General features: G+C 47.0%; 3 protein-coding genes and 1 pseudogene across 3 annotated transcripts; 3 read left to right on the forward strand and 1 right to left on the reverse strand.

The window, feature by feature from the left end:
* The first annotated feature begins 7,029 nt into the window (after positions 1-7,029).
* Positions 7,030-36,167, forward strand: Mki67 (marker of proliferation Ki-67). The gene is made up of 14 exons (XM_059265067.1): positions 7,030-7,321; positions 9,535-9,613; positions 9,702-9,817; positions 12,039-12,105; positions 14,739-14,784; positions 15,211-16,224; positions 20,943-21,118; positions 21,942-22,203; positions 22,290-22,408; positions 22,507-22,678; positions 24,522-24,677; positions 25,492-33,473; positions 34,193-34,618; positions 35,872-36,167. Exons 1-14 carry the CDS (start codon positions 7,230-7,232, stop codon positions 35,935-35,937), a joined length of 10,773 nt encoding a protein of 3,590 aa, XP_059121050.1. The 5' UTR covers positions 7,030-7,229; the 3' UTR covers positions 35,938-36,167.
* A 2,859-nt stretch (positions 36,168-39,026) lies between these two features.
* Positions 39,027-188,148, reverse strand: Ptpre (protein tyrosine phosphatase receptor type E). The gene is made up of 21 exons (XM_059265074.1): positions 187,958-188,148; positions 122,882-122,904; positions 81,024-81,142; positions 73,693-73,786; positions 73,382-73,455; positions 71,342-71,478; positions 66,121-66,211; positions 61,727-61,803; positions 60,997-61,033; positions 59,754-59,851; positions 56,963-57,082; positions 55,354-55,517; positions 54,605-54,740; positions 53,774-53,923; positions 53,394-53,487; positions 51,918-51,994; positions 50,551-50,685; positions 46,320-46,445; positions 45,377-45,543; positions 43,703-43,838; positions 39,027-42,009 (listed from the first exon to the last, which is right to left on the reverse strand). Exons 3-21 carry the CDS (start codon positions 81,133-81,135, stop codon positions 41,935-41,937), a joined length of 2,100 nt encoding a protein of 699 aa, XP_059121057.1. The 5' UTR covers positions 81,136-81,142; positions 122,882-122,904; positions 187,958-188,148; the 3' UTR covers positions 39,027-41,934.
* A 10,443-nt stretch (positions 188,149-198,591) lies between these two features.
* Positions 198,592-213,000, forward strand: Clrn3 (clarin 3). The gene is made up of 3 exons (XM_059250497.1): positions 198,592-198,907; positions 208,127-208,306; positions 212,616-213,000. The coding sequence occupies exons 1-3, from the start codon at positions 198,679-198,681 to the stop codon at positions 212,885-212,887; spliced, it is 681 nt and encodes a 226-aa protein (XP_059106480.1). The 5' UTR covers positions 198,592-198,678; the 3' UTR covers positions 212,888-213,000.
* A 39,332-nt stretch (positions 213,001-252,332) lies between these two features.
* Positions 252,333-284,081, forward strand: LOC131905560 (small ribosomal subunit protein uS10-like; annotated as a pseudogene).
* The last annotated feature ends 4,277 nt before the right edge of the window (positions 284,082-288,358 follow it).

Genomic DNA, 288,358 nt, shown 5'->3' on the forward strand with positions numbered 1-288,358 from the left:
ATAAGACATTGGTTAGGATGATAATGAAAGATTTTTACCAATGTCGACAATAAACCTGGGATCCCACATCCTTTTTATGATGACAGAAAACCAGTCTGGATCATATCCAAAGTTGTTGTCAAAGTAAAAGAGACCATAATCTAGAAAAGTGTCTGAGCTATTTGTTAGAGTATTGATCACGACTGCTGAAGATCTGTTTTCAGGAACGCAAATATCCAAACTCACCCTCATGGAGCTTTCTCTTTATTTTGTCAGAATCTGATTCTTTAAAAAGTCTGATGTCTCCTTTCCAGAGGAGTGGCTGTGATGTACCTCCTTACACAGCCCTGTGGAGGGGCAGTGCATGGGCTGCTCCTTACACACCCCTGTGGAGGGGCAGTACATAGGCTGCTCCTTACACACCCCTGTGGAGGGGTAGTGCATGAGATGTCCTTACACACCCCTGTGGAGGGGTAGTGCATGTACTGCTCTCTACTAGTGACTTTCCTTGTTGTTGGAAACCAATACCAAAGAAGAAGCAGCTTAAGTGGGGCAGGGTTTCTTTTAGTCCACCACTTGGAATTTGTTTAAAGAGCTGGCAAGTTTCCAAACCGTACACCATCTTCCCGAGGCAGCCAACAAAGTGGCTTTCACTAATCTTCAGACTTACTGACTTGTAAATCTCTAGGAACTCTACAGAACAGAGATGTAGTTCTTAAACACATGGCAAAGAGATCACTAGGCAATAACACAAAATCCGAAAGATGAAACATTTAAACATGTAAGGGGAAGTTTTCAAACTTAATCTTAATTTGAACAATTCAAATCGAAATGACACTCCTTTTTGGCTAAACTAATTAGCAGGGAATTTTAAATGCTAATGAAGAAAAGATCGGGTATAAAGCAGATATTCTCAGGCATTGAACTTGGTGGACAGACTGTGACAGCCTCCTGGGAAGACATCAGTTTGGTGATTGAAGTACGTGTTTCTTGATGAAAGACGAGATTTTGGAAGCTCTAAGATCTGCATATCAAAATAAGGTTGTGTCTCAACATATTCGTCAAAGCACTTATTAGAATAATAAAATATTAGGAAAACCCCACCAGTATTCAAATAGGAGGAAACAGAATTATCATAACATTTACCTATAATAAGATGTTTATGATACTAGATGAAAAATAAACACTTTTATTTCTTTATATAGATTTGGTTTTATTTATTGCATATATGAAGAGTGTGTATGCATGTTTGCATGTATTGGGGTGTAGTGGATAGCTGCTCTGATTTATGACCTTGAAGTACTGCCCCTAGAGAGGCAGCAGGTAACTGTTACACCTGGCCTATGACCTTGAAGTACATGTCCCTGGAGTGTGGCCTCTTGGGACCCTTAAGACCTGGGATGCACATATGTGGCCCTCTCTTCACTCCCTCATGGTTTGGATGCAGAGATGGACCAGGAAGATCTTGGACCAGGAAGATCAGCGTGGACCATAGCTCAGTTTTTCAGGCTGTAGTGAGTTTTATCTTCTAATAAATTCCTTTGCTTGTTATACGGACTTCGTAGATTTCAAGCAATATTGGGGCACACTCATGCTCCATGTATATGCACATGGGTATGTAGGCCTGAAGATGACATTGAACCGTAACCCTAACCCAAACTCCCTTCTGGAGAGTTCTCTGATTGCTTGGTCCAGAGGTGGGCCATCAAGTGTGAGAGCTCAGCTGCTTTTCTCCCTAGGGAAGAAAGAGGAGCAGAGTGTGTCAGCTCTGAGCTGCAGAGAGCCTGGCACCTGTCAGCAGGAAGAAGGTAGGGGCTGAGCACTGGAAATGGACTGAGGGGACCAGATGACAAGGGAACAGGAAGCTCCAGGATCGTGTGTGTGTGTGTGTGTGTGTGTGTGTGTGTGTGTGTGTGTGTGTGTGTCTGGCCTTAAAGCCTGGCAGGACTCTGAGTCTGAGTCTTCTGATAGCAATCAGGAGCTCTGAAGGAAGGAGGTCTGGAGGGTAGAAGGTCAGGTGACCTGGCTCAGTCTTGGAGGAATCCAAGCTGAGCCGCAGAAGTCATTAGGGATTGCATCTTGTCCTCTTCAGTGCTGAGACGTGAATGGAGAAATGAATTTGAGAGAAGCAAGGGATGTGGTCCCATCTGTGCTTTGGGAAAGTTGCCCTAATTTCACACCCAGCCTCCGCTTCCCAAAAGCTACCTGCAAAGGGGCCAGGGTAGAGATGGAGGTATGGCATTAGTGAGAGGAACCCCGTAAACCTGGTAAAGACCTGTGGAGTACTGTGAAAAGGATGACTGGAGTCGAGGCTGGATCCCTGCTAGAGGGCCTGGATCCTGGAGCAGTAGGAGTTTGGGCCAGGAAGAAAGCAATGGGTCAGCCAGGGCGGGGGAGGGAGGGACACGATGACAGGGCACTGAAGCCAGTCAGCCTCTCTGAAGGCCCTGGGCTTGCTATAGATGGACCCCAGTCCTCCTGTGGCCCAGCAAGCTGATACCTCAACTTGCTCCCTCTGTCTTACTTTCACAGTAAAATCTTTGTCTCCGTTGGGAAGGGAAAGCTGAAGGAGGCCCAGTGACAGTGATGGGGAGATGGGGATGAGGTGGGGCTTCACATGGCCGCTTGATTGGTTCAGGTGTCAGTAGTGTTGAGAAGACAGCCCAGCACTACAGTCAGCAGCCCCAGTAGTTCTCTGTGCCCCCAGTACCCTCCTTCCTTGATTATGTTGTTGAAAAGCTAGAGCTGAAGATTAGGGAGAGCATATGCTTTAAAGTAAAGAATGAGGAAGAGAGAATGTGGTGTCTTTACAATGCTTAGGTATCTTTACAATGGCTTTTTATATGGTCCTGTGGTTGGAGGTTTGAATGATTGACATGCCTCTCCCACCCCATAGACTCATATTTGAATGCTCAGTCCCCAGTTGGTGGAACTGTTTGGGAAGGATTAGGAGGTATGGCCTTGTTGGAGGAGGTGTGTCACTGGGGGTGGGGGGGCTTTGAGGTTTAAATTGTCCACATCATCCTGAGATAGCTCTCTCTCTTTCTCTGCCTTGTACTTGTGGATCAGGTGCAAGCTCTCAGCTACTTCTTCAGGGTCATGCCTGTGTGTCTGCCTTCTACCATGCTTCCCACCATGGTAATCCTGGACTCTAATCCTCTGGAATGGTAAGCCCCAAGTTAAATGTTTGTTTTTGTTTTAATAAGTTGCCTTGATCATAGTGTTTTGTCATAACAATAGAAAAGTAACTAGGACACTGTGGCTTTTAAAGCTACTTCCCCAAGGCTATAATTTACATCAAAGCATAAAGCTTGAAATTTAAGTATGGTTTAAGAAGCAATTAAAAAATACATGATCTGAGAGTTGGAGAGATGGCACAATGGTTAAGAGGTCTCACTGATCTTTCAGAGAACCTGAGTTCAGGTCCCAGTAGCTACTGAAGGCTCATAACTGTCTGCAACTCTAGCTCCACATGATCCAATACTCTCTTCTGACCTCCACAGGCACCTGAACTTATATCCCCATGAGATGATCCAGCCTCACAGACTACTCTAGCCAGGACTTGAGACAAGCCCTGCACTTTCCCATTATGCAGAGGCTGGACAACGAATGATACAGCTACCTCTCCCAGGACTTGACAATTAACCCAAATTTTTCTTTTCAAGATCCCCTAAAGATGCCATCACCCCCCAAATGTCAGGAAGTAAATTTAAGAACATGATGCTCACATTTCCAAGAGGTGGGTGGGTTGTTTTTGGCCTTTCAATGGGTTATGGATATTTGTCATAATTTAGGGTGGTTGGTTACAAATTGTTATTGGTAATGGTCAGGAAAAAAGCTGAACAAAGGAGTTTAGATTCAGGGTTCTTGTTTTGAAAACAGAGTAAAAGGGAATAGAGAAATGATAGGATAAAGGGTAGATTATTGAATCTACTCTGAAAAGAAAAAGGAGGATATAGAAATAGGATAAAAAGGTAGATTATTGAATCTACTTTTAAAAAGCAGCTACTAGTTTTAAATATTTTACATTGATATGGATCTTTGTGTACTGATACAAATTTGAGATTATTTTTGTTAGAACATACTGTATATACATTTCTAATCTTGTTCAAGGTATTGTACCTATACATCTCATTTGACAATGTAATACAAATTTCTAGTACTTGAAAGTTATTATTACAAACTAATTAGGATATAAAGAAATGCAAGTTACTAGTTAGTCATTACAATCAAACTTGTAGTCATATTAGGTATGTTTTCAAGGTCAAACAGACATACTTTAGATAGACAGGTTGTCTTCAAACACATCAGAGATCTACAGAATAAGGCATTTAAGATGCTTAATAACATAAGTTCTTTTTTTTTTATGACAATGAGAGATGTCTGCTCCTGGCAACACCAATCTACTTCAGAGAAGATGATGGGCATCAAAGAAACTCCATATGAAGTTTACTTTCTTTGTGGCAAAAGTTACCCACAGGACAAGAAAGTGCCCTTGCCTCAACTGCTGACAGTATGCTGTCCAAAATGGACAATTAGAACACAAAATAAAGGACTGCCAAATTTTGCCAAAACAAGGTAGGTAGGACAGCTCTTCCAAAAATCCTGCTTCACAGATAAGTCTGTCAGATAGTCTAGGCCTATAGGCCAAAAGATGGATGACCCAACAATGCAAAGGAAACTTGGTGACTGTCCAGGTAGACAGCTGTCTCTGTCATTTCTCACATTTTTTTTGGAAGTTGCTTGCTTGCATTTCCTGCTTACTCAGGTAATTTCTTCTCGTCAGGTTATTTTCTTCTCGTCTCTGATGGAGTTGAAGACTAGATAGTTATAGTTATAGTTTTCCTTGTTACCAGACTTGGAAAAGAAACTAACTAAAGAGGTGTAAAGTATATAAAGTTGAGAGACATAGAAAGATAGTTTTCGGTTGGTAATATAAGTTAGGGCAGAAAGTAAATTAGGTACAACACTTTGGACTCATCAAAATAGGATAAATAATGGAGTATTTTCTCTGAATTTGTCAATTGTTAATGGACTAGACATTATTGATGTAATTATTGCCTATATATTGTATATAGTTATTGTACTTATTAGTTTTTTATATTAGTTATAACCTTTTTATATTTTAGACAAAAAGGGAAAAATATGGTGATATTTTGTGTATGCTCTAACAAATAAAGCTTGCCTGAATATTAAAGGGTAAAGCCAGCCACTAGTTAACCATAGGGGCCAGGCAGTGGTGGCACACTCCTTTTATCCCAGCACTTAGGATCTCATGCCTTTGCTCCCAGTACTTGGAAGGCACATGCCTTTAATCCCAGCACTAGGGAGAAGGAAACAGGAAGTAATGTGGCTGGGTGGAGAGAGGAATATAAGGCAAAAGGAAACAGGAGCTCAGCTCTTTCAGGCTGAGGAGTGTCGAGGTAAGAGGCAGTGGCTGTGGCTTGCTCTTTTGTCCATCTGATCTTTCAGCATTTACCTCTATATCTGACTCCAGGTTTTTATTATTAAAATCAATTAGAATTCGTGCTATATAGTCTCTTTCTCTCACTCACACACATACACATTCATACACATAATTCACAATAATGTAACAATTATATATATATGTATGCATGTATATGAGCTGGGATTTTTTATTTTGTTTTTTGTCTTAATGAATTGCCTTTGGTAAATGAAATTGTGAGATGCCACTAGTAGGTGCATTTCTTAGATTTGGGGATGAGAAAGTAATGCCTAAGAGCTTGGACCCTCACAGCCCTAATAAGGAAGGCTCAGCCACCCATTCTCAATAGGCTAATTAAAGAGGCAGGTAACAGTGAAGAGCAGAACAAGGAGATTTATTCAGTGCGGCTCCACTGTCAAAGAGGAACAAGAGGCCCAGTGATGCCCTAAATATATTATATAAATATAAACCTGACCAGAGGCTTAGGTTTAGAGGCCAAGAGGTATGCATAACTAATCAGTCTGGGTCAGAGAGGTCACTCACTGGTTCCCCACGGTGAACTTTGGTGGAATCATACTTCAGGCTTGTTCTTGGGACTTTATGAGAAGAGGGCAGACATTGTTTATATCTCCCCGGGTGTGGAATTTTCACAATAACAGAACACTGGTCCAGATCCAGAAACAGGAGGAGGGAACATGAAAACAGGGCACACCCAAGGCATGGTTATTCTACATTCACCTACTGGCACCTGGCGTCAGGAAACCCCAGGATCCCTATTTTAGGACTTACGGGTGTAGTCTTGCACAGGTTATTTTAATTGTCATGTTTTTTCCCTAACAGCAAAGCATGGCAAAGTTAACTGTGCTGCAGTAGTAACGCTAAGTAAATGATGGTTTCCTAAATACAGTGTCACCGCCTCAGCGTTCACTAAGCAGAAAGTGAGACTGTAAGATGAATGTAATCATCTCCCCCGTGTTTGAAGCAATAGAATGGTTGATGCTGATAAGGCAGGAGAAACAACCTCTGCTTATATTTGAGGTGATGCAGAAACTGCAGAGGAAGAGTTCTAATTTAAAAATGTAAAGCTCTTAGCTCTAAACAAGACACGGTGTTGCCCGTGTTTAATTTCTGGAGAGGGAGCCTATACACTATAAAAGTGGTTTTTTAAAGGTCTCCTTGCTTGTGTTCCCCGGCGCAGAAAAGCTGAGCCGCTCTGTCCCGCCCACCGGAGGCGGGTCCCCGCCCACCAGCCCCGCCCCGTCCGCCTTCCTGACCGCATCTAAGGCGGGACTCTGGCCTCACTGGCGAACCTCGCATCTTGGTTCCGCCTTCCTACCCGGCTCCGCCCCACCCGCCCTTCCGCCGCCTGGCCTCCACCTCCGGCTCCGCCCCCTCCTGTGTCACCCTTCCCATTGGTCTCTCGCTGCGCCGTGTGGTCCAATCGCAGCACTTAGCGCCAGAATTTGAACCGCCGTTTTCGTTTGAATCGGGCGGGCGCGGAGGGCAGGCTTGGCGCGGAACTGCCTTGGGAGGCACTCTGCGACGCGGGCGGCGGGCGGCGGGTGGCGGGCGGCGGGCGGCGGTCGTCTGGGACCTGGGCGGCGGGTGTGCGGGTCGGGGCGGAGCAAAGGACGCGGGTGGCCGTGGTCAGATCGCCGCGGCCGAGGAGCCGACGGCTCTGACGCGGGCTGGACCCGGTGAGCCGCGGCCAAGGCTGACCAGCGCTGACTGGCGAGGGGGCACGGCGAGCTTCACCGGGAGGCCACTCTGCCCTCGGCCGCAGTCACTGACGGCCGGGCGGACCATGGCGTCCTCGGCTCGTCTGGTCACCATCAAGCGGAGCGGCGACGACGGCGCGCACTTCCCGCTGAGCCTCAGCTCCTGCCTGTTCGGAAGGTGAGCGCGCGCGCGCGCGGAGGGACCGGGGTGACCCCGGGCCGTGGCCCTGCCGCCCTTTGCGCTTGGCGGGGCTGTCCCTGTAAGACGTTCGGAAGTCATGCTCCGGTGCTGGGAGCTTCCCAGATGGAACCGGGATTTTACACTTGGTAGGCGCCAAGCTGACTTCGGTGTCACGCCGCTCCTGCACTGTCGCTCTGAGGCAGCCGGCTGTGGCTCCAGATGTTCTGGAAACATGAAGATAGGAGAGCCCTGTCGGGGTGCCCTAGGAGAATTCCCCAGTTCTCTTCCTCCGTGGGTCGGATAATAACCCTCCTCCCAGAGGCCTTCTAGGCGGTAGCTTGGCGTTGCCGCTTTTGCCCAGTTAGACCCTTATGGCCCTTTCTGCCGATTTTAAAATGTTACCCGAGAAGGTGCTTTTAAAGAAAGCTCGTCTTTCCTAACACCGTGCAGATTGGTGACTGGTTTTTAGATTTTCTGTTTGTCTGTTTCCCAATAGACTAAGCTCGAAGGCAAGGGCTGCCTTGTTAATGATTACATCCCCCAGCGTCCCATATGGTGCCTGATGATACTTAAGATCTCAGTCAGTGTGTGACCTAGGGTGAGCGTCCAGCAGGAAGAGGGAGATGTGGATTTTGGGGTCAGTCGAGGATGGTAGTTCTCAGGGGGACATTTGGGAAAGTCTGGTGACATCATGTCACCCTGGGAGAGGTGTCTGTAGCAAGTATCACTGAGTGAGCAGAGAGACGTGGTGTGTTTGACAGTGAACAGGGCGTTGCAGAATTCTCTGGTCCAGAATGTCTGTGGCATTTAGGTTAAGAAGTATGGACGGTAGTGGTCTTTTCTGCCCAGTAAAACGGGGTTCTAAGATAGAGTCTCTATCTGGTGTGATACCCAAAGCCTACATTTTCTTGAGAGTAAGGATGCTGTCACTTTCCGTAGCTTTTTGTTGTTGTTGTTCAAAAGAAAAAATATTCTTGTCACAAATGTCATTCACTTCCATTATTCTGCAATATTAATTAAATATACTTTTTGCAAGTTTCAAAAAAGTTGAAAACAATTCGTGTTTGGTTGTGTGGTATTTTTAGGAAGTGATATGCTTAAACAGCTGAGCAGCAATTTTCAACCTGTGGGTTGCGACCCCCACCCAAAAGACATCAGAAAACACGGATATTTACATTACGATTCATACCAGTAGCAAAATTAGTTATGAAGTAGCAACGAAAATAGTTTTATGGTTGGGGGGGTCACCACAACATGAGGAACTGTATTAAAGTGTCACAAGATTAGGAAGGTTGAGAACCACTGCTATAGAGGTTCACAGGAAAACAGACAGTATGTATTTCAGGCCTTTAAAGTTCAGAATGGATGCTATCGGGGAAACTCCTAGTTTGTGGATGGGTTCGGAACTGTCCTTGCTGTGCTGTGCTACCACAATGCTTGCTTTCTAGAAAGACAGTTCTAAACTAGATACTGTTTTTCATTGCCTGGTGTAATGTGAGGATATTTGAATCTGTCAACATGCTGTGGTTTAGAAACAATAGTGAAAAACTCACATGGATACACTGTGTGCCACATATGCAAGGGACACATACAACTCTAATTGAATAGCTTCGTGGGTGTCGGTATAGACCTGTGTGTGAAGAAACTGAGGCACTGGTTACCTACAGCACATTTTATGCTAGTACCTTTCTGTGTCCTTAAATACTTACATTGTTGTAAACACATTAATTATAAAGTTCTCCTAAACTGGTAATAAAGTACTCCATTATTTGTGTTGTTTTGTTTTGTTTTTTTTTTTGTTTTTTGCTTTTGGTTGTTTGAGATAGGGTTCCTATGTGTAGCTCTGGCTGTCCTGGAACTAGCTCTGTAGACTAGGCTGGCCTTGAACTCACAGAGATCCTCCTGCTTCTGTCTCCCTAGTGCTTTAATCTCCCTAGAGATTAAAGGTGTGTGCCAACACTGTCTGTCTATAGTATAGCTATTTATATGAAAGGTAATTGATTATGTGTTCTAGTGCTTTTTAATATAATTATTCTGAAGTGCTAGAAGTTTTAATAATTTATGGCTTCTTAGGCAGTACTGTGTTATTGTGTCATTACACTTAGAGTCTAAGTGTATTACTCAAATTCTGTTTGTTTAAATTTGAGGTGTTTTTTTTTAAGTTGCACACCCCCATAAAAACCCTTACCATTTTTTTTATTATTATTAAGGAGTATTGAATGTGACATTCGTATCCAACTGCCTGTAGTGTCCAAAAAACATTGCAAAATTGAAGTCAATGGGCAAGAGGTAAGTGGGTTTTGGAAATCAACTTTTAAAGCTTTTGAATTTGATTTTAAGCAAATCCTTAGTATTTTCCTCTCCTCCCCACTCGCAGGCAATATTGTATAATTTCAGTTCCACGAATCCAGCGCAAGTGAATGGGGCTACTATAGATGAGCCTGTGCAGCTGAAACATGGAGATATAATAACAATCATTGACCGATCTTTTAGGTAGGCCAAGACTAATTCTAAATACTGTGCTCTCTTTAACCATGAACTAGTACCACCGTTCAACTGTGATCCTTTGGTGTTGATGGGTATTGGAAGGGGTGAGTGTGTGCCTCTGTGTGTGTGTGTGTGTGTGTGTGTGTGTGTGTGTGTGTGTGTGTACAGATGCTTGCACCTGTGCCTATGGAGAATAAAGAACAACCTCAGGTGTGGTCCTCAGGATATGGGTCACCCTTTTTTTTTTAACTGGCCTGTGATTCACCAAGTAGGCCAGACTGGCTAGACAGCCAAGTTCAAGGGCCCTCTTGTCTTTGCTTTCCCAGTGTTGATGGCACATCTTCAAATTCCCGGCTCTCCGGCCTTTACAGAACAGTTATGTTAAACTGAGGCAATTGGGCTAGGTCCTAACCCATGACTGGTGTCTTTATAATAAGAAAAGATTAGCACACAGAGATCCCAGGGGAGCAAGTGCACAGAGGGGAAGCACAGAGGTGAAGAGGCAGAAAGAGGGCTGCTGGTCAAGGAGGCCCAGAGGAAGCCATTCCTGCAGACACCTCGGACTTGGACATCCAGGCAGAACCGTGAGCAGCACATTTCTGTCACTTAAGGCACTCTATGTTGTAATTATGGCAATCCTAGCAGACTAATACACTACCACCAAGTCACAAGGGAAGTTTCTACAAGTTTCTTTTGTGCTGTCTTTAATCACTACTTCTTTCTCTTACTAAGCCACCATGGTGGCTGTAAGAGAGGAGTATCTTTGAGGTCTTGTTACCTGTTGGTGGGCCTCTGAACACTATAGTTAGCATAAAACTCTGTGTTTGTGCCTGACTGATGCTCTTGTGTGTGTGATTTATAGCATGTTGGGTGCCTTTGACTTATTTCTTCTCACAATATAGGTATTTCATTAACATTCACAATATACACAGTAATATGTAAGAGCATTCATAGTTTATTTGTTCTTGATGGGCATTTGAATGATTTCCACTTGAAATTTGTCAAGGCTTTCTTTGTGATCAAATGTCCCCCCATTTCCTGTATTTGAAAATGGTATTCTGCATCTACTGAATGCACCGGTCTAACTGTAGATTTGTTAAATTCTCTATTATTAGTAATCATTTTAATATTTCCCTGCTTAATAGTTTGAGATATATTAAAATCACCCACTGAGGACTTGTTTATTTTTCTTTAATTAATTTCTTTAACACTTTCTGTTTTATATTTTTTGATGTTACACCGGGCATATGGTTGTGGACTCCTCCTGGGCATAATTCTAAATTATACACAGAATTCTTCGTCATTTTAAATATCTCCTATTTTTAGTCATATCTTTTGCTTTAGTGATTCTTTGGGTGATAAATATAAATACACTCAATTCCTTTTGATTAGTGCTCACGTAGCACAACTTTTCTACCCCCTTAATTTCAACTCTTTGTAATTCTTATGGCTTTTGTTGTCTCTGGGAACCTGCTGTTGAATGACTTGTCTTTGAATAGACTATTTCCCCTTTTTTTTGGGGGGGCGGGGTTGAGACAGGGTTTCTCTGTGTAGCTTTGCACCTTTCCTGGAACTCGCTCTGTAGCCCAGGCTGACCTTGAAATCACAGAGATCTGCCTGCCTCTGCCTCCCCAAGTCCTGGGACCAAGGGCATGTGCCACCACTGCCTGGCTAAATAAACTATTTTCTTAGATCCAATATCTTAATGGATTTACCCTTAAGTACTTATAAAATATCCTTTGTCTCTATGAACAATTTGAAGGGACATTTTTATTGATTAGACTCTTTAAAAGAGGCTTGGTTCAACACTGTGATAGCTTGGAGGAAGGTTCCAGATGCTAGCTGTCTTAGATCTTACATAGACAGCATCTAAATTCAAATTAAGCTACTTCACTGAGGTACCAAAGTTTCATTATACACAGTAAAGGATTTCAGCTGTGAATTGATCACCAAGATCTGTCATGATCTGTCATGATTCTAGTGCCATCTTCCTAAGATGTGCCTTTCCTCCAGAGAGACTGAAAAACTAGGGATCATAATTCTAGAACGTAGCTTTGTAGTTAGATTTCCGTTTAAGTTTTTAGTATAAAAACTTTTTCCTAACTATACCAATTTCTTTGTGTAAGGTAGTATTATGAACAAAGCCTAAAGTTTGTTCCAGGGTTTTTATCTATAACCTATGAACCTAGAGGTTCAAATCCTACACCTGATTCTCTGTGTACTGTAGGTATGAAAATGGAAATCATGAGGATGGAAGCAGCTCAACGGGATTTTCAGGGAAATCACCTGGACAGGTGAGGGGAAATACTCGGGTTTGACTGCTTCTTTATCATGATGGGAACTCATTTATGTGTTATAACAAGTGATTTGTTACTTTTAAATTGGTGGCCAAGAATGGCTTTCTGATTATTGCAGAAATATATAAGTAACAAAATAAGGAAATAAGTTGACCATGAACATAGTAAAAATAACTAAAACCCTATTTCTTTTTGGTATTCAAAAACAGAGTGCTAACTTGGTCTTACACTCTACTAGACTGTATTGTGATCTTATAAGGTTAGAATAGTCTGAATACATAGAAATTGAATGAAAAAAGATATAAAAAAGGAAGACTATGACTGCTCCTAGGTATGGTGGAGGAGGAGGTTTATTGTAGATTTGAGAGGGTAGGCAGAGACAGAGACATCTGGGAGAGTCCAGAGTGAACATGGCCCAGAGCAGGGCCATATGAGGAGAAGTGGGGTCCTACCAAAGAGGGGTGGCTTGGGCCAAGAGACTGGCATAGCTAAAATGGTTGAGTTATATAAGGGCCAGAGGAACTTGAGGAGGGCATTCGAGCCCGTGAGCTAGAGAAGTTTAGGTTAGTGGATGAAGTATGCCAGACAAGAGGATCCTGTAACAGGTAGAGAGTAAGGAATGCTGGGAGAACCTGGTGGCCAGCATCCACTTTGATGGGCATCTCAGTTAGCCATTTGTCCCAGGTTTGAGACCTAACAGAAGTAAAAGGGACATCTCATGAGTCATTTTGTCTCCTACTCATTGTGGCTGTCCATCTCTGTGTCTAAAATAATTACATTGTGAAAACTAAGTGCTGAAGAAGCTTCCTAGTTTAGAAGAAAGTGAGTCTAGTGCTTGTCATGTGAAGGAATTCTGTCACTTGAGAATATCAGCAGGATAACTGCCATTGCTATCATTTACTAAAGCACAATTGTGGACACATGATTAGAGGCTTAGTGGGACTCAGTAACGTTAGGGTAAATCTTAAGAATCTGTCTCTCCTTTTAGAATGCTAGTCAAACTGCTACCATGAATTAGCTGCAGTTCCTTGGATTAGGAGCCTTAGAGTTTGCCTGCATTTAGCAACAGACACTTTTCCTTCAAGATCTCTGTCATGTTAAATACTGCTTCTTCCTTAGAAGAGCACAATACTCATCAACCCATGGTGGAAGCTATTTTTGAGGTATCCCACCATACACCAGCCACCTTTCAACTTGTTAATAAGTGTAAGAAAATAAAATTATTGGTAATTGTAGATCTATGGGATAGACAAGTGCCACTCAATGATTGATGAACTGTTTGTTTACTAGTCTGTTAAGTGTTAAAATTCAATACATATAATGTCATAGTAATATATTAGGAATTTCATGCCTGTTTAATATAAACATTAAAATTACAGGATTTGGAAGATAGCTCTGTGTAAAAGCTTTTTCTGAAAACATATATACCTGAGATTTGATAATCTAGAACCTTTGTAAAAAAAAAAAAAAATCTGGTTGTCTACCATGTACCTGTAATCCCCATCACTGAGAAAGCAGAGATAAGAGGATTCCTGATGTTGGGTGGCCAGCTAGTCTAGCTAAATTGTTGAGGTTCTAGGTTAAGTTTGTACCCTGTCCCAAGAAATAAGATAGCCGGGCGGTGGTGGCGCACGCCTTTAATCCCAGCACTCGGGAGGCAGAGGCAGGCGGATCTCTGTGAGTTCGAGGCCAGCCTGAACTACAGAGTGAGTTCCAGGAAAGGCGCAATGCTACACAGAGAAACCCTGTCTCGAAAAACAAAAACAGAAACAAAAACAAGAAATAAGATAGTGAGCAGCTGAGAAAAACACCCAATATCAACTCTGTTCATAGCATACACAAACATATATTCTTCACCTCCAAAACTATTCCATACTGCAGAATGTGTAGGGACTGTATTGGTTTAGAAAGAGGATTGGATTTGCTATTCAGGCTCTGAAATTGTAATACCCATGGATGTGCTGCTCTTCTGTGTGCCTTAACTTCCTGACTCTTGATACACAGCAGATACCTGCTAGGGATAAGAGCACAGATACCAGTGGAACTGCAATTTAGCACACCCTGAGTGCATTTCTGTGAAACTTATGGTATCTATAGTTTTATGCTTGTGGTGACTTAGCAGATGGGGGAACTTAATTTTAACTTTGTTTCTCCTTTCATGTGATGTTGTAAGACAAAGAAGTTCTAGAAAATGTACTGGGGGGCTGGTAGGGGAGAAGTGGCTTGCAGGTTAAGAGTTTTCTCTGCTCTTCCAGAGGACCCAAGTTCAGTGTCTGGCCTCCACATTGGGCAACTCATAACCACCTGTAACTCCAGCTATTATAGGGTCCAATATTCTGTTCTGGCCCCCACAGGTACCCACACAAATGTGCCTAGACATACACACATACACATAAATATAAAAATAAACCTTAAAAAACAGAAAAAAGCTCTTAAGTCAGCTAAGAAATGCTTAGGTCATGGCCACTAACTTTCAAGTCACTTGCATCTGTTTTTCAAGTCTCTAAATGTCATAAAGAAGAAGCATTTTGGCAAAGAATATAATTAATGAAAAGAATATTTTCATTATTTCACAATGACCACACTAAGAAAGGCACTTAAATTCCTCTTCTTATTTTTCCAATTTGTAGGAACCAGCACGGCGAGCTTCGAGAGCTAGCTTCTCTGTTGACCCTGGTTGGTATTGGTTGGGTTCTGTTCTGGGACTGTCAGCATAAGACTACTATGACAATGGCAAGGGTGGGATCATGGGTGCACAGGCATGAAATTCCTGGTCTCCCTAACTCTTAAAAGCCTGGTGCCATTTAACATGCCAAACTAGAGCAGAGAGCTGGGTAACTTCTTCCCTAGTGCTTCCTGTTTTAGTGTCCATTTAATCTTGAGTTGTCTGGTGGGATATGTTAACATCACTGGTTATTCAAAGCTAATGTATTTATCTGGATGGAAACAGCATTATAAGACAAGTGTAAGGAATTAAGTAATTTGTGGACTAAATGAAAAGCTAGGTTATAAGGCAATTTAAAATAAGGTACCGGATTCCAAAAATGTTAGTCACTGAGAAAATGTTGAACTTCTGTTTCTTATTTCATATGTATTGCCAAGATGGGAAAGGTCAAGATGCCAAAGCTTCGAAAACCACTGCTTCAAGAAGATCTTTGGTACATGCCAAGAGGCTCTCTGGAGACAGTTCAGTCTCAGATGGCTCAAAGGACAGTGTTACCCAAGATCCATCCAATACCTGTTCTTCAGGGCATGTAGAACAGCACAGTGGCAGAAGCATAGGAGAGCCCACATCAGGTGGTCTCTTTAAGAAGTCTGGGGCTACAGGGAGTAGTTACAGGGAACTGAAGTCTTCCCCTGCACAGAGCCTTAGCAACAGCAAGAAAAATGACTCTCCCTTTGAGAAACTTTATCAGTCGATGAAGGAAGAGTTGGATATAAAATCACAGAAACAGTCTCGTAGAAAGTCAGAACCACAACGTGAATGTGCTGCAGGCAAAGATACATGGGAAACAAAGCTATTGGTGTCATGCAAGTCAAGACCAAAATCCAGTGGAAGCACTCCTGGGACTGCAGCCTCTTCACCCAAAGGAGACAAGATCGGGGCTGAGACACAGAACAATGGTATGGGGCCTGTTGAGACTTCCGCAGAGGCTCTGAGCCCCAGCTTTCCTCTCTCTGAGACAGCTAAGATGAAGACCCCTGTGCGAAATTCACAGCTGCTTAAGAACGAAGACTTGCATATTACTGGCAGAAGAGAGTCTGTGAATCTGGGTGAAAGTGAAGGTGCCAAGGCAGGTCATAGGATAGTCACTCCTAGGAAGCTGGGAACTAGAAACCAAACTTCAGTGAAAGTTGAAGATGCTGCCAGCCCTGCTGATACACCAGAGAATCTCTCTTCCAAAAAGAGGAGGAGTATTCCTGCAAAGGTAGAAGTGCTGTCTGCAGAAACACAAAACCGGTTCTCTTCAACTCAGCACCTTGCTCCAAGTGAAAAGAGAACTCCGAAGGATTCCTTCAGCAAGCCTGAGAAATTGGCCACTGCAGCTGAGCAGATTTGCTCTGGGCTACCTGGTCTTAGTTCTGTTGATATCAGCAACTTTGGTGACTCCATTAGTAAGTCGTTTAACTGTAGATTTACTTTCCCTAATAGGTTAATATCTACCCTATGTATTATGAGCTAACAAGGTGTTCATTCAGTGTATGGGTACAGAAGACTTTGCCTTTTAAAGGAGTAATAACAAAGGAGGTGTAGCTAGTTTAGGAGGGAACCACATCACAGGACTGACTTCAGGAAAAAATGTGATTTTCTTTTACAATCATAATGGCTTTTCACTTACCACCTGGTTCTGAATACCAGTTGTATTTTGTGAGGTTGGTCCTTGGGAATAAACCATGGACAGTCCTTTGAGCATCACTGAACATAGTGATCCTTGGGTGTTCACACTGTTTTCTCAGTTTCTTATAAGCACTTTATTATAAACACTGGAATGGACTCAGGTTTCTACACCAGCAAAGTTCTATGTGTTTCCAAAGCATTAACGTTTTGTTTTTAAATTTTTATTACATTACTTATTTGTATATATGAGGGAAAGGGAGTGTTATTGGGTTTTTTTGGCTCTTTGGGGGGCCCACCACCCAGCTCCCAAATAAATCACACACAGAGGCTTATACTTAATTATGAATGCCTGACCTTAGCTTGACTTAGTTTCTAGCCAGCTTTCCTTATCTTAAATTATCCCGTCTACCTTTTGCCTGTTCTCTAACTTTGGTAAATCTCACTTTTACTCCCTGGCTTGTTGTGTAGCTGGGTGGCTGGCCCCTGGAGTCTTCTTCCTCTTCTGGCTCCTAGATCTTAGCTCTCTCCTCCCAGTTTTCTTCTTCTATATATACTCTCTGCCTGCCAGCCCCATCTATCCTTTCTCCAGCCTTGCTATTGGCCAGTTCTGTATTAAACCATCAGGTGGTTTACACAGGCACAGTAACACAGCTTCACAATGTAGCTGGAAGTTTTCCTGTGTCCTGCCCAGTCCTGCAGCCACTCAGACCCAAATAAACACACAGAGGCTTATATCAGTTATGAATCACATGGTTATGGCCTATGGTTCAATTTTCTTGCTAGCTAGCTCTTATAACTAAACTTAGCCCATTTCTACTAATCTATGTTACCACATGTTCCATGGCTTTACCTGTGTGCCATTATATGCTGCTTCCTGGAAGGCAGGCTGGCATCTCTTTGCCTCTCCTTTTTCTTCTATCCTGGATTTTCCTGCCTGGCTCCATCCTGCCCTGCCATAGGCCAATGCAGCTTTATTTATCAACCAATCAGAGCAACACATATTCACAGCATACAGAAAGACCATTCCACAGCACTTCCCCTTTTCTGTCTAAACAAAAAGGAAGGTTTTAACTTTAACCTAATAAAATTACATATAACAAAACAGTTATCAAGCAAGAATACAGTTACAATATCTAATCTATTAATATTTGGCAAATTCAAAGAAAATATTCTATTTATCCTATATTTGTGAGTCTAAGGTTTCATATCTAACTTATCTTTTATCATAACCAAGGAAAATTATAAGTATTTGGTCTTCAACTACATCAAAGATCCCAGAAGGATATAATATTGCCTAAGTAAACAGGAAGTGCATTGTAAGCAACTTCCAAAAATTCTGGAAATGACAGAGACAGCTGCCTGCCTGGACAGTCATTCAAAATTCCTTTGTAACATTGGGGGCATCCATCTTTAGCCAATAGACCTTGAGTTTTTTAGTTGCTTCTCCATGTGTCCTATAGAATATTTGACAGTCTCCTCTGTGAAGCAGGAACCTGAAGAACTATTTTGCCTTGCAAAGTTCACTGGTCACCTTCCTATGGGTCCTGCATGTCCATTTTATATAGTATATTATCAGCAGTCCAATCAAGAGCAGTTTCTTGCTCATATGGCTATTTTTGCAAAGAAGATAAACTCCATATAGAGTATCTTTCACGCCCATTTTTCTCTTTGAAGTATATCAGTGCTGCCAGGAGCAAACATGTCTCACCGTCGAGAAAGTCTTAAGTTTTAAGAACATTTTAAATGCCATATTCTCTAGGTCTTTGAAGTATTTGAATATTATATCTATGTATACCTAAAAAACTTAACTAACATGACTATAAGTTTGACTATCATAGAAAAATAATTATTAATTTGTATTTCTTAATTATCCATTACAATTTAAATGAGTTACATAAACATAATACCTTAAACGAGAGTAGAAGTATATATACAGTATAACAAAATTAACTTTAAATTTGTATTAATAAACTAAAATCCATAGCAATGTAAAACATTTTAAACAAGTTGTTGCTCTTTATCCTATCATATCTATATTCCCTTTTCTTTAGAAAGAGATTGCATTTACAAACAATATTTTGGGAATTTGGGCATAGCTTCTCATACTACTTCCTGCTGGTTGAGGGTGCTGGCAATCTTATGGGGATCCTGAGACAATTAAGAATTATGGTCAAGTCCTGACTGGAATAGTCTGTGAGGATGCATTGTCTGAGCCAGTTCCCTTGAAGCTGTTTTTGGATGTTGGATCATCTGGGCCATGGTGTCATTGGAGACCTTTCAGGGGGTTTTGGCTGACCAAAACATATTAGCCTGGAAGCAATCCACAGGTTCTCAGCTTCTGTGGAAACAAAAACAGAACCTTTTTTCCAAAGCAACATATCCTTAGACACAAATTTTGAAGTCAAGATACCTTTAAAATATATATATTGGCATAACTCAGCAGCCTATACAATCAAATGTCTTTCTGCAGTTAAAAATCCCAAAGACAACACAGTCCAGATTCTCTGTGTAATTGTCCATCTTTATGTGGCTTATTTTTATATTACTTTTACTGTCTCTGTAAAGAGTTTTTAAAACTGTTTCTTTATATAACTGCATATTCCTTTCTCTCTCTTTTCCAAGCCTACGTACATTTTTACACACATTGTAAACTGTTTAGAGGTTTATTCCATCTGAATGTGTCTTATTGTGAATCTATTGCTTTAAACTGCAGAGTGGTTAGGACATAAGCCGCAGCCTTGGCTGCTGACTCTGCCCCCTCAGCATCCCAGCATGGTGGTTGTAGGTTTACCGCCAGCCAGCTCTAGGAGCCATGTGCACAGCCAACTCTGGGAAGCAATGGGACTGTGCCTTCATCAAGGGGCATGTAGCCCAGAAACTTTTTTTTTTTAATGTACTAGCAAAAGCTAAATCCACCATACTGTGTGCTGTGCAGCTTGGAGACGCCACTGTGTACTGTGGTGGAAATCCTCCATGCTGCTTAGCTTATGGTGGTTGGTGGCCAGCTCCATCTCACAGGGAGCTATCTAAGACAAGTCTCTACACTGTTACTGGCATGAGACTGTGAGATTAGGAAACCTAGTGTGCCTCCATTTCTCTGCATTCAGAATCATTAAGCTTTCTTAGATCTATGTGGATCAATGCCCAGCAATGAGCGCCAAATGTAGCTGGAAGTATTCCTGTGTCCTACCCAGTCCTGTAGCCGCTCAGACTCAGATAAAAACACAGAGGCTTATACAATTACAAATCACATGGCCATGGCCTATGGCTCAGTTTTCTTGCTAGCTAGGTCTTGTAACTAAACTCAGCTCATTTCTATTAATCTATATGTCACCACATGTTCCATGGCTTTACCTGTGTGCCATTACATGCTGCACCCTAAATGGCGGGATGGTGTCTCTCTGCCTCTCTTTTCGCTTCTTCTTATCTCTCCTGGATTTTCCTACCTTGCTCCATCCTGCCCTGCCATAGGCCAATGCAGCTTTATTTATCAACCAGTCAGAGCAACACATATTCACAGCATACAGAAAGACATCCCACAACATTACAGAGTTAAACAAATGCAATATAAACAAAAGTAACACACCTTAAAATATTCTACTACAAGGGAGTATAAGCATGTGCCATGGTACTCATGCAGGAGTCTGAGGACAACTTGTAGGGGTCAGTTCTCCTTCCACCATGAGACGTATTGATCCCAGGGATCGACCCTAGGTCCTTAGGCTTATCAGCAAAGCACCCCTACCTGCTGAGCCATCACACCATCTACAGAAATCTTTCTCTTTATCTCTGTTGCAAACACGACCTGACAACCCAAGGCTGCATAGTATGTAGCCTTGTGGCATCTTTCTACACACCTGTTTCATGCTGGCTCATAGAAATGAAAGATTTCCAGACTCCCGTGCAACAACCTTTATACCAGGCAGAGTTTCTGCCCTTGGCCTTTGGTGTGACTGTTCCTTGGTGACACTTGTACCCACTAGCCAGTGTCCCATTGAGCTTCATAATGGAGTGTCTGTCCTGGACAAGGGCTTTATGTGGTTGTTCATGACGTTGTATAATGGGTTTGGGTTTCATGAACTGCCCATAAGCACTATCTAGAGATTTTTCCTGCTTATATAGTTTACTCATAAAGCTAGTCTCGGTCTGGCCCAAGTATATGTGTCTTACTAAGTTTCTTCAGGCCATTCATTGCTCAGGTTGTGACTCCTGATAGAACGTGGCACTTGCTGCAGATAACTTTCTGAAGCTATTTTACATACAATTTTCAGTTTTAAGGAGAACTCTAGTTCTTTCCAGTTGAAGTGCATTGCATCTGGTTTCTCCTGAGATCTTTTAGGAAGTCCTGAGGCTGCTCTGCCTTCACCAGTTTAGTGGATAAAGGTGCCATGTTTCAGTGCCTTGTCAATGCATTACTAATGCTAGTTTGAATTAAATTCCAAGTCCTGGCATGGTGTTTACATTCCTCTTTCCATGTTTGCATTCCTTACTTCAGACAAGGGTGAGGGAATGTCTGTGAAGAGAAGACGTGTATCGTTTGGTGGTCGTCTAAGACCTGAATTATTTGATGAGAACTTGCCTCCTAATACACCACTCAAAAGAGGAGAAACACCGACCAGGAGGAAGTCACTTGCCACTCACACTCCAGCTGTCCTGAAGAAAATCATCAAGGTAAGCTGGACAGTCAGAATTGTGTTTATACGTTGTGGCTCACAGATAGTCCATGTTCCACCCAAAACCCAGGCAGAGGTTGAATGACAATTGAGATCTTATTTTTCTACCACTTATCTCATGCCCAGAAACAACCATATGGGTTCTGGGGTGGTTCTAGGAGGTGAGGTGGTATGCTGGGCACTTTCCCTTTGAAGAAGACCCTGATACATCCACAGGGCCATATAACTTCCTGGGGCACACTGACACCATTTAAAAGACTGAAGACAGCAGCATATGTGATCACAAGGATTGTTTTGTTTTCTTCTGGAAGCATAAGGGCATTGAGGTTGTAGGAAGGAAATCTTTGGTAAAACATCTGTCTTCTGCACATTCAGCTCCTTAGACTTTTGACCCTCTGTCACTATTTTGTTGCTTTTCCTTGGTGTAGCTTCATAGCTCAATTTCCTAAAAAGGCTCTGGACAGCTTTATTCTGTTAGCACCAAAAGGACTGGTAGTCCTGTCTAACCCCTTCCTATCCCATCTCCCAGAAGTGAGCAGCCACCTCCATGCAGACCTCAGAGCTGATGTTGGCTGGGGTGAAATCAGAGTGCCTTGTTTCACTAAGCAATGTCCCCTTTTCTTTCCACAAGAAATTCCTCAGTTCAGACTCCACTGATGCATATGTCCCCTTCTGCTGAAATGAATGGGACAATTGACCCTTTCTTATTCTTGAAAGGCAGAATTTAAAAACTATATGGTTTATTGTAAAGGTTTTTAATAGACACTACAGAGATGTTACCTCCTTGGTCAGGTTTCTCATAAACAACTCTGCCTTATCAGGAACGGCCTCAGTCACCAGGTAAAGAAGAGTCTCCTGGAATATCTCCACCAAAGGCAAATGATCAAAGACGCAGATCAGGCAGGAGCTCGACCGCTTCCAGTGACAGCAAATCCTTACATCAGACAGACACTCCCAAGAAAGCAGTCAGGAAGAGTGGCAACCTGCCTGCCAAGAGAGCATCTATCAGCCGAAGTCAGCATGACATTTTACAGATGATTTGCTCCAAAAGAAGGAGTGGTGCTTCTGAAGCCAACCTGATTGGTTAGTGTTGTCCTGGGCAAAATATTTTAAGCTCAATTTTCTTATGCTGAGTTTTGAAAAGTTTCACCGTCTTTTCCTTTTGACAGTTGCAAAATCATGGGCAGATGTCGTAAAACTCGGCACAAAACAAACACAGACAAAAGTTGTAAAACATGTTCCTCAAAAGCAGACGAGCAAAAGACAAAGAAGACCCACTACTCCAAAGGTACAGCGCTCCAGCCATGCACTGCTTTTGTTCTCGATTGCCGCGAGCATATATTGTTCAAGCTGTGATATTTTGTCTGTCTTGGCTTTTGTCTACAGAAACCTACAAGCAACCTTCACAATCAATTTAGCACAGGCCATGCAAACTCTCCCTGTACCATTGTAATAGGGAGAGCTCAGATTGAAAAAGTAAGCATGCCTGCTCGGCCCTACAAAATGCTGAACAACTTGATGTTAAACCGAAAAATGGACTTCAATGAAGATCTGTCAGGTAAATGCAGCCTGAATGCCTGTAGTCACAACCTTCTTGGTCCTTCTGTTTGTGACTTTCTTGGTGTTTGTTACCTCCACCCTTACAACCACTTTAGAACCCCAGCTGGGAGCTCATTGGCAGTAAGTGTGACTACAGAATAAGCAATCGAGACAGCTTTCTTGCATCATAATATTCAAAGATGAAATTGGTTGAAAGTAGAGAACAGGTCTCTGACAATTTGGGGAATCTGTCCTACAGGAATCAGGGATAGAAATTTCAAGTGCGTACCCTCTGGTGAGCTGCGTGTGTACAGAAAATGGAAAGGTGCTTTGTGGTGTGAGAGCAAAGGGCTCTAGTACTAACTTTGGAGGAGTTACACTGATGGCTGATCCAGGGAATCAGCTGGTTTAAAGCAATATTAATGCTTCTTCAAGATTCACTTTCTTTCTAGAGAGTTTAACTGCTTGCTGAGAGGGAATCATATAAGAGAGTTCTTTTGAGCCATTGATAATTGAACGGTTTCCACTCTATTTTGAATATCAAAGTGTGGCTGGCTGCTTAGACTTACTCTCAAGAAAGCATATTTGTTTCATGTTCCTCAATATGTGATAGTTTCTAGTTGTATAGTTTGGAAGAGAATTAAGATTTGAACTGAGTAGGTAGAATCTTATTTTTATTTCTTACAGATTAGGAATAGAAAATGACGAAACTCCTCAGTGTATAATGTTTGTGAGTAGCCCCTCAAAGAACTGTATTTGGATCAATTCATTTATCTTTATAAAAATAAAAGACAAAAACAAAAAGTAGACAAGGGTATGTGTATGATTATAAATTATGAGTGTGTGGTGAATATATATATTATATTTCAAAAACTCAAAGATAAATAAGATTTTAAGTACACAGTGCCTGAGACAGTGGATTGTCATTAATGTTCCTTCCTTCTAGACCCATTCTTAGAGTCAGACAAATCTTATCCCTTGGTGTAGGCAGTCCCCACCCCCTTTTCTTTGTTTCTTGAGACAGAGTCTTAAGTATCCAGGCTGGCTTCAAACCTGCAGAGATCTGCCTGCTCCTACCTTCTTAGGGCTACCATGCCTGGCTTGCTAGCTTCCATTTTAAAACAGTAGAAAGTCAACCCTTTCACATATTTCAAGTAAAGCCCAGAAGGCTATGGAAGAAGGAGACTTGCTAAACAGACTAGTGTGGATGGGCACTTCAGAGGTTCTCAGACCCATTCTGTGGTGAGTGCCAGCTCAACTTCTTATTCTGTGGTGGCCTCAAGACAGGAGCATGGCACATGAGCTTTTCAGGAAGCTTAATCTTCCATATAGAGTTATGTCACTACTGCCTTTTGGTTTTAAAGTGAATGGGAATGGCACTTAGATTAAAGTGTATGTGCCTGCATGCGTGTTCTTGATAGCACTGAAAACTGTCAATATTCTAATGTATGGGCACACATTATTTGTACATAGGATTTAGATCCTGAGAAACCTAGGATTTCTTGAGCACAGAACAAGGCCCTTAGGTCGTTGATTCCCCCTGTTGGATATTCCCTGAGAAGAGGTACCTGTGCCCAGCTTTTGTCCCCCTGCCAGGACTTATTTTTGGGAACTAGTTTAGAAGACTACAGTGGTCAACTAAATCACTTGATTTCCTTTCCCATAGGAGAAAGTTAAAGAAGCTGGATATATTTTGTCTTCTCATCCCCCCCCCCGCCCCTTTTAAATGAGCATGTTAACAAAAATCACCATTTTAATGAGATGATGTGTACCTGGAATCTGAGAGCTGCTCTGTCATCTATCTTGTCCTGTGTGAGGAGCGGGATAATATAAACCATGTTTCCGATATTTCCCTTTATCAGGACTAACTGAAATGTTCAAGACTCCAGTGAAAGAGAAGCAGCAGCAGATGAATGACGTAGGCTCCATTCTTTCCAATTCAGAGAATTTACCTGAAAAACAGTTTCAAGTCACTAACTCAGGAGACAAACCTCTGCCTATCACCTCAGAGATTTTAGGTTGGTTTATTTGTCTGTTTCCACTGTTGTACTTTAGAATGGGAACTTGAAGATGGTTTTTTTTCTTTATGGGCAATACTGTATTCCTTCTCTATAATAGCTTTCCCTGGTGAAATGCCATTTTCACCTTCTCTGTTCTGTTTTCAAGCAGACTTTGTAGTTTTACTAACATTAGTCATTGACCTAGCAGGGAAGGAAGAATTATTGACTCAGTTAATAAGTTTAAATGATGTCTGTATGCTTTTAACTTCTTTGTTAAGAGGGTGGGAGCACAAACAGTACATTTGGCCTGTCACATATAAATTACACAAATTAAGAGTTATTGCAAGGACAGAGGTGCAACTCAATTGTGGAATGCCTGCCTGGCATGCAGGAAAATCTGGGTTCAGTCTCTAGTATTGCAAAAATTTGGTGTGGTGATACCTGTAATCCCAATACTTGGTAGGTGGAGGCAGGAGGATTAGAAGGTCATCACTGATTACATATAGAGTTCTAAACATACACAATAGAACCTGTTACTTCATTAGTGAATCAAGAGAATAAATGTGTCTGATGTTTCAGAAGAAAAATTGCTTGTCTTCAGGTCCATGTCACATGTCATGGCAGCCTTTAGAAGATGCTTCTTAAGGACACTTCACAATGGCCCTTCTCTATCGTCAAATAACATTATAGGACAGACTTGAGATCATCTAGTAGCTTGTTATATAAGAAACTATATTATTGGTTCTTATACACTTCCTAAAGATAAAATACTAAGTTGACCTTAGATGATGAAAATGATGTGTTTATTGTGTATATATTTTGTTTTCTATAGGAGAAAATGTGCTATCCAGTACTCGGAATGCAGCAAAGGCGCCATCTGATAAATATTCTGCAAGTCCTATCTTAAGACGGAGGAGCATCAAAAGTGAAAACACAGTGCAAACTCCTAAGAATGTCCCTAACATTATTCAACTTGAAAAGAAGACTTCAGGCTCTGTGACAGAGCCTCTGAAGACAGTATCCAGTGTGAGCAAGTTAAGAAGGTCTAGAGAGCTCAGACATACACTTGTAGAAAGTATACATGAAAACACAGAAGCAGACCTTGCCGAGGGCATCAAAGGCAGACACTTAAGGAAGACATCACTGCAAGGACAAGAAGTGGACCGACAGGTGCAGAACAGTGAAAACTCTTCACAAAGATTCAAGGAAAATGTTGAATTAAAAGAAGATCCAGAAAAAACATCAGCTATGAGATCAAGTGCCAGGGAGCAGAAGCCAACAAAAGACAAAATAGGAAGTCAGATGATCACCCAAACAGCAGCCTGTGCTGAGGAACTACTTAATCAAGAAAAAGGAACCACGGAAGAACCAGAGGAATCCATGCACATGCAAAACACACCAATATGTGATGATCAAAGAGCTAAAAAGCAGAAAGTGGAGCTAGTATGTGCAGCCAAAGTGAAGCGGTGGTCAAGGACTCCTGATAAAAAGACCCAACCTCTAGAAGGCCCAGCTAGTCTCAAGGAGCCCTTCGAAACACCAAACTGCAGAGACAAACCCATAGGTGATGATAAAACCAAAGTCCTTTGCAAATCCCCACAACCCACAACAGAGAAAACCAAAACAAGCACAAGAACACGGCCCAGCACATCTGGGAAGAAAGTAGACATGAAAGAAGAAGAACAGTCTTCACTAAAGACGTTTATACACATGTCAGGAGGAACCAGGCATACTTCCAAAGTTCCAGAACTTGAGCATGGGACCATCAAATCTTTAAAGGAACCTGAAAATCAAATGCTGCATGTAACTGTATCTAGTACCAAGAGGCCAGTAGGAAAAGCTAAGGAAAAGGCTCAGACCCTGGACGACCTGGCTGGTTTCCAGGAACTCTTTCTATCACCAGTCCCTGGTGACAAAATCACAAAAATGCCCAACAAATCTCCATTTCCAGAACTGGTCAGAAACCCAGCAAGCAAAAGGAGACTGTCCAAGACAGGTCTTGATAAGGTGGATGTGAGAGAAGAGCCTTCCACACTTGGGAAACGAACAAAGTCTCCAGGCAGAGCCACATGCACACCCACAGCACCAGTGCTGGAAGAGAGCGACACCACAGCCCTTATGGAAACTCCAAAGCAGAAACTGGATTTCACAGAGAATTCAGGGAGTAAGAGAAGGTCACGGACACCCAAGATCAGGGCTCAACCCCTTGAAGACCTGGATGGCTTCCAAGAACTCTTCCAAACTCCAGTTGGTGCCAGTGACCCAGTGACTGTTGGGGAAACTACAAAGGTATCTTTGGAATGTCCACGACGAGAACCAGTCAGAACCCCAGTAAGCACAAAGAGACTGTCCAAGGCAGGTCTTGATAAGGTGGGTGTGAGAGAAGAGCCTTCCACACTTGGGAAACGAACAAAGTCTCCAGGCAGAGCTACACGCACACCCACAGCACCAGTGCTGGAAGAGAGCGACACCACAGCCTTTATGGAAACTCCAAAGCAGAAACTGGATTTCACAGAGAATTCAACAGGACATAAGAGAAGGTCACAGACACCTAAAATCAGGGCTCAACCCCTAGAAGACCTAGATGGTTTCCAAGAACTCTTCCAAACTCCAGTTGGTGCCAGTGACCCAGTGACTGTTGGGGAAACTACAAAGGTGTCTTTGGAATGTCCACAACCAGAACCAGTCAGAACCCCAGCAAGCAAAAGGAGACTGTCCAAGACAGGTCTTGATAAGATGGGTGTGAGAGAAGAGCCTTCCACACTTGGGAAACGAACAAAGTCTCCAGGCAGAGCCACATGCACACCCACAGCACCAGTGCTGGAAGAGAGCGACACCACAGCCCTTATGGAAACTCCAAAGCAGAAACTGGATTTCACAGAGAATTCAGGGAGTAAGAGAAGGTCACGGACACCCAAGATCAGGGCTCAACCCCTTGAAGACCTGGATGGCTTCCAAGAACTCTTCCAAACTCCAGTTGGTGCCAGTGACCCAGTGACTGTTGGGGAAACTACAAAGGTATCTTTGGAATGTCCACGACGAGAACCAGTCAGAACCCCAGTAAGCACAAAGAGACTGTCCAAGGCAGGTCTTGATAAGGTGGGTGTGAGAGAAGAGCCTTCCACACTTGGGAAACGAACAAAGTCTCCAGGCAGAGCTACACGCACACCCACAGCACCAGTGCTGGAAGAGAGCGACACCACAGCCTTTATGGAAACTCCAAAGCAGAAACTGGATTTCACAGAGAATTCAACAGGACATAAGAGAAGGTCACAGACACCTAAAATCAGGGCTCAACCCCTAGAAGACCTAGATGGTTTCCAAGAACTCTTCCAAACTCCAGTTGGTGCCAGTGACCCAGTGACTGTTGGGGAAACTACAAAGGTGTCTTTGGAATGTCCACAACCAGAACCAGTCAGAACCCCAGCAAGCAAAAGGAGACTGTCCAAGACAGGTCTTGATAAGATGGGTGTGAGAGAAGAGCCTTCCACACTTGGGAAACGAACAAAGTCTCCAGGCAGAGCCACATGCACACCCACAGCACCAGTGCTGGAAGAGAGCGACACCACAGCCCTTATGGAAACTCCAAAGCAGAAACTGGATTTCACAGAGAATTCAGGGAGTAAGAGAAGGTCACGGACACCCAAGATCAGGGCTCAACCCCTTGAAGACCTGGATGGCTTCCAAGAACTCTTCCAAACTCCAGTTGGTGCCAGTGACCCAGTGACTGTTGGGGAAACTACAAAGGTGTCTTTGGAATCTCTACATTCAGAACTGGTCAGAACCCCAGCAAGCACAAAGAGACTGTCCAAGACAGGTCTCAGGAAAGTGGATGTGAGAGAAGAGCCTTCCACACTTGGGGAACGAATGAAGTCACCAGGCAGAGCCTCACGCACACCCACAGCACCAGTGCAGCAGGAAAAAGGGATAAAAGCAATGATGGAAAGTTCAAATCAGAAACTGGAGCCTGTAGGAAATTTAACTGGGCCTAAGAAACAGCTTAGAACACCTAAGGAAGAGGGCCAATCTCTAGAAGACCTAACTGATTGCCAGGAGCTCTTCCAAACACCAGACCATGGCAATGGCCCATTGGTTGTTGGGAAAACCAAAAAAATGTCCTTTAATTCTCCACAACCAGAACCTGTCATAACCCTCAAAAGCAAAAAGAGACAGTCCAGGGCAAGTATCGGTAAAATGGAAGTGAAAGAAGAACTTTCAGAGTCAGAGAAACACCCGCAAATAGAAAAAGCCATAGACACACTCCAGGTACCGAATGATAACACTGTCGTTAGAACATCGAAGCAATCTGCAAAGCGGAAACTGGATCCAGCAGCTAGTGTGCCTAGCAGCAAGAGGCTGCGACGTGCATCTAAGGATAAGACACCATGCCTGGAAGACCTCAGTGGCTTCCAACAGCTCTTCCAAACACCAGGCCATACTAAAGACTCACTCCCTGTTGGTGAAACCTTAAAAATGCCCTGCAAACCTCCTCATTCAGGACCAGTTCGAAGCCAAACTAGTAGGAAGAGTGTGGCCAAGATAAGTCTCAGGAAAATGGATATGACAGAACTTTCAGCACTCTGGAAGCAGTCGTCAGGCAGAACCCCCACAGCACCAGTGCAGCAGGATACTGGGATACAAGCAATTATGAAGAAGACTCCAAAGGATAGACTAGAGACTGCAGCAGATGTAACTGGGCTTACAGGACAGCAAAGAGCACCTAAGGAAAAAGCCCTACCCCTGGAAGACCTTAGTGGCTTCCAAGAACTCTTCCAAACACCAGGCCACAGCACTGATCCATTAATTGATAACAAAAGAACAAGTGTACCCTTGAAATCTCCACAACCAGGACTTATTAGAACCCCACAAACCTCAAGGAGACTAGCTAAGACAAGTCTTGGGAAAGTGGGTGTGAGAGAAGAGATCTCCTCACTGAATGTGCTGGGGCGAGCTACAGGGGAAATTGTACACGTACCCAGACTGCCAGAAGATGATGGCAGAGGGAACAAGGATCTGAAGGAATCCAGAACTCAGACACAGGGCCCATCCGTAAGTGTAACTGGCAGTAAAAAGCAGCGAGGGGCACATAAGGAAAGGTCTCAGTCCCCAGAAGACTTATCTGGTCTCCATGAGCTCTTCCAAACACCAGCTAGTCACAAAGACTCAATGACTGTTCGTGAAACTATAAAAATGTCTTTGGAGTCTTCAAAACCAGAACATATCAGAACCCCAGCAAGCAAAAGGAGACTGTCCAAGACAGGTCTTGATAAGGTGGATGTGAGAGAAGAGCCTTTAACGCTTGGGAAACGAGCAAAGTCTCCAGGCAGAGCCACACGCACACCCACAGCACCAGTGCTGGAAGAGAGCGACACCACAGCCCTTATGGACACTCCAAAGCAGAAACTGGATTTCACAGAGAATTCAACAGGACATAAGAGAAGGTCACAGACACCTAAAATCAGGGCTCAACCCCTCGAAGACCTTGATGGCTTCCAAGAACTCTTTCAAACTCCAGTTGGTGCCAGTGACCCAGTGACTGTTGGGGAAACTACAAAGGTGTCTTTGGAATGTCCACAACCAGAACCAGTCAGAACCCCAGCAAGCAAAAGGAGACTGTCCAAGACAGGTCTTGATAAGGTGGATGTGAGAGAAGAGCCTTCCACACTTGGGAAACGAACAAAGTCTCCAGGCAGAGCCACACGCACACCCACAGCACCAGTGCTGGAAGAGAGCGACACCACAGCCCTTATGGAAACTCCAAAGCAGAAACTGGATTTCACAGAGAATTCAGGGAGTAAGAGAAGGTCACGGACACCCAAGATCAGGGCTCAACCCCTAGAAGACCTAGATGGCTTCCAAGAACTCTTCCAAACTCCAGTTGGTGCCAGTGACCCAGTGACTGTTGGGGAAACTACAAAGGTATCTTTGGAATGTCCACGACGAGAACCAGTCAGAACCCCAGTAAGCACAAAGAGACTGTCCAAGGCAGGTCTTGATAAGGTGGGTGTGAGAGAAGAGCCTTCCACACTTGGGAAACGAACAAAGTCTCCAGGCAGAGCCACATGCACACCCACAGCACCAGTGCTGGAAGAGAGCGACACCACAGCCCTTATGGAAACTCCAAAGCAGAAACTGGATTTCACAGAGAATTCAGGGAGTAAGAGAAGGTCACGGACACCCAAGATCAGGGCTCAACCCCTTGAAGACCTGGATGGCTTCCAAGAACTCTTCCAAACTCCAGTTGGTGCCAGTGACCTAGTGACTGTTGGGGAAACTACAAAGGTATCTTTGGAATGTCCACGACGAGAACCAGTCAGAACCCCAGTAAGCACAAAGAGACTGTCCAAGGCAGGTCTTGATAAGGTGGGTGTGAGAGAAGAGCCTTCCACACTTGGGAAACGAACAAAGTCTCCAGGCAGAGCCACATGCACACCCACAGCACCAGTGCTGGAAGAGAGCGACACCACAGCCCTTATGGAAACTCCAAAGCAGAAACTGGATTTCACAGAGAATTCAGGGAGTAAGAGAAGGTCACGGACACCCAAGATCAGGGCTCAACCCCTAGAAGACCTAGATGGCTTCCAAGAACTCTTCCAAACTCCAGTTGGTGCCAGTGACCTAGTGACTGTTGGGGAAACTACAAAGGTATCTTTGGAATGTCCACAACGAGAACCAGTCAGAACCCCAGCAAGCACAAAGAGACTGTCCAAGACAGGTCTTGCTAAGGTGAATGTGAGAGAAAAGCTTTCTCCACTGAATAAGCCAAGACGTTCATCACAGAAAGTCATGCATGAACCCAGACTTTCAGAACATGATGGCAGAGGAACCATAGATTTGAAGGAATCTGTGACTCAGAAGTTGGACCCAACAGTAAGTGTAATTCGCACCAAGAGGCAGCGAGGGGCATGTAAGAAAAGGTCCCAATCCCCAGAAGACCTATTTGGTCTCCAGGAGCTCTTCCAAACATCAGGACACGATAAGGATTCAGTGGCAGGTGATAAGCTCACAAAAATGCCCCACAGGTCACCATCACCAGAGCCAGTAGACACTTCAGTAACCTCACAGAGACAGCCCAGAACTAGACTGATGAAAGCTCATGTGAAAAGTGAACAATCAGGAGACAGAATGCTTCCACAAATGTCAGAGGAAATCATGGACATATCTAGAGTAGCAGAAGGTGAAGATAAAGGCATTAGAACAAGGAAGCAATCTGTAAAACGGAAACTGGACACAGCAGTCAGTGTACCCAGCAGCAAGAGGCAACGAATTGCACAAGCAGAAAAGGCACAGGCCCTAGAGGATCTGCCTAGCTTCCAAGAGCTCTACCAGCCTCCAAGTTCAGCAGTGGACTTAGTGACTGTTGACAAAGCCACAAAGATGCCCAGCAAATCTCCAGAGCCCATGGACACAACTTCAAAGACACAGCCAGGAAGAAGACTCAGGAGAGTGGGTGTGACCAAAGAACCTGTAGCACAAAGAAAGTCTACAAGAGTGTTACGGGAAACTAGAAACACACACCAAGAGCCTGTGGGTGACAGAATAGGTGACAAAGAGTTTAAGGAATCTTCAGTGCAGAAACAAGACCCAGCTGGAAGCTTAACTGGCAAGAGAAGCCAACCAAGGACACGTAGGGAGAAGACCCAACCCTTAGAGGAGCTGCCCAGCATCCAAGAGGAAACAGCTACAAGAATGTCTTGTGAATCTCCACAACCAGAAGAAAAGGAAACCTCAGCAGCCTCAAAGAGGCAGCTCAGAATACGACTGTGCAAAGCAGGTGTGAAAGAAGAGCCCATAGCACAGAGAAAGCCACCAGGCCGGGAAACCAGGAGCACACTCAAAGAGCCCATGAGTGATAGTGGAAATGTTGAAGAGCTTAAGGAGTCTACAAAGCGGAAGACTGACCCAGCAGCAAGTGTGCCTGTCAGCAAGAGGCCACGGAGGGTACCCAGGGAAAAGGCACAACCCCTAGAACTGGCTGGTCCCAAAATACCAGTCCAAATCCCAGGTCCCACTGAGGAATCAGCAAGTGATAAAAGACTCCCACAGATGCCCTCTACTGCTCTACAACCAGAGCAAGTAGACAGCCTCCAGACCTCACCAAGACGTCCCAGGACAAGACACGGGAAAGTAGAGGTGGATGAAGAGCCTTCAGTAGTGAGGAAGACAGTGCCAACATCAAGGCAAACTACGCGATCCTGCAAGGTCCCTGAAATTGATGACAAAGACACCCAAGCTTCAAAGGAGCCTGTAAAGCAGAAATTAGAAACAGTTGCCAATGTAACTGGCAGCAGGAGGCAGCTAAGGGCACCTAAGGGCAGGGTCCAACCTCTTGAAGTCTTGGGTGACTCCAAAGAAATAACTCAAATATCAGAGCACACTGAGGAACTAAGACCTGACACCAGCAAGAGCACTCTACAGCAAATGCCAGACTCCATAAAACCTCTGAGAACATGCAGGAGAGTGCTAAGGGCCTCTAAAGAGGACACTGTGGAAACCATGAAAATGTCGGTGGATACCAGAGACCCTGAAGAATCACAAAGCAAAAGCAACATTCTCCTGTCCCCCAAGAGAAAGTCTGCAAGAGATGGAAGTGTTTCAAGAACCAGGGGGTTGCGCTCTGTGACTCTAAAGCAGGAAGCAACAGATGAGAAACCTGTACCTAAGACACAGAGGACTGTTCCCAGCAAGAGGCAAGTGTCACCTGAGCCCGTAAAGATGAAACACCTGAGAATCATGTCAAGCAAAATTGAACCAGTGGAAGAGGAGATTAGTAACATCATGAAAACAGAAGAAAAGGAAGCCCCTCCAGATCAGGTGATGGGGATGGACATGGTGGGTGCTTGTCAGAGAGGGTCAGGCCCATTTTGCTGCAGTTATTTGTGCATTACAAGGTTTACTCAAGATAAATATTCATTTCCTTATGGTTTCTGTTTGCTACCATTAATAGCTCTAGTCTGTAGTCCTTTATGGATTTGTATAAGGAATAGACTAACCCCTTAAAGTTTTCTTGTCTGGAAGAGAGCTAATGAAAAGTGGCTGTAGTAGTTCCCAGGGAGTGAATGAATTGCATTTATCTTTAGTTTGAAGAATTAATCAGAGAACAGATGGGTAGTGTAGTTTTGTGTATGTAACAGTATTCTAATAAGAACACAGGTGCTAAGGTTCATATATCCTTGAAAAGGAATGGAACAGGGAGGTCACTATGACACCCCTCAAAGATTGCAGGCCCTTGTTCTTTGGTGATCTTTAAAAGACCAGGGATTCATTTACTGCCTGTACAGTGGGCATTCTTCAGTAGTATAAACTGGAGTATTTGGATATGATTGACATCCTGAATTTATAACTTATCAGTGACGGTTGTTTTTCCATAGGAACAAAGTAGCCGAGGCATTGTCTTGACTATCTTAGATGACTCTTAGTAAATGAATCATTATAAAATTTGTGGTCCTTTTTTTTAAGTTTTACTTTTTTCTTTTTTTCCTAATGGATCTTGAGATTTAACTAATTTTGTGGTTATCTTCTCATTTCCTTAGAAAACGCCTCTGCCCTCCAGAAACCGAAAGAAAACCAATGGAAAACAGTCAAGACCTGAGGTTAGTGCATCTGCAGAGACGGTTGGGATCAAGAAAAATGAGAAGACCATGGAGACTTCCCAGGAGACAGAGCTGCAGAGCACAGATGATGGAGCCAAGAAGTCTACTGCTAGGGACAAAGTCAGTGGGAAAAGAACATGCTTGAGGTCTAGAGGTCAGAGGGAGCTTCCCCAGCCTCATGCAGCAGAGGAGAAACCAAGTGAGACAGAGGCAGAGATCTTGATAAAGACTCAGAAAAAGAAAGGAGTCTCTGGAGATTCAGATGTCAGATGTTTGAGATCCAGAAAAACTGGAGCCACTTCGGACACTGAACCTAAGCCAAGAGTAACTCGGGGCACTAAGAAAGATACAGAAGTTCCAAAGAAGGTGAGGCCTTTTGTTTTACACTCTTCAAAACCAGGGATGTTCTAATATTTATGCCCAGGTTGCAAAGGCAAATCAGAACTTTCTGATGCTTGTGATGCTGCATATCATGGTTATAGATGACATCTTCAGCCTCTCTAGGTCGGCCACACTTAACTAAACTAAAGATGGCCTGGACCTCAAAAGACTTCCTTTAAAATGAATGAATAGGGGCTGGTGAATTGGCTTAATAGTAAAGAGCACTAACTGCTCTTTCAGAGAGGAGCAAGCCTCTCACCTGATCTGTGTACCTTTCTATCATCATGTGTACAGTCGTCGTCGACCCATGTTAGCAGCTACCTGTTATTGTCCTCTAGAATTCAACAGCATTCACATACCAAGATCTTTCCATCCACACTAAGCCTCATACTTCTAGAGTTCCTGTTTTCTATCTCTCTTTTTCTTACTGTTCATGATCACCCAAAAAACTGCTTCTAAAGTATGCCCAGAATCACCCTTGACTTTTCCTAAGTTGCATTGGGTGAGCCTTGTGTTTATCAGTACCAGGACTTCTGGTCATTTGCTCTGAGAGGCCATTGTCATCTTCTGCTTTCTGTAGATTGGATCTCCATCTAGTAGATCTCCCCACTGCCTTAGAAGACTCACTATGCTCTTGCAGCCACATAGGAGAACTCAGGACACAGTGACTATCCTCTGTCTGTGGGAAGTTATCTTTAGGACATTTAAGTTTTCATCTAGGTCACCTTCAGATTCAGTTTTTCTGAATGATGCTTTCTAACTAGTGAACTGTGTAACGTATTAGAAACTTGTGAAAGAGCACAGAGTCTAAGTTTAAAAAGCTAAGTAAGAAAATGTTTAGGAGGAAACAACTTCAAGGTAAGCACTGTAAAACTGATTTCCAACTTTAAAGTTAATTTTTATTTATTTTTTAAAAACACTTGTAGTTTTTTGTTTTGTTTTTCTTAATGTGTGGTGAGTGTTTTGCCTGTATGTATGTGTACCATGTGTCTGCCTGCAGTGGTCAGTCAAAAGAGTGCATCTGATCCCCTGGATGGTTGCTGGGAATTGAACTCATATCTTCTGCAAGAGCAGAAAGTGCCTGTAGCCATTTAGCCATCTCTCCAGCCCCTCAAAGTTAATTTTTAGACTGGAAGACCTGAATGACACCTAGTAAGGACTGGGGTCTGTAGAGTTGAGCTGCTCACAAAAATTATGCCTTCACATTATTTAGGAGTTGTGTTTTTCTTCTCAAACAGGATGAAGACATTGTGTACACCAAGAAATTAAGGACAAGAAGTCACCAGAATAGTAAAAATATGTAGGGTAGACATTTAAGAAGGAAACGTAAATTTAGCTTAGTGATAATTTCCAGTGTGATTTTTTTATCTCCAGTGTAAAGGTAAACTGTAAATAATGCTGTCCATGTTTAAGGAAGGAAGCTTTGAGCTTTCGTGGTTATACTCTCTTCAAACTCCAATGGAGATCATGAGGGGGGTCACTAGCGATCTCAGAGCAATAACAATTTAAAAGTTTGGGGGTGGGCAGGCATAAGTGTAGCCCTCTGTCCTGTACAATAAAGTTCTGAAGTATACTGCCTCCTGTGGTCTCTCTGTGCTACTACTACAGCATCTTATCTTCTGCTTGTGTCCTTTGTAAATGGCAAAGGCAGAAGGGACAATCCTGTGTCCCTCCACTGACCTGATTCTCAGTAGACATTAGTTGTGTAGTTAGATCAGAGGAGCTTACACGGGATAACTGGATAACTGTATAACAGAGCATTTGGTTTGTAGACTGATCACTGGTCATTTGTACGAGTCGGCCTGATTCTTTGGGTCTTTGACCCTTAATAGAAACAGCTATGACAACATGGATGTCTGGTGAGCCCACCATCAGGGGCACAGGTTGTTCTGTTAGAGAGTTCTTGGTGCATGTGCTTTTCTTTTTTTTAAATTTTTTATTTATTTACTTTTATTTTCATTTGCATTGGTATTTTACCTGCATGTATGTCTGTGTGAGGGTGTCAGATCTTGGAGTTAGAGACAGTTGTTAGCTGTTGTATGGGTGCTGGGACTAGAACCTGAGTCCTCTGGAAGAACAGTCAGTGCTCTTAACTGCTGAGCCATCTCTCCAGCCTACTTGTGCTTTTCGTTAGGCATCTGTACTGAACAAGTTGGCTGCCTTGCCTATGGAACTGTTGCTGTTGGATAGTATGCCACTCTAGCTCCCACCCTAGCTTCTGTTTTTATCATGTGCTTTTTCTGACTTCTTGCCTGGCAGCGTGAGGCTTTCACCCACAGCCACTCTGGCATTTGGTATGAGATGAGTATCTTCTAAATCTCACTTTAATCCTACCTGCATGCATGCCTTTATGCCAGAAGAGGGCATCAGGTCCCACTATAGATGGTTGTGAGCCACAATGTGGTTGCTGGGAATTGAACTTAGCACCTCTGGAAGAGCAGCCAGTGGTCTTAACCACTGAGCCATCTCTCCAGCCCCAAGTCAAAATTTTTTAGGTAACAGGAACATTGACTATGACTTGTCCTGATGTGTAATTAGAAACGTTGTATGTATGTGGGAAATTTCAGTCAACTGCATGCTGGTTGAACAGAACATGGTGATGAATGAAAAACCTGCTCAGTTGTCAGAAATCCTGCCTGAGCTATGTCAGCACATTTTCTCATTGAGGTAACTGGTATTTCAAGAGCTTAAAAGGTTGTCCTTAGGGCTACAGGTGCTGGATTAGAGAAGCTCATTCGGGACTTGGGGAATGTCTTAGTAAAGCACCGGCTGTGCAGGCAAGAAGGCAAGAGCAGATTAGCAGCACCTACATAAGAGCTGGACATGGTGACATAGGTCAGTAGCCCCATCATCGGGATGTGGGGTCAGGTGAATCCCTGGGGCTTGCTAGCCAGCCATCCTAGCCCAAATGGAACACATCCTCCATTTACCTTGGTGGGAGCCTCTGAGAAATACCAGTTTTCATGGTTAATTGTGCAGTTGAAAACAAATATCCTCTCCTTCCCCAAGTGTTTAGCTACAGTCTCTAAGTCTCTAGTAATGTCAGTTTCCCAGTAGAAACCATGATGGGAGATTCCCAAAGGACACCGCTTTTTGGCCTTTTAGAGCCTGTGTGACTCTGTTTTGCTGTCATTTGCTCCTGCCCCAACCAAGTACTGTTTTTCCTGCCTGGAACTTGGCACACACCTTTACTTCATCAGTATTCCTTGGAATGCTGAGCTTAGCTCCAGAAAGATTTCCAGGCCTCTGCACTCCAGCCACTGTCCAAGGTTGGGGCAGGTCTCTGGTTGGCAGCAGAAGCCAGACACCTGGTGAGAATCAGCCTCCCAAATGCAATTTTCAGCCCCTTGACTAAAACCGATTTAGTTTAATAGTGTGTAATCCGGTTTGCCTGCTCATTGCAATGTGGCTTAGGGCAAGTCTTTCTCACTCTAACAGACAGTTTTCTGGACTATAGAATGATGTTCTCAGCGTTTCAGCTCAGGTCAGTCAGGAGGATTAACTGAATAGAATACTACTTGTAGCTCCTTTAGCTGTTGGCAAGCTCTTGGAGTCAAGCTAATTAGGATCATTTTCAGAGGACCTATATCTCCAAGCTGTGTCTTGGGGGTTTCCCCCTGGAGAAGGTAGGAAGGTTTGGAACACTGAAGTCTCAGCGCTAGGTTCCACACAATGTCCCAAACAGGGAAACTAGGCCAGGAATACTAGAAGATTCCACCTCAATGATTCTGATCTCTTAATCACAGCTAATTTCTCAGTCCCAGCCAGCCAGCATCAATTGTCCCAGTAAAGGTTTCATTTGGTGGTGCTAGACTGTTGTCAATCATAGCTTATTCTTCAGTCCCAGATGACCAGAACCCACATAATCTTAATTCAGAATATCCAAACAGCCCAGATAGTCTTTGCTTCCCTCTGAAACTTGGCAAGCCCGGCCTCCATTGTTCATACCTCTTAGCGTTATCATCCAAGTTCCCACAGAACAGCTCCCTAAGCTCTGAGCACTCAATGGTTTTTCCAGCCCCAATCCTCCCCTAATTAACATAGTTACATCTGTCACAGCCAAAGTATGTGTTCCAGGTACCAGTTGCTGTATTAGTTACTTTTCTGTTACTGTGCTAAAATACATGTACCTATGTACTCATGTACCTGCATACACACACACACACACACACACACACACACACACACACACACACACACATTTATTTAAAAATAAGACTAAATTGTCATTGTATGCTGAATGCATGTCTTTGGTGCTGGGGCTTCACACATGCTAAGTATGGACTTGACCATGGAGCTACACTCCCAGCCCTCAAGGCATGCCTTGTTTAAAAGGACTTGGACTTCAGGCAGGAGAACGAAGTTCAGAAATGTGAAGAAAGCAGCACAGCTGTAGCTTGGCGGTCAGAGGTTTATTCTTGCATCAGGATGTTCTCGATCTTGCAGTTCGCATGTCCCAAGAATTCAGTGACATTCACTGGCATTATAATCAGAGCAAGATCAAATGGTAAATGTAATCAAAGAAAATGTGAGAGAAATGGAACCATGACGCATACACACAAAGATTGCACATAAATTAAACATGGCTTGGTTACAAACGAAAATATATCAGTAAATACGCATGAAAAAAACCCAACAACATGGCCATGTCTCCAAATGCTGAAACACAGGTATCAGGCTCATTTTAAAAAGTTTAAAAACACATAAAAAATACCTTGGAAAACACAGGTGTGCATTCCTCATTCATCTAGCACATGGAGAGAGTAAAGCAAGTCACACAGTGACCAAGGAACGCACCTGATCAGAACACTCAGCTCTGATTGCTATTTGGCATTTGAACACAACTGCATGCAACAGAGAAATGAGAAGGTCATTGTCAGTGCCGGACTGTTCACTGGCGGATACTGGACCTTTGACTGAAGAAAGAAGGACATGCCAGGTACACAGAAAATGCTGAGACTTGACTTAGGATGCCCCTTGTATACCAAGGCTCTGTGTCTTAGGGAAGCTGAATTTGGCTGTGGCATTAGCCAAGAGACTGGAGGGATTGGCCCTTCCAAAGAAAGACAAGTGCTGCCCCAAATGTGCCCACAGGAGGGCAGCTTCTGTTTAGAAACAAGTGGAGCTCCTGCAGGGGAATCTTGGGCAGCCCCAAGGTGAGGAAAAACACACAAATAGAATATTTTTCTAGACATCCTGAAAAGGTGTACCCTAAAGGCATTTCTTGATACAAGAGATGCCTGGGATTCTGAGCAACTAAGTTGGAGTGCCAAGGAGCATGGCTGAACTTTGGTGTGGGGCCAGTATGAGGTCACCTTCATCCCGGTGGGCTTGGGGTGCAGAGTGGAAGCTTCCCTTTGTCCTGCTTCAGTCAAAGAAAGGTATTGGGCTTGAGGTTTAGCATGGAGACAAATGAAGCCACTGGCCAAGGAAAGCTCCTCGCTCTTGAGCGTCTTCTGCCTGTGCTCCACTCCTGCTTAGAGAAGGGGAGGTCCACTCAGCGCAGAGAGCCAGCCCTGGGTGCAGTCCGTGGTGAAGACAGAAGCCACTGTCGTCTTTCACCCTGCATGCTGGGCACCATCTTGTGCCTCTGGATGAAACTCAGGGCTGTAGGATGTGAGAGAAGCTTGGTGACTTGTTCACCTGTAGGAGGCAGTGACCGACCCTGGGGTTGTCCCCATACACACTATAAACAAACAAGGACACACAGTGCAATAGGCGGACATGATCAGTCCTCCATGGAGATGGCAAATAAGGCCTTTATATTTTCATATCCCTTTAAAAAATACCCAAACTGTATGTTCAAAGCCTTCAGTGAGCTAGACCAGATGTCTTTTTTTTTTTTTAACTTTGTGCTCATTTACTAGGTACCTAAATGCCATAGGAAGATTATATTGAAGTCAGTGTTTCTACATTCACCCTCTCCCCACGCCATCCTTCCCCTAACGTACTCCTCTCTGGCAGTGTGACAGTCACTGCCACCTGGGTTCAGAGGCTTCAGCAGCATTTCCACTCAAAGGTAAGTTAGACTTCAAATTAGGCTTTTTCTCACTCTCATTTTTTTTCTTTTAAATTAAACACCAAGTAGTGGGATGTTTAAAAAACTGTACAAATCTAGATTTTAAGATTTCTTTGCTTACAAACCATTTAACTTTTTACAAAGAAAATCTGATATACCAAAATGCCTGTCAGAAGGTTTACAGTGCAATAGCTTGTGGTCATCCTACTGTTTCTACGTGTGTGTGTGTGTGTGTGTGTGTGTGTGTGTGTGTGTGTGTGTGTGTCAGATGCTTCATTTCAATGAGGAAGGGAAGGAAGTAGTTTTGCATTGAGCCTGTAGACTCAATTAAGATCAGTACAGGCAGCTGGGCCAGTGGGAGGGCCATTGGATTGAGTTGGCTGGATTCTGAACCAGGCACACAGGCAGATGGACAATAAGTGGTTCCCCAGGAACAGCTCTGATGGCTAGTGGGGGATACTGGAGGCCTGTGAGAATAGATGACCTGGGACCAGCACCTCTTTTCATCAAGTTTACAGTGGCAGGGGCACGGCCTTTCACAAAACAAGGCCTTTAAAAATTCCCTGCAAAGTCACCATCTGCCCTTGTGGGTCTGAGACCTAGATTCAGGTTGCGAGATCTCTGATTTTTTTTTTTTTAACGTATTTTTTGAGACAGTCTTATTGTAGCCCACGCTGGACTGGACCTCAAGGCAGTCCTCATGCTTCAGCCCCTCAAGTGCTAGAAACACAGGTATGCACTGCCATGCCTGGCTCCTTCTCTGATCTTTCAAATGTAAAGATGAACTGCAGGGCTGAGACCCAGGACTTGACCAAAGCCCCTGTATATACTGTTTGCCGCACCCCGATGCCCTGGGTGGGCATGACAGCTGGTAGGAAGAGTAAATGTGTCCTGATTCTGAGTCCTCAACTGTTTTCTCCACGAGGGGCTTCATGGTTAGCATCTTTCACAGACACATTTGACATATTAAGAGCTACATTTACAGATGCATGACATGTGACATCACATGATGTGAATCTAACAGAATTAAGATACTGACTGATATTAGCAGAAGTATATATCTTCCCGGATAGTATTTGACCTTAACACATTATGCCAACTTTTAAAAAGGGCATTTAAGATTTAATAACCTTACAGCAGGTAGCCTTTAGAACATAACAAAATATATACAAAGGAATTAGGAAGGATATTAATGTCCACTAGGAAATAAATTAACATTATTATTTTTTTTTTACAAAATATACTGACCATTAAATTAAAAACTATTTTAAGGCAGGAATCTTCATTTGAAATTAGCATAATCAGAAAATATATCGATAAAGTCTTGTACCACTTTGTAGCAGAATTCATATTGCTCCTGCAAAGAGAACAAGAGTGTGTTAGTAAGCTGCTTCACACATGCTTGATACATTCAATCAGAAGATGTCAGTCAGTCTGTTGATGCACCGAAGTCTGTGGTTCCCTCCCACACATCAGCTTCTGTTATGTAATGTAGCAGCTTCTAGGCACAAGACATGTTCTAAACTAAGCTGTTTTTCTATGGGAAACATCAATTTTCAGTTTTATTCTAGTGTATTTTTAGAAAGGTCTTAGGCAAATGTCTCTACTTTTCATATTGACATTGGAAAATATTTTGTGTATATGTGTGCACATCTGTGTGTGTATTTGTGTGTGTGCAGGTACATGTTTTTGCCTGCACGCGGAGACCAGAGGTTAACCTCAGTGTCCTTCCTCAGGTGCTGTCCACCCGGGTTTTGAGACAGGGTCTCTCACTGGCCTAGAAGCTGCCAAGTAGGTTAGGCTGGCTGCCTGTGAGCCCCAGGGAGCCTTCCTCTGCTTCCTAGCTGTGGGATTACAAGCATATGCTATCATGCCCATCTTTTTTTTTTTTTTTTTTTTAATTTATTGTGGGTTCTGGGGAATGAAACTCAGGTCCTTTTGCTTTCAAGACAAGTGCTTTATCCTTTCCCCAAGGCCAGTAAACACGAGTGTGTGTGTGTGTGTGTGTGTGTGTTTTAGTGTATGTGTGCATATATGTGCGTGTGTGTGTGTGTGTGTGTGTGTGTGTGTGTGTGTTTGATACATGTTTGTTGTTTTGAGACAGAGTTTTATGTTGCTTGGCCTATCCTGAACTCACACTAGTCAAGGATGACCTTAAACTCTTGATCTTCCTGCCTCTACCTCCCAAGTGTTGAGAATATAAGTATATGCCACCACAGCTGGATGAAAACTATCTGTGAGGTGGGAAAAAAAAAAAAAAAAAACCACACCACAGTTTTAACATTGAAAAATCAAGTTCACAGTGCCTAACTTATAACTTAAGTAAATGAAAATCACATGGCTTTATATTAATATACATTTCATTAGAATTTGCAAGACTAAATGTTTGTGTGGGGCCTTTATATTATCACCGCCACAGCCCACCTATCTTTGTGCATGGGTCAGGGTGTCTGTCAAGAGTGGTCAGTGTGGGGAATGAGCAGGTGGGAGAGAAGTCCTAATTAGGAGACTCTGGGAAATGACAAAAGAGAACAGCCTTTAAACCTGCACTTGCTCCTTCAGCATGAAGCATTTCGGAATTCAGTGCAGACTCTGACCCTCTAACCAGGAAGTGTGCGTGGGGTAATGAAAGAGAATATGTAGAGCAATTGGATGCTAGGAGACCTTCCCCTCTGCCAGGCAAGACCCTCAGAGGGGCCTTGAGGTTGAGTGAGACCTTCCAAAGGCAAACAGACTAAATGCAACAGTGGAACACGGAAAATAACAAGCATCAGGGCTTTGAACTTCAGGGCTGCTTTTGAACTCTGTAACAGTGTTTTTAAATGGAAATAAATTTGCACATGAGCTCCTCCTCTTGAGTCTAAGACCCGGGGTGGGGAGTGGGGGTGGGGGGGAAGCTTTACTGTGAAAGGCTGCAGTTGGGTCAGGCACTCTGGGAAATGAGCCCTCCTCCTCCTCCCTTACAGTGGGCACTCCTTTAATGAAACCTACATCAAGCACATGAAACAATTCCCGACTCTTCTGGAACATCAGATCGTTCAGATTCTTACCAGGGTTTGCACCATGTGTGGTCTCTGAAGTCTTAAGCTCTTCACAGCTTGAAAGACATCTAGGAGTCCCTCGGCTTTCACTCGTTCCAAAATGTTGCTGAGTGCTATGAACGTGCCTGTCCGCCCTGCTCCCGCACTGTGGAGGGAACGTGCATAGTGAAGGCAAAGCAAGGAAGAGCACACATGGGGAAGAGACCTGGGCACTTACCACCCCACCCCACCCCCGCGTGCCAGGGCAGAACTGAAGTACCAGTCACTGAAAGGCACCCGCATCTGACTGCATCTTTGTGTTTGATGCTGTGTATGTTCATATGCATGTAAATGTGTGTGTGTGTGTGTGTGTGTGTGTGTGTGTGTGCACGCATGTAGAGGCCAGAGGTCTATGTTTGTTGTCTTACCCTATAGCTTTCCACCTTCTTTTTAGACGTGCTCTTTCACTGAACCTAAAGCTCACTGTCTTGGCTGGGCTGGCTGGTCACCAGGCCACCGGTTTGACTTGTGTCTGTGCCTCACCAGCACTGAAGGTCACAGGTGTGCACCACCTCAGAAGGCTTTTTATGTGAGTAAAGACTCATGTTCATACAACAGAACACTATATTGACTGAGCCGTCTCCCAAGCCCCTTGACTGCAGCTTAAAGGATCGCTTATATACGTAATACAGCAAGACTCAGCAAACGAAACTCTGCTTACGCTGCTTACTTCCCTAAGCATAGTAGTCAGACAGCACCTGACATGGATGGGGACCGCTTAGAGGCTTTTAAGTGGTGTTTACAAAAAGTATGGTCCCCTGGCTGTCAGCTCAGCATTGCCTGGGATGCATTAGAAATGCAAACTTTCTCTTTTAGTGACAAGGAGAAGAGTTCCTGGCAAGTGCCAAGGCCTGGATTCTGGAACATTGACACCTAAAGGTGACGTTTTAGGGATGGCATGGTAGGAAATTTTCTAGTAGGAATAGTGGGCTCTCCTAAAGATGGTGCTTGGCCTGATGAGCCAAGCCCTGCAGAAGAGGTCTAGGAGAGGCTAAAGAAGGCTCCAGGCCAGCCTTTTCTAGTGCCCCCTGGCGGGGCATGGCTGTCCTTGGACCTCTTGGAATCTCCACAAATGTGGGCCTACTCTGACGTTCAGGATCTACTGTTGTGGTCCCCACGGCTGCTACCTGCTGCCCCAGGCTTGCAGAATTTATCTCTAGCACTGCAGAGCAAAGAGACACTTATTTCTAGTTCATTCATTCTCAGGGAGCTCTGCATAGGCTCCTGGGACTGAAAACTGAACTGTGAGCACCACTTGCTGGCCAGGCATGGAGTACACTAGGTGGGTTATCCACACAGGGAGAGTATCCATCCCTCTCATTAAACAGAGGCTCCTTGGACACCAGGAATAGGGTAATGGGTGAAAATAAAGAGTGTCCTAAAGTATGAGTCAAATGTTCAGGAAATGAAACAACCACAGCTCCAGCAGCTAGTGAGAATCACCCCAAAATAAAAGCATCCTAAACTGCTGCTTGCCAGGGCTTTGCAAGTGTGCAAAGATCACTGCAGCAGGTAGCATTGTGAAACAATCCCCTGAGAGCAGCTATCCAGCTCCCCCTAGCTGCATAGTGGGTCTCTAGAAACACATGGGCCACTTTTGCGGTCCCGCCAGGACAGGGCACCCGTGGGGGAGGGGCAGCTCACCTGCAGTGCACCGTGATCGGGTGGTTGCCTGTCTGCTGCTGCTGCTTCTGCACGGCTGCGATGAGGTCGATCATGCCTTTGCCCTCAGCTGGGATCCCAACCTCAGGCCAGCCGTGGAAATGGAACTGTCTCACCATGCGGATCTGCTCTTCCTGGCGGGCCAGGGGCTACCGATGGGAGAGAAGTCTGTGGTAGCTGCCTCACATCCTGCCAGGGATCTACCTGCCTGCCCACGGGTCCTCCTGGGTCTCAAAGCCCCACCTAGGCAGTCCAGGGGCCTGGCTAGCAATGACTACGCTTCCTTCTAGACCCCACTAGGCTCTGCCCAGCCCTCTCAGGGGCCTTGTGCTTCACTCAAAGATAAGACTCACGTTTCTTGGGAAGTTAAGCTCTGAGTTCCCATCAAGGGCTGGGGGCAAGCCCAGCAGCTCAGGCCATTCACTGCTGGCCCGGAGGGAAGAAATATTTGCACAGGTATAGCTTTCCTGAACTGATTGTCTCAGTTCAGAATTGAATCCAGCTTGTGAACTCTTCTACCTCTCACTGAGCCAGACAGCCCAGACCGTGTGGTCAGGGTTCCTTGTCCAGTGTGGACAGGGACAGCGAGGGGTTCTGGAAGGGACCCAAGAGGCCTCTCTACCTTCCTTCAGGTCCATTGTTCCTCCATCCTCAGCTGAGGTCACTCTCCCCAGAAGCAAGGCCCAGTAAATTAACCTCTTTACTATCGGACTCATCCTCCAGCAGGAGGCAGGTGGCATAGAAGCCAGAATTTCATAGGATACCTGCCACCAGATGCTCCACTGGCCCCTCGTGGTTCCCTGGGACTTAGGAACAGGTGGATGGTGACAGGTGCAGGGCCCACCCTGATATAGTAGTGAGCACATACTGAGTGATGGTGCTTCCTGAGGTCCATCAGAATTTGGGGGAGCCACAGCAATAATACCTGTTTAAAGGTAACCAGGAAGTCTCGTATGCTGATGGCTTCAGACAGGGTGTCGCTCTTTATTTCTATAGTTATATCTCCATGAGTCACCGAGCCCTCTGTTGGCCAATACTGGTAGCATTTATCCTAGGGGGACAAAATACAATGTTTTGTTGTGGCCTTATGGTGCAGTACTGATGCTGGGCCATTTCACATGACCAGAACATCTTATGTGAACATGGATATGAATCCCATTAATGTCTGTTGACCTTGAACAGAGAACGGGTCTGGAAAGACACTGATATACAGAACTTTGATACATGGGAGAAAGGAAGATTTATTCAATGGGTGGAATGTTGTGGAGTATTTGTTTACACTGTGTGAAGATGTTTCACTGTGACTGGTTTAATAAAGAGCTGAATGGCCAATAGCTAGGCAGGAAAGAATGGGTGGGACTTCCGTGCAGAAATAGGAACTCAGGATAAATCTAGACATGTGAGAGACGCTAGCGAGACACTGAAGAAGTTGGACATACAGTACAGAGAAGAGGTATCTGAGCCACCTGACAGAATGTAAATTAATAGAAACAAGTTAATTGAAGTTAAAAGAGCTAGTTGGGGAAAGCCTAAAAACTAAGGCCAAGCTTTCATAATTAATAATAAGTCTCTGTGTCATTATTGGGAATCTGGCTGTCCCAAAGAAAGTCTGGCTACAGTGGAACTGGAAGATGAAATCCCAGACTCACTGTGCAGGGTTGACATGAACACCGGAGCTTCTCCTAGAATCAGGCCAGTAAACAAACAACATTAACCTATATTTCAACTTGACCTGGAATACTCTTTTACTTGGAAGAACACTTTTTGTGTCTCACTAAATAAGAAGGCATAAAAGACGAACCAACCCTGAGGCAAAAGACAGAAATATCAGCTTCCAATGAAGTTCACTTTGCTTTGTCAACAACCATCACTCAAGGAGTAAAGGGGAGGCTGCTGACTGCAGCAAGATGCTCACCTCATGACGCCAGCACAGAAGGAGCATCCGCCACATGTAAAGAACTCTTAAAGCAATAGGAAGGCAAACAGCCCGGTAGAAAAACAGGGACTTTGATAGTTAATCTTGACTGACACTTTGATGAGGTTTAGAATCACCTTGGAGACACACCTAGCCTCTTATGAGGGTGTTTCCAGAGAGATTCAACTGACAGAGGAAAACACACATTGACTGTAGGTGGTATCACCCCATGGGCTGGAGTCTGGAGTGAATGAACAGGAGGAAGTGAGTGGATCACATGTACCCATCTGTCTGCTTCCTGACTGCATCTGCAATGTGACCAGATGCCTTGTGCTCTGGCTGCCATGATGGATTTTCTTTCAATTCATGAGCCAAAATAAACCTATCTTTCCTTAAGCTTTTTTTTCTTTACAGGTCCTATATCACAGCAGTGAGAAAAATAACGAGAGGTAAAAAGCAAGGGATGCATTTTATACAAGAAAGAAGACATCCATAGATATGTAAGGTGATATTCCACCTTGTAGAAATGAGAGAAATGCCAATAAAAGCCATGAAAAGCTAAATTAACATTCACTTAGCAAGGACCAGAGTGCCTGAGAACTCCGGGCACTCTCAGAACACTAGCCATGCCAATGAATATGTCTCATTCATCACTGATAGTCACTTTGGACAGCAACCAGGAATTCTCACTCTTGAACAATCTGCAATCTGACATTTTGTCTACCTGGCACCTGCTAACCACTGGCAACAAGAAGCATGTCATCACTGCTCATCAAGCAACAGGATGGAACTGGGTCCACTGTCGAGGATGTAAGAAGGGCTGAATAAGTGGATGCAGGATGTATGTTTGTAGCAGAATACAAGGAAATAGTGGCTGAGTCCCAGTCACAGACATAAGCATAGGAGAACAGCAGAGTCACCACTCTATTTAGAAAAATCAAGTCTCAGGAGATTACACACAATGGAATTCTTTATATAAAGTTGCAGCACAAGCAGAATAAAGTAACTGTTTCTTTAGGCATGAATACATATGATTTAACCCCCCCCCCCGCCCCCGGGAGGGGAGTTGTTGCCTGTCCTTGAATTTCCCTTGTAGCAGAGGATAAGAGAAATTCTCTAAGCCTCCTCTGCCACTTCCCAGTTCTGGGATTACAGGTGTTACTACTTTATCCAGCTGATTCCATGCCCCCCTAACAAAACAAATGATATATCCACCAGGATAGCTTTAATCAGGAGGACAAAACACAAGTGTTGTCAGGAATGTGGACAAATAGAGCCCTTGAACATTGAGATTGGGATTGTAAACGGGGATGAGGTCAAAGGCTAAGAGCAGGTACTGGTTTTTTCAGAGGACCAGAAGGTTCTCAGTATCCCTATCAGGCAATGCACCATTGCCTATAACTCCAGCTCTAGGGGGTCTGACTCCCTCTTCTGGGTCTTCGTGTGTACCTGCACTCACATGCATGCCTCCCTGTCCCCAACCCCAGCACACAATTTTAAAAAAAAATCTTGAAAATCTTGAATGATCCAAGTTTATGATATGAAGTTATATTATAAGGAAGTGATTTCACTTGTAGGTATGTGGATGAGAAACACAAAAGTTATTCCTGCACAAAAACTTGAACACAAATGGCCACAGCATCAGTATCCCAACAGCCCCAAAGTGGAAACAGCACAGGTATCCATCAACGGGTGAACAGGGAAATGCAAGTTGCATCACCATACACAAGACGGAATATCATCAGTGAAGAAGTCTGCACTGAGTGCTCAGCCTTACGCGGGACATCTATATCAACTCTGCCCCAATCTTGGACTCATCGAGGCCCAGGGAAGGAACATCATGAAAGCTGGAGTAGAAAGAATTTAAGGGCCAGAAATGGGGAGGGTTGTGTGAAATTCCTTTCATGAACTCACTGCAGCTATAGTTCCTGGCTCAAGAACCACTCACGAGCAAGCTGTCAAAACCAGTCCACATTCCAATAGGCAGCATTAATTGGGACTTGGTGGGTTACAAGAAAAAGGAAAGGAGAGGAGAGGGGGACTTGCTGGGGGTACCTGAGGGAAGAGGGAAGGGAGCTTGGGGAGACATGATCGAGATACGTTGTTCATGTATGTTAAATAGTTAGAAAAGAATGAAGTCCAGATTTATGCTAGCAGTGGACGAGCTTTGATGCCATGATGGCAGATGAGGACTCACTCCTGAAACAGCCCCCTCTGTGTGACTGCATTTATAGTAGCGTTCAGAAAAGCAAATCAGTAGAGTCAGGAAGCTGGCCAGTGTTGTCTGGGGCTGGGGCAGGGAGCGATGAGGTGACTGTTAATGGAACAGTGTTGCTTTTTGAGATGGTAACTGTGATTCGGAGTTTGACAGAAGGTATGTTTGCCCAACTCTATGAACACATTAAACCCTAACAAGCTGTTTCCTTAAAAAGATGGATTTCTTTCTGAGTGAAAGCATAGCTCAGTAAAGTTTTTGTTTGTTTGTTTGTCTTTTAAATTTTTTAAAAAGATTTATTTATTTTATGTATATGGTACTCTATCTGGATATATACCGCATGCCAGAAGAGGGCATCAGATCCCATTATAGATGGCTGTGAGCCATCACGTGGTTGCTGGGAATTGAACTCTGGACCTCTGGAAGAACTGCCAATGCTCTTAACCAATGAGCCATCTCTCCAGCCCCAAGTTTGTTTTTTAAAGCAAAGAAATCAAAACATAGATTCAGGGTCATGGCCATGTCTTGGGATAACACTCAGAGAGGCACTCGGTGCTAGTAAAGCATATTTTTCTGGGTTCGTGACATTATCAGGCCACAGGTGGGTCTCTGGGAAAATGGAAATGCCAAAGTCATCTAACTTTATTAGGACAACAACCAGGGGCATAGATCAATGTCTGCCTTTATGTCTCGCAGACAGTAAGTAAATGCCTTTTGCATTCACAGGCTGTGACCTTGACATTTAAAAAAGTAGCGGCACATCAAGGCAAGTAAGTGTAAGGATATGGAAGGCCAAGGCTGTTTATGGCTAACCACCCTTCCACCCATCAAAAGCAAAGATGAAGTAAGATCTCAGTCATCCCAGCCTGCCTGCCTCCCTCCCTCCCTCCCTCCCTCCCTCCCTCCCTCCCTCCTCAGTCCTCCTGGCTTGATCTCACTTATGTGTTCACAGGCTCCACACTGCTGAGGCATCATATCATTAGCTACCTCCCTCACGTACATCCAGTGCACAGATGACCTGCTCACCTGCTCCCGCTCCTGCACCTCGGTCAGCATGACGATCGTGTGTGATTTCCACTCCCACACCATCCTCCAGAAGTCCTCAACTGTGTGAGCCAGAGGCCCCTGTGTGGCCATGAAGTAGTCCTTCTGCCTGTAGCCCTTGAGGGAAGCAGAGGTTAGGGGTGAGCTACCTGTCCCCAGAGCTACCACCTCCACAGACACACAGGAAAGCCCTAGGCTAATGTTAACAACTCCAACATTCCATAGCCTGAACAGAAGTCTTGCTGTCACAGACGCATGCCCCAGCCCACAGATACACCCATGAAGCAGGAACTGCCACTTTATCAGGGTGCTGAGGTTATCTCTAAGGGCTATCAGAGGCTCTAGGTTACCAGCATTCAGTGGCCTTGCTCTGAATGGGCTTTTGTGTGCCATAGCTAGATTCTCATCATGGTGGTCCAGAGGGCCTTGGTGTGGAGCTAGAGCAGGGGCTTCTAGTCTCAACACCTCCGTCTGTCCCCTCAACTGCAGCAGAAGAGCTAATAGGCTGTTGGCCATAAGGTTCTTTCTTGTCTTTCTTCCAACTCCACTGTGCATGGAGACCAGCCCCAGCTGTGTCCCTAGATAAATCATCACCCAGTCTATGTGGGTTCACAGACATCACTCAAGAGCCAGCACACGCTCTGCACATATCCATCTGTGGTGTCACACCTATGCAAATGTGGAGAAGCTATCCATCAAAGGTCACGTGGAAACAGCCAATTAGTCAGCAGTGAGACTAGGCCCCAATTCCAAAGCTCCGTCGTTGTGGGTATTCATCCCGCCAATAGCTTTGGAGTACCAAATCTTTTAAAGATTTATTGCTTTTTAATTTTATGTGCATGGGTGTTTGCCTACATGTAGGTATGTGTACCATGTACATGCCTGGTGCGTGTGGAGACCAAAAGAGAGCCTCAACTCTCTCGAAACTGGAGTTCAGTGGTTGTGAGCCACTGCGTGGGTACAGTAAACCAAACTCAGGCCCTCTGTAAGAGCAGCAGGTGTTCTGAGCAAATAAGGAATCTTTCCCTTATTTTGAAATTTTGAAGCAGGGTCTCATATCGTACAAGCTGGTCTCAAAATCCGTATGTAGCCGAGGTTAGCTTTGAGTTCCAGATATTCCTAGCTCTAATCCTCAAGTCTTGGGATTACAAGTGTGTACCACCACACTTGGCTCACGGTTTATTATTTTAAAAACAAGTAATTCTGCCAAGAAAATAGTGTGCCGATGCCTCTTACTGTGTGTAGAGCAAGGTTCACACTCAAGAGCACGTGTTCCTACAAGAGGGAGTCATACGTTGCAACACACACACACACACACACACACACACACACGGGGCTGTAATACATACATCAATGAAGGATGCGTTGATATAGTCTGTGTATTCTTGCCCTCTTTTCATGGAGAGGATTACCCGATTGAAGTCATCTGCAAAGTAAGATTCCCTTTGTTAGCGTAGATACCATCCTGCCTTATAGACTATGACGGTCAAGGTTAATAGTCAGCTTGGCAAGATCTAGGCTGGCGAGGAGATGGGCCTGGGGCCAACTGTGGGGGTTACCTTGGTTACATTAACTGATGTGAAGACCCATGTTAATTGTGGGCGGAGTCATTCTCTGGCCAGAGACTCCTAGACTGTGCCAGATGGAGGAAGTGGGATGAGCCGCAACATGTGCTCGTTGCTCTCAGCTTCCTGACTGCAGATGTTATGTGAGCAGCTGCTCCAAGTTCCCTCTGCCTTGACTTCCCCACCAGGATGGGCTATACCCTGGAACTGTGAGCCAGACTAAACTCTACTTTAGGTTGTTGTTGTCAGGGCATTCCCTCATAGCAACAGGAAAGGAAACTAAGGCACAGACCAAGACTATTAATAAAGCCAACTCTTAGGGATGTTTCCGTTATCAAATAGTGGTTCGGGGAAGCTCTGAAAGCAACCCAATTGTCATTTTCATTTTTCATGAATCAGTGAAATATATCCCCAAACAGGAGCATTAAAAATACTACACCTAGGAACAAAGGGAGGGTAACCAGATAGGAGCTGGGGCTGGCAGGGGACACACTGAGGCCACAAAGAAGCAAGAGATGGAGGCCAGGGGACAAGGGTGGATTGCCTCGTCTCTTGGAACTCTCTGCTTCTGGTGAAGAGGTGGCCATGATGAAAAGCCTGTTTACAGCCATTCAATGGTGGTGAGCCATTGCCCCATGGAGGGCACGAAGAAACATGGTGTGTGACGTGAACTGCCTTCTCTTCAAGCCAGTGCTTCCCACATGCTTCTCTAGTTGTGTTTGCCCACATTTCTCTTCGTTCCCCACCTCATGGGGGAGGAGTGGGAGAGATGTGAGTCCCTCCATGCCTACTGTGGGTCTTTGCCTCAGTCATCCCAACCCTCAATGGCAGGCCAGAGTTAACTCTACCCTAGGTCAGTGTTATGCAGTCCCCAAGGCAAGTTTTTTTTTTCCTTGAAGGACTTAGCTGAATTCATTTTTGGTCTGATTTAGTCCTTTGGCAAGTGCGTGTCCTTGGCCATGCTATTTACTCTCACCTGTGTAAGGGGGAGGTGTCTCCAAGTTCTAGAGAGCACTAGTGAGGCACCAGGTCATGTCTGAGGCAAGCTTCTTAGTGGACCCTCCCTATAAAGCTCAAGTGTCTTGCCTTTGAGCCACATTCTAGGCACCACCTGAGACCCTCACGGGTCTGTGGAGAGTTCCCAGAGTGCCCTGGGAGGATCATTTCTTCCTTGTGTTGGACACAGAAGCACTTGCTCCCTAGTATGATGTTCAAAGGTGGGTGGTTCAGGGCCTGAGGCCTACATGCCCACTGGCTTACATGGAATGATCTGGATGACACGGGCCTTCTTCATGTTGGCAGGCAGGTTGCCAGTCCTCATATTCTCCTTCATGATTCGCACGTTGGTCAGTTTCTGCAGCCAAGGAATGTAGTTAGAGCAAAGGATGACAGACCTGAGGCAGGGGACTTGCTCAGAAGGTTGTCTCCATCTCCAGAAGTAGACTTGGCATTGGGGGACTAAGGGATCCTACATATAGCTTGCCCTGTCATTCTTCCCCAGAAGCCCTCAGCCTGACACCCATCTCCTAACTCTCTGACCACAAGAGGCCATTTTCCCTGGCTCCTTAGCCACTGACCGCCTCAGGGCAAGGACTCACCCTGAACTCATCTAGGGTGTGGAAGACTCCCCGAGCACTCACCCTGAACTCTTCCTCCAGCCCGATCTTGTCAAAATGGGTGGCTGTGCTGTGTAGCGTCTGCAGGTGTCTCTCCAGGGAGGACACATCCAGCTCTGTGTCCCCATAGAGGTAGTACTCCAGTAAGGCTTGGTAGATGAACGTGTACTGTACCTGCAGGGAGACAGGGTGTGCTGCTCAAGTCTGCCCGGGGCCCAAAGAGTGCTCCCTTCTTCCGCTGGTAAGAGAACATTAAAGGGCAGGAGCCCATTAATGATCATGTACACTGGTCGTCCAGGGTAAAATAAGACAACAGTAATGGCCGCTCCCTCCCTGGGGGCCCCAGGGGCTATGCCACCGCCCCTGTGGCATGTGAACATACTAAGGATCAGAGTCACCAGTCTTTGAGACTCTGTGGGAGGTAATGACAGAGTGGGAGAGACATCAAGTCTGACACTGGGCATGCTCATAGCCTGTGGCTACCTGCCTGTCAAAACCAGGCCTATAAGCTGGGCCTGGGGGTGCAGGTTTAAAATCCCAGTTATTCAGGAAGTTGAGATCTGAAGATCACAAGCTCAAGGGCTGCCCAGGCTACAGAGCCAGGTCGAAGCCAGGCTGGGCATCTCAGTAAGATCAAGTCTCAGGGAGTAAAAAATGGCTGAGAATACAGCTCAGTGGTAGAAAGAATTCACATGACAGACTGGGGTGCAGTACCTGGTACTGTAAAAACAAAATCAAAACAATAACAAAAACACAGTAAAAAAAAATTCTTTTTTTAATGGGCCTTTGGAGTAGGGCAAAGGCACCTGAGTGCTCTATGATGCCTAGGCCAGAGCAGGAAGAGGTGCCACTCACATCCGTCTGGACCATCTGAGGGCGCTGATTGCGGATTCTAGACACAAACTCAAAGACATCCACCTTCTGTTCTGAGTGTATCATGTCCATCATGGCGTCGATCACAATGAAAGTGCCTGTCCGGCCCACGCCCGCGCTTCAGGGAGGAGAAAGATGCCACCTCATGAGTCACATTCCCCTGAAGTAAATAACAAGCCTGGGAAGATGCCTGAACCTGGGGACAAAGGACACAGCCTAGGGCAAAATTAAGTAAGGTACAGCTTGGGAGAATAAGGAGCAAATCTGTGCAAGGCCACCAGAGGGCACTGCAGCCCCAGTAATTTAGCTCAGGACCAGAGACACTGAAGCTCTGTGTGTGTGTGTGTGTGTGTGTGTGTGTGTGTGTGTGTGTGTGTGTGTGTATTGTTTATTACTCCTACCCCAAACACTGTCTTCTTGTTACCACTGTGGTTGTGACCTGGTATGGGAACCGAGTGATTCTTGGGGTATCAGGTAGTACAGAGGACAAGGCAGTGGACCTGCCCAGAGCTCCCATGCCGGCCACCAACCTGAGCCTGTCAGCTTTGAAGAGGTTTATATATTGGGGTTCTATTCAGACATCACTGGGGCAGGGCATGTGTTCCAGTGACCAAGTGGGGTAGCTGCTGGGAAACTTCATGTCCACCAGCCCTAGCTCTGCTCACCCAACACTGTCCCACTAGCCACCCCACTGTGACTGCCTGCAAATGTCCTGCCCCTCCCTGACATACCTGCAGTGAACCACAATGGGCCCAGCATGTGAGGGGTTGAGCGTCTTCACTTTCTTCAGGAACTTCAGCATTCCGATGGGGGTGAAGGGTACCCCAAAGTCAGGCCAGCTGGTGAAGTGTAGCTGGGAGACCAGGCGTGGGGCTTTGCAGCTGTCTGGGAGTTGCTGCAAGGGACAAGGAAGAAGTGAGAGGTGGCGCCCCCTGACCCCGACCACTCAGCCTCTCCTTCTGAAGGACCGCTGAGGCTCATGCCAGGTCAGTGTCCACAAACACAGAGAGCCCTGGAACACAGGGGCGCCGTACCAGCTGTGAGTATGCACAGCTCTTGGATGGCAAAGGATTGCCACAGCTGCTTATTCCCAGGCCAGAATCCCAGTAGGCCCGCATCCCAAAAGCTGGTCCTAATGTTCAGATATTCCAGCTCTGAGATAGGCCTCCCTGCTCTGTCTGGACAGTCCCACCTCACTCCTGGGGAGCTGAGTCATCACTAGCATGTTCTTTTTTTATTTTAATTTTTATTATTTTTTTAAATTAAATTTTTTTCTTATACACTAGCGTATTCTTTAAGTCTCATAGAGTCAGTGTGGGAAGAAAAGATGAAGGTCCAGACCCTCCCTCATAGATTCTCCAAGCCTTTGAAGCATGGTTCTCCTGACCCTGATGGCGGAAGAAGACAATACCAGTGTGTTTAGAACTCTGTGTGTGTGTGTTTGTGTGTGCTGTGCGCATGCACACTTGCATGCATGTGTACTCTGTGTATCTAGAAGAGGTCAGCAAGGGATAATAATTTTGGGATGGCTCACAGCATGCTAGGTACATACTCTACCACTGAGCCACACCTCTAGTATCCTTTCAAAACCTTCTGCAGTGGCTTGTAGAAACTTCTGTTCAGATTTTGCAACCTAATCACACCATTGCTCTACATTTGATTCCTGATGAAATGGCCTATCCCTGAAGTCTTCATCTCATCTGCTTTTGTTTACAAGCATTTTTTATTGCAGGCTGTCTTGAAACAAGCATGAAAAACACAGGGGAGATTCTGAACATAATTTTGACACCATTATAAAACACTCCTGTCACTGGACATGGTGGCTCACATCTTTAACCCCATCACTTGGGAGGCAAAGGCAGATGGATCTCTGTAAGTCTGAAGCCAGTGTGCTCTATATACAGAGTTCTAGGCTAGCCTGGACCATATAGTGAGACCCTGTCTCAAACAAATAAACAGACAGACAAACAATCTTGTCTCACAATGCTAGGGTGTAAAAGACCTCACTCATACTGGACCCTGGTAGAGCTTGGTGTACAGTGCCTGCTTAGTGCAGTGGGAAAGGCCTTCCACTGAATCCCCTACCTCTCCAGTTGGCTCACCCACCTCCTAGGGAGGCCTAGGACAGTTGCTGGGAGTCAAAGTGCCCAGCACTCTGCAGATCAGGTCCTTGATCACTCACTAACTCTGTCCCATTCTGTCCCACGCCCCAGCCCTGCAGCCACAGCCTCAGTGAGAGTTCCTGCCATGCTGGGGGCAGGACGAGGCGGGGCAGTTCTTCACACTGTAAAGCCCCCCAACCTAGCTCCCGAGAAGCCAACATGAGACATTCATGTGTACCGGATGGATGCAGAACTTGCGGATGGTGTAGTCCACCAGAACCACGCAATCCTCCACACACACCCGGATGTTCCCATAGGTCCAGCAGCCCTGGTCCGGCCAGTACTGGTAACACTTCTCCTGTGAGGAACAATGGAAGGAAAAGAATCAAGACACAGTCCAACACATAGCCTCCCACGATCTGCACACCATCAAGTGACCCAGGTCAGCAGTCAGCTCCCCAGGAGCTGGGAGGATTACCTGGCAAGGGCGTGTCTTTTATAAAGGAGGAAAGCAAGGCCTCACAGGTGACAAATGTGGCTGTGGTAGCCCAAGCAAAGTGTTTTGGGTTGGACAAGTAACATCTCATTTGCTAACTCCATTATCCCTCACACTTTGTTACTCCAGCCATGCCTGTCCATGCTAAACTTTCTCCCTTTAGAGCTAGGGAGCCTAACAACCCTCCAGCTGGAGTGAGCCCCATACTCCAGAATGCCCTCACTGGGCATTTCCCTGGGGCCCAGCACTCTATTTCTTTCTGGTCAAGCCACTCATGTTGGCCACCCTGCATGCCATTCATGAGGTCACACTAACATGGGAACCTGTGAGGTGCTCCTGACCACAGAGGCAGTTCTTTACATGAGACAAGCCCTAGAATCTCTCAGGCAGTAAGCTATGAGTTAGCACAGCATGTGGACCAATGGGGACCACAGCAGAGGGGAAAGAACTGCACAATCATCCTTGGAGAAATCTCTAAAATATAGCATGTCTTCAGGTACCTCACAGCTTGTCCTAGAAATGGCCAGTGAATGGCACAGCAAAGTAGGCTGTTCTCCAGGATCATCAGGCTCCTAAAGTAAAAGATGCCTGACACCATGGAGACCAGCATTCTTGTTAACACTATAAGACAAACATCACCCCATCTGTGTGTCCTGACCTAAGCTGGCCTATAGTCACAGGGCATTGAACGTGGCCTGTAGCGACACTTAAAGGTCTGGTCTGGGTGAGTCTTGGTCCCCCTGGGGTTCTCAAGCAATTCTTCCCAGAAAGGTTCCTGCAATGATAGGAACAGAGGTCTCAGGCCCCAGAGAACTCTTGGCTGCCCTACCCTCAGGCCTCCCTCAGGTCACAAGATGCCAGCTGGGTTTTGCAACGTACTGCCCAGGATGAGGACACTGTGGAGACCACAGTGAAAGCCACCAAGGAAAAGGAACTCTCTTGAGAAACGACTCCATCTGAGGTAGTGGAAAATGAGAGAACCAGCAGGCAGCCTGAGTCACAAGGCCAGAAAAACACAGCAGGAGGTTCTAGGGGAGATTGAGACAGATGACACCACCCAGGACGCAGGGGGACAGAGGTCCTCGGCCTCTGCTTAGGGCTACAATGGTGACCTTTTGGAGAAGCAGTCCTTGGAAGACCTGGTCTCTGTGGGCAGTGGGTCACAGAGATGCGAGGACTCCGATGAGGGTCAGTCTCCCTGTCTACAGGAGGGGGGTCCCTCCTCACAGGGCAGGAAATCTATGGTGAGAGCTCTGTTTCCCTCCTGTGGCTCTTTCCATTGGCAACAAAGGACAACAAGGGCAGGAGTCATGAAGTAAGTAAGAAGCAGCAATCCCCACTCTGTTCCCACTGTTTTCTCCCTGATGACGAGAAAACCAGAAATGGACACTGGATGTTTTTTCCCCCGTGCTGCTGGGCACGGAGCCCACCAGTCAGGTGCCCTGGGGACAGGAGCACTCTGTGCCTATTCTGTCTATCAGTTCAATCTTTGTCTCCTGTGCACTCCAAGACTGGGTGTTCTACCCAAACCCTGTAGGCCCTGCCCATGTCCTCATCACATGGGGTACCGTGAGGACCAGGCTAGTGCCACCCGTACAGAGAGCCTTGTGTGGCGGCCCAGCAGGCAGATGCCTTCTGCCAAGCTGGGCCTTCATGCTGGAACATGCTAGAAGCACAGTCTACTAGCTGGGTCTCCCCACCTGAGGAAGCACCCCTCAGGCTTCCAATTCCCCTTTCACTTGGAAAAAGAGTTCGGTGCCAACAACAGGTCTGTCAGGGCTTCAGATCTCCCGGGGCTCTGGTGCTCTCCCCTCCAGCCTGCATCTGAGCCAGTTTCTGGCACTGGGGATGGGGACTCAGGCTCAGCAGACGCTACCAGGGTCTGTTTGATAGGAGACAAGGCAACTGTACCTCCCGTTCCTAGCTGATGCTTTAAATTCAGGTGTACAGGCCGGGCGGTGGTGGCGCACGCCTTTAATCCCAGCACTCAGGAGGCAGAGCCAGGTGGATCTCTGTGAGTTCGAGGCCAGCCTGGACTAACAAGTGAGTTCCAGGAAAGGCGCAAAGCTACACAGAAAAACCCTGTCTCGAAAAACCAAAAAAATAAAAAATAAAAATAAATAAATAAATTCAGGTGTACAGGCACGCCTTCCATGTGCCTGTCATTGGCAACCATTTCTCTAGTCTAGGAAAGGCCTGGGCAATGGCGTTCATTGGCAGCCAGGTCCACCACATGCGAAACACACCAATACCTTTCACTCTAAAGTCTGTTCCTCTCCAGTGGGATTAGAGCTCTGGGTGCCCGAGACGATCTTCATACAAAGAAGGGAACTATGATTCCTTATGTTAGAGCAGGACAGTGAGGTATAGAAGTGTGGAGAACTGACTTCAAGATGGGGTGCTGGAAGGTCTGGGTGCTGTTTGCCCCCCACTAATAGAAGAGAGGTGTCCAGGCAGAAGAAGTGGTCAGGGCCTCCCTGGTGAGTGCCAGGCCACAAGGAAAGGCTACAGGGGTCAGAGCAGGGGAACTTACCTCCTTCCTCTCCTTCAGATTTGTCAGCATGACAATGGTGGCTGACTTCTGCTCCCAGACCATCCTCCAGAAGTCATTCACTGTCTCCTGTTTAGGGCCTGTGTGCAGAGGGGAGGCTCAGCGTGAAGGAGCCATCTAAGCTCACCCCATAAATTCAGTCTTGGAAGGCTCACACCTTCCCCAGACACAAGACAGGCCCTGCAACCTGGAAGCTTGCTGTGTAGCCAGACAGAATCTGGGTGGCTATGCTGACTCACAGGCAAAAAGAAAGGGGGGGGGGCACAGGAGGACATTTGAGGGCCATCTCTGCTTTGCTTGTCATAGTAGCTGGGAGCCACAACAGAGTCCCTCAGAGTCACAGGGCCCTTCAGATGAATTGGAATGCAAATATGTGTGAGTGAGTATGAGTGTGTGTGTGTGTGTGTGTGTGTGTGTGTGTGTGTGTGTGAAGGGGGGAAGGGAAGGAGAAGGAGAGAGAGAGAGAGATCAGGAAGAAGAAACTCCTCTGCCCTTTGTCCACTTCCTTTCTGAATTTGACACAGTGCTTACAGGTATAACAACTATTTGGCGATCCTCAGGCTAAGAGTTCTATGCTCAGGAGGAGGGGGCGGGGAGATAAAGAAATCCTTCCTCGGCAAGCCGGAGCTTACGACAGAAACGCAGACCTTTTTTACGTTTCCACCAACATTTGACAGATTTTTCTCTCATTAACAGAGGGCACGGTCCCCTGTGTGTAACGAGGGCTTCTATTTCTAGGGAATCTGGCTGTCGAGGAGGGGGAGGGGAGTCTAGTTTAGCTTCACTGACTCCTGGGGAGTTGCTGAACCTGGAAAGGCAGCCTCTGGCACACTAGAAGGTTCTCTAAGCACAAGGTGGGTCTAGGTCCAAGGGTAAGGTCATGATTTTGTGGCTGAGCCATGGTGGCCATGACCTTCATCTAAAAGCCCCTCCATCCCGTCCTCCCCGCAAAGTAGGAGCCTTTAAGAGCTCAGACAGCTGAAGGAAGTAAGTCAAAGTTACCTACTGAACGTGAGTCTCAGGGTGGTAGAAGGGCAACCAGAGGCCCCTTGTGTGTGCCATGAAGTCCCAGAGGGGTACACAGCATGGGTGTCAGACACGGCGACACAGTGGTGCACACACACGAAAAAACCCATATGAATCTCTGGTATTGTTGGCAGTTAGAGATTCGAATGACTTTCTAAAAATACGGCGCAGACATGAACTAACTCGAAAGCTTGCTTACCTTGAGCAGCTATGAATTTGTTCTTTTCTTTGTAACCCTAGAAAAATGAAGTCAGACCTGTAATTATCCAGGACAATCTTTGCCCAGGGGACCACTTTGTTCATAGAAGGGGAGGGAAGATTCACCCCAGAGAATGTAGAAAACAAGGAAGGGTAATATGAAAACCAAACCCACCAGCAACCTCAGAGATAACAGGTACTGTTTTCCTACAGCCTTCACTATTATTCTTTGTTGTTTTTTGTTTTGTTTTGTTTTGTTTTCCTACACACACCCAAACAGAAATACATATGTTTATATTTCTCACTGGGCTCATGTATTGTCTACAAATCCTTCTATTTCCTTGTATTGTAAGTAAGAAATTTAAAACCTTACATGATAATTTCAAAGAAACCTAAATTCATTCCATGGCCTATTGTGGTTTGTCTAGTCAGACGCATCTGGCTGGTTCTAGTTTGTCAATGCTATAAGGAACTGGACTGAACACCTCCAGTGTCCACTGTGGTCATTATCCCCCTGGATCTGTTATCTTTGTGACTTCTGGTGAAGAGGCAAGCTGAGAAAACATGATGGCCTCACACTCTAGTGTGACCAAACTGCCCGAAGGGTGGTGACCACACACATACTCAGGATCAGAGAGGAAGGCACCCACACATCACACTTCAGACCCCGTCCCTAAATACCCAGTATCGGCTTCATGTCAGGCCAAGGGGAAGGAAGGCAGTCAACTCACATCTATGTAGGAAGCGTTAATGTAGTCAGAGCAGGGGATTCCGTCCACTTGGCTCAAAATCACTCTGGAATGATCGTCTGGAAAAAGCAAACAACGCCACAGTGTTAGGACCAGGAGCTACAGGGGCCCAGGGTGTCTCATATCGAAGTCACTGGAAGGACATTACCAGGTCTCCTCTTGAGGTCAGGGCAGGGTACCCCTGCCTTGTTGAGCCCTGCATGGTCCACCTGTGCCTCAGCCAGGGGAGGGAGGAGGAGAGGTGGCCCCATGATCACACAGGCAGAACAGCAGGAGCAAAATGACCGTGTTCTTATCACAGGTCCAAACGTTAACCACTACAGTGCACACAGCAGGGCCTCAGAATGAAGAACTAGGTTTTTTCATTCAGGCTTTCCAGAGGACTTGGGGGTAAAGGGCTTGGGACTCTGAACTCCAATATCCATTCTTCACCATCTGCCCCAGGACTGGAGGGAAGCTGGGCTCGAACAGTTGGACCATTGACTGTGGAGAGTCAAGCTGGCTCAACAGGGTATTTTCCAAAGTGGGAGGGCAGCCAGAGATGTGTGTGTGTGTGTGTGTGTGTGTGTGTGTGTGTGTGTTTATGTATATTTGTGGTGCTGTGTGTTATGTGTTACACACACATGACATGTGTTGTATGGTATGAGGGTGATATTGTATGGTAGGGTGGGTATGTGTGTTGTGAGTTATATGTGCTGTGTGTGCTGTGTGCATTTTGTGGTATTGTGTGTTATATACATGTGGTATGTATGTATAATTCAGTGTGATAAGTATGTGTTGTGTGGTAGGGCATGCTGATTGTGAGTTTATTATGTGTGGTATATGGTACCATGTATATGTAGTGTATGTTGAGTGTATTGTCAGGTGTGTGGTATGATATGTTATAGTGGACTATTTGTGTGGTGTATGTGGTGTGGTATATATATGGTATATATATGTGTATATATATATATATATATATATATATATATATATATATATATATATATGGTGTGGTACATATATGGTGTTGCAGTGATGTATGTGCACACCAGGGAGCTGTGGCCCTGGTTCCTTCATAGCCCTTTCTTCCACAGAGACTCACTGTTTCAGCAGGTAGTGAAAAAGGTAGCTGAAGTGGGAAGGACTGTAATCCCAGCACTCAGGAGGCCGAGGCAGGAGGATTGAGAGTTCCAGGCTAGCTTGGGCTTTGGCTGTGGCCCACTTTACACGGAAGGCTGTTGGCTGGTCTGTGTGTGTTAACTCAGACTCCCTGATGGAGTTTCATTGCTGAGCTGCGTGTGTCCTACTCCAGGCGGAGGGTAGTGGCACAACTCTGGGGACAGTTACTAGCCCACACATGCTGGGCAGGATGACAAACCCCAAATCCACAGCCACAGGTCTAGACACTCTTGCTCAGGGGCTCAGCGCCTCGGGGTAGAAACAGCTGTGGCCCGGGTTATGTCATGCAGGCTGAAGCATGAGAATTTAGAATGACTTACACCGTGGAACAGTTACGGAAACACAGGACAAAAAATAACATCTGCAGACTTAGACTCTCACAGCTTCTAAGAGCTTCCTGCTTCTTAATCCTGAAAAGTCACATTTTGCTGTCAAAACATCACTTTCTAAAATTACCAGCAGTGGCATCCTTCCAGAAGAGGGCTATCAGGCTGCCGGCTACAGAGAGAGTCCCCGCAGGCATGAGTCTAGCCTCCGGACTCAGAGCACTTGACTCCGTCTTTGGGATTCTCAGGCCACGGCCAACATTGCACTTTAGCCCAGGGGCATCTTTGAACCTACTGCAAGTCTGCCCTGGCTTGGGGTAGGCTAAGAGAGGTAGGAGGCACCTGGAGCTGTGAGCATTGGGTCTCCCTATCCCACCTTACAAATCCTAACCTGACTCCATGAGATTCAGCCCACTGCTTGCCCCAGCACGACCAACAATTCCATATAGCCAGACATGTCTCTCCTTAACCAGGATGACGCTCTTGGTTCCTGGCAGGCATGATGTTTCCATGCCGTAGGAAACTCAAACCAACAAGGAACAGCTCACCAGTCCTGCGGAACATACCACATACCCACAGTCCTGGACAGCTGTCAACACCCCAAGTCAAGTGTTACTCCTGGATAGGACAGAGGTTGGCCCTCACCCTGGGGCAGGAGTGGGGGAATTTATGGGGAACATTGAGCCAGACTATTACAGTGTGGCCACGCTTTCACGTGGGGAGAGGGCAGGCTGATTTTCTTCTGTGACGCAACCCAGCCTTGTGCACAGCAGGAAGAGCTGGGGAAGGCACCCAGCATGTTCTGGGATGAGCCCTCTGTGAGCTGAGTGCCCTACCTGGGCCTGCTGCAGGAGCTTGACCATCCACTCCATTCCATTGAGCTCTCACCAGAAACTAGCACTCCTGTCTGTCAGCCAATCAGTCTGTCTGTCTGCCTCTCTCTCTTTTCTTTTCTCCCTGGTTCTCCCCCTGCATCCTTGTTTCTTCTCTCCTCTCTTTTTTTTTTTTTTCTTTTCTGAGACAGAGTCTCACTTTCCATGTAGCCCAGGCTGGCCTTGATATGGAGAGCTTCCTGCCTCAGCCTGGAGGCTGCTGGGACTACAGGTATGACCTGCCACCTCTGTCTCAGAAACATTCCTGGTTAAGATTGTGAGCGTTCACTTTAGGGGGCAGTAGGTTTAATGATTAAGAGAGAAAGCTAGGTAAGATGACCAGAACATCCTGGGCTCTAAGGTACATGGAGCTGTCCAATATATGATCCTAGACGAGAATTCTAGCACTTTCTGGAGGTAGCTCTTGCCCACTGTCTGTGCTCAAGGTTTGTAAATGATTTCTGTAAAGCCCACCATGATCCTAGGATCTAACTATACCTCATGTCCCAAACACACGAGGGCCAAACTGAGGCATAAATTAAACTCATCAAGAACGGTGAAGCATTAAACTAGAAGTCAAAACTGACCTTTGAATATCTCAAGTTTCAGTTGATGCAAACCACTCTGAAGAGCCCAGACGCCTGCTTGCTTTTGCCTTTTTCTCCTTTGATCTATGAGTCACAGCACAGGTTCCCCCTCTTCCACAACCCACCCAGCAGTAAAGCCACTGCGTCCAGAGTCTAAACTTGGGACTGAGCCACAGCATGGGTCCCCTCTTCCTTGGATTCTACAACCCACCCATCAGTAAAGCCACTGCGTCCAGAGTCTAAATCTAGGACTGAGCAACAGCATGGATGTCCCTCTTCCTTGGATTCCACAACCCACCCAGTAGTAAAGCCATTGCGTCCAGAGTCTAAACTTGGGACAAGCCACCCTCACAGCCTGGCTGTACAACCACCCCCTCCTCCCTTGACTCTGACAAACTAAAGCCCATTAGTTAATTACTCTAGGTTTAGTTGGATCTGAGGATCGTGGTGGGCTTTACAAAAATCACTAAAAGCCTTGTACATGGGCAGTGGGGAAGAGCTACCTCTAGAAAGTTCTAGAAATCTAGGTCTTATATTGGATAGGTTACAGCTCCATGTACACACAGCACACCCAAGCTGACTGTGGCCAGCTCCCTGACTCCACCAGGCACTCCTCAAGAGCAAGGGTCTCTGGCACCAGCCGCAGGCCTCTCTTCAGGATGTAAGTCTGAGTTTTGTGGAGCTGTTTGAGGCTGCTCTTCTGTGGGTGGGCCTGAAGCGAAAATCTGTGGTTGGGGGGGATGGGAAGGCTGCAGACTTGGCATCCTGGGCCAGCTTTTGAAAAGGTGGCTGAGAACACGCAGGGTTTGTCCTGGCAAGTGAGACAGGCACCTCAAGACTAGGCTCAGCCAGCTACAGCAGGTCACGAGAGGCCCAGCCCACAGCAGCCTGCACCCTAGCTTGACACTTCCTTGGCAACCACACTCCCTAGCTCATGGTTACTGTTTGCTGCTGAGGTTAGAATAAGATCTGTTAAGCCTTCTCTCAAGGGTGCCAAACCCATGTGGGCTTTTTATTCTATCATTTTGGCCTTTGGTTCTGGACCATAGAGCACACTGGGGATTTGTTCCTGGTAGTCTCAAAACACTGAATATGAAGGAAGGTACTGCTCAAGGCCACCAACAGGCCTAGACTGGTGTCCAGGAGTAGATCTGACAGGAGAGGCCTTGCCCCTTGGTGCCCAAGCCTGTAAGGAGCATTCCTGCCCAGCTTGCTTCCTGTATGCTTAGCAACCAGAGTGGTCAACAGCAACAAAGATGTCCACGCCCCATGTAGGGAGAAAAGGCCCTCAGACAGTGTGGCCCTGGATTCCCTGGGACGAGCACTGAGCACATGGTCACCGGCAGGCTGCAAAGCAGCGCCAAGTGTAACCTGCATGTCACAGATCACGCAAAAAAGAACAATAAACACCAACAATAAAGAAGTCTTACTGGGCAGAATGTTGGGATATCTGTTTTTTTCTCTGTTTTCTTCTTTATTTGCTAGATCGAAGGTTCCTTGTACGTGTCCAGACGGCAATGACTGGAAGAAATGGAGAACAGAGTGAACACTAATGAATCTAAACCCAGGTCCCCATTAGTTTCCCTACCAAGCCCAGGCATTAAAACTACCATCTGTCCATCATCCTTGTCTCTCCTCAGGCCCCACATTAGACACTGGGCAGACAATGAGTTATATCCTAAACTTTGTAAGGTCAAGAACTCACTCACACCACAATTCCATCATGCCCCAGTCCACACAGGTTTTAGCCCAGGAAGAGACTCCTTGGGTACAGGCAAACTGATCCCAAAGGAGTTCTGATGCAGGAGAAAGAGGGGCAAAGACTACCAAGAAGGTGCTGAGACCCTGGCCTGGGCTGTGGGAAAGAAGGAGCAGGATTCTGGAAAGTGACTGTAGCCACAGCCCTCGCCATACTTGGGACTCAGATGTCTCTGTGGATTGGGTCACGTCAGCAGGGGCAGGTCTAGAAGCTCCCTGGAAGTGCTGATTCTCCCAGCCTCCACCCCCAGTGTACAGAATCAGCAGGTAGGAGTTTGGGGCTCTTTGAGGCTCAAGATGCACCACCTTAATGACTGCTGTACCCCAGTTGAGGAGTGTCAGTGTGAAACGGAAGTTTCACTTTGCAAGCATGCTAACACTAAGAAGTGCCATCTCTGGGAGTTAAGTGGACACGTGGGTTTCTAGTTCCTTCTACCACCAAAGTCACCCTGCCTCTGATTTTTGGTTGCCTCCAGTTGTTCGCCTCTTGCTTGCTTCCGGGTTCCTCATCATACTCAGATGAGCTAGGGTAAAGAGCACTGTGTACTTCAAATCATGCCCTTCAACATTAAACCTGACTCCGGCTGGACCTCGGACCACTGGGCTCCAAGGAAGAAGCGTTACTACTTACTGAGTGTTTGTGATGGATCAGGCACAGAGAAAATGTGTGGCCCTTCTGCCTCCCCTCACAACTAGCCTATGATCCGATGACATGGAACCAGACCCAAGGAAGAGTGGTTGGACATATGCTCAGCATCATTTGGCTGAAGAAGTAGACCCTGGTAGTCAGCCCTGGAGGGACTCCCTTACTCAAGCATGGAGAAACATGTGAGCTTTACTGTTTTCTGTGTCCCACTCCAGGTCCCCGGGAGTTGGGGTCTGGCTTCATAGAGCAGCCTCAGATGATAGCTACGATGTCCTGGGATTGCTCTTATTTGGGTCAGGGCCCTAACCTCCCTCTAGCAGGCAGGAACTTCTTCAGTGGCCAACTCCGTTCTCCCCAAGGGCTTACATCAGGATGCTGTAGGACACCCCCTCTCCTCTGCTCTGGGGCCACCACACCTCATAGCCACAGGCAGAGGCTTTGCCTAGGCCAGTGTGGAGAGACCAGTCAGAGGTCATCCTAGCAATGCCAATGAGGAGTTCTCCACTTTGTCCCCAGCTCTGAACACTCACGTTCCTTGAGTTTTGATTCACTACCAGAGCTGACTTGACACTACCTCCTTGGCCCGCACTGGACACTGAATTTGTGATGACATCCTTAGGCCTTCTCAAAAGGTTTTAGCCCTGAACACAAAAACCAGTCACAGTGGCACACGAAACCGTGCATCTGGCAAACCCCACAGTCTGAGCAGATCCTAGGAGCTCAGTGACGACAATGCCAAGGGCGATTATTAATTGTAACAAATGGAGCACTTCCCTGCAGCGGGCCCATGGCAGAGGAACCCGCTCTATGGAGAGATGGAGTACACAGGAACTCTGCAGTGTGTATGTAATTTTTCTGTGTACTTGAAACTGCTCTAAAAATAAAGCCTACTAAAAACAACAGACTGGATTAAACCAAGGAAGACGAAGTAGCTGCAATGTAGTGGCCCAGGAAGCCTGAGCAGGAAGAGGAATCAGGCTCTGATCACCGCTAACATAGCTGTGTGGCCCTGAGAGGTGGGGCATAGAGATGAGGTGGTACACCCTGTCCCCCCAGGGTCCTGGAGAACAGGATGAGGGGAGGTGGGCAGAACTAGGCAAAGTTCTCTGTGTCCTCCAGATCCGAGCAAGCTGAGCAGCCCCTGCACAGACTGGGCCCAGTATGCTTTCCTGCTGTCAGGCTACCCAGGACCTTGGGGTTCTCAGTGTTTGGTAGTCCCAGGGAAGTAAGAGTGCCTGGAGATGGTTAGCCTGCCGTAACTCTGTGTGCATTCTGTAGGAGGTCTGGTTTGTTCCATCAACACCAGAGGACAGCTCTGGTTTGTGATTATGCTGGGACTTCTACATACAAGAAAAAAACAAAAACAAAAATAAAAAGCCCTCCCTTTGTATGTATTTCTGCCATGTTTGCCATAGCATAGGTCCCAGGCCTGTGGCTTGACACAGCTTGCTGGGACAAAGCTGGAGAAGGCTTCTCACTGCACAGGGGCCTCCTTTTCTACCAAATTCAGGAACTGGAAACAGGATAGAGATGTGCCCTCTCCAGGCAGAGCTAGCAGATAGCATCTCATCCGTGTGTTACCTGTTACTTCTCTCTTTATGTGTTATCCCAGTCCCACAGGGCAGGGAAAATTCTACTTCACAGATAAGGAAACTGAGGCAGAAGTGAAGAAAATAGGCCAAGTCTTCCAGGCCAGGATGAGTACTCAAGCCAGCTCCAGCCATTCATCCCACAGTGCTGACGATCCTGAGGTCAAACCCCTTCTTAGCCTCAAGTTCACAGTCACCTCAGAGTGAACGTGGGCTTGACAATACAGGAATGTCCAAACACATGTTGAGACTTACCCAGATTCCTCCCAGGACCTTTGGAAGGGGCCATCAGACCAGAGAAAGGGAGGAGTAGGAAAACAGAACTTAAATGTGTTCTCTGAGAACCAAATGTGTTCTCTGAGAACCGGAGTGGCTGATCTGGGCAGGAGAGAGATGCCGCTGGAGTGTGGCCTTGGACAGGGTCAGTTCCTCACTGGAGTGATGAGCCAGGCTGTGTACGCTCTACCCCACAACTGTATCTCTAGCTGCCCGTTGCCAGGCAGGGAGACTCTGCACAGCTGAGGGCTACAGAGAGGCAGGCTGGGAGCGACAGGTGAGGGAAGAACTTGTTTGGGGTACAATATTTACAAGTCTCCAGAAAAAGCCAAGAATCAGCAGAAGCAAGCCTCTGAGGCAACTTCTTTTCTATCACAGGCTTTCTTCTTACAATTTTGAGATTACACTTATGTGTTTGTGAGGGCATGCCTGCATGCACACACACACATGCCATGGCATGAATGTGAAGGTCAGAAGACACTTTTCACAGATCAGTTCTCTCCCTCCACCAGGTGGGTTTCAGGGGATTGAACTCAGGTTGTCAGGCTTGGTGGCGAATGCCTCTACCTGCTGAGACGTCTTACCAGCTCAGAAACATCTTTTCTAAACAGCTAATTTAATGCTCAAAATTCATAATGACGGAAACATCAAACTCTTAAATAATGGTAGGATCTGTAACTGTATGACACGACCCAGATCGGAGCCCCTGGCCACAGGGAAGCACACTGACATTGTTCTCTCTTGATTATGCTCAAACTGTTTCATTCACCATCACTTTCCTTGGTTTGATATTTTAAAAAAGCTGGGAAGCCACTGCATGTCTCGGCTACTGCGCTTTTTGTTCCCTCTTGAGTTCTGCCCCTGAGCCGAGTCCCTCCGCTGCCTCGTTATGCTCCTGGCCTCCTCTGAGACCCTCCACGAACAGTAGGGTTACTGGCACCCCACACGTGACTGCAGAAGTGGAAGAGGAAGTGGGACAAGCAGGGCGGGACAAGCTTCTACCAGCAGTGCAAGGGACAGCTATTTTGAAAATGGAGAATTAACTTCTGCTGCTAAGTTGTAAATTTTCAGAACAGGAGTGCTCGGTGCTCTCTCTCAGTATGACCTAATTAAAAAAAAAGAGGAAAGCCCGCTTGGCAGTGATAAAAAGGGAAGCAAGACAAGGGGCGGGTGTAATGTTGAAAAGTCAGTGAAGTGTGGTTAAACGCACCAGCGCCTTGCCCTGTCCTCACAGTCCACACACCTCTAGAAATAATCACACTGCGCTGTTTAAAAAGCTCTCCCTCTGGGCCTCACACTGGTGTTGTCAGAGGGTCTCCATTCCCAGGTACCGTTTGCTAGTGGTGGAAGGGACCTGGAGTAGAGCAACTGATGTGACAGAGACAGAGACGGGCCAAGGCAACCATCCATGGACACCCACTCTTGCTCAGGCCCAACGTTCAGCTCCCAGCCCCGCACACAGGGTGAAGATTTGAACCAAACACTTCAAAACACCAACCATACGAAACCCTGTATCTAAAACAATGCTTCATGCCTACCCATACGACAGACATTTAAAAGATCAACAACTTGGAGACTGGAAAGACAGCTGAGAGGTTAAGAGCACATTCTGCTCTTGTAGAGGACCTGGGTTCCATTCTCAGGGCTTCCTTGGTGGCTGATGACCACCGGTAACCCCACTTCTAGGGGATCCGATGGCCTTTTCTGGCACTGTATGTGTGTGGTGCACGTATGTATGTGAGGCACTCACACGTACACATAAATTAAATGTAAAAATAGGAAATGGACAACTCTAGGGGTGGGGTGACTAATCTGCCCTGTGTCTTAAGTTGAGAGTTCTGAGAATGGCTATGGGGACTGTCAGTAGGCCGGGACACGTCTCAGTGAGCCCCTTCTCCTCTGAGGTTGTGGGAGTGATTCATCACAAACAACAGAACTAGCATCCCCTGCAGACAGTCTCCGTCACTACTGAACGGTGCCATGACGATGGCTCACAGGGACAACTGCTGATCTGATTAGAAGCTGGACCTCCTGGGGACCATGACAAGATGCTTGGTGGGGAGGCTGTCTGCAAGCTTCCGTGTGGAACTGCCACCTGCACCAGGCAGCACATGGTAGAACGGTGTGTCTATCACAACTGGCGTTACACATGATGCCCAGGAACTGAGCTGGCAGCAACCCCCAGGAGCATCAGACTCAACCATCTCAACTTCACAAGGAGCAGTGAGCACTAGCGAAGGGCACGGCACTAGGGGCCCGGCTCTCCAGACCCCACTTCTGAGCAGCGTCACAATCGGCACAAGGTCCCTGAGTCCCCGGAACTGCTGGCTCTGACGGTCGGCCGTGCTGCTCCTCACGGTGCCTGAGACCCGGTGTACTCACATTGAACTCCTCACGGAAGCGCTTGCAGTCATCAGCTGATCTCACACGGATCTCCTCCTCCAGGTGCTCCACCGGGATGGGGAAGTACTTCTTGGGACCCGACGGGGACCTGCTCAGCAGCATCACTCGCTGCTGCTCTGTAGGGTCAGGAGACACAGAGAAGCCACTTAGTTCCATTGCCCACGGGTGACTCATTTCTTAGACGATCGGACAGCATTCCTGATGGATCTGTATAGTGGGAGGGGAGCAGTACTCTCAAATCGAGCACCCTGGGGCTAGCCCAGCCCTGAGCCACTGAATCAAACATCTGCTTCCCAACACACCCTATTTTCAGCAAGTGATGGCAGCATGCCTGTCCATCACAGACATTGCATTCGTGATCTTGCTCGCTAGCTCACCACCACTCACCCTTCCTTCTAGCCTCTGGTCCTACACAAGGGTCACTGCAGCTCCATGCTTCAAGGTCCAGGTTTGGGACCAGAGAAGGGGAATCACAGGGCTCTGGGTCTAAGCTCAGAACGGATGGGAATCTGCCAGGATCTCTGTCTTACAGCCTTCTCTTCTTGGCAACACACAGGTTGCCTGCTTCCTCAAACCCCATACCTTACAATGCAGAGAAACCAACTGCCTTTGAGGCAGGAGAGGAGGGCATTGCCAAGGAGAGGGTGGGCTGTGGGTTGAGGGGTTTGGACAAGTCACACACACACACACACACAAGCTCAGAATGAGGTGTAAGCAGTGTTAGGGATTGGCGTTTCTCTTCACAGGGAGGGAGCTGACATTGATAAAGTCAGTAGACTAAGCCAGCTGTCACCCTTGCAAAAGGCCCTGTCCCATTTGCAGAGTTCACTGAGTCTATGCCACGGACTTTGCTCCAAGGCAGCCTTTGGCTTCAGCCAGGTGGGCTGGTAGAAGAAGCCTGTGGGCGTCTGTGCCCTGCCAGCCACACCCCTCCCTCTGCACTGGCTTCTGGGTTGTGCAGGAAAGGGAGAAGAGCAGGATGGAGCATGGAGGTGCACTGGGCCATATGATGGTCTGCTCAGGAGTGCAGGTCCCCCAAGCCCTGTAATGCTACAGCTCAGTGGAGTCCTCTGTTGCTCACATTCCCCACCAGCTCTGGGGGTTGCTTTAGCCCCTTCACTACCTTGAGTGAGTTCTAAAGTTTCACTTGAGTTCTGATGACATGCATGTTACCTCCAGCCAGGCACAGCTCTGTAGGAAGTCAGGACAAAGCTGAAGCCACTGGTACAAACCAGGGTTTGGGGTGTTTAGTTGTCACACTGGGATTGTACCACAGATTTTGCATATGCTGGGTAAGTACTGTGCCACTGAGCTACAGCCCCAGATCCCTTGGTCGTTTGGAGCAAGATCTTGTTATGTAGCTCAGGCTGGCCTTGAACCTGTGATGCTTCTGCCTCAGCAGGTGCCTCCAAATGCTGAGATTTCAAGCCTGTGCCACCCCCACTCAGCTAGAACCTGTGTGTCTAAAACCTTCACTGTGTCTCCCATTGAAACACAGAAAGAAAAACAAGCTTTTGTAAGCAGCATTTACAAGTCAGGACACAGCTGGAATCTCAGTTAGGCATGTCCCCTAACTGATGCTCCTTCAAAAAAGAGTGAGCAGCTCCAGCAGAGCAGTGGCCCTGCCAGCTTGATCCTGAGGTAGTACAGCGTCAACTGAACACTTCTCTTCACAAGTGAGAGCCTTATCACAGGGTGATTTCAAAGGCCTCAATGGGAAACGTTAGACAGCAAAGCCCTGCTAAGCTGACAGGATATGAGTGGTCTCTTTAAAAAAAAAAAAAAAAAAAAAAGGCAACCAAAACCCACAAACTGAAATGTCTCAGACATCCGCTCTCCTTTGCAGGGAAAATGACCTCTGACACCAAGTTCCGAAATATAGAGAAATTCTAAGTTACTAGGAAGCGGTAGCACCAACCCAGGAGGAGCTGGAGAGAGAGGAAAGCTTACGGGACAGCCAGACAGGGCTGTGAACGCCCGTCCCTTTCAGTGTCAGTACTGAGACCCGGGGTACAATACCTTGCTCTTCTAGGATCCCGTTGGGCATCTTCTTGTCGTTGCTGCTGACCACGGCTTTCCTCTGCTTCCTGAACCTTAGAGGTATAAGATGTGTTAGGTCTCGGCACAGCAGGAACCCCCAAGCCCTGAGTGCGGTGATACCCACCAGGTAAGCCGGGAAAAACTCTTTCTGTTGCTCATGGCTGAGCCTTGTGCAGCTCAGGCCGGCCGGCTCGTGTCTGAGCTGTTTGGGCCCACACCCCCAGCCTCCAGCGCACTCATTTCCTCATAGGAGATGGTTAGGGCACGTCAGCGTCTGGGGACACTCCTACCTGAAGAAGTAGGCTGCGAGGAGGAGCAGGAGGAGGAGCAGAGGCAGCAACAGCCAGGTGAGCAGCGGCTGGGAGGTACCAGGGTCCGGAGGGCCTGTGGGTGGGTGGATGGTAGAAGACAGAGGGCCCCCATCAGGATCCTGGGCAGGGTGAGGAAGGATTCCCACAGCACATCACACGGTACAGTTTGCAAATGATCTCCCATCAGTTTTTGGGACAGAGGAGTGTGATGGTGTGACTCGTCCGAGGTCCCTGATAAAGGGTGAACTTCCTGTACCCCAATGCAAGCTGCTACTCAGCTATTTCTCTGAGCACCTCTGACCCAGCCCTTCTCCACAATGAGGAGGTAGAGGAAGGTGGATCCCCCTCAGGGAATAGCTGTTGTGTCCCAGCCCAGTTGGGGCAGGAACATCAAGTATAAAAAGGGACAGGCTGGCCCCAAGGTTGGGTACAGTTCTTGAGGAACAGATACACTGTGGGCTGGCTTTTCAGGGTTGTGAACTCCCTGTCACAATGAAAGGAGTACAGAGATCACTGGCCTGCAGGAAGCACCCTTGCTAGTCTATCCTGTGCACCTACCAGGTCCACCTTCCTCAGAGAGACATGTATCCCTGTCTTTGCCCCTTGGCTTTGGTCACCTTGTGATCATCAACGCACCCACCCTCTCAGCCTGTTAGGGTGCTCTCTTATCTCCACAAAGTTCCCACCCGAAGGACTCCATCAGAAGCCCGCTCCTCCAGTTAACCAGCTTGGCTCCTCTCTTGAACTGGTCCAGAGGGCTCTGTTCTGAAGTTGAGGATCACATGCCACCAGGACTAAGCATGTCCCCTATAGAAAGGCCCTGGAGGTCAATAGCTACATTTCCATCCTCTTGAGTTCCAGAAGCACCTAATATTGTTCCCAAGCTGAGTGTGTGTTGGGGGGTTCACGTCCTTTCTCCCATGGGACAGCCTAGTCTCTTGAAGCTCGGGGATCCAGGAAGGAGTTTGAAATCTGGTCATTGTCTCCCCACCCCTGTGCATGTAATCTAGAGGCTGTGACCTACAGCCTGCCACTGTGGCCCTGCCTGTCCCAGAGGAACAAAGCCAGGTTTGTATTAGGCTTAATGGCTAGGAATATTTGTCCCTCCCTCCAGTCCAAACCTGCCCATTGCCCAGCTGGGTCCCTTCAGGAACAGCCTGACCCACGGCTTTCTGTCTGTGACTCCAGAGAGTGCTATACCTGGGCTAGGGCCTGGAGCAAGTTCTAGCCTGGGCCTCCTGAGAGCTGCCTGGGACTGAGGGGCAGAGCTGAGCCAGTGACAGGGAGTCCCACTGCTCAGGATACCCTGGTTCAACTCCATCCATTTTGGGTCAAAGGCCATTAGAAAGCATGGGCTGCCTCCTTCTTTTCCAAGAATGCTCACTATCTTTTCTTGGTGTGTCACCATGGTGAAACTGCCCACTTCTGCATTGCCCAGAGGTCAGCCTCTGGCTCAGCCTCTGCTCTGCAGGAGCCGTTACAAAACTGGCTGGCCACGAGGTCCACTCTGTCACAGACAGAGTGGGCCTGTGGGCCCTGCCAATCCTCCCCCAGGCCTTGTCAAAGATTTGGGGGGCCAGCCTCCATGTCCATGTTCTTGGAGTACAGGCTGCAATAACAGACACGGGAATCCCACAAGGCATGGGCTGGATGACCCAAAGCATAGATAGGTTGTCACACCAGGCAGAACAGGTGACTCAAATTGGTTTCCGTGACTTCTAATGATGTTTGTCCAGGAAGGCAGGAGGTTGGGACCAGAAGTTCACAGACTTTCCAAGGGCAGCAGGAAGATTCAAAGCCAGGACAGCTGGTATGGAACACAGGGAAGCATGTGGGGCTTGTTCTGGCTACAGGGTGTCAAGAGTCCATGGGAAGATGAGTCCAGACTAATTCTTGCCTCAAATATTGCAAAGGAAGAAACCCATAATTCATGTAAAAAATTTTGAAGTTGTTGGTCAGTATGAAGTTGTTGGTTAGATTTCAATTTAACTTTGATAAACAACATGGGTGAGAAAATAAACCCTTGTACATTCTAGGGCAGTGTCCCCTCCGCTCCAGTGGTGTTCCATCCAGGGTGGCATGAGGTCCTCCCAGAGGATATCCCATAGTCACATTCTGCTTTCTGTTCACACTGACTCTGGGTCTCTCTAGATGGTTCAGCCTTTCCCCTAAAGTGCTGTCGGGTTTCCCAACAGCATGTGAGTGAGCACATGTGTGTTCACGTAGATTTTAGGCATGGGCACACCTGCAAGTGTGTATCATCTGGTCCTGACCCTGGAAAGACAATGGTTTGTGTGTAAGGTGGGGCCTGGAACTTTTCACTCTGGACACAGGTTCCCCCAGTGACTCATCTGCTGTTGAGAGGGACCCATGCAGAGGGGCATGGGCCAGCTGCGGGGAGCTCTTTCCAGACCCTGTGGAGTTCTGTACCAATCTGAAACAGATAGTACTCCTCCACTGAGGGGTATCCCACATCTTTAAAGGGTCCCCATGGGGAGGCAGAGTTGGAGTAAAGCAGGAAGAGGAGGGAAGGGAGGACATGGGCAGCCATGCCCTGGGAAGAGACAACACAGCCCCTGGAGGACTGGACTAGAGAACTTTCTTGGTTTGAATCCACAAAGCTTCATGGGCCGGAGGCCTGTGATAAGCATTCCAAGTAGCGTGGACAGAGTGAGCATGCCAACTGCTTTGTTTCCCTGACATGAAGTTCTGAATGCATCTTTCTCCCAAGAAGCTCCATTCATAAACATGCAGGTTTGGTAAATAAATAGACTCACTACTCCCTCCTGTCATCCAAGATCGCATGGATTGCAGGAAGTACTGTTATTTTATGAATTGTTCAGGAAGGAAAAAACCCAAACTACTGATTGTGCAGAATCACCCGCTTGATGACACATCCTAATACTAATGCTGTATGTATGAAGCGACCAGATGAAACATGCTCTGAACAGGTCCCCAGTTCACCTGTCTCATTGACCCTGGAGAGCTGCCACACTGGGCGGAGCCTCTTCATTCTGTGTCCTAGCTGCTTGCAGTCCTACGCTTTGGATGGGCCCAGATTGCATGGGGATTTGAGGCTATTCCCCATGTGCATGCATGTGTGCCTGTCTTTGTGTGTCTGTACCACATGTGTGCAAGTGCTTGTGTAGGCCAGAATAGGGTGTCTGATCTCTTGGAGCTGAAGTTTCAGTCAGTTGTAAAGGGCCATGTGGGTGCTGGGAACTGAACTTGGGTCCTCCGGAAGAGCAACAAGTGCTCTTAAACACGGAGCCCTCTCTCCGGCACCTACCTTGTACACTTTATCTCACCAGGGTTTCTGTATGGCATCTCCTAAAAGTGGACCTTGTGTCCACTACACACCTTATCAAACAACAATGGAAAATTTCAGATGGTCTCCCAAAGCATCTGACATCCATGCTCACCGGGGGTTGATGAGGGAGCCACTTTCTCCTGGACACTAATGATCCTTCCACTTCTAGTCAGGCAAAAACACAATAACATTTTAGCTCGATTTTCTCTAATTTCCAGAGAGTTTGGCTCCTTTGCATGATGATTAAAATGGAATTAATTAGATACTTTGATTTTTCCCTGGCCGTGTTTGACATCTAATATCTTCAGCTGTCAACGTGACACAGCCCAGAATCATCTGGAGGATTGCCTGATTCACACGGGCCCACAGTCATGTCAGTGGGGCATTTTATTGATTATCAGTTGACATAGGAGACCTCAGACCACTGTAGGTAGCACCATCCCTAAGTCGGGGGTCTTGAGCATGGGCCAGTGAGTGAGCCTGTAAGCAGCATTCCTTCTTGGTTTTTCTGCTTTAGTCCCTGTTTGAGCTCCTGCCTTGACTTCCCTTTATGATGGACCATGATCAGGATGTGCCTCCATGGGGTGCTTTTGGTCATGGTGTTTATCACAGCAGTAGCAAAGCAAACCAGAACACCATCTATTTTCCTACTGTGCTCTTTTACATGTTAATTTTTCAGGACTCTTCCTGTATGTATTATGGATGATAACATTTCCTTACAATTTTAACATATTTATAATGAATTCTTTGTCTAAGAAAATGCGTCATGATGAATATTGAATTCATTTTGGCCAGTGATGAAAAGAAGCCATTTCCTGTTGTTCTGACACATTTTGGCAACGTGCTAACCCTCAAGAGATACTTCGTACTTTTTCAGGGGCCAGATCTTTTAAAGAGCACTTGGGATATCCTCCCAAGTTTCAGGACAAAGGAGCTGTCGTGTAAGTTGAGGCCTACGTAGCTCCTGATAGTGGGACCACAGATGTTGTTAAGCGTGCCGAGGCCCGGAAGAGTCTTAACCAGAATTTGTTTCTGTTCTGGGTGCTGAGGTCATGTGACAGCCCTCGCTTCCTGAAAGTAACACTTCCTGCCCACGACAATGTTATGAACCAATAAATTTTGCTTTCAAACGAACCGGAAAGCCCTAGACGTGGACTGTGATGCCACCCTGAGGGAGAGTCAGGTATCACCTGTAGGGCTGTCATGGACTCTGACAATTCCTACCGCTACTGTGGGGAGATGCATGCTCTGTCCTCAGGGCTTCAAGATGTTCACAGGGACATGCTGACAATTTCCCAGGTGTCCCTCAATAGTCAGCTAATTAGTGCTGGTGAAGGAAGTTAGGGAAGTGGGTTGGAAGACGTCAGTGAATGTTTGTGAAGGTCACGGTCCTTGGGACAGGCCTGGGATGTCCTAGGCTGCAGGACACTGTTGAGGACCTGCCTGTGGAAAGTCACCTGTAGAGAGGCATGCACTGCCCTTTCTGGGTTGTTTTTTCTGTGGCTGAGAGTTTCCCCTGGGGTGTCAGGGCAAGGAGGAAGACAGTTTAGCCAGAGTGCTCTCAGTCAGGTGCTTGCCTCCACTGGACAGCGGCACTTTCCTCCCCCGAGGGCGGTCACTGTCTCCGGAGGATATTATCTAGGGTCAGGAAACCCTGTAAAGCCCTTGAGTGGGGTGAAAGCTGACCCACGGGGATGGCACCAACTTCCACTGACTTTTTCTAAAAAGCGTTTCTGTAAGGATATTGACAATCTGGGTCTTCCTTAAGCCTTGCAAGGACCAAGCACGATGCTGAATTTCATGTGTAAACTTGATCGGGGCCTGGTTGCCAAGACATTTAGAGACAACCGTCATAGGGGAGTTTTGGATGAGATTAACACTGGAATCCATAGACTGAGTAAAGCTGAAGGTCTGCCCCAGTGTGGATAGGCCTCACCCTACCAAGAATAGAGCAAGTATGTAGTGAGGGATGGGCATGAGGCAGGTGCAGAGACAGGGGCTAGCCTTTGCTACTGCAGGTTCATTTTGACTTTACCACCAAGGCACACTGCCAGGAATCCCTGTCAACTAACTCTTCATCCTGATCTCACCCATCTGCCCCGAGCCTAGCTCTCCCTGTGTGCAGCACAAGCCATTAAACACACACACACACACACACACACACACACACACACACACACACACACACTGAGGGAGTTGGGGATTGAAACAGCAGCTGAATCCAGAGCTCGCTCCCTGTTGACCACAGACAGCCAAAGCCGATGCCGGGGAGTGCTGCTGTGTTCTGAAGACTGTCCAGCTTGCTTGTCTCTGGAATACTCACTGCACTGCCAACCAAGAGCCGGGGCTGCCACTACCTGGACCTCATGAGTTGGGGCAGGGAGGCACAGAGGGGTTCAGAAAGTCCCTCCAGGTGGCTCAGCTCACAAGTAGCTGAGATGGAATGGAACCCAGGCAGTGAGAGCTAAGAAGACCCACTCTTGTTTTTTTCTCTCCCTTTCTTTATCCTCTTCCTCACTTTGGCTTTGCACAATATTTACTCATTTAATTGAGATGAATTTACATATTGGAAAACGCACCTGTTTTTAATGTATGGTGAATAAGCTCTGGCTGAGATAACACTTTTATTAGAGTATTTCTCTGTCTCCAGTAAGAACCCTCCTGTCCTCATCCTCGGTGCCGACGACTGTTCACTACTCTCCCTGCCCACGTTTTTCAGGTCCTGGATATTTCCTCTCAGTGGAGTCCTACCTTGGCCTACCTCATCTGGTCTTTGTGTCTACCTTGTGTCACTGGGAATGTCCCTGAGCTTTCTCCTTGATGTCACATGGACACCAGTGTGCTTTTTCTTCTTCTTTGTCCTTTAAACTACAAAGTGAGGGGCTAGACTCACAAAAACCCCCATCCCTGCCCTGGAGTGTATCTGTCCTAACTTTCTCATGGGGACAAGGCAGCCCTGTCCATTCCAACTCCATCTCCTGGAAGTCACAACACACCTACAAATGCTCCTCATGCACCTCTAAAAATAATGACTTTAAAAAAAAAAATAAGAGAAACCTCACCACATACCAATACTATACCATATTAGAACGGTAATTTCTTAGTCACCATTATTAGGCCTGTTGTGCGGTTATTTCCTCAAGGTTAAAACATATTCTCATGAGGGGGAGTCGGGAGCTCACAAAACGTTAAGAAAGCTGTAAGACCCATGAGGCCCTTTCCTGAGGTTTTACAAGCCATAGACAAATTGCCAGGGGTGCAGAGACTCTTCAGTGGCGCTGCCTACAAACTCCACAGGAAGCTGTAATGATGCAGCTTTTCGTGAGCTGTTACCCAGGCTGGAGTGGGTTTTCCAGTGAAGCAGCTGCCTCTGAGTCACACATGCTTCTGTACGGAACCCCAAGAAACTACCATGTCAGGGTAGACATGGGTGCAGTCATTTCTTGGGTCAGTGATGGGTGTCCTCTCTTGGGTAAATAGATGTTTGCTCATGTGTCTTCAGGAAAAGTTACACAATAAACCATCAACCCAATATTCACATTTGCCCAACCCACTGGTCAGTGTTTGGTAACAGTTGGTCCTAACAGGGCTCTACAGTTAGACTTTTCAGAATTTATTGTTAAACTAATTAAATGTGAGTGTCTATGTGTAGAGGTCAGAAGGCAACCTGCAGGAGTCAGTTTTCTCCCTTCCACTGTGTGGGTTCCAGGGATGGAACTCAGGGTGTCGGGCCTGACAGCAGGTGCTTTGCCCCTGGGTCATCTTGATGGCCCCTTTTGGATTTTCCCATTCTCTCGTTCTTCCACCAAGACTGAGAGCCCCCTCAGCAGGCGGGACAGCCTCCTTGAACACACTTAGATGGCTCTGGTCATAGGTACACACCCAGCTTCCTAGTTGGTAACACTGGAAGATTCACTGGACTCTCTTCCCCAGCAGTCCTGGGTACTTGGGCAGTGTGTGAGGCAGCTGGGGCAGCTGGGGTCAGGGTAGGGGTCCTTACCTGCGGTTGTGCTGGTCCAATTGCTCTCTGCTGGGGTGGTGTCGTTGCCTTTACCAGCTCTGGCGAGTGACAAGCTAAAACTTGCCAGTAGGAGTGGACAGAAGGGCTCCATGGCACACCTGCAAAGAGATAAGGACTTGAACAGAGTGTTTCTGGGTAACAGGCCCTGGACACAGCTGTCACTCAATAGGGAGGAAGAAGAAATGAGAGAGAAACTTATGCTAGGTTTCAAGGAAACCAAGAGCTCTGCCTGCTGACTTCACAGTCTCTTGTCTTCTCCACACTGTGGTGGTACAGTCACTGTCATCTGCAGGTTCAACCAGAGGATACATGGCTCACAACTCCCACATTGCTGAGAGTGAACCAGTGGAGGGGGACCAGACCCCAGTTCTGTCCATACTGCTAGCCAAGAGGCATCTTCATGAGTCACCTGGCACCCCAGATAGCACGTCCCCCAATACCGACTGCTCGCCCACTTCCTTTCCACAGCCATTCTCTGGCCAAGTTGTGTCCATGGTGGGTGTCCTATCTTGGGTAAATAGATGCCAGTGCCTTTCTGTGTGCTTCTTGGGCCCCTCACACTAGGCTGGCCAAATCCATTCCCTCCAGATGTGGCTCAGGAGATCCTGGCCAAGCAGCTTGAGGCCAGCCTCAGGGTCCTTCTCTACCCTCTTCCATCCAGTGGCTATGTGCTCTCCCAGCCCATTTCAACAGCCCCCTCCTGGCCTTGCCTCTGACTGTACTAACTTCCTACTCCACAGGGCCAGTTACAGCCTCAGGAAGGAGCTCAGTGTTTACCGGGTTGAATGGATGCAGGGGACAATCCAATTGGCAAGGGGTTCAACACAGAGAAATCTCTTTCATACTAGGACCACCCCACAGGCAGTGACCTCAGATTCACACTTGGCTCCCCATTTTTCCCAGGCACCTCCAACCATCATTAGAGGTGACATTGATGGTGCCTACCCTGGAGTGTAGAAAACCTTGCTTGAGGACTCCTGACCAATGGAGGCAGGCAATGGCACATGCCCAGTGCAGATACGTAGTCCTTGTCCATGGAATCTCATCCACAGCTAGCCCAGAGGCTCTGTCCAATCCTTGTAGAGAGAAATTTTGCTACTCAACGCCTCTGTGTGAGATGTGAAAGGACCAGACCTCAGAACTGATGTCAGTAGACACTTAGCCCTCAGGCTGTTCCATTGGGGGCACCAGTGTTTATAATCACTGAAGACATGGAAGGAGCATGGCAGCAACACCCGGTGCTTCTCAGTAGGCAGCACTGCCAAGATGAAACAAGCCCCGGTACTTTGTAAAAACCATCCCAGAACAGTAAGCCAGCAGCCACCACCACACGGGGCCTCTCCTCTTCCTGGTTCCCAAACGCACACGGCAGACTTATCAGGTGAGCCTCAGACACCAACAGCTTTGTGCTCGAGTGCACGCCTGCTCTGGGCTGCTGTTTGCGTGTGTGTCCTGTACACAGTAACCCCTCAAGGCTTGTGAACCAGTGGCTCCTGGATGGTGAGAGACTGGGCAAAGTTAGGCTGCAAGGTTATAAAGCCCACGTCGGAGGTCAGGACTGCTGGGGACACACACCCTCAACTGGGTCCGCGCTGCCCAGGCTCTCCTTTGACAGGCAGCAGCTCCACACACATTGCCACACACTGCCTTCTCTCTGTCCGATCTGTTACTGAACACTGCCATGGTGCTTTACATACGCTGGAGGAAACTGCAGAGTAATTGATTGGGAATTATTAATTGCCTTAATCCAACTCCAGAGACATAGAATTCCTGGGTGAAACATTGTGCTTCATCCCAAGCATTAATAACCTTCCTCATCAAGCACTCAATGGTCTAAGAGGAGGCTAGGGCAGCACCCTGGAGGAGGATGAAGCTCAATTCCTTTCCCCGATTATGGCAGTCTCCGAGTTCCCGGAGCTGAAATTCCTGATGGGACCAGTAGAGGGAGATAAACTGTGCAGACATCAAAACCTGTCCAGCCATCTGGTGTCTCTTTATTGTCCCACTTGTATTCTAAGGCGAGTGACAACCTGTCGGAGGATCCCTGGCCATCTACTCTCAAAAACTTGTGCAGGCTACTTAGTAAGCACAGACACGAATCTGTGCAGAGATAATGTGTGAAGGAGGAATTAAATCCATGCCGAACTCCAAGGATTTGTAGCTGACTAGTATTGCTGCGTGCCTGCCAAGTGCTAAGCACAGGAGGCACGGAGCTTGTGCAGTCTGCAGAGCTGGAATGAACAAAGCAGTCTATTCCCAGAAAAGCAGACTTTATTTTTACTCTACTCAAAATCCACCCATCTATCAATTGGATTATAAAGCCATCTTTCTTATTCCATTGAATTCTTTTCCAGTACTTCCCACGGCAGAGTTCGAGTAACCTGCGAGGATCTGGACAGGCGAAGCTGAGCCAAGTCCTGCCTATGACCAGGGAAGCCTCCGGAAGCTGGAAGGGGAGCGCAAGGGCAGCCCCAGCTGCCCCTTAGAAGCTGCAGAGGTGGGACCGTGCAACCAGGGTGTCAGTGGCAGTTCCCCAGAAATGAAGCACACAAGCAGAACCTTCAGCAAATGAGATGACACAGAGGCTTGGAGGAAGCTGTGCACGACCCACTGTTATGCAATCATTGTTTTAGCCCACAGGAGCTGCTTCCTAGGGAGAACTGAAGAGCAAGGGTGGGAAGTTTGGGGCTAAAGAATTGAGATGGCTGTGGAACAACGTGTTAGCCAGTGACTTGCACCCTCAGGCTCACTTTCTAGTAACAACCCACGTTACTAGAATCACAGGAGGGTCCAGTACTGGACACTGGAACTCTACACACCTGGAGAGTGATAGGTTTATAGACAACCAAGTGTGAAGACCACCATCTCCCTCTCATCTTCCTGGGGGTCCATCTCCACACCAAGGGAACATGAATGAAGGCATGGGAGGTGCCATGATATCTTTCTCAGAACCACTGTCCCATTCCCACTGTCCTTCACTTTGGCACACACACATTACCCAGAGGTCTTAGCTAGGCAGGACAGTGAAGGTTCTGGGGGAAGGCTAAATTTGATCTGTGAAAAATCCCCACAGCAGGAAGTCCTTAGCTTCAAATAGGAGGACTTCAAACACTTGAGTGACAATGGACAGGTGTTTCACTCTCATCTGTACAGATGATGTACACTCATGGGTGCCAGTCAGCTAAGGCTGGGCACCTTGCACCCGTGGGCTGCAGTTTGACCTAGGAAGCCCAGATCTGGGACGGAAGGCAGGAGCATTGTAAAATGATGGCTGGTGACATAAGCCACTCTTTTTGGAACACAGCAGAGTTGCCAGGCTTGGCTCTTTCTGCCTTTACCACACCTTATACAGACACCAAACCGAAGCGCTGAGGGCCTGGTTGTCTGTGTGTGTGATGCATGTGAGCATGGTGACTTGGGAAGCCATGTGAGGGTGTCAGATCCCCTGGAACTGGAGTTATGATCTCTTGTGATCCTTTTCCCTCAACTTCCTGTGAGTTTGGGGAACCAAAATTGGGTCCTCTGCAGAAGGAGTGTGTGCTTTTAACCATGGAGACATTTCTCCAGTCCCAAGTATCTGTTTCATATACCCGTCTTCCATAAAATCAGGACAAGGTGACTCTTTCAGCAAGATAATTGTTTTTTAATGATCCAGGAAAAGACAAAAATTCAAGTAAAGTAATACCTTTCAATGGCAAAAGAAACAAAACCCAAACCTTTCCTAACTTTTAGGTGTGAATATATTTACAGGGATGAAAGATTTAAACAATTATTTTTTTTAAAGCCATTCATTAAAATCTGCAGACACAGCATGTTTCAGGTGTGTCCACGTGACCCTGCCTCTTTGAAGATGGCTTTGCTTATTAAAACAGAAAAGATGTTCACAGGGAGTCCTCAGCTCAGTGGGTGAAGGGTGGAACTTAATTGCTTTTGAGCAAAGGTAATTGAATGTCTAAATGCAAACATGGAAACATCTTTAAAAAGAGGTTGCCAAAGGGGCCCTCAGGTAGAGAAAAAAAAAGCAAAAGCAAAAGCAGAAAAAAAATCAGGCAGGGAAGAGGGAAGAGGGAGAGAGTCTTGGTGGGTGGTGGTGGGTGTCTCCGCCACGGCTGTAGGTCACCTGGCAGATATCCTCCAGGGTTTGGGCAGGGAACTGGCTGTCTGAATAGGTAAGAGCTGACCTGCTGGAGGCAGGTATCATTCTGAGCTTGTAAAGATGCACAGCGTGTTGACAATCAGGTACTGATCACTAGGAAGGAGGGGAGAAGAGAGGTAAAAAAAATGGAGAGAGGGAGGGGAGGGGGCAAGTGAGGGAGAGATAGACAGATAGAGATAGAGAGAAGGAGGAGGACAGGGAAGGGGGGCAGAGATGGATGCAGATGAGTACCACCCGACTCAGCTTATTGGGAAGGACCTGTAAGCCCATGAGCCTGTCAGCAGGTCTGTTAAAGACCAATTTCAACTCCCTATGTGATGCATGCTAATTTGCATAATTCCAATTATTCCCTGGGCCCTCTTGAAGATGGGTAAGAAGTGAAGAGTCTCTTCTGTCAGAATTCAGTCTCTTTCATCAAGACAACAAGACCAGGTCTTGGAAACCACAGGATCCCACTCAGTAGCACATTTTCACAGACCGTAAAACCATGTTTGGATTCATTGAATCAGCCAGCAGCAAGTGTCTGGTCAAGTCCAGTTAGGCACTGGTTGAGAGAACAGGGAGCTAACAGCATTTTCTCCATGGGGCCAAACGGGGCACATGTAGCCAGACTCTCAGGGATACATTTTGGTTTTCCCCATAGGGAATCAAAACAAAAAATAAAACCAAACTCCCCATCCTGAGAAGACAGGAAGACCCTGAAAATCTACAAGTGGTGATTGCATGAGTGCATAAAACTCATGGGTGGGAGCCACACAGAACAGTGAATGAGGGGTCACACAAGACCAGTGAATGAGGGTCACAAAGAATTATAACGAATAGGGGCTGCATAGGACCAGTGACTGGAAGTCACAGTCAACCCCTCTTTCATGAAAAGTTACATGGAAACAGAGGCAGGTAATTTGTTGGAATAACTTTTTGGTCTTACTTAACCCAAATTTTCACTAGTGAGTGGATATTAGTGATAGGGGAATGTCTTTCTGTATGTTGCTCTGATTGGTTGATAAATAAAGCCATTTGGCCTATGGCAAGGCAGCTTAGAGGCAGGTGGGAAATTCAAAGAGAGAGACAGGAAGAAGGCCCAGAGAGACACCAGTGAACCGCCCAAGGAGCAACATGTAATGAATGGGACACAGGTAGCCACGTGTGGAACATGTAGAGATATACATAGATGAATGGGCTAATTTAAGATATAAAAACTAGCTAACAAAAAGCTTGAGCCATGGCCATGCAGTTAATAATTAATATAAGCCTCTGTGTGTTTACTTAGGGGATATGAGTAGGAGAGATTTGTCCTGACCACCAGTAGGCCGGGACACAGGAAATCTTCCAACTACATATTAGTGATTAAGTAAAAAAAAAAAAAAAAACCCTGAAGAAAATAAGTTGAATACCCACAGATTTAGAAATGAGTGATAAGTCACAGGGCTGGCAAGGACTCTGCCCTCAGCACCCTCTGTCTTTGTCCCTTTCTCCGTCAGAAAAGTCCATGGCTCTAAAGGAAGGCATTGTCAATTCCTATAAAGGAAATTTGGACTGTGATGTCCACCCACTGGGTAAGGAAGGCTGATTACTCTCTGTGCTAGCCAGCCCTTCATGACTGTGACAAAACGCCTGAGGAAACACTTAGGGAGAGCTGCACCCCAAACACCATCAGATTTTGAGCCCATCAGCGGATGAATCAGAGCTCTTATGACTCAATCACTGCCCGTAGCCTGTGGGCTAGACACTGACTTTCATGAGTGTTTAGGGAATGTTTCATGCCGTGACTATTTTCATGCTCACCACTACAGTGTCTTCACATTAATAAGCGTGTCCCGATGCTACTACTTGTGAAGTTACCACCACACGAGGCAAGGCTTTGCAGGGATGATGGTCTTGCTCCCATCCACTTCTGTTTCCCCAGCCCCTCGTTCACTCCACTATCCTGAACAGCTACCTCACTCTTAATCTGCTCCAGCATTTCACTTGCCTCCTGGGCCCCTTATCAGCCACCATGGATGCCCTGCTCTTCTCCATATCAACCCTCCACACTGTGCAGAACACCCTGACTAGATCATTGACGACAGCTGTCCATCTGTCTCCTGCTGCCTGGGCTCTCTCGTCAACTCTTCTCTGCACTTGAACGTGTACTTCTGTGAGACCACCTCATGGTCTTGGATTACCTACAGGGTGCCTGGAGGGGCAAGAAAGGCTCAGTCCCAGTATCTCCCAGTAAAGTTGTAGGAGTGTTTTCAGGAGATGACGAAGCAGGTATCTGGAGCTGGGGACCCAGTGTGTTCGGAGGGACAAGATGAATACGTGCTGGTTCTTCAGGGCCACTGGCCCTCACACTGCTGACAACTTCGTCTCTGAACCTGCATTATGTCAGAGCCCCAAGAACACTCAGTGGGCTTATGGGGTTCTACTTTCAGGGACAAGAAGCCAGGGGAGGCAGCTCCCTCATTTTCACTAAGCCTGCCAAGGCCAGTCCTGTTCCATTTCCCTTCTGGACACATCTTGCAGCCTGTTCACAAAGCACCCCTCATAGAGCAGCTGCCCCTGGGGAAGAGATAACTGTGCAATGTGGGCAGTGTTTTGGAGCCCTCCGGGGATAGGGACAGACACATTCAATGGCAGAGTCAGGGAAAGATCGCTTCCTCCCCTCATGACTTTTATTTGACTTTATCTGGGCTATAAATCAGCTGGTGATGCCCTTCGATCAAGACCCATAAATAAACCAACACTTCCATTACTGCTTCCAGGGGAGACTCGAAAGCATTTTGGTAGACTAATGTTCTCTGTGCTGAAATCAGCTTCTACAGTTTCAGGATAATTGCCTCAGCAAATGTGCCAATCACCTGGGCACCGGGCTCTACCAGTGCCCAGTCACTAAATGCGTGTGTGGAGGCCAGAAGAGGGTATCTGATACGCTGGAGCTGGAATTATAGGAGGCTGTGAGCCACCCAACAGGGGTGCTGGGGACCAAACGGAGTCCTCTGCAATCACAAGAGTAAGATCTCCTAACCACCGAGCATCTCTCCTGCCCCTTCCTTTCTTTCCCTTTTTCTTCCTTCATTCCTTTCTTCTCCCACCCCCACCCCCCCATCACCATGGGGCAGCGTTAGGCCTTCCTCCAGGACAGCAAGGGCCTCTAATTACAGCTATGATGGCATATCTCACCACTCCCTACCTCCTGCCCAGCTGTCTGTCAGACCCACTGTCCTGGGACATGGGAGTCAACAGAGGTCTCAGCCAACCCTCCTCAACTTCAGAAGAAGCAAGAACCATCTGCAGATCCACAGAATATGGGTCCTGGTTGTGTCAGTGAGATCTGTTTTAACTGGACCACAAAGACAGGAGATTTAAGAGGCAGACGGCACAGATCTGTAAGATGGCAGAGATGTGGCTTACAGCTAGAAGCTGCTGCACAGACACCATCCATCTACCTGCCTGCTGCAAGGCTCTGTGGGAAGAAAGTACACGAGTAACCCAGCACCACGAGGAAGCAGCATGGGGATTCCCTCCCAATTGAGCCCAAGCAGAAACAGGCTGGAGAATTTAGATCTGTGTCCGCACGTAGGACTCAATGGGCTAGCTTATGCCCCCCATGGCCACTGGAAGTAGAAAGTGCTAGAAAGCATATGAAGGGACTCTATTCCAGAGAAGAAATGAGCATTATCCCCCCTGTGACAGTGACATTAGCATCTCATCAAAGTTCCCAGGGAAACAGTGTCTCCTCTTGATGGGAGTTTGGATGATAAGAGACACATGCTTTTGTCAAAATCCATCACACCGTAGGCTTGAGGTCTGGGCATTTTTACCCTTACTGTGTAATTCTGCCTTTAAAAGGCAGATGCTTTCAGAACGTAGTGAAAAATTGGACATGTAGCTCAGTTGGTAGAATGCTGGCAGCATTCATGTGACCCTGGGTTTAATCTCCAGCATGAGACAAGATGGAGTGTGGCCACGTGGCACACCGTAACCAAGAACATCAGAAGTTGAAGGTCATCCTTGGCTACATAGCACATTCAGAGTTCCAAGCTAGTCTAAGTTATAGGAAACTCTGTCTCAAAAACAAAGAAACCAAAGTCGGTGTCCAGGTCCCTTCTAGTCAGCAGATTTGAACTTGTAGTTTCTGTAATATGATGCATTTTCGCTCACAGATTAGCATCCTGGGATCCTAGCTCCCAGCTAGGGAAACACAGCTCTCTGTGTATCTTGAGTGGGCAGAGGGGACAGGTAGAAAGGATGCTATCCTAATGCCACTGGTGTGAATGTATTACTGTGATGCTATCTTGCCTTGATGATGCGCTGCGCCAAACCTTTAGTGGGCTTGCCACATGTTTCCCATGCCTCCTTTCTTAAGAAAGGGTATAGTGTAGGAGTGATGCTCATCCAAGGAAACGTAAGGCAAATGTATGCCTGCAGATGCACTGACCACCAACTATATGCCACTCAGACTGGGGTCATCTCAGCAGCAGAAAAATGACCGGCTTTCTCCTTCCCAGCTGGTCCAGCATGAAATGGGGTGTGGGAGCAAGGGGAGACTGCAGCCCTCAATACCATCTGTAGTGTAGTATATATTCTATACCCTTTCCCAGGAGCACTCAGGTTGACTTGGAAAGAGGCTGCACAGGTGAGCTCCAGGACTTGGGCAGGTTCAGGCCTCACGACGTCTCAGGCACCAAAAAAGCTGTATGTGTTCAATGCTCACACGGCTGGGTGTGCCAGAGAGGATCTAAAATGCTTCTCTGAAGTTATAATGCAGGAAGAGAGGGCTTTTCTTAGTTGAGATTTGGGACCAGATTTTTCTCACCAAATAACCAGAGGAGCAGTTATAAATAATTCATGGACATTGTTTGGCTCAATTAACATTGCTCACGTGGCAGGGGCAGTTCTTTGAAGTCAGTTCTTTCTTGAGGGACATTGACACACCCCCGTTGGACCAGGCCACGCATCTGCCCTAATTAGATATTTACACAAGAGACTCGAGTGAGGAGGGTGGATTTATTTTTAATAAAAGAAGATTAAAACGTGTGTATCCACAGCAAATTAAGGAAGACCAAACTGAATTAAAATTCTCTCACGACTTGGCATGGTGAGTGTCTGAGAACGAGGTATCTCACTTGAAATTATGAAATAATGTTGCTTGGAGTCAGGAAATAAAAATCAGGCCTCCCCTCTCCCCAACTCCCTTTCCCAATGGCCTGTGGGAGTTCCAGCGAGGATGCCAGGGAACATCATGTACCCTTTGCCTTTGGAGAGCCGTTCCAAGCCCAGCCTGCATGCCCACCTGTGGAGCAGCAGCCATAGGCTGTAAGTAAAGAGGCAGATGGGGGTGTGACGGCAAGAAACAGGGTGAAGTTGGATCACTTTGGGACACACAGTGGTGCAGGCCACACCTGAACTCCTCAGAGAAGGCTAGGTCTCCAAGCTTTATGTGGATGGCACCCTTTTAAATATTCCAAATTAATGTAAAATCTTAAAAACTTAAGCAAGAACCTCTTATAGTGGCTCCACACATAGATGTTAGCATCAAATGCAGAAACACACTTGCCCACAGAAAGCTGGAACCTGTGTGTTTCCAATAGCTTTGGTCATAAAAACAAATGATTAGAGACAATGCATTTGGGTATCAGGAAGGAAGGGGTTAAGTCTACCAGGGTGGAGGGAAATCAAGTGTGTTGAAAAGAAAAACAAATGCAGTCACCTCCTCATGCTCAGGGGTTGAGATCAGAGAGAATCCTGGGAGGGGCCAGGGTGGGCAGTTCCCCTATCTGCCTTTGCAGCATCTTCCCTGGACCCCTGCCTCAGCAGCCTCCCTGCCTCGGCATCTCAGCAGCTCTCAGTCTGCACTTGGGACATTCTCTAGCAGGGACTTTTCTCTGCTCTACCGGGAAAATTCCTCCGGGTTCTTCACCTGTCTGGCCCACACCAGCCTGTGAGGGAACCAGTGCCCTCCCTTGCCACACTGCCTCCCACCCCTGTTTCTAGGACTGAAACATCGCCAGTTCACCACCTTCCTGCCTGGTGCACAATGCCTGGAGGAACCAAGTGCTCCCCACGGTCTTTTCTACTGCTGAGGTGAACACCACCCAGAAAGACCGCAATCTATTTGGTCCAAGACACATATCTAGAGAATGGAAGAATCAGGGCCACATTCTAGTCCAATTCAAGTCAGTTTGTGCTAGCTTCATTCATTCATGCATTGATGTATTCAGTCACTTACTCCATTCATTCATTCATTCATTCATTCATTCATTCATTCATTCATTCATTCATATGCAGTCATTCAACTATTGAATGGCATTGACTGTGTCCAAAGTTGAACAAAACAAAGCAAGCCCTCCCACCCCCCTAGAGCGAAATTCCTCAGATTGGAGAGTTCTAGAGTTTGGAACCCCCAGATGAAGCTGCCAGCAGATTCAGTGTCTAGAGAGGATCTACGTCCTGGTTCCCGACGGCTCTGCCCTCTAAGGCTGACTTCTCACAAGCTCCTTTCAGCCCCCGGCTCCTAGCGCTGCTCAAAGGTAGGACTCATGCATGGGCTGGGTGTGTAGCTCAATTAGTAGATCATTTGCCCAGACCGTGCAAGGCCCTAGCTTTAATCTCTACCACCATAAAAAAGCAAAACCAAAGAAACGCAAACCGATTCTCTCTCCACTTCTAGGTCATCACCACAGGTCCCCTAACGGAGATCCTCCCTGCTATTTGCACAAATTGAGTGCTGTAAGGCAGCTCTGTACTCCTTCTGGTCTCCGTGACTCAGGGCTGCAAGGGGGACGTCCTCTTGGCCTCCCTGGGCCCAGACAATGGGAAGGCTGCAGACTCAGAGCAAGAGAGAATGAGGGTGGGGATGGGGGGTGGGGATGGTGTGAGCGTGTTAGTTCCAGGGTTACATTTCACTTTATTGACGCTCTGTTGGCAAACTACAATCAGCACCATATAATTATAGAAAATTATAACAGCAGCACAGCAGCGAACCCAAAAGCTACCCTTTGGGAATATTAATAAGTAGAGACTCTCCTCTTTAATAGCAAATGCACACCAATTTCATAAAATGGCTTGCTCTCACACTGGGAGACATCACGGAGCTCATACATTTTTAAAGAAATGCTGGTTTTTAGTGCGACCAGCAGATAGTAATAGAGATTATTTTTTATTTGTCCAGATTTGTTTGTTCATTGGTTCAACAGGTGTTTCCCATATCATGGAAGGGGTTTGGTTTAACTGACAAGTCAAGACAAACATGCTTCCTTTAAGTGTTTCTACTCCACCCGGAGGGTTGGGGGGAGACACTCTCCCGTAGAATATTTCAATGGGTTCAAGATATTCCTGCCTCACCCCCACCCACCCACTTAAATAGACTAGGTGCTGGAGAAGCCAGGGTGACTAAGCTTGTATCCTCAACCTTGCGGCACTCCTAGAACATAAAGTGCTGCTCTTCCAAGGCTGGCATGTTGGAGGCATGCCTGCATGGCTCCTGAGCTGAGCCGAGGGTCAGATGGAACAGATGGCTGCCGGGGGAAAAAAGGCTTTCTAAGGCTTGGGGCACTCAGCAGTCCTGCCTCAGGGGACAGAATGATGTTCTGATTTTTTATTTGCTGCTAAGCGAGGGTGGACAGCGATACTGGAAACTATTACTATTCGGCACAAAGCGATGCTGGTCTGGATCTCACAAGCCAAGGGGAGGCAGAAGTTATGTTACTATCTAGGGAGGTGCTGAGCTCAGAGAGGTTTGATACGAGAACAGCCTTGAGCATTTTAGTGTCTTGAAATCAGTCTGGCAGTGCACTGAGGACAGGGAGATAGATAGATGGGTGAGGCACCTACCTGGGCTCAATATCGGTCACTCTGCAAGTTGCCTGTCTCTCAGAGACTCTATCTTCAATAATCTGAGGCTCTGGGATCAGAGACCCTGTGCCAACTTTAGGATGCGTCAGAGAATCCAGATGAGCCCTGTTCGTGATCTGCCCTGAGCTAGCCAAGTGCTAAGTATTGGAGAGGAAGCTGACACGGGTTCGAGAAGGGGTGTCTCGTGTGATTAAAGTATTAGTGGTTAACATTTTAGAGGCTCTGTTCAGCTTAGTACTTGATCTTGAAATAGACACCTGAAACTAGAGGCAGGATTCGGGAGCTGTTTCTGCACTTACACACTTTACTGGAGGTCAAATGCCAAAGATGGCCAGCAGATGGCGCCATGGGGAAGTCATAGAAATGAAATGTCTGCCCACACACCAGCCCCCCTGCCACTGGATCAGAGATCACAACCTTCCTAACTCCCTGTGTTCCCAAAGGTCAGCGTCTGACCAGCATCTCTGCAGATTCACTTTATAAATGTGGTTTCTGGTCCCATCACTACCCAGATAATGACCACAGCAATGCTGTGACAAACTTCTCAAATCCTCTCTCCATTCACACACTGTTGAAGCGATTAATTAGGAATTAGCCCTTTAGAGCACATCCGAATTCTGCCTAGCAGGCACCCTCACCCCCATCTCCTCACTTTCAATTCAATCCTATGATCCGTGGGTCCCTCATTCCTCCCTCAGTCAAGAAATTTAACACCCCAGTGAAAGCTCCTTGGCTGAAAGGAGCTAGGAGGAAATTACCCATCAAATAGCACAGGACATTGGCTTTCTTCCCACAGCATTGACTCTCCCATACATATTAAAATCAATTATTCTGGAGACTCTAACTCACAGTGCATACATATACATATCCGGGGGGCCCGAAAGATGAGGTGGCAATGTCTCTAGGGACACCTGCTTTCACTTGCCAGCTGCTTAATGGATCTTCTATTGGCTATTTAGCACACCAACAAGGACAGCCACTGGCAGAAAAACTGTCGGCCGCATGGCCTCTCCCCGGATGTGTGGATGGTGCCTATTCCTCACCAAGTGGGCAGCCTTGTTATTTCTCAGCCAAGGAAAAGGGTTAGTTCCCAGCCAAGCCTTCTCTGCAGAGCCAGGCATGTGGCAGGAGCCTGGTTTCCAAGTCCCCCGGCTCTTCCATTTTCCAAGTGCAAAAGCAGCTTGGGCAAATCATGCAAATTGGGGGTTCTGTCCAGGGGAACACTGAGGATATGAATGAGCAAGGCCAGCTGTGCGAAGCAAAGGACAGGGGCTGAAGGGGCTGGGAAAGTCAAGCCAGCCATGGTCACAGCCCACAGGGGGCCTCACATCTGGGGGATTGCTCAGAAGGGCTTGCAGAATGGGTGAAGGAGTGAACGAATAAATGAATGCCCCTCAGAGCTGTGGTGCGTTCTATAAACAGAGTGACCGTTTCTTGTTTGCCTTGGACTGTTGGTGTGTGGCTATGGCTGGCTAGGGCCCTACCCTGTCTCTTTCACTAAAGGTGTGAGGAGCCAATCACAGGTCCCCCCAACTATGTGCCACAGAAGATGGGTAAGCACCACACAGAAATGGGAGGGACATTCTGTTGTCTTTCTATGGTAACCACCCCCAAAGTAAATAACCCTCACTACTTCAACAATAATATTTAAAAGATTAAGAAATGGAGGAATCCCAAGTTTAAAGTGCAAAACTGTTGATATTTTTCCAGCATCTTTCTAACTAACCAGAGATGCTGGTTAGATGCCTGGATCTCAAAAAGTTAAGACGCCTGCTCCCATCCACAAGCTGAGTGGCCTTGGACCAGCTTTGCCTCTCTCTGGGTGCATAAAATGAGCAGAGCAGAAACTCTTATGTCTCCAGGGAAGTTGGAGAGGTGAGGAAAGCCCTTGGCACTGTCTGGCCCCTGGGGACCTTCTGCAACAATACAGAGTCCTGAGAGAGTGATCATGTGATGAAGACCAGCTATACAGAGCAGTAGCTACCCCCCAACATGTTCACTAACTCTCAGGAATAAACTAAGAGGCAGCCCCCTGCTGTTGATGATGGACCTTTCTGGGATGTAAACAAATTATTGGAATTCAGTTCAAAGGTGACCAAGGTGCAGGTAGCATAATCCATTTTACTTCTGTTTCTTTTTGTATGTGCTGGTGCTGGGCAGGGCAGCTGGGGAGGACCTACGCTTTTAGTTCCAAGGACACAAACTCCCGGAACACACATGACAAAGAGCCTCCTGGACAGCAGGAGAAGAGGCTCTTCCATCTGAGCACAGAGCTAGGACCCAGCAGGCGCTACACTGTAGCTGAACCTCTAACCCTTAGTTCCTAAGCAGTCCCAGTCCAGGAAGTCTGGCTCCTGTAAGACCTGCAGAGAACACCTAGTTTCCCACCCCGACAAGACTAGAATCTAGTCCTCTTGGCCTCCGCTACCACTCCGGAACACTACAAGGCTCCATGGTTCTTGTTTCACAGTGCACTACACACCAGAGAGGTCAGGCTACCAGCCCACGGATGCTCAGCTGGTAAAACGGCAATCCCGAGTTCCCGAGTTCAAACGCAGGCAATCTGCCAAGCACCCAGAATACAGATGCCCACATGTCCACAGTTGAAGTTCATTGGTCTTGGGCTTGCTTTTGTTCCTGAGCTTTGCAAGATTTCATCAGGATGAGTGTGAGGTACATCTAAACAAACAAACATCTCATTTCAGGACAAATGGGTACACATTTTGTAAATTCCAAAAAATTCACTGAAAAATATTTACTGATGCTCCCAATCCCCAAGGGGGGAAAAAAATCCTTTGCTTCTTTTGGCAGAAGCCAGTGTTAGCATTTTGTGGGTCTGGGACTCTAAACATCCGCATGTATGGCTCCATTTACCCTGGTCTACCTGGGAGAGGCCTCCACATCCTTAAAATTGGTATTTAATAAATATTTATCCAGGGAATGAATGAAACAGCCTTTACTGCCCCCCCACAAAGGGCCAAGTTGAGTTTTCTCCCCCCCCCACACCAATGTTTCTATAAACACAGAGCCCTATTGCCTCAACTATTTATCAACAGAGACTCAAGAATATTGTGTCCTTTAAGAGAGCACTCCTCGCTCTGTTAAAAGAGGAAGAGACCTCAGTGGGAGGAAATGTCACAACCCACTGGAGAAGAAGAGCAATAGGAGAAGCAGAACCAGGCTGTAGCGTTCTCCAAGTTTCCCCTACCGTGTTTAGCATGGTTCATGTCTAACCTCAGTAGACCCTGTGAGGGTAAGGAGGCTGGGCAGGAGCTGTCACTCAGGCCTCTATGAGCACAGCCTCTTTCCAAGGTCAGCCGTGCAGGGGAGAGGCCAGGAGGAGCCGAGAGGCCACCATGGCAGAGGCAAGACAGAACCTCTCTTTTCTGGTGAGAGCCAGACACTCCTTGGACTTGACATGGCCTTGGGGCTCAGGAAGGGCCCTCCAATGGTCCCTGCACAAACTGTCCTCATTCTACCAGCCATGCAGCTATGCTCACCCCAAACCTCTACTGAATGCAGGTCTTTCTAAGCGAGATAACAAAAAGAAAGGACACAAGCCTCACACTCTTGACATTGTCCAACTCCATGTCCCCAAAGTTTCCCCAGAAACAGAGCTTTGGAGCTGGCGAGATGGTTCATTTCATGACGGTGCATACAGCCAAGGCTGACCAATTGAGTTTCTTCCTCAGGTAGGTTCTCCTTCATGGGGTGAAAGGAGAAAACTGACTTCTGAAAGATGTCTTCTGACCTCCACATGCATGTCATGGCATGACTGTGCCTGTGCATTCACACGCAAACACTGATAACAATAATAAATAAAATTTAAAATGTAGCCTTGCGTTAACACGGCCCAAACATTGCTTCCTCTTTCATTTTCCATTAGACACTATAGTCATCAATTGAAGAATCTTTAAATGCCACCAAACTCCTGAATCATACTTAGATCAGGCTGAAGGAAATAGTCTTCAATTAAGCAGTGATTTTCTAAGCTAGTCAAGTACCTAAGAGGGACCAGAAGTTGATTAAGCATAAAATTCTTAATGCTTAGACTTAGCCTTGCCTTTGAAAATCCCCCTCCCCCTCCCACCCGTCTGTGGAATGCCCCAGGGACATAGGCTGAGGCAGGAACTGTAAACTGGAGGCAGAAGCTGGTCTTAGAAGCTCAACAGGATGGGGAGGTTTAAGACCCTCAAGGATGAGGGCAGGCCAAAGAGTAAGGTCCTAAGCAGAGTCTCCCAAGTTCATGTCCTCCCGGAAGCCCACACTGTGGCCTTATTTGGACACAGGCTCTTTGTAGCTGTGAGCAGTTAAGATGAGGCCAAGATGACTTGAGCTAGACCCAGGTCCACAGACCTGTCTTTGTGAGAAGAGGAAGTTACACAAAGTAGAGGTTGAGGCAGCAAATGGAGCAATGCTGTCACAGCCCAGGAAAGCCAAAGGCAGCTGGGAGCCATCGGCCCAGCAGCAGCAAGAAAGGTGGCTCCTTCATTCACAGTTCAAAAAAAATATTTTATTGTTGACTTTGTATCTATATGTGAATATGTACATGAGAGTGTGGGTGTCTGTGGAGGCCAGAAGAGGTTATCAGAACCCTTGGAATTGGAGTTACAGGTAGCTGTGTGTCACCAGACGTGGCCATTTGGGGTCATTCAGTGTGGGTGCTGGGATCAAACTGAGGGCCTTTGCAAGAGCACCATGAGCTGAAGAGATGGCTTAGTGGCTTTGAAAATTTTGAATATAGAATTATATATAATCTACCCTTAGGCATATAGGTGGCCCCAAAGAACTGAAAATAGGTGTTCAAGTAAAATGTGTACATAAATATTCATAGCTGTACCTCTTAGGATAGCCATTAAAGTGGGAACAAGCTGAGTGGCCACCTGAGGACGAGAGGATAAACAGATGAGGCCTACCCACAGATTGGGACAGTCTCCAGTCTGGACAGAGTGGACTGATACACACTGTCACCAAGCTGAGCTATAAAACATATTACAGAAGGAAAAGGATGAGATTCAAAAGGTCACATACCGTATGAGTTCATTTACATAAAATAACCAGAATGCATACATCAATAGGTGTACAAGGCAGATTGGTGGTCGCCAAAGACTGGGAGGAGGGGTGTTTCATGGGGATGGGATTTCCTTTTGGACTGATGCAGATGTGCTGGAGATGGCAGAAGGGATGGACACACAAGCACCCTGTAGGAGCAAATGCAAATGGCGTATACACTTCAGCATGGCTAAGTTTATCTCAATAAAGACAACTCAGCTCTAAGATTGTATCAGTTACTTTCTGTCACTGGGATAGGACATCATGACCAAGACAACTTGCAGAAGAATGAGTTTATTTGGGCTTATGGTTCCAGAAAGATTAGAATCTCATGGTGGGAGGTATGGTCTCGAGCAGCAGGCATGTCATCCAGAGAAGGAAGCTGAGAGCTTACATCCTCAACTGTAAGCACAGTGCTGAGAGAGCAAACTCAAAGTGCTGGGGGGGATTCCAACCTCAAAGCCCACCCCCAGGGACATATTTCCTCCAGCTGCACCATCCAATGCTCCCCAAACAGAGCCACCAACTGGTGACCAAGGGTTCAAATGCTGGAGCCTTATGGGGTGCATTCTCTTTCCAGCCACCAGAGGTATCAGCGTTACCATGGTGTTGATATGATTTGTCCCCGGAACTCACGCAGGACTTTAAACCCCCAAGTGATAACCTAATGGTTTTGAAAGTGTAGACATGTTAACTGTGGTATTTTGAGGCAGGTTTGGACAGTGATCAGATCAGAGCAGGGTGTGAAATGCTTACAACCCAATCCTAACAGTTACACGGGTACAGGGGTGTTGTGGATTGGGTGTAAAATGTCCCCACAGGCTCCTGTGTTGGAACATTTAGTCCCCAGGTGATGACACTGTTCTGGGATGTTGTAGAGTCTTAAGCAGGTGGAATGCAGAGAAGAAAGAGTTGGTTGCTAGGAGCCAGGTTTATAGCTGGTGCCACGCTGTCATCTTTGCCATGATGGACTGTACCCTCAAACCAGGATCTAAAATAAATCCTTGCTTATTGTCAAGAATCTAGTCACAGCAGGAATAAATGTAGCCCAGGGAGAGACAGCCCATAGAAAGAAGCATGCAGGCACTCCCACCATGATGTGATGTAGTCTGGGTTCCGGGATGGGAAAGGCATCTCCAAATCATACCACAATGTTCAGATATTTTATTTCCAGAACTATAAGCCAAAATAAACCTCTTTACTTGATAAAGTAGCCTGCCTTAGGTTTTTCCTCACAGCAAAGAAAAGCTGCCTAATACAAACACATACTCTGTTTTGGGGTGAAAGACACCTTCCTTAGCTCAGCATCCAAAAATGGCACGGATACTAACATTTATTATAATGAGCCACATTTGGTGAGTGCTGTGTGCTACTTTCTAAGTGTCTGACACCAGCATCTTACTTAATCCCCACAACAGGAAGAGATTAGATCCTTATCATCTTCATTTTTCAGCCAGGAAACTGAGGCACATAAACATTGAGACTCTTGCTAGGTAAGTAAGTGACACCGCTTCCTCTCCAGGGATCAGACAAGCACTGTGGGGTAGGACTGCTGTTGGGAATGGTGGTACCTACAAAATCTCCCTCTGAGCACCCACAGAGCCCCTCCTCCCGTCCCTACAAAGGCCTGGGGACCTAGACTTGTTCTTGTCTATATTAATCCTGCATCTTGATTAAATACAAGTCCTACATTCTGAGGGCCCCATTGTGTTAAATTACATGGTGAGTGTGTATTGCAAATTGCACTCATTATTAGAAGTTACCCGGCAACATCAATACTAATTAAGTTGGGATCATTTCTTTAGCTATAATTTTAAAATTCTGGCAGGACTCCAGAGCCCTGTGTCTGCATGTGAACTGACACAAATGAGCGGAAGACAACGTGCTTTCATTTCTGAGCACTTAGAAACTGTCTTTAACTTACCTCTAAAGTTACCTTCAAAACTGCCTGCTAAGAGCTGGAGCAGTAGCTCAGTGGTTAAGTAAGAGTGTGTACTGTTCTTGCAGAGGACCTAGATCAGTTCCCATTACCTATGCTGGGTAGTTCACAACCACTTGTAACCCTGACTCCAGGGGATCTAATGCCTTTTCTGGTCTCCCCAGAAAACTACATTCATGTGTAGGCACCCCCACACAAACACACATACACGTAGTTAAGAATAAAACACTTTTTTAAAAAATCTGCCTGCTAATGTGACGACGACGAATACTTTCTTTTACTTTTTTTTCAAAATATTTATTTTCAGTGTGTGTGTGTGTGTGTGTGTGTGTGTGTGTGTGTGTGTGTGCGCACGCGCACATGAGCGTAATGTCCATAGAAACCAGAAGAGGGCATCAGATCCCCTAGAAATGAAGCTACAGGTATTTATGAGCCACCATGTGGAAGTTGGGAACCCTGGTCCTCTGCAAGAGCAGCTAGTGCTTATAAGCACTGAGCCATCTCTCCAGACCTTTTCCTTTCCTTTTGTTTAGCTCACACTACTCTCAGGAGAGATGGAGCAGGGTATAGATTTAGAAACCAGAACTCTGAGACTATTTTCAGAACTTTTAGTGTTCATATGTGTGTGTGTGGGGGTTATGGTATATGTATGTGTTCATGTAGGTGTGTGTATGTTCAAGTCTATGGGCATGTGCATTTGTGTGCACATGTGTGTGGAAGCCAGAGATCATCAAGTGTCTTCCTCAATTGTTTCACATCTTCTTACAGAATATGGAGCTCATTGATTCAGCTAGGCTGGCTATCCATTGAGCTCCAGGGATCCATTTGCCTCCTCTCACCCCAATTCCACAGTCACATCTGTATCTTACTTTTATGTAGGGGCTAAGGATTTGAACTCAGGGCCTTGTGCTTTCACAGCAAGCATTTACCCATGGATTCATCTGCCCAGCTCCAGTGTTCATGTTTGCAGTACATTAAAAAAAACATTCTGAAAATTATTTTTCTTAAATAACAAGTGACTGCCATCCAGTATCATTAGGAGACTACACATAGATGCCACCTAGTACTCTGACAGCCATGCACTGAAGGGCTGTTTCCAGGCAGTTTCCTGCTGAGCACCATGCAAGGGGTATCAGGGAGGTACAGAGCTGCCTTACAAAGGTCAAGTTACCTCTATCGCCCACCAAGAAAGTGACAAACTGGGACAGGAGCCTGGCATTTGACTCAAAGACCACTCTGCTTCCATACTTGAGTGTGGAGGATATTCACAATGCATGTAAAGAGATGAGCCATGCTGTGTGAGAGACCCAGGGTGCCCCAGTATTGCAGAAAGAGCTGACGTAGCTCCATTCATCCATCCATCTTTATCACTGACTCAGCTGCTTGAGCATGCTCTGTGTTGCTCTGTGTTGCAATACTGAGTACCCAAACAGGGGCGAGTGAAGAGCAAGTGTGGGTGCCTGCCCTCCCTGCATGCACAGTTCTTTCCTTGGCAGTGCCCTATCCCCACCTGTTCCCAGTTGCTAAGGCCCCTGGGACTAGAAAGTAATGCTCACTACCAATTTTCTCCTGTAGAACAATGTCTTAACTAAGGGAGTCATTGACTAAGTGACCACCTTTATATAATCCAACTACTTGGAAGTTTCCTCCCCAACATACCCCCGGATGGAACTGATGTCCCCGGCTCCCTCACATCCCTGAGAGGGTGATCAAAACTGAGCACTTGGGAACAACTCAGGCTTAGCTGCAAATTACACCATGGCAGCTTGGCCCTTCCAATCCGGGACCCATCCACCGTGGATTTTGGAGGCATTCTGCTGAGCATTTGGCTGCCAAGGGCTGGATTTCCTTCATTAGCACAGCTAGGTTTCCAGCAGCCAGGCTCTGCTGGATACAGCAGCTGAGGCAGGGCTGCCCTCCAGCCTACAGAGAGCAGATGAGAGGAAACACTGCCATTGCCCCTTCTGCAAAAAGGACAGAATGAGTTTGTTTATGGAGGACAGAAAGGAGAAGCCAGGAAGGACCTTGGCAATGTTTACAAACGCTCGCTACAAACCCTCATGGAGCTTTCTCATGTCTGCCCACTGACGTGTGGCTGCTCTCCCCTAATCTGGGAACTCCTTCATGGTTATTGTCCCCCAGAACACTTCAGCACCTCTAGGAGGTTCAGAGCATCAGGATGTAGAGTACATGGTTTATAATGAGGGCATTTCCTCAAGGTCCAGCCCTGAGCAGGTGTGGCAGCCCCTAGTCTGTGGAGCCTGTCTGGAGTGCAGGGGTAGGAGGCATCCCAGGTTCATCCAGCAATGCTGAAAGTCCCTGGAGAAGTGATTCTGGAGCGGAAGGATTTCAGTGGCTATCAAAACTAGAGACACATCCCAGATACTCCCACATATGCCCTGGGATAAAATACCATGCAAAGAAAGTTCTGGCATTCTACCAGTGCTCATGTTTTGTTTTTTTTTTTTCTTTCTGTGAGTTTTTTTTTAGCACACTAAGTGAACAAGCCAGTCTTGGTAAGTAAGTTTCATTTCTTAAGCCCTTCCAACGTCCTTACCTTTTTCTGGGTCTGTTCTTCTCACAGCATACGCGCGCGCACACACACACACACACACACACACACACACACACGTGCACGTGCACACACACACACACACACACACACACACACCTGCACACCCAGCCCTACACTCATAACACATGGGCACACACACTGAGGCTTCTCTTTAATACAGAGCAGTTACCACAGATCCCAAGCTTACAGGAAGGTAACGGAAGTCCTGTCTCATCATGCTAGCCTCCCTAGCTTCTGCAACCATGCAATCAATATAGTAAGGCACACGCTAAAGTGAACTACAGATCCCACTACAGATGTGCCATGTGGTGGCTCAGATGCTCAGGGACCCTCCCATCATCCACTGCTCTCAGGGAAGTTGTAGATCCCGAACAGCAGCTTCCTGTTCTTGGACACCATCATCTATGGAGACAGGGAACCTCTGAAGATGGCTGGCTCTGTATTTCTGGACAGAGACATCCATGAATTCTAGCAGAATTCTTACAGTGCACTATGGGAGCAGCTAAGTGTTTGGGTGGAGAGCCAAGAGCTTGTAGCGCTTTCTCTGCTTTATAGGGCGAAGACCGGGGCTCACGGATAAACTGATTTAGAGGAACTGCAATGTAAAGTGAAACCTGGTATTTATTCTCAGTGGGAAGGCTGATCTCACAACCAGCAGAAACACTTCACAGGTAAGCTAGTATCTATGCTTACCCACACAGCAGCCTCATTACCAATTTAAAAACAATTGGAACATTGCAAATGTAATTCTGTGAGCACATACACTATTCAGTCAAAAGAATGTAGTCTTAAGCCATAAGCTGTTTTTTGTTGTTGTTGTTGTTGTTGTTGTTTTTAAAGGAGAGGAAGAAAATAATAACTCAGCTATGGAAAAAACCAAACAAACAAAAACAAAAGCAAACAATAAAAAGCCCTCCTCTTCCAGGGTGGGAATTTCAAATCATGGCTCAGTCTGCTTCCTGGTGGATGGTTCCTAAACCACTGTTAACATTTTCATCTTAGTCCAAAGATGGTTGTTCCAAATGTTAAACCTTATCCTCTTAGTTCAATGGACATTTGGTTCTTACATATTGAGTTCAAGAGAAATTGCTTACGTGTTAGATAGCAATCTAGGAAAACAAGTAGACGCCAACGGGCATGCCTTATCTGCATAGTGCCCAGCACCCAACAACTACATGGATGGTACATTTTACAAATGGCAGCCTGAGCTCCTGTGCACACCTGAAACAGAACTGCCGTGATGTTTCTGAGTTACTGAGTGCCAGCATTAGATAGCAAATTAAAAATGGTTGGAAAATGCATACGCCTCAGAATATAAAGCAGCGATGGAAGGGGCATTCTGGGAATCCCCTTTTCCATCTGTATCCCACGTCCATGAATACTTATGCAGCAGATAACTAGCACTGGAGACTGCCGGCCTATAGTGTGAGTGGCCCCAAGCAGGCCATGGATGCACAAGGCACTATATTATCTTTGCAGATGTTCCCTTGATCATTTTCCTTGGAGGCTGTTGGCTGCTGGAAGTTGTACCATCACCAGAAATCAGGGCTGGGTGTGATGGCACATGCCTTTAACCCTAGGAGACAGAGGTCAGCTTGGTCTTCTTGGTAAAACCAGGCCAGTCAGAGATATATAATAAGACCCTGTCATAAGTGAAACCACAGCAAAGAGTGCAGCAGGATCATTTACAGGAGAGAGTATTTGTTGTAATAAATGCTTCAAAATAAATCCATCATTCACAGCATCATACTGATTAAAAAAGTTTTTTAAAGAATTTTTAAAAATTTATTTTATTTTTATTTTATGTGCATTGGTGTTTTGCCTGTATGCATGTCTGTGTGAGGGTGCCAGATCCCCTAGAACTGGAGTTACAGACAATTGTGTACTGCCATGTGGGTGCTGGGAATTGAACCCGGCTCCACTGGAAGAGCAGCCAGTGCTCTTAACCGCTGAGCCATCTCTCCAGCAAACCCCCCCCCCAAGAAGTTTTAATCAGAAAAAATATGATGGAATAAAATAAAACACAGGGCAGCCCTAGTGGCCAGCACCAGTTGGTGGTTAGAAGCCTTCTGCCCACCAATCTTACAGAGGAGTAGACCCTGAGAGGGGCCCCACTCCCAGGACTAGGTGGATTCACAGCCCACAGGGACTAAGGAGGCACAATGAGAGGCCTTAGTCATGGGCGCCCCCTTTGGGTTTCGATTCAGGGGGAAAGTCAGTGCTCACAGTTCACTTTCAAAGGATGCTCTCTGAGCCAAGCTCACTGAGCTGCGACACGAAGTGAGGAAGACAGGAGGCCAGGAGTCTCCTAGGCACATGGAGTTAGTGTTTTTCCTTGAATGTGGCCCAGAGATGTTTCTTTTTATTGTGACACATACCTTTAAATTGGAATTAGCCTTTTAACAGATGCTTTAGCGTATAATAGACAATGAAGTGTAGTGGATTTGAGGCACCTTGCCAAAAACTGAAACTCTCCATCCGCTGACTAGCAGTCCCCACTCCCCTCGGCTTAGGAAACACTTCTATTTGAGGCACGACGTGACCTTAGAGAGATAACTTTTCATATCAAAATCATCTCTTACCTCTCTCACAGCACATCCTAAAATAAAAAGGGGAATGAATGAGCGCTCTGTTTTACTTCCCATCCTGTTATCTGGAAGTCTGAAGCTCCCGCTGCTCCCTCGGCAGAGGAAGCTCTCCTTCCTCTGTGATGGAGTGGTGCATCCTTCAGATAGGGTCTTTATTTCAGATTCCACAAGTAAACTCAGATTTCATCACATCCCTGGGGACATGCCACTTCATAAAGACACTGTGCTTCAGAGTCTCAGGGAAGTGGTGCAGGTGTGCCCCAAATGTGTACAGAGAATTCTAACAAAGCATCAGGCTTTGCAGGAGGAACTGGGATGCATGCCCCTGCAGCCCACAGTGTATCCTTCCAAGAGAGCTGCTCGCTACAGTATCCTACATTTTACATTTTGAAAGACTGTTCTTACGAACAATCCAGGCACTCATTCTAATTTTTTTCCTGAGAATCTGAAGTACTGTGTGTTAGTGTTTTTCCCGTGTCGAGGAGACATTGCATATTTATGTGCCCTGTTTCATTTTATTTTTATTTTATGTGCATTGGTGTTTTGCCTGTATATATGTCTGTGTGAGGGTGCTGGTATTTCCGCCTCTAATAAGAAAATGTGCAAAGTCGCTAATGGTCACATAGGTCAACAGGGGTCACCCAGAGCCACTTTGTGTGGCAGGGACAGGGAGCAGGCTTCTAACAGCCTGTGGACAGCCTTGCGGATGGAATGCCCCTGAGCACTTGCTCATCAGCAGCTGGAATTTCTGTCTTGCTTTCCTCTGTGGCTTAGATTATCACATGAGCTGTGTGTAAATCCATTTATTTTCTGAAAATTCTCTTGTCCATTTGTTTTCTGTCCATAAAGAAAGTCTGAAACAATCATAGAAAACCACTTCTACCGCCAACCGCCAACACTGCTGATTTTGAGGGGGATCTGAGATCTCTTTTATTCCCGAAGGGGGCCATTATTTCCACTGGTTGCCATGGTGATTGCTGCAGTATTGCTGCTGTGCGTTCAGTTTGCAATCGAAGTCACGCCGCACACTTAAATCAAGCCATTCGCTTCACATGGTACAGGCTTTTCTGAAAACAAACACCTCGTCATGTACAACATCATTAAGTGGACTCTTAGCTCCATCCCACAGCGCTGATGGGCAGCTCAGAGGGCCACGTGTGTGCACGCTAGCATAAACGTGATGGATGCAGTGGGACTTAGAAAAGGAGCTAACGTCTTATAAGGCGTCAACTGAGTCCCTGCAGTAAGCAGTTAGGCAGAACATTCATACCACCATCGATAATGTGAGAAATAGTTTTTAAACCACAGAAACGATGAAGTCGGAAGGAGGAGCTACATGTTTTCTTGTTGGGAGATATGCCATATTCACTCAGTTCTGGTTCTATTCCTGTTGATGTGACCAAACACCCTGACCAAGAACATCTTTGAGGAGGAAAAGGCTTATTAGGCTTACACTTCCAGGCTACAATCCCATCACTGAGGGCAAGTTAAGGCAGAAATTCAAGCAGCTAGTCACATCACATCCACAGAGAGCCAAGAGCAGAGAAGAACAAACATGCCCATGTTGCCTGCCTGTTGCTTTTGCTCAAATAGCTTTTTCTCCTCTTACACAGTTCAGGACCCAGCCTAGGGAATGGTGTCACACACAATGGGCTGGGTCTTCCTATGACAATTAAGAATCAAGACAGTCCACACAGACATGACCACAGGCCAATTTAATCTAGGCCATCCCTCAATTGAGGCTCTTTTCTCTAATGATTTTAAGATGTGACAAGTTATTAGTTAAAACTAAGCATCACACACTCTTCAATGAATAAGCTTGCTGTCCCCATTGCACACCAACACACACACACACACACACACACACACACACACACACACACACTCTGTACTTAGCCAATGTCTAAGAACTCTACCTTAAGAAATATGAAGGTTATCTCACTTCTCAGCCTTCAGTGTCCCGGCTTTCTGAGAGATGAACCACTCAAAGGCTGAATTGGACTTGAACTCAAGGATGCTGATCCTCTGAGGGTCTAACCCAAGGACTCAGCTTTTGAGAAGAATGCCAACGCCAGCCCAGCAGCACCCTCAGAAGGCAGGGGAAGCTGCCTTGAGTGTGGCCACTGAGAGCTTCCCTTTACTCTTCCTGCCAATCAGGATGCTCAGGGCAGTAGCCAGCTTCCACTCTGACAGGGGGTGTTATTATAAAGAGAGCAATACCCTGGGGCTTGGATATTAGGGGCTAATATTTGGAATAAGCAGATAATTATGGAGCTGAAGTCCAAGGAAAACATTAAATCTAAGTTTGACTCAAATAAATTAAGTTAATACAAGTTTGAATCATTTAGTTGTGGAATCTTCTTCTTCTTCTTCTTCTTCTTCTTCTTCTTCTTCTTCTTCTTCTTTTCTCTCTCTCTCTCTCTCTCTCTCTCTCTCTCTCTCTCTCTCTCTCTCTCTCTCTCTCTCTCATTTTTGCTTTGTGTCCCACACATCCCCTTCCAGAGTCCCCTCCCCATGCAGGCTGAGAAGTTTTGTTGTTTTAGTGAAACAAAGAAAACATTCTCCACATAGGAAAGAATGCTGTGGTGACCTCAGACACAGGCTGCCGTGATAAATGGGCACACTTCTTACAACACCCACTTCAAAAAGAAATGAGGGTTGCGACATTTACAGTAATTCACGGCAGCCTGGACACACCAGCCCTGCATCTGAGCACACAGCCTGCCTCCTTCCTTCTCATTCGAAATGTGGACACAGCTGCTGACAGGGAAGGAGACAGAGAACAGAAGTGGACAGTTAGGTGGTGGACTGGCTAGTCAGGAGCTTATTGAGACCATCCCCTACTGCAATGGTTCAGACAGAGCAAAAGGAAGCTATAGGCATATATACCAAGAAGCAGACCTTAGACTGATGCAGTATTGTTGGGAAACAGGGATCTGGCGAGGTTGGAGAGATGGCTCGGTGAGTAAATTACTTGCTGTGCAAGCAGAGGAGCCTGAGTCTGAATCCCAACCCCCATGTAGAGAGACTAGATGTGCTGCCCTGTGACTCCAGTGCTGGGAGGGTGGAGACACACAGATCCTGGGGCTCCCTGGCCATCCAGGCTAGCTTAAACGGTGAGCTCCAGATTCAGTGAGAGACACTGCCTCAAAAACAAACAAACAAAGAAATAAGTAAGGTAGAGAGCAATAGAGGAAGACTCCCAAGTCCACATCTGGCTTCCACACAAGTTCATGCACATCTGCATTCACACACACACACACACACACACACACACACACACACACACGGGGGGGGGCAGGGTGGATTTTGAATAAACTTTAACCCAACAATCAGAAAGATACAAGGAGAAATGGGGTCAACCTCTTTCACACCTGTGTTCAGTGGGTATGTGCTCTGCACTCAGCCCCACCCACAGCTGCTCTTCAGTATTTACTTTCTACTGTGGGAGCAATGGTTCTAATAGGACAGCTTCCAGGTTCTCCTCTTAACATACAATTGTCTCAACGTGTGGCTCTAGCCCTTTAAAATGTCTTTGGTGACACACCGGTAAAGTTACATGTTGCCAGGCAACAGAAGCTCCCAACAGTGCACATCCTTCAAGAAGCCTACTCCTTTCCAAATAATTAGACATCATTCACCACTCCATGTCCACACTGGGAATAACACAAGCCTTGATATCATTCTGAAGTGAAAAGTCAATCACACTGATTCCTGGCAACAAGATGTCCACAACATGAGTTTTCCAAGAGAAATGAGACTCACCCCAAGGCTGACATCTAACCCAGGAACGAGCCAGAGGCAGATGGCTTGCTGAACTCTGAAAGAAAGCTCCCTCTTTAACACTAAGGCACATTTTATAAATAGAGGTCAAATCCATTTGGTTCAAGGTGAGCTAAAATAACTTTTTAATGTGTGCTATGGATAAACATGGACAGAATGCTAAATGAGGCAAGGAGGGATGATTAGGTTCCTAACTGGACTATTTTCCTTTGGCACTCAGCAAATGTAGGTGGTGCTCACTATAGCTATCCTGCGATCCCTTCAAAATAATAATTGAATATTGTAGCATCATTGGAAACCAGATTTCCACGTAGGTGTTTAAAACAACCTACTGCAGATGCTGCTAATTAAATCACAGGAAGCCATGGGTACCATCCAATTCTGCAACTCAGGTTCAGTATTTAGACAATCAGCCAAGCTATCACAGGCAACTCTATGGCACTATTTGGGGTCTATGGGCCTTGAGAGTGTACAGGCCTGACTGAAACCCCTTTAGAACATTTATTATTTATTTAAGATTTTATTTTACTTTTAAGTGTGTGTGTGTGTGTGTGTGTGTGTGTGTGTGTGTGTGTGTGTGTGTGTGTTTACATGAATGCAGTTAACCTTAGTGGCCAGAGGGGGCACTGGCTCCCCTAGAGCTAGAGTTCCAGGTGGTTTTGAGGCACATAACCACTCCCCATTCCTCCCTCTAACAGGAAAGTGGGGTAACCACCAGTTACTGCCCTCAAAGTTGCTCAGTGGTCTAGGACTCCTCTATTCTGCTCGGTGTTGGCCATCTCTGCATAGGCTGCTCCAGTGCCAATAGCCCAAGCCTTCTCCTAGCTTGCTCTGGCTTAGGGACAAATTTAGCAGGACACCAAGAACATCCTGATCTTTAAGGAAACTAGGCCTCAGGGCTCATGAGATCTTGAATGGCCTCCCCTATCATGAACTGGGTGGGGGGCATCTGTGCCATCACAGCCATACCTTTCACCTCATTCTTGAATCCAGAAGGTGGGAGATGTGCTTTGGGTTCTCATCTCTGAGAGAGATGTGAGAGCCTGTAGGATGTTGAATGCTAGAGCTATCCTGTGCTGGAGGCCTCTCTTGGCAGCTAACACACCCTGCCTGCATGGAAAGAGGCATCACAACACCAGTGCTAAGAGGAGGTTCATTCTCTTTGTTAGATGAACGCCCCCTCATGATTCCAGTGTCTCATTTTAGGACTTAAGTGACTAAACACATTGAGACATAGAAGCTCAATGGTTGGATCAGTGAACACATCTATCAGCTCTTTGAAACTGTGGAAGTGGGAGTTGGGAAGACAAGTAGTATCAAAGAACCAAGTTGAACCAGAATGTCTAGTCCTGGCTGGCATGGTGCTGGCACAGAACCAGAGTGGGGCTCTTTCCTGGGATAAAGCAGAGAGGGACCTGGAAGTATCAACATGCTCTCCTGACTCCTGGCTGCACGGTGACAAACATCACAATAAACTTGGCCACATCCTCCAAAGAGGTCTCAGGAGCCAGTGGCCAGTGGTGCTGACAAGGAGGACCACTGAAGATTGTCTGAGACACGTGAGGTGTTAGCTGATTTCTTGATTTCTTTATCACACCAGCATGTGTGTGTGTGTGTGTGTGTGTGTGTGTGTGTGTGTGTGAAAGAGAGAGAGAGAGAGAGAGAGAGAGAGAGAGAGAGAGAGAGAGAGAGAGAGAGAGAAAGAGAGAGAGAGAGAGAGAGAAAGAGAGAGAGAGAGAGAAAGAGAGAGAGATTGATTCCTGTCCTGAAGACCCATGATATCATGAGGAAAGGCTGGACATACATAGTAGATCTAAACAGTGGGTTATGTTTCCATGACAACATAAGGCTGTGGGACAGTGAGGCAGGACATATGCACTGGGCACTGAGCATTGGATGTGACTGGACAAGGAAGACCTTTCCAGAAACAGATAGGGAGTCAGGGGTTACCAGAGTCTAATTGCAAAGGACATATATATATATACATATATGCTCTTGTTTCCACCACCCCTATGGGTGAACGCAAAGCAAGATGATCCCCACTCTGTACACCCGATGATGGCTCCAGAGGTATGTGATCAGAGAAGTCCCTCAGGCCCTGTTCAGGAAAGCCCTGTCCAGAGGCTCTGAACTCTCCCTTTGAAATCCATTCTAAACCTGCTGTCTTTCCAGTTTGTGTTTTGCAGGTAAAATGGGCAACGGTGCACATTCCAGGAGCTTGGTGTCTTGATCCACATTCTGCCACACTCCCTGGGGTGCATATTCTACTGTCTGCCCCTCCCCAGGTTGCCCTGGAGAAGACTGGGTTCAGGCCCAGGGAAGTGGAGGTTGTGTGGCCTCCCTCCTCCTGCCAAGTCCAAGGACTGAGAGTACCCCCAATGCCTGAGGGAGTGTGATATTAAAGAGAAGTAAAACAAGCCAAGCCAAACCGATTAGGACGGGCCCGCGGGGAAAACAGAAGAAGAGAAAAGAGCTTTTTTTCAGTGCTCTTTGATGGAGCGACCTGGCATTTGATGCGTCTGGCTTGTTCACGGCGAGGGTTGCCCTCGGCTAGGTACAGAATGCCCTCTCCTCATGCCAATCTGCCCGTTTGTTCACACCGACACAGATTAGTTTTCAAGCTTCCTCAGATCTGCTAGGCGCTGGGAGAGTCCTGGGGACTCAAAGACAATGAGTTCATTCACCAGTGATGGCCCTCACCCTCATGTCACAGTCAGGCAGGATAAAATAGATGGTCCTGTGCTCTGAGCAATGATCCGACCAAGCATGATTTCAAGATATGAGTCACATATTAGAGAAAATGTCGATTAAGTAGGAAACAGGAAATAGGAAAATAAGCATTTCCTTCAGCTAGACTGATGGGTCTGTGTCAGTGGGCCAGTCTCCTGGGTTTTTCTTCTCCCTCCCTGTATTTCATTCTCTTTCAGCAAAGACCTTAAAGCAGACATTGGCCTGTTGGCCTGAGAACTTCAGACAACCAGCATCAGTATCTACGACCCTTGATAAGACTCTGTCTTTCACCAAATCTGGGTTGGAAGTAGCAGGTTGTCCATTCAACTAAGATAAAAAACGCATCTCCAGGACGTAGCTGTATGCATGGCGGGCACATTCAGGAAGTGTGCTGGAGCTCAACAAACCTCATTTCTAATCTCAAAGAAGTCTAGGAGGTCAGCACACTAGGGAGAAAACGGAGGCTCCTGTCCACATCGCTATTAAAGATACCTGGAATGGAGGCATGATTCTGGGACCCCAGGGTTTGGGTTGTGGATGAGGACCCTCTGTCAGTTCTGCTTGGTGTCCTGACCATCTTCTACAGATCCAGATTCAGTTGTCATCCCATGGACCACTCAGAGGTGGCTTTCTTTTTGTTGTTGTTGTTGTTTTTTTCAAGACAAGGTTCCTCTGTGTAGCTTTGGAGCCTGTCCTGGAACTCGCTCTGTAGACTAGGCTGGCCTCGAACTCACAGAGATCGGCCTGTCTCTGCCTCCCAAGTGCTGGGATTAAAGGTGTGCGCTGCCGCCGCCACCACCCAGCCCAACTCAGAGTTTGATTCTCCATTGAGGCATCTGGATTTCTGATGTGGTACTTGGGTTTTGGGTGCACAGAGATCAGTAAGGGGAGGAAGACTCCAGCTTGCTACTTGCCTCTTAGAGTGTACATGTGTCTCCTGAGCTCCAGTGGGCCTAGGAGAGCTGGGCACAGCCACCTGTCACAGGGTGTCTCCTCTGCTCAGCACTGGCATCACCTGAGTCCAGGCTCAAGATGTTGGGTTAAGAACAGATTAGTGTATTTGGAAGGGGGACAGGGGTGAGTGGAGAGAGGAGCTTAGTAGTAGAACTCTTGGGTAGGGTATGTTTGGCTGTTTTCAACCCTTGGCATTAAATAAACAAAAAGTAAATCATTTTCAAAGCAGGACCCCCTCGGCTGCTCCATTGTGGATTGTTTCTCCTCAGATACAGCTATAGCATCTTTTCGATTGTTTCATTAATAACATTTATTTTGGTCTTCTTACAAATATTTAGCGTATGTGCATGTCCATGTGCATGTATATGTGCTTGGTGTATATGTGGTGTGTGTGTAGGTCAGAGGGCAAATAAGTTGAAGGAGTTGGTTCCCTCCTTCAATCATGTGGGATTGAACTCCCTTCATCAGACTTTGAGGCAAGCGCCTTTATCTGTTGACTCATCTCCCTGGCCCTCATTCCTGCAGCTGCTGCAGTTTCTTCAGGACCTATCCCACCTAGCAGGTCACTTGTCCCCCTCAAGTTCTCGCTGCCTCTTTGAGCCCTTTGGTGGCGGTGTGTATCAACCTCATCCTCATGGATTCTCAAGTCCCTCGGTATCACGCTCAGATGTGATATTGGGGTCTCACTGAGTTGGGTGTAGGGACAAGCTGTGACTACTCATCCAGCAGGCTCCCTGCTCCCTGCTCAGGCCAGGAAGGAGAGTCCTCTCATGGAGCCAGGTTGCTCCACACTTGGGTTCCCCCTGTAGAAGTGGCAACAGGAGAGAGTTTGGCCAGAGAGGGGACCAAAGAGAAAGGGAGCAGCTCTCGGGGAATCTGTGTACTGCTGGTGCTGATTCTGCTGAGCAGAAAGAAGCCTCCGAGAGTGACTAACAGACAGGGAGGAAGCCCTCCAAACACGGGGAAATTGATGCTCTGGCCAGGCTTCCTATTAGGGACAGCCACCATGAGGCTTTCCAAGGGTCTAGATTAACAGTTAAAACCCCTGAAAACTGCTCTTCAAGTTACACAGCTTTTGAAAAGGCTGTGATAGAAGAAACGGTTTGGATGTTTAAGAGGTAGTCTCCTCTCTGGGGAGCATCACAGTCACAGAACTGTCATTTCCTGGGGCAGGTTAAATGCCATCCCTTCAGGGACATGACTGTGTCCCTTTGTCGCCACAGCTGAGCACCACATTGCTCAGTTGATATCAAAAATAATGTTTTAAAGGAAACATGACTTAATACTCAGCTCAACAGGAGGAAAACACACGGCCATGGACAGTGAATCACTCATTAAAAATTAAATCAATCCGCCCACAACAGGAAACAGCATAAGAGAATGTCAGCACTGGCTTCATATTGGGAGGAAGCCAAAATAGGTTTGTGAACTAGAAATTCCTGGGATTGATGGTGTGTGGGGGGAACCTCTAACATCTCAACGATATGCATTTTCCAGTCTGACCTCTGCCAAACTCCCCAAGTGAGTGTGTTGCAGGGGCGGGAGGAGTCAATACTGGGGTGCCCATGGTTTCTAGGCATCTTAACCGGCCTTTGCAGTAAATCACACACACAAGTGAAATGAACCACCTTGTGTCTCCAAGAACGATCTGTAGAGTGGATCTCAGGACAGTGGGGAGCCACCCTCTTCTTCTGCATTTCTGGGCCTGAAACCCAGTCTCCTGCATACTAGGCAAATGCTTGGCCACCGAGCTACAGCCGGGGTCCACTTTATAAAGTCAAAGCCCACAGAACCCCAGCATCCGTCTTCTCTAGCTACCCATGAGCGGCAGAACGGCAAGAAAACTGACTGCTTTTTAAATAAAATTTCACATAATTGGTTTTTTTTTTGTTTTTTTTTTTTTTTTTTTTTTTTTTTTTTTTTTTTTTTTTTTTTTTTTTTTTTTTTTTTTTTTTAGTAGACAGAAAGCAAATAGAAGTGAGCCGAGCAGGGCGGCAGAACGGCTGTTGTCAAAACAGAGATTATCATTGTGAAGATAATAATTTACAAACCCATCCCGTTAGGGAAGGGGACTGATAGCAGGATCCACAGTCATGGTTGATAGACAACAGTCAGTCACAGTTTGTGGAGGACCTCTGCCATCAGCTCAAACCCAGCTATCACAGAATTTTGTCTTAAAGAGACCTTTGTAAAAATCTTTACACAGTCTTGCACAGTTTAGACAAGGAAGTTGTAACTCCAGGCGTGTGTGTGTGTGTGTGTGTGTGTGTGTGTGTGTGTGTGTGTGTTTTGAACAAGGCTCTCAAATTACCAGGTTACTGGTCTCCACTGGCTTACCATCTGTCTTTATCCAAGTCTCCTCTAAGCTCCTGCACAAAATACGCACTCGTTCTTGCTGGAGCAAGGCCTCAGACACTAGCCTTGCAAACTAAATCAGATCTAGCACCTAACATTTTTTTTTTTAGTGTGTGTGGGGTGTGTGTGTGTGTGTGTGTGTGTGAGCATGTGTATGCGTGCATGTGTGTGAGGGTACGGGTGGAAAGCCAGAAGCTGATGGTGTCAGTGTCTCTCTCAATCACCCTCCACCTCATATTTTTGATACTGAGTCTCTCCCTGAGCCTAGGGCTCACTGATTTGTCCAGACTGGCTAGCCAGTGAGGCCCAGGAATTCTCTTGTCTCTGCCTCCCCAGTGCTTGGATTATAGGTGTGTGCCACAGTGCCCAGCTTTTTATGTGAGCGTCAAGGATAGCAAGGCAGGTCCTGACCGACTAAGTCATCTCCCCAGCCCCCACAGCACTTGTTCTTTTAAAAACCATATACAACTACAAGTCTGCAGGAGGTACTGATAAACACTCGGTGAGGGAGTGGACAGACTGTGCTGGAAGGAAACCTGGCGAGGGTGTGAAAAGAGATTAGAAAACTGAATTTGGTTAGCAGATAACAGGCGGAAATCTTTGGGAACCCTGGCCAAGATCAACTTGATGGCCATGAGGTTGTTCCAAAATACAGTGATCCACCCACCAGCCACATGCACAGCCCATTGAACGTTCTGATTTGTCAGTGTGCCCGGTGTGCTCGCCCAACTGCAAAATTATATTTTTCAAATGGAATCCTTCCTTTCAGCATGTATGGATGACCTTACCGTGGGTAATGGCTGTGAGAGCTGACTGGTGTTTAAGTCAGAAAGGGACTCGGCCAGTTAGAGGGACACTGGAAAGTGTTTGTCGATTTTCTTTAATAGATTTCAAACAGCTCTGCCAAGATCAACCTATTGGTCTGCTATAAGAAATGGCACACAGTTCATGTTCAAGGTAGCACATATAGGGGCTGGGGAGACTGCTCAGTGGTTAAGAGCATGTGCTGCCCTTGTAAAGTGTCTGGACAGATCCCAGCATCCATGTCAGGTGTCTCCCAGCTGCCTACAGTTCCAGCTACAGGGGATGCCTCTGGGCCCCTTGGTACCTGCACTCACATGCTAACACACACACACACACACACACACACACACACACACACACACACACACACACCTCATCCACAACCTATCGTGTTACCGGATTGCTAGCCACCACAGATCTTACTGCCTGTCCTGTTGACTTGCTTCTCCAGCCTGCCTGGGTCTGTTTTCTCTGCATGCGCTCTCTCTCTCTCTCTCTCTCTCTCTCTCTCTCTCTCTCTCTCTCTCTCTCTCTCTGTTAGTTATATGTGTGCACTAATGGATGAGCAGAAGCTGAAGAGACCCTCAGTGGTCCTGCTGTATCACTCTCTGCCTTATGCCCTGAGACAGTTTCCTTTTGAATGTGGAGCTCGACTAGCAGCCAGCAAGCCCCAGGGATCCTCTTGTCTCTGCCCTCCGTCGCACTGGGGTTACAGATGTGTGACTACGCCTGATTTTTTGCATTATAAATGGGGATTGGAACTCAGGTCTTCAGACTTGTGCAGCAAGAGCTCTTACTCATTCAATTGTCTCTCTAGCCTCTGGTTGGATTTTTAATCTTCAAGGCAGAGGTGGCAAGGCATACCCAGATTGTTTTTCAAGCACGTATGAGGCCCACAAGAGATAATAAATTTGCGCATGCTCTATAAACTGTTAAGTGTCCTATATTGGATGTACCTTATAATAGTGAAATTTGTACTTTAAGCATAAGGCATTTAAATCATTTAGCAAAACAGGAAACAGACCAAGCCCTGCTCTCCAAATAATCTTTTCCATTGACATCAGAATGTTGTTTTTTAGCAGCTGCATGATACGGCAGCTTTATCAAGCACACATCTCACTATGTAGCCTAGACTGGCCTTGAACTCACAGCAATCCTCCTGTCTCAGCCTCCCAAATTTGGGGATCACAGTCATGAGTTTCCAGGCCTCACTTATCCTCACTATTTCTCATTGCAGATAAATCTGTGGAGTTGTCTGGAATCAGTTTAACATTCCAGTGTCATCAACGTGCTCTTAAGAGATCACTGAGATCCCTAGCCCTCACCACGAAACAGCACAGACCTAGTCTCTCCTCTTGTGTTTGCTTACTTCTGTTAAACTGTGCCGAGAACCCATGATGTGAAGTCTCTTTGTTCTGCAATCCCACAGGGATCCTTCCTCTAACATTTTAAATACCTTATATTAAACTTCACATCATATCGGGTTCTGAAAAGTCCGTTCAGATTGGCAGGTTTTGAAAAGATGCCGCCGTCTGATCTGATGGTTGATGTCCCAACGGCCGTGGGACACTCTGTTGATGGAGATGCCATGGAGAGGAAGCTCCCAGCCGTGTATCTGTCCTTGCACTTGGCACCCGACCTTGTTCCTAATTCAGAGGTCCAGTGGGTCTGGGAAATCTCCCCGTGACTCAGACCCACAATGGGACTCACATTTCTTGTCCATCCCCACCCCCGCCCCCCTGCATTGTGAATGATGCCACTTCTCTCCCCAGGCAGCTGGCGCTGCTCTGCTGTTGCTCACACCATCTGCTCCTACCGTTTGTGCACCACAGTCAGGAAAACCTCACAGGACGTGGGGCGGGGGGGTTGGCTTCTGGCACCAAAGACAGAAGTCTTAAAGACCTAGCCCATGCCCTGCTTCAGGAACCTCTTCCTCCTTTCTCAGTGTGCCACTTTTAATTAAAGTGCCATTTCCCAAACCCCAAAGGACGATCAAGAGGGCATTCTTGATGATAAAAATGCCTAGTCGATAATAGGTGGAAACAGTTCAGGTCACTAGAAAGAATAACTTCACCTTTGATTCCTGGTGACCTGATGGCCCTCCAAACCCCTCCAGGCCCAAACAGACAGTGGCTCCCTGCTGGGCCCTGAGCATGGATGGCCACAGCTGGGGCTATTGCAGGGCCAAACCGGCTCCGGGACAAACTCAGATTTCCTGCACAGGGCTGGACAAAGTTAACAGAGGTGCTTGCCAATTTTTGTTTCTCGAAAGCCTTAGTAGTATTCTTTAGCCTAAATTTTGGGTACTTTGGAAATTATATGATACGCAAGCATGCCACAAATCCCAAATGACAAGGAAGGCTCCCCTCGGATCCCCTCTTTACCTCTTGTCCAACTGGGATGATGCATGGCAGCCGTCCTGGCCTTGGGGAATCCATGTTTCTCTGTTAGCTGAAATGGGTTTCGAGATGAATGTCAGGGTCTGCAGCAGGCGCGGTGACGAGACAGGAGTTTATATGGAAAACCCAGGTTCCTTTTTCCCTCCAAGTGGAAAGGGTGACTGATGGGGATTGCCTGCCTCTGTGTGTGACAATAGACTTCCTACCAGATGCCTCTGGGAAGCACTTCTAGAAAAAAGGTGGAAGCTCTCTAGGGAATGGGACTGGAAGGCCATGAGTCACCCTCAGTTCCCAGAGTGCACGCTAGACCTTCACCAGCTTCCAGGGGTCAGCCGTGGAAGGAACCTCTCGTTGCTTCCAGAAGCTCTACTAATCTGAAAGGAAGCTCAGGGAGCCAGGAACTGACAGAAAACCCAAGTGCACACAAAGGGCTCACATCAGACCCACGCCACACGCCTTACAGAGCTGCACCTCTTCCTGTGCCCGGCACACTTACTCTTGCTCCTTCCTGTTATTCCAAAGGCCAGCTCAGGGCATGCAGCTCCTGCTCTGCCCACTTAAGTCACGCTGGACTTCCACCTAAGGGCGCCCCACCTCAAAGACCAGGGCCAGGAACTATTCTTTGAAAAATCTCAGATTATCGTCTATCATGGCCATTCACACCAACACCAAAGAGCATTGACTCAGAGGAGAAAACTCAGCATGCTTTGTAAGTGTGAGGGGAGGAGGCATAAGTCATTAAGGGTGAGCTGATGAATGCCCAGTTGCTGTTTGATACTGTCACTTCTGTCCAGTTTCATCTCTTTGATATTTCCATGAGTCAATGTGAAACCATCACTTTACAAAATCATTTGATTTTGCTTGGCCATGGCCACTGTTAGGTTTTAAAATAGAGACGCTCCTTGGGTCTGGAGAATGTACTTAAACCTAAATCATTTGTCTTCCACAAATTCTTAATGCTCATACTCCATTTCATTAGATTCTAGGCCACAGGAACCCGCTCAGATACAGACATGATCCAGATGAAAGACCTTTGGTCATGGATAAGCATGGCAGAATTGCTTCCATAGGTCTATTGTTTTGTCTTTTGTGTGTGAGCCCATATGTGTGTACCTGTTCATGTGTGTGCATGTGCATGGGTGTGAGCCTACGTAGAGGCCAGAGGTCTACATCGGGTGTCTTCCTCTATTGTGTTTCGCCTTGTTTGAGACAGGATCTCTCACTGAACCTGGAGCTCACTGCTCTGCCTGGGGCAGCCGGCCAGTGAGTCCCAGGTATTGGCTTGTCTCTGCCTTGCCGGTGTTGGGATTACAAGTGTGGACCTCCTCTCCCAGCTTTCTATATGCTTGTTGAGACTGAACTCAACCGTTCACACTTGCACAGCAGGCACTTTGTTAAGTTTATTGTTAACTGCAAAATGAAAAGGGGTAGCCCTTGCTGAAAAGGCTCCTCCTAATCCAATACAAAAGAGAAAAACTTTGACTCTTTTGAAAGCCAATATTAATATAAGTTTTTTTTTAATGGCAAGTCAAGGATGATGCCAGTAAAGTGAAGGCCTTTTGGCAAACAGCGTGGTGCCTACACATACTGAGGCCCAATTCTATACTTCTTTAGAAGTTGGAAACAGCCCCCTCGATTCTGTAATGATGTTAACATGGGCGCAGCAGTGGTCACAGTAGTCGGTGTTTGTGAACTTTGCTGGGGGCACATCTTGCTTAAATATCTCCATCCTCCTGGGAAAGCTGAGCAGAAGACACGAGGTCTATTTCAGCTGGTGTGTTCATTCTGATAGGGCTGACAGCCTGGCTTCTCTGCGGCCATCCCGCAAAGCACGGATGAGGGCTGTGGCAGTCCCCAAGCCCAGGGAGCTTACCTGCACTGCCTAATCAGACTGTCCAAAGTTCCAAGTCACTCGGATGCCAGTTTCGGATGCCAGAAGTCAGAAATAATTCTCTGACTATTCACCGAAGCTTTGTGCCTAGTAAAAAATGTTTGCCAAGGAATACAAAACAGGCCAGAGAATCTTGTCTACAGCCCAGGAGGCACATTCCTAATGAAGACAGCATAGATTACCTTGTCCCCTCCTCACGTACTTATTCTCCAAGTCAGAAAGAAAGGTTCCTGAAGCCAAAAGCAAATTTATTGATTTATTTGTTTGTTTATTTATTTGGGGCGTGTGTGTGTGTGTGTGTGTGTGTGTGTGTGTGTGTGTGTGTGTTCATGAATGTCAGTGCACTATAGCCTTTGCTGGCAAGTGTGGAAACCGAAGGCTGACATTGGGATGTCTTCCTTAATCACTTAATTTTTGAATCAAGGTCTCTCACTGAACCTGGAGCTTGACGTTATTTTGTTACACTAGCTGGCCAGCCAGCCCCCAGGATTCTCCTGTCCCCGCCCACCCCCAGCACTCCAGTCGCAGGCACCCACCTCTTTTCTGGAGGTGCTGGGCGTTGGAACTCATGTCCTCAAGCATGTGCACAAAGCTCTTTACCACAGAGCCATCTCCCAGCCCCATGTTTTTAAAGCCAGGCACTGAGTGGCCTGACTCAAGACACAGAGGCAAAGGTCAAGGCCGAGAAGACTGGAGCTGTTGCCCGGATGTCCTGATCCACATTGGAAACACATACACACAGGATGTCACTTTAGCATTGCTAGACAGGACACTGGCTTCCAAACCTCTTGCTGGGTTTTGAACAGGACTGTGGGGTGGGTCTGAGGAGCCAGGCAAGCAGCTGCCACAGGATCACTCATTTGGAGAGCTGCTGGCTCACTGATGGGCATCGGGGCAATGGACCAAGAGGCTAGGAAACCCTAGAATGGGCGGAAGGAAGGCTGACTCTGGACAAGCCAGCCCAGAGTGAAGTGCCAAGAAGCACAAAGGTCACATGCTTATAACCAACCAGAATCTGTGTCCTGTGTTTGAGAAGATAAATCCATGGGGCCTGACCCTTGAACATTTCACTCCAGCATGGCAGGCTGCTCAGATCCACAGGGTCACGTTTAATGTACGTTCACACCAACACGCACAAGTCAACGCGGCTGGCTTGAGTTCCAAGACAATAGAGACTGCTGACTCGCAATTAAATCTTCATCCCGTAAAAAATTATTTCAGCAGTGAGCCTCCCCTTTGTTCCCACTGTCACCATTTACCCAAGCGGAGTTGGATGCCATTCGTAATCTATGACATCTAACAGCGATGCACCAGATAACAGGACCATAAGACTCAGTAAGTACAAATGAAGGCTTCCTTCTTTCTCAGCTTGATAAATTATTGATAGCTATCGTTAGCCCACCTTACAAAAACACAGAGAAACAACCACGGAACGAACCTGCCTTTGATAAAAGCAGAACAACCACACCCATTCACATTCAGATGGAGACACACCTTGAAGGACCCCTTGCCTACAGAGGAGGCCAGCCACACAAATGAACCAATCTACCAACCTTAAAATCTAGAACACAGTCAAAGTTTATTGTTGCTGTTTCTGTTTTGTCGTTCGAGACAGGGTCTCATGTAGACCAGGCTAACCTTGAACTCTAGAACTTCTTGCCTCTACCTCCCAAGACCTGGTGTTACAGGCGTGTGGCAACATGCCCCACTAGTGAAGATATTTCAAAGGAGGCTGTGCATTTAGGAAATGGAGCTTTCTAGTTGATATGCTGGTGATGCTCATTAGGGCACTAAGCATTCCCTTCTCTTCTTGCAGTCATTTCAAAACTCACTGGGGGAGCATGCTCCAAATCTCAATACTCAGGAGACAGAAACAAGAGGATCCTCTGTGAATTTGAGGCCAGCCCGGTCTACATAGTGAGTTCTAGGCCATCCAGATCTACAGATGGAGACCTTGTCTCAACAAAAACAAACAAGACAACGAACTTCTTAGATTCCTCCTCTCCTTTCTTCTGAAAAGAGGAACAGCATTAAGTTGATTTAAATGTTTTTTAAAAAAGGCTATAAAGGGGGCAATGGTGGTATAGGCCTGGAATCTCATCATTAAGGATGCCAAAGCAGAGGGATTGTGAGTTCGAGGCAATCTCTGGCAACATAATGAGAGCCTGTCTGAAACAAGACAAAACAAAGCAAGATTTGGGCTATGATGTTTATACACACACACACACACACACACACACACACACACACACACACACAGAGGCATCAGAGATGTGGAATTTTGCTGTTACCTGGACCCCAAAGGTGTAAACCACAAGATCCCATGACACAGACACATTTTTTACTAAAAATGCCATTCAGAAAAGCACCTTCTTAGCAGCCCCCCCCCCCCCCCGCCCCCATTGGCAGCAGATCCATTTAAGAAGGAATTCCCACCAGGCAATCATGTGCCACTGTGCTCCTAAGGGGTGTTGAATGTGTGCCACCGAGATAAGGCAAGCCCCTGTGAAAGAAAAGGGACAGAGAAAGGGAAGCACGTGGGAACTGCTCTCAACAATATGTTTCAGGACATTAAGTGGCTGAGCCAGGAGGAAAAAAAATAACAAGAAGTGTGATGTGAGCCATTGAGCAGGTTAAGGCACTAAATTCGCATGTCACCCTCTGACCATATGGCCCGTTTCCCAACAAGATAAGCCTTATATAACAATTAAATCCCAGGCATTTTTAGCTAACTAATCATACATTACAAACAATTTTAGAAAGTTATGTACTCACCAAGGGAAAATGATGGCTATAGTCTGAAAGAGAAAGAAGAGAAAAGAGCGTTAGTTACCTGGCGACAATGTTGGCTGCTCGTTTGGTCTCCCATTTCCAACAGCACTATTTGCCTACACCCGTTTTTGCTTCACATTTCAGGGTCTTCTGGAGGTAATTTCTTTTTTGCTGCACGCATAGGCTTCCAACACCTATGTCCTACACCAAACCGTCTGTGCTCCCTGGAAGACAGTTGGGGGTGGAATGTAGCTGCCCGGAAGTGTGTGATGTCCAGCCCTCAAGGAGCGGCACAGGTTGCTGCCCCTAGTGAGGCACGGAAGGGTCCCACCTAAAGTGGTCCCCTTATCTTCCCTGGAGATGTCCTTTCAAGTTAGAGACAGACTTTCCACTCCACATCTGGGGTCATCTCTGTCTAGCCTGACCACTAATTAGCTCACGGGTTCTTTCCCTTAAAAGCATTAAGATATAATTTACATACATAAGATGTGCCCACTCCAAATGTACAATTTAGTGGTTTTTAATATAGTCAGAAACTTAATAACCCTCATTAAAACCTAGTGCTAGAGGCTGGAGTAACAACTTGCTGCTCTTGCAGAGGACTAAGGTTTGATTCCCAGAGCCTACATGAGTCACAATCATTTGTAACTCTTGTTCCAAGGGATATGGCGCCTTCTTCTGGTCTCCTCAGGTACTGCATAAATGTGATACAAAGACATCCATGCAAACAAAACACCCACACATATTGAAATAAAATAACTTAAAAAAAGACTTAAAAATCTAATATTAGATCATTTTCAACATCCAAAAAGAAAACACACACACACACACACACACACACACACACACACACACACACGAGCATGTGTGCACACACATTCACCCCATTCTCTCTCTGGCCTCTTGACAACCATTCATCTGCTTTCTGTGGATTTCCCTATTCTGGGCATTTTGTAGAAATAAACTCATGCCATACACGACCTTTTGCAACTATCTCCTTGTATTGAGAACAATGTTTCTGGATCCTGTCCATCCCATAGAATTTTCTAGTACTTCACTCCTTTTTATTAACAAGTATCTCACTCCCACATTCAGCGTATCCATCCATTGATGGACATAACTTTGTGTTTCTGTTGGTGAAGCAGGCAACCTCACATGAGGTTTATGAGATTTCCATCTGCCTGTGGATGGAGATGTGGCTAGGCTGTGATTACACACTTAAATAGTTAAAGGGTAGGATCAATTCTCAGTTGTCACTATTTTAAAATAGCTGGCTTCCTCCATGCTGCTTTCCACCAGATTGCCTGTGACGATAGTCCTGGCAAGGCTGGTTACTTTAAAAACAAATACAATAATGTCTCTGCAGTATAAATCATACCAAGCTATTATAAATTACTATACGATTACATATTTAGAAGTTAACTTATGAAGTAGTTTTAAAGCCACAGAAGCAGAGAAATAATTCTGGTAACAAGAAATTTTAAATCTCCTTAGGAAAGTCTGTACTCAATATACTCCTAATAGAACAAAGGATATCTGCCTTGGCCATTAATATGTAACACTGAACTGGGAATCTTAGCCAACGGAATAAGGCAAGGAAAAAATTACAAGACATAGGAAAAGCCTAAAGCTTATTTCTGGCGTGGCATTATGTTCTATGTAGAGAATCCTAAAGAACAAGAAAGCCCCTATAGCTAATGCATGCACTTAGCTCACAGGATGCAGACAGCACACAAATTATCAACAGTAGTTACACAGGCTAACCAAAAGCTGTTGAGGGAATGAATGGGTTTTGTTGTTGTTATTTTTGTTTTTCCCTGATTCCATACTTGGAGAAGCTGATGGTCCCAGCATCACACATTCATCTGTTAACAAACCAACAGCATACACGGTCTATTGGCAATATCTGACACTATGTGTATTGCATCATTTACTACTTCATTATTTTCATCTAAAATAATGAAGAGACAGCACGTTGATTCACATAAAATCACAGAGGGTTTCCAGCATGTCAAAAGGCCCCTTATAAACTAACGCCCAAGCACGAGGGAGAGGTTCTCAGAGTGTTGGTAACTGTGGATGGGTGAACTACCTTTCTGTAGTTCATTACAAAACTTCACCCCTTCCACTCACCCTAAAATTCCCAGAGATGATGTCGGAAAGAGTGTTTGCTTGCAGTCGAGCAATGAGAAAAGCCAAAGGTGAACACTGTCTCCACATTCCCAGGGTAATTGACAGGAATGCCCAGAACCCCCTTCCAACACTCTGCCGACTCATCGCAATATGAAATAAAGCCCAGCGTTACACAGAGGCTGCTGCCGGGCTAGGACTGCAGCCGGAGGCAGAAGCCTGGGTCAAGCCAGACAGAAACTACAAAGGAAAGAGCTCAATTGGTGTGGAAGCAGAGGCTGTTCGTCAATAGCTGAGTAAACAACCAAATACAAATGACAACTCAAAACGGAGCCGGGAAGCAACGTGTTTTTCTTGAGACAGAAAGTTTGAATCCCCAGAACCTGCAGGCAGCATGATAGGTTGTGAGGGTTCTTGGTTTGTGGTTCACAAATGATCGCATGACCATCAGTTTCCCTAAGGACAGAACCAGAGCAAAACCAAACCCCAGCAGGCTCTGAAGGTCATCTTGACCGACTCTGTATTTCCTTTAGCCTGAGGCCTTGTGGACAGTCACCAGTACACTGAGTGAAGCCTCGCAAGAGACATTTAAAACCTGGGGGTTGGGGAGGCAGTTGATGTGGGCAGTTCGGTTAACATCCTTCCACAAACGAGAAGCTTCCTGCTCTTATCTTGAACGCCAGCATCCTCCAAAAAGGGGAAGGAGGGAGGAGGGGGATTCATGCGCCTGTTCAGCTGGGTGGGTGAGTGTGTGTGTGTGTGTGTGTGTGTGTTTGTGTGTGTGTTGAGGGGGCAGCTTCTGCTGCTTCCTCCCTCCACACCTCGCAGCTATCCTATGAGGCAAAGAGGTGTTCCTTAAAGATGAGGACCCTGCGGCCTGCAGTATGAGAAGGTGGGGCATGGCATGCTCTCCCAGCCTACTACTCTCAGCTGCATCCCCTGGCTCACTTGCTCATGATTTGGGGTGGCAGCTCTGCCCTCTTAGTGAAGCTATAATTCCTTTAAGGCAGTCTTGTCTTCCCTCTCTAAGGTCCTGGTATCCGGGGCGCAGCCTGGGAATGACGTTCTTCTACAGGCAACAATGATACTGGCAGGTTTATCCCTCAAAATTCCTCCCAGTTCCAGGGAGAGCTCCTCTGGCTTCTTTAGTCCAGAAATACCTGGGAAGAGCCAGATGGGCCACATCCCTCCGCTGGGGAGGGAGAAGTCTTTGGGAGTGGTTTGAACTGGCCTGATATAGAGGTAGAGCTGGGGTTGGTGGTGCCTTGAGTACACAACCACATCTATTCCGCTTCCATGGAAAGCCCGGCCTACCCTGGGAAAGAGGCTGGTGACATCAGAAAAAGGGGAAATCCACTCTAAGGAAGGCCTGAGGGCAGGCAAGGTCAGGCCCAGGAAGAGAGCTCCCAAAGGAAGTGACTAGCAGCTAGGCTTGGGCCTGATGGGTCCCAAGATAGAAAGCCCCAGCAAGGGGAGTTACTGTGCAGCCAAGCTCCATAAGGAAGACAATCGAGTACAGGGTTAGAAGAAGTCCACGGAACTGCTCTGGCTGAGGATAAAGTTACAGTCCAATCTTTCTGAACTCGGACAAAAGCAAAATGCCTTTCCACACACCCACGGCCCACGCGCATCTCAGGCATCCCTGTGGGGGGCATTTTGCTGCCTGCCACTTTACAGGCTTTTCTTTTGAATGGGCAACACGATTTTAAAAATTGTGGAAGCGCTTACATTTTATTTTAAAATTCTAGCAACATGTTTTCTATATGCATCATGTCTCTTAAATGGGGACATTTTTATGACAGTTGAAGCAAAAGGCACACAAAATTCTGTGTGGGGAAATACCAAGGACATTGGCCTTGAATAAATCTTACTGTGCATAATCAGACCTGGCCAAGTTCCTCCATGCTGGCTGCATTCTCTCAGGATTCCGGTTTTCCCAGAAGGCGCTGGTCAATGAGTCAAGAGCACTGGGTGAGCAAGAATTGCTATCCACTGTCAGCCATAGTAACCCTCAAGCCCAATCACTATACCCATGAACTTACACAGACTGGCCAAACAGCAGGGCGCTGCTAGAAACAGGCTAGTAACCAAGGCCTATCAAGGGAACCACAGCCGTGGGGATGGCTGTGGCCCAGCCATGCCTCAGGCTTGCCTGCATTCCATCAGACAGCCACACTGTGCTGCCAGGGGGTGTGGAGTGATGAGAACGTGTCATGTTTCTTAAATCATCCAGGCTGCAGATTGCACTGATCTCATGCTGCCAAGTCTCACAGTTTCCCTGTTTACCTTGCAGACACCAGCAAAGCTGCTACTTTCCCATCTCCCGATGCACTGAGGAAGGGCTGGAAATAGTGGCTGAAAGAAGAGGAGGGAAGTCTCCCCCACACAAAAGGAGAGTAGTAAAGACGTCACTCTACCTACCCCATAGGTACAAGCTGTCCCCAAAAGGAAGGAGAACCTTCAAAACAATCTCATCAAGGTGACATTTTCTTAGCCATTCATTTTGTTAACTCAAGACAGACAAGCATGCTTTCTAAATATTTGACAATTTCTAGCAAGTATTCCCAGACAAGCCACCTGCCTGCTCTCCACCCAGTACATATGACACTTCTCTAACTGCTCACTGTGGGGTGCCCTCTTTGCATAGGGAACTGTGCATATTAGGAAGCTAGGGGAGCCCTTGTTTGCAAGCACAGGCCTGGTGTTTTCCATATTGCTACACCTGTCTATCGATTATGATTGCCCTGGAATTTAGGAGCACAGCAGTTTGGATCCACTCTCTTCGGAGGCACAGGTGCTCTCCCAGCTCCAGAGGAATGCTAATGACTGGCTCATCTCTTAGTGCAGGGCACACATACTTCTCCCATAGTGATACAGTGACAGTCACTCCCATGGCTTGGACCTGTTTTGCTGTTTTCTTTTTAGATCTCTTTGCCCCCACACCCTACCTCCAGGAGCTGCTTCCTTACAGGGCTCCTGTGCTTGATTGAAAGTAGAATGGTGTGAACGGCCTTGTCAAGTTCCTTGGAGAGGCATCATGACAAGAACCGCAAAAGCCACTCAGTACTCCCAGGAAGAGTCTGCTACTAGACCTGCTCTGTAGACAAGAAAACAGATAGTCACTCGCTTCAAAGAATCCCACTGCTGAGCAGGGCAGGGACTCCAGAGCTGACTTCCCTGTCTTCGTGAGCTCTTCCTGGACAGAATTGGCTGTACAAGGGAGGTCCTTAGAAACAGAAAAACCCTCTGCCTGGGCTGTTGGTGCTTGTCCATGTCCCAAGCCTACCTAGAGTGATGCCGCTCCTCTGGGGATGTGTCCTTTGGTCAGAGTACACACGGCTCCATGGACCAATCCCATCACCTTACAAATCCACCATGTTTACTTCTAATAGTGCAGTGTATAGCTCTGGGTCCTGCAGGGAGACTCTGAGCATCGTGACACAGGTGTGACTCAGGAAGACAGGACCCTTGAAGCTCACTGGGTCTTTCTTAGAAGGTATATCCCCACCAACTCTGCCAGCCCACTTCCAAAGGACCCAAAGTGTAAAGGAAGGAACTACCTCTAGATGGAGACCTGCTCTTGTCTCCTCCTTGAAGGGTTAACGCTGTGGAGCAGGTCAGGGAAGGTGAGTTCACCTTAAGACACTGCACTTCCCCTCCCCTAATTCCCAACCCTCTAGGACAGTCTCTAAGAGTGGCCATGGGGTTAGGCTAGGTCCTGGGGTCAGACTCCGAAAGGTGTAACTGTTTCTCTTTCTTTCTAATGCTGGCCAGAGTCTAAGCATGCTCCGTAACTCCCTAAGGCTTCGGACTTCCTTGATTCTTTTCTAAAGCTCCCTCTCTGCTGTGTGGCTGCCTGCCGCCAGGTGGCTGACCTCCCTCCCGGCTTCATCCCAAGCTGCACAGCTTGTGCTCCTTCTCTTCTCCACGCTCCTCCTCCTTTCCAAGCAGCTGCAAGATTTACAGCTCGCTCGCCCTGGGCTTTTCCTTTTAAAGGCCAATAAATTGTCCCCGAAGCTTCCATTGGAATCTGTTCTTTGTCCTTTAACATCTATTGGTGTCAGTTCTCAACTTCTTTTATTCATGAGACGAAAAACCCCAAGAGGGGACCCTGATTTCCCAGGTAGTGTACGATGGCTGCTGGGACTCCCCTCAAGATTCCCAGTGACACTTCTTTCCTGACTTCTAATTCTTTAATTGGCAGAGGAAATGAACTTGCTCCCGCATCCCTAGACAGCATCCGAAGGACTAAAGAATGTTTCCGAATTTTCAAAAACAAAACAAAACAAAAACTCATTACACCAACTTTACAAACGATGGCCCCATTTTCGCTGCCACAGTGGGCAAGTGGACACTTTTCATACAGAACCCCTATGGGTCCTTGGGCTGACAGGTGGGTGGTGTGTCTTCAGCCATGCAGCCCCATTGGCTATCCCCCACTCACTTCCACAGTGGAGTCATTTGTCAGCCTGTCCCTCCTCTTCCTCCCAGATTTGAGTGACACACACTATGAGCAAGCCTGCTTGACTGGCCACATTCTATGAAAGAGGACCTCAGCCCTGAGCAGTGGCAGGTAGACCTCTTGCTTCCTGGGTGTTGTCTCTCTCTCCCCTCACCCACTCTGCCGTTTAACTGTGGCAAACGGAGCAGAGCTCTGCCATCTCCCAAGGTTGTGTGAGCCAAGGCCCTTCCCACGCTGGTCTCTCCAGTGACAGATTGCAGGCTTGGACTTTCTGCCTGATAACACCCAACATCTTTACCCCCAAGAAAAGCAACAGATACAATGTGATCTTTTCTCTGCTTTCTGCTTGTGTACTAATACAGCTGTGTGGGATAAAATGACCCTGAAACAAGTCACCATTCAGACACACTAGGGATCAGCCACCTGAAGCGAGCTTCTCTCAGCTTGCCATGGTGGACACGTGTACGTGGAGAGGTGCTTCATAAAGGACTCCCAGAGTCAGGCTTCTCCTAGGGAAACTGGTGAGATGGTGCTTGGTCCAGAAGAGTCATCCCTGGCCTCTGCTCCCCTAACAACCTTGAAGACGGTTCTCATGTTAAGGAGTTTCTCTAAAACCATGCCAGAGACTGGGTTGGATGGATCTACAGCAGAGCACGAACAGGCCCCCGTGACCACCCCAAACGAAACTGAATGTCTTCCTGAAGTGATGGATTGGTGCAGATAAAAAGGGTAAAATGTGTGGGTCCTTATCAGAGTCTGGACCTAGGGAGGGAAGATGCCAGGGTGATCTCCTCTAGAGGCTCCCACTCACAGGAAAGACGTTAACACCTCAGAACATATCAAGGTATCTGGAGTTCCTCACGCTGTGCCCTATCGCACGAACCTGTCAGATTGCTGTCTCCTGACCCCCTCTTTTTGATCTTGCCAGTGTCCTCCAGACTTCCTGGATCCCCCACTCCCTGCAAGTTAAAGTTATCTCTCTAACTCTCTCATCTCTCTGTCTGTGGTTTCATTTCCCAGCAGCACCTCCCTAACTGCATCTCACCAAAGATAGTGAAGAATGAGAATGCCCCCTTTGTCACCGTAGCAGCCGCCCTGTGCTGTGTGTGTGTGTGTGTGGGGGGGGTGATCCACACTTTACAGGTGACAGAAATGAGAGGCAGCCATTCACTGACACAGAAGTCTCAGGTGGTTTGGGGATCTCTGAAGAGAAACTACAACACTTAGGATCTCTTTAGTGTCTAAACATTTCTGAGTGCTCAGAGCGTCCTGAAGGGTGAATGGATAAGATGCTTAGGCCAGCATTTAACACATACTGTGGGTCTGCTGTGTGATAGCGACAAGCCAACAGTGAGCAGTAGATGATGCCAGGCCCAGGGTGGGCATCGAAACTGAAACCCAGTGCCTAGGGCTGCCACGGACCTGGCAGGCTCCTGCCTCAGAGCCATTGGGAACTGACCGGTATGGGCTGCATGGTGTCCCTCACAGATAGGCAGGGATATTACTCAGGGACTAAGACAAGACATTCATGTCACGAGAAAAGGGGAAGTCACCCTGAACTTACCTAGAGCAGATCAGTTTGTAAGACGTTTCTGAGGAAGATTTTGACAATTAGGAAACCACTTAAGGGGAAGATCTGCCAATCAAGCAGTCATTTTGCTAAAGCAACCTCAAATATTTTGGTGTAGTGATCTTCCAATGCTCCTTGACTCGACCCATGCAATTAGTCCATTACAAAATCCGCAGAGCTGAGATGGCTCTAGTCAGGGAGGGAGAGCAGAAGGCATCCTGAGCATCAGCTGCAGTGGTCCAAGGAAAAGCGTTTCTCCACTTTAAAACAGTTCCTAATGAAAGATAAGCCTCCAGGGGATTTACAAACCAGGGGGCTGTGAGCAAATGCATCTCCAGCCTTGATCTGCATTGCTCAGGACATGCACCTACATCCCCCACCACCGAGAAAGTTCTGTGAACTCAGCAGGAATCCCTCCTCCACAGAAAAGAACAGGGCTGCATTCATCAGGCAACAAAAACTGCATTATGACAAAAGTATGCAGTGCTCCATTCTGGAACAATACACTGCAATACAAGTGTAGAGTTTGACCGAATTCTGCTTCAGTCACCTAGAGAGATCAGCTGCCCTTTTCCTTGGCCAGGCGGTGCAGCCACAATTTCAAAGAAAATCACGTTCTTTAAACAACAACAACAAAAAATCTTCTCAAGACACATGTATGTGAGCTGCTGGGTTGCACAGTTGGTGGTTCTGGCTCTTGGCAGAAAGCAAAGATGCCAGAGGTCTGGCAGAGTTGGGCTGCTGTGTGCCTCGCTTTCCTTGGCCTCTCACAAGTCTGGTGGTCCCTCTGTAGTCCATAGTCTGAGGGAGCGAGGGGAACAGCAAGAATCAGTGTGGCCCACAGACACAGGGAAGGCAGGGGCCCAGAGCAGAGGGCCTGACTGCTCCACAGTCTATACCTGGGGTCACTGATGCAGCTTTGCCTGGATGATCCAACAAGATAGTGTTGTGCGGGTGAGTGCAGAATCTGACGGGTGAGGCCCAGGGATGGGAAGGAGAGCCACTGCCTACACCCAAGCACATTTACTAGGACAATCCAGCACTCTATCAGGTGTGTCCAGCACGCAGCTTGTGGGCTGCACGCTGCTGTGGAGAACTGTGAGTGCAGCATAACACAGGATCATCAACTGACTTTAAACATCAAGGGATTTTGCAATTTGCTTTGTGGAATCCGTCTAGGCGGCTCTTAAGCTTGGACTTTGTACACAACAATGCCCTGCTGCGATGTCAAATGACGGGGCGGACCACTTTTATCTGACATTCTACCTGATCCTCTTGACAAGTCTGAGGTGATTTGCTTGAGGCCACATGGTCAATGAGAGGATGAGCCAGAATCCAGATCCAGCCATGTCAGACTTCAGAGCCCAGGATAAGTGGAAAGCCTCCAATCTTAGGAAGACCCTACCAGACCTTTAGGGAGGGTCAGAAACCACTTCCTGAGAGACGAACTGTGGATGGCGGAGTCCTCCCTATGCAAAGCTGGGGGACGTGGTTAGGACCTAGCAGCCTAGAGGAAGGACTCTAGCCGTGACACTTCCCTCCCCAAATGGTCTGTGGTCAAACACCACCACATCCTCAAGAAGCCATCTGCCAGTGGTACCCCTCACAAAAGCAAACAAGTGCCACCTCTCAGCAGAACTCCAGCTCATTGGAGACTCAAGGCCAAATTCAAAATGGCCTCTGCAGCATTTACTGAAACCCCAGGCTGAGTCTCCAAACTGGTAAAATTCTGGCCGTTGAATTTGAGAAAATGCATGAAGTTCAATGCTATGCCTGAGGACTGTTGGGCGGCATCAGAAAGTACTAATGGACAGCTGTCAGCAGGAACTTGCCTGGTCTGAGTGAGCATCCCATTGCCTGGCAGGGATCTTGAACCAGTATAAACCTGGGAGTGCCGTGATGGAATTAGCCTTTTTCTGCTACACATTTCATGTACTTGAGAGTCTCCCCATGAGCCACATTGACAGGCACAGTGTCCCTGTATCAGTAGTTTTTCTGTCTGAGGTTTCAGTCAACTGCAGTTAAAAAATGGTACATAGAAATTTCCAGAAATAAAGAATCTGTACATTTAAAATGTCTCACTCTTCTGAGAGTTAGGGAATCTCTTGACATCCTGCCAGGAACTTGAATCACATCTTTGCCCAGATTATCTATGCTGTATGTAATAGTCACCCACTGCCAATTGGTAGCGACTTCACTCGGGGGATTGAAACTTATGTTAATGATTAGAACCCACAGTGATACTGGCATTTTATCACAATATGTTGTTATTATATTTTATTATTAGCTATGGTTGGTTGTAAATCTCTTATCATGCCCAATTTAAAAGTGAACTTCATTATAGATGTGGGTGCGTAGATACAAAACCCACAGTACCTGTAGGGTTTGGGGATTACCCAAGCTTTCAAGCATTCAGTGGGGTATCTTGGAATGTATCCCCAAGGAAAATGGAGTGTGGTGTATAACACTCAACAATGCAGTAGTAGATAGGAATTGCCTTGACTGTCTACACCTAAACACTTACTCTACCTAGGCACTGACATTTGAGGTGCTGAAACCATGGCAGTTTGCGTGGCCTGGACAGCATGCGCCAGGTTCTTGTTCCTCCTGTCTACACCATGTGCCAAACACCAGGCAGGCACCATCTCATGGGTCACTTGTTATGACGTGGAGAGCTGAGAAGGGCCTTCTCCAGGTTAGAGAGGGAACTGAAGCTCCTGTTATGGGGACAGTGTCCATGGCAGGTATGTCAAACTGTGTCTGAACGAGGCCCTCACAGGTCTCTGTGCCCACCAAGTTGGGTTTGAGTGCTGGAAGTAAACCAGTGTGGTCAGTCTGTGAGAGTCACATTGGTTCAGTAAATACTCATGATCAAAGAAGTCCACGCTCATGTCAAGATCCCATTTAACACTTCAATTCAGTATGTCACAAGCAGAGCCTTTGTGCATGACACGGGACACAGAGACTTAAGCTGCCCTGTGTAGACAGGGACACCTGTTCTATTTCAGATGTGGGACAGGGTGACGACCACAGACAATTCTGCAACGTTGGGTCACTGTAACCACACAGAAGTTCATCCAACCTCAACTCTAGGTAAATTTTACAGGAAGCAGGGTCACTCCGAAAAATGACTACTCCTTCAAAGATTCATAATTAAAAAGAAATGAACATGGGTTGGGGTCAAGGGTCAGTGGGTAAAATGCTTGCTGTGCAAGCTTGGGGACCTGAGTTCATATCCTCAGAATTCATGTAAAAACCGAGCATGGCGGTATGTATTTGTAACCCCAGCACTGGGGAGGAACAGATAGAGGGGTCCCTGGGGTTCTCACTGGCCAAGCAGTCTATCTGAATCAGTGAGCTCCAGGTTCAGTGAGAGACCTTGTCTCAAAATATAAGGAGGACAGGGAGTGAGGAAGACACCCAATTTCACATCTGGCTTCCACATGCACACCTGTATACACATTCATATGAACACATGCCCCCCCACACACACACACGAGGGGGGCACTTCTCCAACAGATGTTTCCAATTAATAGGAATATTACCCACCTAAGAACAAGGGGGAAAGTACCAGGCTGTTTTTGTGAATGTAGTTATGGTGGGAGTCTGCACATCTCTAGCAAATTCAGCTCAGAGTAGGGGGAACAAAAGAAGAATCAAAACCAGAAGCTTCAGAGTTCGGGAGAGTGTACAGTTTTGTAGGCATTGCCCAGCCGTCTTTCCAGCAGGGGTGTGATAATGCCATCGATGGACCAGCAGCTCTGCATCACATGTCAGCTCCACTGGTGGCATCTGAGGAGCTGCTTCCAGCTAAACAAAACTGTGCAGGGCATGCACTGCTGACGGCGGAAACAGGGAGGTTAGACCCCTGGGACAGGTGATGTGGGAGGAGAGATGAGCTGGCCTCAAGGGACAGGCACCCAGTCCTCAAGGCTTAGAGCGTGTGACTGGAGCACTTGGCTAGGAGCTGTGCTTCTGACTAATTCTGAAAACACCGACTCACCCCCCACAGCGCTGTGGTTGCTTCGAGAATCCTCAACACAACTGCCTGACACTGGTGAGCTTCTGGGACTGAGAGTGCTCTAGGGGACACTCAGCAGCCCAGTTCCAGAAAGTGCTTGGGGTGGGGTTTCCAGGGACCCCAATGTCACCACATTGGTGGCACTCTGTGGTTCCCTCACCTTTGCTTCTCCCAGTTGAGGCCTGCATGTGCCAGAGACACTCACATTTGTGTGTGTGTGTGTGTGTGTGTGTGTGTGTGTGTGTACATGTGCACCTTGTGTTTGTGCATGTGTGAGAGTGCACATTGAATGTGCATGTAGTATATGTGTATGTAGTATGTGTATGTGCTGTGTATACGTGTGTGTGCATGCACGTGTGTATGTATGCACAGGTGTGTATGTGTGTATATGGTATGTGTGTATACATGTGGTATGCATGTTCATGTGCCTGTGTGTGTGAGGAGGTGGGTGTGCATGCCCATACATTTGTGTTTTAAGTTCTTCTATAAAAAAAGAATTCAGTTAACCTTCTGCACATTCGGTTTGAAGTTGCAAATAAAGCCAAATTTGGGGATTTCTAGGCAAGGAGAGGGAAAGAGGCATCCTCACCTCCCAATGCCAGCATCCCTGGAAGGCTCCTGGCTCTGCCTCCCCTGGCCAACAGCCCCTGGAACAAAGCCATGATACTGTTCAGTCCACGAGCTCCTTCACAGAGTGCCAAGGCTGGTGGCAGCAGTTCTGAGCTCAGTGCCACCGTGGCTTTCCAGCAGAAAAGACCCCAGTGTGACCCTGTCCTTTCTAGAGCCAGATGAAAACAGTGCAGATCACCTGAATCTCCACCTTCACCCAGATTTTTGAAGTCCCTAGAGCACTGGTTCTCAACCAGTGGGTTGTGACCCTGGGAACGTATATAAGATACTCTGCACATCAGATATTAACAATATGATTCATAACAGGAACAAAATTACAGTCATGAACTATCAACAAAATAATGTTATGGTTGGAGTCACCACAACATGAGGAACTGTGTTAAAGGGTCGCAGTATTAGGAAGGTTGAGAACCACTGCCCTAGAGCGTTTCCACGTGCCCTGCACTCCGTGAGCCCCATAGCCAATGCAGCCATCAAGCCTTCCCTCTTAGCATCTTGCTCTCTCTGTTATTATCGCAAGGCAATAAACGGGTAGAAGGATGGACTAGCCCAGTGCAATCTCAACTCCATTAGCCTTCCAATCTGAGTACTACAGTATCAAATCTCAGGCTGGTAGCCTGGTCAAAGGGCTGATACTGATAGAAGCACGCTGTGGAGCTGCAAAGGGGACATACCATCTTTGTGGGTGGGCAGTAGTGATGGTGGAAGATAAGAATCATGGTTGCAAACCCTAACAGCTTACAGAATAAAAGTTGCGGTACCAGAAAAATGTTCGTGTTTCCGGAGAGTCTAGGAACGTTCTTTGAACCGGACTAGAACAATACAAGTCATTGTTTCACTTTTGCTTTGTCAGCCGGGAAGCTCGGGACTGAGTTTAGACACAATTGCAATCTTCTCTTATCTTTAGGGAAAGGGACCCCGCACACTTGCCCTGAGAGTCTGAGGCTGCCTGGTGCTTCCGTGAAACTTTCCCATTTCATGCTCTCCGCCACCCGGTTATTTTTATTATAACCTCGTGGGTTATGTCACAGTGGACTGAAGCCAGGAGCAAGTTGGGGAGGCAGCATCTCACCCCAATCCACGTAGGCCATGAATGAGCCACAACCGGCTCTCTTTCTTTAAAGTGTCGAGTGGGGAAGAACACAAATTGCCTACATAACAGCCAGCAGGATGGAAGCTGGGGAGGCCCTGGCCAGGCTCCAGGGCATCAAAGGTGGGCCTCACAGGAAGAGTGGAGGAAAGCGGTTAGCTGTGTAGATGCAAGGCTAGGTGGTACCTTTCTGCTTTGATGGTTGTGCTTTTACTGGACATCAGGAGGATGGTGGCTGTCACACAAGATGAATTACTCGTGTATGTGTGTGTGTGTATGTGTGTGTGTGTGTGTGTGTGTGTGTGTGTGTGTATGAATGTGCAAGTATTGATTCATGTATACATATGGAGATCAGAGGCCAATCTTGGTGTCATTCCTCAGGTACCACCCATCTTGTTTTCTTCTGAGACAGGGTCTTTCATTTGATCGGGAACTTCCAAGTGGACTAGTCGGTTGGCTAGTGAGCCCCAGGGATCCACCTGTCTCGGTGTCCCCAGCACTGAGATTACAAGCATACACCACGGCATCCGTCTCTAGGCATGGGTTCTGGGGACTGAACTCACATTCTTGTGCATGCAAGACTTTATCGACTGAGCCATTCCCCCAGCCCCAGACCATGGCTTCCTAAGACCACCTCCGGCTCTCCCCACTCTGTGGGGTGACTGCTGCTCACCAGTGTCCAGTTTACTCAATCTCCAAGCACAGATGAAGCGAGATCAAGGCACTTCCTGGCAACTTAGAAACACAATTACTCTGTTGAATTAGCAGACACGCCCAATTGCAAAGGACTCACTCATAAGTATGATGCCTTCCTGAGCTCACTGTGTGTGAACCAGGCACTGTGTGGATTAGGAGTTTGAGGAGTCACTGTTGAGACAATCTTTCATACCACTCATACATATGCACACACAGAGACATTCACACACAGAGAGACTCATGCAGATACATACACAGACTCACAGAGACATACACACACACCCACAAGTTCAAACAGATAGACACATACACAGACACACATACACACACACATACACATAATATATGTACAGAGACACAGACAGACACAGACACAGACACAGACACACACACACACACACACACACACACACACACATATACACGTGGAGACACAGACACAGACACACGTATACACACACACACACACACACACACACACACACACACACACACATACCCCTTCCCTCTCATGCCTGGGTTCTTAAGTGACTGTGCCTTCTGGCCCCCATGATGCAAAGAGACTGTTGGCATGGCACTTCCTGTGGTGTCTCACATAGCTGTGTCTACACCAACTGTGACCACATACACACACAGCCTGGTGGGACACAGCCAGGGAAGTCATTTAAATTCACTGAAAAGCCATGCAATGCCTTGCACATAGTAGGTGTTCAGTAAACATAGGAATTACATCATACATATAATTTCAAATGTAGGCCATCATTGACAGAGAAGGGGAAGGGATGGAAGGTAGCAATAGCAGGTTTGGGGTGAGGCCCGGGCACCCTAACTCCTGTGGTCTGAAGGTTAGATCCACAGTGGCTTCCTGTCGTTTCCCTGGATTTGTGCACTCACATTCTTCCGTAAATAGGTTGTATTCAATAAAGTTTACAAAAAGTTAATTTGAGTTGGCATTTTGGTGTATTATAGGTGGCATCTGCTTTTTATTCTGCACTACAGGGAAACAAATTGGCAGATTTGTATAATTTGTCTTAAAACTCAGTTTTAAAATATGGCCATCTCAGAGTGATTGCTGTCATGACCCATGCACGCTAGCCTCCTGCTGGGTGGCAGGTGACCGTTAGCGTCAAAAGACTTAATGGGTGTTACAAAACAGTGCAGCCTCTGATGTTACCCTAGAGTGTGTGTTGATTTGCCCCCAAAGCCTTATTTCTGATAGATCAAGATTTTTACACAGTTTGTGCCTGGAGATAGGTTTCTGATTTAAATTATATTCATATTTTAGAGGAATTCCGAATCACAAGTTTTCACATGATCTGTTGGAGGGCTCCTCTCACACTCATGATGGATCTGGGTGTGCCATAACCTCCAGGCTTCTGTTCCACCTCCTACCAACAGAAGAAGCCTTGGAGGCAGTGGGCCCTGCAGGCAGAAAACTGCCAACTGCAGTGTGCCACCTGAAGTCCTGGGGCTTCTGTAGCCTCAGGAGTACAATGGGTGGCTGAGACGTTTATTGATCATCAGAAGATCCACTCTCAGACAGGAAGTGTGGGGTTGTGAACACGTACCACTGGAACCATCTGCTCGCCCATGGGCATTGGTGATGTCACAGAGGTATCCAGGGTGCCTGGGGGGACCATGGCACTCTACTGTAGTATAAATCAGCCCCCAAGGAGCTTGTGTGGCAATAGTGAAGAGACGTAGTTCCCAAGTGTTCAGGGCTGGCTGAGGCACTGGTACCCTCAATGTCTGACGATATGTTGTAGGATTAGGTGGAACATCGGTGGGACTGTGATCCTGCAAAGCTCTGACACTGTCTCCTAGGAGTTAGGCTGACTGGAGGACAGAGCCTCAAACCCTAACTGCACTTGAAGGTCCCCATGCTTGGTGCAAATGAAGCCGGGTATCATCTCCTAATGACAAACCACTAAAGTGCATTGCACGTCCATGTGTAAGAATTAACCGTAAGGGGCTGGGCAGACGGCTTAGCAGGCAAGTGCACTTGCTGCTTCTGCAGATGACCCAGGTTTAGTTTCCAGCACCCACATGGCAATCTGTGACTGCAGTTCCAGAGGATTCCATACCATCTTCTGGCCTCTACTAGCACTATGCATGCACACAGCAACAGCCAGGCAGGCAGGCAAGTACTCACACACATATAAAATTAAGTAAGTCTTTAAAAAAATCAACCATAAGCAGAATTAAAATGAAACCAACTATGGGCTTGTGTTTTACATATGCTGTACAAGAACAATAAAAGAAAAGCATTATTTCTCTCTAATGGAAAGAAACAAACACTTCCCATTAGGAGCTGGCTGTTATCTTCTGCAAACACCAGAATGGAGCTGAAGGAACAGGAATCAGAAAGGCCCTTCAGCCCCTGGCGAAGGGGGTGTGTACATACATTTCTGCTCTTTCCCCCCTCCATTTCCACAGGGTTGCCAATCAATTTAAGAACTGAAAATAGCCACAGACAGGGAAAGAAGAGATCGAGCTGGGTTGGTTACCATGGGAGTTACTAATGAGGCTCTCTTCTTCTGTCTTTTAAAGATCCTTGCCATCCTCATGACATTTGGAATGATAAAATTAAGGGAGGCAGCATCTATATCCTGCCATTTGATAATCTCAAAAATATCATCAAGGAACTTGGAGTTAAAGACGCTTCTAAAGGAGTAGAAGCCACTTATAGCAGTGACGTTCTTATCAAGGAATCCAACCTTTGGTAGACCTACAGAGGTCAAGGATGCACTCTCCACGGGGTTCTGAGAAACTGTGGAAAGGGGACTCTTGGGCCCAGATCCTCTCATGGTATTTCAACTGGAGGACTGCTGGATAGAACGCTGCTCCCTGTCACTCACAGAGACAGCAGCATTGTGACCTTCCAGCAGAGGCCAGTGTCCTAGAGCCTCAGTGACTCTGTTCTGTGAAGTTCCAGGGTGAACGCAAGCCCTTGCCAAGAATGAAGTGCCTTGGCCTTAACTGGTACAAAGAGCTTTTAAAAGAATCGTTGCAGGGTCCAGAGAGATGGCTCCGTGGTTAAGAGTGCTTGCGCTCTTCCAGAGGACCTGGGTTTGCTTCCCAGCACCCGCAGGGCAGCTTACAACCACTTGTAATTCCACTTCTAAGGTATCTGATAGAGTTTATGTTCCCAAAGTCACACTCTCAAATGCCGTCAGCCTCATGTCAGTGACAAGGATTTATTATGTTATGTTGGATGTAAATTGTCTCTCATGGTATATGTGCTAAACAGTTGGATATCAGCTGGTGGTGCTGCCTTGGGAGTTGGTAGACACTATAGAAGATGAGGCTGAGTTAGAGGAAGTTCGTCTCCAGGGGTGTGCCTCTGAATGGGACCGCCCAATGTCCCGCCCTCTACTGCCTGCTCTCCACAAGGTATGTAGCCTCTGTCACTTGTTCCTGCTGTCATTCACAGAGCCACATAACAATGAACTAAACCCTCCCAAACGGTGAGCAAAATAAACTTCTGAAATTATTCTCTCAAGTATTTCACTCACAGGGATGCAGAAGCAGCTCCCAATTGACATCTAGCACAGCGCCAGGCTGTGAAGTGGATGATGAAAATCCTTCCCCTAAAATTCCCAACTGTCCACGGGTAGGCAAGGGATTAAAACAAATGAGGTGAGGACTTTCATGAATTCTTAGCAACAGCTAGAAATATCGTCTCTAGAAATGCATTCCTAGAAATTTGAAATTAATAATTCTCTGCTGCTGGCTGAGGTGAGTCGTGGGCTGTGATTCTCTGAGTTCCACTGCAAGCACGATCAGCTTTGCACAGCAAAGAGGTAGGAAGATTCTAGAAGGAAGAATCCAAAAGACTTTAAATGACCCTGGCATTTGCTTTCAAAGTAACTTGAGTATATTTGCAAAGGAGACCTCCAAGGGATGGCACTTGGATTCCTTTCCACCACGGAGGGCAAAGCCAGGGTTTAGGTGTGGGTGGCTCAAGGTACCTCCTGCTTCCCTGACCTGGGTACCCATTTTCTGTGTATAATTGCCCAGGGCCTTGATTTTCCAGGTACCAGGAATGAGCTGCATTGGTACCAGGACTGCAAAGATGAGATCCACAGCATACCACCCCCAGCTTGACGTTTCAACAGTTGCAAACACATAACACCCCTACACACACTCACACGCATTCACTGTCACCTCCTACGTTTGTATACCATTGCACAGTTACACATACTCATTCGTGCATTCACACTCACACCTACATACAATCACACGTACACCCACACCCACCTACTTGTTCACATTGCCACCTCCCACATGCTCACCCACACATTCAAACTCTCACATACGCCCACACACTTTCACACACTCTCTCATCCCATCTCCCACACATATATACCTTTCACTCACAAAATACCATGCCAGGTGAGGTCAGACTCATCCTCCGTGATTATCCACCCCAGAGCGGAAGGCATCTTTTCTGTCACTGTGAATCTGCCACCTCCATCCTACCATCCAAGCAGGACATAGACAACTAGATGACTATTTTAAATTATATTTTGTTCGTGTGTGTATGTGTGTGTGTGTGTGTGTGTGTGTGTGTGTGTGTGTGTGTGTGTGTGTGTGTGTGTTCATGTGAAAACAGAGGCTAGAGGCCAATGTCACCTGTCTTCCCCAATTACCCTCCACCTAGCGGGCTAACCTAGCTACCCAGCATCCTCCAGGGAACCTCTGTTTCTGTCACCCATAGGCAGGGATTACAGGTGGGCATTTTCCTGAGTGCCACCATCCAAACTCTGGTCCAGTCCTCAGTAAATGTTCTCCCCATCGCAGGAGACCCATTTATCAAAGACACAGAACGCTCATTTGAAAAGCATTTGTGAGCACCTGCTGGGTGCTGGGCTTTGCTCTGGGATGGACAAATCCTGAAGCTGGCTGATCATGTTATCACACTAGGAAATGGTATTTACTTAAACACCTTTCTTAGGGAAGATGCTGCCTGGCCTGGGCCAGCAGTCAGGGCAGGCTTCCTGCCGGAAGTGAGACTATCCAGACATTTCTGGGACAGGTATGACGAATGGACCACATCAACTAGAGCCTTGGGTGGTGTCAACTCACCCTCCCACATACACACCCAGAAGGAGAGGGGCCCTAGGATATACAGGTTATCTGCTTGTTCCCATTATCTCAGGCCTCGGACACCATCAGCGACTTCCTCCACAATTGGTCCTCAGATCTACATTTCCCCTCTATTGGTGTTTTGCAACCTGGGGCCCCAATGCTATCTTCACAGGAATCTGAGGGTACCCCAACTTGTTGTGTTTAGTTTCAAACATACCTTGCTATCCTCTCTTCCTTGGATCCTGCTGACTGCCAGCCTTCCTACACATCTGGGCCTTACCAAAGTCCAGGACTTCTTCAGGTGACCACTACATTTTCAACAAGATAGTCTTTGTGTCCTCAACCATGCCTTGCAGAGCCCCTGACATCAGGACACACATCATCTACCCCACTCTGTCCCCAAACCTGCCTTGCAGGTCCCTACCCTACCAAGGCACACTCCAATCTGCCCCACCCAGTCCACAAGGTGGTTGGCCTCTTCCTCACTAGGGGCTGCCACTGAGTGTCACCATCTGGTAGCAGAGCCACTAAGAACACATGACTTGCTCCTCTGGGTTGGGCAACCTTTCTCACCTCACACAGTGACATTGCAGTTTTAAGAAAGGCCTACCTGGCCTGGCCTACCAAACCATGGGGACAGTACATCTATGTGGGCAGCCTATAGGGGAATTAGGTACCAGGCCTCTGTTCCTCTTCCTCACTCTCAAAATGACTAGCTAGCCCTAAGGGGTTGCTCTGTCCTTGACTCCTGGACTCTGACGAAGGAAAGAACCAAACATTTCCTGTATCTCTCATTCTTCAGTATTGAAACATCCCAGTGATACACAGAAAGATGTAGAGTCTCCCCCATTAGCATCTCTGAAAAGCTGTTTTATGCCAAGAATCCAGCAGGTTCCCTCCCCCCCTCACACACACACCCACTCATCCATCCATGTCTGCCAAGCACCCACCACATGCCTGGCCTGCCAGAGTATGAGTGAGACAGCTCAGCTTCTCTCTAATGCTGCTGATAGACTTGTAGGAGATGAAAATAAATACATTAAGGTAAAATAAAAACAGCTTCAGCAGCTCTTATCCAAAATGCTCAAGGCCAGAGATGTTCCAGCTTTCACTGTTCCCCCCAGGATTTCTGAAATATTTGAATATATATATAATGAGTTAGCTTGGGGGCCAGAACACAAGGCTCAGCATGGGATTCATTTATGTCTCACATGTACCTAATGCAGGTGCTTTTGTACAATTGTGTGTGCATGCATTTCTTCAGCGCACCTGCATTTTGACTGGGCTGCTATGTCACACAAGTGTGCATTTTCCACATAGAGCATCTTACCTGCTTTGAGAATGTTTGGGATTTTAGAGCACTTGGGGGTTTCAGGCTATGGATACTTAAGCTGTATAGACTACTAAGTGCAGTGACGGCTAGGAAGGGACCCGGGTGACACTAGGGATGAAGAAAGCTATACTTACCACTTCAAAGGACAACCATGTCCAGTGGCTGCCCCATTCCCAGCCATGCCTGGTATCTGGAGCCTATGATGTTTAAGAATGGGCTATGCGCCTGCTGTATGGATCCCATACACGGCAGTCGGGAAGGTCCATCTCACCCTTAATGGCCACTTGGGATGCTATTGCTTACCCATTCAGCATAGCTGAGTGTTTGCCATGGTGAGTAAAGCAACACTTCTGTGCTTAGCTACTTCAGTCATTTTCAAATTCAAGGCTACCCTGGAAGCCCCCAGGAGACCCCCACTTTTTGATAGCCCATTTTGTTGCCTGGTGGCAAAAGAAAAGTCATTTTTCTTCGGGGGGGGGGGTTTGCCAGCTGACAGTCCTTCCCAGCCCCCACCCCACCATACTCTTCTATGGCCCCCCAGAGAAATCTGTAAAGCTGCATTTTCCATTCTCCACGCTGGGCGCATTCCAAACGGCTTCCCAACAAGCCAACAGTGTTCTCATCTCACCTCGGCCAGTCCCCATCCAAAAAGGGCACACTGTCCTCAGTAACGACGCTAAATAATCAGATTGCAGCTGGGACATCTTGCTGAATGTCTAATGGTCTCCAATTGTGAGGGCTGAAATAAGCACATCTGTCCCCCCAGAGAAGGCCACATGCACGCGGGACACGTGGGGAAAACGGGCACGGCTCTTAGAAACCCATCTCTGCCCTGAGATGTCAGCCTCCAGCTAGTCCGAATGTTCCCTGGCAGCCAGAGGAGGGGCTGCCGGGGACAACTTGTTTCTGGGTAAGAAAAAGGCCCACAGTTTGGATAAGTGAAGAAAAGCAGGATATGTACAATGCCAAGTTTATTACTGAGCTAGCAGGTCCAAAGATGACTCTGGTCCTTTTCCCAGGGCTGTTGAGAGAGGGGTGTGGGGGATCCAGGAGCTGCAGGTGTCCAGGGGCCAGGTGAAGTGCAGAGGTAGATAGAGACTCGAGGAAGCCAAGTGTCCAGGAAGCTGAATTCCAGTGACCTGGTCAGATCCATGTGTCCAAGGCATAGATGTTCCCAAAGGGATTTTGACTGGAGGAGCTGACCACACAGCTGACCAGGGACAGCAAAGACATCCTAGCAGTGAACCATCCCAACAGGGAGCCAGGAGATGTCAGCCTCCTCCTACTGCACCTTTATGCACTTGCTTTTTGATGCCTGAAGTATTGGGGTACAGGGTAGAGACCAGAGAGCAGTGGAGAAGACCTGCTTAGCCCTACACAGTGCAGCACTTCAGATGCCACTGTCTGACCATTCTGTGACGGAACCCTGAGTCCCCAGGCACCCACAAGCCTGCACAAGGAATGGGGCTCCTTTCTGACCTGCTTCTGTCATCCAGTAGCTTCCCTACCTCTCATCATATCCCGTCTTGTCTGCGTCAGTCAGAGCATCCCAAGAGATTACGTTCTCCACAAGGACAGGCACCACTTTCCAATCCTTTCAGACCCTGCAGCACTGACGACAGTCTCAACACATCAGCCTTTGAATGGATTAAATAAACGTAAGTGACACCCGCCGTTGGTGGGCTGACAGGCATCATGCTGGACACTTTGTAGCGTTACCCACCTACCCCTGAAAACTCACAAACTGCCAGGAAGGGCTGAGTGATTATTCACATTGGGAGGAAGGAGCTCTGTTGGCAGGGCCAGGACCACAGGGCAGGTGTGACTCTACAGCTATGCCCTATACCTAAAGCCCCCAAACCACACTCCCTTAACAAAGTGAGTCATTGAAACAGCACCTTCCCAACAGTGGGTTTGCTTTTTTTTTTTTTTTTTTTTTTTTTTTCCGGTTTTGGTTTTGGTTTTGCATGAAAGGACTTCTCTCTCTGTAGGTAGCCTTGGCTGTCCTGAAACTCACTCCATAGACCAGGCTGGCCTTGAATTTAGAGATCTGCCTGCTTCTGCCTCACAAGTGCTGGGATTAAAGGCATGTGCCACCACCACCCGGCAGGTTTGCACTTTTAATCTTCTTGGCAATTGTTTCAGTTTCAGGGAGGTGACCTTCCATCACACTTATTTCAACAATTACTAGAAAATAAAAATGAACAGTGTCTAAGTGAATCAGGACGTGTGATTATTAGTTTCCTGTTGTTTTGTTATTGTTCTTTGAGATAGGGTCTCACTCTGTAGCCCAGGCTGGCCAGAAACTCCTAACAACCCTCCTCAGTTCCTGAGTGATGGGATGGAACACAAAAGCTCTAATTATACATTAAAAAAAAAAAAAAGCCAAACAACCTGACTGTAGGCACAGGAAGGCATGAGACAGGCGCGCACCGCCTTCCCAAGGCTGGGTTTATTCGCAGAAAACAGACTGAGGAGGTAGGTACTCAGTGAGTGACTGAGCGAACCAGTCAACGATAACGAATGTGTGACCAGTGGTCCAAGCAAACAAACTTATAGTCAACCTAGAATTCTGGTCTCCAAAATAGAGAATGTGACCATTTGAGCAGAAATATACTTATTAAAGAGAACGGAAAGCAGCAGGTACAGATTAGCAAAGTTTTAAGGAAAAATTAAAGCACTTCTCCAGAATCTCCCCCAGTGGAAGAAGAGGGCCCACTTCATGATTCACAAGGCGGTACTAGCAGACCAAGACATTGGAAGGAAGGAATAAGCTAGTCTTCCCCAAGATCATAGATTCGGAATTCTCAGCAAAGTATTAAATCCAACGATGAGGAGAAAGAAGTCAGCCCAGGGAGCAGGACTCAGCCCAGATACAGAAGCCTGGCTCAGCAGTTTAAAACCAATTAGTGTTAACTCATCATATCACCAGGCTACAGAAGAAAAACTGCAGGGTCCTAAGAGCGACACCAGAGAACATTTGACAGAATCTCAACTGACCCATTAGGAAAACCCACGGCGAAGTGGGGCAGAGGTACATCCTCCTACCGAAATAGCTCTTGCACAAACCACCGAAACCTAACAGCATGCTCGATGGTGGGAAAATAGATGTCTGCCTATTAAAACAGGAACAAGATCAGAATGTTTCACTACTCCATTTCAATAGGATACCAAAAATTCTAGCTTAGTGCAATAAGAGAGAGAGAAAAAAAAGACAAAAATGCAGAAGATTGAAACAATTAACCAAAGAATGTCCTAAAATGTACATATTATTTTAAGGCTTTAAGGCATGAGGTAAATATACAAATTCCATCATTTTTTTGGTTGTGAGCATAGCCTTTTTAACGGCTGAGCCATCTCTCCAGCCCTCCATCATTTTTTATATACCCGAAATTAACAAGTGATATTTGAAATTTAAAACACAGTACTATTGACATTAACGTCTCAAATTTAAATGCCCACAAATAAATTTAAAGGTAATGTGTAAGATCTACAGGAAAGTTAGGAAACTTTATTTTTAAAAAAAAGTTAAAAACTCAATAAACAGAAAGATATCCTGAACAAGGAAATGTAAAACTGTCAGATCTATGAGTCAGCGCAATCCCAATCAAAATCGCCAACAAATTATTCTGTGGAAACACTTACATAACACAAAACTCGACATTTTAATCCTTTTTGTCCTGGAACAGTGGCATTTAGAACCTTCAGAGTTTGCAACCAACACCGCCTTCCCTCTCCTGGGGATCTGAATCTTCCCAGAGGAAATTCTCTCCCGGCTGTGTGAGGACTCAACTTTCTTCCTTCCACTTCCTGACACCACTCCTCTGTCTTCATGTTTGATCACTCTAGGGACGTCATCTGAGTGGAGCCACATTGTCTGTGGCCTATTTACCTTAGCACCCGGCATCTTACGGAACAAAGAAGGCTCAAAAAGTTTGGAAAGGATTTCTGAACACACAACAAAAACAACAAAATCAATTCATAAACAAAAGTGTCCTGGGTTCGAGGCGTTTTGAGCAGTGCTTGCCTGTGCTGCTTGGCTTCACCAGAGCCGTGGTTGGGAACACAGGACAGGTCTGCACTTTGTCCTGCACATGTTATTTTTCCACACAACGCTAGTGAATGCTGCCTGAAAACCCTGGCTCAGATTAGAGACTATGTATGTATATACATAGTTATATGTTATATGTAACACTTGGGTTTTTATTAATAAGACCATTTAAAATTCATGCTACAATTGTATGTTATAAACTACAGTGTTTTTTACTGGGCATACAAAGTTTTCTAGTGTTAGAGAGAAACTTAATGGTCAAATGACAGAAAACAAAAAATCTTCCAGTATATTTCTACCGCCACTGCTCAACATGTGATATTTTTGTTTTGTTTTGTTTTGTTTTTGTTTTTGTTTTTGTTTTTTTTTGAGACAGGGTTTCTCTGTGTAGCTTTGCGCTTTTCCTGGAACTCACTTGGTAGCCCAGGCTGGCCTCGAACTCACAGAGATCCGCCTGGCTCTGCCTCCCAAGTGCTGGGATTAAAGGCGTGTGCCACCACTGCCCAGCAACATGTGATATCTTTGGATTGTGTTGGGTTAGAATGCTTGAATTTAAAAATTGCTTTTGGAGTTCCTGATTGGAGTTCCACTTAAAAAAAATGGTTCAGTGATTTCTTGGGATTAGGACAGAACACCTTGGAAATGGCTCTAAACACAGTTCTTCATTTATGCAATGTGGCTGTACTGACTAGTTTTATGTCAACTTGACACAAGCTAAAGTCATCTGAGAGGAGGAAACCTCAGTTAAGAAAACCTCCATAAAATCAGGCTGTAGTCAAGCCTGTAAAGCATTTTTTAAATTATTGAGTGATGGAGAGGGCTCAGCCCATTGTGAGTGATACCATCCCTGGGCTGGTAGTTCTGGGTTCTTTAAGAAAGCAGGCTAGCCGGGCGGTGGTGGCACACGCCTTTAATCCCAGCACTTGGGAGGCAGAGCCAGGCGGATCTCTGTGAGTTCGAGGCCAGCTCTGGTCTACAGAGTGAGATCCAGGAAAGGCACAAAGCTACACAGAGAAACCCTGTCTCGGGGGGGGGGGGGGAGCAGGCTGGTATCCTCCTATGAGTGAGTGCATACCATGTTTGTCTTTCTGAGTCTGGGTTACCTCACTCAGGATGATTTTTTTTCTAGATCCATCCATTTGCCTGCAAACCTATTGATGTCATTGTTTTTCTCTGCTGAGTAGTATTCCATTGTATATATGTACCACATTTTATTTATCCATTCTTCAGTTGAAGGGCATCTAGGTTGTTTCTAGGTTCTGGCTATTACAAACAATGCTGATATGAACATAGCTGAGCAAGTGCCCTTGTGGTATGATTAAGCATTCCTTGGGTATATGCCCAAGAGTGGTATAGCTGGATCTTGGGGGAGATTGATTCCCAATTTTTTAAGAAAGTGCCATATTGATTTCCAAAGTGGTTGTACAAACTTGAATTCCCACCAGCAGTGGAGGAGAGTTCCCCTAGCTCCACATCCTCTCCAGCATAAGCTGTCTTCAGTGTTTTTGATCTTAACCATTCTGACAGGTGTAAGGTGGTATCTCAGAGTCATTTTGATTTGCATTTCCCTGATGATTAGGGATGTTGAGCAATTCCTTAAATGTCTTTCAGCCATTTGACGACTAGACTGCTACTCACAACTCCAGGGAGGCTACCTAGAAAACAGGACCCCCCAAGAAAGACACAGGGATTGCCCAATGACAGAGAAATGGATGAGATCTACATGAAAAACCTGGACGTGAGTGGGGGTAATGAAGGGCAAGGGTCGAGGGAAAGAGCTTAGGGGAGCGGGAAATCCCACCTGATCAAGAACAGAGAGGGAGAACAAGGAATAAGAGACCATGATAAATGAAGACCACATGAGAATAGGAAGAAGCAAAGTGCTAGAGAGGTCCACAGAAATCCACAAAGATACCTCCACAATAGATTACTGGCAATGGTCGAGAGACAGCCTGAACTGACCTACTCTGGTGATAGGATGGCCAAACACCCTAATTGTCATGCTAGAAACCTCATCCAATGACTGAGTGAACCGGATGCAGAGATCCATGGCCAGGCCCCAGGTGGAGCTCCAGGAGTCCAACTGGCGAGAAAGAGTGGAGTTTGTATGAGTGAGAATTGTTGAGACCAAGGTTGGAAAAAGCACAGGGACAAATAGCCAAATGAATGGAAACACATGAACTATGAACCAATAGCTGAGGAGCCCCCAACTGGATCAGGCCCTCTGGATAAGTGAGACAGTTGATCAGCTTGAACTGTTTGGGAGGCACCCAGGCACTGGGACCGGGACCTGTCCTCAGTGCATGAGCTGGCAGTTTGGAGCCTGGGGCTTATACAGGGACACTTGGCTCAGCCTAGGAGGAGGGGACTGGACCTGCCTCGACTGAATCTACCAAGTTGAACTCAATCCTTAAGGGAGTCTTTGCCTTGGAGGAGATGAGAATGGGGGGGGGGGGCTGGAGGGAAGGCGGGGGGGGGGGCAGGAGGGAGGAGAACAAGGGAATCCGTGGCTGATATGTAAAATTAAATTAAATTATAAAATAAAATTTAAAAAAAAGCAGGATGAGCAAGTCAGGAAGCAGCTCTCTGCCGTGGTCTCTGCATCAGCTCCTGCCTCTGGGATCCTGCCCTGTGTGAGTTCCTGTCCTCACTACTTTTGATGATGAACAGTGATCAAAATAAACCCTTTCCTCCCTAAATTGTTTTTGGTCATGTATTTTATCACAGAAATAGAAACCCCAACTAAGACATTCTCAGTATTAACAATTATGAAATAAAAGTATCAGTCAGCTCTGCAAAGCATTGCAGAAGCTCAGTGCCCTGCACCAAATTATTCAGCCAGGACTGGATTCCTTGTGTGAACATAAACACACACACCATCTCATTAGCATGCAAATTTGCTTTTGTCTTTGAAAAACAGAAAAATTAATGTATGCCAAAGCATTATTTTAAAATAAACTTCTTTATGGTTTACTACCAGTGAATGTTGGATTTGAGTCTAGTTAGGTTTCTATGGCTGTGATAAAACACTGTGACCAATCCAACTTACAGAAAGAGTTTATTTGGGGCTAACCATTAGTTCCGGGGGGGTAGGTGGAGAAAGCAGGTGGCTAGAGCTGGAAGCCTAGAGCTAAAGGCTCACATCAACTCTAAGCAGGAAGCTGAGAGAGTGGACTTAAAATGGTGTGAGTATTTAAACTCTCAAAGGCCATTAATGGTGAAGTACTTCACCCAGCAAGGCCACACCTCCTAAGCCTCCCCAAAAACCACCAACTGGGGACCAAGTATTCAAGTGCCAGATACTGTGGAGGCCATTTGGCATCATACCACCACAATCTGTGACATATTATATCTACCTATCGTGATACTTGGTGTTGTCAACTTGACAGAACCTAGAAATATCAGGTAGATGGGCCTCTGGGCCTGTTGGTAAGGGATTATTGGTTGTTTAAGATTGATTTTGTTTTACTTTATATGTGCCTGAGTGTATGTGCCTGTACCATGGGCAGGCCCTTGGAGATCAGAAGAGGTCCTCAGATCCCCTGGAGTTTGAGCTACTGTCGTGGGGGAAGGGTACTGTAAACTGAATTCTTATCCTCTGGAAGATCAGCGTGTGTTCTTAACTGCAGAGCCATCTTCTCAGCCCCTTGCAGGATTATCTCAGTTGTATTCCTGAAGTGAGAAGATCTGCCCACTGTGGGTAGCATCACCCCTTGGCTGGGATTTGAACTATTCAAGTGGAGAATAGGAGCTGAGCAGCAATATGCACACACCGCCGTTTCCTAACGATGGGTCCTATGTGCACAGCTGTTTCAAGCTCCCACTGCTCTGACTCCCTGGCCACGACAGACCATACCTTGGAGCTATGAGCCAGCCTAAACCCTTTCTCTCTAAATTGCTTTCGTCAAGGTTTTATCACAGCAACGGGAAAAGAAACTAAGATACCCATACATCCAGGGTGACACAACAGTTTCTAAGGCAAAAGGCATCATAAACTGAAAGTTCAGGAAGCCTGCCTTAGGATAATGTCTTCTAGGCTCATCCTGTAGGCCTTCCTCTTTTATGACTGAATAGTATTCCATTCTGTGTCTATACTACACCTTGTTTGCCTCTTTCTCCATCTGTGGATGTAAACTTTCTATGATTTCTATGATTTAACTCTAAAGACAAGGGATCAAACTGAAGGTCCCCAAAGGCATGGATTTAGTTTATGTTTTGTTGTTGTTGTTTTAATGAAGAATGTCCTATAAGGGAACATTTTTTTTCTTACAAATCCACATTTGACTGCCTGGGGCACAGGACCCACAGCCTCCTGCTTCCCTGCATTCTTCCAGCCTGATGATTTTTAGCTAGCTCTGATTGCTGGCAGATGGGGCACCTTCCCTTGGTCTTCCTTGCTTACAATCCCTTCCTGGACTTCTGAACTCTCTCTTCCTTCCTCCTCATGTGCATTACTCTGACACGTGATCCCTAGCTTCCAGGCACGGTGAGGGCGCTCTGAATGCTCCTGATTGGACTGCTGCATCTTGGCCTGCATCTCCTGTGATGCTGACCCACTTTCTCCGGGTGAGATGATATAAAAAGCCACTCAGATTTTCAGAGACACGTCTGCGTTTTGCTTGTTTTCTTCTGCTTTTCCCCACGGGCTATGGTCTGTGCTAATGAGATCAATGTGTGCCCACCTTCTGGCTCGTGCCTCTGAACTTGGCCTATGGGTGGGGGTGGGGCTGGAAGGCCCAGCCCTTACCTGTCCTCCAGTTGTCAATTACCTGGCCTTAGGCCCTAGGTAAAGGGTCTGGGGCCTATGTTTACTTGTTAGGATGACAGAACCTTCCATGGGGACTTGACTTACGGTTTAAGCAACACAGAAGAGGGGTGAGCTGTTTATAGAAGGGACAGGGATGAATATCTGGAGTCAAACCAAACCAAACAAACCAAACCAAACAGACCCAAAAATGCATGCACACATAGCTGTTGGGGTAGAGACCTGACTGTCTGCCAGGAAATCTGTGATGGTAGCTTACCTGCTAGAAATGTCACATGAAAATTCCAGATTCCTGGCTTCTCTGGGAAACAAAGGCGTGGTATCATTTTGTGACCATGGAGGGTGACCCCAAGCACGGCACTCTGTGGCCAGGCAGGTGCCACCCTTCTTGGCTAAGGCCTATGTGGCTCTCCTGTCTGTAGATGGCCCCACCTTGGCAATTGTGCCTGTGACCTCTCCTGAGGCTCCAGTGTCATGGCCTGGTACAGGGTGGACATTCTTTAAACACATGCTGTCCTTGTGAATGCCAACTGGCAACTGCCCAAGACCCTAGGGGGAGGGAGGAGCAGGCAGAATAAGCAGGTAGGGAAGTTTCATTAGAGGCTGGGCATGTTTATTGTTTGAGGGACTGGCTTTCTGTGACACCAACCGACCTTGACCTCAGATCTCCCAGTGCCTTCTTCTTCCTGCATGTGGACAGACCAACCCACTCCCCCTTTCCCACCCTGCCCTGCAGTCTACACACAGCAGGTGGTACTCGATACTGCAGTTCAAGGAGACCTTTGGGGACACAGTCCCATGTCTGTCTGGCCTAGCTCCTCCTCAGTCTTCTCTGAGCATGCTCCCAGGGTACCCCATTCCTTTGTCCTGCCCCAAAGCTCTTGCTGTGCTCCTGAATGCTGGGGGCTGCTGCTGGACTCCAGGGGCACAGGAGAAGTAGCGCAGACAGGTGGAGCTCAGTTCCCAAGGGGGATACAGACTAGTAAACTGTGGGTCACAGCACCAGGGCAATTTACTATACAGCAGCTTATTCTATCTCCCAACAGGAGGATGGCCACCTAGGGCTCGGCTGTATCCCCGTGCCAGCACCAAGCATGGCCCACAGTAGGGCAGCAGGAAGACTTAGCACACACAGGAGGGAATATGTTCATTGCTGTGGAAGCAGGTGGACTTCACTGTGGGAGGGAGGGAAGAATCACCTCCTCACAGCTCTGAGGTGTCTCAGAAGAAGGCATAAGGCCGTACCAGAATAGGGGCTTGAGTGGGGGTGCATGAAAGGGGGGGCATCCTAGGCTTCCAGAAAAGCACAGGAAGTAGGTAAGGTCCACTAAGAGGGCTGAAATCTTGTAGTGCCTTGGAGGCATGTGGTGTTTGAATGAGAATGCCCCTCACAGGACCATGTATTTGCATGCCTAGTCTGCAGCTGATGTAGTCTTTAAAAGGATTAGGAGATGTGCCCTGGTTGGAACAGTGAGGCCTTGTTGGAGGAAGTGAGGTGGTAAGAGTGGGCTTCGGGGTTTCAAAAGGCCTTGCCAGGCCTTCCTTGTCTCTGTCTGTCTGTCTATCTATCTATCTATCTATCTATCTATCTATCTATCTACCTATCTATCTATCTATCTATCTATGATCTAACTATATCTATTTATCTATCTATTTATCTATCATCTAACTATATCTATCTATCTATCTGTCTGTCTGTCTGCCTGCCTGCCTGCCTGTCTGTCAGTCTATCTATCTCTGCCTATGGATCAGGATATAAAACTGTGAGCTACACTCCAGTGCCATGCCTGTGTTCTCCCTGCCATGATAATAATGGCCTGACCCTCTGAAACTGTAAGCCCCCAATTAAATGCTTTCTTTTGTAAGTGTGGCCTTGGTCGTGGTGTCTCTTCACAGCAATAGAACAATGACTAAGACAGCATGAGGTGCGGCAGGCTGGCTGTGCAGACCAAATCTGTGCATAAGTCTGGCCGGAGCTTCCAGACCCACCTCATCAAAGAATGCCAAGGTCAGACCAGGGTTCTGACGCTACTCCAAGACTGCGGAGGAGGGTTTCAAGGTCAGTGAGGTTCCACAGGGACCCAGCTGGGCAGAGATGGAGGCTGCAAAGAGAGGCCGGTGGGATTGTAGGGGGTGCAGGCTTGCCTAAGGTGGTCCAGAGTCCAGCCCAGTCACAGATCCCAGTCATTGTCTTGGGCACCATCTGCCTGAGAACCCTGGTAAACTGTATTCAGTTGAGCTGTATGCTGTAATTGCTCGTGACAGTGAAGAATCCCAAGTTTGGGTTCAGCATGCTTTTTTTCTGCAACAACGAGACCTCAAATGTGAGAGCTCTAGTTAAAGAACTACCAGTCACATTCACATCTTCCAAAGTAGAAAGCAAACATATGCTAGATGTTCACAACAGAAAACTAGGATTTCTTTAAAATAAAGAATAATGAAATACTAAATGTCCTCATAGTAGATTTTTTAAATCAGTGGATGGATTCCCTTTTTATTGCTGAGAGGGAATAGTTTTGAAGCCACGTTTTACAGAAATAGCTATCATATGAACCACAAACAAATGGTTCATTCTATGACACATCTGGAATGACTCATCTAGAAAAGGATTTTCTGGCGCTTTATGCTATTTAGATATGATGGATGGTGTGGACTGGTCCACAGCCTTTGTTCAGGAAGGCATTTATGAATTTTACTCAAAAGGAGGGAAAACCTTCTTATGACAGAAGGTCTTTCCATGCTGGCTTCCTGGCGTTCTTTGGGGGAGGATCTGATAATGAAATGGTAATCTACTCTAACATGGAGCACCCTGGGAGATGAGAAACTTGGGGACTCTTGAAAGATCTGCTCTAATATTAGAAAGTGACTGTTCCAGCTTCTATTAGCTATGGAAAGCTAATTAGCATGGATGCTAATGTATCAATGTGTACTCCCCATATTGCAAAAACAGAATATTAAGAAGGAACAGTAAGCTGGGTGGTAGTGGTGCATGCCTTTAATCCCAGATCTTGAGAGGCAGAGGCAGGCAGATCTCTGTGAGTCTGAGGCCAGCTGGGTCTACAGAGTGAATTCCAGGACAGCCAGGGCTACACAGAGAAACCCTGTCTCCAAAAACAAAAACAACAACAACAACAAAAAGGAACATTAAGGGTTGGAGAGATGGTTCAGTTAATAAAGCATTTGTCCTGCAAACATGGAAACCTGAGTTTGTACATCCAGCACCAGCATAAAAAGCTGCGCATAGCAGTGTGTACCTGTAACCCCAGTGCTGGTCAGTGTATTAGAGGCGGGGGAGGTGGAAATAGGAGGATCCCTAAGTCAGCCATTGTCTTAGTTAGGGTTTTATTGCTGCAAAGAGACACCATGACCACAGCAACTCTTATTAGGAAAACATTTAATTGGGGATTGCTTACAGTTTCTGAGGTTCAGTCCATTATCATCATGGTGGGGAGCATGGTGGCATGCAGGCTGACATGATGCTGGCTACATCTTGACCAGAAGGCAACAGGAAATCAGCTGAGACACTGGGCGGTATCTTTAGCATAGGAAACCTCAAAGCCCACCCCCACAGTGACACACTTCCTCCAACAAGGCCATACCCACTCCAACAAAGCCACACCTCCTAATAGTGCCACTCCCTACGAGATTATGGGGGCCAATTACATTCAAACTACCACAGCCAGCATAGGCAAATGAGTGAGTTCCAGGTTAAGTGAGAGACCCAGAACCAAAAGATAAGGTGGAGGGTGACTGAGAAAGAACCAGATGTTGAACTCTGGGTTCTACCCACATAGGCATATACTGCACACATATTTGGGATGTACAGCACATTTCCCCAGTTAAGAAAATGACCTCTTTCATCATCTCCTTTTACAGTGGAGTCCCTTTGGTGGGTCCCCAAACACATAGGCAGCTTTCTCCACACCCAGTTGTGGCAGGGCTCATACCTCCAGTTGTCCTGGCCTTTGAAAGGCATCACATCTGGATGGGCTGTCACTGTCATGTGGTAAGATAAAGAATGAAAGCCTTTTCTTCTCTCTCTGAGGACATGTCGACTTCACCTTTTTAATTTCTTTACTAATACATGTAGGTCAGAAACTACACAGATCAGACACACACACACACACACACACACACACACACACACACACACATGCGTGCACACACCACAAACAGCTCACTTTTAAAGCATAAGCTAGGACAAGTCCCCTTTTCTCCTACAGAGATATTGATTCTACCTGGATCAGAAACAGCCCTAGAGGCTTCTGTTTCCTCATCTGCAAAGTGCCCCCTGCCAGCATGGGTAATTGCTAGTACTTCTTCTCTGCACAGAAAATTCAGGATTCTTATTATACATTCCGCTCATGGCTTAATTTGGGCGAATGGTGTGAATCACCTGATCTGCCATCTTTCCAAGGGCAGCCAGCTGTATGGAGTGATGGATGGGAGCTGAAATCCAGTGATTCATGACAGGCAGCCCTCCTTTTCTTCCGATGGTGCAGGTTTTCAAAAGGCGCCCTGGTGTGGCTAGAGTCACACTAACTTCCATGCGTAAGACTGGAACCCCACCAGTGAAAGACACAGCTGGGATTCCAGCCTACTGCCTTCACTTCTGCCCTTTCTCACTAGCCCAGGGTCTTCAGGATAAACACCTCACCCACAGAGTGAGGAGCCATGCAGGTCTTGAGTGTGAGACCTCAGTACCCACAGTGATTCTTAAGGTACTTCACTGTGCCGAGAATCCTTAACTATGTTATTTAAAGAAAGAGAAGCAGCAGAGATCCACAGCCAAGCATCAGGCCAAGCTCCAGGAATCCAGTCAAAGAGAGGGAAGAGGGATTCTATGAGCAAGGGGCATCAAGATCATGATGGGGAGCCGGGCGGTGGTGGTGCATGCCTTTAATCCCAGCACTCGGGAGACAGAGCCAGGTGGATCTCTGTGAGTCCGAGGCCAGCCTGGTCTACAGAATGAGATCCAGGACAGGCACCAAAAACTACAGAGAATCCCTGTCTCAAAAAACAAACAAACAAAAAAAAAAAAAAAAAAAAAAAAAAAAAAGATCATGATGGAGAAACCTACAGAGACAACCGAACCAAGCTAGTGGGAACTCATTAACTTTAGACCAACAGCTGTGAAGACTGCATGGGATGGGATCCATCCCTGGTGCATGAGCTGGCTTTTTGGAGCACATTCTCTATGGTGGGACCTTTTGCACAGCCTTGATGCAGGAAGATGGGCTTGGACCTGCCTCAACTGAATGTACCAGTCTTTGCTGACTCCCCATGGAAGGCCTTATCTTTTTGGAGGAGGGAATAGAGGGTGGGTTGTGGGGAGAAGGCTGGTGGGTGAGGAGCAAGAAGAAGGAAGAGAGGGGGATCTGTGGTTGGCATGTAAAATGAATAAAAAATTTCTTAATAAGAAAAAAATTAAAAAAGAAAAGAAGAGAAGAGAAGCAGTAGGCACTAGGTCATCTCTACACTGAACTGAAAGTGTGATTCCACAGAGCATCCGCCCTAGCCGTGAAACTGGATGATTGGAGGTGGAGGAAGAGTCATGATGTCCACGGAGCCTGGATTCCAGAATCAACTTCTCCCTCCACCAGATCACTAAAGCTAGGTTACTGTGGACATCACTATGCCCTATGATCCCTCCTGGGATTATGGCATGGCAAGAGTGAAACCAGAGGAGTATGCACAGATGCAAGAATGATTGTCAACAGAGAGCACAGGAGGATGCTACCTCCCACCCCATCCAAGACCACTGTAGCTAACTATAGGAAGATGGTTCTTGGGCCCTGGGGACCCCATGTCAGAATGGAAAGTGAGGAGCCTTGAGCAAAGCCAGACCAGCATATAAATTTCCCACAGTTAATTCAACACCATTAGTGTTTAATAAAGCTCACACTGTGTCAAGCATGCTCCAAAGATGCTTTTGTTTTAAAGACAACATCCAAACCCACACCCATGTAGGAGATAGTTCTTGGCACAGAGAGCGCAGGGTCATGCCACCTGCTGTGGTGAAGGAGGCCATGGTTTTTGTGCTTGTGGGTATTTAACATATAAGGAAGCCAACAGTACTGGCACCACTCTCACGATGACATAAATCCTGGGACAGTTTACAAGGAGAGGATGCACGGCCGAGGCTGCTTGTGCAAGTCTGAAATCCCAACATGCAGGGGGCTGAGGTAGGTGGAGTGTAAGGTCAAGGTTAGCCTGGGCTGCAGAAGGAGCTCAAGGCCAACCTGGGTAACTCGGGAAGACACTGCTTCAAAGTGAAAAGTGAAATGAGGACTAAGGATGTAGCTCACTGGAAGAGTCCTTGTCCAATATGTGCAAGCCCCCTCGTGGGTTCCATCCTCAGCAACAGACACACAGGCACACACAGACACACACACAGATACACACACACACACACACACACACACACACACACACACAGATACACATATTCACTCTTAGGATTAATGAAAAGTGAAGGGCTAGGCAGCTTAGGGAATTGCCTCTGTGATACAAAATGTTAGGTCTTAAACGTGAGTGTCCCAGCCCCTCGTAAACCACAAACCTGAGTCTTTCAAGACACTGCCACCAGCCCATCAAGAGAGAGACACCTGGACAGGCAAAGAATCTGCACCTATTCCCCTCCAAGTATTAGCTCTTCCAGAAGCTTCTGTCTTAGCATCTTAGAATCTCTGAATAGTCAACCTGCACTGCTGACCTTAGGTGGAGTCTAGAAGGAACCACAGGCCCCAGGGGGCAATCAGCAGGACCTACAGGAAGTTAAAAGCAGAACAGAGTGGAGAAGCTGCCATCATGGAGATAGGGTCCTTCCAGGAAAATGAATGTCCTTCCTGGAATGGTACTAAGAGCAAAGGACGGGACTGGAGACCCTAAATGCCAACACAGGCTGGAAGGACAGACTGGCCGGGGACACAATGAACACACTGAAGTGAAAGGATGAGAAGACCAGAAAGCCTCCTGCCTCAGGAAGCAGAATTCACATTCAGGCGGTGCACCTGCCTGCAGAGATCACACACAAGGCCAGCGCCGAGATGTCTTTGGGGCTGAACTTTGTCCCCAAAGTTCTGCTTTCCTCAAGGCTTTCTGCCTGGAAGCCAGGGCCACTTCTGGGTCACAGGATTAGGGAGAACTGAGGCAGCTTAGGCAGTATGTGGAGAGGGATGGCTAAGAAAAGAATAAGGCTGTCCCAAGGCCCAGGCGCTCAGCGGGGATTGCTGGGGGAGAGCGCACGATCAGTCAGGCATCCCAGAGCCAACTTCTCCATGGAAACTGAAGGAGAGAGGGGCAGACACAGATGGGATGACTGGCTGACTAGATTGTTTGTAAATGCCACAGAGGTACGGGGAGGGGGGACAGGGACAGTAGTGGAGAGAGGTAGCAGGGTGTGAGAAATTCTCTTTGAGTATGGAATGTTTACTGGGGACTCAAGACACCAGCAGCTCCTTCCCCACTGGAGTCAAAAAGGAAGCCTCTTAGAGGTACTGCTTCAGCATCCAGAAAGCCAGAGAACCCCAACTCCTGGGGCCGACGGCCCAAGGCTAGAACCATCATGCCTTTCTTTCGGAAGTCTCTCCAGACTGTCATGTGGCTGGCCCCATCCAGACACACAGGAAGGAAGGCATAGCCTTGCTCTCTAGGGTCTAAACACTCAATCTACTGAGCCAGAGTGACAGACCTGTGTTACTTCCTTCCGCAAGGAGAGGAGCCTGGGGCAGATGGCAGGAGACCCAGTCACCTACACAGGTCCAGGGATTCTGACTTCTCGACCCCTGTCAGCCCCTAAGTTTCCTAAGCTAGGACTGAGCCAGGCTGATGAAGGCCCAGTATGTAAGACCCATAGTTTTAAAGATGGACCGATCCATGGAGAAGACGATGAACAGATCCATGGAGAAGACAGCCTTTTAGTTATCGAAGGGCATCTCCCAAAAGCCAGAGGTGTGACTCCCTCGCTAAAGTGAACAACTATTCCGACACATTAAGGATGAGAGAGAAGCCAACTGTGGCGGCTCACAGCTGTCGTCTCAACACTCAGGGTGTGAAGGCAGGAAGATCAGGAGTTCAAGGTTACCACTGGCTACAAAGTGAGCTTGAAGCCGGCCTGTGCTGTGTGAGACCTTGTCAAAAGAAAAGCAAACCAAAAATCAAAAACCAATCTTAAAGGACAAGAGCGTCCCCTTCACATGACAGTGTTCACACCCAGGATCTTGGCCTCGCAGCATTAAATGCAATTTGTGAGCTGGGAGGTCATCCGCAGGCAAGGCCAGCACATCCTCAGTGAACTCACGCACAGGCTGAGAAAACGAGGTGGAACTCTGGCCTCTCTGCTGTTATTTCCAAGATGCCCTTAGCACTCGGCCTTCATCTCAGGGGTCTCATCTACTTGGAAAGTTCTGCAAGTTTTTCTGAACAAAGCTGAGTTACTTGCTAGAGGGGTGAAGGCTGAGGAGTGAGGAGTGTGTGTGTGTGTGTGTGTGTGTGCGCAACTAGCAAGTGTCTAGGGCTATGCAAGCTATAAAGCATATTCCTAGACATCCCTTCATTAAAGTCAAGATTATTGTTAACGGGTTGAGCTGTAATGTTGAGATGATAGACTGCTTCCCCAGCATGCCGGAAGCCTGGGGTTTGATACTCAGCACCATATAAACCAGGTAAGGTGATGCATGCCTGTAATCCCAGAACTCAGGAGTTTAAGGCAAGAGGATCAGGGGTTTGAGGTCATCCTTGTCAACATATCAAGTTTGAGGCTAGCCTGGGCAACACGAGATCCTATCTCAAAAAATATAAGTATATATTTATCATGATGGGAGTATTTTAGCTTAAGAAATCCCAATGGCCCTGCCTAGAGAGTTGGAGGGCTGGAGAGAGGACACAGTGTCAAGACCCTCTAGCCCCCAACCTCAAGCTCTTTTCTGCATATCAGGGGATATTGGTTTATCCCAGCTGAGGGAGGTCACCCACAGGACAGCATGGAAGGAATAATGAAGTGTATGTACTTGAGATTATTTTTGTCCACTAACTGCCAACGCACCTCAGATGCATTCTTGACAGTAGAACTAAACAGCTGTTTAATATTAAATTGTGACCATGTTTGCAAGGAAAGCCCTAGGAAACTTAAAACATGCCATGGGTTGCATCATAGTCCCCCCCTCCACCACCACCACCATACATCAGACTCCTCCCAGAGTTGAATATGGCCCATGGTATGAGCGGTTCCTGATTTCTAGACCGAATTCATGACATGCTGCAATGTTTTCAGGAAAGAGAAACACCACTTTAATTTATGTAAAGAGTATTCCTGAAGATATGCATAATGCATTCCACGAGGTTTAGGCACCAAGCGTGTAAACAGCACAGAATGGTCACAGCACATTTGAAACAATCAAACACACAGAAACAAATCCCTTTGCATCAGGCAGGCAGGCAGGCAGGCAGGTGGGCGGGTGGGCAGGAGAACCTTGGCTTTTGTCATTTTTGCTGTTTATATGAATAAGACGTGGGGGGAGTGGTAGGCAGAATTCTAAAAATGTCCCCCAGATGTCCACCCTTGCGTTTATTTTTTTCATCAAGTACTGATTTAGGGATTGGTGTGAAGGGACTTTGCAGATGGAATGGTGTTTGCTAATAAAATGGCTTGAAAACGGAGACTGTTCTAGGTTTCCCAAGCACACCAAATGCCATGAGACAAGTCCTTGAAAGCAGCTGAAGGGGCTTGTTGATCAGCAGATAAAGGCTCATGCTGCCTTGAGTTGTATCCCCAGGACCCATGTAGGAGAAAGGAGAGAATCGAGTGCAACATCCACACATGCACCCAACATGTGTGTTTCCCATCCCCCACATCCACACAGCAAATAAGTAAATGTGATAAACTAATTAAAAAAAAAAAAAAACAGCAGAGAAGGAACAAATGAACCAGAGACAGGAGGAAGAAGGAGATCGGAGAGCCAGGGAACCAGGAAAGAAACTCCCCAATCCATGGCTGGCTTTAAAATGCCAATGAGCAGGAACATGAGGAGATCCTTCAGTGACAGCAGGCTGGAAGCCTCCCTCTTTCAACCACAGGAACTGAATTCTGCCAACCTCACTAAGGAGATTCCTCCCAGAAGGGACACAGCCCAGGGAGACAGCAACTCCATCCTTCAAGACTATAAGCAGAGAAGCAGCCAGGACCACGGCTTCTGACCCACAGAGCCTATAGGATAAAGAAACAGGTATTGTCTGAACTCACGAGTGTGTGCTCACTTGTCACAGCCTATCATAAGAATCTAGTGTGGGCAGGACGGGAAGGCGTGGTAGACACAAGTGTAAACTTGAGAAAGTCCCTTTCTCCACCCACCTGCAAGGACTCAAATTTGACCTGGTACTTCTTTGTGCTGCCCCGCCATGCACCTGTGTGAATGCAGTCAGCTGTGATGTGCACACCTGTAGGGTAGGAGTCCATTTTAATTTCTTGCACCGCAAACCATGAGCTCCTGACATATATATATATATTTGGCCACAATATGCTAAATATAAAATGAAGGACGTCTGTTAGTCATAAAATCTCACTGTGACAATGAATTCATAGCCTGTTATGCTCAATATATATATATATATATATATATATATATATATATATATATATTATTGAATTTGCTTCTTTCTCAATTTTCTAAAAAAGATTTATTTTTATTTTATGTGTATGAGCGTTTGCCTGCATGTGTAGAACTGAACTATGTACAGTGCCCATGAGGGCCAAAAGAGGGCATTGAATCTCCTGGAATCATATGGCCTTGTGGGTGCTGGGAACTGAACTCAGGTCCTCTGCAAGAGCAGCCAGTGCTCTTAACTGAGCCTTGTTCCAGTCCCTCAATGTTATTCTTTTTGAGAGGAAGGAAGAGAATGATATAAGTACATTCTTTTGTTGAGCTGAAATTAAAGTACTACATCACATTGCCAATGTCTTTCATTCTTAATAGAAGAACTACAGAGCAATATTATGCTACTATTATAATTGCACTTTATGATTCCTAAGAACTTAGCCATTGAAGATGGCTTGAGTCACTGGCTCAGTTGTGACTAAATCAAAACTTATCTGCTCACTTAAGAATCCATGATAGGTTTTTAAAAGAATATCTCAAGTGGCTAAAAATCATTTTGCTGGGAGATGAATTTCTCACAGGGAAGCCGTGTTGAAAAAGTAAAACAGAGGCAGAAAAATACATCAAGCCCACGGTGCTGTGGAGGTTTTGATAATAATGATAAACCACAAGCTTACATGTTCATCTTACTAAGAATGGCTTCTCCAGAGGGGTCAAGGACATCACAAGAAAACCTACAGAAACAACTAACCTGGCTCATAGGAACTCAGTCTGAACCGACAACCAGGGAGCCTGCATGAGATTGATGTACGCCCTCTACATACATGTGGTAGTTGTGAATTATGTAGTTTTGTCTATTTATGGGGCTCCTAACAGTGGAAGCAGGGGCTGTCCCTAATGCTTTGGCTGGCTCTTGGGAACCTATTCTTCATATTGGATTGCCTTGCCCAGCCTAAATACAAGGGGAGGAGCTTAGTGTTATGGCAACTTGATAAGCTATGCTTTGCTGATACCCATGGGAGACCTGCCCCTTTCTGAACAGAAACAGAGGAAGAGAGGATTGAGGGGTTACCAAGGGGAAGTGGGGGGAGGGAATGGGAGGAGTAAGGAGGGAAAACTGAAATCGGGATGTTAAACAAACAAACAAATAAATAAACATAGCTGCAGAAGTCAAAGTAGCAACGCCTTCCCACTCATTGAGAATGACAGAATCTCCATGGGGAGACTCCAGCCTTGAGGACAGAGTCTTGAGAATTCACCTTTTACATCCACAGAGCAGGAATAAACAATGTCAAGTCCCTGCCCCAATAGCAATACGAGGCTGCATGAGCGGGGTGCCAGCAGAAAAAGGGATAACAGAAATACAGACATTTAAACCTAGTGTCTTTCAAGGGTTCTTCAACTTTTTTAAGGTTTAGTGTGTGTGTGTGTGTGTGTGTGTGTGTGTGTGTGTGAGAGAGAGAGAGAGAGAGAGAGAGAGAGAGAGAGAGAGAGCTTCCACATATATGTATGTGCACTGGGTACATGCCTGGTGCCAGCAGAGGACAGAAAAAGGTGTCAGATCCTCTGGAACTGAATTACAGATGGCTGTCAGTCATCATGTGGGTGCTGGGAACAGAACATGGGTCCTCTGGAAGAGCAGCCAATGCTGTTAACCTCTGAGTCATTTGCTCAGCCCTGTGGATTTCTTTTGGTGACACTATTCCTCTTGTCATTGAGTAAAGCTCATTGTCATCAGAACAATGCTTTGGATAACAAGAAATAAAATCTGTAGCCAGAAAGCTCTTTATAAAGACAGGCAAAAGACTGGAACAGGCACTGTTAACCAATGGACAAAGAAACAGTAACCACCAGGGAAAGGCAAATGCAAACTACCCCGAAATCTTTCCACCCGCCTTGGAAGGAAGGCAGGAATTGACAAGGAAAAGAGATCTTCAATTGTTGGCAAACATGCTGCTCTAACTTCCTCTCTGTTGCTGTAATAAAATACTCAAAATGGAAAGCTACGAAGGGAGGAAAGGGTTTAATTTGGCTTACGCTTCCAGGTCACAGTCCACCATCATTAAGGAATGTCAAGGCAGGCACTCAAACAGGAACTTGAAGCTAGAAACAATGGAGGAACACTGCTTGCTGGCTCATTCCCAAGCTCATCCTTAACTAGCTTTCACATACATCCCAGGACCATCTGCATAGGGAACGGTATTGCTCACAGTGGGCTGGGTTCTCCTAAATCAATTACTGATGAACACAACCCCACCACAGACATGCCCAAAGGCCAAGCTGATCTACGTAGTCCCACAGTTGAGGCTTCTCCTCTCAGAGGACACCAGGCTGTCAAACTGACAAGGCCAACCACGACAGATCAGAGCCATTGGATGATCATGCTCCTCTGGTGGGAAGGGAAATGGTGTGTCCTCTGTGGAAAACAGTTCAGAGTGCTGTGGGATGTCTTTCTGTATGCTGTGAATATGATGCTCTGATTGGTTGATAAATAAAGCTGCATTGGCCTATGGCAGGGCAGGATGGAGCCAGGTGGGAAAATCCAAGAGAGACAGTAGGAGGAGAAAGGAGAGGAAGGAGGTGTTGCGAGCTGTCAGCAGGAGAAGCCAGATGTGAAAATACTGGTAAGCCGCAAAGCCATGTGGAAATGCACAGATTAATAGAAATGTGCAGAGTTAAGTTGTAAGAGCTAGTTAGTGAGAAGCCTGAGCCATTAGGCCTTACAGTTTGAAAATAATATAAGTCTCTGTGTGTTTATTTGCATCTGAGCGTGGGTGGGAGAGATTCATCCCCACCACAGGGCCAGGCAGGACCAGAGAAAACTTCTGGCTACATCAGAGGTTTCTTTTTTTCTTTTTCTTTTCAGTTTTTGGTTTTTTGAGACAGGATCTCTCTGTGTAGCCCTGGCTATCCTGGAACTTGCTCAGTAGACCAGGCTGACCTTGAACTCAGAGATCCACTTGCCTCTGCCTCCTGAGTGTGGGGATTAAAGGCATGCACCACCACCGTATGTTCTAATATAGTTTTTTAAATATGGGATCCAGCAAGCTCATCCTCAGTCACTAATCAGAAATGAAAATCCATGTTTACACAAATCTATATGTGCCCATTAGAGCCATCCTACTCACTACCTGCTCCCAAATGGGAACAACTCAGATATCTCTAATTGGGAAATGCACAAACAAAAATGGAATACCACTCAGCAATGGAGTGGAATGAGCCGAGTGAGTCGGGAAACTTTGTACTAAGTGAGAGAAACCAGATACAAGGCTGTATACCAAGTGAGTTCCTTGATCTGCTGTTATAAGAAAGTCGGGCGACAGACAGGGCTGGAGACTCCCCAATGGCTGCCAGGGCAGGCATGGGATTAGAGGGTCTGATTAAGCGAGAGAGAAGTTTGCTTTGAGGTGATAGAGACAACACAACTCTACACATTTCCTGCCCAAAATTCATGAAGTTGTACATCAAAAAGAGGGGCTTGTACTGTGGGCAAACTCAAAAAAGATTTCTAAAAAAGAATAGAAAGTATATGAACGTTCTGCCTCTTTCGTGAGGAAACAAAGGCTCGAATGCAGACCCCAATCTGAGTTAGGGGATCTCTGAATTCTGTCCACACTCTAAAGAGTTAAGTGCCATTACATCCTGAGCCCAACACAGTCACAATGTGGGGAGGGAAGTCCCTCTGCTCCATAAAGCTCCAGGCATGGGTGTCCTTGTGCCTTCTCGGGGTCACCTGCCAAGGCTGTAGCCTCAACACTCTACCCATGCCCAGCAGACACTGGGGGCAAGTCTTTCAAGGAACCCTCTAGAAATAACATGTCTGAGTAGCAGATTCTTGAGGGCAATGGCCGTGACTTTTAGAATTTTGTGTCCCTGACCCACAAAGACACTCAGTAGGAACAATTTTTTTTTATTTTTTAAAGACCTGTCTCTAATCACGAAAGTAAAATTTTTATCTATTTCTCATTGAACTCATACCTCTAAGTAACACTGAGTTGCATTAATATTAAGGATTTGTGTAATAATCTAGATGTATAAGGAGATTTATAAGTTTATTATTTGCACAGCACACATCACGGAAGAAATTAATCTGAAAAACTGCTGCTGACAGAAGCCAATCGCATATGTAGCTGTGAATGCAAATCACCTTCTAATTTCATTTTACAATGCATATTAAGTTCCCTTTCCCCAAATACAGCACTTTTATGGGGTGAACACTGATACAAGGCTCAGTTTCCCTTTTAACATTGAGTAGCACATATGTAATTTTAAAGCATCAGCAGTGAAGAGCGTAGCTGGGCTCACACTTGCCGAGGTTCTGACAGGTACAAACTGAGCACATATACGTATGCGTAGCTACTTCCGTATGTAACAGACATGTCCCTCTGCACAGCCACACAACTAATTTCTGTACAAAAGCTGATGTGCCAAGGCCTTAACCTCTGACATACTTGTTCAATATTTTGTTCAGCTGTGGAGCCGGCTGACAGCTGGTTGTGGCGGCTCGCAACCATAAGATATGCGGAAGAGGCAGAGGCAGGGGGATCATGAACTCAAGGACAGCCTAGTCTATCTCGGGACTACAGAGATGACTTAGCAGTTAAGAGTGGTCTTGTAAAAGACTCGAGTTCAGTTCCCAGCATCCACATGATGACTCACAACCATCTGTAGCTGGTTCTAGGAATATGATGCCTCCCTCTAGCCTTCTTGGGTACCAGGCACACATGTGGTATACATACAAACATGTGGGCAAGATGTTCACACACATAAGTAAAAGTCAATAAATTGTTTCAAAAACCTTAGTTATTGGCTTAAAGAGAGAAAGGGTTGGGCTGAGGACCAGAGAGATGGCTCAGCAGGTAAAGGCACTTGCCATCAGGCCGGTGATGATCTGAATTTGATTCTTGGAACCCACATGGGAAAAGAGAAAACCAGCTCCTGTAAGTTGTCCTCTGACCTCCACACATGTACACATGTACACACACATACACACACACACACACACACACACACCATCACTACCACCACAACTACATATAAGTGAATGCTATAATGTCTTGATGTGACATTATCAGTACAGCCCCAGTCCACCAAAAACTGCGGTTTCTAAAATGCTACTTTGAAGGGATGCATGCATTCCAAGTGACCTCCTCCAAGTTCCTGCCCACAACAAGACACTTGTTCTCTGACCAGTCCTCACGGCAGCTGGGTTCAGGGTGACAGGATCCTGCTCAACCCAGAACACAACAGTAAAATTGTCACACTGCCAGCGGACAGAGAAAAACCATGGACAATGTGGAAAAGAGGAAACGGGTTTTGGTACTGGAAACTTTCCCCACAGGTAGAGGGCTGGATCAATACAAACTGGTGCCCGTGTATGCATTTTAAAAGGGCCAAGAACCGCTGAATCCGCTTCTGGTTTCCTTCTGCACTCTCCCACTCAGGAATTTGGAGCGGTAAGGAAACAGACACAGGCCTGTCAATAGCCAAGATTTACTGAAAGAGGGGGCAGAACCAGGGCCCGAAAGACGGCTAGATAAACAGATCACAGACTCAGCAGTTAAAGGGAGGTTAAGGTTTGCTCAGAGGCGTGCGAGATAACTTGGATAGATAAGTGGAAGAAAGCAAACAGGTTCTGAGGACTGTGAATCACTCACATTAATCGTCTCCAGAGTGTGCCTGAACTGGACATCTGAAGGCCACCCCGGATGTAGGATATGAAGATGAGCGAGAAAGCCACTCCAAGTCAATGGTCTCTAGCAGGTTTGAGAGGAACATCCATTATCTTAGCCTGTTTAGTGGTGGTACTCTCTGTACTCTATGTCTAAACACAATGTAAACCGTGGAGAAAGCCATGTAAAAAGGAGGTTTAGATCACCATGGGCAACCATAACAGATCATCAAGAGCCCTCTGCAGTACACTGGGTAAAGAGAGACTGTTTCTCTCAAAAGTTCAATCAATTCAGGAAGAGACTCACTCTACGATTGCCCTGCAGTCAGTCACCTGCATTCTGAGATAAATGACTGAGGCAACCTGTCCCCAAGCGTGAGATTTTGTGTTTTCCTCAAGCATGTGTTTAATTGCAAGATGTAAATATCTCTGAGACATGGTCACGATGACAGAAAATGGAACAAAATCCGTGTGGGACCCCAGGCTGCCCCTGTGATGCCTCTGCATCACAGCACTGACCTCAAGTCTCTCAAGATACTCTAGTTTGGGAGCTGCTGAATTTGACATTGATTCCCAGGTGTACTACTCTCAGGTTATAGCGTACTGTGCTTCTACCGGTCAGTTCTGCTGGGCGTCAAATGGGCTGGCTTCATATGCACTTAATTAAACGTAAGAAATTACCACTATGCCACCTGGAATTCACTGGGCCTCTGCTGGGTAGGGGGCACCTTGCCGCAATGAGTATGTTCTAGTAACTTTGAAGAGCCCAGCTCCAGAAAATACTAGCCAATATTTCATCTACTGTCAGTCCATGGCAACTGTATGTTTAGGTGCCAGAGAAAAAAAACATAAAATGAGACTCATCAAGAAATAAGCTGCAGCGGCCCAAACTGCCACATCCTTAAAAAGGCATGAGGCTGTGGGCTTTCTCTACTGTATGATCTGTCATGGGTACTTGCCACTCCAGAGTTGCTCCCTTCTCCCCTTACCCCTGTCCTTTCTCTTCTCTTTCTCTCTCCCTCTCTCAGCTCTCCCTCTTCCTCCCTCTCCCTTGCCTCCTTGGATAATGACAGAAGCCTCCCAGCCCATGTCCCTGTTCAGTTCCTCACCTGCTGGTCCTCCTTTTGTGGTAATCTCAAGACTATTCTAGACCCGCAGAGCCTGTGGCTAGCCCCTACGGTAAGAGCATAGCATCCTAAACTCTCAGCCACCTGCCTCCTCTCCTGGGAAAGGTGAAACCAGTTCCAGGAGAGGAAGAGATTCCCATCTCTGCCACATGTGATTGGAGGGCTCTGAAGAGAAGGAAGTGTTGTGCTGAAGGGGAATGATCAAGTGTGTCTTAGCATGTGTAAGGAAGAAGGTAGCTGCCTCGTCCTCATTCATAGGTGCCTATGCTTAGTTCTTAATGGGACTCATATTTAAACAGCCTTGTAGGTAACTGAATAAAATAAACCTGAACCCTTTAAAAACTTTTCTTAGCCAAGTGGTGGTGGCACACGTCTTTAATCCCAGCACTCAGGAGGCAAAGGCAGGTGGATCTCTGTGAGTTCAAGACCAGCCTGGTCTACAGAGCAAGTTCCAGGACAGCTAGAAATACATGGTGAAATCTTGTCTCAAAAAAAAAAAAAAAATTTTGTTAACAACCTCTACTTTCTTCCCAGAGGCACTTACTAGCGGGGGGTGGGGGTGGGGGGGTGGGGGGGTGAAGTAATTTTTTTCTGTCTCTCAGCATGAAATGTGGCAAGCTGATACCACTTGAGTTCCTTACTGTGAGCAAAAGAAGAAATGCAAAGCTTCCTTATTCTGCCTTGAGAAAACCTGCTTCATAGAATTGTAATGTTAAAAAAACAAAAACAAAACAGGTTGAAGAGTATTTGTTCCCTAAAAGGATTACTTCCTTTACAGCAGGGTTATCTACCTCGAAACGGTATGCCACGCCAGTGTACATAGGCATCATGCACTGTATCAATATCCTAGCACAGGCTAGAGCACAGCTGAAAGAACACTTAAGCTCACTGCAGAGCAGACAGGGGGAGGTTTCCTCTTTTGTGGGCAGTACTCAGTAGCCTGAACTCTCCTCCAGTTTCAGGAAGAGATCCCTACCTGTACCATGGGGGATCCAAAATGCTCACTCCCCAGACTAGGTGTCTCCCTGTCTTCTTGAATCCTCCATGAGCCTGACATCAGAGTAGGTGACACAAGACTATAGTATGCTCTACCCTAGGTGACCTGAAGGTCCCAGGAGGCTCTAAGACTGTTTCAAAAGATGACATGGTAAAGATCTGCTGGCCTCAGAGGCTGAGGACTACAGGCCACATCTTCATTAGAAGCTGCCTGTGGTCTGACCTTGACTGAAGCAGGAGCTGCTGACTTCCGGGGCTCCTGTTCCATCTCTGAGCTTTGTTCTCCAACTTCAATGTTGGTTCTGAGAATGTCCATCAGCCTTGTCAAGTTTCTGTTCTCACTGAGTTAACCAAAGTCACAGTGGGCCATGGGTTGCCAAGAGCCAGGACTCATGCACCCAGGATTTAACATAAAGAATCCTGGTCAATATCTATTCTTTGGAAAGGGCTGGCTGTGCTTCCATGCACGAATAGGGCTAACTTGAGTCACCATGAGTATATCACAGAAATGGCAGGATGTGACTTCAGAGGCTAGATCCTAAACACATGGTGGCTTCTTCCTTGCTTTCTCATGGATCCTGCTCTCTGGGAGGAAGGCAGCTGTTTATCATTATCTTGTTTAGATTTCCTTCGCTGCAATAAAACATGATAACCAAAGTTAACTTGGGGAAGAAAGGGTCTATTTCAACTTACAGTTTATAGACTATTGTGAAAGGAAGTCAGGGCAGGAACTCAAGGCAGGACCCCCGAGACAGGAACTGAAGTGAAGACCGTGGAGGAACACAGCTTACTGGCTTGCTTCTCATGGTTTGCTCAGCCTGCTTTCTTATATTACCCAGGGCCAGAAGCCCAGGGGTGGTACCCCACTCAGTGATCTGGGCAATACCACATCAATCATTAATCAAGAAAATGCCCTACATAGTTGCCACAGGCAACCTGATAGAGACATTTGAGGTTGCTTGTCCAGGTGACACTAGCTTGTTGGTAAAAACTAAAACCAGGACAGTTATCAAGACCTCAGAGTGGTTCTGCAGCTGTGTCTCCATGCAGGAGTCCAATAAGTAAGGGCTCCTGTGCATAGCCAGTAGCAGCTTGCCGCTATGGAAGGAGACCTCCCAGCCCCAGCCAAGCTTTTAGGTATCCGGGCTTGAGACAGCTGTGTATGTGTATGTGTGTGTATGTATGTGTGATATGTGTACATATATGTTCACATATGTGTGAGCACACCTATTCATGCACTTGTGGAAACCAGGGATCAATGTCAGGAGTCTTTCTCTAGCACTTTCCACCTTATCTTTAAATTACAATTATCTACGTATTATTTATATAATATATTGCATTATTCACTTTTGCATATCTGCATATATGTGTGTAGGCACAAGGCCAGAGGACAGCTTGTGAGGATCAATTCTCTTCTTTCACCATGTGAAACCCAGGGATTGAACTAGGATCACCAGCATTGGCATTAAGCATCTTGTGGTTTGAATGAGAACGTCCCTCATAGGATCATATATTTGAATGCTTGGTCCCTACTTGGTGGACTTTTTAGGAAGGATTAGGAGGTGTGGCCTTATTAGAGGTGGTGTGTCCTTGGGGTGGGCCTTGAGGTTTCAAAAGTCTATGCCAGGCACAGTCTCTCTTCCTACTGCATGATTGTGAATTAGATGTAAGAGCTCAGCTACTGCTCCAACACTATGCCTGCCTGCCTGCTGCCATGCTTCCCACCACGATGATCATGGACTCACCTTCTGAAACTATAAGCCAGGCCCCAATTAAATGCTTTCTTTTGTAAGTTTCTTTGTTCACGATGTCTCTGCACAGCCATTGAATAGGAATTAGGACACACCTTTACCCACTGAGCGATCCTGCTGCACCTCCCCTTTATGGTTTGGAGACAGGGTCTCTCATTAAACCTGGAGCTTTTCAGTTAGGCTAGACAGACTGGATAGCAAGACTCAGTGGCCATCCTGTCTCTATCTCCCAGCACTGGGGTTACAGACACGTGCCACCATTCCTGGCTTCTTACATAGGTGCTGGAGATTTGAACTGAGGTCCTCACACTTGTAGAGCAAGCACTGTAGCCACTGGCCCTCTCCCCAGCCCTCATCTCATGTCTTACTATCCTCTTACCCTCCTTCCTCATCCTTCTTATTGAAAACAGCCACACCCATAGCCCTATAACTGTCTCCACAGACTGTATCAGCAGAGTTGAAAGTCTGTCCTCACATGCTCTTTTAATTTGGATAGACGCTCACTTTGCCAGAGACATCTCCTGCCTGACACCATGGCTAATTTTATTTTCATGCATCTTGACACAGTGATTAAACTCCACCCACCAGTGCCCTGTCCTCATTATGGGTGTTTTCCAGTATAAGCTTCCTGCAGGGATGTCCCCTCCTGGAGCCAGACCCCACACTGTACCAACACTGACATGACTGCTGGATACATTTGGTCCTGTGGGGGACTCACCAGAAATCAAGCACGGGGAAACAAAGGCAGAGGACTGGGACCCCTTCTGAATGTTACCCTCATATTCTAGAACCAACTGAGACCCTGGCAGGGAAACTGAAAGCTGACTTGTGTGTGATATGGACCCTCTATGAGAGGAAGAGGGAGGGGCTGGGGAAATGGCTCAGGAAAGTGTTTGCCACACAAGCGTGGGGACCTGAGCTCAAGCCACAGAACACAGGTAAAAATCCAGGAATGGTGGGTTTTGTTTGTAAATTCAGTACTGGAGGGGAGACAACAGGAGGACCCTGGGACTTCGAGAGCCAGCCAACCTGACTAAAACAGGGAAATCTGGGCCAAGTGAGATGCCCTGTCTCAAAAAAAAAAATCTGAGGAATGATACTTGAGGTTGTCCTTTGACCTCCACATGTGCTCATGCACACACACATACACACACACACACACACACATGCACACACACACACACACACGCACATGCACACACACATATACACATGCATGTGCACACACGCGTGCACACACATACATACTCATGCACACAGTATTCAACACAAAGGTTACTTTGATAACATTTTCCTCAAAGCAAGACTCTCTCTGGATCTCTAAAACAAATTTAAAGCGATTTTCAAGTCAGGAGCTGATTGGCAAAGCATTCTGTGATTGGGATTCTCCCAGACTCCTAGCACTGAGCTAAAGACAGCCTTGCATCTTGAGGCCTATGTCAGGGTGTCTCCACCATGCCCCTGCATTGTGCTCCTAGGTAGTGCCCAGTTCCAGGAAGGCCACCCGCTGTGCCCTCCTCACATGGTAAGGCCATCCCTGACACTGAACAACAACAGAGAGAAAACACTAGGCATTTGGGGGCTTTGCTGTTACTCATGGCAAAGGAATGACATGCCATTCCACTGCAGCTCAAGGACCCACTCTCCGGGCCTCTGCCCCAGGGCAGGAATGTGGAAGGGAAAACCACCAAAGTCCCTAGGCAGCCACAGCTGCCCATAGCGCTGCTGGCTCTGGGTCAGCACATTCACTTGGCCAACTTCAGTGTCCTCGGCCAGAGGCTAAGCAGCCCTAGCTGTGAAGTTCTGAGTGGAAAAACAGAGCTGGCACAGTTGGAGGGGGGCAGAGGTGAAGAGGGGAGCCAGAGTAACGTGGGGGGACCCACCCCTGAGAAGCATCTGTTGTCACCTGCCTGGGCCTGGTGCTTTGGTTTCCTTTACATTTGACAGGGTGAAACAGTGATCAGGAATGCAGATCTTCCATAGCAGACTGGAGCTCTTTAAAAGCAAACCCAAGGCAGTCTTATCCTGTATGGCAGAGATGGTCTAGGGGCAGAGCTGGGTCAACTGCCCAGCCAAAATGCCAAAAATAGAAGGTGGCCCCTAACAAACACTGCAACTCCTGTAACACCTGGAAAAAGAAACCACAGCTCCTGGGAAGAGAGATCTTCAGGCCTGTGTGGATGGCCTAGGGCCTCCGCAGTGCCAGCTCTATGTCCCAGGCCCCTTCCCACAGGGGGTTGCAAAGCAGGGCTGAGCTTCACAGGGTTAGCCATGTAAGGGACAGACCTTCATGGCATCCCAGAGGGCAGACAGATGTGGGAGCTAGATTCCACATGGAGGGTCCTTGGGTGAGGGCAACAGGAATGCTGGTGTTTGTCCACCTGGAGGGTGCAGCACAGGAAAGTCTGTTTCTTAAGTGAACAAGAGTGATGGCGAATACGGTGAGCTGCCTGGCACACCACTATCGGCTATCTCAGTCCTGCGTATCGTCAGTTTTCTTTCAAAGAGGAAGCTTGAGATTGGAGCTGGCCACACCACAGACAGGGTGCCCCGGTTCTCTCTACCCAACTGCTTCTCTCTGGTGCCCTCTTGGCGAGGGAGAGGATTCAAAGAGATGGCACTCTGGGCTTGCCCAGAATGAACATCTTTCTGGCCTCAGCAGCTGGACCCGCCCATCCTCCTGGCTACCCTCCTGCCCTCCTCTATAGTTGAAGAGCCTGACCTCATTCTTGGGACCCTACAAAAGCCCCCAGAGTTCTGGCCCTGGCCACATGTTGAGATTCCTGAGGGAGCTTTGTAAAGCTTGAAACTTCCTGTCAAAAGCCATAGTGAGTCCCAGGGCAGGGGGTTATGGAAACACCCCGGAGACTCTAATGGACAACTCGACAGCCTCCCTCAGTCTGGGTTTTCATATGACATTAAATCGCAGGGAAAGTAACACAAAGTCACCACCCGGTGCTCCGGCGGCACTGTACAGATGGAGGGAAGAGCACAGTCCTACCAGTCACCCTGTCCTCTCCAGAGACCTCCACCTGAGTTCAGCTCCCTCAGGTCATCGATGAACCCCACCACCCGAGGGGAATGCAGAAGGTGGGGTGTCCTGAGGGAGCCATCTGTCATTTGCTCTCATCAATTCTGTCCTTTGAGTGTGGCTCCTGAAGTTTCGTTCACCTGACTATGTGTGAACCACATGGTTTGAATGGGGGTGATTCCATCCCTCACCCCATGGAGAATATGTGAACTGAAGCCTAGAAAAATACGTTAACCTGCCCTGTACAAGCAGGAAACTTTGAAGAAGGCCCACTGTCCCAGCCTGGCCTTTCAGAGCAAGATCTCAGTCTAGATTCAATTCTAGGTTGACTCTGTTGGGATACACTATCTCCTTCTACAGGGAGGTCTGTGTGGGAGACTGCTGGAGACCACTATGGCACCAAGGGCTGAGGGGAGAGGCATGGGGCCTAGATGGCACGATGTGGGCCTGGGCCCTGCTGCACCTGAGCCCTCAGCTCCCTCAGCCAGTGAGAGAGCCTGATCACGGCCTTGAGGGAACTCGGCCATATTTCACCTCTCACACGCCTTGGCGCTCAGACACAAAGCTGGTGACAGACTCTGGCTCTGAATGGGTAGATGAGACTGTTGGGCAAACCTCTCAAATGCCTGGCATCCAAAGCAGAAGGTCAGAGGTGACTTCACTTGACAGTAAACTGGAAAGGCTAGCGCAGAAAGTGTGGTTCTCGTCGTGTTGGGACATCTGAGGAGGGTGGCTGGGGAAGAGAAGGGGGATAGTCTTTCCTTTTTTATTCAAAGGCAATGACTTTCTGGGCTGGTTCTTCACTCTGCAGTGTGAGTTCTAACGCAGGTGTGCAATGGAGCCCTGCCCCCTACCAGCGGGTGAGGTGATACCACACACATCCCTGCTGAGGCTGAGGCCCCAAGAGAGAAGAAGACTGCCTGCTATTCTCAGGGACAGACCTCCTCATATGTATGTCACTCTGTGCCAGCCCTCACTTACTCAGACTTGGGGTTCATTTCTCTGTTCCCCCAAATTCTAGCCTTGGTAGAGTGGGGAGGGGGAGACTGTCCATACTTGCCCATATAGACAGTTATACCTCTACCAGTTCTCTGGGAACTGGGCTTTGAGGATAAAGAATGGAACCAGCAGACTGAACCTTAGGTGAGACCCCAGCAGTCTCCACCCAGAGAGAGAGCCACTCAAGCCCGAGGTCCCTCTTTGCAGTGGGACCTAGACCTCTTCTTCTAGCTTTACCCATTGCATCCTACCCTAGTTACTAGAGACCAGTCATCCACTGTCAATGTGCTTTCTAAGACCATCACAGTTGAATGGGGCAAGCAATTTTACCTAACATTATTCTAGCAATGAGCTCAGAGCAGTCGCTCTGGCATGGCCACCCTCTTGGTAAATCGAGCCTTCCTGCTCCAGCTTCCAAGATCCCAAGCCACCAAGGGAAGGACACCAGCCTTCAGTCATTAACAATCCTTACTGCCCTGAAAATGGAAAAGAAGCCAAGGCTAAGCAAAGTAGCCATTTCATTGATCTCTGCCCGGCACAACCCCATCCATTCAGGATGTGCATTTGAATAAAACAAACAATAAATCATTTGCTAAACAAAGCACGCTGTGCATGAGACATGTCCCCAGGCTGCTGTTGAAACTCCTCCTGGAAGCAATTTGCTGGGTGGGAGCCATCCACAAAAGAATGAACTGAGCATTACTTAGGCTGAGCAGAGCAAATAGAGGTGGATACAGAGCAGGAAACAGCAGGGTCTCACCTTCAGGTCCTGCTCAAGGATGGACCTCAGCTCTCCTCAGCTGCACACAGGTGGGGGCCTCATTTTCTGAGACTCAGCAGCATGAATAATGCTTCAGGCTCAGGAAGCGGGGTGAGGGATCAGTCCATCCAGCTCAGAATGGGAACGAGACATTGAACCCCTGAAGTGAGCCGTGGGGCCCCAGGTCAGACTTATTTTCCTTAACTGCCTAGTGACAGGCTCCATCTCTAAATGGGGAGAGGAGGCACATCTCATCCTAAGCAGAGGGAGACAGGAGGTGACTTCAGCTGTTGGCAAACAGAAAGGTTCGCACAGAAAGATCTATTTCTGGTGGCGTTAAAACGTATGAGGAAACTCGCCGAGAAAGTAACTAGGAGGGAGTGGTTCCTTTTTCTCTTTGTGTTTGGTAATAACGCTTCTTCAGGACTGCTTCATGAACATTTGATAAATTCAAACTCCTATTCACGGACACCCGGCCATACCTAGAAACTGCCCTGTGTGGTTGGGCAGGTACCTGGGTCAGGATGGACCGACCCGCACAGCAAGTAGTGAAAGTCGACCTAGTGGTTTAGCTGCTGGCCTCCATGATGTTGGACCAAGAGCCATCCCGAGAGCTTCCCTTTCCCTGACAGACAGAGGGCAGTGCCTGCAGCTCTCTCTTTAGCCAGTTCTTCATTCTTGGGAAGTGTACACTCAGGCTCCACAGGCCAAACCTCTTCCCAAGGGCTCCCTCCTTGCTCTTGCTGGGATTGGGTCTCTTCTCCCATCCTACAAGGTGAGGCCAGCCAGGGTGTTGTGAGTGCTGTAACACCCTCACTCACGGCTTGGGCTTCAGGAGCACCGTTCTTCTTCATGTCTTTTCCAAGGTCTCATTCCTACCTCTTTGAGAACTTTCACCGCGTCCACACAGATATCCCCCAATTTCAAAGGAAACTTAAAATGTCAGCTCCTGGATAGGCTGAGGTCCTTGGATGAAAGTCATGGATTCTAGGGCAAATGAAAATGGCAGGTTTGTCCCCAAAGGAGGTCAAAGTTCACCACTAGCAACGGAGCCTACTCACAGCGGCTTTGCTTGTGGGAGCAGGCTGACACTCCGACTCTTAGGAGCCTATATATCTGATGTGACAGGTTCTGCTGACTTGTAATAAGACGAACAGCTTAGCACAGAGGCAGTTTCCTGTTAATGGCTCTTTGCTTCTGTTGGAGAGACCCAACCCCTACCCAAGAGAGTCAAGTGCTTACACTGTGCACCCCACATTCCCCACCACCTGGCCTCATCCTTGGCCTTTGAGCCAGCATCTGCTCCAGGAACACCTGGTCACCTCAGCCAGAAACTTGGCCTTGGTTTTTAGAGTGCCTCTTGACTGATGTGATGAACTAGCCTAGGAACGCACCCTGTGGCCTCAGTTTGCCCAAACTTACCTCTGCTCAGGATCACACCTACAGTCATCAGATCCTTCCTTTGTCTCCAGCCACGTTGCAAGCATGTGCCACCACACTCAGCCAGTGCTTTACCTACTGACTTATCATCTGAGCCCCAAATTCACAGGTTTCATGATAGGGAAGGTGATGGGGGAATGTCTCTCTGTACGCTGTGAAAATATGTTTCTCTGATTGGTTGATAAATAAAGCCGTTTGGCCTATGGCAAGGCAGCTTAGAGGCAGGCGGAAAAATCCAAACAGATAGAGAGGGAGAAGAAAGACAGAGCAGAAGAGACGCCAGCCCTCCAGCCAGGGAGCAGCATGTAATGGCACCCAGGTAAAGCCACGGAACACATGGCAACATATAGATTAACAAAAATAGGCTGGGTTTAAGTGTAAGAGCTAGTAAGTAGTAAGACTGAGCTAATGGCCGTACAGTTCATAATTAATATAAGCCTCTGTGTGCTTATTTGGGTCTGAGCGGCTGTGGGACTGGGCAGGACACAGCAAAACCTCCAGCTACAGGAAGGGGTGACTCAAGACCCTCAAACCCATGAAAAGTGGTCCGCAAAGATTTTTCTACCGAAGGAACTGGCAGCATGCTTCAGAATTTCCAAGGGGGCCACGGGTCTCTCAAGCAGGTCTGGACTCTCAGCCCGTGTCCCTCTGAGTGCTGAGCTCCAAAGCACCCTCTTCCCTATTCCTTCCTCACTGACCCTGCTCCAGCTGCATCTAGACACCTGCTGTTCCTCAGACGAGAGAAGCCACTTCCTACTGCTGGGCAAGCATACAGAAGCCTCTCTGTCTGAAATATTTCAGTCCTGTTGGCTGCCAAGAAAACATCCACACCCAAGCCTGTTCTCCTTAACGAAGCCCTTCTAGTTCCCACTCCACAAGCCCATTCCACCTGTTCCGCCCCACCTCTAGCCTTCCCTTGGGGTGGTAGCTTCTGTGTCCCTGTGGACCTGGGACATCCAGGGGGCAGGCACTGTCCTAACTTCAGCACCAAGCACAGTGCGTGTATCCTCTAAATATTCAATAAAGATTTAAGCATTCCATTTGTCTCTTCTTGCATGCTCTCAAACACTGCTAGCATTTGGGGGAAACTCAGAAAGAGCCTTTGAAATATTTCTAGCTTGCTAAGAGCAGGCCTAACTCGGCTCAACACAGTACAAAATTATTAAATTTCCGACGCTTGTACTTTTATATTACATTTGAGCCCAAGTCAGGGCTTTGCTTAAAGACATTTAAATGAGTAGGCTGGTAACACCACCAACAGAGGACTGCTGTGGTAAAGCCTGCTATGTGGGGAAAAAAAGAAATGTATGAAATTACTGATGCACTTGATCGAGACCCACCAGGAGCTCAGCAAAGAACACGAAGTCAACAGTAGCTGGAAGTTAAAGGCAGGGTGACTAGTACATCGGAACAACCGCTATCCATCACTTAGGTGTCTGCTGTTCATGAAGGTTCTTTTAGGTTCCCAAATCCACTTGCCCAGGCAAGTGTTCAGGGACAAAGATTCCTTCGACTTATAACAATGCAGGATAGTGTGGCTGGAAACCAAGGATCTTTTGTTGTTGTTGTTTTTGTTATTATCAGTGAACTTCACAGTACAATCAGGACTGTGGAGGAGTTCCGTTTATCTACTAAGCGAAAATGTTTTATGCTCTTTGAGAGAACATTTGGGTACTTTGTATTCATTAAAGGAAGTACCCTACAACAACCATTTGCTGGCCCAGACTGAGTTTCTGTATATCCTTGAACACAACAAAAAGGATATATACAGTCTGGTTGTTTATTAATTTTACACTAACTGCCTCCCCTGTAACTGGGAAAGAACTTCTACCTCAGAGGACCAAGGTGTTTGAGCCTGAATCCTACGCCTGACACAACCATGTGCCACCATGCTTTCTAGAACTGTCTCAGGCCAAGCCGTGGTTCTTACCTTCTGCTCAGGTGTGCCCAAGATAAGACTCCACATTCCTACTCAAAAGGACATGTGCAGATTGCAGGCCTCCTGGCTAGTGGAAGTTGGAGACAGAAGTGTGACCTCTGAGAGTCTAGCTTATGCCTTCATTGTCTAGCTCAGTTGTTTCCCTCTTTATCCTCCCTCGGCCTCTTCTCACTCCTCCCTGTTTGTAGACAATCAGAGTGAAGGGAGATTGGAAAGGAACTTGGATAAGAAATACTCTCAGCTGGATCTGCCCCGCTCCCCACTCCCCGTGGTCCCCATGAGTCCCTAGGGAACCTGGAAAGCAGTCTAGGGTATTCTGTAAAAGGAGGCACTTCACCATGGAGGAAGCTAAAGGCTTTCCTACTTCCAATGACCCACCCCTTCCCCCCTCAAATCAACTAGCTGGTGATGCATAGTATGTTCTGGAACACATGACTGATATGAAATTGCTAGAGCAAGGTTAGTTGTGAGAAATTGTGCCACAAGAAAAAATTGACTGCAGGTATTCTCAAATCCGGATCAGAGGCCTGCCTCCACGTGTCCTCCTCCACCCATGGGGAAGTGGGCTGCCAAGATCAGCATCCTTGAAGGAGACACAGTCCTCCCTATGGGTGGAAACCCACCTGTTAGGAAATCTCAATGACAGAACTAAAAAGCTGGTTCCCATGATGGGGACTTCAGACAGACAGGAGAGAGGCCTCCAGGCGGGGCATCAAATCATGCAGGCAGGTGTCCAGCTTTGAGGCTGGTCTCTTTGAGTTGGAGAAGAGAGGAAGGTCAAAGCTGGCAGAGCTTCACAAGGTACCCGTGGCAGAGAGGGCTTCCCTCTGTCAGGCCCCACTCACAGCGAGCATCTTGCTCTCAGCTCAGCACTTGAGCTTGTTGGCTTTGAGTCAAGGTCAGGGCCTTGAGTGCAGAGAGCACACAGCCCTCCAAGCAAACTGATTAGAGACGGGCTGGAGAGACACAGCTTCGAAACTCCAGGTCCTTGGAGTGGGAGACAAAATAAAATGACACAGTCTGAAGGCCACTTATCATAATAGACTGCAATCAAGCATCTATAAACAAGAATCCAAAAATCTAGTTGAGAGGGAAAAAAATGGAACTAATTTTCTTCCGAGTACAAATGGTGACTAATGTCCAGCTGGAAGTATCCATATAGATCCAAGTCCTAACAAAAAATTATGTCCACTTCTCGACTAGAAACCCGACACCTGCCCCGAGGACAACATGACAGAGACCTGAATGCTCTCAAGCCATTGGTTCAAGTGCTGAGGCCCCTGATCCTTCTGCAAGCATAAACCAAGTCTCTGCTTGTGTCCTCCACCACACCAGAACCTTCATACCCGTGTCCATCTCCTGTTCTAAAGACTGGAATCACAGGGCTGTAAAGATGCTCAGTGGGTGTTTTCTGTGTAAGCATAACTACCTGAGTTCGGATCCCCAGCACCCATGTGAAAAGCCAATTGTGGTAGCATGTACCTGTAACCTTAGCACTGGGAGAGACAGAGACAAGGGCATCCTTGGGCTCAGTAGCCTGTCAATCTAGACGAAACAGTGAGCTCCAGGACAGTGAGAGGTCTTGGCTCAATCCACAAGATGGAAGGAGGCTGGGGAGATGGCTCAGTGGTTAAGAGCACTTGCCACTCTAGTAGAGACCTGGGTTCAGTTCCCAGCACTCAGTTGGTAGGTAGGTTATGACCTTCTTTAACTCCAGTTCCAGGGAATCTGACCCGGTGGGCATCAGGCACCTATGCAGTACACATACAAAAAACATGTGGGCAAAGTACTCATGTGCATAACATAAAATCAGTAAGCGTCTTTCTAAAAAAGGTGGAGAGAGGACACCAGGCAGCAACCTCTGGCCTCTACAAGTGCATATGTGGGTGAGTACACCTGCACATGGAGGGAGAGAGAGAGAGACAGAGACAGAGACAGAGACAGAGACAGAGAGAGAGAAAGGGAGAGGGGAGTAGGAGAATCACACCTGCTCAGGATTACACCAAGGACCACATCCTTCTGACCCCACCATTCCACTTCAAATTGTTTGCCCAGAGCCCCTGTTTGTGCCATCTCCCCTGGAAAACAAAGACATGACTGTTCTATTTGTGGCTGTGTTCCAGGCAGGGTGGCATGGCTGGAGAGCCCTCTGTACTTGGCCTCCTCCACCCTACCTGCACAGCCTCATTGCGGCACCGACTCTGTCTCCCTCAACCATGCATCCCTTCACTTCACACCCCGACCACGCTGAGTCCCAGGCACCCATCCCCACGCAGATGCAGAATCCCACATCTGCTGCAGGAGCTCATGGCCAAGCTGCGATCCCCACACTGGACCTTCTAGGGGATCGGAGTCTGTGCTGCCCACACCCAGGCCAGAGGCCCAAACAAACTATCCAACCAACACTCCACTCTTCGCCCCAGACTACTAATACCCAAACACCTGCCTACAGCACAGTAGTTTTCCAGCCCAGCTAAGGATCAATTTTTGATTCGGTTTCCTTCCTCTTGATGGAGCGTCTATCTGTTTGGGGGAGAGAAAAACAAGAACTCCCTTTTGTTATTAATGCTTGACACCAATTCCATGACAGACTAGATTAAATGTGTTCTTGTTGTATTTAAAAGAGGTTTTGAAATAGACAACCATTCTTTAAAAATACTTTATCTGGCCTCTCCTTCATTTGGGAATCAATATAAAAGGATATATTCATTTGTTTTTCTGAATTATATTGCTAAGGGTTATTTCATAAGCTTCACCAAACCCTTTGAAGTATTTATTTATGTAGCTGGAAGAAAGGGACCCACATTTCTGGCAGAGAGCCAGATGCAGTGAGTGCAGAGGCTGTGAACCACATCAAAAGTCCCTGTGTGGCACACCTGGATGGGGTGGACCCCAATCGGTGAGATTTGGGGGACAGAGAAAAGAAAAGGAGGCTGGGTGGGTAATCCCCGAAGGAGGACTCAGCCCGCATCCAGCAGCAGTTCCCACCATCTGCCTCTCCAGGAGAATTAGAAACATTTTATAAACCTATCACGTTAGGTGTGGTTTATAAATCCCAACCATCCGGAGGGCAGGTGGGATGTGATCAGGAGCTGCCCCATCCTTTGGAGGAAAGAATTGAGCTCAGAGGGTGTTGGGGGGCGGGGGGCATGCACAGTTTTACATTATGGTTGCAAAGCTGACCTTATGCCCAATTCCACATGCTTCGTTTGGGGCCACACTGCATCTTGGTGCTGGGGTTGCATCCTTTCTGCCTGGCTTCATACCAGGCCTGGTTTAATTCAGGCCACACACCCAGGTTAATGTCCATAGCAAGCTGTATTTTTGCGTCACAGGTCACTAACACCAGAGTCAGCGGTACATGATGAAGAATGGATTCCCTTCTGGTGCACACGTAAGTGAAAGCATTGAGATTACATTCTTAACTCATGCAAACTTCACATAATCGTTCAGCTCATCGTGCAAAAATTAAAGTTGCCTACTGTGTCACGTTATATTGATTGGAACTAGTCTTCCAGGTAGCACACGAAGAAAGACTTTATCTACTACCATGGATTTTGTTCATTCAAACCTCTGTGGGTCTGTGTGTTTGGGGGTGGTGCACATGCATGCATGTATGTATGTGAAGGCCGGAGGACAACCTTGAGTGTCGTTTCTCAAATTCCATCTGCCTTTTTTGAAACAAGGTCTCTCATTGGCCTGAAGCTCACCAAATAGGCTAGGCTACCTGACCAGCAAGCGCCAGAGATGGACAATGGACGTGTCTATGCTTCCCCAGAGCCGGGATTACAAATGTACAGCACCACACCTGGCCTGTTTTACATATGTTCTGGGGCTCGAACTCAGGTCCTCTTGTTTGTAAAGCCAACAGTTTTCCCACTGAGCCGTCTCCCTGGTCCCACAGTTTTTTTTTAACACATACGATGTATATAGCATTAGTTATTTTAGGAAAACATATCTAGTTTCCTGGGTGCTGACCACATGCTTTCTAATTAATATACATCCTCTGCTGCCACCTCAGCAGCCATGCAAAGTAAAGATGGTCAGTCCACTCCTGAGGAATGAGCAGCGGGGTCTGAACTTGAGTCAATTAACCAAGACTACACCAGAGGCAGGATTTGAATCCAAGTCTTTACCCAAAGCCCATGGTCTCAGAGACACACCCCTTATTGACAGCCTGGTGGAGAAGCTGAACTGTTAAACCAATGGAAACCTAAAATAGACTCGAACAAGTAATTTAGGATAGGGCCAATTGTCCTTCCACGGAACCAAGAGGAAGAGGGATTACTCTCGGGCAGAGGGTCTAAGGAGGTCTGGGGGAGGCTAAGACACTGGGGTAAACTGAGCTGGAGGCTGAACACGCTCCATGTCCTGTGGTCTAGAAAGTAGGGGGCCTTCAGGAGAGACTAGGCCACAGCTCCATTCCCATTCACTAGAAGACAGCAAGCCAAAGATGACCTACATTGCACAGGACTTTCTCAAGTGACACTCAGGTGTTGAAGAGGCCCAGTGCTAGGGCTCTCCTAACAGCCACATTCACGTCTGTTTTGGAGCAGAGTCTCCCGGAGTGTGACTCAAACATCATAAATGAGAAAATGTATCAGTGAGGGAAGAGAGTGCATGCGGTTCTTGTTCCCTTACTGCTCCCAAACCTGCCTCCTTGGGAGGTCTTGTAGGGTTTCTTCAGTTCAGTATCCACTTAAGATCTGGCCCTGCAGCTCCCTATGGGCTGTTCTCTCTCTGTGATCCAATACACATCAATATACATTGTAACAGATGTCTATGTAAGCCATAGCCGCTCATTCACACAAGCATACATGCTCCAGAAACTGAACTCACAGCACCGTCCTAACATAAGCCCCAGGTCAGCACGCCTTTCTGAAGCAGGAAGGAAGCTAGTGTATTTAGAAGGATGAAGGAAGAGTTAGGGGAAGTTAGGGGGGACACAAAGGCACACCTTTGACTTGGGACATGATGCTTTAGGAGAAAGTATCAGGTGTACTGCAGAAGGTGTGTGCCTCAGCCTACAAATTTGCCTCTGACCAGCAGGGGATGGTTTCAATCAATGGCCTCCGTGGTGGAGCCCTGAGGACTACGGAGGAGGCAGAGTCTGGTGCAGAAGCACAATTCAACCTACTGAAATGGATTCATGCCCCTTCCCATACTGCCCTGAACTTCCTCAGGGCTAAAAGAGCTGCATGCAGGAACGCCTGGGGCTGAAGAGATCACTCCCAGGACAGAGTTTCAGGTCTTCCTCCAGGCTTCCTCGGAGGTCCATAGAGCTGCTGACCCAGGAGTACTGTGGGGCCAAGTGTGTCTGCAGAGCAGGAACAATGAGTTTCCAGCCTGAGAACCAATGGCCTACTCTGTTCACTTGTGACCCCACAGGGGCTGCAGGAAGCATCCAAGGCCAGCACCTCCCTCATTGACCTTCAGGGCTGATTTGCCTGAGGGGTTCTGGATTATCGAATCTAGTTTATCCAATGGCCTGGCCTTTCAGTGAGACAAATCACTGCTACCAACTTCCAAAGTAGGAAACTGTTGGTTTGTGTCGAGGGGGTGATGATGAGTCACAGACAGCATTAATCCCAAGAAACGAGGACCTGAGCCCCCAGGTGGCATTCAGGAGGCCAGGGCCGGCTTGAGGACCTCTCCCTGACAGTGGGGACCGCACTTTAGGCAAACCAATACCTGGCCTTTTGTTTCCCCGGCTCTTGAACTTGCACTGGGAGACCCCAGACTCCATCTACTGTCAAAAAGAATTCTGTCCACTTTGTCCATATCCTGAAAGCTGAGCGACCTTGGCAACCACCAGCAACCCACTGTTTCACACCCCCTTTAGTTTAGTGCCTCAGTTTTGGAAAGACACGCCCACCCTCCCTAATCCTCCAGCTCCACTTCAGCTAAACACAAATTTTTAAGCTGTAGGCAAAAAAACAAAAACATCGTTGCGAACAGGTCCGGACACTTTGGGTCACAAGTCTCTTACGTGCAAGGACATTACTGACAGAACAGAGACACAGTAATTTCTAGAACACATGAGCATCATTTGCTGATCTTCCTTCAAATTCCCTGACACAGTCTAGACCACCTATTTTCTTTCCTTTAGTTTCTGAGGTTCTAACACTTACAGAGTCGTCGTAACTCAGTATAAACCGATAGTGTGATTCTGCAGGCATCATGGTCTAACCTTTCTAGAAAGGCACTTCATGCCTAGAAGGAATTTAGGTCAGGTCCGGTCCTCGGTCCTTGGGCTTGGCTCTGCCTCATGACCCTGTGGGTCTCCCAGCCTTCCCCAGATGGTCCTGGGAAGCACCAAGATGGGTACCGCTGGCCTTTGGCTCCAGGACCTCCTCAGATCACCCCATGGACTGCAATTCCCAACGTCAGACCTGGGCTACCTGCCAGGTTTCTCCACCGCGACCCTGAATCCCCAGCTGACGCCTGCCTGGGAAGACACCGGGCCCCAGACCAGCTACTAGCATCCCCGCAGCGCCCCCGCTGCGCCGGGAGTTGGCGCAACTCGAGTCACTTTCTGGAAATGCTCCAGTCTCAGGCCCTGGGTGCTCAGCCCCCAACACACCGGTTGGCACCCCCTCCCGTTTCCACTGCGTTCACACGCGTCGCAGGGTCACTGTCACCCTCCTACGGTCACCACCCGCAGACACACGCCCTCCGCGTAGCTGATCACCGAGAAGAACTGCCGAGGTGGTAGCTAAGTTGGTACTACGCCTTGGGCAGGTGGCCGGGGTCGCACCATCTCCAGTCGCTGGCACCCCGCGCACTAGGAGGGTGGCAAGGACCTAGCTCAGATGCAGCACGACCCGTCCCTCCCGCGACAGTGGCCCAGGCTGTCCCGGTTTGCTCAAGGTGCACGGCGTGCATGGCCACCGAGGGACTCACTGCCACCCACCCACACCGCGCCACTCACCTCCCAGGGACCGGTGCTGTCGCGCCGATCGCGCCGCCGCGGCGACTCCGCATCTCCCGGGCGCCTGCCCGCCAAGCTCCGCTCCGGGGCGCCCGCTGTCCCCGCCGGCGCGAGGGAGGGTCGTGAGGACGCACGGGGGCACCGAGGTCCCCACGTCGCCGGCGAGTTCTCTCGGAGCCCGCAGCCCACAGCCCGCAGCCCCGCAGCCCTCAGTCCTCCAAAAGAGCAGGAAATCTGTCTGGCCGAGTCCGGCCGCCTCCAGCGCTGGGCTAGGTCTCCGGCTCCTGCTCCACGGCGGGGGCGGGGCCCCGGCGCTGCAAGGGGCGACGGCGACGCCTGGTGCCTGGCTCTGGGAGCGCACCGCGGGCGCCCGCCCTCCTGGGGCTGTGGCCTCTACACTCAGAAGGAGGCAGGCCGGTGCTCTCTCTGGGGAGCCCCTCTCCCGGCCCTCTGCTCAGACACAGGGAACCAGGGAGGGTGCCAAGGGGTGATGACACTCACACCAGCCGGAAAGAAAACTCAAGGTCCTTTCCTGTTCATGTTTAGCCTTGGTCCTGGACACCAGGAAGTAGCCTGGCTGGGATGCACTTGGCGTCTGGTAAAGCGGGGCTGGGGCATCTGGTTAACAGGCCTGCTTCAGAGAAGTTGGCAGAGCTGGGAAATGTCCCAAACACTCCCTCCCAGAAAAGAGTGTGTGGGAGCCCCATGGTGGGTGCTGGAGGGTGTACAATTCGTAAGAAATATCTGGCAAAATTAAACACGATGGAGCAGAGCACAGTACCTGATCTGCTGCTCTAGGGATTTATTTCTTAGTGATTTCACTTGGACTGCAAAGGGAACTGCCAGCTTGACACAACTTAGAATTGAGTCTCAAGGGGGGATAATCTAGATCAGGTTGAGCTGCTGGCATGTCGTGGGGGGGGGGGGCGGGGGAGGGGCGGGGTTGATTGTTCATTGATAAAGGAAATCTCAGCCCGTTGTGGGCAGCACCATTCCTTGGGACACAGGGGTTGGGGGTTCCTGAACAGTATTAGAGTGGGCTGGATGACAGCAGGGCACGCAAGGATGTGTTTATTCTCTTTACTCTTGACTTTGGGTGGATGACAAGAAAGAGGTGTGTAGGGGTGTTTCCTCACCTGGCATCTTATTGCTGTTAACTAAACTGACTTACAAGGTGACAATTTCAAAGAGCCAGCTGTCAATGCTTAAGTCAGTTGGGGTCTCTCTGGGACAGAGGTATAGACCGGAAGCCTAAAGAGCTGTGGACCCCTCCAGAGTGCTAAGAATGCTCTTCCCTTCCCATGGTGCGGAAACACAAGCTCATCCTCCCTTCTCTTCTCCACACACCTCAGTCCCTGAGGACCTAAGACTTTTCCTTCCTTTCCTGCTTCACTCATTCCTGCTCTGGGGGGCTTCTCCAGAGCTGTAATAGCATCCATGTGCACGTCACTCAGAAACATGCAGCCTTCCAGACACCTGCAAGCTCACTTCTTCCAGCATCTTCTTTTAGTTTTTTGTTTGTTTGTTTGGTTTGGTTTGGTTTTCGACACATGGTTTCTCTGTGTAGCTTTGCGCCTTTCCTGGAATTCACTCTGTAGCCCAGGCTGGCCTCAAACTCGCAGAGATCCGCCTGCCTCTGCCTCCCGAGTGCTGGGATTAAAGGCGTGAGCCACCGCCCGGCTTTCCTTCCAGCATCTTCTGCCAGTTCAGCCCCAGCTCTTGCTCTTGGTTTCTGGACCTTTACTCTGCCTCTAATTCATCTCCAAGTCTGACTCCTACCTGACATCTTTGTGCATCTTGAACGCAGCCCCTTCTCTCCCTCTCTGTGCTTGCCTCAACTGTGACAGCATTGCCCTCCGATTTCAGACCCCCCTGCTTAAAAGCCCCCACTTTGTAAAATCCTGATGGCAGTGAGGCTGTGCCCAACTTGCCCAGTGGCGCTTAAGCCCCTGCTCATCTAGTGCAGCCATAGCTCTTCTTTCTCAGAGCTTGAGAAAAACGCCTTCCTGTCTGGGCCCCTCCTCTCTTGCTACCTTCCTACCAACTGTCTTCCCAGTGGCCTCACGCCCCTCTTCTCTCACAAGCCCTCATCACTGACATCACTTCCTGAATTTGGGTTGGTTTGTTGGTTGGTTTTTCTCTTTTGTTTTGTTTTGAGACAGGGTCTTACTATGTAGCTCTGGCTGACCTGGAACTCACTATGTAGACCAGGCTGGTCTTGAACTCACCGAGATCTTCCTGCCTCAGCCTCCCAAGTGCTGGGCTTAAAGGCATGAGCCACCACACCCAGCATTGTTTGCTCTTTTGGTGTCTGTCATTGCTCTCTTCCTTTGCCCTAGGACCGGAAGTGCCATCATCCCCAGCTGTGCCTGTCTCTGACCTTTACTCCTACAACATGAAACATACTCAGCAGCCAGGACATGCAGTGAACATGTGGACTGCCAGAGCAAAGGAGGACAGGCCCCAGCAGGCAGCAGCAGGCAGCCTTGTTACCTGCCCAGAGCCCAGTGGGTCAGGTGGCTCCCTCCTGAGTATGCCCTCAGGGAACAGCCCAGATTGGGTGTGGTGGCCAAATGGCCCAATGACGTCACCCAGCTCTGGATTTTATTGTCATTAGAGCTGCAGGGCCAAGCTATAGTTAAAGGTGGTGAGGGTTTCGAAGCCCTGATAAGCTTGTTAACACTGCAGGGGTGGGGAGGCAGAGACTGATAGCCACCAAGAGGGGAACGCGTTACCTCAGTCAGACATCTGCTGTTGGAATGTGACAGCCTTGAGAACAGGATGAGAAGGCAGATGGTTCTTCTTTCCCAGTGATATCTGCCCTGTTGGACCCCAAATGTTAATCTGGGAATCAAGTGGTACTCCTTAGCATCTTCTGAAGTCTACAGACATCCTGTCATTCAGACACATGTTACCCTTCATTATCTTTGCTCCTCATTTGGGCTCATGGCTCCTATTAGCATCAACTAATTCCTTCATCCTAGACTACAAGGACCTCATGCCATGCCAAATGCCCCATCACTCCTGTGTACCTGAGCCATAGTCCCTCTCTAGCCATGGACTCCTCTGCCTCACTGAGCCCCTCTGAGGCCTCCCATGTACCCTTCTGCCTCCTGAGTTCTCCTCCATATCTGGCTGTGCCACTTTTCTCTTGAAACACAGTACCCTCCAGGTAGGATTCCCGAGACTGTATCATCACCAGACCATGTGTTCTGTCTTCCATTGCACTCAAGGACTTGACTCCTCAGTTTCTCTTGAGTAACTGTCTTAGTTAGGGTTTCTATTGCTGTGAAGAAACACCACGACATAGCAACTCTTATAAAGGGGAATATTTAATTGAGACTGGCTTACAGTTTTAGAGGTTTAAGTCCGTTATCATCATGGTGGAATATGGTGGCATGCAAGCAGACATGATGTTGGAGAAGGAGCTGAAAGTTCTACATCTTGTTCCACAGGCAACAGGAAGTGAACTGTCTACCACACTGGGCATAGCTTAAGCATATAAGACCTCAAAGCCCACCCCCACGGTGATACCCTTCCTTCAACCAGGCCACACCTATTCCAACAAGACCACACATCCTAATAGTGACACTTTCTATAAGCCAAACACTTGAACACATGAATCCATGGGCACCATACCTATCCAAACCACCACATTCCACTCCCTGGCTCCCATAGGCTTGTAACCACAACATAATGTAAAATGCGTTTAGTCCAACTTCGGAAGTCCCCACAGCTGGGTGGTGTTGGCACATGCCTTTAATCCTAGCACTTGGGAGGCAGAGCCAGGCAGATCTCTGTGAGTTCAAGGTCAGCCTGGTCTATGGAGCGAGATCCAGGACAGGCACCAAAATTACACAGAGAAACACTGCCTCAAAAAACAAAACAAAACAAACAAAAAAATCACAAGTCCCCATAGTCTATCACAGACGCAACAATGTTTAAAAGTCCAAAGTTCAAAGTCTCTTCTGAGATTTATGCAATCTCTTATCTGTAATTTCTTATAAAGTGAACATAAAAAAGCATATCACATTCTTCTAACATATAATGGTACAGGATATATATTATCATTCCAAAATAGAGGAAAGGAGGATAGTGAGGAAATACCGGACCAAAACAAGATCAAAACCCAGCTGGGCAAACTCCAAACTCCACATCTCCATATCTTGATGTCAAAGCACTCTTCAGATCTCCAACTTCTTTCATTTTTGTTGACTGCAACACATTTCTTTCTCTTGGGCTGGTTCCACTCCCTGTTAGCAGCTCTCCTTGGCAGGTATCCCATGGCTCTGGCATCTCCAACATTTTGGGCTCTCCAAAGCAATCCAGGCTTCACCTTCACAGCTTCATGAAGTGGCCTCTCTGGGCCTCCATTCAGGGACACCCCTGACATATGCCTAGTTTTCCCAGCTTTCCTTAGTCATGGAGGAAGAGTCCATAACCCCTTTCTTCTATCCTTGACTTTAAAGCTGGAACCACATGGCGGAAGCTGCCAAGTTCTGCTGTATGCTGGGCCAGGGACATGGCCCCCTTGTTCAATTACATCTTCACTAGCTTTCTGTTTCTGATGGTTTCCTTCACTGCCTAAGCTTGACTGTTCTGGAACTTGCTCTGTGGACCAGGCTGGCCTCAAACTCAGATACCTGCATGCCTCTGCCTTCTTAGTGCTGGGATTAAAGGTGTGTACCACCACACCTGGCTCTAAGCTCTTCTTTAATTCCTTTTCACAGTTGGAAGTGTATCTAGGTTGGATCTTGCCCTGAGGTCACCACTCCCTTCATTACATTTTTTAATCTGTTTATCTCCTTGAACACAGGACTTAGCTCCATTCCACTTCCTGGCACCCCTTTCCTCCTCAAATTGTACATTTTGTATTTTTCCTTTCTTAGCTTTCTCCTTTTCACTATAAATCTCCATTAGAGTTACCACAAATATCCACAGGACAGAGTCTACACTAGGCTCTTTTGAAATTTCTTCTGCCAATGGAATCAATCCAAATCTCTTCACTTTGCCTCAAACAGACTCTTCAGACAAGTGCAAAAAGCAGCTACATTCTTCACCCAAATATCACAAGAACAATCTCTAGGCAACATACTGAAATTCTTCCCCTCTGAAATCTCCTGAGCCAGGCCCCCACAGTTCATCAATTCACACTCAGCACCACTGTCTGTCATTTCCTACTAGTATGGCCCATTAAGCAGCACTTAAAGTGTTCAACTGCTTTTTTTAATCCACAGGTCCCAAGACCCATATTCCTTCAAACAAAAGCATGGTCAGGACTATCACAGAAATACCCCAGTCCCTGGCATCAACATCTGTCTTAGAGTTTCTATTGCTGTGAAGAGACACAATGACCAAGTTAACTCCTATAAAGGCAAACACTTAATTTGGTGGCTCACTTACAATTCAGAGATTTAGTCCATTGTCATCATGGTAGCATTCATTGCAGACATGGCTCTGGAAAAGGAGCTGAGGGTTCTCACATCTTGACCCACAGGGAGTAGGAAGTGGTCTGAGATACTGGGTGTAGCTTGAGCATATATGAGACTTCAAAGCCCACCCTCACAGTGACAGACTTCCTCCAACAATGCCACACCTCCTAATAGTGCCACTTCCTATAGGCCAAGCATTCAAACATGTGAGTCCATGGGAGCCATACCTAGTCAAACCACCACAGTAACTTTAAAAAAAATATGTTTTATGATTTAAAGAAATTGTGTATGTATGTGTGTCTATGTGTGAGTTATTTGCACTTGATTGTAGGTACCTGTGGAGTCTAGAAAAGCATGTTGTGTCTCTTGGAGCTAGAGTTACAGGCAGTTGTGATCTGCCCCATATGGGTGTTTAAAACAGAACTCAGGTCCTCTGCAAGAATAGCAAGCATTTCTCCAGCCCTGCAGTAACATTTTTGACATAGGGTCTCCTGTAGCCCAGGCTGACTTCAAACTTAATATTTAGCCAAGGATGGTTTTGAACTACTGATCTTGCTAGAGTATAAGCATGTGCCACCAAGTCTGACTTTATGTGTGTCAGTGAGGATCAAATCCAGAGCTTGGCATGCTGCACAAGCACTCTACCAACTGATCACATCCCCACCCCCTCTCCATAGTATCTTAGGCTTATCCAGATTGAAGGCTTCCATCTGAACTCAAATATTGTGGCCAGAAATCCTCCCTTGGAGGATAAGCAAAAAAGGGGTCAAATTGATGTTAAAAAAATCAAATAGAATTTACTTTTAAACAATATTCAGATAGATTAACATGAAATTACTTGACTTCAGGAGAAAAATTGGGCTCTAGTGATTTGTCACAGGTCATGATGAGAGAGAGAGAGAGAGAGAGAGAGAGAGAGAGAGAGAGAGAGAACATCCACTGTTTGTGGTTTCATTCAGAGCTCATCCATATACAGAGGTGTGGTTCTTATGACCTCTAGAAGACATCAGAAGTTTTAATTTCCATTATCTCAATATTATTCCCTCTGCACCTCTTTTTATGAGTTAGGACCAATACTAACAGTTCTTGCCCACTGAAATCAAAAGGACTAATTTTTTTGCAAGACACCTCTCTACTTGCATAGAAAAAACAAACAAACAAACAAACAAAACCCAGAAAGTTACACACTAGTCTGTGTCCTCACAATATTTTAATTCATTTTTCTTGAGTTTCTTTTTTCTGATGAACTGTGTACATACAATGATCGGATCACAAGGATGCAGTGTAGTGACTAGAGACAGGTACATCAGTAACATCATGCCCCTACCAAGATACTGACATTTCTGCCAAAGGGAGATAGCTCAGCTGGGAAAGTGCCTGTCCCACAAGCATGAGGACCTGAGTTGACTCACCACCCAGGTAAAAAGCCAGGGGTAGTGTGCAAGCTATTTATAATCCCATTACTGAGGGGGTGGAAACAACTGGATCCCTAGGGTTCCTTGGCTTGCTAGTCTAGCCAAATCAGTGAGGCTTAGGTACTAATGAGAGACTTTGTCTCAATAAAACAAGTCAGATGGCTCCTAAGAATCAACCCCCCCACACACACACACACACGCTGACATTTTGGTTCCCTAACACACCCTTTCTTGTCCCTTTTCAGAAAATGATGCATCCCACAAGGACAGTCATTACTCTGATGATGTCTGTTACCACAGAGAATGTTGCCTGCTCTGGCTCTTTATAGGAATGTGATTAGATAGTATGTTATATATATAGGCAGATGGCTCTTTCTAAACACTATGTTATTTCTAGTTTCTTTCACACAGCAAAATCTTTCTGAGATTCGCCCTTTACTGCCTATCCATGGTTAGGTAACACATATTTTTTCCTCTAGTTCTGTTTTCTGATTTTTCTCCTTATCACTGTTTGTAGAAATGTGATTTAGAATGTCTCACTGTGACTTTCTACCTTACTGATTGAAAGTAAAGTATGTTTTTTTTTTCTTTAAATCAGACTTGGGCTGGAGAGACAGATTAGTGGTTAAGAGCATTTTCTGCTCTTGCAGAGGACCCAGGTTCAGTTCTCAGCACCCATATGGCTGCTCACAAGGATACACAGCTCTATTACAAGGGCTCTGACTCCCTCCCTCTTCTGGCCTCCACCAGTACCAAGCATTCCGGTGATACATGAATGTACATACAAGCAAAACACTCACATACATAAAACAAAATAAGTAAATCTTATTAACTTTTTAACCAAAGTTGCAGATTTTTCAGACTTTACTTTTTCAAAAATGTTTTCCCTTCCTCTCACTTCTCAAATGCTAGAGATATGTACATGATATCTCCTAATGCTGTCTCTTGGGTCACTGAGCCAATGAGTTTAAGTAGGTCTTTTTCAGTTTTTAAATTTATTCTTCTCTCATATATTATTATATCCTGACCACCCTTTCCCCTCCCACCTCCCCTCTCAGTCCCTCTCTCCCACCTCCCCTCTCCACCAGATCCACTCCCTGCTGTGACGTGTGTCCACTGTCTTTCTCCTACAGTACTTTGTCTTCCGTTACGTCTGTTCATTGAACTTTTCATTCCAGATACTATACTTTTAGGTCGTAGAATTTTCATTTGATTATTTTAAAAAATAATTTTTATTTCTCTGAAGAGGTTTCCTATTGTTCTAGCTTGCTTTTCTGTTGCTGTGGTAAACACGGAGACCAAAGGGAGAGGAAAGGGCTTATTTCACCTTACAAGTTATGGTCCATAACTGTGGGAAGTAAAGCAGAAGCTCAAAGAAGGAACTGAAGCGGAAACCACAAAGGAACCCTGCCCCCCTGGCTTGCTTTCTTTGGCTTGCTCAGATGCCTTTCTCACACAGCACAGATCTACTTGTGTAGGGATGGCACCGCTCCCAGTGGGCGGGACTCTCCTGCACCAATTAGCAATCAAGAAAATGCCCCAAAGATGTGCCCACTAGTCAATCCAATGGAGGCAATTCCTGAACTGAGGTTCCCTCTTCCCAGGTGTGTCAAATCGACAACTGAAGCTGATTGACACCTCTGTGCATTACCTCACCTTTTCCTTTAAATCCTTGAACTTTGTTATAATAGCATTGCTGATTCTTGTCTCCTGCTTTAAACATCTGTATTATCTTTGAGTGTGCGTCTATTGATGAGGGTGGGAAGGTAAGGATTCCGTGTTGTTTCCTGCCTTATTTTCATTTAACGGTAATGTTTGTAATTTCTTGTTGTTGCCTGCAGGCAATGCTCTTGAGTGTTCTAGATGACTTTCAGCTTTGCTAGATGTGTCTGTAGAAACTCTTCCTCTAGGGATAAGGCAGCTCAGGCTTAAGGAACAGTCAATCTATTCTGCTTCCTGGCCTGAATGACTGAAGCATCCGCCAAGAGTTTTATGCCCTGGTTGACTGGAACTTTGGAGAGTTACAGCACTGTCCAACCTCTGGAACCTTCTGGAGGCTCACAGCCCTGACATGATGTTTCACAGCTGGCCTGAGAGTCTCACCCTCCTGTTAATGTGCAGCAGAGTCTTCAACAGAAGCTGTAAGGGTGTTAGAATGGCTTCTTGAGCAGCATTTATTCATGACTAGAACTTTGCTCAATACTCTCCAAATGCCCCAGAAGCCACAACCTCAATTTCAGTTCTCCAGCCAGATACAAATGTCCTCCTGCTTCTGCTTCCCTTTAGCAACAGTTTAATGTCCCCAGGCAGTGGGGGAGGAGGGGCTAATGTGGTGATTTGATCTATCTATCTATCTATCTATCTATCTATCTATCTATCTATCTACCTATCATCTATCTACCTATGTAGTGACAGAAGTGTGGCATCCATTACCCTGTCCTGGATATAGCCAAATGCCTACCTTGCATTTTGCATTTTAATACCTGTCTGATTACTTCATAATTATCTGTTTGTTTCTCTTTCCCACAGAAGTGAAGTGGCTGAGTCTAGTGATTTGTGCATCTTCAATCTCTTTTCTATCCTTATGAGAGGAGAATCCTCATCCCACAGGTAAGCAGGTTATTTAAGAGAAGCATGGGTTTCTGATGTGCATATGGTATGCTCTGTAATCAAAGGACACAATAAAAAATGAAATTAAAGAATAGGATGTGAGCTTGTTTGTAATCTCAAGAAATGAGTGGGCAGGTGTCACTGAGGACTGGAAATGACTACTGACAGACTGTTAACTGCTGGGCCTTGAGGATAAGAGTTAGAGATTATGGTGGTTTGAATGAAAATAGCCCCCATTATCTCATGGTCTCATGTATTTGAATGTTTGGTTCCCAGTTGGTGGACTCTTTAGGAAGGATTAGGAGGTGTGGCCTTGTGGGAGGAGGTGTGGCCTTGTTGGAGGAGATATGTCACTGTGGGTGGACTTTGGGGTTTCAAAAGCCCATGCCAGACCCAGTCTTGCTCTCTCTCTTTGCCTCCTGCCTGCAATTCAGGATATAAGCTCTCAGTTACTCCTCCAATACCACGAATGTGAGCTGCTACACACACTGCCATGGTGATCATGGACTGACTCTCTGAAACTGTAAACAAGGCCTCAGTTAAAGGCTTTCTTTGTAAGTTGCCCTGGTCATGGTGTCCCTTCACAGTAATAGAAAAGTAAATAAGACAGAGATCTAAACAAGAATGTTTAGAACCACTTTTAGCAGAGTACTAAAGACTGATACTGTTATACCCTCTGATGCTATCATTTAAATAAGATGCAAATAGGATGCCATTTGGAAGAGGGAATTTGAGGGGCACCCCTCCCTGATAAGGTCTAAGAATAAGGATGTGTAACCTAGAAGGGTGGAAGTTTGCTTTGGGAATCTGAGTAAAAGACAAATCCATCATAGAAGGTGATTCCCGAAGGTGCTGGGGTCTTCTGCTATCATCCCTTTGGGGTACAGGTCTGTACTCTCATCATTTGAGAATTCAAATTGTGTCCTGACACAGGAGGTTGACTTGGCTTCCGTGGCACAATAAAGGTTGTAAATTAGTCATGTGATTGAGGAAGTCTTGGAAGGATTGCCCAGCCCTTCTTCATGCTGGTTGGCTGCAGCCATAGCAACTGCTTGTTCTAGACCAAAGTTCAGGGTCCGCACATCTTTATGGCCTTGTTCACAGTTCAATGTTCAGGAGCATAAAACTTCCCACGAAGACAGAGGTTTTACATTCACAACAGAATACTAGACTTCCTTTCTAAACACTGGACTCCAAATGACAAGGCCCCCAAATACTCTGAGGTGGTGGTTGTTCTATCCTAGGGAGCTTTTCTCCTGAGAAAATGCCGACCACACAGAAGACATTGTTGTTCCTATCTGGCTTTGTCACAAGCCTTGGCTCCGTTGTTGTCATCTGCTCGATCCTGGGGACACAGGCATGGGTCACCAGCACTATTTTCTTCACAGATGCTATTTCCAATGGGACCATTGTCATCACCTATGGCCTCTTCCGTGGTACGAGTGCTCAAGATTTGAACGAAGGCCTTCAAGATCTGGATAAAAACTTTGAGGGTAAGTGATCATCTCATTTGAATGGGGAGAGCAGGAGTGGGTAAGATTTCCATCATTCTACATCTGTACCAAAGAGCCATTCAAAACCAATTTCTTCGAAGCCCTGAGTTAGGCTATCAGTGGACTAACTCATAATTTTGAAAAACTCTTTAGCATTATTTCAGACTCTTTGGCACTGGTTATCTTGTTACTGTTAGAGTCTAAACTATTCTAGCAGCCGCTCGGCTTGAATGTACCTATCTAGTTTATTGACAAGTAAATAATTAAGTTAAAGTATGTGGTTGCTTTATGGTGTTTAATAACCAGCAGGAGCAGCATTTTAAAGGACGTTGACCATGGATTTTGACGAGGTGCATCCAGCTCCCTCCAGAAGTTCCTAAGTACTCACATAGGGTAAATGTGAAGCAGAAAATGTCAACATCCAGTTTGTATTTCTCAGCTTCTTGAGCTTACACTTTTGTATTCAAACTATATCATTGTTGGAAATGACATTTAATTCCTATCAATCCTATCACTTACAGGAATTCGTATTTATTCCTTATTTCTGATATAATAATGTCTTGCTCTCAGGAGATACAAAATAAGAAACCATTGAGGATAAGCGAATGTAGCTACTTGAGTTTCAGAGTTTGAGATCTGGCATTATGGTTCTTGAAATGTGAAAGTCACATCTGTACGTTGTATAGCATATAAGTGGACTTTGCATTGCATAGTGATGTGTGCAGGGTCTGTACAGCTGATTGGGGAGATGTAAGCACCATCTACTACCTTATGCCAGTGTCATGTTGGGTGCTCATACTCCAGGATGGAGTTCTAGAAGGTTTATAATTCACTAATGAAATGGTTTCCATAAATCCGGGCCAATGTGTTTCTAACTACCAATGGGTCTTTGAGCGGTAGGAAAACCACATCTTCCCTGAGGTTTCAGCGGCTTCTCCCCTCCCCTGGTGCTGGCCGCAGCCTAGAGACCGACTCTCCAGCAACCAGGAGCTATGGTTTCAAAGGCCCCTTCAGTGATACCGTTTTTCAAAAACAAAAGCATGTTTGTTTGTGAATCGTCCGGCAGATTTAAATGCTTTACATTTGAGACAGAAGTCTACAGTGTCGACTTGGGATCAGTTGATTCCATCTAGAGATTGATGGCCTCCATGGAAACCCTGAGTCTCTGGCCAGGGAGGCCCAGAGAAGGACAGGAAAGGTCAGGCCTAGCAAATCAGCCCTATGTGACTGGGAGTAAGCTGGTGTCTGGAGAGCAGGGACAGTTTCAGTCACAGGGAGCACAGCTTGGGGTCAATGCCAACTCGGTCCTTGCCCTTAGTGTAGCAACAGAGGCAGAATGCTTGTGTCCCTTGTGCCTGGTTCTCTCTGTTTTCATCCTTTGCTACTGAAGAGCCACACTCTAACCACCCCTCAAACTCATTGTCCAACCTGGCATTGCTACAGAGGGTCAGCAAGCACCCAGTGGAGGAACATGCTGCGCAGTTGCTGGTTGGCTTCTAGGGGCCACTCAGGGACTATGGGATTTTCCATACCTGTGACTGTGGTAAGCACTGAACATGTAAACAGTTCTCCCAGACAGGACATCATTTTTAGAACATGTAGGGAATGCTAAAGATCCTCTGTTGCTTACCCTGTCAACAGAATCCAGTATTTACTAAGTGGGACACTTTACTCTTCTGCGAGTAAGTCAGGGCTGCAATACACATCATTAGCCAATCATTGGTAGCAAAATTAAATCTGTATAAAATGAAATATGCATAGTCCTGTTTGGCACTGGTAGATGGATGCTTCCCCTTGAAAAGTCAAGTGTTTGAGTTTTGTGGCTAAGGCCGGGACATGCTGAAATCCTCAGGCGGTGATGTTTATCACCAGGCCCTGTTATACTTCGGCAGGGGAATCTAACATATTGTGTCTATTTGGACTATAGAGTTTGAAGTGAAAGAGCAGAATGGGCAATAGTATTTGGTGTAAAGTGTCAAAATCATTCAGCCAACAATGGGTCAATGAATGGAGGTGATGCCTAGTCAGCCCCAGTGAGCAAACTTTCTGTTGTGGAATTGGGCTGACAATGAGCTCAGGCTGGCTAGATGGGTCCTGGTTTGTCTAATACCCAGATAAGTGACCATTTAGCTCTCTCTAGCCATGACTGGATGGTCTTTGCTACTCCTAAAGTTCTAGCTGTATAATTTCAGCTCAAAATATCTGCTATGTGACTTAGGAACTGATAGGATTTGTGCACAGTTCCTGTCATGAAGTGCTCCCTATTTAAGACAAGGGGAAGCTCCTCCTCTGCTGAAATGCAACACCCTGCACTCATGTAAGTCTCCACAACAGCTAGAGGTGGGGTGGGGAGCACAGCTCTGTGGACTCATAGGAGGACCTGTGCTCACACTCACGAGGGTGTGCCTCCTCCTGCCACCTTCAGTTTGACTCTTGAGTACTTTATAACAGGATGGGCCTAAGGGGCATGATGTGTACTATTTCCCTAGGGTGGCAGGAATGGGGCAATGTGTCACATGGCTGTAGCATCCCTCAGAATGGGATCTCCAGTATTACCCAGCCTACATCCTCACCAGACCAAGCATCCTCACAGAATTATTTTGGCATTTCAATGAATGCTATTTCTCCTCCCATGGCACTAAGTCTCTTTGACCTTGGTCCCAAGAGCATCTCAGTTAGTAGACACATGACAGTTCAACAGCCACATTACCATGGCACTGACTCTGGCCTGGAGATATAATCTCCTGGATGATACAGAGACTCCCTGCACTTGACCTCCCATGCCAACGAGAAACATTCCAGATTCAGGTCCCATTCCTCCTGTTTAAAAAAAAAAAAATCTTACTAGATGCATTATTTTCTAGGTAACTATGGCAAAACATCCGAGAGAAACAACATGCAAGAGGGAGGGTTTAGTTTTGGTTCCTGGTTCCAGAGGGATTCCAGCCCATCATGGTGGGAAAGGCACGGCAGAGCTGTGTTCAGTGTGAGGTAGTCTCTTCACATAGTGTGGACCAGATAGCAGAGAACACACGCCAGAACCGAAGTGGGTACAGCCTTCATAGGTCTACCCCTAATAATCTACTTCTAGTAGCCAGTCTGTGTCTCTGGAAGTTTCCACAGCCTTTAAAACAGTGCCACAGGCTGGAGTTTGAGCCTTGAAAATTTAAGCTGGTGGGGGACATTCTAGTTAGTTCATAATATCAGGTGTGATGGTCAACATTGATTATCAACCTAATGAGAAACAGGGAGACAAGCCCTGGGCATGTCTGGGAGGGAGTTTCTATATTGGGTTAATTGAGGTGAGAAGATGCATACTAAATGTGGGTGGCATCATCTCATGGATAGAGGTCTTGAGCTGCAGAAAATGAGGGTGAGCTGATCATCAGCATTCATCTCTCTCTCTCTGCTTCCTGACTGCAGATGCAGTGTGTATAGTTGTCTCAAGCTCCTGCTGCCACGTTTCCCCAACCATGGTGGAACGTAGTCTCAAACTGTGAGCCAAAATAAGCCCTCCTTCCTTTAAATTGCTTTTGTTAAGCCCTTGATTGTAGCAATAAAAAAAGTGATTAATACACTGGGTGATTTTAGGGCATATGGATTGTAATTCTGACTCAGGGTTGGTGGTCCCCAACCTTGCCTTGGCCAGATGCTAGGTTGACACAAGCTTTGGGCATTACTTTCATGCCCCTTGGCAGTAGGCTGCTTGAAATTGATTTTTTTTTATTGTGACAGCTTAGGACACAACCTTACAAATGAACCAAGGCAGGCTGAGGGCAAATGTCAGGCTCAATGGTCTCTGCACTTAGGCCAAGGACCAACTATCACCAACTATCACTGATGGGCTTGTCACGGTCTGGCTTCTCCTTTGTTCCCAGTCTCCACTGGCTCCTATTTCTTTTCTGTGATCTCAACATTGCACTATTAAACAGAACTGAATTGAGAAGGTAAACACAACACAGAAACTAGTTGCAAAGTAAAGAATAAATGAAGTTGACTTCTTGAGACTATAGGAAAACCCTACCTCCCTACTCTGACTTCATCTCATGTATCAGAATGTGTCTCCTAGAGAAGGGCTGTCTACCCTTTTTCCCTTCTCAGAGATGTGACCACATTGGAAGAAGGAGATGGAGGGAATGGAAGGGGCCAAACCAGAGGCCTTAGTCACATTTCTCCCAAGACAATCTTGGCAACTGTCCAAGAGGCTGAGGTGCTAGCTGTGAGTTCCTGGGAGGGCCTAGGTCCTGCTCTAAGATCTGTCCATACTGTGATGCCCACTAATGGAAGCATCACACACAGTCAGGTCCCTGGTGGCCAGGTGTCTGAGGAAGTGGAATCAGTTCCTGTCTGAAGAATCAGTTTTAGTTACTTGTGTTTCTGCGGTAAAATATCTGACAAAACCCCAGTCCATCACAGTGGAGAAAGTCACCAAGATAGGAGCTTGAGGCTGCCGGTCGAATCCACAGTTAGAAAACAGAGAGCCGGGGAAGGGTGAAGGCTGGTGCTCATCTTTAAGGTGGATCCTCCCACTTCACTTAACCCAATCTAGAAACTCCCTCACAGTCATGCAAAGAGGTTTGCGTCCCTGCTAATTCTAGATTCTGTAAGTTGAGAGTCTCAACCATCACACTCAATGTCTGTGAACTTACAGAAAACAAGACCTGGAGGTGGAGGGCAGATGGCCGCTGGGACTGAGTGAATGGATCTAGTCCTGTGGGGAGCTGGGTGTCTGGATGCTCAGCTGAGATATCTACTGTCCTCTCTGTGGCTGCCTGCTCTTGGCCTCTTTCTGAGGACACCAGAATCAGGGCAATTAGCTCCAATTGTGAGGGGACTCCTGATTCAGAAGCTTGTCCCCTGAAAGAAAGAAAAAGAACGCCATGTGTCTGCTAATTTTATGGGGAGGGAGCAGCTGTCAGATGCTGGGAGGGTTATTGTTATTGCGTTCCAGCTAACTCTCTCCAAACTTTCAGCTATCATTGTCTGAATTCGGAGGCAGGAGCTAGAAAGACGTAGCTGTCATACCTAGGGGGCATGGAATTCAGAAATAAGTTTTACAATGCAGCAGTTAAAATTAAGATGAATTGCCCCCCAAGTACGTAGGAAAGTATGAGTCAACAGCCCCAAATTAACTCTCTTTGGAAAATTATGTCTGCTAAATCTTATTGAAAGTCAAGGCAGAGCTAAATTTGATTGTCATTTTCTTTTTCTTTTTGTGCATGTGTGTCACGTGCAAGTGCTTGTGCATACGTGTGCACATATACAAGGAAGCCAGAGGTCAACAATGTATGTATGTTTTCCAATTACGTCCATCTTGTTTGTTTGTTTATTTTTAATTTCATGTGTATATATGTGTGCCTGTACAAGTTTATGTGCCCCACGTGGATGCAGGAGCTCAAAGAGACCAGAGGAAGGTACTGGCTCCCCTGTAATGAGAGCCTCTAAGTAGGTGCTGGAAAAGGAAGCTGGATTCTCTACAAGAACAGTACGCATTCTTAACTGCTGAGCCATCTCCCCAACCCCCTCCACCTTGTGTTTTGAGACAAGGTCTCTAAGGGAACCTGGAGCTCACTGATTGATTCTGCTGGGCTGGCTGGCAAGCAAGCTAGGCTCCCCAGGGCTGGGATTACAGGCACTGTGCCTGGCTTCTTTTTGAAACATGGGCTCTGGGAGGGTTGATCTGAGGCCCCTATGCCTTCAGGGCAAGCATTTCATCCACTGAGCCATGTCTGCAGCCCTTCATGGTCACCTTCTAATGGAATATTCCAGTTGCAAATGAACACCCATCACTTACAGCTCTAAGTGAGGTAGAGGGATACTCAGAGAATTCCAGGTGTTTGGGACACAGGGCATGTTCCTGACACTCAGGTTTCTGCTCTTGACTTAAATATTCCAGTTATTTCCTTGACTGCAGAACTCTGCCAAGGAGAGAGAAAGCTCTTTTGTCCCCAGTCACCTTCCCTTGAGATCGAGGGTTTCCTCCCGACCTGGCTGCTGGGGAAGGGGAAGTGGATCCACCTTGAGATGATGAATAGCTGACACATCCACAGGGACCAGCCTGGACCTCTGGCTGGGTGTGTCTCAGCTCTGTTGCTTTTTCCTATTCTTCTTCTGATGTCACCTCCCCCCAGTTTCAGAATCGGCACGTACTGAGTTAGCACCAGCAAAACCTCCCAAACATGGCATCTACATAGAGCGTGGAGAAGCAGGCAAGAGACACCACTTGGTTAAGTCAGGGGCAAGTGCAGCCCCAGTCCAGGTGGTCTTTGAGAGCCTCACTTGGGCTACAGGGTAGAGAATATAAGACAGGGATCAATCCCCCAAGGGGGTCACTGGCAGAAGTCACTGAAAAGCCCAGTCATCAGGGCGACAAGGAGGTGTTGCCTATGGAAGCTGAGCTTTGCCCCAGTGCATCTGAGCAGTGAAATGTTCTACTGTGGAGGTAGGAGGTCACGGTCCACTGGCTGCTGAGCTGGGGTTTCTCTTCTTTTGCAGGCTCTGTTCTCCCGGGGTTACCAGGGATGCAAGTTGATGTTTATCACATGCTACGAGTTCCTGTCTCTCCTGCCCCTCTTTCCCGCTCATCGCTTTACCCTTTAAGCCAGTGTCCTGTGTTAAGCAGTGTATCTGTGGCTGCTGCCCTCAGGCCACTTCCTTCCAGGAGATAACCTGCTCTGGGCTCAGTCACACACTACTCAGGGTGCCTCCTCTTTCTTCAAGGAGGACTTCTGCTACCACCCAATTTTTTTGGTCCCACCTCTTTTCATGCCTACTTTGTCTAGTAGGAGGACATTGCAGATTTAGATAAATAAATACAAGGACTTAAAACTTAAGATGATTTCACCCAAACTGGGTCAAGCACATACTCTTACTCAAGGTAAATGTCAGATCCTGGGGTCCTGGGTCCACTCAGATCTCTCAGAAACACAGTTCAGTAAAGACCATTCCTTTAAAAAAAAAAAAAAGAATTACTAATTTTATTTTATGGTTTGCCTGCATGTATATGTGTGTGCCATGTGCCCATGGAAGTCAGAAGATGTTGACTCCTCTGGAACTAGAGTTTACAGATAATTGTGAACCACCCACCATGTGGGTGATAGGAATCGAACTCATGTTCTCTGCCATTACAACCAGTGTTCTTAACCACTGAGCCATCTCTCCAGGCCCCCATTTCTTACACAAGTCTCGCAGTCATATGGGGGTTCTCATTTTCCTTGAAGAGTCAGAAAGGAGCCCCAGGCGCATGGTATGCAGGTTCTACACTGAACATCCAGAGCATGGGTGAAATTAAGGGCATGCACAGTACGCCTTGACCCACGGAGAACTTCTCAACAATTGCCTCAGTCCAGGACAGAGAGGAGCGCCTTGCAAAGAGGGGGTGATGGTGGCAAACGGTAGGACATGGTTCAGCAGATGCTTTGAAGTTCCTCTTGTCCCGCAGGAGCCAGCACATACGGCCCTGGAAACGAAGAATCCAGGTCTGCCTGGCTACTTCCTGTTCCTTAAAGCGGTGCTGTGCTAAGGATGTGAACATCTCCACATCTGTGGGGACCAGAGAAACAGGAAGAGGAAGAAGAGGAAGAAGGAGCCTTTGGCTTGTTCTTACTTATCCCTCTGTGGCTACTGTGGCTTGCAGTTTCCAGTGGTTTTGTTAGTGTTGTTATAGTTGGCACCACAATCTCTTTCCCTGATTGTCTTTTCCTCGGGACTTCATAGACTCTCTCTAAATACTTTCATGTGGGATCCTGACATCCCCTGACAGCCATTGGAGAGATGCCCGGCACACCTAGGAGGAGCACACCTGTCATGTCTGGTCTTTTGTGTGGAAGTAGAGCAGGAGGTGGGGGAGCTAGGTGCCCTGGAAAACGGCTGCTAGAGCTCAGGAGCCCTGTGGGTCTGATGACTCACAGCCCAGCGCACCTGCATTGTGCTTTCCATGAGTGTAGAACCCCCGTGGAGCTTCTTTGCATTTAAGATACATGCAGGTGCTATTTCGTGAAGTGTGTTAAGCTTAGACAGAAGTCTGAGGGTGAACCAGAGGGTTGTGTTCCCAGCTGTCTCCAGGGTTTGAGTCAGGGACAGGGACATGGAGTCTGGACCCAGGGAAAGGCCCCTGATTTGCCCCAGCAAGACACGTTTTTCTGTCTCCACTGTAAGCTGTGAGCTAGCACCTCTCTGGTCGTTTCTGCCAGCCTTTATTCTCCAGCTTTTTTTTCTCTGTCAGCTGCTCCTGGCTCCCTGAGTTCTTCCAAGCCACGGGGTTTATGGGATCCTCACTGCGCATGAGTTTACACAGTGACCCACCCTAAGGGTTTCCGTCAGAAGCAACTAATTCTCAGACCCGAAGGAAAGCGATGGCGATGGAATTGCCACCTATCTACGGGCCGGGCTCTGAGGGAAGAGGTCACTAGTGAGGAAGCTGCAGGCATGAAGGACACCCTCTGCTAGAACTTGACAACTAAGATAAACATCCAGGTGCTTTCAGGGCTGTGACTATGCAGTCAAGTAAAGCCACTGACTGGCCTGCCATGATGGATGTGGTCCCATTCTTGTGTGTTCGTGTATGTTCCTGTCTGTATATGTGTACTCAGTGTGTATATGCAGGTGCACATGCATATGTATATATGTGCATGTGGAGGTAAAAGGTCAACTCCAGATGCTATTTTATTTTTATTTATTTATTTATTTATTTATTTATTTATTTATTTATTTATTTTTGGTTTTTTGAGACAGGGTTTCTCTGTGTAGCTTTGCGCCTCTCCTGGAACTCACTTGGCAGCCCAGGCTGGCCTCAAACTCACAGAGATCCGCCTGCCTCTGCCTCCCGAGTGCTGGGATTAATGGCGTGAGCCACCACCGCCCGCCCCAGATGCTATTCTTCAGTGATGCCCATCTTGGCTTTTGAGACAGGGTCTCTGGTTGAACCTGGAGCTCACTAATTCAACCAGACTGGCTGTCCAGTGAGCCCCAGGATCCACCTGTCTCAACTGTCTCCCCAACAGTGAGATGGCAAGTACTCACCCCCACAACTGGCTTTGTTAGGTGGGTTCTGGGAATTAAACACAGATCCCATGCTTCTACATCACATTACTGACTGAGCCGTCTTCTTCTTGCAGAATGAATGGTATACTGCTTCCTTCTCTGACACCACACCTTCTCTAGCTTGGCTGCACTTAGGATTTGTATTCTGCACTGGGCATTCACCAAATGTTGCTTTAGTTTTAGGGATATTGGGCAATTCTTCCCAGAAGTCTCTGCATTTGGTGGCAGTCATATTCCTGATCCTGAGTCTGGGAGCTTCCGTACTGAGCTCAGTGTTCACCTTCTATAACAGCATCAGCAACCCTTACCAGACGTTCCTGGGACCTATGGGTGTCTACACCTGGAATGGACTCAGTGGTGAGTTTCCTGAGAAGACTCAAGTGTACATACATGCACACACATACACATGGGCATACACACGCATACATGTGTACACGTGCACACATAGGTGTACACATACGCACACTGATGCATGCTCATGAACACACATTGTTCTCCTTCTTGCCTTCACAAGGGGCAAACTTGGACTCCAGAGATGCCACACCTGGGTGGCTAAGCCACAGAGCGAGGGAGGATGCCATCTAGGGCCAACACTCTTCTTGTGGGCTAGGATATCGTGTGGTTGCTAGGTGATTTTGTTATTTTGTAGGTGGGTACCTGGGTGGAGGATGGAGTCCAGATGGGAAGTGGATTATGCTGTGACTCAGACAAAAGACTCTGTGGGCTTTGTCCATGTACTGCAATCCCCACCCACATCTGCCTAGTGGGACTGAGAACCAAAGGTTAGGGGACTTGGTTACAAATCCAGATATAGGTCCCTAGCATCATGGGCCTTCCATCAGCCACCAGACCTCACTCACTGCCAGGCTAGACAATGAATTAATTGTTCTTAGTCTTGTTCATGCAACTCGGATCCAACAGAAGCAGAGGCCTCCGACATGGCTGGATTTGGAGATCACATTGTGGGCAATCTGTTTCTCTTCACCATTGTATACATTGATTTCCCAGTGTGGGAAATCAGTGGTCTATAGCTACACAGTTGAGTCAGTTCTCTAAAAGGTCATTTGTCTGTATACACCCTGGACTCCGCCAGCAGCAGCTCTAGAGGAAAGGCCTGCCATATCCCAGGAGTCAGGAGAGCATCCTGGGCCCAGTTCTCATGGACTCACACCTTGACATGGCCTGATCAGTCTCTGAAGCCCAGAAAGACAAACTGGCCATCAAGTTGGCTAAGAACACTTGTCCATACTGGAGCTGGGTCCAGGGTCAGCTTTTCCCCAGCCTCAGAGGCACATGAGGGACGAGGGGTGGGTGCCCAGAGGAGAAGGGGAAATGCAGGAGGCTAGGCTGAGTCTCTCTGCAGCCCATGGGGCTGCCAGCTGGCCCTTTGAGGCTGTAGTCTCATCTCCTTCCCCTGCAGGGGAGGACAGGCTGACTGCACAAGTGTCAGAGCCCCACACACGTCTGCGGAGGAAAACGAGTCCAGACAGTCTCCCCTCAGCCTGCCTATGTCTAGTCACACAGAGCTATGCTGTGGGGAGAGAGTTCCCCTCACAGTACTTCTGCCTCAGGGGTATTTTCTAACTCAGAAGGAGAGACGGTGATGTCAGCAGAAAAAAAAAAAAAAACACCTGGAAGGGGTATATAAGGGGCAGGTTTGCATTCTGAGCTGGGTCTGGAGGAGGCCTTTGGGCAAGCACAGGAGTTGGGGGTAGCCTTTTGTGTCCTGATGCTCATAAGCCAGATTCTGTCCTCATACACCCTCAGAGAGCCTTTAATTTTCTGCCCTTATCTGGAGGGTTACAGGGTTTAGTAAGAACCGGTTTGCAAGCGGCTAATCCTGCAGAAGGGCCTCTGTGCATCATTAACAATGGAGCTTCCTAGCCTTTGGGGCACTGTGAGGGAGGGTTACTGTCAGACTGACTTTAAGGCCCTGGAGAATGCCAAAATCCCCTGTGGAGCTAGGCTTGCCCATGCTTTCCTGGGCTGCATGCGGTAAGCAGGCCCAGTGGGTAGAAGAGGAAGTGGATTACCTGGTTGGTTTCTAAGGGAAAGAAACAGCAATAACACCACCTGAGGCTTGTGCCCCCTGACCTCAGCCCACACTGGCCCCAGTGTGGCCAGAGTTGGCCACAGGGGATTTTAAGGTAGGCGGAGGGGAGGTTGGATCCAGAGAGACTGTCACAAACTGTCTGCTCCAGACATCCTCAACAGGAGAACATAGGAAGCAATGAGCAGGTATCATAGCCCAGCAGGGATGGGCTCCTCCAGAAGTCCATGTCCCCAAGCCTTGAAGAACAGCTCACTGCTGCCTGCTCCCAGCCTCCAGTAGCCCTCCAGTCTACAGCTCTGGAGAAGATGTGCAGCTAGCCAGGCCTAGATGGAGGCCTATACTCCCAGGTACTTAGGGAGCTGAGGTGGGAAGACCCCCAAGGTCAAGATCTGTCTGGCTGCAGAGGGGGTTCAAGGCCCTGCTCGATACAAATCATGAAAAGAGGGCTGGAGTGTGATTCAGTGGTAGAGTACTTGCTTACTGTTTTCAAGGATCTAGATTGAATCTCCAGTATTTCAGGAAGGAAGGAAGGAAGAAAGGAAAGATAATCAATTAACTAGAAGTGATGTGGCGCCCAAGGCTCCAGGCATCTGCCTCTAAGGGACCCAGATAGGCAAGGTGTCTACATGCCAGCCCTTCCCCAGGCAAATCAAAGCTCCAGACAATCCACTTTAGGGTAAAGGCATTAACCTTGTGTTCATTCCACCCCTTTATGATTAATTAAGCTTTTATAAGAAACTTCACAAGAGGAAAATGAAGGATAATGAAGGTGTGAGAGGCGCCCAGTGAGCATCAGAGGAACGGGACTTTTGTTCATACAAATAATTAAGAAATAAAGCCATTATTTTGTGGGTGAGGTGTGTCATCAAGGGCTGTTCAAACATTCTCCTCATGCAAACCCCACTAATTAGCTTCCCTCAGAGGACCGTTTGGGGAGCTTTCCTGCCTGTGGGTTGGGATACAACCGATGCCCGAGACTTCACTAAGCTTTAATGCACATTTCTGTGTACGTCAGCAGAGGAAGGATCCTAGAAGACTTCATCCTGGGGATTCCCCTGATGTGTCAGACCCTACCGGGGCATGAGCATCTATCCTCATCCTCACCTTCCTCGAAAAGTTTTTTCATTCCAGCGTCCCTGGTATATGAATCACCTGCCACTTACATTACCCACTTAAAACACACTGTTCTTTGAGTTTTTGGTATGTTCTTAGACACTGCAGACATCACTACCATCATTTTCCAAACATTTTCACCAGCTCAAAGAGAGACTTCATGTCTCCTGGTTACTACCTGCCTCTCACCCATCTGAGCAGCTATTGGTCTGCTTTGCTGTAGATACTTCCTGGTTCAAGGCCACACTTAGCTGAGTCATGCAGAGCAGACTAGCTGCAGCAGCTGTCCAGAGCTTCCCTGCGTCCATGTCCAGCACTCCAGAGCCTGTGGTTCTCTTGCTCCTGGTGGGATGCACCCCTCACAGTTGGGGGTGACCCACTGCCCACCCCTGCTCTTATGGAGGTGGCTTCTTCCACCTAGGATGCTGGTGTTTTACCAAGTCTTGTTTGTCCATTCACACCTTCCCGTACACTCACCGTATCCACTCTCCATCCCCTGTCCACTCACTCACACCTGCTACATATGTGTCCCTAGGGCATAGGCTGTGGTAGGCCAGTCACCTAGCGTCAGCTTCTGATGGGATCTGAGCCTGCAGATTAGATACTTCCCTGAATGATATTTGGAATTTCGGGCCTAGAATCGAGTTTGTACCTTACATCTTATTTTTACATTCTCCTTCATCTTGAAACACTATAGAATCCCATTAGAACACTATTCAATAAATGCCTATAATGTATTACATAATGAAAATAAGCGATATTAAAAATGCATTGGGACTGTGCACAGCTAGAGGGATAACTCAGCAGTTAAGGGTGACTGCTGCCCAGTCCCTAATCATAAGGACCTGAGTTGGAATATACACACACCCCACCCCCCCACCCCCCACCCCCACCCCCAGCCAACAATGGGTGGTTCACAAATGCCTCTAACATCTGCTCCAAGGGATCTGATGGCCTATTCTGGTCCCTGTAGGTGACTACCTACATATATGTGTACATACACTCACACAGACACATGCTCATATACATGTAAATAATTAAAATAACTTTAAAACATGTATCACAAGAACAGGTAGATGGTTCAACGAATACAGTGATCACTGCAAAGAAATAATGGCCTGAGTTCAGATCCCCAGCACCCAAGAAAACAGCCAGGCCACGTGGTACACATCTGTAACCACATCCCTGGGTGGGCAGTGACACTAGACCGGGGGATCTTGGAGGCTTGCTACTGAAACAGGGAGTTCCAGGTTCAGTGGAAAACCCTGACCTCTCTGCATAAATAAATAGATAGATAAATAGATAAACAAACAAACAAACAAATAAATAAATGGGAAACAGCTGGTGTTGTCCTTTGGCTTCCACATATGTGCATATACACCTGTTCACATTCAGACACATACCACAGAAAGGCACATGCATACATGCACACATGTACGGACAAAAATAACGTTAAGAATGCCTCATGGTGTCATTTATGAAGCTCAATCTTCTTTTCAGCATCCTTTGTGTTCCTGACCATGTTACTGTTCGTGGGGAATACAGAATCCAACCATCTCTCAGAAGAGCTGTCCCAGAAGCTTTACCCAGACACCGTCAACGAGAGAACAACCCACACTTACGGATACTCATTTTGGCTCATTCTGCTTGTCATCTTTCTGAATATTGTCACTGTGGTCATCATCATTTTCTATCAGAAGGCCCGATACCAGCAGAAGCAGGAGCAGAGGAAGCCGGTGGAATATGCTCCCAGGGATGGCATTTTATTCTGAGTCTCGTCTGGCATCATATTCGCACTGTCTCTGCCAGTAGTAACCGGCTAGCTCCTCTGGACAATCTGCATGGTAGAGTGACTGTCAGGTGCGATACCTTCTGTAACCATGATACCATGTCCTTCCTAGGCGATGCTTGTACACTTCTCTACGGCTATCCTCCTGGAAAGAGTTTTCTCATGAGGGCAGGGTAATGAGTGGGGAAGGGTGTGGGCTAGAGTGCTCCCAGAGGGGGTGGTCTGGGGCCTGCAGGCCCTTCCCTCCTGGCCTTGTTATCCACAGTAATAAAAGTCTGAGTTTTTGCCTTTCCTGTGACCAGCTCAAAGGACTGTAGCCCCCATGATCTTGTCTGTAGGAAGGACCAGTTATTTCTCCCTGCTGTAGGAACAAAGGCATTCTGAGCTTGTTTATCCAGAGTCAAGAGTTAGATACAAAAAGATAAAGGATGAAATGACCCTGCAGGCTCAGTTCCTTTAATGAGGGCTAGACACGTGTAGAATTTAGGCCTTGGGAAACCTGGCACGAACTGGTTAGAGGTGAAATATAGTCACTGTGGTCAGTTTTTCCAGTAGACAGACAACCAGCAAAATGGGAAAGGCACCAACATTTATTCTACATGTTTTTCCAGGAGGATATTTCCTTTGAAAATCTCACTGAGAACCCTTCAGCCTTGACTATTTTACAATGGAAAGTGACCCCTTTCATGTGTTGATGGAGTTGTGAAGCAGTAGCTCTGCGACAAGGAGTGGATCCTATGAAGTCCTTAAGGATAAATGGCCTTCAACACTCAGACTTAGAGGTGTGAGCTGGGTCCCCACAATGTGGGCAGCACCATGCTGAGTCCTCACCCTCCTGGAGTTTACTGTCAGGCAGCCTAGGCAGACATTTAATGAACATTCACTTAACTCCAATAAAAACAGTTGCTTAGGGTTGGGGGTCCCTCCACTGGAGAGCACTAAAGTGCCTAGCATGTGCAAGGCCCTGGGTTCCATCCCTAGCTCTATAAAAATGAAACAAACATGTTGTTACAAATTTGTGCTTGTTTTTTGAAGGGACAATCTCGATCACACTCCACCTTGAAGTCCTACTAACTCAAGATTACTCTTATCTATTAAATTATTAAAAATTTACTATACTTTATTTCTTTGTGTGTGTGTACATGTGCATAGGCCATGATGTGTGTGTCTGTGTGTCTCTTTGTGTGTAGAGATCAGATGACAAGCTTCAGGAGTTGGTTCTCTCTTCTACCATGTGAGACCTACTGAGCTAGCTTGTGGACTGACTACTAAATTATTACACAGTTTGGATTTGGGCAACAATAGCTTAGTGGGTAAAAGTGCTTGCCACCAAGCCTGATGACCCTAGTCCATTCTAAATGACCCACATAGAGGAAAGAAAGAGCTGACTCCTACAAGTAGTCCTCTGATCTCTGTTCATACATTGTGGCATGTGCATGCCCATAGCCACAACCATGCTTCTCTATACAATACACAAAATAAACACATGAATATAAAATTTAAAATGACTCATTATTGTTCATCTAAAAATTTTGGTATATATATATATATATATATATATATATATATATATATATATATCAGAATCCTGCTTTACAAAGAGAGGTGAAGTGAGGTGCCTTTGCTATGTGTGAAGGCAGCAGGTGATGGACTCACACACACCTTCAGTGAGTCTCCTTAAGCAAGGACCAAACATTACCCTTCCACAGGGGGTCCTGCTGTGGATATCGCTCTGTATGCTGTGAATGTGTTGCTCTGATTGGTTGATAAATAAAATGCTGATTGGCCAGTAGCCAGGCAGAAAGTATAGTCAGGGTAAACAGACAAGGAGAATTCTGGGAACAGGAAAGCTGAGTCAGGAGACGCTAGCCCACCATCCAGGGAGCAGCATGTAATGGCACACAGGTAAAGCCACAGAACATGTGGCAACATATAGATTAACAGAAATGGGCTGAGTTTAAATGTAAGAGCTACTCAGTGGTAGGCCTGAGCTAATGATGGAGCAGTTTTAACTAATATAAGCTTCTGAGTGATTATTTTATAAGCAGCTGCAGGGTCCGTGGGGCTGGGCAGGACCAAAGAAAACTTCAGTTACAGGGTCCATCCAGGCCTCCTCTTCCAGGCAGGAGAACAGTATTTCAGTGAACATCCGAGACACAATGAGATGGATGGCTTTTCCCTCCAAGGCTGCTGGATAGTAATTTGCTGCCCAAACACTATTAATGTGTGTGCAGTCACTTACATTTCTGCAATGGATCCACCTGAAATACCTTTTTAAAAAATATATAAAAATATTCCATAGAATGAGGGTGTTTCTGTTATCACAATATGATCTCCCCCTTAGAGAACCACACAGTTTGGTGGCCCACACCTGTGACCCCAGCTCCCATGAAGCAGAGGATTACACAACTTTGAAATCAGTCTGGTATGTTGGGAGTTCCAAGCCAGTTAGGTGGAACTGGAAGCCGTGTTCCCTTGGATGTAACATTTGGTGTGTGCTGGGGGGGGGGGGTTTCCAAATCACAGCCCCACATCCAGCCTCTGTGACCATGCAGTTTTGGGCATTCTCTAAATGCCACAATGAAATTGCAGGTGCACATCTCAGCCCCCTCTTGCCTTCCAAAGCTTGTCAGAGGCCTGAGCACTGAGAAGTCAGGCTAAGCCTCTCAGAATTGCTCCCCACACCCATCTGGTGCTCCTCAGCACCCCATTTCTCTTAAATGGAAGCCAGTCTATGAACTTCTGTGTGGGCTTGAAGTCAATTCACCATTGCCTAATGTCACTTCTAATACAATCCAGGTAAGCAACTGGCCCAGTGTTTAAAAAACAGGCCTGCCACTTCAGCTTGGAGAGGATGGCTTTCCTTGGCCCCTTATCACCTCAATCATCTCCTAACTGGGCAACCCAGAACCCCAGGGACTCAGGGTGGCACTGTTTGGGGAGATGAGCTCAGACAAGGTCACTAGCCAGTGTGTGGAAGCTGACCCCTCATGCAGCTGGAGAATTGTACTGCAGCCCAGGTGTCTCCACTCTCGCAGTACTTGGATGCCCGGCTGGAGGAACATTACGGTAGCTTTACCATCTCACTGCCAGCTGCACGAAGTAGCAGAGTCCAAGTCGTTGCCCCCCCCCCACTCCCTCCACTTAGCTCTTTACTCAGTAAAACACGACTAAATAATAGGAGGGAAAGCTAGGAATAACAGGCATCGAATGGGGGATCCTTAGGACCAGGAAATCACCAAAGAAATGGAGGATAGCAGCAGTGTAAATCTCTGGCCTGGTGAGAAGGGCCTGAGAACACACGCAAGGGCCATGCTCCAATCCTGGAACTGCAAGTCTGCAGATTGTGTGGAAGGAGAGGAAGACACCAATGCTGCCACCCTTGTCCCTCTGCAGGCTACATATGTCCCTCTGCTCTGTAGGCCAACAGGCAGTACCCAGAAATGATAAACCCAGCTGCAGAACTGCAAGCAGCTCTCTGGCCCTTTCCACCCATGTGGGACCCAGTGCTATGAACAGGCGGGGACAGAATGGCCGAGCTCCTGGTCCCCCATTTCTGTCCCTGAGGAAATGTGGCATTCCTGACGGACCCTTTCGCTTAGGACGGGATGCCATGCCCCATCCTGTTTGTGTCTCTCGTTCATTCAGCTTCTTCTGGCCGTTCATTTCAAGTAAGCCTTCAGGTGGACTTGAAAGCTAACCTGAGCTGTGAAGGGGTCTCTCCCACAGAGCCTCCCACACACCCAGCAAAGGAGGAAAAGGTATCCGTGGAAGGCGTCACACTGTGCAAGGCACATTTTCAGTGTTGAAATGTTTAGTAGAAGGTGGGGAGACATGCTCTGTATTTTCTAGTTCGTCATTTCAGTTGTTGCTTTTGAAGACTTCCTTTCTGCTTTTTTTTTTTTTAAATCTCTTCCTGCTAAGCAGAGCACAGATTTCTGGTTTTTGCCTTGGTCCCCAGTAGACCGGCCATTCCTCTGGCTCTCTTGAGGCACACCTGCTTCAACAAACATGGGTCTCATTGTAGATCAATGTGCTGTCCCTGGGGCTTTTCCTTTCTCAGTCAGAGCAGAGATGGGGTGAAGCCTGAGTCTTCACTGGTTTTCATCCTTAAGGCTCCACCAGGAAAGCCACACACACAGTTCTCACTGTTTTCCAGATGCACACCGGTGTGTCCACCTAAATGCTGCACACTTGAGATCTTACAGAGTCCGGGCAGCAAAGGAACACACAGTGAACGAGAGGCTGAGAAGAATTATTAGTCATTCTCTCAGCGAGGCTGACCATGGCCCTGTGTGTGTATACAGTGGCTGTAAAAGTCAGAACTCCATGTCCAGGACTAGACTCTGAACTCCACCAGCCACCCCAGGCACGTGTCATTTTACTTACTGAGTGTGCTGGATTCTTACAATATTCACATGGGTAGATATTCACCTTTTGATTAGAAATAAAACCAGTTTCATTGGAAGGCAAACTGTGTGTTTTCTTTCCTGCTTTCTCAAATAGGTCCTGGGTTTAAAATGTCTATTTTAAAGACATCTCTTTTCATGATGCCGTCACAGTGGTAACTAGGCATTATTTTACTGGTGGCCGGTGGTGCAGTGGAGAGAGCACATACTGAGTCAGAAACTCAGCTCCAGTGGTCCCTCTGCAAGCATATGTTCACTGAGCAGTCACAGAGTGCAGGATGCAGAGGCTGGAGCTGAGGGAGGGAGGTGTACAGTCAACACTGTGCTTACAGAGCAGTGCCCAGGCCACAGGGAGTCCATATAATGACAGGTGGCAGGTGGAAGGGAGCTACTGGAGCTGTGGGGCCTCTCAAGGGCCTCTTAAACAGATGGGGATAATGGTCCGGAGACAGGGATGGCCTTAGCGTCACTGCTAGTGCTCTGACCTCAAACAAGGGCTGACACTAGCCTTAGAAATAAGCTGTTGCACCCAGAGGGGCAGTGGAAACTGTATCTGCTTCCTCGTTTGCAAAATTAAATGAGTAAAGGGACAGAAAAGTTGGAATGCTTATGAAGGTGTTTTTATTCTTTGTAACTTCATTGAGTTTATTTTTGAAAACATTCACACAAACATTGAATGTCGAGTTTCCAAGTGTTCAGTTCATGAGAAACATTATGGAGACTGTCGTCTTTGTGAATGCTGTTATTCTACAAATTGTTATCCCAGTTGTTATATGGAGATCTTGCATTTCTGAAGAGGACTGTGGAAATTCTCTTCTTAGCATTCACTTAGGAAAATACATCGAATGGTGATGACGATGGTGATGATGTTTATTATGGTAGTGGTGATGGTAGTGGTGGTGGTGATGGTAGTGGTGGTGGTGATGAACTAGAAAGGCAGCCCCTCTGGGAAGGCTTCATAGCTGTACTCCAACCAAGTCAACAGACACATCACCACCACCTCCAATGCCACCGTTGAAGAAGTGTTCTTATAGGTGGGACTGTCTAGTTTATGGCCACCATGAGATCCTGTGGTCACAGACATACTCAAACAAATCAAAACTTACAGAAAAATTTGATATAAAGGTGGAGGGTGTGTTATTTAAAAAAAAATATTATTTATTTTTGAGTTTTACATTCATAGTCAACCTCAACAGGTACTCCCTGTTCCCACACACATGCTTTCAGCATCTGCCACCAGAGAGTGACTCATTTGTGACACTTAATAAACTGTCATTGGTCTATCATGCAATTGTCCTCAAGATCCATGGTTCACACATCAACTTTTCAGAAATGGTTGAAGATTGTTCCTGCTCAAGCCTTCTGGTCTTAGGACCACTTGACACTCTTTAAAATGACTAAAGACCCCCAAGGAGCTCTGGTTTGTGTAGGTGACATCTGTTGCTATTGATCACAATAGAAGCACTGGTCATGGGTTTGGGACTACAGCTGGGTTGGTAAAGTGTTGATTGATCCTCAGAACACATGTAAAAAGCTGGGCCTGGTGGTGTGTGCTTGTGATCCCAGGCAAAGACAACTGGATCACTGTGGTCAGTGGACAGCCAGTCCAGTCAGTTTGGCCAACTCCAGGCCAGTGAGAAGATACTCACTCAAAAACCAAAGGGGTCAGTGAGGTAGTTCACTGGGTAAAGGCACTTGCTGCCAAGCCTAACGACCTGAGTTCAAATCTGGACACTTACATGGGAGAAGGAGAAAACCAACCCCTACATGTTGTTCCCTGACCTCCACATTTGCACCATAGATCATATGCACATGAAAACACACACACTCACACACACACACACACACACACACCATGCACGCATGCACACGTGCACACACACACACACACACACACACACACACACACACACGCACACACACAAGGTTTGTCGAGACAGGGTTTCTCTATGTAGTCCTGGCTGTCTTTGTAGACCAGGCTGGCCTCCAACTCACAGAGATCTGCCTGCCTCTGCCTCCTGAGTGTGGGGTTTAAAGGCCTGCATGACCATGCCTGGCTAAAAGTCAGTATATTTCTAAACAAACATATAATTCAGAAAAAAGAAAGCATTCTATAAATTTAATATCTAACTTTACAGAGATGGATGGATTCTCACCTCTGCTTTTATTGTTAGTCTATCAGTTATTTGGGTTTAAGAAAATTCAGCCTTGTGTCTAGACAATTAGATGTACTAGATGAAAGACAATGATATTAACAGCTTTGCAAAGTATTTGATTACATTTAAAAATTTTTATTTTGTATGAACACAGGGGTCACATATACATGTCATTGCTCAAGTAAGGAAGTCAGAGAACAACTTTGAGGAATCATGTGAGTCCCAGGAATTGAACTCAGGTCATCAGACTTGGCAGCAGGTGCCTTTATCTGCTGAGTCTTCTCCTGGCCCTTAATAGTTTCTCTAGATGACAGCGAGCTTCTTCCTTGACATTGCCCCCAACCCGACAAATGACTCTAATGGCCAAGGTAGCACCATTCTGTTCTGGCTCCATTTTGTGTTTGCTTAGATAGTTCTCAGCCCTCTACTGCCAATAGTCACATCTGCCTTGGCAACGTATTTGAGATTTTCATGGCCTTGACCATGGTCCAGATGCACTGAACAAAATAATTGGCAAGTTATATCTAAAATAACTATTATGCTCTGCCAGGAATGAATGTTTCAAGGCTATGTGACCCTCATCTAACTCTGAAGTATCTCTGTGGTTTTTGCTTTTAAAAGCACTGTATCTCTGGACTTAGGCACCAAGAGACTTTTTGGAGGCTCAATCCTGCTTTCGGTCTGGCCGTCAGTAAAAAGGACTTAAAACTCATTATTGGCTTCATTAGTGTGATTGCCCATGATCATCTCACATGGATCATTACAGTCTTCCTTAAAAGTCATCTGCACATGGAGGCTGGAAGTACGTGAGTGAATTTTTCCTTCTCCATTAAAAACTATTTCTCTCCTGTGTTGTGAATTATTTTTTTAACTCATTCATAATTTTGTAACATTAAACTACGGTCATTTGGAAACAATTAACTCATCCATTTATCCAAATCTTGCAAACATCAATCTAGTCTTCACTAACATTCACACTAGGGGCTGGAGAGATGATTCAGTGGTTAAGAGCACCTTGTATTCTTCCAGAGGGACCTCTAGTTTTCAGCACCCAGGCAGGGCTGCTCCCAACTGCCTATAGCTCCAGCTCCAGAGGAGCTAATGCCCTCTGCTGGCCTCTGAGGGTACATACACATATCATAACACACACACACACACACACACACACACACACACACACACACACGTGCAATAAGAAAAGGAAACCTTTAAAAAATGCACAGTGGTTATTTCAACACCAATTTCAGAAATGCAAGATATATATGTGGCAGATACAAGTTTTCCAAAATTCTGATCATCATCATCATCATTATTATTATTGTTTGTGTTTTCCTTGATGTGTCAAACTTACTTAGTTCGCCTTTGAGAAAAATGTTGTCAAAGGTTCACAGTTGAGAAATGATGCTTTGCCAGTCATTCAAGTAAACACAGAGTCCCAAAAGAAAATCAGTCATCTTCGTGGACATTCAATGACCCTGTGAGAGTCTACCCGGAGCTATGGCAGCACACAGTATGCAACAGACACACTCAATCCAGAGTTTCATTCTGATAAAAGGTGTCCCTAAGCAGACACAGCTGCTCCCTTCCGCGGGCCGGATGACACAATGACAGTGGTTTGGTACCAGTGTTTTGCTTCGTGCCGAGGTACAAGTCACATTCCCTAACCCTGTTTTTGCATCCATTCAAGTACCAACCCACAGCAAAGGAAAGACGCATGAGCGCTGTTGTGACCTGCAGAACTCACAGAGCTGCCTGGGAGGGTGAGAGACTGGGACCCCTCCTGGAGACCTCTTGCTTTCCACATCTGCCACGCTGGCCGAAGCAAGCAGAATAACATTTGTCAAGCAGATGTCACACACCTGGTTTTGCTCTTTTCATCAACCAGGGGCCCACAGAATTCCTAAGAGATGGAAGGTTGTGGGTCTTTAATACGACCCATGATTTTACCATTGCTCATCTGAAAGCTTTCTGACAGCACAATAAACAGCCGAGACAACTCACATCTTTGAGTGAGATTTATTTTGGTTGCAGCTTTGAAGGTTTCAGTCTATGGACAGCTGGCCTTTTTGCATTTGGGTCTGTGGGGAGGTAACATGTCACAGCACCAATAATAGAGAAAGAGGAAAGGGGCTCGGGCCCCACCATCTCCTTCAAGGACACACTCCAATGACTTAACCTCTTTTTAAAGGTATCACGACTTCCCAGCAGGCTGGGGACCAAGCCTTTAACTCATGACCCAGGATGAACATTAGAATCAGAACCTATGTGTAGGTCAAAGGTTGTCAGTCTCCCATGAAGGTCTGAAGCAGCAATTCTTGTTCCTTATCTTCATGCTGCACTGCAGCTGGCCTTTAGGAGTGGAAAGGAATGGACTTGATCTAGTCAGGGATTCCAAACGGAACAGGCTGCATTTACCCTCCAGGCGTAGATGGAGGCTAGGCAACAAGAGGGAGCACCGTCCAGTGCAGATGCCCAGCAGCTCCATCCTTGGCTCATCAGGGTTGCTTGGAAAGTGCCATTCGCCACTGTCTACTGCAAGGGAAGGCAGGCAATCTCTGCCTGGGACAGGAAGAGACCACAGAAGCTGCCCAAGGCTGTGTGTTTGAGCTGTTTCCATTGTGAGCTGAGTGGTACAAGGCTTGCTGCCTGCCTGGGACCCAATCAGCGCAGAAACACAACCTGACAGCTACCTTCAGAACAGACCTGGTAACACGATATTGTATTGGACAGGGTTCTCTTGAGGAAAAGAACCCATAGAATGAGTATATATTACAGTGGGATTTCTTAGATTGGCTTACACGTATGGTCTGGATCACATCGGAGAAGGTTAGGAATTCAGTAGCTGCTCAGTTCACAAGGCTGGAAGCCTGGGAAATCTCAGTCTGTCACTGAAGGCCTGGAGGACTTTGGGAGAGCTGCCGATCTTCAGTCCTAGTCGGAAGCTCGAAGCTGGGCTCTTCCAGCATGAGTGCGTGAACCAACAACAGCAGCTATGGAGTGGACGGACTTGCCAGGGTGAGTGAAGGTAAGCCGGCAGGAGCAAAGCTTCCTTCTTCTGTCTCATTTTAGGAAAAAAAAATGTTTTATGGAGATTTGGCTTCCATGTATGTCTGTGAATGTCTGGTGCTTGAGGAGGCCAGAAGGGGTCACTGGGTCCCCTGGAACTAGACTTGCATATGGTTGTGAGCCACCACGTGGGCGCTGGGAATCAAACCTTGGTCCCCAGCAGCCAGTGCTCTTAACCACTGAGCCACTTTCCAGTCTCCCTCTATCTCTTTAACTGACACCAGAAGGTGTATTTTCCTCTTCAAATGATCTGATGAAGAAAATTTCTTATAATAGTGCTTAGGGACTTGTTAGTTGATTCCAGATCCAGTCAAGTTGACAAGCAAGATTAACCGATGTACATGCACCAAGACAGCTACAGTGTTTTAGGGAATGGCAGTGCTGGGTGTCGGCAGGGAGGCATTTCTGAAGGGGAGATGAGCAGCCTTGTAGGTAGGATGCTGGCATTCACCTTGACAACTTGGGAAGGCAATACAGACCTGAGGTCAAAGTGTACTTCCTACTCTCTAAGACCTCCCACTCCCGGAAACAGGTCAAGTTGCTTGCTCAGGCCTTTCGCTGGGTGAACAGTTGTCAGCCATACTTGGGAGTGCTCCCTCGCAGCCCAAGTTCATCCATTCAGCAATGTTGATGCCCTTCAATCAAAGCAACAGAGACTCTGTTGAGGAGCAAGGCTGACCATTACTGTAAATGACTGTTAGAGCCCGGGTCCAGCCTGACCCTGGAGGCAGTGGTTAGCAGCCCTCATGTGCCCCTCCTGAGTGGATGACTCGGGGAGTGACTGTGGGGATGGAGAGAACATATTGGAGGTGACGAATAAGTTTTTTTTCCACCAAGTAAAACTTTCAGTCAGTGCTTAGACAGGAAAGGTGCAGGGTGAAAGCTTTTGCTTGGCTTCTGGAAGTCCTCAGCTGGAGCTTGGGGCCTGAGGACTTCCTCACAGGGCTAGCAGAGCAATCTGATCAGAGGGAAGTGGAGAGAGAGGACTCTGCCTTAGGGCCCCTGGTGCACCTGCCACACGGAGCTTCCTTCTCTCTCCTTGGGGCATGGTAGGTGTGGGGAGACTGCAGCAGTTGGGGCTAAGGTTCCCCTGGTAGAAGCTAGGTGGTGGTCCAAAGACATTCCTTATAGTCTTTGAAATAGAGAAAGATAACAAAGAGGAACGGGAATAATTTTTAGAATACTTTCTGGCCTTGATACTGCAAACAGGAAGTGATAGAGAAGAGTTCAGTTCTGTTACCATTAGTGACAGCCCTCGTCTACAGTTCTGTGGAATCGGACCTTACCACAGCCCAAGGCACCCCAGAGGATGGAGATATAGAGTGTTGTGTTACTGGCTATTGAGCCCAAGGCCTTACACCTCACATGCTAGAGAAGTGCTCTGCCACTGAGTTACAGCCCTGGCTCCCCCAGAGGATGCAGAAACAGGCTCTTGGGCCTCCCTCCAGTTGGCTTAATTTCCTCTGGTGGCAACAAAGGGCAAACAGTTAGGAGGTCACAGGAATGGATCCCTGGGGAGGATCTGGTTTGGGATACAAGAGATACAGCAGTTCTCAGTCAGCTCAGGCTGCTGTAACAAAATGCTGCAGACTGCGTGGCAATGTATTGTACACTTTGTATACAACAGCAGTGCATACAACAGCAGTGCATACAGCAGCAGTGCATACAGCAGCAGTGCATACAACAGCAGTGTATACAACAGGAATGCGTATAGCAGCAGTGCATACAACAGCAGTGCATACAGCAGCAGTGCATACAGCAGCAGTGTATTTCTCTCTATCTAGAGGCTGGAGAAGGCCAAGGTCAATGTGTTGGTGTTCAATGTTTGGCAGGCGTCCATTTTTCTGGCCCATAAACATGCTTTCTCACTGCGTCCTCAGGTGTAGGAGGTGGCGAGGGAGCTCAGTGAGATCCGCTCCTTCACGTACCACCCTCTTCATGAGGAACGCATCCTATACCTCTTCTTACCCCAGCTCCCACCATTACTTTGAATGGGGTTTTTAACATTCCAATTTCAAGGGGGGGGGGACACACAGTCCTCCACTGACCACAGCACTCTCTCAGAGACGCTGTCCAAGTTCCACAAACATCTCTGTTGGGAGAGAGAGGAGGACGGATAGATGGAGGATAGACAGAAGCTGCTGGACCTAGTGTCAGCCTAGACCCTGGCTGGGTGGCAGGACATCTTTGGAAATGTGGGCGAGGGGCATATCAGGACAGGACTTCTGGGAGATCATAATTCTGTATCCCCATCCCTGTTGCTGACCACCACTGTAAGTGGCATTGGTCAGGCCCTGGGGGCTGTAGGACAGGGTCAGCTGTGCAGCTGATACACTCTGCAAGGGAAGGGCCTCTCTAATCACTGTTGTGTTTGAGAGCCCTCTAGTGGACTTCTGTCACTTTGCTGAGAGAACTGCCAGGGCTGGACACAAAGCTAAGGCAGTCCTGGCCTTTCCAGCGGAACCAGAGCTGACTGGGCTGTGGGGATGGAGTGTGGTGAGGTCAGATGCCAACTCCTCCATGGCTAAAGCGCCATTACTGTTTTTGAAGATCTCACTGTGTGGTAAACGCTTTGTCAGCACAGTAGCAAGCCACATGTCTTAAAATACTATGTGAGCATGTGGAAATTAAAGATATGCCAATCACTCACATTCCCACCACCCAGAATTTAAACCAGTAAAGTCTATGTTCTTTATCATTCATTATGGAAGTGTAGATTAAAGCCCTAGGAAATATCACTTCACACCAGCTCGAAGGCTAAGAATTAAAAAGCCATATAAGCCAGGTGGGGTGTCAGACTCATGAAGCTCCAGCCCTGGGAGAGGATAATAACGGGAGTTCAAGGTCATTCTCGGCTACATGGTAAGTTCGGGGCCAACCTGAGGTACAGGAGATTCAGTCTTAAAAACCCAGAAATAAACAAGTGATATACACGTCTAGCAGCAGAGTCACATACTCATAGTTCCAGCACTAGGGAGGCTGAGACTTGCGTCCAGGGAGTCAAGACTATCCTGGGCAACATAGCCAAACTTTGTCTTAAAAGCAGGCAAACAGACAAACAAAGTGAAATAGAAGAGAAGACTTCATGGCATGGTGGGCCTGTGCCACAGGCGCTGTGAATTACAGCCCTAGTAACTGCTGGCGGGAATGTGATATGGCACAACCTCTTTGGAAAACAGGCTTCCAGTTCTTCCAAGAACAGAGTTAACCGTGTGATCCAGCCATTCTTCTCCTAGGTACATATACAGGAGAAATGAAAATACATGCACACCTAGACCTCTATAGCTGTACCTTGGCCAGTGCCCCCTAAACAAATCTTTTAAAAGCTACTTTTCCAGCATTTTCCGGTGCATGGCGCAGTTGAGTGCTCTGTTGTCCGGTGCACATCTTGAACTTGCTTATCCTTCTTAATTTTCTTTTTCGGTGCTGAGGCTTGAACCCAGGACCTGACACATATCAGGCAACTGTTCAGGCCACTGTGCATCCTCCCCAGCCCTCTTCTAGTATTTTCCACGTCAAAGAAATAAATACTACTGGAATGCAGAAGTCCGGTTTCTGCTCTCCCCTGGTCCGGTTCCTTCCTCCCTCACCACAGCAGTCACGATCTTGAACCGGTCCTTGCAATTTGTAGTTAGGGACTGTTCCATTCCAGAGGGTTCTGGGAGTCTGCCTTGTGTTTCTTTGCTAGCCACCAGGTGATTTTTTTTTTCCAGGCTGCGGTGTTATTATAGCAGATGAGCTAACCCTAACCCAGAAAAGTCAACACTGATTCACCCCAGGTTTCGAAGCCGAGTTAAGTCCAGCTACCCTGGCTGGGCACTGTTCTGCTGCTGTTAGCTTCTAAGTTCACATTTTCATTTCCTGTTTCCCTACAAGCCGCTATGGGTAAGCCTCACAAATAATCTCATTAATCCGTTTCTAAGAAGAGACATCGTGGATGATGCTGACAGTGCACAGGTGACCCACAGAAATCTATAAGCCTCGTGTTTTCCAGGAGATGCTTTCATAGTCCCAAAGTAATTTTTTAATTCCTTTTCTCAGAGGTAAAGTATTAAAATCCGGAACCATGCAAGGAGATGACCCAGATTTTTCAGAGAACCAACTGCTTCTCGCCTCATAGGCCTGCAGATATCACCCGTCCTCCACTGTGCCTTGAAGAGTTGCTGCTCTGCTAGCAAAGGACAGCCACGGGAGAGGGCCTGAGAGGCTCGGATGCCCATTGTGATGGGAAATAGACATGACTTAGAGTTAAAGCATTTGCCACAAAATCAAGGCTGAGTAAAACAGACTGATAGATTATTCTAGGGTCCACTGTTAGGGCTCTTAGGTTCCTTACACCTCCCCTCCCCTCCTCACCCTAAAAATTGTGCCGCTGAACCTCAGGCCAAGCAGCTGTGTCCACTGGCTCCTCTTGAGTGAGCCCCAGCGTTTCTGAGGTGTAGACTGCTGTTCCCTTAGCATAGCCGCCATCACCATTGTCATCAGAAGCAGCTACTCATGATACCCCATAGAAGGAGGGGATGGGGGTGGGGTCCCTGGACCGTCATCTGAGGTCTCAGTCACCTCCCTCTATCCTACCCTGTTGCTGGCATATAATTCTGCCCGAATTGCATGTGGTCTCAGGAGATGCTGGAGTACGTAGAGAATGGAAAGTTGGCTGAGGAAGGGGACGCTGCATCTGTGCAGCCATGGGGAAGTCTGATCAGTAGCGCTGATGCTTTGGGGTCCCCCACACTCCTGTAGTGAGCCTCTTATGCATGTTCCTTAAGGTCAATGAGCTCATTGGCTTCAAGGTTGGATTTGGGTGGGGTTGTGCTCTGGTCTGTGGTGGGTGCCTGTGCTGGTTAGTTTTTTTGTCAACTTGACATGAGCTCAGGTCATCTGGGAAGAGGGAACCTCAACTGAGAAAATGCCTCCACCAGGTTGACCTGTGGGCAAGTCTGTGAGGGTATTTTCTTGATTGATAGTTTTTTGTGGGCGGGGCTTAGCTCGCTGTGGGAGGGGCCTAGCTCTCTGTGAGCAGATGGTCCTGGGTTGAATAATAAAGCCACAGGGAGCAAGCCAGTAAACGGCACTCCTCTTTGGCTTCTGCTCCAGCTCCTGCCTCCAGGTTCCTGCCCTGACTTCCCTTTATGACAGACTGAAAGTGAAACCTTTCCTCCTCGAGTTGCTTTTAGTCATGGTGTTTTTACCACAGTAACAGAAAAGTAAACTATGACAATGCCCTATCTGGGGTGCATGGACATCTGCTCACATTTCCCCAGGGAAACTTCACTCAACAGACACCCCGGGGAACGCAAAGATGGAGGTGACTAGCCTTAGCCTTCTGCATGAGATTACTTACTGTCTGATGTTAACCCTGAAATTACTAGACGTCTGTCTGTCATGGTGAGAGTTAACCGAGTTTTAGGGAACTGTTGGGAGTCTCCTTCAGGAGAGATTTGCCAATTAGTGAGTATCTGTGCTTGGCAGATGCACTAAAGGCCATGGGCCCTGGAGTTCCTCTGGCCTCAGTTTTCTTATTTGTAAGCTAAAAGGCCGCTGCTGTAGGTCAGAGGCCAACACATAGCACCCTCAGGTGGCGACTGTCCATGGAGTTTCGCTTGGCTCAGTCTTGCTTAGCCATGTGCGCACAGCCAGGATTGCTTCCATGTGCCAGGAAGCCGAGGGCGAGGTCTGGTTGTGAGAAATCTGGTGGTCTGGGTGCCTGGGAGGTGCGGGAGCATTGCCCCCTGGTGGTCACTTCAGAACTGAGGTCTGGTGAATGAACCCAGCAGTTAACTACAGCAGGTACGGTGTACCCAGGATGACGCCTGAGACTGGAATAGTGCCAAACACCATGGGATACTATGATTCGTCCCATGTGGCCTGCAGTACATTTGCATAGAGCAGGAGTAGGTCTGCTCTACTGGTCACGCCCTGGAACGCCCTCCCAACCTTGTTAATTAGCTGGACCCAAGCTCTGCAGTACCTCAACAGCCCATCTTATCACTAAGACAGCTGCTGCTCGCTAACTATGGGGGGGGGGGTAACATACGGTGTGGATACACAGGATAGAGGCATGGTTCTAGATCATCCTGCTATTTGAGCAATGTGCAGTTTAAAACCTATGAGTTGCTTATTCCCGTAGTTTTCCGTTCTGTATTTCTAGGACACAGTTGAGCGAGGGTAACTGAATGTGTGGAAAGCTAACCTACCATGGATAAGGCATGATTGTTGTACTCTGTCCATTTCATAGACATTGTTTTCATCATTAGTCTTTGTAGCTGTTTCTATTATAATTAATTTTGAAATGTAGGGAGTTGGTGGGTAGTTTTCTGTATGGATTTCACTTTGGGGTTTGCAGCAAACTTGCGTGTTGATTCTGGCCCGTGAGGACACCTATGGAGAACTCACAGGGCCTCTGTTCTGCCCGGAAGGAACCAAGTGTGAGTGTTTCCAGATGCTACCCGTAGAGGGCAGCAGAGGCTGATAAATGCTTAGTTGCAGTTGGCAGAGGGCTCTGGGAGGAAGCTCAGGTCACCCTCAGGTTCAGTGGGTAATCTTCTGTATGTTCGGAGGTGCACTTCTCCAAGAAGCTTTGTCCATGGGGTGCCCTACCTTCCCACAGTCACCCAGACAGGGACACAGTCTTCCGTGAGGCTTGAAGACTCACTTTGAACCAGCTGTTCCTGAGTTCTGTGCGCTTGGCATCACAGGCCCGGGCTCTGTCCTCTGCTGTACTGCCCCTTCCTCCCAACACTTGGTTAGTTGGTTAGCTCTTGTTGACAGCTCATGCTGTTGGTGCTACCCACCCATCTTGTGAACTCCACTCCACGAGGACATCTACCTTTCTCCCCACCTAAGGAGAAGGGAAGGAGAGGCAGGGCCCATTTCCTCTGCTGCAGTGTGGTGTCTTCTGCCAGACATAGCTTCCTTCCAGCTTCCTGCAGGACCTTGGACATCCTTACAGAGACCGACATCACCCCTCCTTCTGCTGGGATGATCCCCAACTGCAAGAGAAAACTGAACCAGGATCTTCGTAAGGTCTGCTCAGAGAAGTTTGGGAAGTTTAGCCAGCCTTCCTCTCCCACTTCAGTTGGACCCCAATCTCTGTGACACTGCCCTCCTTTTCTGAGGACACTCCTTCACTGGCCCCCATCACACCACTAAAGGCAAACTCCAGGCTCTCTTGTCAAGGCTCTGACTCATCTCCCACAGAGGTTAGACCAGGGTGGCCTCCCATCTGACCCTGCTCCTTCAAAGGCTCCAGGATCTCTGTCACTGCCACTGTCTTGATCATGTCTGCCAGACTTCCGACTTCTCAGACCATCCTCTCCCCTGGGGTCTTAAACTCTTCTGTTTCCGGATCCAACACTCAGCTATGTTTAGGGCTCCTTTCCCAGGCTTCCTTCCTTCAGCCCATAGGTGTCGAGACAGTGGCTATCTCTGTCTTTCATGAGGGCCTGACCACCAGCCAGCCCACCTAGATCAAATTTTGAAGGTCTGATCACATTTGCCCTCACCCATCAAGCCGCAGAAAGCTGGTCCACTTGCCTGGCCAAGGCCTTACCTGTGCCATCTGGATAGAGAGGGGACAGGGAGTGGTCCCAACGCAGTGGCATTTCACAGACTGCATTTACAGGTTCTTGCGCAACACTATGCTCTGAATGCTTGGCAGTGAGCTTCTGCTGGCTTTGGTGTGCTCCCTCGGTCCATCCCAGATGGTGACAATCATAAATACCGCTTCCTCTGCATCCTGCATAACAGACAACCACAGCGGCCCCATGAAAGCTGCCACCTCACCTGAAAGTGCCAACCAGTGTACAGGCCTCTCAGAGCCCTTTGAGTGGCAACTGCCTAGCCTGGCCTCATCTATTTAGGTGGGCAGATTCCCTGCTCTCCCTAGAGAGAGAGTTCCCAGCCAGAGTTTCCCTGCCCCCAAGGCAGCTGCTTCTAAATAAATCGAGACGTAAAAGTTAATTGTTTTATTGGACTGAAAAGAAAAGAGCAGCGGCAGCAGCCAGCAGGAAGGGCTTAGAGTGCTGTTTGCTAATTTATTTTAAAGCTAGTTTTAATTTGGTATTGACTGTCCTGTCCCAGGCTCTAGGGGACATCTGTCTGGGCTCCCTGAAGCTGATGGGCTCAGAGGCAGCAGGCTCCTCTGGTTTGAAACTAATTTGTCTTCGAAAGGAAGCACTCAGCAGGATACTCAAGAAGTTTCTCTAGCAAAAGATTTTGAAAGGCTGGGCAAGTCTCTCCCCACTCTGGATGGAAGGGCTGCTGGGGTGAGGATGAGTGGCCTGTCTTATCCTTCCTGGAGTGGAGACTGTTTCCATTTCCAGCCAGCAGCTTCCTTCCTGGACCTGGGATGAGCGATCCCCTGGTTCTCTCCCAGCTTTGATGGGATTATGATGTCCTCAGGTCCATCCTCCATCCTTTGATGGGATTAAGGCAGTTTGGAAAGGATTTATTTCACCTAAGGAGTCCTAGCCTCCCCAGCCCTTGGCAGACATTCCTGTTCCTGCTTTAGGTACAAACATCCTTCTGGAATAATCTTCCTCCAGCCTCTGCTGCACTTCTTTTCAGGGAGAGTGTTCACAAGCTTCCAGTTCTAGGTCTTGATTAGCACCATCTCCAGCGAGACTCAAGAAAGGATGCACCCACTAATTTGGTCATTGGCCTTCCTCTTCGTTGCTAAATATATGCACAGACCTAATTGCTGTAAAGTAGCATGTCACCAGAGGTTTTAGGGTAAAGCCTGGGCTTTAGAGCCCCACAAAGTGAAGCTCATCCACACACCCCAATATACTAAAGAGACTAATGGGGGAAAGTAGAGAGAAGAAACTGACTCGCTGTGGCCACACTGGGAATAGCAACAGATAAAAGGGCCCAGTGACCTCAAGTCTGTCTTTGGGACACTGACACGAATGTAAGGCTCAAAAAAAAAAAAAAAAAAAGAAATATTTGGGGAGGAGGTCAGGGACAAGAGACATACTTTATTAATCGATCCTGGTCAAGGTGTGGACTGTTTGGTCATTGTCTTTGCTGTGATCTTGTTACATGAGCAGAACTCCTTCTGGCTGCTATTGCACAAAGGATTGATCTAATCCTTAGGAGACTGTCACTTCTGCTAAAGCTGCAGCCTTGCCCCCATGGATAGGTGGCCTCATCTTGGGAGAATCTGTCTTGTGAGGTTGTGAGACCATCTGTCCCCTCACACCTCCCCCCCCCTCCCCCCCCCCCCCCCCCCCCCCCCCGGCAGCTCAGTAATCTAAGGTGGCCTCAGGTTCAAGGCAATGGCTTGTCTCCTTGCCTTCAGCCTTGAACAGGAATGAGAATGGTTAGAGATGGACTTCCTTACCCCCCGAATCTCAGAAGCACCAGATCTGAGTCATGTGTGGAAAGCCTACTACAGGTTGATGTAGCAGGGGTACATCCTATCCACTGTCCCAAGAGGGAAAATATGCTGTGAACTGATGGGGTGTGTGGGGCAAGGTGGGTGGGACAGGCTGGGACGGAGTTGCCCACCCTAAGGTTATTCAGCTAGTTCCGGCAAAGCCACCAGTTACCTGCTTCTAGTGACATCCTTGGCCTGAGATGCACAGAGGGTGACAGGTAGGGGCAGGCTCAGCCTTGTCCCACCTACCTGGGATTCTTTGCCCCATTCCCCCCTCCCCTCGCCACACACACACCCAGGAGCTTCTTCCCAGGGCCGGTAGCTCCTCCACACTTCAAATGCTGTGGGAAGAGATAATGGCTACACATCTCCCAGGATCAGTTTACCTGTAAACAGATCCTGCAGGGACCCAAGACTAGTCTCTTCCTCAGGGCTCCTCAAGGAGAGAATAGCAGATTAGAAGATACCCAGAGCCTGCCTTTTGGCCCCAGAAGCCTGGAACCCATTCCTCTTCTCTGCACATCTGGTTGCCAGCCCAGGCTGAGAGCTGAGTCCTCGCTGTGAATGAAGAAACCAAGCTGTTCCAGAGAACAGCAAAGCCCTGGCCACAGCTCCAGCTTCCGTCTGTGCATGAGAAATTGCCAAATAATGTGTAAAAAGGAATGTGAAAAAAAACCACTGGGGAAATCTCAAGAGGAGAAGCTGGCGCCCTTAGGGTCAGTCGGCTTGGGGGACATTCTTAGGAAAGTAGGCAGCGTCTCTAGGCCCCGAGGTTGTTCCTTCTCACTTCACCCGTGGGTTGAGCTGGGACCCACATTCCTCTTTTAACCTCAGGACTTTGTCTGGCAGTGAGTGGGGTTCACCTTATCCAGTGCAGCTTGTCCACGTTTCAAGGTTTCCTTAAAACCTCTGTACGTGAGGCCAGTGTGGGTGACTAAGCCTTCCCTCTGATTGGCTGGCGTTCAGCAATCAGCACAATGTTGACAGGAAAGGCAATCAGGGGCATTTGTCCAAAGATGTTACTCCCACCTGAGGACCATCCTAGGACTGGCACCCGGGGATAAGGGCTCTGAGACGGAGAAGAAAGGGTGTGTTGACAAGGCCCTCTGCACTGCCATGATCCTGAGTGGGTCCGTTCTGTCCCGTCCAGCACCCCCCGGCCATCTCTCTTGTCTGATCAGAGCCACTGGCTGCTGGATAAAAAGTGTCATTCAGCAATAATTACACCACCCTGCTGTGTGGCACGGGGGTGCTTCATTAGACACTCAGGTAGAAATCGGTCCCTGAGATAGCCATGGTGGAAGATCTGTCAAAGGGTGTGGGCCACAGGGACAGAACCCTCTGATGGTACTGATGTCCTTCACACAGGACTGCATTCATTTTTCTGGGAGGGGTTCATTGCCGTGAGAGTGAGTTGTCACGAGTGATTGTGTGTCCGGGGTCCTGGGCTTTCTCTGTGTACATTTTTTTTTGTGTGGCTCCATGTGAGCTGAAGCGTCACAAGGCTGTAGCTAGAGTTTTCCTGCCTGGCCCACAGTCAGGACAAATCTCTCTCACCTGCCAGCCCCACAGCCCCTCAGACCCAACCAAGTAAACACAGAGACTTATATTGGTTACAAACTGTATGGCCCTGGCAGGCTTCTTGATAACTGTTCTTACAGCTTAAATTAATCCATTTCCATTAATCTATACCTTGCCACATGGCTCGTGGCTTACCGGCATCTTCACATGCTGTTTCTCATCATGGCGGCTGGCAGTGTCTCTCTGACTCAGCCTTCCACTTGCCAGCTTTATTCTCCTCCTTGTCCCACCTACACTTCCTGCCTAGCCAATGGCCAATCAGTGTTTTATTTATTGACTAATTAGCAACACATGTGACATACAGAACATCCCACAGCACAAGGCTCTCACCAGAGGCTGCCTGTCTTTGCACATCCCAACTTCTAGAACCCTGAGCCAAAGGAAATCTGTTTTATAGGTGAGCCAGTTTCATGCATCCTGTTGTAACAACAGAGTAAGGACAAAGGTAAGTACTCATAAGATAGCACTTTGTGTATGTGATTTGTCCTCACAGTGACAGTATGGAAAAGACACTGTCATTAATTCCACCACTTCCAGCTGAGGTCCGAAGAGGTGAGATAATTTTCACAAGGCTTCACAGCCACCTAGAAGTGGCGGGGAAGGAGGACATGGAGCAGTCTGGAGAGGTCTCTGCGAATCAGGGCAGTCGTTCAGAGAAGTCTGCGGGCAAATGAACTTGAAGGACCTCCGAGGTCATGTTTGAATTTACAAGCTGCATCTCTCTCTCTCACTTTTCACTCTTTTTTATTGCTCTCTTAAGGGTTCCTGTTCAGCACACGCCCTTGGCACAGACCCCTGCGGTTGGCGCCCCACTCCCAACTGACCTTCTTAGTTTGAAAGCCACTGGCCTATGTTGGCTCCATCCCCACAGGATCCTAACTCTGCCTTTTGCAAAATGCAAATGCAGCAAATGTAGTCCTCTCCAGTCTCTTCTGAGGGCAATGTACCAGAATACAGTCAACCAGCAGGTCAACTGACCTCGAACCCACGTATATGACCCAGAGGCAGGGTCTTCAGTCTATGGATAACAAGGTGCCAGTGAGACCTTGCAAAGAAGGAAGGACAATTTTCACCTAGAGACTATCCCGGCTCCAGCTGTGTGTTTTTGTAGCACACAGTTGTGATGCAGGTGTGAGCCCTGAGAAGTGTGTGGGCCCCTTGTGACCACGCATGGCCTGCAGGAACAGCAAATGACATGCTTATTCCTGAATGTGTTGTGGAATCTCACCTTGGGCCTGTGATTGGCTGAAATGCTGTTCTCTGGGTCTCCCTGATGCTTATGTGATGTTCTTTCCCCATCTGCTTCTCCAAATCCCTCGTTTTCTTGCCACAGATACCAAGTGAAGGAGGTTTTAACAACCAGTATCGTCTCCAGCTTCATGTTTTTGACCACCTTTCACCCCTGGCATCCTTCTGACAAGCTGCATGAATCTCAACCTCCAGTCCTGGGCTCCCCCATGCTGCGAGACTGACTCGTATGTGTATAAGAATGTCCACTGGAGAGCTGGGTGGTGGCTCAGTCTGTAAGGTGTTTACCACGCAAACAGCATGACCAGAGTTCCTTCCGTCTCTGGTACCCATGGTAGCACATGCTTGTAAACCCAACACTGGGAGCAGATACTGACGGGTACTGGGCTCACTGGTGAGTCAGGCTGGCACTTGGAAAGTTCCAGGCCAATCAGAGACCCTATCTCAAAATTCAAGGTGGATGGAACCTTGATTCCTCAGCTTAGGCTAAGCTCTGACCTCCACTGGTACGTATACACACACACACACACACACACACACACACACACACACACACACACACAGAGGCACACATGTGCATGCACACCTGCACACACCTGTACCACACACAAAAATTTACACACACCTACACATGAACACATAAAGACACTTGTTGGGAACAGACGTGCCTTCTACCAAAGCAATCTGCCTGGCCACCCCACTCTTCCCCCGCCAGGCTACATGGAAACATCTTCTCCAGTTCATCCTTCAGGGGAAACTTTAGTTACACAATAAGGCTTGTGAAATAATCTCGTCTTAGTCTGCGGAATGACTTCTGCCCCCACCCTGACGAACGTCTGCCATTAGGAGACAGATGGCTCCAGGAGAAGGCCGGGGGACCCCTCCCACAGCCCTATCGACCTGCGCTAGTTGATTTACCCGACTGCTTGGTGAAAGGCCACACTGTCAGACCTTAAATCAGCTTGACAGCGACACCTGCCAGCCCCCCCTTCTCTGTCTTCATCTGTCATTGGCTAGCACAGGAGCAGGCGCTCACTTCTGCTGGCCCTACCAGGTGCTTCTCCGAAGCCTCAACACAGCTCTGTGATGCTCACTTCTCACACTGCTCCCTGGCTGGCAAGAAAGGCGCACACCTTCGCTGTGTGGGCTGTTGATTGGGTGAGATGAACACCATCCTGTTTGCTCCTGAAATCCATCCTTCCTAATCTTCCGGGAGGAAACTGCCCTTCTCCGTTCCAAAGTAAAAGACTCGGGACACTTTAAAAACATTTTAACTTGTATTTGAGACTATCACAGCTAAAATGATTTAAGAGAAAGGTACAAGAAGTAAATTGCTGTTTGCTCTCAGACTCTGTGTCTTTGTCTCTGTGTGTGAGTGCGCGCGCGCGCGCGCGCGCGGGGTATGTGGAGAGAGGGGGGGGGGGAGAGAGAGAGAGAGAGAGAGAGAGAGAGAGAGAGAGAGAGAGAGAGAGCAGAAGTTGACATTGAATGTCTTCCTTAGTCATTTCTCCACCATAGCTTTGTGAGCCGGGGTCTCACACTGAACCTGGAGCTCACTGACTGACTAGGCAGGCTCCCCAGCAAACACCCCTCTCTGTCTTCTCTAGCCCCAGCATTCAGATGTGCTCTGGTCATACTGGACTTTTTTTACCTGGGTGCTGGGGATTGAACTCAGGTCATCATAGTTTCAAAACTCTGCGGATGGAGCCATTTCTCCAGCCCCAAGAAGCAAACACTTGAAACTCCACGTTCTCCAGAACAATAATCTTTATTTTCCGAAGCACGGCATTAGTAAAAGTACTGAGCAGAAACTCTGTTCTTGCAGCCTTCCTTTCCCAGGGGAAGTGCCTTGGGGCCAGTGATGAGGTACTTAACAGGTAAAGGCAGGCACTAGAATGTGTCTTTTTTTCTGAATGGCATTTTTAACGTTAGGAAATTAATGCAGACTCTTTGAAGGTAACAGCTCAGGAGCTGAGCAAGGCTTTAAAACAGATCCAAAGGCAGTGTCCTGCATGTTCACTGTTCTCAGAGAGGCTGCTGAGATGGGCAGAGAGAGGAGGAGAGCTTGTGCAAGTCTTTGGGGGAGGTGCTGGGGTGGTGCAGACCTGTTGGCCCTGTCCCTGGCTGCTGGCTTCTCTCCTGATGAGATGTCAACTGGACAGACCCAGGGGCTTCCCTCAGTGTTACATTTTCCAACCCGAGGCCAGGACAGCTCTGCCAAGAGACTGTCACCACTAAGGACTCCAGTCCATTTCCCTTTGCGATGAAGTTACGCAAAAGGAACTCCACTCGGCACCTTCCCTAAAGTGACAGTGACCTGGCTGCCCTGGGGCACACTCATGCACAGGGTCAGCGGGATTTCCTCCCAGGCCTTCCTCCAGCATCTTTGCCTCTAAGCAGAGAGGCCTGTGAAAGAAGGAGCCGACTCTCCCCCAGGAAGGGCGGGTCTGGCAAGTGTCCAAGTCTGGTTCTGCCTGTCATCTCAGCAGGATAACTTCATCAGCATCTCCCCACCACAGCTTTGAGGGTTTGAAAAGCTTGTTCACAGAGAGAGAGAAGTAGGAAGGGAGGGGAGGTTGGAGGCCTTTCCTGTTGTATCACTTTAAACAGAAAAACAGCGTTCGGCAGGCATGGTGGTACACATCTATAATCCCAGCACCCAGAAGGTGGAGGCAGGAGGATCACAAATTTGAAGCATGATTTGGCTACCTAGCAAATATGTCTCAAAACACTAGACGAAACAAAAACCAAGGGCTTGATGTGTAAAGTGACTTCAGCTCAAGTAAGAGGACCTTGATCTGATCCCAGGATCCGTATACAAAAGCTGGAGGTAGTGGCCATCGCTTGTAATCATAGTGCCGGGGAGCTGGAGACAGGCACACCCCTGGGACTCACTGACTCGCCAGTCTAGCCTACTTGGCAAGTTCCAGGCCAGTGAGAGACCCTGCCTCAAAAGTAAGGTGGACAGCTGGTGAAGAATGACACCCGAGCTTGTCCTCTGGCCTGGATACGTCCTCCCACCCCCAAACACACACACACACACACACACACACACACACACACACACACACACACATGAGCACATGAGTACACTTTGCTCCCACTTGCACTGGTAGACATGTAAGCACACGCACACGTACACACATATGCACAAATGCACTTACTAGTGTAAGTAGTACTTATAGACATATGAGTACCCATACATGCACATAAAGAGGAAAACAAGTCACCAAACGAAGCCAGTCCAGCTGTGTTGTCACCAATAATAGTGCACACGGCCCACCAGCCTGCAGAGCTGTGGAGGAACCGAGGCTCTCCAAACTTTCTAATATTAGAGCAAATTAAATGATGACATCAGCTATGTTTAAAATAGTCTTGTCACTTCTACAAGGGAAATGACAGCCCTCTTCCTATTTGTTTCTCTGAGGACTCTCAGACGTATGTGTGAGAAAGAGCCTCTAAGTAAGAAGGAGAAATGCCATCTGGTGCACAGACACTGTTTTGTGACTCTGCTTGGCCACCCTGTGACATTCACCTTGTCAGACAGGTACGGTTGCAACAAAAAAAATTAGTCTAAATTATTAAGAGGTTAAATTTTGCCGTCCGTCAAGTGACATTTCATCTTACATCACGATCATTCTAGAGTTTCAGTGTCTCAGCCAAGGAAAGGCTTTGAAGACCAAACAAGAGAACATGGACTCGGCATTCCTGGTTTTGTTCTGCAGTGAGAGGAGAGGGAAGCCTTCCCTCTGTCTTCACCCCTGTGTCCCAGGAGCATCTCCAGCCTCCTTGACTCCTGCTGGTTTTTAAGAACTCTGAATGTCTCCATAGTCCTTCTCCACATTGCTCAAAATTGCTTAGCTCAGGGTTTCCACTGAGAAATTGGCTGTGGGTGAGCAGATGCTATGATGGTGTGTGTGTGTGTGTGTGTGTGTGTGTGTGTGTGTGTGTGTGTGTGTGCATGTGTATGTGTGTGCCCCAGCAGCATCTTCATTAAAGCCATTGGAAAGAGAGAGTGCTTTGCTGGATCTTTCAGCCTTCTGCAAGCACCTTGGTAGCCAATGGCAACCATGCATGCTGGCTGTAAATTGCAAGCTCTTCTTGGGCAAAAGTCTACAGGCAGCTTCATAACTGGATTCTAAGCCTTGATATCTGGGGCCCATCATTCTTTATTGTGGGGCTATCTCAAGCACAATAGGCTGTGGAGCTTCATGCATGACCTCTGTGCAGTCATCCCCTGTTCGCTGCTTCCCACCTCTAGCTATGATGAGCAAATGTCTCCAGACACTGCCAAGTGACCTTGGTGAACAGACCCAGAGTGAGGCCCACGGGTGTGGCTGTAGCATTTGTGTATGTGTGTGTGCACCCACATGGGTTGCTGGTGAGCAGAGGTCAGATTTAAGTGGCCACTTCTCTCCTATAGTGAAGTCTCTTTTTCCGGCAACAACCTTAGGGTGATTCATCACGTGCCTTTCAAAGCCACAAGGCTCTCCTTGCCTGCACAGCTGCACCTTTCTGCCCCTGGAGCCCCTCCCCCAACTTGCATCGCCCAGGGCAACTCTGACGGTGGTGATAGGTGTTGATGGGAGAAGATACATGAGCCCAGGAGTGCAGAGGGACGTTCCCAGGACCCTGTCCCCGACTCTTCTGGCCATTTCTGAAGCCTCAATTTCCTGATCAGTGAGGAATGCGCCTGGGGACACTGGCTTCTTCCTGTGCAGTCTCTGGAAATGGAGTGCCTCCCACATTCCTCAGGGAAGTGGGCAGCCTGGTCCTAATTACCGACTTAGCAAGGGGGCCCAGAGCAGGTTTCTTCTGAGTCGAGGTGGAGACACTGGGGGCTCCAGGCTCTAAGATTCACAGGTGTTCATAAAATGTGCATCATAGACTCCGAAGCTACAGGGAATCAATCATGTTGGTGTTTCACTCAGCATTTCAGCTCTGCACAGACTGAATGGGATGCCTGGCTCATCTCTCCTCCTACTCTCAGTTCCACACAGGCCAGTGACTCTGACCCCCTCAATCTCTTGCCTTCAACTTGGGCTGGAGATATGAGCAGGCTTGCCAGGGGTGTCTACCTCAAGGAGGGCACCTCACAGGGGAAAAAAAGCTATGGTGTCTGCCAACCCAGGGTTGGCCCTTCCCTCCCACAAACTTAGCAGTCAGACCCATCTACAGGTAAAAAAGGACATTGAAAGCAGCAAGATGGATTACCAACTAAAAGCACTTGCTACCAAGCCTGAGTTCCATCACTAGGACCCACATTCTGTAGAGAAGGAATAGGCTCCCATTAGTTGTTCTCAGACACACAAGCACAGACAGACAAACAGACAGACAGACAGACAGACAGACACACACACACACACACACACACATAAAATATAGTACATTTTTCAAGTGGAGTCGGAGCAGCATTTGCTCACTGGAGTAAGACCTAACTTTGAGGGCCAGTGTCACACAGACCGGTGGGGACTCAGGCTGGTGAGGGACAGCTGGGGGTGGGGCATAGGAAGAGGTGAGTGCACAGGCTCAGTTATATCTCAGGCATTCTCATAAATTCATCCACTTCCTGCCACAATTCATGTACAACCTGCTCCACTCATATCCAGCAGGCGCTGGACACAAAGTGTACGAGAGAGGGACCCTTCTTGTTAGGAGCTCAAGGCTGAGTGTGAGGAGCAGGGCAAGCAGGTCAGCAGCACCCCTGCGGCCCTAGGTGGCCCCTGTGGAGGCAGGGACATGGCTTCTCTCCTCTAAGTAATCTCCTGAGGGTAGACACCCCCAGTGAGCCTGTGCATAGTTGAAGGACAAGTGGGAAGGGAAGGGATTGAGGGTGTCAGGGGCTGCTTTGGTTGGGGAGGATGGGAAATAAATGGCAAGAGGAGAGATGAGACAGGTGTCTGCAAATGGTGACTTGAACTTTCACCCCTGATGATGTTAGCCCATTGTTCTCCATAGGCTTGCTGGGCAGAGCTCAGCTTGCTAGGCAAAGAGAATGAAGAGAGCTGAGCTCCCATGGGGAGGTCCTGTAGGGCCTTGCCATGGGGTCAGAATGGCTGTCAAAAGAATCCCATGGTCAGAGCAAGGGTCATGAGAATGCGTGGGAGAACACAACACCTTCATGGAACTCTCCTCTCCGCTGTCTGTGCCCATGTCCAGCCTTATTGCTGCCTGAGATTGTTCTAGGGTATGGAGGACAGTGGAAACTTGGCACTCCCAAGCACGGGACAGCAGCATGGCAGGCTCTGGTCTAGGGTCCAGGCACAGCATATAAGACAACACTAATAAAAACCCAGGTGTCCAATTCAATGTGAGCCGTAAACAAACGACAAACAGAACACGTTCGCATTAAAACCAATCTGCTGTTTGAGACTGACATTTCCCTGAGTGTCTTGCATTTTATCTGGCCCTCCACTGGGCAAGCTGGGTCAGCAGGTCTAGGAAGCCTCTAATGGAGTCTACCCACAGCAGAGGATCTTGGTTGATTGACAGCTGAGCCCCACACTAACCACAAAGGGCAGGTGAGTGGTTCCCCTGACTCAGCCTCTGCTCTCAGCTGGGGAAAGCCTTCTCTTCCTGAAGATGTTGGTCTAGAATCCAAGTGCCCTTAGCTTCCTCAGTGTGCTTCCAAAGTGACAATCTACATGCCAATCAGTGTGAAATCTTCAACGATGCTGCCAAGTTTGGGGACCAGACACAGTTATTTTTTAAGTTGCCCTTCTCAGAACAACATCAAGTTGAACAAAATAAAATGGGTTTTCTCCAAGGACAGTCAACATTATGAATGGCCCAAAGGAGCATGGAAATATTCTACTTGTCTTTTTAAGGAAAAAAATGCCCATTGGCCTTAAACAATTTCATAAAAATTGTCAAGTCCCATATCCAAACACTCAATAAACATTAGCTGTAATTGTTATTGTGGCCACATTCCTCTCTCTTCCCCAGTTTTGCATGTTTTTGGTTTCAGTTACCCAGGATCCATAAAACTGTGAAAATGGTAAATGGAAAATTCTAGCAATAAAAAATATACAGGTTCTACATTGAACAGCATTCTGAGCAGTATAGTGAAAGCTTAAGTGTTCTGTTCTATCTCCCCAGGATATGTCATTGATATACAGCTGTACAGTGTGTCTGTCTTGTATATGCTACCTGCCTGCCAGTCACTCATTAGCCATCCGAGTTATCACAGCAACTGTCAGGGTATTCTGTTCAGGATTTGTGTTCAGGTGACCCTCATTTTAGTTGGTAATGGCTCCAAAGCCCAGGAGCTATTGGGGTTGGTGATTCTATTTTAGTATATTGTTATAAGTGTTAATCTTTTAATGTGCCTGACTCATAAATTAAACTTACAGGGACATATAGAACATAGTTATATAGGGTTTGGTACTATCCGTCTCAGTTTCAAGCATCTACTAGGAGTCTTTGAACATATGCTTCATAGATAATAGGGAACTATTCTATTCTTATTCTTATGGTCATGGTTGGATAGGAAGTATCTCCCACAGATGAATGTGTTGAGGGCTTAGTCCACAGTTTGTAGTGCTGTTTCGGTAGGTCATAGAAGCCTTAAGAGGTGGGAAATAATTGGAGGAAGTAAGTCTCTTTGAGACATGTCCTGAAAAGATGTATCCTCTCCTGCCTCTTTTCTTTCTTTCTTTCTTTCTTTCTTTCTTTCTTTCTTTCTTTCTTTCTTTCTTTCTTTCTTTCTTTCTTTCTTTCTCTCTCTCTCTCTCTCTCTCTCTCTCTCTCTCTCTCTCTCTCTCTTTCTTTCTTTCTTTTCTTTCTGTGTGTGTGTGTGTGTGTATGTATGTATATGTGTGTGTGTGTGTGTGTGCTTCCTGACCTCTGTGGAGTGAGCAGCTTCTGCCACATGTCCCAGTTACCATGGTGCTATGCCTCAGCTCAGGTCCAAAGCAACAGATCCAGGCTGCTATGGATTGAAACCTCCAAAACTGTAAGCGAAATCAAAACCTTCCTCTGTTTAAGTGTTGTGATTTGAGTGAGATGTCCTCCATAGTCTTGGGCATTTGAATGTCTGGTTTCCAGTTGGTCACACTGCTTGGAATGACTTAGCAGGTGTGGCTTTGTTGGAGGAAGTGTGTCACCAGAAAGGGCTTTCTGCTCCATCCGCCATGCCTGTTCCCTACTGCCTCCACTTACTCATCACTGACTGACTCCCTGGAATTGTAACCCCAAATAACCTCTTCCTTCTATAAGTTGCCTTGGTCCTGGTGTTTTAATCACAGCAACAGAAAGTAACTAATACAGTTTTCATTTTTCAGCCTGTTTTGTGATAGCAACGAGAAGATAACTCACACAATTACTATTTCTTTTGTTATTTTATAATAACATTACTTTTCTCTGGAATAGAGTTTGGTAAACCCTGACCTTTTCTTTTGCCTCTAATACAAACTGGTTATTGAAAGTATCTTAAAATTATATGTATGTATTTATATTATGGTTATGTATGTGTGCACAGGTGTAGTGCTGCAGTTCACATATCAAGGTTAGAGGTTGATTTACAAGAATCCATCTCTTCTTCTAAATGTGGGACCTGGGAATTGAACTCAGACCATTAGGCTTGGCAGCAATACCTTTACTGGCTGAACCATCTTGCCTGCCCCAAATAGTGATTTTTAAAAACTAAAAATAGTCAGTTGATTGACCAAGATGATTGAACACAAACGTTTTCTGTAGTTACAATTTTAGTCAAATAAAGCATGAAAACCATGCCATCGTTTTTTGCATAATGGGCATTATGATGTCTCCACAGCCCCAAAGAACAAGAGGGGACTAATACAAAATTATTTCCTCTGAGTCAGCCTCTAAGCCCAACATGTCCTTAGTGTAAGGTGCACAACAGAGCTCAATGACAGCTGCTCATAAAATACCAGGATTTGAATAAACTCTTAGGGCATGTCAGTTTTACTGATATTACTATTAAAGTCAATTTAGAGTTTAGACACATTAGTTTAGACCCCAAAAGGCCTTATGGTCAGAGAACTCAACTCAGTCACAACTGCTGGTCCATTACCAATGGACGCTTTGCCCTGGCAATGCCCTTGAAAAAGGCACCATGCACAACAGTTCATCCTTCACAGGAAACCAGACCTGGCTTCCTATCTCCAAGTCATCTACTATGCACCTCAGATCTCACCCCTCACTGGCCTTTGTCAGCCCTACCTGGTCTTCTACCTTGGCCTGAGAGCTCCGTACAGCAGCCACGGGGGAGCCACCCCTCCACACAGCAGCCACGGGGAAGCCACCCCTCCACACAGCAGCCACGGGGAAGCCACCCCTCCACACAGCAGCCACAGGGAAGCTTCAAGACATGGAGAAAGTGAAGCCAGATCTCTCTTTTAATTGTGAACAGTTGTGATTTCCTTCTTCCTTCCTCATCCCCTTCCTCCCTCCTTCCCTCTCTTTCTTCCCTCCCTTACTTACTTCCTCTTTCTCTCCCCTGCCCCCCCCCCCTTATTTTAAGACAAGATCTCACTATGTAGCTCAGGCTGGCCTTGAACTCCTCAAGGTCCTCTTGCCTCAACTTTCTAAGTGGCAGGTTCTTTTGATTTCATCAGGCTGTATGCATCCCAGGAGAGCTATGAACATGGCCCAACACTAATTGTAAACTACTTAAAGCACAATGAGGTCTTTTTTGTGATTTTTAAAAACCCAATCATGTGGTTCTAAAGCATGGAATTCATAAACAGCAGTGCTAGGTTGCAATGTCAAAGGTAGGGCATGCCTCGTTCTGGATCCAGTCAGACCTCTATGACGAAGGACAGTCTGGCTGGCACCCCAACTGTCTACTACTGTCCAGGGGGATTAATTGCAATATCAGTGTAAATAGCCACATGTGGCCAGGGGCTAGAATAGTGGATTGTGAAGGTCCTGGGTCCTTTCCGTTCATATTGTGGGGGCTGAGAAAGATGTTATTCCAAAGCCAATCTCACAAGCAAAGATGTTTTCAGACTGTCTCCTGTATCTTTGCTCTTCACCTCTCTTCTCCTCCAATGCAGACCACAGAAATGAGAGGCCCATCCCCCCCAAAGCCAGCCACCACTCTGACAACCCTGCTACAGCATCCCCTCCCTTCCAGGTAGGAGTGGCATGAGGCACTGTTGCTTCTCAGCTGCAACTGTTGTTCTGATTGTGCCGTGCCATCCCCATTCTAAGGTCTTGAAATGAGAGGCCAACGGGTGTCTGAATATAAGTGTGCAGGACTGGTTTTCCCTGCTGAGCCTATCAGTGTTAGATGATACCCCCAGTCATGGGAACATCACATGACTACCCTTGTTTTATTGAGCTCAAGGAAGAAATGTACAGATGAGGACTATATAGGCTTAGGTGGCACTTCCTTGGCATACAAGAGGCCTAGGGCTCCATCTTCAGCATGAAAAACCAGAGGTTTGGACAGTGGTATTAACTCGGGTTCTATCAAGCACTCTGCCAAACCTGCAGGTGTATACCAGAGTTGCATGCCAGGCATCATTGTCCTCCTCCTCATCATCACTATCATCTAACCATTATTATTGTTGTTGTTGTTGTTATTGCTGATGCTGAAGATTGAATCCAGGGCCTTGTACGTACTAGGCAAGACTCTACTGCTGAGCTACATTCCCAGCTCTTGGTTTTGGAGATAGAATCTTACTATGTAGCCTAGGCTGGCTTCAGACCTAAGACCCTTCTGTCTACCTCTCCCCAGTGTTGAGATTACAGGTGTGTAAACCCATATCTAGTAGACACTGCTAGTTTTAAATGAAACAGAAATCAGCGTGAAGAAAAGGCCAATTTGGGCTAAATTGGTACAATGTATATAATATATGAAATTACACAAAAGTAAGACTCCAATCTCTTTCCTTCCAGGATTATTCTGTGGAAAAATCATGCCTTTTGCTCTTTTTGTGTCTGAGATGTTGTGTCTGGGATGCTCTTTCAGAGCTCTCGGTAGCTTTTCCTTGGAGTTCATGATTAGGGGCCATCTTGGAAATGACCTTGTGTTGACAATAATTCCTCTCAGTCTGCCCTGCCCTCTCCTTCCTTGTTTCACAATCCTGCCAACCCTCTTAAGAAATGCCAATCCCAGCCCCCAGTCCCCAGCTGGGAATCCTAAGTAGTGAGGCACTACTTCCTTCCTTGATGGGGTTGCTCTCACATGTGAAACCTGAACGCCAGGAAATTCTCAGTCACTTCCTTTGGCCAAAGCATGGAGATTTAAAGGTCTGAAATTAAACTTTGGTGAAAGTTCTGAAGCCAGGAATGTTTCATTCCATGAATGGAGCAGGTGTTTTGATGGGTCAGGTGGAGGATGTGCCGTTCTAGACAGGGAAGGGTTAAAGAAAGCTGAACTGGAGAACACGGAGAACAACCACTCCAAAGTCCCTCTCTTTGTAAGGTGAGAAAGAGACACCAGCAGAGGAGCCGAAAGGCCAGCCCCTGCTTGTTTCCTGGCCAGGGAGACGGCACAGGGACTTCCCTTGTACGCCAACTGATGCTGGCCCATATGGGAAGATAGGCTTCCATCGTAGCAATTCTGATTTCTTAGAAACCACTTAGGATCTGGTTTGATGACCAGAGTGCTTCATAGTATGGCCTCCTGTAACGTTTACTCAATGCCTTTAAATAAAGATCCATTCTTTAACTCATCCAAATCTAGAAGATACTAAAACAAGCTTATGTGCAACCAGAGGACCCAATTTGGGGCCTGTGGGGACACAGGGTGACCACAGTTTGGTTTATGTTCCCCTCCCCATTCACTTCTGCCCTCTGTCCTTGCTGGACACCCTAGAACTGACCACCCTAAGCCACCCTGTTCCCTCTGCTTTTCAGGACAGCAGGAGGTGCCAAGACATGATGGAGTCTCCTCCTCTTGTTGTGTAGATCTTCCAGAAGTACCTACTTCCCTATTGTGGCCATCACTCAAGATGGCAGAAACATTAACACATGTAAACACAGAGAAATGTGTGATGCCTCCATACTGTGTACAGGGCACAGAATCCATCACCCCAGATATGCCTCTCTGACATATGAACTGTTATTTTATTTTTAATAATGTGTATGGGTGTTTTGTTTGCATGTATGTCTGTGAACCACATTCATGCAGTTCCTGAGGACCTTAGAAGAGGGTGGTGCTGGATTCCCCTGCTCCTGGAATTATTGATGATTGTTAGCTGGGATGTGGGTGCTGGGAATCAAATCCCAGTCCTCTGCAAGAGCAGCCAGTGTTCTTAACTGCTGAGCCACTCCTCCAGCTCTGACATGGGAATTGTGGTTGTGCTAACGTCGGTGACAGTCAGCAGACACAGGGAGACTTCTAAATGACTAAAAACAGATGCATATTTCTCTCCTCTCATTTACATTTGTAAGGGGAAATTCTCATTTGGGATTTATGTTAAGCAACTTCATTTTAAATCGTAATCTGTGATTTTTCTGAAACTAAAGCATCCAAACACATTTTATGGACTAAATCCGTAGGCATGTGTGGGTTGAGCTGGACATAGTGGCACATTCCTCAGAGAAAAAGCAGAAGCAAGAGTATTGCTGTCCTAGTTAGGGTTACTATAGCTACAATAAAACACCATGACCAAAGAAAGTTGGGACCAAAGGGTTCATTTGGCTTACATTTCTGGTTATAGTCCATCATTGAAGGCAGTTGGGACAGCAACTCAAACAGGGCAGAAACCTGGAGGCAGGAGCTGATGCAGAGGCCGTGGAGGGGTGCTGCTTCCCGGGTTGCTCAGCATGGCTTGCTCAGCCTGCTTTCCTACAGGACTCAGGACCACCAGCCCAGGAATAGCACTACCCACAGTGGGCGGGTTTCTCAGTCGAAGACCTCTTTTTCAAATGACTCTAGCTCATGTCCAGTTGACATAAAACTACCCCGGACAAGTGCAGAGAGATTTTTGAGGCCAGCCTGGGCTAGGTGGTGAGTTCTAGGACAGCAAAACCTACAATGTGAGATCCTGTCTCAAAGACTTATTTATGGGTTGTGTCAGTGTTTTATTCTGATCTAAGTTCCATAGACTGCATAGAAATGTGTTGCGATAGTAAACTGGGTTTTCTTTGGCATTCTCCAGCTTCCAGATGGTCCATCCATCTCAGCTACAGAGAACTCCAGACTCGTAGAGTGGGCATGACATGGCAGTGAGAATGTGTGGGCAGCACAAGAGGAAGAGTGAGCTCTGAGAGCCTGAGGTAGACATCTCTAAAGAAAAAACAAAGAGGAATGTGTAACAGTTTTAACACAACAATCCCCAGCAAAGGCCATCAGGATTAACAAAGGCTGCACCAGGCTGCGGCTGAAGCAGCAGTTCTGGGCAGATGGTATTCTTCTAGAGCGTTCTTGATGCAAGTCTGTGGTGCTGACAGAGCACTTCGTGGGGGTCTTGTTGTCAGGACCTTGCATGAGCCCTGCTCCTTGAGAGCTTCTTGAATTAATCAGTGACCAACCAATTAATTATTATCAGGGCTTGACAGAAGTAACTCCATTTTGATTCTGACAAAGTTCACCAGACCCGTGCAGCTACTACTTGACGTATTTTACCGTTTTTGTCATCACAAACTTACCGAGGAAGAGGGATAGAGCAAATTTCCCTTAAAAACGCCAGCCTGCTCTACGGCTTACGCGCATTCAGGCTGGGGTTGCGTGCGCTTCACTAGCTCTGTCTCTGGCCTCAGTGTCTCTCCTTCATTCTGCAGGCTCACCTGGGTTTCTCTACTTTATGCTGTCTCTGGCTCCTCCAGGTCCCCCAGGCACCAGTGGCTTCCTATTGAACGTCACTTTGCAGCCCTGGAATTTCCTTAGCCCAGTTCATACTGACCCCCCTAGGGTTCTTTGCTAAGTGATTTTGGGTTAAATCTCTTCAAATGTTCTTTATGTCCTGTCCAGATCCCAGGTCAACACTACAGATGCATGAGGATATTCAAGCACAGACTCCCTCCTCAGGCAGATGTTTAAGACACCAGTCCCTCCATGGATACCCTCCATGGATACCTTGAGGCTATCTAACATCCCGGTCACACTCCCAGAATTGGTCCTGCTGGTAGGACCTTCCTGGCTGCTGTGGTCTGTTCTCTTCCCTGTGCATGAACTCCCTAAGTGAGAAGCTCATTCTCTGCAGGAGCCAGGGCTGGGCACAATGCCCATCCCGTCAAAGGCAATCCATAAATACTGTTAAATGAATGTAGAAACAGAGACAGAAGAAGAGAACTCAAAAGGAAGACAGGAGCAGTAAGGCCTGACTTTGCCCAACACTGAAGCAGTGGGCCTTTTTATTGCTATTGAGTGAAATGTGAATGAGAACAGTAGACACCTCCTACAGGACCTAGATACCCACTTCCACAGCCAAGGCTGGAGACAGATGGCCAGCCCCAACCCTGCTCAGGCAGGCCAGCAGCTCATGAGCCCTGCCCACCCCTTCCTTACTGAGGAAGTGGATGGGATTTCAGTGACTAGTTCATAGTCCAAGTAGGAAACAAATCAGGAAGCAGGACTTTGAAATCAGTGAGTAGAGAATTATTATCCCAAATTAGATAGATGGAGCTTGTTGGTCAGGAGTTCTCAATGTGCCAATTAAAATACTTGCCTCTAGTTGTGTCCACCCAGGTCTGGAGGGGTTTTGCTTCTGTAACAAGCTGCCAAGGACTCTGATGTACAATCACGCAGCAATTATCTGGAACCTAAGGCCCAGAGAACACAGTTCTCTAGTTGAAAGGATTACTGCAAAAAATGGATCAGGTTTTTCAAGGGTCAGGCTGCCTGCAGTGAGGACCAGCTGATCCCTGTCACTTAAAGGAGAGGAGGGTCAAAGGCCTCAGCTTGGGGAATTGCTGCTCAGTGAGTGGGGGTGACAGCCAGGCTTCTCTTCAGGGCTGTCAAGACCAGCATGGGAAATGAATGAGTGTCATCGGAGGGTGTCAGGAGGTAATTAGCACCCCGTCAGCTGTCTGTAAACAAACATTTTTGATACATGCCATGAGCTATTTTGGTGATCAATTTTGTGCTTCCAGAGAGCTGTATTTAATTACTTGTCTGATATATCAAGCCTGGCATTGCACCAGTGCCAACCGTGGGCAGAACCAGGCCCCCACCTGTGCGGAGGTGGCTGCACTCAGTACCATAGCGTCTTATGTCAAGGTTTATTCTTTGACAACAAACCATCATTTTCCCTGGGTTTTATTAAAGGGTCATTGGTTCCAAAGTCAGTCAAAAGGCCCTGACTGTCATCCCAAATGGCTTCTAGAAACCTTTGCTGAGTGTTGTTGATGTTGTCTGCCCTTCTGGGCCCTGTGCTTGTACCTGTGAAGACCAAACTGCCTTGGGCTCATGGTTCCCCTCACCCATGGAACAGAAGGTGCAGGCGTACTGTGTGAGGGTACAGACAACATGCACAGTGTGAGCTGTGAGTGGAAGAGCACACTAGCCCACTCCAGGGATGAAGGAGAGTGAGGGAGAGAGGTGGAGGGCATGAGATGTCTGGGTTGAAGTCAGAGCTCTGGGACCCTCCCATTGGGGCTGTGTTCTAGGCGAACATTTGATACAAAAGGACCAGGAAGAGGGGCTCACCTACAAACAACAGTGGGGACAAAAGACAAGGAGCTTCAAAACCTTAGAACTTATCACCCCCCAAATGGGCTGGGTGCCAGCTTCGATGGTGGCTTGGCTGCCATGCAAGCATGAAGACCTGCGTTTAGATTCCCAGCACTTACATAAAAAGCCCAATGTGCTATACACACCTGTAACCTCAGTGCTGGAGAATCAGAGACAGGGGGATTCCTAGAGCTTGCCAGCTAGCCAGTCTAGTTGAATAAGTGAGCACTCATTTCAGTGAGAGACTTCAACTTAAAAAATAATGTGGAGAGTGACTGTGAAAGATACCCAATGTCAGCCTACACACAAAGGGTATGCACACATGCACACAACTCCTACAACCATCCACACCCATCCACACACACATACACATCACACACAAGGTTCAGAGTTAGGTAGCCTGTATCTGTGAAGACAGATCTCAGGATATAAGGGTCTAATGTCCTGTGGTTTCATTCCACATCCTTACATAGCATGTGGTGGCCATCTGAAGTTCACCTTATTGTCCACGGTAATGTTTCAAAAGCCAGGCAGCAGGCATGAGATACACTATATATTAAGGAGCACTTGAGACTTCTCATCTGCTTCCACTTGAGTAATTCTACATGGGCAGCCAGCTAGATGCTGGCCCACGGTACTTGTGATGTGTGTTCAGTAGAGTTTATTTCCCATCTCCCTCGTTTCATTCCTAGCTGAATCTAAATATCCATTTGTTACTATTTTTAACGCTAATTAATGGAGATTAGACTCTGAAAAAAGACAAAGAGTTAATAAGAGCAAAGCAGAAACACCTTTTCTTTATTCAATGCCAATCTCTGGTTCAATGCGAATGGAACCACACATCAGTGATGATTACCATAATGCTAACCATGGGGCACCCCAGAAAGCAGCTGCTGAGCCAAGTTCACAGATGAGGGGATGAAGCCAAGAGAGTGCCCATGGTTACTCTATCTCTGCCCTTCTGACTCCCCACATCATAGCAGGTGGGGCCTGTGGAAAGGGAACATGGAAAGGGCTGGAATCTCGCTCTACTCACAGCCCTGGAGCTCACACTCAGCACTGTAGAAGACCCAAAACCGAAGGAAGACACGAAATATCATCTTGCTTGTCTGGTGTTTCCTTGGTACCAAACGGTGACCCTACCAGCAGTAGCCAGCTCCCCACACAGCACTCTCCCGGTGTTTGCACGCTCGGCTTCTCATGGGCTCCAGTCTTTCTGTCAGCATTCTAACTTCCTTTCATCTGCCCGCCCCTTGATGTTCCGTCTTAATGGACGGTCACCCAGTTTCATGGAACAGAAACAAATTAGCATCTTCCAGAGAGGGGGATTTTGCTTGTGGTGTGATGGCGTGGATGTTGCTGTGGTAACTGGTAATGGTGGTTGTGATGGGAGTGGTTGACAGTGGCCCTACTGGAGGGGATGGGGACCACGGTTATTGAAGGAATACAAGCCACTGGAGCATGGCTCTGGCAGGCCTTGCCCTTCTCCCCAATTCCCTCTTCCTTGCTAAAAACTGTTAGATTACATTCCCGAAACTAGCCCCCAAGTTCTCTTCCCTTATTTGGCCGATCCCTCCTCCTGGGGCTGACCACCAAGGTCCAGCTGTCAAAGTACTGAAATCTAGCAATCAAAAGTCCCTTTTGACTCACCCAATTAACAGGGCAAATTAAAATGAAACACCTCATCCCTAACACGGGGTTTCCCCTTACACCTTTATAAACTGCCACTTTCCTATGTGCCATGTCTGTCTTCCCTCTATCCAGAGGTCATACTATGTCCTCCTCCAGGGAAGAATATCCCTGCCCCCTTTCCCTTGTTCCCTTCCCCTTCTCCCTCTCCCTCTATCTCCTGTCTTTGTCTCTTATTCCCTGCCCTCTGTCCCTCTGGGGGCAAATAAATCCTCTTTGTGCTGAGAATGTGGTCTTTCAGGTCCTAAGCTGGTACCTTTCCTTTCAGTTCCTGTTACATTGTCATGGTGATGGTGCTCAGGGCTGTGGCGATGGTGGCAGCAGTGACAGGGAGGGTAGTGACAGTCGTGTTGGAGGTGCTGGTGGTAGAGGTGATGCTGGCTGGTTGTGGAGGTGACGCTGGTATGACCTCAAGGATGATGAGAATGATGCTGAACTCCTGCTGTCGCTGGTGGGGTTGATGATGGCTCTGGCCCTGGCATCTTTGGGGAGGAGTGTTTTTCAGCAGGACAGACCCGGGACATAGGCAGTCAGTGAGGGAGGCGGCTTTGCTGTCTCTTTGATGGCACGTGGGGTTTCATGGCCTTGTTTCTTCTTGTACGTGTCAAACAGAGACAGGTGGGCATGAAGCCACCCCTGTCCTTGACCTTCCGTGTGAGAGCTGAGTTCGGGTGTCCCTAAAGTTTCCAGATTCTGCAGATGGGACCAGCTCAGTCCAGCTAGGACGCTTTGTCTGAGTTAGCTGTGGGTACAGGGGAGGAGAGGTGTGCGCTCTGTCACAAACAAGAAACCCAGGACAGCAGGGGCCTCTCCCCAAACCGTGGGTGAAGGAGACGTGATTACTTAAGCACCTGCGTATTTGCAGATAAGGAAGAGTGGACCTGAGGAATCCCTGGGCAGATCTGCTGGCATCAGGGAGCCGTGCTGTGCTTGACACCTCATCCCATCCACCCCCTCTAGGCTTGAGACATCCAGTCCTGTCAGGGGAGAAACGATGTTCTGTGAAGCCTCGGGCTCCTCCTCACCAGCTTTCCTCGTTCTGAAGTGGAGGGGAGCTTTGGTCTCCCCATGGCCATCTGGGCACCCTTTCTCTGTGTTCACAACTACATATCTACAAGTTTCAACCGTCTTTCAACCTTGGGGTTCAGAAGCAGACATACATGCTTATCTGAGTCCCACAGTCAGAGTCAATCTCTGTTCAAACTGGGGTCCCTTAGGGTCCCCTGTGACAGAGGCCCTGTTTCTTTGTTCTCCTGTTGACTTCCTATCTCACAGGTGATGGGTGAACTCCTGGAGGAGTCATACTTCCCGCAGCAGAGGAGGTGGCAAAAATCTGATTTCACAGTTCTGCAGGCTCCTGACCGAGAACTTCTGATGCCCACCAATCAAGTTAGGGCCCTGTAGTGCCCGAACGTGTTTCAGAACCTCTGGTCTCCTGATGAATCAGCCTTTTCCTCCTGGGCTGAGCAGGGGGTGGGGCAGAGTGTGTAAGAGGGCTGAGTTTCACAAAACAAAACAACCCTGCCCACCCCTCCCACAGCGAAACTGGCAAAGAGCAAGCCAACAAGCCAGTAGAGTTCAGCACACAAAAGCTTCCTGTCCCCACCGTATACCAATTCCCCAAAATCAGTCACTGCATGATTGTCCACACAACATGCCTCAAAACTGTTTGAATGGTAACTATGTGGGCAAATTATGCTTCTAAATGCTCTGATCCACTGCTGTGAGGATACTGGGGTGTCGGAGACATGGGCACTACGAGGCTGAGAGAGGTCCCTCAGTCAGCCTTACTCGACCTTATTTCAGAGAAGAGGAGCTTCAGGTTGGAGAAGCTTTTGGGGTAGCAGGTCAGCATAAAACTTCTTTACTTTCTGCGTTATCTCCCTCCTTTCCTTCCTTTCTTCCGCCTCTCTTGTCCTTTCTTTGCCTGGTGGTAGTCAGTCCCAACAGCATCCAGCAGAGGTCACACTTTCCTGCAACATGATGCAAGGTAGTGTTTTTTGTTTTGTTTCTGTTGCTGTTTGTTTTGAGAGACTAACACACCTTGCCCTGGGCTGTAAGTTTCTGAAGTACTCGGAGAGACTCTGTAGTGGATGGTGTGGGAGGCAGGCTCTGAGCTATAAAAGCTACCAATCCTCTGTGCATCTCCCACCATGGCACAGATAAGGACAGTCACTGTGGGATATCCATACAGCAGGGCTGGCCTCTCATGCCTCCATTTCAAATATCACTGTGGTGTGTTGGCTTAAGTGATACTGGGCACACACTGGACATTGACCTTTTATTGGCCATATATCAAGGGGTCTTCTTACCAGATTGTGACTGCCTAGAGTTATTGTTGTGTGGATCAGGCAGGCTTCTGCAAGCCATCCATAGTCACTACAGTTCCCCAACAGCTTCCAGTTCTGGACTGTGATCTCCACACTCAGGAGGTTGGAGGGGGCAGCATGGCAGAGAGGAGGGCCTGGGCTGGAGCCTCCCATGGTGTGCAGAAATGAGCTTGGCTGATGGAAGGGGAAGGCCTGGGGACTCAAGCAGAGTCATTGCAAGGGCTGGGAGGATGCTTGGTGGGGAGAAGCACTTGCTCTGCAAGCCTGGGGGAGCCAGCACACATGCATCCCAAGCTGTGCATGTCTGCCTGTCTACATGTGACACCAGCACTGGGGGCAGAGACGGGCAGATCCTGAGAGTTTGCTGGCCAGGCCGCCTCACTGAAACAGAGAGCTTCGGAATCAGTGAGAGGACCTATCTCAAGGCAACACAGTGGAGAACAGTAGAAAAAGATACCCGACATCCTCCTTCTCCTAGAGGACAGACTTACCGGCACGCCCTCAGTCCATTCCCGAGAGCCAAGTGCTTTGTAGTTTTTAGTTTAGTTCTAGAGTTGGGAGAACCAAGACTAAGATGTATTTCCAAGAGTATTCTGTCAAGCTCTGAGCACACACTCTGACCCCCAGATGCCTAGTGTCATGTGACTTTTCCTGGTAAGACAAAGATACATGTATTTGTTGCAGATAGAGGGGTGACAGACCCAAGAAAAGATTCCACGCCAGTCTATCTGGAGTTTACGGAGTTCCTTACTGGAGGGTGGGTGACCCAAAGTGACCACATCTCTGGGGTGCCTCCTGCTTAACTTTCATCAGTCACGCCACTGAAGATCCCCAAACCCCAGTCCATCTTCCTCTACCCCTAGGAAGGGAAAAAGTCTTGTGAGGATCTTGTGAAGGGTTGTGAACTTGAGGGGCCCCGGGGTACACCTGAGCCTTGAGAGCTTATCAACCTCCTCCTTCCTTCCAGGAGAAGGCAACAAGTCTATCTCTTGAGGATCTTTGCTACTGAGCACAGCTGCCCCAGTTCAAAACAGCAGTGGCATGTCCTGCTGGAGGAAGCAGCTACATGAAACCTGCTTTATGGTGTAATCTTATCGTTCCTCTGGGTAACAATTAAGAAGCAGCTTAATTCCCAACACAGTTCTAGCATGTCACTTGGGCTGGAAAGTGTGGCATTTGACATGCTTACGTAACAGTCAGCACAGGGCCATCTCCCATTGCTATGCTGTTCCTTCACACTGTGAAACAGCTAACACGAAAAGTTACCCAGGGTAACAATTTAACATGAATGGAAACACCTGGGGCTTGGCCATTGGCATTTATCTAATAAAAAGACTTGCTGTACACACATGAAATTCGGGGTGGTGTGTGTGTGGGAGGGGGTGTCAAGCCCTTACAGAGAGTGGCTATACTCTAGTGCCTTTCCCTTGAAACATTTTAAAAATTACATTTAGCAGATGGGCGGTGGTGTGCACGCCTCTAATCCCAGCACTCGGGAGGCAGAGCCAGGTGGATCTCTGTGAGTTCAAGGCCAGCCTGGTCTACAGCGCGAGATCCAGGACAGACACCAAAACTACGCAGAAAAACGCTGTCTCGAAAAAGTTTTTAAAAAAAGTTTTTAAAAAAATTTAATAATTTAGCTTATTTAGTGTGTGGACTTCAAAGTAGATCTTCAGTCAGGCTTGGTGGAAAGCATCTTTGCCTACTGAGCCATCTCACCAGCCCATTTGTGCGTGTCTGTGTGTGTGTGTGTGTGTGTATAAGTGTGTGTCTGTTTGTGTGTGAACCTCAGGGGTCATTCCTTAGGCACTGTTTCTTTTTTTTTTTTTTTTGAGGCAGAGTATCTCATTGAGCCTGAAGCTCCCCAAGTAGGCTGGGCTGTTTGGCTGCAGAGGCCCAGGTCAGTTTCCTTACCGTCTCTACCCCATCTGCCCTGGAGTTACAAGCATGCTTTACTACACCTGGCTTTCTGTACAAGAGTTTTGGGGGCTAGAACTTAGGACCTCATACATGTTCAGCAAGCACTTTCTCAACCGAGCCACCTCCCTAGACCTGCCATTTCATGTCCTACAAGCTAAAGGAACCCTGGCCAGGAGATGTATGCCCATTTCCCTGTGGGTACATGATGCAGTAAAGAATGTTAATCTGCTCATTGCTTTGGCTTGATAGGGTTCGAACAAGAGTGCCATATATGACATACCCCACATGTGAAAGGGTCAGTTTCCCCATACAGATTTCCAAGAGGGCTCCGGACTTCTCCCTCCATCACAGGGCACAGAACACTGATCATGACAAATACAAAGGCAAGGTTCACGTCACAGAGCACACGAACAGCTGCAGTGTTTGTCACAAGAGGTGACAAATGAAGGCAGGGTCCTTCCAGATTGGTCTAAGCAACATGCTGGCAAAGGTTGAAGTGATGGATGGGGTATGAGCAGCTGAGAAGACAGCTTCCCTGTTTCCCAGGCTCTGGACAGGGTGAGCATGGCTCTCCATGAGAAGACTACAGAAAGCCAGCTTCATGGCCCCTTGCATCCACCCATGCCATCTTGCAGTGGGGTGCAATGAGAGAAATATGATCCTCTGTTAGAGCAGTCTAGAATCCAGCCATTGTCGACAAATCATTGTCATCATTATGAAGTCCTTAAAAAAGAAACTTTGGGGACTGCAGACAGGGCTCAGGGCAGAAAAGCACTTGTGCCAGAACCCTCATAAAACCAGAAGGATATTGTGAGTTCTGTAATACTGGGGCTCACATAGGGAGATGGGAGGAGAAGACGGAGAATTCCTGGAAGCTGATGGCATCTGGAAAACAGACAACAAAGGACCTTGCATTTGGATTAGGCAGAAGGCAAGGACTGATCCTGGTGATTACCCTCTGGACACCACATGTGTCCACGTTTACATACTGGTATATGTGTATCATACACACACATACACACACACACACACACACACACACACACAGAGAGAGAGAAAGAGAGAGAGAGAGAGGTTGAGGCCAAGCATGGTGGCTCATATCTATAATTTTAGCACTTGGGAGGCTGAGGCAGAACCCTGCTTGTTGACTTTGTTGTGGGCTTAAGGCCAACCTGAATGACAGGCCAGCCAGGGCATAGTGAGACCCTATCTCAGAACACCACTACCAGCAGTCTGACATCTTTACAAAAGTGGTCATCTGTGTGGCCCTTCAAGTCAAGATTCTGGTTGTCAGGAAATGAATCAGCTAAAGCTCCCAGTATGAACTTGTCCTCTGCAGCTTTTGTGGTGGAGGCTCATCCTGTGCCACGTGGGCAAGATTTCCTAGACTGAGTTCTCATGCCTGGCAGTATGATCCCGCCATGTGGCTTAGGGAAAGCTGTTGGAGGAGTTCGTGAACAGCAGCACTTGGATAATCAGGCTTGGAGGTCAGTGTCAGAGAGTGGTAACATTGACATAAGTACCTAGTTCTGCCAGAAGCTCAGGCCCAGGGTCCAAGGTGGTTGCTCAATTGATGTTTGACACAGAGTGAATGAAAAAAAAATTATACACTTTCTTCCTGTCCCTGAGACGCTCACAGTTTCGGAGTTAGTGTAGGAGATAAGAAAAAAAATCTGAAATGTTAGTCAGGAGGAAAGCAAGACATCAGGGAGCCTAAATACAGAGATTCTCAGCAATCCCGTTTCTGTGGCCAGCATTCAGTGAGCCACACAGCAGATCAAAGCCCTTGGAACCTTGGGAATCCCTCCTTTAAGTCCCTGCGAAGTTGACAGAGTCAATCTTCTGGAGAGATGGAGTGCGGTTTGCTCTGAGAAGCTTAAGCACGCTAAACCTTTTCTGTTGTCTATCTCCCAGGGACTCAGGCCACTTTTCAGAGAAGAGCCTCTTGCCTGGAGTGGCTGGCCAAGCGTGCGAATTCTCAGGAGACTCACATAGCAGAAACATGGCTATTGTCTCTCAGTGTGACTATGTACTAATGGGGTGATTCGTCACCTCCTCTGGTGCTCCCCACTTTATTATGACAAATTCTGCCAGGGTTTTTGGTTGAATAATAGCTTGCTGACTTCTTGTCCTTCCTTCTCATTTTTTCTGTAGTTGAAGGAATGCTGGTAATTCTGAACAGAAACACCCCTCACACCCCTCCCTGTAGCAGGAATCTTAAATGGTCTTATTAATAAAATCAAACCTGAGGCCAGTTATTGGGGTGAATGCTGGAAGATCAGAGAAGCAGAACAAGTCACAGCTACCTCACCTCGCCAGTTCCTCACCTGATCCTGTTTCTGAAGACTGGAAGCCTCTGTGTCCTCATCCAAATGGGTCTCAGCTGAACTGCTGCTCAAAAGCCTAAAAGTTTAACCAGGCTTCCTGGTTTTCACGCCTTATATATCTTTCTGCTTTCTGCCATCACTTACTAGGATTAAAGGCTCACTTTGTGGGATTAAAGGCGTGAGTCACCATGCCTGGCTGTTTCCAGTGTGGCTTTAAACTCATAGAGATCCGGATGGATCTCTGTCTCCCAAGTGATAGGATTAAAGGCATGTGTGCCACCATTTTCTGGCCTCTATATCTAGTGGCTTTTCTGTTCTCTGACCCCAGATAAGTTTATTAGGGTATACAATATTTTGGGGAACACAATACCACCATACCTCCCCAAGTCACCATACCTCTGTTCCTGTTGAGTAACCTCTGATGTTTGGACTCAAATCTCTTGCTTGTGGGGGAGGTACTGCTAAGTAGACATCTGAGAGTCCAGGCCCTGGGCAAGGGGAGCCTGGCTTTAAACTTACATTTTATGTCACTTGCCAGAAGGCGATCCTATTTTCTCCTTTCAGAGCAGCTGAGTCCCCACAGGGGACCCATATCACATTAGAGAACTTTGCTACCATCATTTATGGGTGGACAGACACACAGTGTGTGTGTTTTGAGAGCCAAGAGAATTTGAGTCATCTACTTGTTTCTTTTTCTCTCATTGTACAAACCTGAAGTTAAAGGGCGGGCAGGTTGAGTGAACCCCAGGAAAGTGGACTCCATGGGAAAGGGAGGGAGGGATGTGTGGCTGAAACTGTTTCACAGTTGAAACCTTTCTCTGTTGAGTCCTCCAGAACTGGACCAAAGTAGAAAACAAAGAGGCTTGCAGTTATTTGTAATAATTTAATCACATAGGAACTTGCTCTGTTCTTTTGTTTGCTCTTATTGTATGGACCTTTTCAGATTATTCTAGCCAGGGGTGTCCGACCTGTGGTCTGCAGCTTCTGATGGCCAAAGTAGCCACAAAAGTGACTTACCACAAAATCATAAACAGGCTTAAAACACTGTAAGATTTGTGTGGGGCGGGGGGTTGATTTTTGTTGTTGTTGTTGTTGTTGTTACTCTATTGTGTGGTCCTGGAGTATGAACTCTGTAGATGAGAATGGTGTCTCCCAAAGTAAACATACATAAGCTTGCACAGCCTATGGGCTCCTGGCTGCACATCCTGGTTAATGTGTTGCCCAAGACAATTCATTCAATGTGGCTCAGAGAGGAAAAGAGGTTAGATACCCTGTTCTAGACTACTGAGGAAATCGTAACACAACACCACCTACTCTACAGAGCCAGGGGACCAGGATGACATGCCCTGCACATGACCTCTCTGAGAACTTACACCTGTCTCCTGCTGCACAGTGGTCTTAGGAGCTCATAACACAGCCTCCAACTGTCAGGATAAGCAAGCTGGTCCTGACTGGACACTGCTAGAACTTAGCATTAAGACCTGAATTATCTCCCTGAAGAGGTGAATTCTGAGGGCCGCTGGAGTGGTTTCATTGACTTCCAGAGCAGGCACCATGGTGATCTCTCTCATACCATGAATGGCAGCCTGAGTTGCGTGCTTTGGGTGGTGTGGTTTGTCAGGAGAGGGCTCTGTACACTGCACAGGCCAAACAAAGATCACCACCACCAAGTCTGTGATGGCTGGACGAGCTGCCTTTTCTCTACAGTTTCATGGCATTCTATTAGAACTCATGTCTTCCCATCAGCTTTGGGAAGGGAAGGTGCTCATTCTTACTCAGAGAAGTCACTAGTAGGCTTCTGCTAAACATTCCTGTTCTACAGACAGATAGGGAAGCCATGAAGCTTCTTTCTATCTGGAAAACCCATGGAGCCTGTAGGAGCTGCCATGATACCTTGGAGCAAAATGGGAGAAATATCTTCTGCCCATTCATCTCCAGAAGAGAGAGCCCCTTCTCTCCCCATGAACACAGGAGGTGGTAATGTAACTGGAAGGTCCGTCTTAGCATATTGGCGCAAACATTAGTAACTGAGCGTGAACCTCTATAAAGGCAAATGACACCACAGAGAGGAATTGCCCTCTCTGAGGCTTGCTTTCCAGTAGAGGGAAGCAGGTAGTGGCTGTGCAGCCATAGTTCTATTGGGTAAGTGGCACGACAGTAGTAGAAACAGAGGTGTTAGCTTGGCTGGGCTTGGGGTCACGGGAGACTTTAGGGAAGAGAGATATTTATTTATAAGAGGTATTGAGGTATGAGTGGGAACTAATTGGTGCAGGAGAGAAAAATTTCCAGGCTGAGTAAGTACTAAGCATGAAGATTTGAAGCTCTCTGCAGGAGCAGGCATGAGGCATATGAGCCACAGCCTTCCATGTGATTGACATATGAATCATGATGAGATAGTGGTTCATGAGGCCATGGCAGCTGGGGCACTTACAGAAAGGAGTTAGTTTGCCCTCCTAGTCTTTAAGGAGGTGAGTGGTCACAGGCACAAATCCCCACCATCAAAGGTAACTCTGTCTCAGTCTGCGACTACAGTTATAAACATGACCTCAGTCCTGGGATTCAGAGAGGGGACCCGATACACACACCTTCCTGGAGTCATGGTCATCACTATCTCTCCACATCAGAGCTTCAGACTCACAGCTGGGATGGAATGGGACACCTCTGAGCCCTTTTTCTAAGACTGTCTTCTTTACACACCAGCCAGGCAGCTCTGGGTCTTTGTCGATTCCTGTGATTGTAATATAAATAATCAGATGAGCTGCATCTCAGAGTAGGACTCTGTTAGGCAGCTGGAGAAGCCAGCTTGCTCAGTGCACAGGTCTCACACTTCCGTGGGATGAGTCATTAACAGACACAGCTAATTGGAGGCTGGTGATGCCTCTGCTTTGCTGGCCTTAGACTGTACCAGGTCACTACAGTAATTTCACACGAATGTGAAAGGGCAGTGGGGGCGGTTTTCATCTTTCTTTGTAAAACAGCATTGCTGCTTGGGTTAGGCTTGGGGCAGGCAGAGGATGGGTGAAGTTCCAATAAAGGTGACAGATGGATCCTTCACAAGGGCTGTACACTGGGGAGGAAGTGTCTCTCTCCTTTGTTCTTCTCTGCTTCTTCACTTACAACCCCCCTTCTATGAGAAGAGCAGGTCAGTTACATCACAGAAGAAGGATGCTTATTTCTTCTTCTTCTTTAAAAATATCACTTGATGTGGGCATGTAGGTGTGTGTGTGTATGTGTGCACATTTGCATGAGTGTGGGCACACATGTGTATTACACAACGCAAGTCTGCGCACATGCATGTGGAGGTCAGAGGTTGATGTCGGGTATCTTCCTCAATTGCTCTCTACTGTATATACTGAGGCACAATCTCTCTCTTGACCCTGGAGGTCTCTGATTTAGTTAATCTAGCTACTCAGCTTACCCCCAGGGATCTCTTCACTTTTCTAGAGTGCTAGGATTACAGGTGGGATGCCATGTCAGTCCGGTTGTAACATGGATCTAAACTGGGGATCCAAACTCTGGCTGCCACTCTTGAGAGGCAAACAGTATATCCACGGAGCCACCCACCACCCCTATTTCCTTTTATGGCATTTCTAAATTAATGCTAAAGCTTTCGTGTATGTGTATACTGCACATTGAGCCCCATTATACCTCTCCGCATTTCCCTTTCTTGCCCCTCCTTGCCCCCACTAGTCCCCCATGTTGACTTACATAGTTTTACTTTGCATTCATGTTATATATTCATGCACACTTTCATGTATCTATGTGACACCCAGGAACTACAAATGAGAGAAAATCAGTTATTCGACCTTTTGAGATGGACTTAATTTACTTGACGTTGCATCCATTTTCCTATGAATGACCTAACTTTGTTCTTCGTGATGGCTAGAAACAGTTCCATGATGTATGCACCACACTTTCCTTACTCCTTCCTCTCTTGTTGGATGCCTAGGTTGTCTCTATTCCTTAGCTATGGTGAAGAGCGCCACAGTAAACACTGCTGTACAAGTGTCTCTGTGACATGTCAGTGTAGAGTCTTTGGGATGAATACCCAGGGGTACTGTTGCTGGGTCACGTGGGAGATCCAGTGTTAGTTTTTCTTCTGAAAATCCTCCACAGTGATTTCCATAGTGATTACACTCATTGACATTTTCACTAGCGGTGTGTAAGGATTCCATTTGTTTGCACCCTCTCCTGGAGCATCTGGTATCCCCAATGTGCTCCTAGTTTCAGATTACAACTGGTGAGCTCTCAGCTCTCCTACAGCATCCATCATAAAGCACAGGATCTTGTGAAAAACCTAAGGTCCCATTTTGAAAGGAGGCACACCCAGGATAAACAATCTCAGGCCCCCAAACTTGGGCGCAAGAGAGTGAGCACTGCTTAATAGGAAGAGTATGCAGAAGAGGGAGGCACAGACGGAGACCAAATGGGTGCAATGCTAGAAATGTCTCCAGCAATCCATCAACCCCAGAAAATTTATCAAGGGCAGCGTGTGGCATTGCTGCTTAGATTAAAATAGATAGAGAAGATGGCATTCTTACTGGAAGGAGAATAGGGTTTTTTCTAGGATGACCTTTGCAACACACAAACAATAAGAGCATGCTGAAGCTCAGGCTTGGGCGGGTGGTGAGCGATGGGGAAGAGACTGTCCACAGAGGGTTTGACTGCACACCTGGCTGCACAGATAGGTGGAGACTCAGGATCTGTGGTTGCCAGAAGACGAGAAGACATGAGAGCTGGCAATCCCTGGAAACTGAAGTCCTGGTGACATCTACCTGGGGTGACCTTGCGAAGCTCCCACTTGTTTTGATCCACTCTATTGACAGTCAACAGTGACAGTTGTCCCAGCTGTTGAGAATGTCAGAGGAGACAGGTGTCCTGTGTTATTCTTACCTATGTATAGGCGGTATTTACTGTAAACACAGCATGCCTTTAAACTCACAAGAAAGAAACTGGGTCTATGTTTGATTTCAAGATCATGTCCTTGTGACTATGTAGACCCCTTAGCTCCATCCTAGGAGTGCTCAGCATCAGGGGCAGAAAAGGGAGATGTTTACAGAAACTCCAACTCCAGTGATATTCAAGGCAATCTATGATTTTGCATAGCTTAACAGTCTGATTTCCAGAGAAACCCTGCACTGAATTGATGACATCCTGCTGACCTGCCTTCGTGTCAGGTCAGAACTCTCCACACAGAACTAGTGGGATGCTACTATTTCTCATTAAAAATGAGATGACATACTGGTGTTTACCAGGGCTACAGGCTGTGTTGGAAGCTCAGCAGCTGTTACCATGGCAATGAGATGCTCTGTCCCACTTTGTGATATCACCTTTGTTTTGCTGGAATCCTTTCCCCCAGTGTCTGGAGACTGGTGTGCCAGTGTCATAGTTAGCTTTTGTCAATTTGACACAAACCTAGACCTACCTGGAAGAGGAGATCTTAATTGAGGAATTGCCTCCATCAGATTGGCGATGGGCGTGTCTGTAGGGCATTACTGATTGCTAATTATGTAGGTGGGCCCAGTCCACTGTAGATGATGCTGTCCCAAGGCGGGTAGGCCCAGCCTGTATAAGAGAGGTAGCTAGTTGAGCAGGCTAGAGGAATAAGCCAGAAAGCAGCATTCCTCTGTGGTCTCTGCTTAAGTTGCTGTCTTGAGTTCACGCCCTGGCTTCCCTAAAGATGGGCTATAACCTGTAAGTCAAACAAACACTTTGTTTCCCCAAGTTGCTTTCAGTCATTGTTTTATCATAGCAACAGAAAAGCAAACTAGAACACTCTCACTGATGGCAGCTGTGAATCCCAGCTAGGAACTCACAGCTAGCACAGATCTTAGATTCACAAGGGCTCACTTGGAAATTTTGGCAAAAAAAAAAAAAAAAAAAAAAAAAAAAAAGCATTAGTTAGTCCAAAGCCTACGCCGAGGCTGGCTTGGCAGCTAGGCAGGCTCACAAAGTCAGGGCATTCTCCCTTCAAGAGGTATGCATTTGGTCCAATAAAACAAGGAGCCATTTGACACACATCTTAGATGAAGTCAGCCTTTAGAAAAACCAGAGCCTGTCACAAGTCCTCTGCCTGAGGATGCAGAGGTGGAGGATATGAGGAAGCAGGAGACAGCCAGGGGACAAAGGAAGCTGCTTTGGGTAAATAGATGACAAACTCCAGTCTGAGAAGACCTTTGCAGTCATTCACAAGAAGCTGTGGCCTGCAGCTGGGTACAGTCTAAGCTTGAATATAGTATAGGTTCTGCTGGGTTCTTGTGACCTTGAGAAAGTCACTGGATCCCTTTTCCATACTAGAAACGTGAAATTCAAAATTTTAGCTCCTATGTGCTTTTGTGAAGATGAACTACTGCACAGAGTATGACCTCATGGTATGTGACATCAGGAGCATGATGTCATGGTGTGTTGAGTGCTTGGTGGCTTCACTCCTTGCAAAGTTACAGACATGTCTTAATTCATACCTTAAAGGAGATGGGAGCCTAATAGAAAAATGCTACATGACCAACCTGAGCACTAAGGACTTTCCAAGGCAGCCAATCACACTGGAATTCAGGCAGGGTCCCAGAGGAGGCAGCTGCTAAGCCACGCCTTACAAGAAGCGCTGGTGGTTCCACATGAAGAAGTATTTGAGTGGTGCTCCTTCCCCGACCGGTGGTGGTACAGAGGGTCGGATCCTGGAGCACTAAGGGGCCCAGGGGTTGGGGCAGGCTGCCACCCTGGTGTGCTGTACATTCTGGCCCAGGAGCCAGCCACCCTAGCAGTTCAGCACCGAGACTTCCCGGACAGTTCTCGGACCCTGGTGTCTGCGTGGGTTTGGAGGGGCTTCTTGGCTTAGGGAATCATAGCTGCACAGACACTGTGAGTTTAGCTTGTCAAACGAAGTCGACACGTACAAACCATTGCCTGTTTCAGATTGCAGTTTCATTGAGGAGCCTGGTAGAAATGCAGCTGAGCTGGTAGACCCCTTGTTTGTCAGGCATGAGACACTGGGTCTGATCCATGGTCCTGTGCAAGCAGTATGGTGGCACCTATGGTCCCAGCACTCAGGAGGCTCAGTTTAAAGCCATTTTTAGCTACATAATGAGTTTAAGGATAGCCTAGGCTATGCAAGACTCTTTCTAAAAAAGGAAGAAAGAAAGGAAGAAGAAAGAAAAGAAAGAAAGAAAGAAAGGAAGGAAGGAAAGAAATGAAGCAAAGAAAGAAAGAAGTAGTTTCATATTGGGATATAATCCATGTAACTTGTAACTCCTATTTAAAGTTACCCCTGGTATGTATAGCTAATATGAAGCCAATCTGGGCCTCATCTGAAACACCATCTCAAAACAAAACAACAATAATACCCAAGCTAATAAAACAAAAGCAAAGGAAAACTCATTTTAATATAAATGCTACAGTTCTGTGGTTGGCAGGATGCTCGTGAAGCTGTGCCGCCATATCTGGGTCAACTTTAGAATGTCTTCATCACTTCCTGGTGGGAGGGGGTGGCCCTCAGCTCAGACATGGACCTTGGTTGCGTTTCCACAAGCCATTGACTCAAGAAGCCTTTCCGATGGTCCCGAGAATCAGGTGTCCACAATCTCGAAGGCCTGGTTTAAAATGTGTAGCGGTAAGAACTGAATGCCAGTGTTGGAGTGGGCTCGGGCACTACTTCTTTTTCAGTATGATACTCTCCAGGCAAATCAACCGTATGGCTTGGTGTGTTTGGTAGTCAGATGTGACAGCGGAAGGTTCTACATTTCAGGAGCAGGTGGAGTTTTCATATCAAGTCGCCTGTTCCCTGTCCCATCAAGGGTGATTTCTACACCAAGTGATCAAACAATACTTAAGACCTTAATGCTTGCTTGATTGGATGAGACTGGAAACCCTTTATCGTGCCTTCAAGTCCACAGTGCCTGTGTCCAATGGGAGCAGGGGCCAAAGTGTAGGTACTTCCATCTCCTTGATGTTCCACATGCAGAAGGGGAAGTTGTGCTATGCTGGACTGAGACACTACCCCAGTGGCCCAAGTAAGTTGCCTGGGTGGATCCAGGTAGGGTGGTGTTTTCAGCCCTAGAATATGGCTTATGTGTTTTTCTTCCTCCTGCATTTTCCCCTGCCTCTCTGAGGAAAGAGGCAACATCAAACTCTTACTGTTTGAATTTGGATTCAGGACACATTGCCTAATGGATGGAGCATTGGTTTCCAAGTCAGTTTCCTATTGTGTTCCTAAACTCATCCCCCCCTCCATTTCTGGGGTGGTTGCCAAGTATCTAGAACAAACAATTCCTCTCAGCCATTGGAGTTTGACTCTGGCTTCTGGGCTAAACCCCTAAAGTCACAAATTTCCTGAGGCTATGTTTGTCTTCTGAGGAATGGCACCAATTTCCCTGCCACGATCAACTCTGAATAAAACGAAACAAGATAGGGCAGCAGCAGATGTATTCTGGAACTGCAGCACCTGTTCAGGCTACCTCACTCCAGGCCACAGAAGTTGCAGAAGGACACCAGGGAAGCACTGGCATCCTTCATCCCAGGACTGGAGACAGCAGGGCGGATGAGGTTGTAGATTGCCAGCTGCAGGCCAGGGGCCTGTGTTCCCTACATCTTCCACCCTGGAGCAGAGTGGAGGGGAACACAGTGGTACCCTGGGTATGATTCTCAATGGAGAGGCTCAGTGGCATTCTTTGTGTTTTTATTTTCCATGTATCGGTGCTTTGCTTGCACATATGTCTGTGTATCACATGTGTGCCTGGAGGCCGTGGAGAGCAGATCCCCTGGAACTTGAGTTATATATAGATGGTCGTGAACCATAAAGTGGGTGCTGGGATTTGAACCTGGGTCCTCTGGAAGAGCAGCCAGCACTCTTAACCTTTGAGCCATTTCTCCAACTCTCCTGCTGTACTCTTGAAGACAGAGCTACCTGACTCCTTTGAGAAGCCCCCCTCACCTCACCCCTTCTACATATTCACACCTCTGTCTTTAACACAGACCTGCATAGTTCCAGAATTCAGCGCACTCTCTCGCTGTCTGTCTGTCTGTCTGTCTCTCTCTCTCTCTCTCTCTCTCTCTCTCTCTCTCTCTCTCTCTCTCTCTCTCTCTCCAGCATTGGGTGTCTGCTCTATTATCCTCTGCCTTATTTCCTTGAAGCAGGGAAGTAGAGTCTCTCATTGAAACTGAACTTGCTGCTTGGAATAGACTGACTACCCAGAGACTTTCCGGGGTCCACCTATCTCTGTTTCCCATGCTAGTGTTACAGACACATGTGGAGATTCAAACTCACAGCCCTGTGCTTTCACAAGTGCTCTTAGTAGGCCCTCTACTGAGCTCTGAAGTTCAAGTCTTTTTAGGGCAAGAATGTAAATGATGAACATTCTTTGGCCTCCTGTCATCTTTTTCACACTATTGATCTTATATGAGACTCCTAGAAAAAGCCAAAGTCTTTCACTGGGTATCAAATGCTCTTGGGAACAAAGCTGTCCAGTATCAAATGACTTATGGAGACCCTGGAGTTTCTCCCCAAGAGCAAGGGTTTCCTCTGCACCTTCCAGATCTGGTAGAAAAGGCTGAGGTGCAAAAAAGCAAGTCGATAAATTTGAAAAACAGAAAGCTGGAGTACTTCAAAGACCAGAGTCAAGCCCATGGGCATCACGTTTCAGTTGAAAGTATCAGTAAATACTGTCTGCTTTGTAGGTAAACACTGGGGCAGGAGCCTGATGGGCAACAAGTGCTTTACTCTGGTTGTGTGCAAATTGCTAGTTAGACTGTCTCCCAAGAATTCTAAACGGCCAGACTCTTCCCCCAGCCTCCCATGTGTGGCTGGTGTCATGTGGGTAACACTTTTCCTGGGGGATCCGTTTCTGTTCACACCAGTGGGAAATGACGCATCCAATTCTAGCTTGAGCCAATGAATTTATTGGGGCTACTTCTAGGAGTTTGGATGACTGAGTATGGGAGTATCACTGAAGGGTCCACCCAAGGACTGGTGACTGCTCCTGAAGCTTGTAGGCAGCTTCAGGACAGAATCTCTCCCCGAGCACTGCTACACGGTTTACACAATGTCAAGGAAGGGCTTACTCATCTTATGACTTTCTTGTGCTGTTTGTGAGCCTCCCCAGCGAGGGCATGCATCAGCTCATAGGGAACTGCTGCACAGTACATAGGCAGGATTCGAACTATGTACCTTGTGGGTAAGGACAGTCTTTCCCCTCCACCTCCCTTCGGTCCTCACACAAACACAACTCTCACCTCAAAGGGAATAAGAGAGCTTAATAAGATGGAACCAAATACGAATGACTGTGGCCTGAGAACACATCTGTTGCCCTAAATTCTGTGTGGAAGCAGCTTCATGAAGTGTTTAAAGTAACAGAACACGTAAAGTATTAAGTAGGCAGTTACAGCACGACTGTGGGCCTCACATGGTACCCGACCACTCTTAGCCTTTGGTTGGTAGAGATTACATACAGTTGTGCTAATATACTCCACAAGGTTTTTATCCGCTCATCACAGGATGTTTGGTCTGACAAAGAGGTGGGCAAAAAAAAAAAAAAAAAAAGCTCTTTAGGGGTCTAAAGATGGCCCAAGACTTTGTAATTAGACTCTGGACCTGAAACACCTCAAATTCCCCACAGTTATTGAAGTTTTAATCAGCCAATCGGCCTTGAAGAAGGTCTCAGTTTGAGGTGCGGATGTTTGGGGGAGCTTTCCTTCACAGTTGCATGGCTTTCTTTCCCTCCTTCTTGCACCCCTTCACACCCCACGTGTAAGGAGCATCTCTCAGGCCAGGCTTAATGCAGTGACATCATCACCTTTGCTCTGCCTACACAAGTCCGGGTGCAAGCCCAACCCACATGCCAGCGGACAGTCACCACTCAGCACCAAACCTCCAGCGACCCAGCACAGTTCCACAAGTGTGAGAATCACCGTTCTGTGGACAGCGAGCCACCTTGATACTAACATGGAAGTAGAGAGGGGCACCTTTTCTTTGATGCAGCAGTGCCAGGGTCTGTGTGCTAGAGTAGACTAAGTCGAACATTATTGTCTCCAAAAGTCTAGAAGATGCCAAGGGATCTGGTATGAAGGGTCCACCAACCTTCAGGGTCCCAGTTTCCTTCCATTTTCATGCTCTGCCATTCTCGGAGGGTCGTTCTCATCCTTAAGCTGTCAAAAAAAAAATGACTCAAGACTTCCAGCCACCATATCTGCTTTTCAGGAAGCAGGAAGACAACAAACCAAGGGTACAAAGGCAAAGCCACAGACGACCTGAATGTACCCATCCTTTCCAGTTTTGTGTTAGAGCCTTATCAAAAAACTTCAAGTCATAGTTCACTGACCAGAACTTAGTCACAGTATTGGGGAAAGTTTTGGTGTTGCACAAAGGAACACACAGAGCAAAAGTAACCCAACAAGGCCATTTCTTTTTGCAAAAGGAGTGTGTGTGCCAGGACTCCAGCCAAGTGAGCAAGCACCCGTGGCCAAGATGGTCATTGTCTCTTATCCCTGACTTAGGTGGTAGCCACATCTCATCCCATTGGTGGGAGCTTGGCTGCATAATCTGACACTATTGGCTAATTGGTGCAAAGGGGAGTGGGAAGGAGAAAGTTCAGGAAACATGGGCCCTTGTCAAGCTAATCACTTTTGACAGGAAAAAAAAATCATTTCTCACATGAGGTTACTATGTTTATACAGGGTGACAAGATAGGCAGATTTCTGTGTTTTGTTGTTGTTGTTTTTAAATCAGGCACACTGCTAACCCATACAGTGGTCTTATAGATGACGATAGAGAGGAGAGTAGCTGTTACCAAGGTGATCGTGATGGCTAACGTTGGTTGTTATCTTGACACAACTGGGAAGAGAGGAAACCTCAAATGAAGAATTGCCTCTATCAGACTGGCCTATAGGCAAGTTGGTGGGACATTTTCTTGATTGATGTGTGTGGAGGGAATAGTCCTCTGTGAACAGTGACATTCCTAGGCAGGAGGCCTGGGTTGTGTAAGAAAGGTAGCTGAGCAAGTTTTGAAGAGCAGGCCAATAAACAGCATTCCTTTGTCATCTCTGCCTCAGTTTCTCCCTCCAGGTTCCTGCTTGAGCTCCTGGCTTATCTCCATGACGTCAGGAAATCCATTCCTCCCTGAGTGGCTTTGGGGCTTTATCACAACATAGGAAAACAATCTGGGAAAATTGGTCTTCACTTCCACTTGAAGCCTCTGACTGATGAACCAGGAGAATGAAAACCTAGGCATCAAGACAGTCTTACCTCAACCAATGTCGTGTGCAGACAGAGCTGTCCATTCCAGTCCTATTTCCTGGATCCTGGGAGTCAGAAGACCCACTAAACAGTATCAGTGTGCATTCCCAACCTAACTCCCCTGGGGGTTTGAGGACAAGGCAAAGCCTGCTTGGTGGGCAGACGCACTCCTGCCGTAGTTCTGCAGACAGGATGATTCTGACTTCATGCTTCATGTCTCTCATCTAGAGAGAAACCAGTGAGGTTCCATGTCTCTAACTGAAGAAGTAAGAGAAAGGAGTTTCTAGAACCCTGACTCCTTCGCAGCTGGGAACAAGCAGGCTTAAAGGAACCTTTCTCTCAGGACTTTCGGCGAATGTGTCATGTTGAGGTTAGGTCATTTCCCACCAGGAATTCCCAATAGCAGGAAAAGCTGTGTCCTTAAGGCTCTCCTTCTGTCTACAGAGCTCAGGCTCTGTCCCTGACATGACAGCATCCTTTGCTGAGTTTTATGTCTCTTTGTTTCTGTTGCTATAACAGAATGGACAATCTAGAAAGAGAGATTTTTCTCTCTTCCAGTTGTGGAGGCTGGGAAGTCCAGAGGCGTAGTGTTGGCATCGGAGGAAGGTCTGTTTGTAATCTGAGGACCCCACTGCTTCCTTTATCTTTTTTCCATAAGGGAGCACTGGAGTGCTGGGTTCAGGGTGAGTCCCGAGAGCAGCACACACCATGAGTTAGACTTGCTGATGCCAGCTTGGGCCTCCTCCTGTGGAGTGCTTAAGGACCATGGAACCCACCTATGCAGCAGTAGAGCATGACTGAAGATCTGGGTTCTGGCCTGCCCTTTAGACAGGGTCCTGGTTCCCCCAGCCTCATAAAGGAAGGCTCTGGCAGTCTTTAAGGCTGCCTTGTGTGCCTCCAAAGGAATCTTCAGGCCACAGAAGTGACAGAGTGACCGACACAGCACAGGCAAGCCACAGTTGTGTGTGCATTCCTTTCTAGTTCAAGAGAATGGGCAGCCATAGCAAAATGAGGAGAAATCAATTGAACAAAAGTCAGTTTGAACCAGCGGTTCCCGACCTTCCTAATGCTGCGACCCTTTAATACAGTTCCTTATGTTGTGGTGACCTCCAACCATAACATTATTTTTGTAGCTACTTCATAACTGTGATTTTGCTGCTGTAATGAGTTGTAACACAAATGTTTTTGAAGATAGAGATTAGTGAAATGGGTTGTGACCCACAGGTTGAGAACCTGTGGACTTCCCATCAGGTTTTAACCTATCAGATAATGTTACTGGATCACTTTAAAAAGATAGTATCTTGGGGGGGGGGGGTTGGAATGTTAAAAGTTCTTAAAACACATAAGACCTGTCTCATGTTTAAGATTTTGGTACATTCCAGATGATCTTTTGTTAGAGGATTTGCTGAAGAAATGAACCCTATTGTAGAAAGGTAATAGCCAAAATGATCAATAAGTAACATCAATTCAGAACTTCAACCCAAAGATGGAGTGACATGGAGATGAGAGGTACATTTAGCTCTTCAAAGAGGAGACATGTTCACACTTAGACCTGCCAACAGCACCCTTCCTATTTTAAAAAAAATGTGGTTGTTGATATTTCTGTTTGTACAATATAATGATTCCCCCCCCTCTCTGTGTGTGTGTGTGTGTGGGAGAGAGAGAGGAGGGGGAGAGGGAGAGGGAGAGGTGAGTGAAGAGAGAGAGGAGAGAGAGATGAGTGTGGGTACCCATGGAGGCCAGAGGAGGGCACTGGATCCCCGAGCTGGAGTTACAGGTGATTGTGAGGGTGCTGGGAACCCATTAGAGTCCCTTTGGAAGAGCAGAAAACACTCTTAACTGCTGAGGCATCTCTTTATTCCTCTGTCTGTACATTTAAAAGGACTCAGGTCTGTTCTCTCTCTGACTATTGGCTGTTGTTTAGATTTAGGATGGACGGGTGATCTGGAAGAGTACAGGTTTGAAAAAGCTCACACTCGCTCCACCCCAACTCCCAGCTGTGGATCTGCTGTTGTGGAGTGTGGGGGGAGGGCAAAACAGCTTGACCACACAGCTGCCATGACAGGCTTAGAAGTCTAGACACAGCTTCTGGCAGGCAACACCTGGACCCAGGAAAAGACATAAGCTGACCCCACCCAGGGGGGCCTGCATCTAAGAGGAAATACATGGCATTCCAAACATTCCCTATACCCCTAGACAAATGTCAGCCAGGGTCCTGAAACCTGGAAATCCCCTCACCCCAACCTCTGCTATGATAAAAACCCCACCCTGCCTGGGCTAGGGGCTCTCTGCTCTCGCTGTTGCCTCAGACAGAGAGTCTAAGCTCCAAGCTTGAAAATAAAGGCTCTTTGCTTTTACTTATGGGATTTGGTCTCTGTGGTGGTCTTTTGAGGGTCCCCGAAATCTGGGCATAACACTGTATTTGAGAACTGAGCCAGCAGATGCCAAGAGTCGAGGCTGGGCCAGTTGCTGGAGATGGGGAACACAGTTTGACCTTGCTCTAAAGAAGCCAGTCACAGGGAAGGCCACCAAACACAGGTCTGAGGAGCCACACAAGATGGACAGTAGGATGCTTGCAGGAATGCTCCACAAGCAGTTCTAGGGACTCTAGATATAAGCCAAGAACTCACAGAGTACCAAGGGATTCTTGTGGCCCACCCAATAGCTTGATGCTCACATATCCTGGTACTGTGGTCAAAACTGATGGAACCAGAATTAGTTTATAAGCACTCAATGCTCCAATGGGGAGATTTCCTGTCAGACCTCCATAGCAGTCAAAGCCATGATTTGGGAAACTGCATGGGAGAGAGGTGGGGAGCTGTTTCAAATATAGATAGATGGGGAAAAAAGATTGAAGTTCATAGTCATATCCCACTTCTGACTCTAACTTTTCCTGGTACAGTGCATGGCCTCATTGGCCTATAGCATATAAAATAACTTAAAAGAATCTATGTCCTTAGGAAAATTGGTTCCCAAGTCCTAGTCCTTTATTGGGACCACTATTGATGGCAACAATTTTCCTCACAGAATTACTGGAGACTTTTGTGGCATCTTATCATGAATGTATACTTGGCTCATGGAAACGCCCAAGTCTTAAATATGAATGTCTATGGGGAAAAAGAAGAGTGGCCACGTGAGCCTAAGGTGTGCAGAGATGCTGGGATACCCATGTGCTGGGTCTGTGCTGAGCAGGGCACGCATTCCAGCCTTGGGAAGGAGGAGCTGAGGAGGACATGAGTGATGGCCATCCTGCCATAAGCTTTGAAAACTTACAGCAAAACTCTCGACTTCTTGATACTTTTGTGCCGGGAAAGGAACACAGAAACTAGTTTTAAACAATTGAAATCAGGTTGAAGGTCAGAAAAATCTAATGAAATGTTTATCATTGAAAAGGGTGACTGAGAAGTCTTTCACAACAATGAAGGTTCATTGAAAGATGAGGCCATAACTGTCACAGGCCTTTATATATCAAATAATATAAACGAATACTAGTACTATTGTGCATAAAATATACATTAACCTTAACGTGCATAAAATGTAAATTTCAGGAAATACGAGGGAAAAGTAGACAGGAGAATAATAACACCAGAGGTTTTCAGTGACTGCCAACACCTTATCATTCACATAGAGACAAACACAACAAGAAGCCAATGAATATTCCTACATGTGTAATTGATCGAGTGACTTACCAGATATATTTAACTTTAGTCCAGTCTAGGTGACTGTAAATCCATCTCCTTCTTTACCTCCTCTGGCACCTTGTTAACCATCACCGACTGTGTGTTTGCATGAATAACACAGTCAGTTCCTTCTAGTATGTGAAGAAGAAGGCAGACTCTCTTACATAATGCAATAGACTTGTAATTAAAAAAAAAACTTATTTATTTCTATGTTGTGTGTATGAGCGTTTTGTCTGAATGTATCTATACACCACATGTAGTGCTTGTGGAGGCCAGACGAGGGTGTTGGATTCCCTGTAACTGGAGTTACAGGTGGTTGTGAGTGGCCTGATGTGGGTGCTGGGAGCTGAACTCAGGTCTCTGGAAGAGCAGCCAGCGCTCTTAACTGTTGAGCCATCTCTCCAGTCCCCTCATTCTTAACCCCACACATATACATACACACATATATAAAAGTGACATTATACAGACTGAGCAGATTGTATTTATATACTTAGGAACACACATACACACATACACACGCTCACATACTATATATATATATATATATACACACACACATATACATAAATTTTCAGAAAACACATACACACATACACACGCTCACATACTATATATATATATATATATACACACACACATATACATAAATTTTCAGAAAACCCTCTTAAGATTTCAGAATGGATTCTGTTACAGAAAGCAGATACCAAGGGAATTAAACAACAGGATTTACTTCTCCAGTTCCAGAGGCTGGAATTCTGAGATTGTGCTCTGGTGAGAACCCTCCTCCTGAGTCACAGATGGCTGTGTCTCTGCAATGTCCTCGGAGGAGAAAAGAGGCGAAGATGAGGCTTTCTTTTCTTCAATACGGGCCTGTGATAGTTAATTTTGATTGCCAACTTCCCTGGTTTGAGAAGTGCCTAAGAAATTAGTAATGGGCATCTCTGGGTATGTCCACATAGGCATTCCCAGGAGGGCTAAGTGGGGGGAAGACCTGCTCTTCATATGAGCAGCACCATCTCCATAGTCCTGGTGGAATAAAGAAAGTCAAAGGAGAAATCCCCTCTCCTTCTTTGCTGCCATGATTCCAGCTGCTCAGCTCTGCTGATCCTTCCCCACTTTGAGGGACTCCAACCTCTGACATCGTGAGCAAAGTAAATCCTTCCCTCAGGTTGCTTAGGTCAGGTCGATCGTCAGTGACGGAAAGCTGAACACAAGTGATAAGACCATCAAGGCTGCTGCCCTCATGGTTAACTGCTCCCCAAGACCCAGCTCTTCATTCCAACACACTGAGGTGGGGACTGCAATGTGCCAATGCGGGAAGGTATGCAAACACTCTGTAACTGGCACAGGAGAGGTCCTGTGAGTTCATGCAGAAGTAACTGCAAAATTCGGTTGAAATAAAACAACTGACTCTGAATTCACCAGAGAGCACACAGGAGGCAGAGGCCCTCAACTTCATGCCTGCAAAGGGAAACGATAGCATCGTGAGCCTCTGGCCCTTCAGCGTGGGGTGCAGACTGACACCAAGGTCCCCGCCACTAGATGTAGTAGCTGTTGGAACAGTGGAGATTTCCCTCTTAGAGATGAGCCCTCATAACTCAGAGGTTCATAAGGAAACAAAAATCAGGACTGTGAGCACCCCAGGAGGGTAAGCATGAAATTCAGGGAGGAGGTCCCAACATTCTGACAACAACCCAGAGCATAGGTAATGGGGGAGACCCATCCGGGACCCACAAAAAGCAGCCAGAGGGCAGAGAGAAAGGAGCTCTTCATGGACAAGCTATGTGGACAGAGATCAGCATTCCCCATCAGGAGCAGAGGAGAAAGAGGAATTTGAATGGGCCCCAAATGCCAGAGCATGGAGCTCAAAGCCAGCCCAGCACCCACAGAGGAACTGAGTCTCAGGGGTCAGAGAAAACAAGAGTGAGAACCTCACCTTTGCTCAGAGCCTTAACTGACCACCAAAGCAGAGAAGGCATCTGTGTGGCTCTCACAACTAACTGCCTGGCATGGGGAGAGCAGATCCCACAGCTGTCTGCTACAAGAGTGGGTCTCAGAGCTGACTCCGATGGGGAGACAGAACATGCAGTTGCAATCTAGACATGCTCAATAGACCCAGAAGAACACGGCAGGATCCAGTTCATGACCACACGCATGCATATGGTTTACAGCATCATCAGTTATCACTAAACTTGTTAAGAAACAGGCCATCATGCCCGTATTCCAGAAGAAAAGAAGCTAACAGAACCTTACTGAGTTGGGCCCTCTGTTGGCCTCAGCTGACTAGTCTTTCAATGCTACAGTGATATATATGTTGAAAGAGTTCAAAGAAAATACATCTAAATAATGGGTAAAATACACCTCACTTGAATGGAGAGTGTAACAGAGAAGTGCAAACGACATAAAAATTTTGGTGTAAACAGCTCAATGCTGGAATAAAAATCACCTAACTGGGTACAGCTGCACTTTAGAAATATCAGAATCCTCAGTAGATGTGACAACAGATCAATAAGCAAGCCCTTCTCTGAGAAAGAGAGAAAAATACATCCAAGAAAAATAAAGTTTCCGAGTCCTGTGGACCACATAAAGCGGCCTAACATATGCGCACTGGAATTCCAGGGAAGGTAAGAAAGAGGCAGGGAAAATATTTATTAGAAGAAATGATTTAAACGTGGGGGAAATGTTAGAGACTCTAGGACCTCAACAAACTTAAGTGGTCTAAAGAAAATGACTCTCGAACACACCATAGTCAGGTGGTTGGGAACCAAAGGTAAACTGATGATCTTGGGCCGATGAGGTGGCTCAGCAGGTAAAGGTGGCCTGATGACCTGATTTTGATCCCTGGCACCAGCATAGTAGAAGGAGAGAACTCCCCCCCGACCCTGGAGTTGTTCTCTGGCCTCCAAACACAATCTGGCACATGCCACCATATAAATAAATAACTGTAATTAAAAAATATAAGGGTAACAATCCTGAAAACACAAACCGCTTTACACAGAGGGAGACTGGCATTAACGGCTGACTTCCGAACAACTTATTCAAGTGGTTCAATAAAACAAAGCAAATAACAACAAAAAAACACCCTCCGAATCCTGTGAGTCCAGCAATCCAATCACAGTGGCACTCTCTTCCACAAATGAAGGCAAGATTGAACTTGTTCAGATAAGTAGAACCTGAGAGAAGTCACTGTCGGGCACAGCACTGCAGATGTACAGCAAAGCAATGATGTGGCCAGCCCTCCGGGCTAAAGGGACCAGCGTAGACACCTCAGGCTGTTCACGGTGACCAGAAATGCCAGACATGTTGGTACATTTGAAATGACGTTTTCTATGGTTTCTCTTTACTTAAGAAGCACATGACTTGGGGCCGGAGAGCTGGTTGGCTTAGTGGTTGAGGATATTTGCTGCTTTTACACAGGACCCAGATTTAGTTCCCAGGACCCACGTGCTGGCTCACAACCATCCTTAGTTCCAGTTCTAGGAAACCCAATGTCTTGTTATGATGATCTCTGAAGGCATCGGGCAGGCATGAGGTGCACATATATACATACATACATGCAGGTAAAACACTCATGCACAAAATAAGTCAAAAACAATTTTAAAAACACATGATTTAGTAAAGTTAATATCACAGTACTATGATTATGGGTTTTTCATATCCATGGGCAAGATTTGCTAGACAGCAACGTCACAAGAGATATGCAGGGGGGCAAAGAAAATTGTACTGCACCAGCTTCGTGCATTTCACCTGAAGTCATTCAGTATTTACTCAAATTAACAGCTTGATGTGAATTTGAAGTACATGTTGCAACCCTTAAAGTAATCATGGAAAAACAATTGCAGAAGGCTGCAGACAGTGATGCTAACCAAAACACTGTCAGTGTGGCTTCAAAGATACCAAGGAGAAATAAAATGGGATATCAGAATACACACACACACACACACACACACACACACACACACACACAGTGAGAGAGAGAGAGCAAGACAGAAATAAAGAGACAAAGAAACAGAGTAGAGTAAAAATATGAAAAATTAACAGCTATGACAAGCTTTGTTTTTTTTTAACTAAAATTTTTGGATTTTTAGATAAATTTTTAAAATAAAATAACAATCTCCTAAACTTAAAAAAATATTTTATTTAATTTATGTGCATGTGTGTGTTAGTGTAAGTGTATGTACACATGTGTACAGGTACCCTCAGAAGCCAAAAGAGGGTGTTGGACTCTTGGACCTGGAATTATCGGCATCTGAGAACCCCTGACATGATATGGGTGCTGGCGTCTGAATTCTGGTCCCCATAAATGTGCTATAAGTGCTCATAACTTCTGAGTCATCTATCCAGCCTTGATTAAAAAAAAATAAATTTTAATACATCAATATAATCATAAAAAGCAGACAAACTGAAAATCTTGTTAAAAGACTACCTGGGGGCTTAGGATAAGGCTCAGTTGGCAGAATGTTTGCCTAGGACACAGGAAGTCCCAGGTCCAGTTCCGGTACTTCATAAATCAGCCATGGTGGCACATACCTGGAACCGCAACACTTAGGAAACAGAGGTACAAGGATCAGAAATTCAAGATCAGTTTCAGCTATATAAATTGTTTCAGGGTGGCCTGAGATACATGAGACCCTGTCTAAAACAACAACAATCGCAAAACCAAAAAGATAATACAGGACTGAGCAGATAATTAAATTACTGGCCTAGCATGTTTAAGACCTTGAGTTCGAACCTCAGCACAAAATAAACAAACAGGCCGGGCGGCAGTGGTGGCACACGCCTTTAATCCCAGCACTCGGGAGGCAGAGCCAGGCGGATCTCTGTGAGTTCAAGGCCAGCCTGGACTACCAAGTGAGTTCCAGGAAAGGCGCAAAGCTACACAGAGAAACCTTGTCTCGAAAAACCGGAAAAAATAAATAAACAAACAAACAAACAAACAAACAACAAAACAAAAACAAAAAAGGTTTAAAATTCAAGAACCAGGGGCTGAAGAGATAACAAATTGGTAAAGAGCATGTACTTACTGCTTTTGTAGAGGACCTAAATTTAAATTCCAATACCCAATTTGAGAGGCTCACAACCACCTCTAACTCCAGTTCCAGAGGATTTGGCACCCCCTTCTGGCCTCTATGGGCACCTGCATTCATATGCATGTACTCATACACAGACACACATACACACACACTTAAAAATAAAATAAATATTTAAAACAGTTCAAGAACCAGCTATAGCATGTTGTAAGATATTTATTTTGATTCCCCAAAGCAGTGAAAGTTGGAGGTTAAAGACACACAGTGAGAACTGAGTAGGAGCAGCCGTGTGAACACCATACAACACAGAACTGGGGTAAGAACGCCACTACAAAAAGGAATAGATTGTACATAAAGACAATACAGCTTTCCTTTTCCTTTTCCTTTGCTGGGAGAAAACTACTTTCTTGTGCGGAATCTCTTTATCACCTTTTCATTATTGCTCTTGGCTTTCAAGCTTCTGTTATTTGCTATTTTTGACAATCAGTCATGCTTTGTTTTTGAACTTGTAAGGTTTCAGGGATTTTATTTACATGTACATTTATGATCCTTTTTTTTTTAAAATACAATCATTAGAAAGTTTTGCTTCAGAATATGTATGATCTTCCTGACAGCTGGGTAGTCACAATGTTTGTGTTTTCATTGGCATTTTCTTACACACTTCACTGGCAACAATCAACAGGAAGTTTTGCATCTAGAAGCAACATCTCTCCAAAAGGTTCTCTTCTTGTGATCAAAGGGCTGGGGATTTCACAAGTGCCAGCAGCTCTGGCCTCTTTCAGCTCTCTGGCAGGTCACTTTAAAGCCAGCAGGGTGTCACTGGGGAAAGGTGTGAGAGTAGGCCATTTCTGGACAAAGAAGCTGCAATCTTAGTTTTTCAGCACGCCTAAGGTCACAGTGGTCCTCTTGGTCCATTAGTGACACTCAGAGTGTTTCTTCTCACTGTCCAGCTAGAGGGCTATGTGATGCTGTGTGACTGACCCAGCCCTGAACATGAAGCAGGTGAGGTCACACTGTGATGGAGAGGCAGGCAGACAATGATTGGGGTAGGAATCTCCATACACTCAACTCCAAGGAGGTGTCCATGTCTGGGTTTTCATAGCTGTGATTAGTGAATGGCACAAATGAGATCCTGGATAAGTTTCTCAGTTTACAGGACCTAACGTAGTTAATAATTCCATCTTGTCAGAGAGCACACTTCGCAGGTGCAGTACCTACCTGCCAACATGTATGTGGATTTCATCTGCCATCTCTTGTTTCTGGCTCTTAAGATTTTCTTCTCTCCTGTTTCTTTTGAAGATAAAATTAATTTGGATATCCGGTTATTATTAAATATTGTATGTAAGTACTAAGTGTGAATATATAAGCATATATGATGTAGGTATAAACAAAAATCTGTAAAAACCACTCCAGTGAATGGAACCTGCTGGCCTCTGGGAGGATCTTGATGCCAAGAGCCTTTTCTTTGGGTAGTTTTGATATGTATCAGGCACAAGCTAAGAGGAGAGGGATGTTTTGCAATATCTAGGGGTCACACTATTTGAGCAGACCTGTAGTTAATTAAAAGGGCACACAAGCTGAAGTTATGTTGGCCCTGGAGTCTTTGTGGCTAACTAGCCAAGAACAATCCATTCAGACTCTGCCTTCAACTGCCCCTTATGGAAAATCATGTTGACAATGGGGTGTGTGCTCTAGCAATCGTTTTTAAGGCTCAAGTAGCTGATTTGTATGTAATAAACACATTGGTTTTGTGGATATGAGAAGATTAAAGCAAACTCTTTGGAGTTTGCTTTGGAGTTTGGAGATGTCAGATGCTGCAGAATAAATCGCTAACAGGTACTACATCCCAAACAAGTGGTAGGCATTGTCCAGTGTGTGTAGATCCTCTCTCCATGATTACAGAATCCCTGTAAAGCAAGCATCTGTCTTTATGTGGGCAAAGAACTCAGGAAGCTTATGAAGGAAACCATGTCCCCTACCACAGGGTCATCTCTCACACCCACATTTCTGAACACAAGTGTCCACAAACATTTCCAAGCAATCTTCTCCTTCTGAGGCCAGCTACTTGGACAGCACAAGTGTCTATTCTTTTGCTTGCTAATTTGTTCTGAAAGTGTTCTCATGCCCCCCCACCAACACACACACACACACACACACACACACACACACACACACACACACACACAACCTGCCCCTGCTGATCTGTCAGCCTCCTCTTACTTCAGCCCTGGCCCTGCAACCTGAGCCCCTTCCTCTTGACTCCAAGCTTTTGTATGTCTCCATCACCTGGAATACTCACAGTTCTTGTTTAGCTTTTCATCTGAGTCAAACCATAGGTCACAAAGCATGTGACCTATTCATTAGCTCTCCCCTTTGTCTTTGTGCCCATGAAAGAATGGCTTAGGAAATAAGCCTAAGCACCTCCATCTATTTTGTTAAAGGCAGTACTGGAGATTGCCTTTCTCTAGGAAAAGAAAACAGACAAGGCGACAGAATATTTATTACTCGGTGGACCTGTTTATCTGACTAATCAGCCTCAAACACTGGACTTAGGTGAGAATGAGTCTGTTCTGTTCCTGGCTCTTGAACATTAATTAGAGACCATCTCCTGCTTTCCTTGACATTCAATGTGCAGAAGAAATGGTTCCTGAAATGCCAAATTATTTCACTATGGGACTCACTTTAATTTCTCAGGAATATAACCTTTCAACACAAGGCTTATGTTAGCTCTGGAGTTGGTGATACATGTGTTTTGGAAAACAGTGTGAGTTCATAAAGGTTTATTACAGAATAATGGGATATATATAACATACTTCATAAAGGAGACCTGCTATTACTGGATTAAATTGTACGGAAATTCATTAGCTCTCCCCTTTGTCTTTGTGCCCATGAAAGAATGGCTGTATCCTGGGAACTCTCTGGAAAGGAAAAAAAAAAACCTACATCTCCCCAAAGATATAAGATTTAATATTAAACCTCTGGCAATTTTTAATGCAAATTTTAATGTTTATACCTGAAATGTACTCTTTGGTGTCCCTTCTCTTAATACTAGCAGATTGCTTCAGGGTCAGATTTCAGAAACTTCAGTCATCCTTCCCAGAATCAGAAACCACTCAAGAGCCCTGTGGCCAAACTGCCCTGAACATACCAGATCGCATCAGAACTAAAAACCACTTCTCACCAGGAAGGACAGCCTCCTCCTCCTGACAACAGGGAGGGCTTTCCCTGACTGTGTTTACTGAGTACCTGTTACTTGTCAGGCATGCTTATGTCTTTATGTCAACTTGACACAAGCTAGAGTCATTGGAGAGGAGGGAGCCTCCACTGAGAAAACACCTGTGGGGCAGGCCTGTAGGGCATTTTCTTAATTAGTGATTGATGGAGGAGGGCCCAGCCCATTGTTGGTGGTGCCATCCCTGGCTGGTGGTCCTAGATTCTATAAAAAAGCAGGCTGACCAAGCCAGGGGAGCAAGCCAGTAGGCAGCATCCCTCCATGGCCTCTCCATCAGCTCTTGCCTCCAGGTTCCTGCCCTGCTTGAGTTTCTGACTGTGATGTTGAACTGTAATGTGGAAGGGTAAGCCAAACAAACCCTTCCCTCCCCAAGGAGCTTTGGCCATGGTGTTTCATCACAGTAATAGTAATGCTGACTAAGTCACCAGGCCTGCCTCTGGGTCAGAGGTCAACAAAGCTTCTGCAAAGGGCCAGGAGTAGATATTTTAGGCTTTTCCAAGCCTCCCTTCTCACTTCTCTCCCTCCCTCTTAAAGTCTGCTTTGTTTTAGGTTTTGTTTTGTTTCCCACAAAAGCTTTGGAACATTGTGATGGGGTAAGACAATGTTCCCTCATCTTATATTCATGAATTTGATTTCCTTGATGGGAAGCCCTGTAAAAAATTACCCAGTTCTATTCTAGGAACCCGAGGTTAAGATGCCCCAGCTAGCTTATCTTGGCTTTTGTTAAACTGCCTGCTTGTGCAAACCTCCCCTCTCCATCTAACCACTTAGCTTCTGTTAAACTGATTGCTTGCACAAAGCTTCCCCCTGTAGCTTTTAAGTGAGATAACAGGATGTTGTTTTTGTCTTTGAAAGTCACTTACTCACTTTTCTGAGACTGGTGGTACATGGAGCGGACCTCTGTTCAGTCTGTTCAGGTCCTGACTCACCCCTGCTTGCTCCTGCTGAGGAACAAGTCTGTCAGGAAGCCACACCACAGCCATAGCTTTTTAAGATATCAGAAAGATGCCCGTGGAACTCGAGATGGCAATTCACTGAATTTGAATCACACTCACATGAAGTCACTGGAGAAGGTGTGTGCTGACTTGATCAGAGGCTCAAAGGAAAAGAATCTGAAAGGACAGGTGCACATGCCTACCAAGACACTGAGAATCACTATGAGAAAAACACCTTGTGGTGAAGGTTCCAAGACGTGGGATGGTTTCCAATATGAGAATCTATGAGTGATTCATTGACTCCTTCTGAGATGGTTAAACAGATTACTTCCATCAGTATTGAGCCAGGAGTGGAGGATGAAGTAAATATTGCAGATGCCTAAGTCAACTATTTCAATAAATTGACTCAGTCAGTTTGTTTGTTTGTTTGTTTGTTTGTTTTTTCAGAGCTGAGGACCAAACCCAGGGCCTTGCACATGCTAGGCAAGCACTCTACCACTGAGCTAAATCCCCAACCCACCAGTCAGTTGTTTTTTTAAAAAAATCCCTTGCTCTGAAAGCTCAGAGCTATACTTGGGTCCCAAATATCTGTGTGTAGTCCTACCCAGCAGGAATAAAAAACTTTCAAAAAAGGCTATAAACTGTGTCTGAGTGGTCTTCTCTGGTGGGCTCCCCATAACAACATAAAAGCCCAGGGCCATACTCAGGAAGGCACACACTGAATTTACCTTATTATTTCCAGGAGACCCTGGGATGAAAACCCCCAAATGGCCCCTGTTTTCAGAGATAAGGAAGAGTCAGCAGTTTTCTCTATGGAGAATAGGGGGTCTTGAATGTGAAAGCCCAGTGGTGGGGATTGATGGAGGGATGAGAGTGGGGGGAGGAAAGGAGGAATCTAGGAGGGCTCAGGAGGAAGAGCACTCAGTCCTAAGTGTCCACTCTACAGCTTGAGGCAATGGGTGTAACTTGAGGGAAAGCAGAGTCTGTCCTTTCAGAGGCTCATGGGAGGGGTCAGAGATTTGGTTTTAAAGGCTGTTGGGGTTTCCTGAAGGATGCTAAGCATAATCCGTGTTGTTCTACCTAGGACTCATAAGGAGTGGGTAGGATGGATCAAGAATGTGGAGCTTCTCTTTAGGGAAGTGGTGGAGGGATGGAGAGAGGGAGAAGAGGCTCCAACTTCTCTACTGATTGAGTTTTATCAAGTTGGGGGCAGGGCATGGGATGGTTAGACAGACAGATAGACAAACAAATAGATGATAGAGGGATGGGTGGATAAATAAACAGAGTCATCCTGGAGGCGGCACAATGCTTGCTCATTCTAGAGATTGCTTGGGAAACAAGAAGGACTCGGGGTTAGCTTGGACAGCTCTACAGCCCTTAGGACCTTTCAAAGGAGAATGGAATACTCACTTCCTGTCTGCCTTGGAGCTGGGAAATAGGTTCTTGTTCATATAGATACATGAGCCATGTGTCTTCTCAGGTGACCCACAGCTCTCAGCTTTAACATCACACAGTCTGATCATATCTTTACCGAGGTCCTTGTCCTAGGATTCTAGAGAGTCTGCCCATGTGCCTCATGCATGGGACTTTGAAGAAGAGACCTAGTCTTCCTGATTTCCCTATGGGAAGCTGGCAGTCTTGTTGAGGAGTTGGGTAGACAATGCATGGGAAACATTAGAGAGTCCTATTCAGCACTAGGAAGGAAGTAGCATGGGGAAGAACTGAATGGTGAACGAATGGGTGAAGGCAGCTTCCCATGCTCAGTGCTTGGCTCAAAAGACAGATCACTGTCAGGCATGGTGGCATGTGGTTGTGATCTCAGCACCTGGGGAGTAGAGGTAGAGGAAAGGGAGTTTGAGGCCAGCCAGTGCTATATGAGGCCTGTGGTGGTTTGAATAAGAATGGTCCCCATAAGGCTCATAGATTTGAATATGTCTTCAGGGAGTGGCACTATTTGAAAGGAGTAGGAAGTATGGCCTTGTTGGGGGAAATGTGTCACCGGGGGTGGGCTTTGAAATTTCAAAAGTCCAAGTCAGGCCCAGTGTCTCCCTCTTCCTGCTGCCTGAAGATCCAGATGTAGAATTCTCAGTTCCTTCTTCAGCACCACATCTGCCTGCATGCTGCCATGCTCCCTACCATGATAATGAACTAAACTTCTGAAACTGTAAGCAAGCCCCAATTAAATGCTTTCCTCATAAGAGTTGCTGTGGCCATCGTGTCTCTTCACAGCAATAGAACACTGACTAAGATAAGGCCCTTTCTCAGCAACAACAAAAAAGAAAGGCTGGTCATTGCCTCCTCTGACAAGACTAGAGTCCTAGGTAAAGAATTTCAGTTAGGGTGAGTTTCGGATACCCAGAGGTAAAGGAGGTCACCTCTGTTTGGGGAACCACCCTGGCTACAGTACAGACTCCAGGCTGAGGAGAGGAGTTGTGGATAGAGAACTCACTGAATTGCAGCCAGCTCTGACTCATCTGGAGGGACCTGACTCCAGTCAACCAGCTTGTGCCTGCAAGTCAGGCCTCTATGTGCAGAAGTCCCATCTCAGTCCCCTCCCGTCCCCTTCCCCGCACCCCCCCCACCGTGCCAGCCTGCCTGATCCATGCCCACCCAACTTTCTCTTTGAGAGCTGAGCAAGTCATTAGCAGACAGGCCAGCCAGCCAGGAGCTACTGTGATAATGACCCGCATTCATTACCCACTGACAGCGGGAACTCAAGTAAAACTAATGACAGAGCCCTTTCCTTCCAACAGGGACTTGGTGCCAAACTTCTTGTTGATGACACTTGAAGAACTGTAAGAAGTCATTAGGAAGCCTCTCCCAGCTGTGTGTCCTCATGTAGAAAACTTCTGAAGAGTTCGATCGTGGTAAATATAAGCCTGCAGATTCAGGGGTCTAGCAAACGCCATTTCACACGTGTGCACAGAACGTGAAGAGCTGCATAGATAATCCACTCTGACCTGACCAGGACCCCCCACACCTATTCCCTCCAGAGTTCCAGGGTCAGCAGTATGGTGGAGAACTTGAGGCAGATTCTTGACATTGCAACACAGGTTTGTGGTCTGCCAAGTTCACACTGGAGAACTGTGCAGTCACGGTACAATTTTTATTTGTTAGTTTTTTTGGGGGGAAATCCCTCAATATTTTATGTAAGTTTTCGATTTGGTGTTGCATGCCAGCTAGTATTTATGTCAACTAGACACAGGCGAGAGAGTTATTTGAAAAGAGAGCACATTGATTGAGAAAATGTCTCCATGAGATTGGCCTGTGGACAAGCTTGTGGTGCATTTTCTTGATTCATAATTGATATGGGAGGGCCAACCCATTGTGAGTGGTACCGCCTCTGGGCTGGTGGTGTGGTCCTTGTATAAGAAAGCAGGTTGAGCAACCCATGGGGAACAAGTCAGTAAGCAGACTTTTTCCATGGTCTCTGCTTCAATTCCTGCTTTGAGGTTCCTGCCTTGAGTTCCTACTCGGGCTTCCCTGGATGATGGACTTAGAAAATGTAGAATGAAATAAACTCTTTTCTCCCCGAATTGCTTTTGGTTATGGTATTTTATCACAGCAGTAGAAGCCCTAACTAAGATGGTTGGCCTGCGTTTGTAGCTATCCCGGGCCACATGGGGCCCATGGGTTGTGGGTTGGTCATGTCGTAGATGAAGGATAAGTTCAAAGCTGTGTCCAGTCTGTGTTCACTTCTAGGTTGGAGGAATAGGAGGTCCATTTCTGTGACATGGGAAAACAAAGTTTCTCAAATAGTCAAGGCTTGACTCAAGAGCACAAACAGGTGGAGCTTCCCCCACCTCCATGTGATTTGGCATTCCATGGAGGGCAGCCTGAGTTCTCTAGGAAGCTGCCTTGGCCTGGGTGCTAAACACCTCTGAAGGACTATATGCTAGAGGCATGGTCTCTGCACTGGTGCTCTGGGGAGGCCCTCAGGTCATTGAGGGCATGTGACCAAAGGAGACTGAAAAGCCCTGCCTCTTCCTCTCTACTTATTAGATCATGAGGTGAGCATTTTCTCCACCACACATTCTTTCCAAGATACATCATTCTTTCCAGAGGCCCAAAGCCACGGGACCACCTACTCTTGAAGTAAACATTCAGAAATTTGAGTTCAAATCATTCTGCCACTTTTACAAGTTCAATAACATGCCTCAGGCATATCATCATAATGACAAAAAAAAATTGACTAATACAAGATGAAATGAAATGATTTCCCAAACCACAGCTAGCTGGAAACAGTGAGATCCTAGCTACTAAGTCTTTAGATACAGGAAGGGGGCACAGACTGATACTGCAAACTAGTTCTTGTGTGGCCTTTTAAATTTATTTTTTTACTTCACTTTATTTACTTAAAGGTTTACTTTATTCTTACTTTTGTGTTTGTGTGTACCTGTGAACAACTGTGTAAGTACCCACAAAGACCAGAAGAGGCTGCCAGATCTCCTGATGCTGAAGCTACGGGCAGCTGTGAGCCACCTGACGTGGATGCTGGGAACTGAACTTGGGTCCTTCGGAAGAGCAACCAGTGCTCTTAACCAGTAAGCCATCTCTCCAGCCCTTATTTTACTTTTATTTATTTTGGAATTTTATTTGTCCTTTTTACAAGTATATAATATATTTTGATCATTTCCATCTTCTTTCTCTCTCCTCCCCT

This window comes from Peromyscus eremicus, chromosome 1 (assembly GCF_949786415.1).
Source record: "Peromyscus eremicus chromosome 1, PerEre_H2_v1, whole genome shotgun sequence".
NCBI classification, from domain to species: Eukaryota; Metazoa; Chordata; class Mammalia; order Rodentia; family Cricetidae; genus Peromyscus; species Peromyscus eremicus.

Excerpts from the sequence above, each read along its gene's own strand:
- Mki67 (XM_059265067.1), top strand. The coding sequence starts at position 7,230 with ATGGCGTCCTCGGCTCGTCTGGTCACCATCAAGCGGAGCGGCGACGAC. Across the intron at positions 7,322-9,534 it reads AGCTCCTGCCTGTTCGGAAG|GAGTATTGAATGTGACATTC; the intron begins GTGAGCGCGCGC and ends ATTATTATTAAG. Across the intron at positions 16,225-20,942 it reads CAACTTTGGTGACTCCATTA|ACAAGGGTGAGGGAATGTCT; the intron begins GTAAGTCGTTTA and ends TCCTTACTTCAG.
- Ptpre (XM_059265074.1), bottom strand. The coding sequence starts at position 81,135 with ATGGAGCCCTTCTGTCCACTCCTACTGGCAAGTTTTAGCTTGTCACTC. Across the intron at positions 59,852-60,996 it reads CAAATTCATAGCTGCTCAAG|GCCCTAAACAGGAGACAGTG; the intron begins GTAAGCAAGCTT and ends CTCTGCACACAG. Across the intron at positions 46,446-50,550 it reads AGGTGCAGGAGCGGGAGCAG|GATAAATGCTACCAGTATTG; the intron begins GTGAGCAGGTCA and ends TTGTCCCCCTAG.
- Clrn3 (XM_059250497.1), top strand. The coding sequence starts at position 198,679 with ATGCCGACCACACAGAAGACATTGTTGTTCCTATCTGGCTTTGTCACA. Across the intron at positions 198,908-208,126 it reads TCTGGATAAAAACTTTGAGG|TTTTAGGGATATTGGGCAAT; the intron begins GTAAGTGATCAT and ends ATGTTGCTTTAG. Across the intron at positions 208,307-212,615 it reads CACCTGGAATGGACTCAGTG|CATCCTTTGTGTTCCTGACC; the intron begins GTGAGTTTCCTG and ends TCTTCTTTTCAG.